At 42.4% G+C, this 227,574-nt stretch overlaps 1 protein-coding gene across 1 annotated transcript; it reads left to right on the forward strand.

Annotated features, from left to right (window-relative positions):
- The first annotated feature begins 28,941 nt into the window (after positions 1-28,941).
- Positions 28,942-185,527, forward strand: RORB (RAR related orphan receptor B). The gene is made up of 10 exons (XM_035100238.2): positions 28,942-29,262; positions 138,704-138,789; positions 141,871-142,012; positions 149,619-150,020; positions 171,688-171,809; positions 174,334-174,466; positions 176,375-176,482; positions 178,357-178,467; positions 182,728-182,840; positions 184,539-185,527. The coding sequence occupies exons 1-10, from the start codon at positions 29,256-29,258 to the stop codon at positions 184,692-184,694; spliced, it is 1,380 nt and encodes a 459-aa protein (XP_034956129.1). The 5' UTR covers positions 28,942-29,255; the 3' UTR covers positions 184,695-185,527.
- The last annotated feature ends 42,047 nt before the right edge of the window (positions 185,528-227,574 follow it).

A 227,574-nucleotide genomic window follows, 5' to 3' on the forward strand; every position in this document is an offset into this window, starting at 1 on the left:
AGGGAGACAGATCCAAACTGAGCTGTCACCTTATATTAGTTAAACCCATGAACTCTTCTGTTAATAGCAGTGCCTTGGTCCCAGGATTGCAGAAAACTTGAGGTTTTCTTTTCTTTTTGTAGAATAATTTGTTTTGAGATTAATTGTTTGTATATGCACATATGACCAATTGATTGCATAGATACAAAAATCTCCAAGATTAAACATGCCACAATTTTATCATAGTCATTTGGATAGGAATCCATTGTTATACAATTGAATCTACAGACTAAACAGTTACTTTGTTTACCTATTTGCTTCTTTGCCCAGATGTAGCATCTCCCAGACATTCACACATATGGTCCTACATTTCCTATTTCATTCTTGAAATGAGAAAGCAAGAAAATTTCAGTTTGCCATTTTGCCTTGCTTTTTGTCTAAAATGCAGCTTTCATTGTCTTCGGTTCCTCTCAGAGCATTTTGCGAAATCATTAGGCAGCCATGCTCCTCAAGATACAAGAAGAGATCTTTCCCGTTTCCCACCCCCATTCATCGATTCCATTTTGTTTCATCACAAATGAAGGGGCAAGAAATAATACAAGTATACAGAGGATTGTGTTTTCATAACACCCTATACTCTCTAGCATATTGAGTAACAAATATGAGGGATAGTTGTTTCTGAGGTCACAAGTTGTGCTTATCCTCCCAATCGGCTCACAGCCATGTGTGCGCACACACACACACACACACACACAGAGAGAGAGAGAGAGAGAGAGAGAGAGAGAGAGAGAGAGAGAGAGAGAGAGAGAGAGAGACATCCTTTACTAGCCAAACCAGTGAGTTTAGATTTCACATTTGCTTTGACAGCCTGACAACTGATATTACATGACCATAGCTAGGAGTGCTGCATTACTTTTTAGTGGGAGCGATTTCATTCTGTCTCAGAGCCCTAAGGGTGGGGTGAAGATTTAACTGAAAATTAAATTCCAGCAGGGAATCTTTTAATATAAGGGGAGGGGGGATAGTCAGAAAGAGAGGGGAGAAATGAGAGAGTTTAGGGGGCGGGGAGAGAAAAAGCCACTAGGGAAGTTCCATTTAAAATGAACATGATTATTTTAAAATGCATTGGTCGTGCTTGACAAGAAATATATGGGCAGAGTTAAAAGGCAAGAGGAAATCAGAAAAGTACAAACCACAGCAGAGCAGAGGGGGCAATTTGAATGAATTATACAGCCCGAGACTTTAACAGGAGTGCTATTCAAGTCAAGACAAAAAGAAAGTTTTACTAACACCCAAACTTCCGATATTTTTATTTTATTTTAAGCAGGAAAAAAATCCACATTACTTTGCAGATTTTAAAACCGTATTTTTACTTTATAGATTTAATTCATGAACACCTGACAGTTTTGGAAATTGTAATGGGGGGAAATCAGGAAGTTACAATGTAGATATAGTTTTAGATAGACAGACAAACAAAGAGACAAAAGGGGGCTATAGAGTATAATGATTTATATGACCCATACACCCGGAAGGTAAACTGAAGTAAGTGTTGACTTCTACTTATATTTCATTTATGAAAACTGTGTCCATACTTATACTATGTTTTTATAATTAATCTGTTTTATCATTGAACTAGAAGCCAGAAAAATGCCTCCTTAGCTATTGGGGGGGGGGGGGTTTGTTGTTCATGCACAAATAGCATTATGTAGGCATTGATATAACATGCAATTATTATTCTCATTTCTAGAATATTTTAAACCCCACTGTAACTCCATGAGAAAGCACAGATGTAACTGCAAAGGTGCTCCTTTGCTTTGCATGATCTTTGCCTTGCCACATTATAAATTTAAGGATTTCTTCATAGGAACTTATCTTGCTCAAGATTTGGTACTTTATTGCTAAATCAGAAATTAAGAAGCATCTCCATCCCCTTCTTCACTCAAAAAGAGAAGATACAATCCTTCTTTGGCAAAGCATCTTGAATAGTGGGGAAAGCAAACTAGCTGTGCCCGGCCACACGTTGCAGTGGCTTAGTCTGGGGTCCCGTTTCCCAGGACAGGGGGAGGATGTGACCCACCCCTGATCCCTGTCTGTTTCCCCACCCCATATAAAGTATTCATAGTTTGGGGAGGTTCTGTGAGGGTCCCCCGGTGGATCCTGGTGGGGAGGGAGTTGGGGGTACATGCAGGTTATGGTGGGGAGGGTCTCCCATTTCCCGCGCGGTGGAGGTGGTTTTGGAGCATAGCCTGGGTCTGGAGGGTCGGGCTGATTCTCGAGGCCCGGTCTGGATCTGGAGTGTGAGTGTGGAGGTGGCGTGGGTGTCAGTGGCGGCAGGATCCAACCTGCCTGCCTCTCGTGTCGTCATCGGTCGGGGCTGAGGTGATTTCAGGAGGTGGCATGAATCTGAAGGTCCAGGCTGGGTCTCCAGGCCCAGCCTGGTTGTTGAGGCAGCATAGGAGTCGGTAGCAGCAGGGTCTGACCTGCCTGCCTCTCATGCCGTCATCGGTAGGGGTTGAGCGGTTTCGGGACCTGGCATGGGCCTGGAGGTCCGCCCTGGATCTCCAGGCTCCGGCTGGCTGTGGAGATGGCGTTGGTGGTGGGGGAGGGGCCGGTCTGGTGAGGTAGGAGGAGGGTGTGGGGTGTGGCAGTACTACAGAAATGGAGTTTGTTCCTTTGCTGTCCACTGGAGGGAGCTATTTTTTCACAAATTCGTGGTTTTTTTTACCTGTGACAGGTAATCTAAGTTTATGCAAACACTCGCATATTGGACTGGAACATTGTGTCCAAATTTGAACTCAATCAGTCAAGCGGTTTTGGAGAAAGGTCATGACACACAAACATGGACCTTTTACATTTATATAGAGAGAGATCTCGAAGAAGATTACACACACCCCTATTAGTATCTCTTTTGCTGGCCCCAAACACTGGAGTCTGAAAAGAATCCACTTTTTTTTAAGGGGGAGGAGGAGAAAATTTCTATCATAAATTAAAATATCTATGGCCATTTAGATCGAAGTGTTTCTTCTCATGGTGATGCGCTGAATAAAAATCACAACTATACCTGGTCACTTGCATCCATGACTATTGGACAATAATATGAGTTCATTGAATATGGGGGGGGGGGTTGTCCTGATCTTCACTGAGTGCAAATCAATTTACGGTAGCTCACATAATCTCCATAGAATTATGATGGCTTCTACTAGCTGAACTGCTAACATCAGCATCCTTATATAGAATGAAAAATGTGCACTTTCTATTGTAGGAAAATGTTTCTATTGTTGTTTAATTGCAAATGTATTGCAAAAAATGGTGTAAATAATGTAAAATTAGTAGCCTCCTGTGCATACAAACAGAATAAAACATTGCCCTAAGTGCCTACTAAATACCTAGCTCTACATTTTGTAGTTTTGCAAGGGGGAGTTGAGGGAGAATTTGATTTCATCTGTCAAACAAGTTAACAGACATTTTACTAAATTTTGCAAAATAAATATCTTCCTTGTTGCTAGTCTCTGAAAATGCATGTTTTGAATGGAAATATTAGCTGGAACTTTATGAATGCACAACTATGAATGTCATATGGGTCATTTTAAAGTGGGGAGGATACATTTTCTATCGTGTTAAAATATCTCTTAAGGCCATTTAGATAGAAGCCTTTCTTCGCATGGTTGGAATGCTCAGTTGGTATTAACCACAATTGCACCCTGCACTTTCCACACACAAAAATAGCAGTGGTGCATGTTCACATTACATTGTATTGTAATTTCAACAATACAGAGTAGGGTAAACTCATGGCCAACAGAGCATGGTCATTCTTTCTGATCCCACTGCTGACTTCATGCACCCGCCCCACCCTCTGACATCCATGAGTTGAGCGAGGGTGTTTGCAAAGAAGAGTTTTATGCACCTACTGCCTAACTCAGTAATGGCGAACCTATGACACGCGTGTCAGACGTGACACGCAGAGCCCTCACTGCTGGCACACCTGGCACACGCACCATCAGCCCATTCACGCTGGGGTTTCCCCCCCCATTTGTTCTCCTGCTCCCCCTCATGCTACAGAGCCACTTCCGCCTGAGCAGCAGGTGGGGTTGTGGGCAGGCACGATCCCTTCACGTGCACGCAGGATGTTTTCCCAGTCCTGTGTGATTGGTGTCATCCACCAGCCACCCAATCCAGTCGGCTGGGGTGTGTGGCCTGCCTGATTCAAGCAGACTGTGGAAGGATTTCTCCCTCTTGCCCTTCTCCCAGTTGCTCCGGTTTTTCGCCGGAGGAAAAGGAAAGGAAAGGGAAGGGGAAAGAGGAGGGAGAGAAGAAAAGAAGGAACCCCCGACCACTCAAGCTTCCCAGCTTACCATCGCCACCGGGAGAATGGAGGTAAGAGAGAGCCAGGGAGGCCGCAAGAAAATGTACGGCCGAGCCCAGGCCTGACCCAGGCCTCCCTCCCCGACGACCAGCATGCCAAGAACCAGAGAGAGGCAGCGAGACAGAGGACTCCCCGCGGGAGAAGAACACTGCCTGATATCATCCAAGGAGCTCTCTTTTTATTTTATTTTTCTATTTCTATTTTTTTTATCTTCATTTTTATTTTATTTTTTATTCCACTTTTATTTTTTCTATTTTTATTTTTTATTGTCCGGCCTCCCCCCGCCCCCTGTATTTTCCATTCTTCCTAATTTGGAAAACAGAACAAAAACAAGACTTTTTCCGTTTTAAAAAATATTCTCCTTTTTAAGGGGGGCACTGCTGTTGCAACCACCTCTTGCTTATAATTTTGCTTTTTAAATCTCTTTTTTGCTTTTGTCTCATCTCTTAGTGTTTATACTTTTCATTTTTATTTTTTTATTTTTTCATTTTACCAAATGAACAAAAAAAAATTTGCATCCTTTTCTATTTTATCTTATTTTTGTGGATTTTTTTGTTGTTACCTGCGCTACTATTATTATTGTTATTTTATCCCTATTTTTATTCTTACTTTTTCAGTTTCACTTTTTTAAACCTCCTTTACTTCCCCCTCATATCAACACCTTTATATCATTATTATTACCCCCATCCCCCACCTTTAATACTTGCCCCCCCCTTTGTTATCAACACCCAGCCCCCCCTTTACTCATCTCTTCCAGAAAAAGAAAGTATTTAAAATACCTGTTTAAAACTGGAGGGGTGTGTGCTTCCCCTGCCTCCCCAGTAAAATAATATGCTAGTTCACAGCACCCCACACAAGGTAAATAATATCAAGACCAACATAAGAAACCGACTGATGGATGAACAAAGAAGTCACTAAGCAGGTAAGTTAAATAATTAGTTTTTGGTTTATTAAATACAGTTATATATTGCAATGATACATTTTTGTTATTTAAACTATAAATATCGTGAAATTATGGTGTTTTTTTCTCGAAGTGACACACCACCCGAGTTATGCTCAGTTTTTTGGCGAATTTTGACACACCAAGCCCAAAAGGTTGCCCATCACTGGCTGGCCTAGCTGGAACCCAGTGTTGTTGAGGTTCCTGGTTGTGTTGAGGTGGTGTGTACAACTCTATGCATTTTGCATGGGAGTCTAACCCACAGACAGCACCCAACTTTGCAGTACATTTGGGGGGCAATAAAAACTTTGTACTTTGAACAGAAATGAGTGGGAAAGGAGTTTTCTCAATTGGGAACTCTGGAAAAGGCTGACCACTGGAAAGCAAGAAAACTCTGGGGCCCTGCTGGAAGATTCTGCTGCAGCTGTGAATCCTCTGCAGATTGATGGGTGGTGTCATATCAACAGCAGATGGTGGGCCCAAGTTTAACAGGTTATGTCCCGGCTGACTTCTACAAGTCTAATGGTCTATGTGTGTACTGATGCACAAGCCAGGATCTTTAGCATGGAGCTAAGTACATCATTACATTAATTCAGTAGAACTTCAGAAGGTACTTCATATTTAGGTGTGGACAAAAACAAGGTTTTAGAACATTTGATTTTGCCTTTTTTATTGTTCCTTGGCAGGTCATTTTTATCAGTATGTATACTGTGGTTAAAAGCAGAATGATGCTTAATTAATGCTGTAAAGGTACATGCTGGTTAGGAACATTCCCTAGAGTCCTGGAGACTATTATCAGAATCCAGCAGCTCTCATTGTAATATGTTACTGGTCCTATTTTATTTTTGGTAAAATTATTCTATTGGTTGCTCGCCAAACAGAAGATTGGAGACCAATAAATTTAATAATCACCTCATCAACCAGTAATCAGGTATCCCCTTTTGGGTGAGACTGTTTTTGAAAATATCTCATAGTAAATTCCTTCACTGAGGAAACAGCAAACCTAGATACACATGTACATTGGCTATAATTCAAGTATTTAATTGAAATGCAATAGTGGGTAGATTGTTTCATCAATTCCCAACTGGCATTGCAAATGTGTAAAAAGCATGGGCAAAGAACAACCAAGTTTTCAAGGTAAATAGGGACTTTTCCCCACAAGATTGGTGATTTTCTACAAAGGGAGTTTGTATATTGCAAGGACCAGTGCAGTAAATATTCAGTGGTATCTTGGGTTACAGATGCTTCAGGTTACAAACTCCGCTAACCCAGAAATAGTACCTCGGGTTAAGAACTTTGCTTCAGGATGAGAACAGACGTCGCACGGCGGCAGCAGTATGGCAGCAGCGGGAGGCCCCATTAGCTAAAGTGGTACCTCAGGTTAAGAACAGTTTCAGGTTAAGAATGGACCTCCAGAACGAATTAAGTTCTTAACCCGAGGTACTACTGTATCTCCGCAATTACAGGCCTCTGTCCATAAGGGCCGGTGTAGGGTGCAGTGGGCTGGGTTTAGGATTTGCCCCTTGGCTTGTCCACAGTTCCATTTGCCCTGCTGCTTTCCCAGGAAAACCTACTTTTTAGCGCTAAATATATCCGAGCGAACGTCAATCCATGAAAGCCCGATTGACATTTGACTCAGCAATAAAGATTAGGTTTCCCCAGGGGGAAGTGTCAGGGCAGTTGGGAGTCTGGATGAGCCCACTCTACAGAAACATATTTCCACCTTTTATATTCCTGTGAATGTTCCACTCCTTCCTCTCCCAATCCATTGTCCTGCGCTGCAGCTTTTCTCAGCCCGGTGCCCTCCAGATGCTTTGGTCTATAAGTTCCATCAGCCTGAGCTGGCATGGCTGGGGTTGATGGGACTTCTAGTCCAAAACTTCTGGAGGGCACCTGGTTGGGAAGATTGCCTCTGCTGGCTTGAAAGGCTCTTCATTCTCCAGATGCTTCCCCCTCCCGCTCAGTGCCATAAATTCCCAGGATTGCCATTTACACCATATGAAGAAAAATCAATTGCTCAACTATGTATTTTTAATGACACACTCCACAAAGCATGATGAACGTTTGAAGCTATAGCAAGGCTATAAATGTGAGGCTCTCCTCATAATGTATCACATTATGCCTATAAAATGTTGTTTAAACAGATTGCTTTGGAAGGAAACCACCTTTATTATGACACTAGTTCACTGTAGATTTGCAAAGTGTGATGACAGAGGAAAATACTACTTTGCTGAAAATAATGTAAAGCTAAACAAGCAGAAATAATAAACATTTTCTTTTTTAAAAAAAAACAAAAGAACACCACCACACTGCAACAAAAATGTTTGTTTTTAATGTATTAATTGTCCCATGGCTTAACCTATATGGTGGCAATGCTTATATCATCTATGTCTACATTCAAATGTGATGTAAATATCTCCAGTTTAAATCAATGTACTTGTAAAACACAACTATAGACAACACTACTGTACATATTTAATAATGATAATTATAGACCTGAGGCATTTCCAGATGATAAAAAGCCTTAGAATTTGTTTTTAGGGCTGTGACCCTGGGGGTGTGGCTCCATTCCAACATGAGCCACCCTGTCGCTGCATGACGGGATTTCTTACAACAGGACAGCCATATTCACGTGCACCACTTTTTTAAAAACAACAACAATAAGGGAATATTTATTCCTTTATATTGTATTTGTTTAAAACATTTGAATGTCAGTCCTTTTATCCTGAAAACCATGAGAAGCAGATTAGGCTGTGAGATAGTGATGTTGAAGGCCCATCCACTCGTCAGAGCAGAGAAGCAGCTACACAGACTTCATAAAAAATGATTCTAAGGAAGACATACCCTTTCTGGTATTCACCATTTTTGTTGTTGTTAAATGGTTTAGATAGGCAGTCTTTGAGGGGGATGTAAAAGGAAATATTCAGCTATTAAACACCATCCTCCTTGTTATCAACTTAAGGGACGAGAGGAGGACTCGTGCCTGTCACCACCAGTGATATCACTGGAATTGCCAAATATGTGTTCATCACATTTCACAAAATCACATTCAACACAATGCTCAGCACTACAATTGGTAGAAGCCATTGAGATGTGGAATACAGCCTGTTTCCAGTGACAAAATACTATGTTTAGAAAGCTGGAGAATATAACAACTCACAACAGAAGCACATGTAGAGATCCAATGGGATCCAATTCCAAGGAAATAAGGCTAAGGATTTAAACTTTCTGGTGATACAGCATGTTTAAGTGTGGAGCCAACTGCCTGCTCCTTGCCTATCTGCACATTACATTTGCCAGTCCTTTGACCTGAGCCCTTGACAGATAATATCCAAGTGAGGTTACTCCTCAAGTTATATCTGGACAAAAGAGTGCGTCACAGACTCATTTCTTGAGAATATTTATATATACCTTTTGCATAGTACAAGTTGGCTTGTGACCATGTTTTGCAAAAGGCCTCTACATGTAGGTCCTTCACCCAAAGCCCAAAGGACAGACTTCCCCTCCCCTTGTGCTGATTTGGGCTCAGGTTCCATCTGTCTCAATCTTGGCAATAGGCAAAGAGTACCGTATATTCCAGCATATAAGACGACTGGGCGTATAAGACGACCCCCCCCCCAACCTTTCCAGATAAAATCCAGAGTTTGGGATATACTCGCCGTATAAGAAATACACCCCGGCGTATTAGACGACCCCCGACTTTTGAGAAGATTTTCCTGGGTTAAAAAGTAGTCTTATACGCAGGAATATACATTACTGTAAGTCCTTCTGGGAAGCAACTCTGGGAGCATAGGAGCCAGCACCAGCAGCTGAAGTCTCTTCGGGGGCCCCATATAATATTTGAGGGGCCCCCAAAGTTGACAGGCATTGATATTCAGGTGGTGTGAGTGTGCTCTGTCCTGTGATTGATTACATGGTGCAGGGCTTACTACCCCCCCAAGCAATATTTTATTCAAGTTGGCACCTGTCTGGGAGCAAAATCTGGGAGGGGAGCAGGTGGCAAAATCCAGGTCTGGAGGTTGTGCCTGCTTCTGCGAGTTCTTCCATAAGATTTGGTGGCATTTAAAATCCTCAAAGGATGGGGCTTCGTGGAGTTGCCCTCCTCTCTCTCCGGGTCCGTTGCTCAGTGAATAACCATTTGTGTGACAAAAGCCGTCCCACATCACATACGGAGCTTTCATCTCAGCTCAAGCACAATATGTTTAAATAGAAATTGCTCACACGGATTGCTGCAAGTTATCAAGTGCTGAAACTCCATGTGAAGCGACGAGACGTGGAGTAATGAGCATGCATATGTAAATTAAACTTTAGGAAGAATTATACTTGGAAATAGTCAAAAATGAATCCACTGTGGTTCGTATCCAACACTATCCTTCTGCTGATGGCAAGGTCACTGATGCAGCAGAATGAGGCATTTTTCACCTGTTTCACCTATTTACAGGCGGCACCTGAGCTTTGGAACTCCCTGCCTATAATGCTTTAGACACCTGCCAGCTTCTTTCTTAAATACCTATATTTGTTTTAGAAGTTGTATTGATTCTATCTTTAGTTTTAATGATGGTGGGTTTGTGTGTATTTGTTTTTCATTGGTTTGTGGATTTTTGCTGTGTTCCACTTTTTATCCATACACTTCTTGATCAAGAGTTTCTAAATCACTATATATTGTGGTCTTCACCCACCTACCCATGTAGAAGCTCCCTGGGCTGATTTACTGCCAGAGGCCTACACAGAATCAAAGAACGGTGTTCTGTCATTGGAGGCACAGCCAATGGAGTTCCCTTTGCTGTACCTTATCATGTTATTGGGAATACTGCACAGTTTCTGTCTAAAAGTGAGGAGAAAGGGAATAGGTGGGCCTCCCTGCCCATTCTCCCACATGTAATCCAATTAATGACATTGTCTCTTTTCGAGTGAAGAACTACCGTACTTTCTTTCTTTTCAAAACTTCATCTCACTTTTCCACATTCTGCACCATTTCAGAATGAAAAATCATATTGTTTTCTGTATTAAGCCACCAATTCTTACACTAAGGAATTACATTTCCCCTCAGTAATGTATTATTACACATACTAGGCATTATAGGTACATATTAAACACCAATGGTTTCCCTGGTGTTTATGTTAAGGCCCTCAAAATAAAGTGAACAATTTCCTGATGTTTGTGCAGGATGGCTAAAAATACCCTAGCAACATAGAAGCAAAGCTGTCAAGAGAGCAAAATTAAGAATCACTGGTTTTAAAAAAAGTCTGAGTAGGTTTGCTAAGAAACATTGACATCCATCGTGAATCTCATTTAGAAAAAAAGAAAAGAGAGAGGGAAAGAAGAGTGCTGAGATGACATGGCTTATGTATTTCAAATGAAAAGGGTGAATGAATGTTGCCATTTATGGGTCAGTCCTCCTTTGCCATCCATTCACTGAATGCATTTATGCAGTTGGGATAAATGTTTAACCCATTCAACATTCATCTGAAAATAAGTGCAAGAATGTAGACAGTCAGATTCATACAGGACACATAGAAGGATGAGCAGATTTACTGACATAAATATGTTCCTTTAATTTATTTTCTTTCATAAGATTAATATCCCATTTTATTGGAAAAAGCCACTTATTGCTGGTTTGCATAAAATGATGTGAAATATTTATTTTAAAATACCAATAAAATCAAATGTTAAAAATAAGTTGTCCTAAAAGTAAAATCAGCTTGTTTAACTATTAGGTCTCAAAGCAGTTTACGTAATAAGTACTATATAGATCTTTTTATATAGATTATATATATTACATTAAGAAACATCTCAAATTATTTATGTAATAACAAACATGTAAAGAATATCCATTATCAATATAAATAAAATAAGAGAGTACAACAAGACAGCATTGTGTAAAATGCAGACAAGCACTCACACAACTGCTGCAATCCTTCACTCCCTCAAATGCTCTGATACTTAAACCACCCACAATGAACAAGCCACATACAAGCCACATACAAATGAGCACTGCCAAGCAGCCACATATAAGATACTCTCCCCACCTCTAGGTATGCCAATTTCTTAAATTGAGCCCAGAAGTGAAATAGGTATCTAGTTCCTACAAGTGTTTTAGCAACTGCATTCTGCACAAAGTGCAGTTTATAGACTACCTTTAAGGGCAGTCCCACCTATAGCATATCAGCATAATTTCGCCTGGATGTGACCAAAGCACAATGTCACTGAGGCAAAGTCTTGTTTCTCTAAACCAGCTGTAAAAAGCTGTAAAGAAAACCTCTGATGCTACTTGCACCTCCATATATAATGCCTCGCCCAAGGGGCGTACACAGTGGGGGTGGAGGGACAGGCCGCCCCGGGTGCCACTCTGGGTGTGTGTGACAAGATGGCCCCTGCCACCCCCCAGCTGTAGAGCAGCCGAGGGCATGCGGTATCCATACGGGCTGCCACTCTCGTGTGCCAGCCATATGGGCAGTGACGGAGGAACCCTCTCCAGCACCCAGGGTGGGACGCCAAGGGGCAGGGAAGCCCGTACGGACTGTGCATGTGTTGCATCCCGTACAGAGTGTGCACACGCAACAACTGTAGGGGCTGCTGCATGTGCCCAGTCCTTATGGGATGCCGCACATGCACAGTCCATACGGGATGCCACACATGTGCACTCTGTACGGGCTGCCACTCGCACACAGTGGCTGTACGGGCTGCCACTTGCACAACGTCTGTACGGGCTTTGCGGCATCCTGTACAGAGTGTGCATGTGTGACAGCCTTACAGACTGTGCATGTGTGGCATCCCATACAGACTGCGCATGTGCGGGGCAGCCTGACCCCTCCGACCCCCACTTTGTATGCCCCTGCATATGGGCATCCGTGTGGCCTGCCTTTAGCACGGCGACCATACGGGCTGTCGTGCGTGCGCACTCCATACGGGATGCCACACATGTGCAGTCCGTATGGGCTGCCCCACCCCTTGGCATCCTGCCCTGGGTGCCAGAGAGGGTTCCTTTGCCACTGCCTAGCCCTAGTCCAAGAGTCCTCCCAAACTACATTCCTGACTCTTTAGAGAGTGCAACTCTATCCAGAATCATTTGCACACCTCAGCCCAATTTCCAACCCACAATACCTCCATCTTGGCTGTATGCACACCATACACAGAAAGTGCATTGCTTCCCCAAAGAATTATGGGCACTGTAGTTCATCCCTCAGAGAGCTAAAATTCCCAGCACCCTGAACAGACTGCTGTTCCCAGGATTCTTTGGTGGAAGCCAAGTTCTTTAAATGTATTGTCTGTACATGCCCCTCTCTGGTTTCAGATTGCCTTCACCCAGCCCCCAACCACCTCCTGTTCAGGATTTCAACTGCCTTCTTGGAACAGGGAGTAGAAAACAGAGGTAAAACTGTGGGTCATCCACATATTGACAATGCCTTAGCCTAAACCTCTGGATGACTAAGCCCAGGAGCTTCATGCGGATCACAAAAAGTCCAGAGGGGGTGGAGATTAAACCCGGAGATGGATGGAGCAACTTAATTCTGCTTTGCTGTTGTTCAATCATAGATGGTCGCTGCCTCTTTTTGTGCAGGTATTTGAAATAATATGCAAAAAGATCACTTTTAAATTGTACACATTTTGTATGCCCCCCCTTTTTACGTAAAATAAACATCTTTGGTGCACATCATAAAATATGGAGAAGTGGGTTATCCAACCAGGAGTTTTATTCTGATTCCAAGACCATTTAGAAATTGCAGGGTTGGGTCAATCCACTATGAAAAGTGGACCAAACTAATTCTTCCTCCATCACTAGTGGAAATTTGAAACCCCGCTAAGGCCATTGGCCTAGAGGTGAAACAGAAGTCACCCAGCTCTCCCTTCTGCATGCATCCTGCCAAACAGAACCAGAGCACTACAACACCTTATAGTGTTTTTCCAAACTGTACATTTTAGAAAATAGAATGCACCCCGCAAAAAAGTTAAGTGAAAAACTTGAATCTTTCTTTTATCATACAGGATTTTTTTATTTTAAAAAATGTCTGCTGTAATGAACTGCTAGATTGTACCAAAAGTGGGGGGAAATGAAAGGTGGAAAATATCTTCAATGAAGAGTACTTTCCACTGGGGACTCCACTGGCATTCAGCTGTCTCATTTAATTATCACTTTCCTAATTCAACCATTATTCATGAACTTTGCCTTGTTCTTAAAGAGCTCTGAGCTTTGCTTGCCAATGTTATGGCATATTATGAAGTGTAGCTATGCGGTGGGGGAGGTGAATGGGGTAGGGGCGAATAATGCATCACTTTCCATTGCTGCCATGCATTTTCTTCCCTCTTGAAGGTAGCAGAGGGGAAAAACCTTTTTTGACAAGCCAGATAACCCAAACTCTGTATGGGTGTCCAATTCAGCATTGTGTAGCACTGGGTTGGCATCAAACCCTCTTGCATTATTTAAGTCAAATGCAAGCAGACAAATTTGTGCAGCAAATCAGCAGTAAAAATAATTTGCACTGGGATCTACAGTGGTTTCCATTTGACTGCATTCCACTCTGAAACCAGGGTGAAATACCGGTAATTGTGCAAAAAATAAAAATGAAGTCCTATCAGATGTGGGCAAGATATGTTGGAGTAGATTCTGCTTAATTTTAATTGGCAATTGGTAATCCATACATAAGTCAGAAACGTGTATATCACTTCTCCAGTTTGTATAAGTGCGCTCTCTCTCTCTCTCTCTCTCTCTCTCTCTCTCTCCCTAAATGAAGGGCTAGGAGTTTGAACTGAAACATTCCAGGACCAATTGACACCAGATCTTTTTGTTATTGCTTAATTACTGACAATGAAACTCACTTGTTAAATACTCATGGGCAAAAAAAACCCTACTTTTGTTAGCCATAATCAGATGTCATCTGTGGACAATAAATGACTTTAGTGGTGTGGTTCAGAACTGGAGATGTGAAAAAAATGGTACCTCAAAGGAGAGCGTGAATCAAAGTAGCACAGCCGTCCATGATACATTGATACATATTTAACCCACTCATTTGGTGTTTTGCCTTGTGTATGCGGTATGTGTGTGTTGTGAGTCAGAGAGAGAGAGAGAGAGAGAGAGAAATCTTACAACACATCTCTCTCTCTCTCTCTCTCTCTCTGTGTGTGTGTGTGTGTGTGTGTGTGTGTGTGTGTGTTCCACTGATTACCCACCCTGAACCACTAAGCTCCACTTGTTTACCAAACGCTGCTAGTCTCTGTTGCTGGCTTTCCCCATTTCTAACAAAATAAAAAATAACAGATTGACAATTCTATCTTCACCTGATCCTATTCTCCTATTACTTGCACTTTGGTCCTCATGCTGACCCATCTGACTGGGTTGCTGCTTGCATAGGGGGGCCCAACATTTTCAGGACACCAACACAAGTGGGTGTCCTGGTCATGCGGTACAAGCTGTTACTTCTGAGCTGTTGCTTGTGCAAAGGGTTCCTTTTTCACAGCCATCCTTCATGTGCAAATATCAGGAGGAGGCTAGCCAGGAGACCTGGCATCTGGGATTGGGCTGGTAGTGTGGCTGCCCTCCTCCTTCAACTCATGTGCTCTGCAAACAAATTACAGGAGAACAAGGCCATGATCAGTCTTCTAATTGGGCTTAACCACACTCAACCTGGTAGAGCCCAGCAGAGTCTATCAAAACTAGCTAGCAGAGATCAGGATCAGAAGAGTGAGCCTATGAGGACACAGGTAGTTGCCAGGAACAAGGATGAAGGGGCATGTTCTACCTTGCAACAAGCTATGCAGAACTGGGCCTATGTCCGCATGAGGTGTCATGAGAGGTAGAAATGGCATATAAAACTCAAAAAAGAAAAAAAACCAAAAACAAAAACAAATAGTGTCTGTGTAGCATTTCACCTCTAGGGGACCAGCAAGAATTAAGTTGTATGGGAGGTGAATAGCCAATAGGAGCTCTCCAGGCAGAAGCAGGGGTATATAGGGAGAAGCAGGCAGTCAGAAGGGGGGAGTTGATGAGTGAGGTGGAGAGGATTTGAGATAGAGAGAAGGTTAGAGAAGCTAGTGATGTGAGCTGTGGTGCTGAATCTGAGAGAGTAATAAGAAGGGAACTTCAGTCAGGGAGGAAAAGGGGGAAGAAGAAGAAGAAGAAGAAGAAGAAGAAGAAGAAGAAGAAGAAGAAGAAGAAGAAGAAGAAGAAGAAGAAGAAGAAGAAGAAGAAGAAGAAGAAGAAGAAGAAGAATCTCCTTTCCCCTCCTCCCCCACAACAAACAACAGACACCCTGTGAGGTGGGTGGGGCTGAGAGACTTCTAGCCCAAGTTCACCCAGCAGCTGCATGTGGAGGAGCGGAGACGCGAACCCGGCTTCCCAGATTACGAGTCTACCGCTCTTAACCACTACACCACACTGGCTCTAAACTTTTGCTTAAACTTAACTAAATGTTAAGTTTAAGCAAAAGTACCTGAGAAACCGTGAAGAATTTATATGCTTGTAAGATCATCACCTAAATAAACTTAATTGTTTGGTTTACCTTTCACCTGACTGGAATCCAATATATGTGTACCAGTACACAGACTCACTGGTTGGTGGCAGCAAGGAAGAATATAGGCGAGGGAGGTACTGGGTCAATAGACCATGAAACGTCTGGGGGCCTTTACTGGGTAACCTCGACACAGTCTGCAACACACTGACCTATCTGTTTCGCACAATGGGCTATGTCTGGTCACTCTGTATGGAATATGAAAATGTTGTTTTGCTTTCAGGCACTGGCAGAGGAAGAGGAGTGCAGGGGGGGGCGCACCTCCACCGGCTATGCGATCCCGGTAGGGTGCCATCGCAGTTGCCCCCCACCTGCGCTGAGCGTCATGCCCCTGCAAGCGGTGTGCCCTGCCCCCGGGACGCAGCCAGCCCTGCCCATGCCTGCTCTCCGCCCCCCCCCCCCCCCGCTGCCAGAGCATGAAGCTCCACCACTGCTTTCAGGTTTGTTTGTTTGTTTGTTTTGCTAGCTCTGATCAGAGATAGTCGGAGACAGTAATGCTTCTGAATACCTGTTGCTAGAAGCCATAGGGGGCTAGAAGCCATAGGAGGCTTGTGCTCAGATCCTTCTTGTGGGTTTCCACTGTGAGAACAGTGCTAGACTAGATGGGTCATTTGCCTAAACCAGCAAGCGCATCTTATGTTTCTAATTCATAATAATTTGTTTCTGTGCTATTTTCTGCCCAATGGTGTTTTCATTGTGTTCCTTTGGTAGAGTGAGATATACCGGTACTGTACTTTGTTTATAACTGTCACAGTAAAGGTAAAGGTCCTGACAGTTACAGTAAGTCCAGTCACGGACGACTCTGGGGTTGCGCACTCATCTTGCTTTACTGGCCTAGGGAGGCAACGTTTGTCTGCAGACAGCTTCTGGGTCATGTGGCCAGCATGACTAAGCCACTTTTGGTGAACCAGAGCAGCACACGGAAACGCTGTTTACCTTCCCCCTGGAGTGGTACCTATTTATCCACTTGCACTTTGACATGCTTTCGAACTGCTATGTGGACAGGAGCTGGGACTGAACAATGGAAGCTTACCCTGTTGCGGGAATTCGAACCATCAACCTTCTGATCGGCAAGCCCTAGGCTCTGGGGTTTAGACCACAGCGCCACCCGCGTCATGGTACCGAACTCAGTTAGGAAGTTGTTGCTTGAGAGGGCCATGACATGTTGTTCTTTCAAATGGGGGTGAGCCAGCCTTGCTGTATTTAGGGGTGTCTTTCTCATTCTGCTGAGTGGGACCCTGGATGTCTGCCCCAAAGTCCAGTCTTGATGGCATTGCTGCTGGCTATAAACATCTTACATGGAGAGCCAACTTAACATTTGTCCTTCGCATACATTAAACAAGCTACAAAACACTTAGGCTTTAGCTTAGAGGCACTTGTGGCACAGTCTCCCTGCTGTTCTCACTATACATATCAGTGAAGAAATTGGGACTCCACACTGTTCTTAGCTAATGTGGTATGCCAGCATTGGGAACCACCCAATTAGGTTCAGCAGAGGTCCTGATTTGGCTCGTGATACCATTTCCCCCTAAGACACAAAGGTACAAAGAAACAATTGGGACCCTTCAAATGTGGCCTTGTATTTGACACCTTTTCAATTTGGTGCCAGATGTAGCCCCATTGGGATTAGTTCCACTCAGGAGGTATTGATCAATTCCCAGATGTATGCAGGACCTGACATCAGTGCTAATCAACAGTGGCTCCTAGGATTGGCTGCTCTCTGACATTCCCAAAAAATGTTCCTTTGCAGTGAGGTGTATGATCAATCCGGACTGCAAAGAAAAAAATGCGTCATCCAACAGTGTGGCGATATCAGGTGATTGGCAAATGGGCAATCCCAACCACCTGTCAAAGTGACCCACAGGAGGGAGGCTGAATTCTGTGCCTCACCCTGTTGTATGCCACGGTTCTACCAGTAAGCGATGACTAGTTTAATTCCATTTATTGGTGTCTGCCTCTTTCCTTCTGTCCCTCAGCTAGAATCAGCATTGTCTCCACATTGTGGGTTTCAAGCATACTGATTCAGTGCACTTACACTACACAAAACAAACAAAATCTTCATCTCGAAGTACCCCTAGAGAAAACTCCAAGCATGTCACAGCTAATTTTCCTGTAAAAAAAAAAATGCAAATTATCTTCAAGTCATTGAATTTCATGTATTAACAGCAATAATCCTGAAGAAATTGGCCATTAATGAAGTTAACAACCAGTTTGCTAGAGTGCAAGTTGCTATTGGCATCACCCCAGGTCATTAAGTCAAAAACCATCACTTGTTAATAATGACTGATTATTTTTTTATAAAAAAAATCATTGCTTAAACACTAAATTGGCACTTGATGTGCATTTAAATAAGCTGGAGAACACGTTTAAGATTAAATTTCTTCTTTTATCAGTGCAGGCATCTTATGAAAGCTTGTTAAAAGTTTCCCATAAAAAAATAAATGTAGAAATTTACTCAGTGCTTTGACATATATTCTCTTCCTATCATCTGTTTTATATTATTATATAAATTAAACTGAGCAGCCCTGTGTTTGTACTACTCTGTGCCCTCCTCAGCCCAAAGCTTTATTATAATAAATCTTAGTAGCTTGCAAAAATAATAGGGCCTATGAAAATAAATTCAGCCATTTTAAAGCCTAATGTGATTGTGTTGAACAAGACCATACAGAACAACTCTGCCCAGGAGAGACTGAAATTGTAATTCAGTGAAATTATTTGGCATCTTTATATGACTCTTACACAACACATTCAGGTACTCTGTGCTTACAAAGCATTGAATTATTAAGGTGCATCCAGATGTGGGGAGATTGCATTAGTTTTCCTGATTATAATGCTAGCACGTCTGTCTTGTTTTCTAACATTGCTTCTCCTCCCGTCCTTCCACACATGCTTCCCCATGTTCTCCCATGAAAACAGCAGGAAAGAACAGTATGGAGGTTTACCGCCGCAAATTTCATCATTTTACTCCTAGTTTTCCAGGTTAAGGGGCAGTTATTCTGGAATCGAATAACTTGGAAATGAACTCAGACATAATGTGGAAATTAACAGTTGGGAAAGGCATGGGGAATAAAAACCGGCCATGTGAATGCAGCCTTAATGTTTTGAACATTTGTGCAAAGAGTAGTCTCTCTTTGAAACAGTAGAGCAGGAGAAAGTGGGGGAAGGAGAGACCTGCTAAAATACAGTCTAGCAGCTACTGCTAAGGCTAGAGGCTTTCTCCCTTTTACGATCCTTTAGCTGCTTGCAGAACTGTTCATCACAGTTTCTGGGGCAAAAATTAGGTTCACCCCCTAGACTATGGGTGCTGAGGGTGTGAGAGTAGCTTTTAACACTACTACCTGTATATGCAGGTTCACAAAAAGCTGAACATTGTCTTAGAACTTAAAACTCAAATCTCAAATTCAGATTCTTACATTTCTTTTAATATCTGCATACACATTAAAATTTAGAGAATCTGAATGAAGAATTTCCCTCAAATTCATACATATATGATCACATCATTGCATTGTATTGTATTACTATGATACATTGAAATGAAGCAGGTATTGGGTTGGATGCTTCCAGGCATATCCACAACTGAGCGACCTTTCGGCATTGGCCCAGCCGCTTCATCAGCTCTGAATCTACTTGTACTTGTCCTCCACTCTTCCTCAGTAGCATGTTGGATGCCTTCCGACCTGAGGGACTCATTTGCCAGCGTCATAACTTTTATATGCCTGTTGTCTTTGTCCATTGAGTTTTCTTGGCAGGGATACTGGAGTGGCTTGCCAGTTCCTTCTCCATGTGGATCACGTTTAGTCAAAACTCTCCACTATGACCTGTCCATCTTGGGTGGTCCTGCATGGCATAGCTCATAGCTTCTCTGAGTTATTCAAGCCCCTTTGCCACGACAAGGCATTGATCCATGAAGGGGACTCGAAGACCATGGGGTCACGAAGAGTCGGACACGACTAAACAACTAAACAACAACAAGCCATAACTATTGATTCAGCATGAAACCAAAATTCATTCTGAAACATCATTAATCTTTTCTGCCTCTGGGCCAAAACTAACAAAATGATTTTCAATAAGGACAAATTTTAGGTTCTACACTTAGGCAGGAAGAACCAGATGCACAAATATAAGATGGGAGATATCTAATTTCCCAGTAGTACATGTGACTAGGATCTGGGGGATCTTAGTAGACCACAAGCTTAACATGTGATGCAGCAGAAAGAAAGAAAGAAAGAAAGAAAGAAAGAAAGAAAGAAAGAAAGAAAGAAAGAAAGAAAGAAAGAAAGACTAATGCTATTCTAGGTTGCATCAACGGAAGTATAGTGTTCTAATCAAGGGGGCAATAGTTCAACTCTATTCTGCCTTAGTCAAACCACACCTGGAATACTGTGTCTAGTTAGGGGCACTACAAGTTAAGGAGGATATTGACAAGTTGGAACATGTGCAGAGGGCAACTGATCAAAGGAAAACCAAGAGCAGATTGAGAAGAGATATGATAGCCATATTCAAATATCTCAAGGGCTGTCACATGAAAGATTGAGCAAGCTTCTTTTCTTCTGATCTGGAGGCTAGGACCCAAACCAATGGCTTCAAGTAACAAAAAAAGGAGGTTCTGACTAAAATCAGGAACTTTATGACAGTAAAGAGCTAATTGAAAGTGGAACGAACACCCTCGGGAGGTGGTAGAATCTCCATCCTTGGAAGTTTTTAAGCAGAGGTTGGGTGGCCATCTGTTATGTATGATCCAGTTGAGATTCTTGCATTGCAGGGGGTTAGAGTAGATGACCCTTAGGTCTCTTCCAACTCTACAATTCTATGATTCTAAGCTTTATTTTGTTGTTCTGAGTTTTAAAAAAAATCAAACCATAGTTCATGAAAATTGTAGGACATAGATCATCATCCATAAATTTATAATACATAGCTAACTCTGAACATAATTGTACATTTGAAAAAATCATAAATATATTTTAATTAATAAATAGTATTAATGTGCTCTTGGCAGTGCAGGAAAAAATAAAGGTTAGAAGTTGCATCTCAGTATTGTAAAATATTGTGGACATTCTAGAGGTACAGTATGATCTTTAGAAAAATTAACACTTCATGTTGATTCAATTAGAAGCATAGATAAAATATTAGGACTGGGTTGTTGTTGTTTTTTACTGTGCTGAGTGAACTATTGAAACTAATAATGCAGAAAGACATAATATTAATAATATTCTTATGAAATATTTTAAATTATGTAACTGATTGTGTAAAGTATTGCTAATTTAACGAGTTTTTCTTGGTTATTTTATTTTATTTTTTATTATTATTAAAGGTTTACAAAGATATGTGCAATGTCTCTCATAACATTTTTACAAATCAGTTTCATTTGTTGTGACATTGAGAAGAAAAGGGGGAAAGAGGTAGATGGGGGAAGGGTGGGGTTGGGGTTGGGGTTGGGTGACGATGTTTCTATTTTGCTTAATATGTGGGGGCGTGCAGGATTGGGGTTTGTGTGTGTGTGTGTGTGTGTGTTTAAAACACACCTTGCTATACAAATCAGAAGAAACTGACATGCCCTTCAAGAAAAGGGAAGTATATTAATGCAACCTGACATAAAATAAATGATAAGCTATGCAGGAGTTTGACTAGACATAATGTTTCCCTGTGCATGCCTTATGTATCATTTTAAAACAGAGAGTAGCAACAAAGAAGCTAGGAAGAGTTACATAAGGCAGAAAGTGAGCTCCAGCTATAGCTTCTCAGAGAGAGGTGCCTGTGTTCTTGAAGCAGCAGAGACAATTTTCTTCTTCCATGTTTGTAATGCAAATGCTTAAAAGAAAGTTTTCAAGTACTGTATTCAGTGACTTCTGAAAGGTTAGGAATGCCTGGCATTCAAGTTATATTTGCTTCAGGCAGATGCAATTCAAATATTGCACAGTGCCCTATCCTGCTTTTTAATGAAGCACAGAAACAAATAGTGATTCTGGGTCACATACGGTAATTCTTTCTTTCCCTAAAATAAAAAGAGGGGTTATTTGAAGGGGGTGCAGAAGCCATTCAGTAGGTGCAAAAGGCTTAATGACTATGTTTTCTCTCCAGTAATTTTTAATGAAGGAAGTAAATTAGGCATAATGTGGTACAATGTTAATGCAGCTCTGATTGTCATCGCTTAGTTGTTTAAGAGTAGTGAAGTGCTGCACCCTTTAAGCATAGTCTTAAAATATGTCACACACACAGCTGCAGAAAGGTGTTTCTGTTGCTATTCCGAATGCAACTTTTCTTTGTTCTACCTGAAATCCACACATGTGAATGATGTACTAGTGCCCTTTGATAATTCTTTATTTGTTTTCAGCTTGTTAACTAACATATTTGAAACTAAGAGGAAGAATTAGACTCAGATTATTACCAAATAAAATCCAACCCCTGATCCAGCAATTTACATAGGCATCTGATAGCAACCTCATGCACGGAATGGATATTTTAAGTGTACAAATTTGTAAAGAATCCCGTTCTGTGGTGAGAAAAAGAGATGATCCAGAAGTCTCCCTTCTACATGTGCAAGTAAGCACACCACTTGATGTCAGGAAGCTAGATGACACATGCAGATCCAAGGTTGTAAATGTGCCTGCGGATGCGCATCATCCTTGGGAATCCCCACAGAGCCAACACAAGGGAGGCAAAAATGCAATGCACATGGGAATGTGTCTCTTCTTATGTGCTCTTGTTTCCCCCCCCCTCCACTCATTACTAGGCATGCATTAAAGGTAAAGGGACCCCTGACCATTAGGTCCAGTCGTGGATGACTCAGGGGTTGCGGCGCTCATCTTGCTTTACTGGCCAAGGGAGCCGGCATACAGCTTCCAGGTCATGTGGCCAGCATGACTAAGCCACTTCTGGCAAACCAGAACAGCTCACGGAAACACCGTTTACCTTCCCGCTGTAGTGGTACCTATTTGCACTTTGACGTGCTTTCGAACTGCTAGGTTGGCAGGAGCTGGGACCGAACAACGGGAGCTCACCCCGTCGCAGGGATTTGAACCGCCAGCCTTCTCATCGACAAGCCCTAGGCTCTGTGGTTTAACCCACAGTGCCACCTGCATCCCATCATACTACTTAGCTAACTCTTATTCAGAGTCATACAGCATAATAAAGAAAAAATTAAGCATGCCTAAATTGCAATGAATTAGCTCAACAAGAATGGTCATGTGAATATTTCTAAACTGCAGCACATACTGTCGCTGATACTGCATAGATTAGCAATAAACAGGAGGTGCAGGAAATGCTTCTCACCACATTTGAGGAATGGGAGGAAGAGCAGATTGAATATGGTTGTTCTATTCATTTTGCATCTTGCTTCAAAAATTCTGATGGTCATTCTGAATTCTATGAGACTGAAAGCAATATTCTCAAAACTTCAAAAACATTGTTCATTGTCTCAGACCAAAATCCTAGTTTGCAACTTGAATGTGAAATTACCTGAATTTTGCAACTGAGTTCTCAACCAAAAAAAAAAAATACATGCAAAAAAGTGCCTCTTAGGAGGAAGTGTGCACAAGATGCATTTATATGTGCAAAATGCTTTATATTAGGGGAATTTCTTGTAAACATGTGTATATCAATCAAACCACCATACAAAAATGAGTAGGCTATATGAGAAATGTGCATGCAATGAATAATAATTTTTGGTGCTGATGTGTTTATTTTTAAGTTTGCAAACTGACATGGCAATGGGACAAACTGAATTTAAACCTAGAACTGGTAGAAATAAGAATTAACAGCCTCATCTATCCCTCTCTGATGAGCTCAGACATTCTTCCCTACATTCACTGAATGTGGGGAGGAAAGGACTAGAATCAAATATGACGCATCCACCCCTGAAATCCGGTAACCAGCTAGCCCCAACCTTGACCTCTAAACACACATATGCAGCACAAGGTGCTTCTATATAGACTATGATTGAGAACTCTGATCATGCAACGTTCCCAGTCAAATGAGAGCCTCCTCACACAAAATTGCCTTTCCTGCCTCATGTGCACAGTACACGTAGGGCCAACATGTAGGGCCAACCCTGCATGGAGGGAACCTATAAAGAGGAATATTATTGAAGCAGTATCACTGTACAAATGGAAGACTTCAGCAGTTGAACTGGCAGCTGGATTTTCAGTGTACACATTTGGGCAACAGAACTACACAAAGGAATTGCTCCAACATGATTTGCATGTCCTCTGGATGCCGCACTTCTGTACCTACCAGACAAGGAGGTAGAAACTTCAATCAAAGAAGGAGTATTGAAATTAAAAGAATATTTAGAAATAAAGCATTATTTAAATACGTGGCTGGATTATTTTCAAATTAATCAGAGGCTACAAGTGGATAAGAAAGTGGGATTTGAAAAAAGTAAGTCAAGTTTGGAAGAAATTTTAATTGATAATAAAGGTAATTATATATCAAAATTATACCAGATATTATTAAAATGGGAAACAGAGGAGGAACTAACAAAAAATTACATGATTAAATGGAGCCAGGATCTGGGGAAGACAATTAGTATACAAAAATGGGAACAATTATGGAAAAGAGACTCGAGATTTACTCCTAATTATGATCTGATAGAAAACTTATATAAAATGCAAAATCAATGGCATTTAACACCGGCCAAACTAGCCAAAATGTACCCAAGTGTAAATAACACCTGTTGGAGATGCCGTAAAGAAATAGGGACATATGTTCATGTATGGTGGAGTTGTGACCTTATTAAGGAATTCTGGGAGGTTATTTATAAAGAGCTAAAGAAAATTTTGAAATATTCTTTTAAAAAACAACCAGAAATCTTTTTACTAGGGATGTTAGGAGAGGACATAAAACCTATAGACAGATGTGTAGTGAGTTACGCGATGGTTTCAGCAAGACTTTTAGTGGCAAAAGCATGGAAATCTCAAGAAATCCCAAAAAAGGAAGACTGGCTACAAAAACTAATATCATACTATAATGTAGCAAGAAAACACGAAATACTAAAAGACACAAATTTGGAGGATAATGTAAGGAAATGGGAATCACTTACCGTTTACTTTAGCACATATGTAGACAAACCGTCTCTTCTCTCTGATGAAACAGGGCTCTAGGAACAAGGAAAAGTAAACTAACTATATAGATACCATTAGTATTGTAATATCATTATTATTTGTTTAAGTGAAAGTTATAAAAAAAAGAAGTAAGTACTTACTGTATAAAATTGTGTGTGTGATTGGAAAGAAGTATAATATGGATAAGTCTAATTTAGGTTGTGAAGGAACAGGGGTAGGGGTAGAAACAGGGGTGGGGGGAGGGGAAGGGGATTTTGTTTGTATTTGGTATTCTGTTGTTAGTGTCTTATTTTTGGTCTTGTTAGTTTGTGTTCTTTTAATTGTTGTATATGTATAAACTATTAATAAACTTTATTTTATTAAAAAAAAAAAGGGAATGTGTCTCTTCTTATGTGCTCTTGTTTCCCCCCCCCCTCCACTCATTACTAGGCATGCATTAAAGGTAAAGGGACCCCTGACCATTAGGTCCAGTCGTGGATGACTCAGGGGTTGCGGCGCTCATCTTGCTTTACTGGCCAAGGGAGCCGGCATACAGCTTCCAGGTCATGTGGCCAGCATGACTAAGCCACTTCTGGCAAACCAGAACAGCTCACGGAAACACCGTTTACCTTCCCGCTGTAGTGGTACCTATTTGCACTTTGACGTGCTTTCGAACTGCTAGGTTGGCAGGAGCTGGGACCGAACAACGGGAGCTCACCCCGTCGCAGGGATTTGAACCGCCAGCCTTCTCATCGACAAGCCCTAGGCTCTGTGGTTTAACCCACAGTGCCACCTGCATCCCATCATACTACTTAGCTAACTCTTATTCAGAGTCATACAGCATAATAAAGAAAAAATTAAGCATGCCTAAATTGCAATGAATTAGCTCAACAAGAATGGTCATGTGAATATTTCTAAACTGCAGCACATACTGTCACTGATACTGCATAGATTAGCAATAAACAGGAGGTGCAGGAAATGCTTCTCACCACATTTGAGGAATGGGAGGAAGAGCAGATTGAATATGGTTGTTCTATTCATTTTGCATCTTGCTTCAAAAATTCTGATGGTCATTCTGAATTCTATGAGACTGAAAGCAATATTCTCAAAACTTCAAAAACATTGTTCATTGTCTCAGACCAAAATCCTAGTTTGCAACTTGAATGTGAAATTACCTGAATTTTGCAACTGAGTTCTCAACCAAAAAAAAAATACATGCAAAAAAGTGCCTCTTAGGAGGAAGTGTGCACAAGATGCATTTATATGTGCAAAATGCTTTATATTAGGGGAATTTCTTGTAAACATGTGTATATCAATCAAACCACCATACAAAAATGAGTAGGCTATATGAGAAATGTGCATGCAATGAATAATAATTTTTGGTGCTGATGTGTTTATTTTTAAGTTTGCAAACTGACATGGCAATGGGACAAACTGAATTTAAACCTAGAACTGGTAGAAATAAGAATTAACAGCCTCATCTATCCCTCTCTGATGAGCTCAGACATTCTTCCCTACATTCACTGAATGTGGGGAGGAAAGGACTAGAATCAAATATGACGCATCCACCCCTGAAATCCGGTAACCAGCTAGCCCCAACCTTGACCTCTAAACACACATATGCAGCACAAGGTGCTTCTATATAGACTATGATTGAGAACTCTGATCATGCAACGTTCCCAGTCAAATGAGAGCCTCCTCACACAAAATTGCCTTTCCTGCCTCGTGTGCACAGTACACGTAGGGCCAACATGTAGGGCCAACCCTGCATGGAGGGAACCTATAAAGAGGAATATTATTGAAGCAGTATCACTGTACAAATGGAAGACTTCAGCAGTTGAACTGGCAGCTGGATTTTCAGTGTACACATTTGGGCAACAGAACTACACAAAGGAATTGCTCCAACATGATTTGCATGTCCTCTGGATGCCGCACTTCTGTACCTACCAGACAAGGAGGTAGAAACTTCAATCAAAGCCGGGGCAGGGGGGACTGCAATTGTATTTTTGAAACCCTAGGTTTGGGCAATCTTGTCTATGCTGAGCCTGCCAGTTATTTTGGAGATCAGTACGGGATTCATCATTGCCTTCACAAATTTTGCAGGTGCCACTTACACTGAATTACTATGCCTGGCATCCAAACAAAAGAAACCCTGGCATCTCTATCACCCTGAACCTTTAGCAGGAGAGAACATTGTGACACTTTAAAGTAGGGTTGAAGAAATACGGCCCTCCAGACGTTGTTGGACTCCAACTCCTATGAGCTCCAGCCAGCATGTGCAATGGCCAGGTATCATGGGAGTTGTGATCCTGGAACATCTGGAGGCCACAGGTTCTATGCTTTGAAGTCTCCCTGGCTTTCTCTGGCATGCACTTAATAAGCAACAGCCTACATAAACAGAAGCATGGTGTGAGCTAAGAATGAGGAAGACACCTCTATTCAGATATACGGGAGAGCTGCCCGCAAAAAAAGCCATGCCTCAGCATACTGTATTGTGTCCTATGAATACAAATAGCTAAAGTGATTTGTATTGAGCCTTATTTACGTCACAGTAAATGCCCATATAAGTGGTGTCTCCCCAACCAACTTTTTGCCACCTTTCCTCTAGAATGCCACACATTGTAGTGATGGCCACTGCAGAGCTTCAAAAGCAGATCACACAGATTCACGGAGGATGGAGTTCTCAATGGCTACAAGCGTCCTGTTGGCTGTGCGCTTAATCTCCAGCGTCGGAGGCAGCTATGCTTCTGGATTCAGTCTCTGGAGACACAAGCAGGGAGAGAGTTGCCCTGCCGCCCTGTTTGCGAGCCTCACCGGGTGGGAAGAGGACGCGGCTGGACCAGACGGCTTCTTCGTATGTTCTCACAGCTATTTGAAAGAAACAACGTCGAATAAATTCTATGTGTTCGGCGGTTTGCCTCGTATTTGAAGACGGGACCCTGCTAGTAGGACGCCAGAAAAGTACACTTTCGACCATCTTAGTTCCTTCTGGGCCACGAACCTGCCTGTCCGTCAAGAGAAGAGCAGAGAGAGAAGTTCAAAGGGAGAGGAGCTTAAATCGGGTGGGATCGGTCCGCCGAAAACCTCGGGGGAATCTTCCCCTCCTCCTGGCGGGAGTTACCGACGGGACAGCCACGGCCACGAGGAGCGGCTTTTCGAACGGCGCCGCCTCAGCCGCGTTCTCACGGGACGTCCTGAAACAGAGCTGGCCTGACGGGGGTTGGGCGGTTGGACTGCTTCACCCCACTATTTGCACGCGTCTCGTTTTATAATCTCTTCGAGTTATTTGAGGGTGAGGGACTGACAGAGATTGGGGGGGTTGCGGGGGGGACACATTTCCTGAGGGTGCAGTCCTTCCCTTGACCTCCTCGGCTTGTACCGGTAGCGAGAGCGCAGCTTTTACCACACGGGCGTCTTCTTGTCAGCCCAGCGAGAGGCGCGCGAGCCCAGTCCAGCTCCGCGCCTGCTGACAGGGGCGCCAGTTGGGGGGAGGGGCGTTCGCGTCTCCATGCGCCGGCGCGCCTTCTCCTTGGCCCTGCCCCCGCCTCCGTCTCCAAAGCGTCCGCGCGCCCCCCCTCGCGTCCCTCCCCTTCGCCCCCCGCGTCCGAGCCGGAGCTTCTCCCTCAGCCGGGCTCCCACCTTGGGCGCCTTCCGATTGGCCGAGGCGCTGACAGTAGGCGGAGCTTGAAGTCGCCGGCTCCCGCCCACCCTCCGCTATAAGCCTCTTTCCAGCTTTCCCTCAGCACCTCTCGCCCGCTCGCTCGCCCTCCATCTCCCGCGCTAGGCGCGTCCCTGTCAAAACCGAAGCCAGTGACCAATTCGCGCCGGGGAAAGATATCTGCTCCGGCGACAGGCGCGGGTGTCATGTGAGAAACGCACAGGATCTGCCCTCCACACGGCCCTTGTCTTTGACGGCTTTCCCTGGCCGTGTTTTATTTTTCGAAAAAGAAACTCCCGTCCCCTCTCCCGTCCTCCTCCCGTCGTCATTTCTCTCGCCTTCTCCTCCTCTGTAACTGACAAGGCGACCACAACCCCCTCCCTCTTCCGTCTCCTCCTCCTCCCGCCGCCGCAGCCAGCGCTCCTCAGTTCAAGGGATCACAAAAGAAATCTCGGGAGTCGCTTGGTGGGGCGACTTGGACGCGGAGAGCGAGCGCGGAGAGGCGCGCACGAAGGAGGAGCGGCCAGCACGCACAAGCGCAACAACCCAGAAAGACCCTTGGCTGGAGGGCGGAGGCGGCTTCTCCTCCCGCGATCAGAATTTGCGTGAGAAAGAAAAAGTGTGCGAGAGAAAGCAAAAGCAAGCGCAGCCTTGGAGGAATGCTCTTCGCAGCCGAGCAGCCCCGCTCTCGCCGCAGCCTTCGCTCTTGCTGAGAAGGGGATTTTAAAGCTGGGAGCTACATGACTGCGCGGAGCAGGGAATCGCCAACATCATGCGAGGTAAGGGCTGCAGCGGGATCCGCGGGGAGAGCGGGCGGCCCAAAGCGGGGGCTTGACGGGACCCCTACTCCATGCGCCGGGGGGGGGGAGCTTCTTAAAAAAGATGCTTTGGGGTGTTTAGAAGGGATCAAAGATGGAGAGGAAATGGATGGTGACGTTGTCAGAAAGTTCTCACGTTCGTGTCTCTCTTTTTCGGAAGCATGTATTATTATTATTATTATTATTATTATTATTATTATTATTATTATTATTATTATTAAGAAAAGTGTCTCAGTAGGGCCTGAGCGCCTTCTCCGCCTTCTCCTGATACTCTAGCAGAAGTTTCGCCGCAGTTCCATGAGCGGCATCCTGCGTGACAACTTCTCGTGGAGAGTCTTCTAAGTTTGGGGGAGGCTTCCTTGGGGGCGAGTTCAGCACCAGACGCTTCCCGGGGAGAGAGGCTGACTTGGCGTTTGGGAGCCTCCGCTCTATGGGGAGGCGGGCAAAGAGTTTGGAGCCCCCCTACTCGGTCTTCTCCCGGTGGGCGCCCACATCCACTAAGCAGGTGGCCGGTGCTCAGGCATGGGGAAAGGGAGCATCGCTCTTCTTTTCAGAATAAAGAGAGGGCACCTATTTGAGTGGAGAGCCGGTGTATCTTGCTTGGCGCACTGTGCAACTTAGCCCAAGGGTGCAGGTAAACACCGGAGGCGGAACATCCCAAACTTGAGGCGCGCCTTCTCGGGGCCCATTTTTAGGAGGGGCCGCGATCCCCCTGCAATGCATGCTTGGGGGCAGCAAGCCCCGGGGGAATGAGCGGCAGCTGGGGGTTCCCCATGGCACAGTTGGCTCCTTTTCCTGGGCCACCTTGGTGCCTGGGTGTGCTTTGCCCCTGAGTAGTGGGGCACCTTCGTCCACCTATGCAGGTGGTCCCCACAGACAGGCGTCTCTCTCGTGCTTAGTCTGCTGGCATCCCATTCTTGTTGACTGTCTTTCTTTGGAACTCACCACTCGTGGCACCATGGGTCCTTGTCCAGTAGCACTCGCCGTCCTTTGGCATCACTGTTCGACTCCAAGACTGGCGGTAGGGGTGGGGAGGCGGGGTTTGAAGGGGGTGAGCTGAAGAGGGTCACTGAAATGTTTGAAGGACAGGGGACTGAGCTGCCTGCGGCCGTGGATCCTGCCTTTTCGAAGGACTGCCGCGGGGTGTCCCTTGGCGAGGAGAGTCCCCCGAGGTGCGGTTAGGTAATTCTAGGCTCCGGACTTCATGGCCTTACATGCGGGAGGAGCGGTTCTCTCTTTAGATGCTAACGTGGATTCCTTCAACTACTTCAAAATGTGATGAGCTAGTCCTGCTTGGTTTCGAGCTCTCCCCCCCCCCCCAAGCTTATTCTGCTGAGTGGACTTTTCTGAAGTCTCTCTGAAGCCCCACCCCTACCCCGCATGTTGAGTCGAGTCGTTTTTAATTCGCGAGTTCCTTGAACCGACACCTGCTTTCACCTCTCTCTCCTCCCCCAAAGAGACCCACGCCATCATTCCCAACCTCCATTTCCCAAGCACATCCCACCACGCCACTATTCCACGCTCAACTGTTATTGTGGCCACACGCGGATCCTAGTACTCCAAGTTTCAGCCTTGTATTCCTTAAGCCAGTGAAACTCGAGTTTGCTGCCGTGGGCCCTCTCCGGCCTGATTTTATATTGATGTATTTATTCCAAGTGCTTTTATACCGCGCTTTCCGTCAGAAAAGATCTCAAAGCTGGTTAGAAAGGTCCCCGACGCATTGGATGGAGGGGGGGGGGGCGCTGGGAGTGGGGTCCAAACCCACCCCCGCGCCCAACGATTATTATTATTAAAATGTGTATACCGCCCTTTACCTATTCATGTCATTCTTACATCACTCCTTCCGTGCAAAAGTGTTTTTCAAATGATAGACGTACAGCTCAATCCTAACATGTCTGTTCCATTGAAGTCAATTGTGCTTACTCCTAGGTAAGTGGGGTTAGGATTGCCACCTAAAACAAAAAAAGGGGGGGGAATGCATATTACTCTCCCATTCAGCAATTCAGCCCGTTTTCCGCTGGACCAGAAGCCTTCGGCTGCGCCAGTGGCACTGCTCCATCTTTCTGTCTTGCGCGCCTAACGGAGCTTGCGGTCAGCTTTCTCGTTGGTCTTCTGACCAGGCACTTGGCGCTGTTCTCGTGTTAAGTAAGGCCGGCCAAACGGGCTTCCCGTCCCTTCACTCAGTAGTGGATTGGCCGGTGCCTTTGAAAAGGATGAGGCCACTGCTCTCCACAGGTAACTTAGAAGAGGCACCCTTGCTTCTTCGCTACCCAAGCACGCAAACTTTAGGATTGCGCATGGCTCTGTTTCGCTCGCTCTTACTGGACCTCTCAGAAGTCTGATGTGACGGGCTGCTTGCGCGTTTACTCGCTCCCAATCGCGATCCCACCCACTCCCTACTTAACCCAGGTCCCTTTTAAGGAGACTTCGGTAAAGCTGGGAAAGGGGCGGGAGAGTCTCACAAACTCAACTCACGCTGGTTGCTGGATATGTATTTGCTGAGTGAACTTTTCTGTCTCTGCTGTCTCTCTCCCGCAAACGAGTAGGAAGCGGGGAAGGCAAAAGTGGAGATAAAAACTGACAGCGCCCTCCAATGCAGAAGGGAGGGGGGCATATGTTAACTTGGTATGATGGGGAAGCCAAAAAAATATCTGTGTGCGCGCCCTCGGTAACAGTCTCACTCCTCTAGATCCCTGGAGACAGGCCGTGCGCAAAGGAAAATAATTTGGGGTTGGGTTTTGAGGGTGGTTGGGTGTGGGTGTCGAGGGGTTCAATCTTAACTTGTTGATCAAAGGAGAGGAGAGACTCAGGGCTCATCCAGACTTCCTTTTGTGCAGTGTTTCTTGGCAAAGGTACCAGTTGGGTGTTCGAGCGAAATTCTCGATTCCTACTACATAATACTAATACTAATACCAAAAGCGGGGGATGAGATCCCTGGGTAGGTGTTGATGTGAAGGGGCAGTTTCCTGCATACCTGTAAGGATTGTGACTGTGGAGAAGAAGTGTTTGACCCTAGGGACAAAGAGGCGGGTGATGATTCCCCGGGAGCGGAGGTCAGTCAGGGGTGCCTTGGAACTGAAAGCAGGCCGGCGCGTAGAGGGGCGCGCGCGGTCGGAACGACCCTGCTGGAGCGGCGGCCTGTGTTCTGACTTCTGCGGAGGGCCGGAGAAGGCCTGACAGCAGGAATTGCCGTGGGCGCTTCCTTGCCATTGCTGGGACTCGGAGAGTGGAATTGGAGGAGGCAGCTACAGTGGCTAGAATGGACCACGAGGGCGGGAAGTTCGAAGTAAGATCGAGGACCCTCCACACATGCAGTAAAAAAAGCCCAGACGGATGACCCGGCTTATGTAGGAAGTGGGGATACTGTAGCATTGTAGAGTTGCTATATTTTGAAGAGCAAAATGACGGCCATTCAAAGCAAATAAATGCAAATTGTCTCAAATTTTACCTCTGAGAAAAAGGACGTGTCCTGGAAAAAGAGGACACATGACAACCCCATTGGAGACTAACAGTCTTATGCCTTGCATGTTTCCTCGGAAGTAATCCTTGCTGTGTTCAATGGGGCTTACTCTCAGGTAGGTGTGCACAGCGAGTGCTAAGCACACTTATTAGGGAGTAAGCCGCTTTGAGATGAGTGGGATTTCTTTCGGGGGTGGGGGAAGGCATGTTCCAGCTTGAGTTGCGTGGTCGGACTGAGTTCCATGGGACTTCCGAGTAGACATCGCTGAATCGACGTTTTTTGTGTTGGGATATTTGGAGGACAAGATCCTGTTGGGTCTTTTGCATGAAGAGGTGGCAAGCATGAGCAGTGGAAAACCAAGCGAACAACCAGATGTGCGGAAATGCGCTGCCAAAGTAAAAGGCGCCACTCTTGGTTCTGGGGAAAGCGCCTTCTGTACTAGGATAAGGCACTTATCTGATTCGGAAGCCTCGCATAGTTCTGCGGCCTCCCATTTCGCTTCACCCGCGTACCGTAACCCTTCGAAGAGCATTGTTGGCGAGCGATGATCTGAATGGTCCTGCAGGTCGACCAACGTCGGGCATTCCTACTTGGGGAAGCAAACCCTATAGCGACCAGCTGTGCTTACTTTCGAGTAAGCAAGCAATAGGATCGGGACCATGCGCGTCCAGTAACTGGGTTACTGAGCACAAAAAGGGGCAGGCAGGGATCTAGAAGGAGTAGCTGACTTGAGGGTCAAAAAAGGGCCTGTGTCAGTCGGAGCAGCCACTGTCTGGTCTGAAACCCAACCGTTTTGCTTTTTCCTAAGCTATGAATCCGGCAGCATCTGCTGTCTTTTCTCCGTCTGTCTGTCTCTTTTGTATGTTTCTGTGTTGGAGCCGGGGCTTGTCATGTGCTCCACTGACCCACTTCTTTTCGGCTGAGAAAACAAGTCCAGAGACCAGGGCAGGATCCCCTCCGCCCAGTCTCCAGCGCCTGACAGGCAGAGATTACTCAGCGAAAGCTATCGAGATTCTCCAAGCGCTTTTCTTTCATAAATATTTTTATAGGTTCTATATATCACAGGACACCACACATACACACACATCTTCCCGACGTCTTCCTTGACACCATACGTGAAAGGCAGTTCCATTTGGATTGTAGGTTCCTTTTGCACGTAGAATCGGCCTGAAAATAAATGTGCAGGATTCGCACATGGTTTTTCCAATTACTCCATAGACAGATGCAAACGAAGCTTCGGTGGGAAAATATAGAAAGGCTGAGTTATAGTCCCTTCCCACCGAAAAACTGCGGGGTTCGTTTGTGTCTGTCTGCTTTCCTCTCCATCCGCAACGTGCTTTTACAGTATCTGCTGTTCCCCACATGCCAATCTGGTTCTGTTCACCCTTACGCAGAATGAAGTCCCATTAAGCTCAGTGCGACTTATTTCCGAGGACTCTTGAGGTGCAAGTTTGATCTCATCTAGTTTTAAAAACGGCCTTTGCACCATGTCATCAAATCTGCCTGAATCAAACGCGCAGGTCCTCCCGAGGTCCCGTCCCCCGTGGTTTCCCGAAGGATGCGAAATTCGCTCAAAAAATCCGATGGACCTTCCTGGATATGATGGGTTTCGCAGCCCTAACCTTTACCGGAAGGAGCTAAGCCCCAAGAAGTCGGCGGCATTTACTTCCAAGTAAGTGCCTTCCCACCGCGCTACGCGGCTGCACGAGTGCACATAGAACTGCTGGCTTTGAAATCCATGCCACCGAGGAGGCCCTGAAGGGGAGCGCCGTGGCTGTTTCCGTTTCTGCTGGCCCCAGCAATCTCTCTGCCTCTGTACCTTATCGCTCGTGCCCCGCATGACCCAAACGCACCTCCTTGCCCCGTTCGCCGCCTCCCCCCGCCCCGTGAAGCGACCTGCCTGCAGGTGACGGTGCCCCTCCACAAATACCACTTTCTCTTGGCAAGGCCCGCCCCCGCGTCCACAGAAGCTGAAAGTTCGGCCGAGGGCGGGGGGAGGGCAGAAAGAGAGCCAATCAGAAGGGCGTTCTCGTTACTAGGACATGGCAGCAATCCCTCCCGCTCGCCGTTTTAAACGTTTTGTTGTGACGGGGGTGAAATCGGGGCCGACTCGAGGGCCTCGACGTCGGGAAACAGTCCAGGAAACTCTCCCCCCCCCTTCGCCCCTTTTGCTGGCGTACTGCGTCCTCTCCCCGTCACCCGCCACCAGCTTTGCAACCTCAGGGTGGGGAAGGGGGCTGACGGCGAGGTCTTGAAGGTTGCAGCACCTGTGGCAAAGAGCCCATCCAAATCATATTTGTGCGGATGCAGAACCTGGAGATCTCTAGGCCTTCTTCCCAGGCGGTGGCTGCATTTCAGACAGGGCAGTCGAGGCGGGGAGCTGGCCTTTTGATCCCGCCCCAAGTAGTTGAGACTCGCACTCGCTCCTGGCCCCTTCCACAACAAAGCAAACTTTAGGACCGAATGGTGTCAATCAGCCTGGAAATCTACGAGGCGGGAGAAGAGTCAAATCCGAGCCATGCTACAGCAAAGGCGACTGGCTTCTGTGTTGGTTGCCGGCATAGGCCCCTCTTGCAGTAGGGATGCAAGCCTGACTCGCGGCGCGTAGGTTGGGTACTGTATACGTGAAACATCATGGCGTCTTGTAGCACCTTAAAACCCAACAAATGCCTCATGGCCCACGCGTATTCCTAGATTAGAGAGTTCATTTCACTAGATGTATCCGATTCCCACCAAGTGGACTCCTGTGAAAAAGCTTTGTTAAATTAAACCCGGTAGGCTTTAAGGTGCAACAAGACTCCCCTCTTCTCTCCCCCGCGCTGCAAGATAGACTGACCATCTACCAGCTCTCCCATCGTCCACCGCTGAAGGCGGAGGCTTCGTCCAATGTTGGGGATCCACAATGGTGGGTGCAACTTTGTCTGGATCTGACCACAAATCCTAAATAAATCTGGGTATGCTGAGCAACGGGCCTTTGTTACCACGGAAGAGCAATGACATGAAACGTTGGCATGAAGCGCAGACAGAATAAATCGACCGAGTAAGTCAACATGACAGACTTCTAATAGTGTAAAGCTGCGCTCCAAGCCCGCATCGCGCAGCCCGATCCTATGCATGCCTTATTCGGAAGCAATTCCCGCCGTCGTCTGTAGGGTTTAAGCCCAAGTCAGTGTGGTTAGGCTTACACCCTCAGGCCCACTGCACTTGGTGGGGCTTCCTGGCGAGGAGAGATGGTTCGCGCCGGTGCTCAGATTGAAGTTAGACTCAAAACGCTTTGACATCTCATTCTGCTGGGTCAATGGTAGGAAATGAACTCCGATATGTTTTTTTGTTTTATTTAAACAACAACAACGACGACGACGAGTATCCCAAACGCCGCTGGTTTCATCTAGAGAAGCAGATCCTTCAGCCCAAAATCCTAGAGAAGGTCTATACTCCCAATACTGTACTGGCGATTCGTTCGATTTGGGACCGGAGTTGTTTGTTAATGGAATATTAATCACACCGCATTTTCAGTTCTGTCCCTGAAGGGGAAGAGGACACGGGAATCAATAGATTTATTGGCATTCAGCAAAATCAAAGCACGTTATCCTTGCGAGGCTGAACACGCGGTTATAGCAGAGGAGGCGATAAAGGTCTTATTTAGCGGCGTTAATACACACACACACACACACACACACACACACACACACACACACACACACACACACACACCTACCACCATCTCCACTTTCGAAAGATCCCGCATTTTTCCCCTCCTCTCCACCTCCGCCCCTCCTGGTTGGTTGAATTTCAAACTTCAAGTCAAAGTAGGCGAAAGGGCGGCAGAAATGAATTGTTGATCTGCCAAAGTAACGTAGTGGGTAGATGAGGACGAGGGGTCGGTCTGATTTTAAAATCCTGAGGGGTGCTGGATCCCTGCCCTGAGTTTATAGGACCATAATTGTTCGATGAGTTGCAGTGTTGTTTCAGATCCCAGAATGAAGCTACAGTATCTGTATTAAGGCGATTCTCTCATGTCTTGTGCAACAAAATTTCACAGGAGCCTGGGAAGAGCCAAGTCAACGTTTTCCTGTGTTTCAAGAATTCTCTGCTGTTGCCAATGTAATACGGAACCACAGAAGTGTATCTAGCATCTGGTTTGATGCAAACTTCTTTTTGCGTTTCACACATTGGTCTTGCCCTCTTCAACTAATCGCTGTAGTTTGCGATTTAAAAAATCTCTGACTCACAGAATTGCGCGTGGTTGTGGGGACGGAGGAGCTGACAGAAAAAAATAACTAAAGAATTCATATGCAAGAGTTAAAATGCCCATTTCAGCTAGAAATTTAAAAGGCACTGCCTGATTCTTCCAAAAAGAAATGGAACATCTCTTGAACATCCTTTTCACATTAAAATACACATAGAATCAGTGGGTAATCCAGATTTAAAAGAACAAACACATCTAAATTGTGGCTTTCCCATGCAAAAAAACCCCTTGGATTTTGATGTTCTGTGGGATAGTTAAAATGTCGAGGGTTTTGATACTTCTTAGTGTTGCTGGGTCTGTAACCAAAATGGTAGAGAAGTGACATGGTTAACTGAAGCTGATAATATCCTAAGCATGCCTTATCACTGATAAGATGTGTTAAACCAATACATCGCAAAGTGTTTTCAAATCTGTACTTTTAAAACTTTACAGTGGCAACATTGCATTCAATCTCAGCTTCACAAACCTGGCATTCGTGTGTGTGTGTGTGTGTGTGTGTGTGTGTGTGTCTGTGTGTCTGTCTCTCTCTCTGTGTGTGTTCTCTTTAGCCTCATAATGGGCTAGGAAGTAGAATGGTTCTCCCAACAATTAGGAGGTTTTTGGGATTATCAAAGAATGCATAAAACTCAGTCTTCATGACTCAAAATATATAATTTGTCTGACAGTGAAATGTAGGTAATTTCATAAGATTATTAACAAAAATAAATTTCTCCTTTAATTATCAGTAATTGTGTGTTACTGAAACATGATGATTAATTCTGAATGCCATCCTAAGGAATGATTTTTTATTCTTAATTGATTTGGTGCAATATCTGTGAAACAGTCAATGTCGTTAGAGCTATCCATAAGACATTAGCCAGAATTGATACTTTTATTTGAGTTGGTCACCACTGGGGTTCAGTTTTTATTGATGTGAGCAATGAAAAAGATTCGGGGAACCACTGAACATTAAATATACTATTTATATGTGGCATATAATACAACCAGGCTTAATAAAGGAGCTGTGAGTAGAAAGGCCTTCAATGACAATAAAACACAAACCAACTTTGCAGCAATATTTAGCAAATCTAGGGGACATAACAGTGCTGTATGATACTGCTTAATACCTTGGGTACTTTGGTTTCATTTTACATGGACTGATCCCTTTCCAGTCATATTACATAAATCTAGCCTGAAATTGAAAATACCGTCATCTTTTTGCAACTCTTTCCATAGATGAGTATTTTTTCTGATAATGATGTTTTTCTCACTTTTTTTATTAAATAACATATTGAAAGGCTATACTTTAGTAAAGTGTTTAAAAATAAACATAAGAACAATTATATTTTATAATATAATATAATAACAATTCTACCTTGGTCATATGTGCAAACCCTTTTAGATTTTTAAACATTATATTCTGTTAGATACAGCCCTTTTGGGGGTGATCAATCTAGAATATTATAAGAAACAAATGGATTGATATGAAATTAGCAGAGGGGAAATCCGACAATGAAACCAAAATAATTCTAGTAACAAGCATATAGTCCAAACATACAGAACTTACTTTTGAATTGTCCATGTTAATCTAAACAGTATTGGGATTTTTTTCATTTAAAATTAGATATTAGTATTGAAACATATTCCTATTTTCAAAGGAAGTCCAAGAAACTTTAGGAAATGAAGAATTAATTAACATTTAATTTACAGAGATATCTTGCATTATAAAGCACATACCCCTTTTAATCCAAATGTATTTGGGATCAAATGAAATATTCTGTGACTTCCTAGGTAAATCAAGGGTACAATTAATGCTATGAATATATTGTACCAGTAACAGCCACTTGCAATATTTTTGTAATGGTTATGTAGGGCAGGAAAGCAATATCAGAAGGGAAAACCCCTAATAAGTCACCAAGCTGCGTTTTTTGCTTTACGCAATGGAGTCAGAGGGAAAAAGCCTTGGCGTCTGTGAAACTGAAGGATGTCTGCTTTTGTAATTGAAGACAAAGGAAGCACACATGAATTAATATTGATTGAAGTAATCATCAGATGAATGGAAATTAGATTTACCAGTGTACCAATACAATATACGTGAGTCCATGTTGTGTCTTCATTGCATGACCCTGCCCATTCATACCTTTACAAGACAACCCACGGGTACTTTAATGACAATCATACTAATTATAATAGAAGTGTAAGTAACTATCAGTAATTACACAGAACTCATAGTGAGCTAGATGGAGAGTGCAAAGAAATTAATAAAACATTAAATAAGAGCATCCTGAAGAATACAAAGACCTCAGTGACTCATGGAGTCATATACTGTTTGGATATTAATAACTCATTGTTGGGTAAGAATACCATTTAAATCATTCTTCTATGGTTTCTATGAAAACTGATTGTACAAGATCCTGGTAAGGTTACAGTGAACAGGGAAAGTCTATTTTATGTGGTTTTTTGAATGACTAAAATGTGTTGTTTGCCTTTTCCAGTTCAAATATAATGCAGCCTTCCTTATTTGGAATGTAAGTTTCATTTTAGAATTAAACTAAAATTAAGTAATGCCCCACAGTAATAACATTTACGCCTGTACACCCAACACAATAAGGGCTATAAATTGCCACCAGTGCTATGTCTGAAAATGCCCTTTGATTCAAAGGGTTTCTTGATGTTTACTTGGTTACCAAATTTATTAGCAATATCCAATGACGGTTCCTTCAAATTCATATGCCGTGCTTCTCACAATTTTTCATCAGACTTACCTTTTTTTAGGTCTAAACTACAATTACACACCTTATGCATGATCAAGCCATGTCAGTCAGTGGATCCCTACTGATTTCAAAGGAACATCTAAGCAAATGTTTAATTTCCCACCGAAAGGAAAGGAAAATCCACATGCTTAATGTTTGTTTGGATCATGTCCATTGTGTTGCACCTTTCCAAAACACATAGTGCTGATAATTTACTTTGAGAAGTGTTTGCAATTTATCTCAACATGCAAAGTACACTCAGTGTACTTTTTATGGTGTTATTATCAAACTATTCTGATGGACTGTAATTGTTTCAAGAACTAGCATGAGGCTGTATAATAAAATACCTAAGGTTTTTTTTTAAGACAACTGCCAGGTTATCTCTGGATTAAAAGCTCCGTAAACAAAGTATTCTTTCAAGAAAAAAAAGATCAAGCATTGGTGGTGGATACTCATGAGGTGAACTCATTATTTGAGAGATTATTTCATAGTCTACAGGGAAATTTTGCTATCCTGAGGCTATTCACATGAACAAGAAAAATCAGATTAGAATCTGTGTACTGTATGCCCATGTGAAATCTGGTGGCTTGAAGTTTTATGAAATGCAAAAGATTAAACATTGCTTGAGATAATCAAACCTATAAAATCATTTAGTATTTTAGAAAGGGTGCAGTCCTCCTGGTCCCACTGAAGTAAGTAGTAAAACTCCAGTTGATTTTCATGGATTGCTGCCAAGATTTGTTGCCACAGAACTGTACAGTCTCCAAACTCCTGTTGAAGGTATGAGTATGAAACAGGAGTAAATTTTAAAATGCCCAGTTGAATGGATGTTGTCAAGGTAGGATTTAGAGGAACTTCTTCCCTTGGAGGAAGAAGGTTCTCCTTCTAATGAAAGAAGGTTTACTCTGCTGCAGGAAGTTCCTCTGGATTTATAGGGCTTGCTGATCAGAAGGTTGGCGGTTCGAATCCCCACAACGGGGTGAGCTCCCATTGCTTGGTCCCAGCTCCTGCCAACCTAGCAGTTTGAAAGTGCAAGTAGATAAATAGATACCGATGTTCCTGTGCACTGCTCTGGTTTCGCCAGAAGTGGCTTAGTCATGCTGGCCACATGACCTGGAAGCTGTACGCCAGCTCCCTCAGCCAGTAAAGCGAGATGAGTGCTGCAACCCCAGAGTCGTTCACAACTGGACCTAATGGTCAGGGGTCCCTTTACCTTTACCTTTAAGGAAGTGGGGAAATCTCAAATTTACAAAGTACTCAACTGATATTTTCAACACCAACAGCAAATTCCTGAATTTCACTGTTGATGGCTACAATCATGTGTATTAAATCAGGTAGGTCAGATCAAACTATTTTTAAAAACTGAAATGGCGTATGAAATCATGTATCAAACTGAGCCATATACACCTAAGAAAATTATGAAGAATTACAATGATATTCATATACTTCCTAAGGATTCCATGTGAACATCTTTCCCCAGGGTGATTAAAATCTCAACTTTTGCTAGGAATAAGTTATTTACATTTTACAACAACAACAACAACAACAACAACCATCATCTAGTACTTGTACCTCACCCATCTGACTGGGTTGTCCCAGCCACTCTGGGCAGTTACCTCATTAGTTAGCATTCTGGTTACCTCCAACAGTTAGCAAATGTGCTAAACCTTCTTGTGTGAAAGTCCTTCTATTAGATGTCATGTTCCCAACCCAGAACACCATGTGTCTGCACATGCAACTTTTCATATATTGATCTTTTCCCATTTACTTTAATGGTAAATTAGGTCTGCCTTACATGCGCATCCCTTTGCTCGCATGGATGAGGCAATCTAGACTCGAGTGAATTACTTTAATGTATGCCACATGAAAATGAGGGGAAATTGCTGAGGGCTATTTTGCCTTTGAGGCACTCATTCTGATGTCCATCTTTATCTACACAAATGCTGTTGGAATATCCAAACCTAATTCAAGTGAAACTAAGGCAATTTCCTTATGCTGCAAGAGAATGAAGAGAAATAAAGACAACTATTTCTTGAACTCTAAGTGTGAATAATTATGCACCATAATGGAGAAATTGTCAACATTACAACATGTTATTGAGCTAACTGCCAGCATGTGCAATCTTAAGCATGGTTTTTCGGAAGTAAGCTCAGTGGCACTTTGAGTTCAGTTGAGTTTATTCTCTAGTTAGTATGGTTCAGATTGTAGCCTTGCTGCCCTGATTCTATATACCCAGTTGACTAACAACACAACCCTACGTTTATTCAAAAATAAGTCCTATAGTGTCTAATGTGTCTTGCTAGCAAGTGTCCTTAGGACTGCAGCCTTAATAAGTAACACAGTTGGCTCCCCAAAACTCAATCAACCCCTAGTTCCCAGAATGTCGGATAATTCTCAATTTGTCTTGCAGGAATAACTAAAGTGGCTTTCTAAGGTCTTATTAGACATTTTGTTAATGTTGTTTGGTAAAAGGGTTTAGAGAAGACTGGGAAACTTGATCAAAAGGAAATCGACAAATATATAATTGGACCATTTTAACCTGTAGTACTTCAACTGGGTTTTACAATTCCTTTATCTGACATTTGAATGTAAAATATATACAGTACAAGGCTTTAAAATTCATTTTTTGTTTTCTATCCTGCTCATTCATATATGCAGTCAAATAGCATGATAGAGGCTGTCCAAAAAGACAATACTAGCATTGTATGTAGAGAAAGCCCCATAGCTGTGTTCATTTATTCCTCTTCTATTTTATGGCTGTTTGCATGATTTTATATTAAAGAAAGGACTTCGGCTGGATCTTTTATAATCTAAAAAGTATTAGTCTTTAATTCTATGCACAATTTTCCTGGGGAAAATTCATGTCATTCTACCTAAGCAATGTCACTGAGAAAAGTAAAAGAAAATATGTGTTCAGTTGAATAATGCACAATAATTGTTTTATAATTCCTTTATTTATTCCCATTTTGTAATTAACATGTTGTATGACCATATTATGACATACTGTGCTATATTCCAGAAGGTGTTAGGATTCAATATTTTGTGGCATCCACACAGTAATTGCCTGCACAGAGATTTGTGAGTGATCATAGACTTCGCTCCGCTTGCTCAGCAAACTTCTGCATGCACAATGGAACTACCTCCTTCCCCTGCAATCTCTGCAGTCCCCTCGAAAAATGCTCCAGAGTCCCAAAGGACCCTCCAGAGCAAATTATGGGGAGGCACAAGAACAAGGGGAGGTCGGGTTGCGTGAACAGAAGTCTGTGCACACAGCGTTGGATACTACCATATTTGTGTAGATGCAAGAAAACTGGGGAAGACTTGTGATAAGAATTGAGTTGTTTCAGTTAGAAGGCTTCTAGGTGGCCTGCAGACGCTTGTATAATGGGGTAAACTATTTTACCAATAACTGCTGAACTGTTGTTGTGACAACTTTATTGTTCAAATGATGATCATTTTGCTAGCTGCCCTGGAAGGGGAGAATATAAAAATCTTAAATGAATGAGTGAAGTAATCCAGTACGCACTAAAGAGTAATACAATTTTGCAAAAGTATTGAGGGATCATATTGGTAGGCTAAGTAGGTTCTTGGAATGGCATAATTCAAAGAATGCCATCTGTGCTGGAAGCAACACGTGAATTTATGCTGCTCTGCTGTTTCTGGGGTGACTAGTTCCCTGTGTAAACTGAGAGTGCATTTCAAATGATTTTGTGATATCATGGGGAGTATTCTTCAATGCAGTCCAAGGGCCACTTTCTACACTGCATTTCTTTTGTAAATTTTTAGTTGTTTTTTTTAAAGAGACTATTCAAAAATGTAGGGTGTGAATGTGACAAACAGGAATCTGGGGATGCACATACTTATGGTGAGAGTGACTGCGCTCCTTTGTCAAGTGTACCTTTCATGATTGTTTAATGCGTTCTTACACTTTGTGCAGTTCTTACCATGTACTACTCTGTGCAGGTAAGCAAAACCCACTGATCTGCTTCTGGGATGGGCAAAGAACCTGTATTAAAAATTACAGACACCAGAAAATTAGGTCACCTCAGCAGAGTTATGTGGCTTGAGGTGGATTTTTACTGTCAAATGCTTACTGTTTACAAAAAGCTAAATGACAAAAATAGCAGCCATATCTTTGGTGCTGAATATATGCACCTATCCTGCCCCCAAATACACCATCACATATTCAAAAGCAAAATGATTATGTGACTAGATTTTAATCGATTGATTTTTATTCTTATTTATTTATTACATTTGCTCTTCATATTTCTTCCATGATGCAACTGAAAGCAGCATGCAAAGAATTTTCAGGCAGTCTCCCATCCAATCACAGTTCAGATCCAGACCTGTTTTGCTCCATCAAGGTGGTTGCTGCTGCCTTCAGAGTACCCAGAGAAAAAAGGAAGAGTTTTGCTTAAAGGCACAGGCTACAGCTAACTGAAAAGCACAGTGAATCAGAATGTTTCATTACAAATGGTCTTTCCAGACAGGCCAATCTGAGTTGAAGTGCAAATAAGTAAAAGCAATTTTAGTGCTACTTGTGATTTCAGAGGACTTAGAATTGGCTTAATTAGTATAAAGATGTTACATATTAAATGGAAGCAAGTATGGCCCCTGTGACTGAAGAAAATAATATAGTCTACAGATATCAGTTTGATCCTAGTAGGGGTTTCCCCTCACACCAGTTCTATGTAGCTGCACCTGAATAATTCAAAATAACTACATTTTTAAGATTTACCTTTTGTATTGACATTCCCAACTTATCTTTCAAAATTGCTTCTTCATCGACAAATATCTAATTTTAAACAATGCACCGTGCTAAGTCTGAAGCAGAAATATAATGGAGTGGCAATATGAAACTCTAAATGAAATCGTTCTCTGCTCCTTGCTTAAACCAATTTTATGAATTGCACCTTAAAGTTTATATTTTTAAGAAACAAAATACAAAATACTGGATAGAAGCTCCCCCCTTCAAAAGCCAGTCCTTGTGATCCATGCAATAATTCTTAGTGTGCAATACTATGCATGTATGCTCAGAAGCAAGCCCCACTAAGTTGAAAGGGGCTTAGTCCTAGATAAGTGTGCACAGGATTGCAGCCTTAATAAACATTCCAGATAGATGCATAATAAATTCAGCAAACTACATAATATTTATTTGTACATAGAACTATTACAGATCTAAAATGACACACTACTCTCATCCAGGGAATCCTGTGCATGGTGGAAGTCTGTGTGCAATTGCTTCAGTGCTTGTGACTCCTTAAATCTGTTGCATAGAAATCAGAATGGGGAGAAACATATGGTTCCATGTGCATTATTGCCAACCATAGCTCTGAAACAGTTGTCGTCTTGCTTGACTGCCTCAGCCTTTTGTGTGCTTGCTACAGCTGGCATGCCCAGGAGAAACTGTGTGGATCACTCAACTGGATTAGGGTGTCTATCTGATTTTTAAATTATTCACAATCAGTGGCATGCTTGCTTACTCAGAAATAAAGACCCATTGAATTTAAACACCCTAATCCAGGATTACAGCTTTATTGATTTTGATGGTCCATAGGATTACAACTTTATTGATTTTGACGGGGGCATCCTGCTTAAAATCAAGCTGTGATTTTACTGATCAGCATTTCCGTTATGCAAATATACATGTTTTCTAATAACTTCTGAAGGGCAAAAGGATGGGGTCAGATCATGCTGTGAATATAATCTAATGATAGACTATGGTGGGCTTCCTCTCCGCCATTGCTTCTTAGTGGCATATTATTTATATCTATAGCTGTCTTCCTAATTTATTCCATTATTGCCATTGGCAAAGAAAAGGGAAGCAGTACAATTTGCAGGTAGCTGTCTTTATTTCTGCATGTGGCTTTGCATTCAATACAGGAAACAGACATTCATCTCCCCCCACCCCACCTCACCTACCGCTCTCCCTTACCTTTTCTCATCCTTGTTTACCTATTGCTGTGTTTACAGGGCATGTGATACAATTATGCTGTTCACTTCAACATTTGTATAAATGTCAGGCTGTATTCCCTGGCTAACTTTTTAGCTCTGCAATATTGGAACATGCAAAGCATGCAAACGGCATGAAAAATGTTCCTCATTTCAATTGCTAAAATTAAGAATGATCAATATCAAATCATGAAAATCACATGTTTGGTTCAGTTAAAGGGTTAACGGGTTTTGTCTTAGTGACAAAAACAGAATCTGTAAAACAGAAATTCACCAGTCCAGCAGGAGAGTGACTGTTTTTGAATCTCAAATTTTTACTCAATATATGGATAAACTAAACAATTGTTTCTGTTCAGTTACAACTTTGAAAATGTTCACTTATTAAGGAAGCATTTATTTAATATGCCTTCATTGTGGTCAAAACTGGTTGTGTAGTATATTTACACCATCCTAATTACAAGATGATCCCAAACAGGCTGGGTCCGGGATGAGCCATGTGGCTTATTGAGTAAATATTGCCTCTCTCTGAACTGGCTTAGTTTAGCCTCAGTGATGTCATCACATAGCCAGATCCAATTTGGTACATACCGGTAGTGCTGAGAAATCACCCTGGTTACTCTGTAATTAGTGATTAGTTGGGCTCAACTATGTGATAAATTCTGAAAGAAGGGACAGTAATTTGATGGGATATGTGGTGCAAGGTAGCAGCATATAGGGAGAAAATGATAGTGAACAATATCAAAGTTCATATAATATTCTATGACATCAGAATTTGGGGGGAGGGTTCTAAGAAAAACACTACTTTTGTCTCATAAATTGAAATGGAAATATGTTCAGTCCATTCCTAGTCTTTAGAAACATTCTTCTGGTACATGTCCCTACAAAATTGCAGCCATTAGACCTTGAACCAGAGCCCTTATATGTACTGCGCTCAGTGAGTTCATGCGTACGGATTTGCCTATTCATTTTTTAAAAAAGTCTCATTCAAGTCTTTGTGTGCCTCTCATTGAGTGTCTGGAGCAGCATCTTCCTTCAGTGTGAATCAGGAAATATTGGTGAGCTTCGTGTGTATAAAGATGCCACCCACAACTACCAGGTAGCGCTGGCAGGGCCAGTCCACCCATCCGGCAGAGTGATGCAGCTGTCTTGGGTGGTGGAATCCCACAGTGGTCTCCCCGCTCACCCCTGCCACCACCACCAGGGTCAGGTGACAGCATCCAGCCGAGGCTCGCTGGAAGCCTCCACAGTCATCTCAGCTGCATGACCCCGGTGAGTGAGGCTTCGTGGGGAGGAGTAGCAGGGCCAATACCTTCCTGTTTGCCTGTTTGGCAAAAATAGATGGGCTGCCCCGATCACTGGATTAATTAGACACAAATGTGGGTGAGTGCATTAAATGCTTCTGGGATGCGGGTAGCGCTGTGGTCTAAACCACTGAGCCTAGGGCTTGCCAATCAGAAGGTCGGTGGTTCGAATCCCCGTGACAGGGTGAGTTCCCGTTGCTTGGTCCCAGCTCCAGCAGTTCGAAAGAACGTCAAAATGAAAGTAGATAAATAGGTACTGCTCCAGCGGGAAGGTAAACGCCGTTTCTGTGCCCTGCTCTGGTTTGCCAAAAGCGGCTTTGTCATGCTGGCCACATGACCCGGAAGCTGTACACCAGATCCCTCGGCCAGTAAAGTGAGATGAGCGCCGCAACCCCAAAGTCATCCGTGACTGGTCCTAACGGTCAGGGCTTTACCTTTGCTATATTTAAAATCACGAATGAAGAGCAGATGTTTTTGATAATACTTAAGTTGAGCAACATTCACATTTTGGTAACACTGCAGTTTGTTTCCAAAGTCACCAATTCTGAAAATGGACTATAAATTTGTTTTCTCAAGAAATGTGTACCCCAATTTTACTCATAAAATAAATTTTAAGTGGCTTATAAAAATGTTCACGTAATGCATAAAATAGTCCTGGACCCCTCTTTGACCATCTCCATGAGTTGTGAGTTGGGGGCCCTGTTTTATAGTTGTTTCACTCCTACTTGGAGGGCCAGTTTCAGACAGATGGCTGTGCCTTAGTCTCCTGGCAGTTGATCTGAGGGGTGCGACAGGGCACAATCTTGACCCCAATGTTATGTAATATCCTATGGTCACTTCATATGAGCACTGGAATGTCTGGTTCTAAAATTATCTGCAGTGCTGATATAGGCATCAACTCTTGGGGGCCCTGTGGGCCTCAGCACCCACAAAATTTCCACTGTGGGTGCCCAAGCACATCTGTGGCCTCAGTGGGCCCCAACAGAGGCCATGTGGCAGAGGCTCTGGCCCAGTTGCCACTGCTGCAGTGCTGTGGAGGCAAGGCAGCGGGCGGCAGCGGTGGGCAGAGGCCAAGCAGCGTGCAATGTGATGTCATGACATGACAACATGGGCAAGTGCTGGTGCAAGTGATGTCATGATGTTACACGTGAGCCCAGCTGGGCACCCACAATCTGGGGCCCAAGTCAGCGCCACCGAGTGCTGATTTGTTTGGTGTCTCAGAGAATGCTAAGGCTGCATTTTTATATACTTTTTTGTCTCCTGAAAGCCAGCTAAGGGTCCAAGGGTTTGGGAATTGTTAACAGCTCACTTCTCTCTGTTAGGGGTCAGGACAAAAAAATTCCATCTGCATAATTTTCACATTGGATAGTCTCAAAATTAAGACTTGCTATGCCTCAGAAAATCTCAACAGAGGGATCATATTTAATATGGGTAGGAAAAAGGCACACGAGGAAAATAAAAATAAATAACTTGTATTTTCCTCTGCATCTTTTGGACTATAATATCTTAATCATGTTGCATAGGGCATTGAGATCAGAACCACAAATAAAACACTGTATGTGGACTGTAGAATCTCATACCACTGGTGCCAGAAAAATTAGCATAAATTAAATGACTGATTGGTTTATGGAACTAGAATTATCATTTATCATGATCATTTTTATAGCTCACTTTGCAGTCTATGAGATTGTTATCTCATTTCACTAAGCAAACTAATGCTGTGTGGTAGGTTATTCACAAAGGCAGAAACCTGAGTGCCAAGCCATAGTTATTTATTTAATATCTAAACAATGTAGCTCTTACCTTTCTTCAACAGAGCTCAAAATGGTTAACAGCAATTGATTAAAACTATGGATATGAACTGGGATTAATTTATTTGTTTGTTTATTGGGTATATGGATTTCAACCTGAATGTCCCACGTATAAATCCAACACATTTAGACTCATGTACTGTAGTTCTGTAAGATTCTCCCTGCTGTTTGGTAGTGACCAGTCATTGCGCTAATAACATGATGTCTATTTGCAAGGGCTTTGTTAAATAAGTTGGTGGTCTCCATCCATCTAGTTCTTAATGAACTTTCTCCACAAAACAAAGCAAAGGGTGGGGGGAATGTGAAATCCTGCACTGCAGTTAGCACTAATTGAAATTCCTGGTAGCAATCTCAGCAGTTAAGGCCAGGGCTTGAATGGACTGGCAAGGGGGTGGTTTCTCTCTCTCTCCCCCTTCTTCCTCCTCCTTTCTTTCCTGGCTTTAGGCGGACACAATAGTGGAATGGCATGAGAGACACTTGTGCTGCAGCTCCTTAGAGTCCCTCCAGTCCTGTCCCCCCCCCGCCAAAGATGTCATTATATTAATTTGACATGGCATCAAGTTTTCTGGTATTAGAGTGCATGTCAGAAAAAATGTAAACATGCTAAGATGTAGCACAAAGTGTTATACAAAAACAGAGGGAGCTACACTGGCTGCAGTCCTGCATTTCAACAAGTTAGAGGCTTAACTCTGTGTGTATTTGTTCATTTCCTCCCGCTCTACACACAACATGTCCTTTTCACAACCCTTCACATCCTCTTTTTCCAAATATACTGTATTTATAAGATGTCTCACTATTTTTTAACTATGCCATCCATGATTGCACTTGATCTATCTCTTAGGATCTTCCTCCTAAATAAATTTATTTAAAAGTGAGACCCATTGCTGCTGCTGCTGCTTTTAAAATGGAGCTTGTATAGTTTGAAAAGGTTCAGAGAAGGGCAACCAAAATTCAGGACAGACAAAAGAAAGCACTTCTTCACACAGCACTTATGGAATTCACTGCCACAGGAGACAATGATAGACACCATCTTGCTTGGCTTTAAAAGAGGACCAGACAAATACATGGAGGAGGATATGGCTATCAATGGCTTCTGAATGCCAGTTGCTGGAAGGTAGATTGCCCTTGCGCTCAACTCCTGCTTGCAGGCTGGCTATTATAGTAACAGGGTGCTGGACTAGATAGGCCTTTGGCCTGATCTAGCAGACTGTTATGTTCTTATGAGGGGATTGCCCTGCTTCTGTTGCACTGTAGTGCATTAATGCCCTTCAAGATGGCAATAACATAGTAACATTGGTAAAGCACCCCAAACCAACTACAGGGGACTCTGGGTGCCCGAGCACCCACAAAAAATCCTGCCACAACATCCAGAGCCTTTTGAAGCACTGGAAGTCACATCTGAGGCCCCATGAGACCTTGGAGATGCTTTCCAAACTCTTGTGAGGTCTCATAACCTGACTTCTGGTGCCACCGGAAGTCAGGTTCTGCGGCCGGGGGGTGTCCTTGACGTCATGTTGCAATGTGATGTCATGACGTCACGCACACAGGGCACCCATAACCTGGGGCCCAAGTAGACTCCCCTGTCCCAAAGCAACTGATAAAGCAGAATTTGTTTGGACAGCCCACCACCAATGCACTATTATTGCATAAATGACATTTTGCCCAACACACCTGCAAGAAAAAGAAAAATACCAGTCTGGAGGAGTCTGCACCCTTAGTCCAATTTCATAATGTTGAATAAGAAATGTGTCTTTATTCTCCTTGGTTTATTTTCTGCCATTACTTTGGCCTTCAGAATTAGAGTTGTCCGAGTTATAAATGCTAATCAGTAAGATAAAGGTCACATGAATATTGTATTTTCTGATGATAAAGTAAATTGATTTTATCAAAGGGACTGCAATAGAAAATAGTTTTTAAAAGACATGTATTTGGAGAGAAATAGAGAAAACAGCAAAAGCAGTTGTATTTGAGAGATAGAAGCTGATAACAGTGTTTGATTATTCATTTCCCTCTTATCTCATTGCTACTTTCAAAGGAAATATTTCAGCAACTTAACAAGTAGCATAATGATTTTTTTTGCTTTTTTGCTTCTACAGTTATGGATTTCTAAATTAGAAATAAAATATTTATCTATCATCTATCTATATATCTATTTTAATCTTTGTTGGAAGCCGCCCAGAGTGGCTGGGGTACAAATAATAAATAAATAAATAAATAAATAAATAAATAAATAATAATAATCTATCCACAGTATAACCTTGCCATCTTGGAAAGTGATGTAAATAACATGCCAAACTAATACTTGTACGACTGATTTGGAATATTAATCAAATACTGTTCCCAGCCAGCCTCTTTTCGCTTCATTGAGATGTTCGTGGTGTAAAAATACCTGTCTCAACATTCCAAATACCTGAAGATAAAAAAGGGCAAACATTCCCCTCTTGAGAGCGTGCAAAATGCTAATGAAGGAGAAGCTCCACTGTGAATGCTTCAAGAGCCTAAACAGCATTAATGTTAAAAGATCATTGGCTGAAGAAAGACCACCGCTTAGTGGTGGAGCACCTGCTTTTTGCATGCAGAAGGTTCCATGTTCAATCTCTGGATTATTCGGAGGGGGCTGGGAACATACTCTGCCTGAAACCCTGGAAAACTGCTGCTCATCAGTGTGAGCAATACTGAGATAGATGGATTTAAGGTCTGGCACGCTGTAAGGCAGCTTCGCGTATTCTTCAAGGCTGCAACTAGCAAATGGTGCTGTGTATCAAATATGAAGCATCCAGTACTGTTAGCTGCCAAATATAAAACAGCGTAAAATATTTGTGATAGGCTGACATTTCTAACCGGGGACTTGGAATGCTAGGCTGAGGAGTTCCTTGCAGTTTGTAACAGGTTTGACTTCATGCCTTCCAAACCTACCATTGCAGTGGACTGAGACATAAGGAATTGAAAGCTACACTTCACAGGTTTCTCAGAATTTTCCCTAATATGTTGTTGTTGTTGTTTAGTCGTTTAGTCGTGTCCGACTCTTCCCGCAGTTTGGTCAGACTCACGTTCGTAGCTTCGAGAACACTTTCCAACCATCTCATCCTCTGTTGTCCCCTTCTCCTTGTGCTCTCCATCTTTCCCAACATCAGGGTCTTTTCCAGGGAGTCTTCTCTTCTCATGAGGTGGCCAAAGTATTGGAGCCTCAGCTTCACGATCTGTCCTTCCAGGGAGCACTCAGGGCTGATTTCCTTAAGAATGGATAGGTTTGATCTTCTTGCAGTCCATGGGACTCTCAGGAGTCTCCTCCAGCACCATAATTCAAAAGCATCAAATAAAAACAGTATTTGTGTGCAATTTTGCCTGATATACACATTTCTGCAAGCAATTTTCCTAAATATAGTTTCTGCATTTTAATATACACTTTCCCCTAATATACACATTATAGCAAACATTATTTGATGGAAAACTGCACCACCAAATTCTGAGAGGTGCAAATGTGTTTTGGTTTGCATATTGTTCCAGAAAGTGCAAATTAGGTAGGTTCACATAACAATCTGAACTGAATTGCTCCTTCAGCCTCACCCATGAGTAGTCATATATTAAAGTAATCAAATACTCTCAGATGCCTACTGGTAATATACTATGAAATATTGAATATGTTATGGATGGTTCACCAGAGAATTCCTAGTAAATATATTTGTGGAGCCTGAAGGGCAGGAGTGCAGAGCTTGTCCATCAGCTTTGTTTTTAACCCAAATTATGAAGCAAGTCCTTACTTTTCTAAATCAGATAACAATATATTTCAATTTGGATCAGGGATTCCCTAAGCATCCAAATTGCTCTGTGCTGTTTGCTGTCCATGAACCAGATGGCCTTTCCCCCACCCCCTAAGAAATGAAGTGAAGCTGACTAGGGAAATGCTCAGAGTGGGAGGGGGAGGGCAGGATCTTTTGTTTTGACAGACAGGTCTAGCTTTTAAGCTCAGTGTATTATTTCCCAGGGTACTCCAATTATGGTGATTTGAGGGAGGCATTAAAAACTGCATTTGTTATAGACTTAAAAAAAATTGTTTAAGAAAGACCAAACTATAAAGGTACCATGGTTTAAAAAACAAAACAAAACCCCTGGTGGGTCTGCCTACAATTTGACTGGCTCAATTCACATTGAAGGGGCTGCTATTCCTGTAAATTTCATCCACTTTTGTGAAAGGGGGGGGGGAGAGTTACCACTGTGCTTATACTTCCCATTATAGTGAATAGGGAAGCAGAGCCCCAGCAATGAGTTGATTTGGAAAGACACTGGGTGCCTCCAAAACCCATCGGGCTGCTACCCAAAACTATAAATAAATATGCAAGGTGGCTCTTGTGTCCAGTGTGCACATCCTTACTTGTGACCCTCCATCTGCCATCAGCCTCCACCCAACATCTTAGCATTGGCCTAAGGGACCTGTGGAACATTTTCCAGCTCAAAGGTTGTATTCCTGCATGGACTACATCCCACTGGTGGGTGGGGCCACCCACATGAATTGACAAAGCAAGTTATGTGACTTACCATTTGACAGCAAGTGTCATTCACCTTTGTACAGCGCACTATGCGTCAAAGACAGAACTTCCTACACCCAGATCTGTCATCTAGGCAAGGAAGCATTATCACAGTTCAGGGACACATTCCAGCCAGGCAAAAGCTCTTGAGGAGGGTGCAAAGCTGGACCAATAAGGGGTATAGCCTGGGGAGGGTCCAAAAGGTTGAACATAGAGATTTGAAGGCTATATTTGCCCTCCAGGCACGAGGTCCTCCACCCCTGCATTGTACTGACCATCTGTATCACAACTGAGAATACTTCACAAGAATACTAAACAAGTTCCTAAAACAATGAACATGTGAAAACACTCACATCCCATCCCCTGCTTTACCCTGCCTCTTTATTGCCACTCTCCTAGTGCAACATGGTAGTTTTACCTCTCTTCACTCTTTAGGACTGAGAGGTTGAAAAATCAAATTGAAGAAAGCAGAAAAATTATGATCATGATACTTGATCATTGATAGTTGATAGTTATTGATAGTTTTTAATTTATTTGCTTTGGGAAATTTCCAGCCTGGTACTGTAAATTATCGTAATGCAATGTTGCAGTGTTGCAACTGTGCAGAAGAGAGTTTTCTTTCCCCAACCCTGTTTTGCAGGGAGGCTGAAGCAAGTGGGTTTAAATATTGGAAAACTAGGGGAGACACTTTAGCCTCTCCTTCAAGTACATCTCCCTCCAGAGTACATTTCCTTCCATCACAATGGACTAGAAGAGATCCTTGTTTAGTGTGGCAGTGCCCCTGAGACCTAATTTAGCTTTTATAGGAAATTCAAAGAGACAGAGTGAGCAAGACAGAGCAGAACAAAGATGTGAGTTTGCACAGGGAATATTGATACTTGCTGTTTGCTTCTCTAAATCCTTAAAAAGATTCTGCTGGCATGGGGGGGAATGCTGACTTGGACTTTTTTCTGAAAATGGACAGCTGAGCTTAAGTGCTGTGTGTTAACATTCCATTATGTACTTTCTGTAGTCAAGAGGTCCTATCACCTTGATACAACTATTTTGTCACTTTCTAAAATATATCATATTTTAGAAACAAACAAGTCTTTTTTTTAAATAAAAAAAATGCTGCTTGTGAATGTTAGTGTGAATAAAATCATGGCATCCCCATTCCATTCCTGCCACTTTTTAAAAAACAAATACCTCCAAACCAGATGAGAACCGCGCTTTTAATAAAACACACACACACACACACACACACACACACACACACACACACACTTTCAAATGAACAAGCCTGTGTTTTCCCCACTGCCAAGCCCTACAAATGGATCCCGACAGGCCTTTTTCATGTGTAACCCACATGAATCGTATCCAGCAGAGTTTGCTCAGTTTTTGTCCTGATTACCCATCCCCTGTTGTACCCATTACATAAGCTCCCCTCGGATCCTGAGTAGCGCTACTCTAAAAACACAACGTGAAGCTATTGTGTGCATTTGGAGAATTTTTAGTGGGAATCAGTCAATTAAATTGCTGTGAAAGGAAGTAGCTGCGGTGCATTGTGTCATTCTGATCTCAGTCACAGCACATGAGTGATTCTTTAATGTGCTGCTGGCACTATTATGAAATACGTTTTTCATTAGTTAAAAAAACAGGTAAACTCCTTCAGATGATGATGATGATATTTGTAAGCAATTGTGTGTGTGAATTTGTGTTTTATTGTTTTTCCCTTTTTACACTGTTCCTCATCTTAAACACACATGCTAAGGGTTTCAGCCATTAGATTTTCCAATATCCTCGTTTAAATGTTCCTATTTTGTGAGGATCAGTTACCTGGATCTGATTCTTCCTGATATTACAAACATTTAAATTTTTAAAACATTTTTTCCATATTCTTATATTGTGTGTGTGTGTGTGTGTGTGTGTGTGTGTGTGTGTGTGTGTATTCTGTTTGTCCAGATGTGGCTTTCATTTTTTAGAAGACCTGTATAAACTCTGATTTTCTACCACCATATGGAAAATTAAACAGAACCAAATGGTTTCTAATAAAATAAATATCTATGTTTATTTAATCAGCTTATTGAAGCTGAGTCCCTTTGCCATTTCCTTCTGTTCAATCATACAAAGTATCTGATAGACTTCCTACAGAAACCCACACCAAGAGCACTAGTTTGTTCCATAGTTTGTATCATATTGCTCAGGTGAAAACTATTGTTGCTGTTGTTGCTAAGCAGCTAGATTTATAGACACTGATAGAATTATGCAGTTTATCTAGCCAAGTTCAAATAAAAGGTCAGCCATCTACATCAACACAGCAGTAGAGCCAAATGAAGTAAAATAAAATGGCATATTCTTAAATATTATTGCTTTTCGTAATACAGATAGCACAGGTGTATTGCAACATGATTATGTAACTGAACTACACATCTTTGGTTCTGCCTTCAGCTGATTTGATTACCAGTAATAGGTCTATCCAAATCTATTTTGTTCCATTTCTTTTGTTATATGCTCTGAAAGCACATGTGATGTTCGGGGAGTGGGGGGGGGGAGAAGATGATTATTGAAATAATTAAAAAGTTTTAAATTTTACAATATAGTATCTAATTTGTTTTTAGGGGTTTTGGTTTCATTGTAGACCTTAGAAGCAGCTGCAAGATGCCTCTTTGCACAGTGAAAGCTATTAGTGACACATCTGAAGATAAGCAGTGGATTCTGTGGTTTGTCCCCCAAACATAGGAAGCTCCCTTATACAGAGTCAGACTATTGAACCATCTAGCTCAGTATTGTCTACACTGACTGGCAGACGCTCCCCAGGTTTCAGGCAGGGGCCATTATTAAGTCTACTGCAATCTGGCTTTGACTTGCAACCTTAATGAGGCATAGCTGCCAAGTTTTCCCTTCCTCTCGTGAGGAAGCCTATTCAGCATAAGGGAAAATCCCTTTAAAAAAGGGATAACTTGGCAGCTATGTAATGAGGTTCAGGGAGAGCCCTCGCCCTTTCCCAGGCAAACTTTCTAATGTGAAGAGAGGGAACCAGCAGTGTGGCAGAGATCCTGCCGACTCCACCCTTAAGGCCTTACTGTCCCTGTGGATACTTCTGAACATCTATTTTCATTGGGATGCATGGGAATGGTAGCACTTTCCAAAGGCATCTGGTTTAAATCAGGCTGGGAGGCAATGGAAACAACATCTCCTAAGCATGCCAGTGACAACGGGTGCTGAGTAAGGCTGGGCACATCCAATATGTCTGCCTTGGCAAGCTTCTTCTCCTCCGATCCTGCAAGGGCATGTTTGCTTGGGAAAGAGGAGGAGGAATGTGGAGGACTGTTCAGAAGCTCACTTGAGCTTCAGCTTTCTAAACTTTCTTGGATTACTCTCATAAAGCCTTTATGTTTGAGAAAGACTTGAAAAACCAAGCAAATTGCAAGGTGAGCCAGGGAAAACTCACCCATCCTCAAAGCAAAACTGGCTTGTCTGGTAGGTCTCATCCTGTATGGCAAAATCAGGATTTGCCTCCCTTTTCATTTCGTTTTGTTTTGTATGACTCTCTGAACTTAGTACAAGTGCCGCCATTTTATCAGAGGAAAATGGAAAATTGTTTTACCATGAAAATTATGTTTGCAGTCTTCAGATAAGAAAATATCAATTCTCCCTTTTCACAAAAACTTCAGTACAGAGGTGCCTGCTTGTGAATGGGATGTTGTGCCTGGTTGAGGATCCAGGAAAGTAGCAGCAGCACAGCATTAATGGCCAGTGGCTCCTCCTCCTCCTCCTCCTCCTCCTCCTCCTCCTCCTCCTCCTCCTCCTCCTCCTCCTCCTCCTCCTCCTCCTCCTCCTCCTGCCACGGGCCAGGGACTGCTTTCCCTCTCCTTCCCCAGACACAGATAGGAGTGTTTCCCCCTCCCTCCTTCTTTCAGGCAGGGTGGGGCAGCATAGCTGAGAAGAAATGAAGTGGGTCAACAATTCCCTCAGCTCCAAGGAACGTCACATGAGAGTGGAAGCAGGTCAGCTACTGGGCCTCAAGGAGCCCCCCCCCACATCACACTTCACCCCATGGCCCATCCAGGGCTGCCACAAAGCCAAGGAAAGATGCAGAGTGGGATGCAGCTGCTGGAAAGAGGAGAAGTTCCCGAGCCACAAGGGCACAAAAGATGCATCGATGCTCTGCTTCTTGGGGATGCTGCCGTGTCCCTAGCTCCTCTGACCTGACATGGCAAACATCGAGTCACCCCCTGGTAAACAAATGGGGGGGTGCTTTGTCCCCAAGGATTCGACATCCCTGCTTCAGTACATCAAAATCAGAGGAAAGCACGTAATTCGGTGTTTGTGTGTTTAAAGTAAAAAGACTGAAGGACATAAACAAGATGTGCTTAGTCTGTCCTTAATACCTACTGTGCATTATTAAACTCTTGGCAATGTAAAATGAAGACATTATAACGAGTTGGGAGAGTATATTGATTTTTTTTCATTATTAGCTAAAGGTTTGCAAGCAGGATAAACCCTATTCAAACACCATGGCAGCAAGCAGTCATATTTCCAAGATTCTTTTGTAGAATACAGCAGGAGACCAAAGAGCATTTTGCTTTAGTTAAGTCAGTTGTGTGGTTTGATTTCTTTTTAAAGAACTAGGAGGCTAATGTTTCTTCTTTTTCTTTCTTAGTGATGACAGTTGTGTGTCAATAAAGTAAAAGTCTCTGTAGCATGGGGTTTGCCTCTTCCTCTACTGCTGCAGCAGATAAAATCAGGGGCATGATCCACCTGCTGCTCAGTTGCATGAAGGGAGTGGAGTAAGGATCAGTGGCTCCCTCTTATCTCCATCCAGCACCCATGACTAGTCCTTGCACTCAAGTAGTTTGATGACCATGGCTCAGGGAAGGAGACTTTGAGCAAAGTCAGTAGAATCTAGGGATGTATAAATGTGCCTCAATCAATTCTAAAAATCCATTCACACTTCCATCTTGTATTTGTCATTCAGCTGCAATTGGTTTATTTTGCCCAAATCTTTCTTCCATTTCATTGGGCACTGATGTGGAAATGTAAGAATTTTTATTTTTATGTATATCATAGAGCACAATATCTCAGCCACCAGCAGATATTTACAGATAAGTTACCTTCCCTTGGCACTCCTTTTCAAAGGTAATGAATTTCCAGGGAGGTAGCCCTGTTAGTCTTCTGCAGCAAAAGCAACTACAACAGTCTTGTGGCATCTTAAAGACAGAGTTAATGAGTTAACTAATGGTCCATCACAAAGCTATCTATGGCTCCAATTCAGCCATTAAATATACCCATTGAATCCAGTAAAAGGTAAAAGTAAAGAACCCCTGGATGGTCAAAGGCGACTATGGGGTCGTGGCACTCATCTCGCTTTCAGGCCGAGGGAGCCGGCGTTTGTCCACAGACAGCTTTCCGGGTCATGTGGCCAGCAGGACTAAACCACTTCTGGCACAATGGAACATTATGACAGAAGCCAGAGCGAACGCAAATGCCATTTACCTTTCCGTTTACCTATTTATCTACTTGCACTGGTGTGCTTTCAAACTGCTGGGTTGGCAGGAGCTGGGACAGAGCAAAGGGAGCTCACCCTGTTGTGGGGATTTGAACTGCCAACTTTCCGATCAGCAAGCCTTGGTGGTTTAGACCACAGCACCACCCATGTCCCTACTGAATCCTGTGACCCACGTAGACCAATATAAACATGTTGTTCTATCTTTTTTCCATCACTCAGGCATCACAGGCATTAACATCCTGTTGATATTTTGCTCTTTGTGTGTCCAGATTGTATGAATTACTCCTCACTCAGCTTCATGCCAACTTTCTTTTTAATTGCAACATTTTATCTCATAAGTACATATTTTAGTCAGAAAATGGTTGTTCATGCGTGCCTGTTGAAACATAATGCTCAAGCTAATTTGTTTGAAATGTTTGTTTTATGTTTGAGCACTTTAAGTTCTTTTTCCTACCATGTAAAAAAGAACTTTAATAAAGAATGGAAATGGGACAATGACACTTTTAAAATAAAGGGGATAGATGGAGGGATGGCTTTCCTCACCTTGACAAAGAGGCTCAAACTTTAACTGAGGAATGCAGATGAAGTCTACAGTAGCAAACAGTTCACATCTTTCCATGTGAAAAGAACAATAAATAGTGCATTCCATTGGTTTTAAAAATTCCCAGTAGGAAGCAGATTAAGGCTGCAATCATCTAACCCCATTGAATGCAGTGGGTGTTACTTCTGAGTGGAAATGGTTAAGATCCTAGCCTTAGTGCATGTTCGCTGTCTCCAGCAGTGAAAAACTTGCACAAAGTCAACAAGCAACACTTTTAAAAAAAGCAATAAGGCAACTACTGAGACACCAATTATACAAAAATGAGCACCTAAGTAATGTACACTGCAGAGCAACTTATGTATCTATCTTCATATAACGTGTAGATCTGTTGTTGTACAGATCTAAGATAAAAATCACTCATAGCAAGGGTCCATGGCATGATGGGAGATGAACAGGTGGGCAGAAGGAAATCTGCTTGATGGTCTCTTTCCTCCACCACCCCTAGCAGAACCTAGTTTTTCTCTTTCCAGTGAACATTTCTACAGAACTCTGTCTGCACCCTCCTAGGTTCTTTTTGTTTCCTGAGCTGAAAAAGCCTCATGAGAGGAATTGCTTCCTGGTGTCTTTTCCTGGACATTAACTGAAGCACTGGAAGGCTAGCTGATTTTGTTGTTAAAGGGAAGTCCTTTCTTTTATCTTTTTCTTTTAAACTGGTTTTCTTAAATGTAACAAAAAATAACAATGAAAACATGTCAGGTACATGGTAGGCAGACTCCCTGGCTTCCTTACAAGGAAGCCTGGGTAAGGGCATCACATGGTTTTCAAAAAGCCCAGACACTTTGGAAGACTGCAGAATGCAGAGCCCCAGAGGGAGGATATGTATCACGAAAGAAAGGACACCCTCAAAGCCTCCCAGTCATCTTGAAAGTAAGGTAAGTGTACCAAACCTGCACATCCCACCCAGTAACATTTTCCTTGATTTTTTCCCCTTTCCTCTTTGATAGTTTTTTGAATGAAATTACTTTTTCTTGTTAATTGACGGAGATGGGTCAAAAAATGCAGGAGACATTTTCAGCCCAGTACCAGATTACAACCAATGGTTTTGTTGGCAGCAATGAGTCAGTCATAGAATCTTACTTGGCTTCTAGGTTCACTGAGACATACATTTTTTAAAAATATATTAAGCATTAATTTTGTGGTGATAATTTTGACAGGTTATGCTCCATGATGTACTTTCTAGAAAGCAAAACACATAGAGTTATGATGCTGAAATAAATAAATGGTAGTTTACCAGCATTTTGTAAGTATTGGTAAACCACCATGAAAAAGTTTCTTTCAGCAGAGGAACTGTGACAATATCTTCACTTAATCAGCTTTTTCTCTTCATTCCCGACAGAGTTCCCCTTACTTGTTACTCAGACCTGTTTGTTCCTGTTGAATGGAGCAAATCCTTCTTAGTGCTACATATGCATGAACAGTTTGTACTATAAAGAAAATAGCTTTCTGTTTGACCACACTGAACAACAGCAGGACACTTAAGCCATCTGGGAAATAAGATTTGATCAGAACTGTATAAAAACAATTACAACAAATTTAGAAGGATTGTGGCTGAGGGGCAGAGCACCTGCTTTGCATGCAGAAAGCTCCAGGTGTGGTTGGAAATGCTGCTGCCAATAAATATTGACAGTACTGAGCTAGATGGACCAGTGGTCCGACTTAGTACAAGGCAGCTTCTTGTGTTCTGGAAATGATAACAGAGAGGTTAATAGCTTACATCGCTGCCCCTGTGAATCATTGAGTTCTTACAGCCCACTCAAATCTTCTGAAGAGATTGCCAAAAGAAGAAGTACAGTCATACCTTGGGTTAAGTACGCTTCAGGTTGAGTACTTTCAATTTAAGTACTCTGCGGACCTGTCTGGAACGGATTAATCCACTTTCCATTACTTTCAATGGGAAAGTTTGCTTCAGGTTAAGTACGCTTCAAGTTAAGTACGGACTTCCAGATCCAATTAAGTACTTAATCTGAGGAACCACTGTATATGTTTGGTGGCAGCTCCACAAGGGCATCCTTGTGGAGTATCATATTAGCAGTGACAATGTGGAAGTTGTCCATACAGTCAAGCCAATCCATGGGCTAGACAGTTTGCATGGAGACATAGTCAATGAAATGAAGGACAGCTTTTGTACAGTATGGCCCTTTCACAACACAAATTGAACTTACTTATTTTTCTGGTGTGTTGTGCCACCATGAAATACTCAGGTACTTATATGTAAGCTGATTTTGACTCCGCTGTTACAGCAAATGAATCTCAAGGGGTGTCCAGAACACTGTCTAGTCCTGTTCTGTTGAATGAGTTTCAGTTAGTAAGGCTCAAGGTGCTTGTATCAATCAGGGCAACCATATGTGTTTTGGACCCTTGCCCCTCTTGAATGATAAAAACTATCAGGGAGGGGACATCAGGCTTGGCCAGGGAGATGATTAATGCCTCCTTGTAAGACGGGGTGGTTCCTGCCTGCTTGAAGGAGGCATTGGTAATACCACTCCTCAGGAAACCCTCCCTGGATTCAGAAAATCTAACTACAGGCCTGTTGCCAATCTTCCCTTCTTGGGCAAGGTTTTTGAGAAGGTGGTAGTGGCCCAGATCCAGGAGTTCTTGGAGGAAACTGATTTTCTAGATCCATTTAAGTTGGGGTTTAGGCCAATTGGTGTACCTTAACCACATTAACTTGATCAATTGGAAAGAGGCCCATCTCAAGTTGGCATTAGATGCTGACCTGTAATGTTCTGTTGTGTGTGTTCTTACTGTTTGAATCCTCTTAGGAAAATAAGTAACTGCTTTCCATCAAGTCAGACCATTAGCCCGTCTAGATCAGTATTGTCTACATTCATACTCTTCCAATGTTCCTCAGATGAAAATAGGGACATTTTCATCTGAGGAATGTTGGAGGATATGCTGCCCCCTCAGTGTCAGTGTTTCTGCCACTGCCCCCCAACCCAGGAGTTCTCATCCCCCCACAACTGACCCTCATTGATCTCCCCACTTTCAGCCCCCTTGAAATTCCAGGACTGTCCCTGGAAAATTGGGACACTTGGGAGGTATGTATGCTGACCAGCAGTGACTCTCTAGGTTCTCAGACAGGCATACCGGGGACTGAACCTGGGCCTTCTACCTGCAATGCAGATATTCCACCACCGTTCCCCTTACATCTTACAGATATAAGGTCTGTGTATCCAAGCAGAGATTGCCTTGTATGTTATATATACAATGCTTTCAGAATACGGTACTCTTACTCACACATATTAAGACCAAGGGTGGAGGGGTTGGATTCAGTAGATCCTACAGAACACCACAGAGCCTGAGAATGAGAAGGTTATTTCTGCCTGAAGCAGACACTTTCATGCTAAATAGATCAAAAGAAGAGTGTGTGCTTATTTTGGGTCCTGGTGTTTTGCTCTGAAATGCTCTTTTTATACATGCACTGCCATGAAATGGGAAAGATGATGGAATGACACTGGGCCCCTCATGGCTGACTTGGAAGAAGATGGCTGCTTTTGACACAATAATAAGACATTGCCTCTATGGTTATTGCATCATAAAGTTGTTGCATCAGGATAGCATTGCTTCCTTCCCCGCTCCCATCCATTTCCTTAACTACAAAACTAGGTTCAGAATTCGATTTGGCAGCTGCTGAGGCTCCTTAATATAGCAGCAGATGAACCCAGGCAAGGAACAGATCTATCACCGTATCTGACTGATCTTTCTGCTTATGCACAGTGACAAATTCTCACCTCTCCATATAGATCAGCAGGCACTGTAACCAGACAGTCACGCATAAGTTATGACAGCACATCACATGCTTGGCAATTTGGAGCCCTGGGGAACAAGGTGAAACATGTATTTTATATGGAAACAGCAGCCTTTTCAACAGTGATTGGTTGGGTTCCTGTCCATCCTAATGCAAAAGGGCATAGATGTTCCCCTCACTAATTCCAAAATAGGTACAAAAATGTATCAATAAGGGAGAGGGTAAAAATGCTTTAAACCTTCCTTCCTTCCTTCCTTCCTTCCTTCCTTCCTCCCTCCCTCCCTCCCTCCCTCCCTCCCTCCCTCCCTCCCTCCCTCCCTTCATGGAGTCAATAGTTATGAATTGAATTAAATTAATGAGTCAATAGCTATGAATCAAATTAATTAATATAAATTAAATTAGTAAAAGAATAACAATCTGCAAGAGTGTTCTCATTTTACACACATTCCCTTCACATAATACATTCCCAAACATACACGTATGTTCTGGATGTCAGCTTTCCAAATTTGTGAAATAATAGTAAATGAGGGGTGAGGAATCATCAGCTCTATCTTCCTATATCCACTATATCCCCTCTGTTGCTTTGCACCTACCAGTGGGCTAAGGCTTTTTCCACCTGGCTCATCTAAAAACCTGATACAAAACTGAGACTCTTTGAAAGCAAGTTGCTACCTATTAGATTCATTTTTTAGGATAAAAGCACTGAAAAGCTATAGGTTTTATCCATTTTCATATCCAGGTATCATGTTTGAGAGGGAACAAGGGGGGTGGGAGGCAGTCCTTTGAGGTGCAGGAAAGAACAGCGACTCTTAGATTACACAAAACCCCCTAAGGTTTTATTATCTACTTACAATACCTTAAAACTCTAAAAAACCTCCCATCCCATAATATGGATAAATTCCATTAGACAGTCCTTTATAGATGACAGAGCCTTTTTACACATGGAGAGATAGCCAAGGACAAAGCAGGTTTAAAACTCTGGACTAGTCCATCATTCTAATCTGAAAGGAATTTCCTAATCATCTAGTATCACTTTAAAGCACAGTCGCAGTCCCCAAACTTTTTGATGAAAGAATATCTTCTGAAGCACTAGAAAAGTAACTTGCTACAAATTCTCCCTGTCACTCCTTGGAATTTTCCTAATAAGAAACAAAGTTGTTTGATATTATAGATGGATGAACTCACTCAAAATAATTCCATGGAAAAAGTCTACTCCACTCGCTCCATGGGATTTGGAAGATTCTGCACAGTGGAGACTTGTCAAAGTCCATCACCCAAGCCCATTGCTTGTCCAAATTAATCTCTGCACTTGAAATTGGATTTAAAATGGGGGTCCAATACTTTGGCCATTGATATATTTGATTACTAGTAAGAGGAGAAAATGCTGGTGGATCTTCTGAAAAGTATGTTATTAAGCAGAGACACTGTCCCATTAAAAGACTCCTAGAGTCAAGGTACATATTACGTCCAACCAGGGATGAGGAAGGAATTATTTTCAGTTAGCATTAAAAGGCAACTCTACCTAATTTGCACCTTCTAAAGCAATGCATGAACTGAAACACTCCCATCCTTTGAAATTCACATGTTTCTGAATTTTGCAATGTAGTTCTGGTGTAGTAGATTGGTGGTGCTGGCTGGTTCTGATGGGAGGTGGACTCCACCAACATCTGGAGAGTCACAGGTTCTCCATGAAATTTTAAAGAAGAAATAATCTGACATTTGTGCACAGCTGTCTTCCTAAAACTGGTCACATGAATTACAGTTAAGAAGTGAAATTTCTCCTCAATCATTCCCTTGTGAGTGAGTAAATGATAATGCTTCTCTTCATCAAATAGATTTTTGTGTGCTGCTGCTTGGATCTAAGAGTACACAGCATAGGTGAGTGTTATGAATTATGAATTTTCTTCTTCTTTAATTTCTGTAGCCTTCATAGAAAGTTTTGGTAATTCATTCTGGCTACCTTTAGAACCTTTAGAAATGGTGTTTCCGTGCGTTGCTCTGGTTTTGCCAGAAGCGGATTAGTCAAGCTGGCCACATGACCCGAAAAAATTGTCTGTGGAAGCAGACAAACGCCAGCTCCCTCGGCCTGTAAAGCAAGATGAGTACCACAACCCCAGAGTCATTTTACCTTTACCATTAGAACACATCTGTGAACCTGCTTCTTGTCACAGTTGTTTCCCGTGGTTCCAGAGACTGAAATCCAGATCAAGCAAACTGGAGAAGTTTCTTCTCTGAGGCATTTGGGACTTAAAAACACAGCCCTATATGTGTTGATGTTAAAATCACTCTGATTGTGTTCAATGGAAGGTAATTCTAGAGAGGGGGCATATATATTTATTTTATTTTAACATTTATAGCCACCCTCTCCTCCAGAAGGCTACATGGTATGCATCGTGTGTACACACACACACACACACACACACACACACACACACACACTTAATTTCACAATAATAATTCTGGAATACCATTGTTCCATCTAGTTCAATATTGCATATATTGACTGGTAGTGGTTCTCTTGGATTCCAAACAGAAATCTTACACAGCCTTATGGGAGGATGCCAGGGATAGAATCTGGGTCCTTTATTTATTTATTTATTTATTTATTTATTTATTTATTTATTTATTTATCCCATTCAATCTCAATTATATAATATCATCCTGCCACACTCAAGGTGGTGTACATGGTTCTCCCCTTCCCTCATTTTACCCTCAAAACAACCCTGTGAGGTAGGTAAGGCTACAGTGGTCTTCATAGCCAAGTGGTGATTTGAACCTTGGCCTCGCAGGTCCTAGTCTGACCTTCTAGCCACTGTTCCACCCTCAGTCTCCAAAGGGTTTCCACTCTCCAGGGAGATTGGTAATTTAGGAAGCTGCCTTATACTAATACTAACACCTTATACTATGCTGCCTTATCCCACCCACATCACACATTTAAAGCACTCCTATATCACTTAGATAGAGTGCCAGTGTGGTGTAGTGGTTAAGAGCGGTAGACTTGTAATCTGGGGAACCGGGTTCGCGTCTCCGCTCTTCCACATGCAGCTGCTGGGTGATCTTGGGCTCGTCACACTTCTCTGAAGTCTCTCAGCCCCACTCGCCTCACAGAGTGTTTGTTGTGGGGGAGGAAGGAAAAGGAGATTGTGAGCTGCTTTGAGACTCCTTCAGGTAGTGATAAAGCGGAATATCAAATCCAAACTCCTCTTCTTCTTCTACTTACACCACTACTTATACAGGGTGAGTCTTTTAAAAGAGGCCCTGTGGAACATGTGTACTCTGTATCCACAGGGCCTCTTTTAAAGGAATCACCCTGTACCATCTAGCTCAGTATTGTCAACACTGACTGGCAGCAGATCTCCAGGGTTTCTGACAGAAGTCTTACCCCAGCCCCACCTAGAGACTGAACCAGGGAGATTTTGCATGCAGTGTAAATGCTCGACCACTGAGCTATGGCCTTCCCCAAAGGTAGGTGCAGTGGAAAGATGGGTGCAAAATTACCCAGTGTATTTCATAGCTGAGTGGGGATCTGAACTTGCATTTGCTCACAGCTTAAATCTTGTTGCAAATCCCAGCTTCTGTAAGGAAATTATGATTGTGATTATTTTTATTATGATTATTATTATTATGAGGAAGAGGTGCTTCTTTCAGTCTCTCTTTTTTAAAGTGTCGTTTCCATTGCTAACTGTTTTTTCTTTTGGCATGTTATTAATGCTGCTGCTTTGTTTTGGCTGAATAATTAAAAAGTGGCAATCTCTAGTGTATCATGAAGTAAACCTGAGAAGACAAGTCAAGGGCTACCTGGGGTTTCAGTTTCTGCAGAAGTCCAGTTTGAATATTTCTCTCTCTCCTCTCTCTCTCTCTGGTTTTTTTTTTAAGAGTGAAAGGCTGGTGTCTTATTTCATTCATCACTTATCTGATTGCTGCTTTGAGACAAGCCAGTATTTGTTGCAGAACGAGTTAATACAAAGGGGCTGATGAAGAATGGGGGTGGGGAGAATTGGAAACAGTAGCCTCAAAAATTCTGACGGCCACAAGGAATATTTGGGAGGCACCCACCACTTTCACTGACTCTCCTCCTCCGCTCACTTCCTTTCCTCTCTTTTCATTTCCTTTCCTTTCCATGAAAATTGCATATCTAACTACAGGCAGTCCCAGGGTGCCTAAAATGGAAATGGTGTCATGTTGTCATTCTAGTATTGTATATAGCATCTCATTTTCGAGAGGGAAAGAGAGCACAAACAGGCTCAAGCTAAAACTTGGGAATGCAGTATATCATAAACCACTAATTAAAGCAAGTGGTACCCTGCCTCCTAGATTGCTTCTCCATCTCCCTTTGCTTTCCTGACAGCTACTATGAGGCCTAAGTTCAAAGATGTCTGCAGTTTGCTCCACTCTGTCGCAGAGGTGCTGTATTTCGCTCCATTCATAAAAGCTTTTCGCCGCTCTCTGCATAGCATATGACTCTAAATCTTATTTTTCTTTAAACTACAGTAGAGACCTTTGTCCCTACTGTGATTTAGCTTCTTTTATTAGACCGTGACGGGGCTCGTATCCAAGAAATGAGCGGATTTACTAATCTTGGGACAAGTGAAAAGCAGGAACTTTTTTTAAAAAAGCTATTATATTTTGTGAAAACTGCAAATCAGATCCAGCTTATACTTTTGATTTGATTATGTTCTATAATTGCAAAAGCAAACTTTTTGGGGGAGGGGGAATTGCTGTTTATTGTCATGGTAAGATCCCAGTTTGCCATTAAAACTGAAAAAGAGTAAGTTACTTGACTGGAAGAAGGAAACCAATTCCAGTGTCCATGCTTCAGGGAGGGCTGCTGTTCCAACTAGATCTATTTGGAGCCCAAAAAGATCATTAACAGGTTAATCTTGAATTTGTCTAATAATAATAATAATTTATTATTTATACCCCGCCCATCTGGCTGGGTTTCCCCAGCCACTCTGGGTGGCTTCCAACAGAAAAATAAAATAAAATAATCTATTAAACATTAAAAGCCTCCCTAAACAGGGCTGCCATCAGGTGTCTTCTAAAAATCTGGTAGCTGTTTTTCTCTTTGACATCTGATGGGAGGGCATTCCACAGGGCGGGCCCCACTACCGAGAAGGCCCTCTGCCTGGTTCCCTGCAACTTGGCTTCTCGCAATGAGGGAACCGCCAGAAGGCCCTCGGTGCTGGACCTCAGTGTCCGGGCAGAACGATGGGGGTGGAGACGCTCCTTCAGGTATACTGGACCAAGGTCATTTAGGGCTTTAAAGGTCAGCACCAACACTTTGAATTGTGCTTGGAAACGTACTGGGAGTCCACTCAGAAGCAAGTCCCATTGATGTCAGTAAGATTAAGACTGTGTACATACTACAGTGTTACTGCATGGTGAATTCATCAAAACCTTCAGCTGATTTGCTGGTGGGGGACACAATGGTCACCATGGCTAAAAGGAAATATGATCTTGCAAGATCTTGAGGGAGGGGGTTACATGCCATGTAGTCCAATCAGATTTCATAGATGGTCAGAGTAGAGGCTCCCTTTAAAAAGACTGGCTGCCATTTCACCCAGCCTCCTTCATCCTTTTCCTCATGTAGAGGAAACTTTTGATGTGATCTGGCACTGGGACAGAGACCAAGGTTGCTGTGGCAAGGCCTGTATTGGATGGCACAACTGGGATGGTTTACACGTTGGTGGCCCCCTAAAAGTTTGCAGGCCAAATGGGGTGAGAAGAAGAGTGTTAATGTACACGGGGGTCACACAGACCGGATAATCCCATGTGCGCTTTTGTGCATGTTTGTCCACACATGATCACTTTCAACTGAACTCTGTCTCAACATTTCCCATCCACACTAACAAGCAGTGCTTGATGAGACGTATTTGCACATATTTTAAAATTATTGTTGACACACAAGTTTTCTGATATACAAAACAGCAGGAGTTCTTTAAACACCACCACCACCACATGTGTTTCACTACTGGCCCACTAACCTGCCCACACAATGTGCTTCAATATGCCCAGTTTATTAACCTGCAATTTTGTGCTGGGTTTTATTTTCCTTACTGTATTATCTGCAGATGAGGACAATTCAAATGAAAGGAGGGGGAGGTCAGGCTGTCCCTTGGCCCACTCATGAGGCCAGGTGAGGCAGCTACCTTGGGTGGTGCAAGCCCAAGAGGCAGTGCTGTGTGGGTGCCATGCCCACCCCACTCTCTCTGACACTGGCAGAGAAGTAGTGCTGGCAGCAGCAGCAGCTTCTGGCGAGATCTCACAAGATTTGGCTGGAACCTGCCATTGTTTCCACTGCTTTGTGGGTACTGCTCTGCATCCGAGGTAAGGGAGGCTTTGGCACTGGGATAGGGCAGCATGTTCCCATTTCACCTCAGGCAGCAAAATGGGGCACACTCCCCCTGCCTGAATGAAGACAATGTCACATGGATGATGCAGAAAACAGGCACATGTGGCATGTATTGAGTCCACTTTAAACTGCTATGTGTACACAGCCTAAATACCAAATGAGAGGGTTTAGGATTGCAGTCTATACACACCTCAGCAAATCTCACAAAACTCAGTGGAGCTTACTTCTGCGTGCAAAAGTATAGGATTGTCATATTAAACAGTCAAAATGTAAAAATGTTTGGGGCCTTCACAGAATTGGTAGGAGATAACCTAGGCTTGAAAACAGTCCTTTGTCTGGTCACGTGTGTTGATTAAGAAATATTTAAAGGACTCGACAGGAGTCCTTTATAAAAGTTAGACTGACAGAAGTATGTTTGCACAATTTATGTGGAAATACTTGAAAGGCTGAATAAACAACATGGGTTTCAATAATGCTTCTGCTGTCAGAACGCTGTATGGATTATGCAGTACATTGCCAACAGCAGCATAAGCTTGCATGGGATTGTTTCATCATTCCTAGGCATTGGCTCGGTCTGAAATTTGAGAGCCCAAAGTCTACCAGTGATTAAAGCTTCAGGTAGGTGCTAACATTACTGCTTTCTGCTGCTTCCAAATGTAGGAGTTGACAGGGCAGTTTGTGTACAAAATCAGTATGGAAGAACGGAGGAGGAATAACCAGGAATAAGCCTAGCAGAGGATAAATGACATACATCAAGCTCCTACTGTTGAATGCACTATTTTGACACTTTAAGAGTACTTATACTTAAGCTTTTAAAAATCCCATCACTTGTAGATGACTTGCCAAGCTTCTATTCAGCTTCTTTACAAGTCATACAGTGTATAGCATTATCTGTTCTCTTCTGCATATATTTCTTCTCAGATTTCACAGGAAAGCATGCATATTTCTTTAGAGATCAGAGCAGCAGCATTATAAACTCATCCAATGTTAGGGTTGCCATATTTCAAACAGTGAAAATCTGGACAGAAAAGTTGTTGAGCCGACATGAATTGCCATACGTCCAGATTTTCCCAGACATTTTTAGCGATTTCCACATGGACACGGACACGGGTGGCGCTGTGGTCTAAACCATGAAGGCTAAACCACAGAGCCTAGGGCTTGCCAATCAGAATGTCAGCAGTTTGAATCCCCGCAACGGGGTGAGCTCCCGTTGTTTGCTCCCAGTTCCTGCCCACCTAGCAGTTTGAAAGCATGTCAAAGTGCAAGTAGATAAATAGGCGGGAAGGTAAATGGCGTTTCCATGCACTGCTCTGGTTTTGCCAGAAGCGGCTTAGTCATGCTGGCCACATGACCCTGGGAAAAACTGTCTGTAGACAAATGCCAGCTCCCTCGGCCAGTAAAGCGAGATGAGCGCCACAACCCCAGAGTCATCCGCGATTGGATCCAACAGTCAGGGGTACCTTTACCTTTACCCAGACATGGCTTCCGACTGCAGGATCATCTGCTATCATCTGCAGGATCACCCTCTGCTATTCATCTTGCCCTTACCTTAGCAGTTCCCCAGGGATCCCTGAAATGATGCTTTACAGCAACCCACACTCCATATCCTGAACTGGCCCAAGTCTGCTGAGCTTTATATACAGTAGATGGACCTCTAAGTTATTATTGTTCAAGCAACCTCTTCATGGATTCATGAAGGCTCCTGGAATGGATGCTGATGATCACACTTTAAGAATTTCCGTTGTAATGGCTTCAGCACCAGTGTAGTCCACACAACCCCTTCATTTTCAGACTTCACCCTCCATTCACACTTGTTTTGATTAGGGCTTTTAACTTGAATTCACCAGCTCTGCATCTACACTGGTCCTGTATGAAGGCTGACATCCCTTATTAGCTATGGATTCTGCAAGCACTGCTTCAGAAATCAACGAAAATGAAGTCCAAGTATTGGCAGGATGACACTGTTTGCCATTCCTTCCAGTAGCACCTTAGAGACCAACTAAGTTTGTCATTGGTATGAGCTTTCATGTGCATGCACACTTCTTCCGAGCTCATACCATTGACAAACTTAGTTGGTCTCTAAGTTGCTACTGGAAGGATTTTTTATTTTATTTTTTGTTTTGACTGTCAGACCAACACGGCTACCTACCTGTAACTGTTTGCCATTGTTACTTTTTATATTTAAATATGAGACCTATAAGCACACACAGGCAGGGATGCCATCACCAGCTCTTGCAGGTGCACACAGGGTTAATTCTTCACAACAATTGGCAATGCAAAAGACACACTAGTGTATTCAGGGCTAACTTATGCAAGTATTATTATAATGTAGTGGGGAAGGTCCGCTGCTTTTTAAGAGAACCCACTTTATGCCTTAAGCTTAGGATTCTAGTATTTTTGTAACTCAGGCAGTGCAGTCCTTATACTGTACATGTTTACTTAGATGTGAACTCCGCTGAGTTTAGTAGGACTTACTCCAGGTCTGAGTTCATCGGACTGCTGTCTAAATCTGAGAGCCAGTGTGGTGTAGTGGTTAAGAGTGGTAGACTTGTAATCTGGGGAACCGGGTTTGTGTCTCCGCTCCTCCACATGCAGCTGCTGGGTGACCTTGGGCTAGTCACACTTCTCTGAAGTCTCCCAGCCTCACTCACCTCACAGGGTGTTTGTTGTGGGGGAGGAAGGGAAAGAAGATTGTTAGCCACTTTGAGACTCCTTCGGGTAGTGATAAAGCGGGATATCAAATCCAAACTCTTCTTCTTCTCTTCTTCTAAATTATATTAATAATGCTTTTCAAAAGGTTTTTATATCATTGAAGTTCACTTCTGGGCTACCACCTGTTTCCTTGGCCCATATTACCCATAATGAAGCCTTTGGTAATTTTGTAACATGTACTACTCATTTAAACATCATTTTGAAGCATTCTAATTGCCACTGCTAATTATATGATGAAATTATAATCAGCTAGTCATCATTAAATTGTGACCTAACTATTTAATCCCAGAATGCTTAGAGAAAGGTATAATATTTTTGAATTAAATTAAAATAATGGAGGTGTGTGTGTGGAGGCGGGGGAGGGGAGTAATTGTAAAAGGAGACCAAAGGCAAGGCAATGTGTTTATTTGTTTTTTGAAATTCAGTTTTATTTAATTGAAAAGCTATTACAGGTTTAAGCACAGGAAAAGTGGCAAAAAGGTAAAATTAAAGCCTAGGATTTATTTATTTTAAGATGCAGAAGTTTGCCCAGCTGTAAATACTACATGATAGATTGGACCCAGCAAACTACAGGCCTATTAGCTTATTAAGCATGACCAGTAAACTCTATGCAAAGCACCTACTTAACAAATTTACAGATTGGTTAGAGATGGAAGACGTCCTGGCAATCGAACAAGCAGGCTTCAGACCTGGCAGGTCCACGACAGATCATTGTCTAATGCTACAACATCTTATAGACAAGTACAAATCAAGAGGGCAGGCCTCACTTTACGCCGCCTTCGTAGACCTAAAAGCAGCCTTTGATACAGTATCCAGAACCAGACTTTGGGACAGACTGCAGGACACCACAATTGATTAAACGGCTTCTGCTATTAATTCAGGCACTGCATGCAAACACGGCCCTCAGACTTAGGTGCAGCCACCTAGGACATCTAACAGATCCCATTAAAACCTATAAGGGTGTCAGACGAGGGTGTCTTCTGGCCCCACTACTATTCAATTTTTATTTAAATAATTTACTAGCTGCATTAAATGATTTAGAATTCCATCCACTGAAGCTCGCAAACCGGCACATTTTGGTCTTACTATATGCCGATGACGCAGTAATCCTATCCAGAACCCCTATTGGACTCAAACGGGCACTAAGGAAGCTTGCTACATACTGCGAAACCAAATGCCTTAAAATCAATTACCAAAAAAAGAAGATAATAGCCTTTGGGGGAAAATCACAGCTCAGAAGCTGGGAACTTCAAGGCCACAAATTAGAACAAATTACAAATTACAGATACGGTACCTCGGAATGGTGGTACAGGCCTCAGGATCCAACAACCTTCACATAAATTCTATCGGGAGCTCAGCTGGAAAAAACCGCAAACTACATCCTCAAATTTTTTAGAACACAAGGTTTTTTTTTGTTCCTGCGGCCCTTAAGCTATTTAAGGCCAAAACGCTGGCTCAGCTCCTCTACGGAGCCTTTCTGGGTCCACCCTCCTCTTCCTTCTCTCCCTTGGAGCGCGTACAATCCAAATTTCTCAGAGCCCTCCTACACGTCCCCAGATGCGTTTCGAACGCATGGGTCAGACTTGAAATGGGAATGATGAGAGAGGAGGCTTTAATCAGCCTATCATCAATTTACAAATGACTGACATGAAATCTGCTCCCCCAAGGAATAGCTCCATTGATCCTCTGTGACCAGTTTCAGTCCGGCTGCTAGTTAGCAGTCCTGAACACTCTCCAGAAATTGGGCTTTGCTCCCCAAGCCCTTCTAAGTATGGGATTGGGCCAAGCAAAAGCCACAGCCAAACAAAGACTCATAAACATTGAGAGACAACAGGACTGCTCAAGATGCCCTGAATATAAAATTGGAGAACCTGAGATATATATAGCCGCTCTGGCACCCTACCTCTCCTTTCTCTTATCAAAAACCACAAGAAGGGCGTATACACTCGCCAGAAGCACGGCCCTGCCCACGCCTGTCTTGGAAGGATCCTACAAAAAAATCCCATATGCTCAAAGACTCTGCGCCTGCCCATTAGGGGAAATAGGAAGCCCAGAGCACCTTTTCTTTAGATGCCCCTTCTACGAAGAGGCACGCAGGGAGATCTTGGACCCCATACTGGTGAGGTCAGTAGGCCTCCCGGAAAAGCAAATACATGACCTGCTCCTGTTAGGTAAAGACCAGAAGATAACCAGGATGGTCGCCAGATTCTGTGTCCAGATAAGCAGACATAGACTCTCTCCTGAGAAGAACCAGCCCGTCTGAATGTCCCAAAACACGGTTCCCCGAGTGTCCCAGGCTCAGTTTTCTGCGGCAGCTTTAAGTTTTAAGCACTCTTATCCCCATTGCTTTTATAAATATCAATTTAAAGCGTCACATGTATGATATGTTCTTTGGAATTGTTCTTCCAATGGAATTTTTATAAGAGCTAGTCTTCGACCGTATTAAAGCATTCATTCATTCATTCATTCATACATACATACATACATGATAGATTGGCTACAGTTAAAAGAAAAAATAATGCTTCCTGCTTCCTAACATATTTAACAGAGGAAGGACCATAGCTCAGTGGCAGAACATCTGCTTTGAGTGCAGAGGATCCCAGGTTCAGTCCTCAGCATTTTTGGGTATGGCTGGGAAATTGACTGGCAGTCAGTGTAGACAATGCTAAGCCAGATGGACACCTGGTTCTGCCATTGCCCGGACTCCCTTCCCTCCCTCCCTCCCTCCCTCCCTCCCTCCCTCCCTCCCCATAGCTTCCCATCCTACCCAAGGGGGGAAATGGTTTGCCAGTGGAGATGGGTGCCTTTTGGGACAGGAGAGCAGTGCAAAAGAAAGGCTTGTAAGTATGAAAGAGTATCAGTTCCATCTGGGCTGCAAGAAAGGAAGCAGCAGGACAGCAGGGCAGGGGATCTAGTGTTGCTCAGGCATCCTTCTAGAACTGGATCAAGCCTTTGGTAATGTCCTCACTCCACAGGAGACCCTTACAAGGCATAACCATGCTGTGCAGCACAGGGGTTGGTGGGCCATAAGAAGAGCCCATCTGAATGAGGCCAAAGGCCCATCTGGTCCAGCACGATGTTCTCACAGTGGCCAACTGGACGCTTATGGGAAGCCTGAAAGCAGGACGTGAGCACCAAAACACTCTCCCCTCTGGTGTTCTCCAGAAACTGGTCCTCAGGGGTGCACCACCTCTGATACTGGAAACAGAACATAGCCACTGATAGCCTTTTCCTCCACAATTGCATCTAACTCTCTTTTAAAGTCATCCAAGTTGGTAGCTGCCTTTCAGGACATTTTCGGGAGAAGAAAAGGCGAAGGAACAAACCCTATACATATCCACAGTGGAGTCCGTAAAACAGAATTGGAATTATTATTGTGCTTCAATAATCCAAAAGATCTAACATGCTAAGATAGTGACCAATGGAAGTGTAGGATTTGCTACTGATCTATAGTTTGAATTGCTCTTTTGGGGGTTTGTTTTATTTATTCCTTTAATCAATTTGCAATGGGGAAAATGGAATAAAAACGAAATAGAAAAATGAATATGGCTGACTGTGACATTCTAACTATATAAGCTTTTGCCATGGGACATTCTAACTATATAAGCTTTTGCCATGGGAATAATTTATCTCTTTTTTGTTTCTCAGGGTTTTTTATTTGTAAAAGGTTACATTTTCTCTTCTGTGTGCATGTGTGTATTCAGTATTGTTAAAGTTTTCTTCAGATGGTGAATTGCTAAGATGTAAATAAACTCCATTCCTCTTCACAAATCTCTAAATGGAATCTCTAGGGGAACAAGAGAGAAATAATAGATCCTTTTCCTTGTTCATCATAAAATTTTACAACTTGATCCATAAACTAGTTACTCCAGAGCACTTGATGCTAAAGCAGCAAAGCATTGTATTCTACTCATAATTCCCCATTACTCTTATTTTTTGTTCTTTTAAATGCTTTATTAAAGGTGAGGTTTAAAAATTGTTAACATATCTTCTCTTAAATTAATAAAATTTCAATTAGGCAAGACAATTTCTCTTTGTGACCCTGAATGCAACAAGGCATTGTACTACTATTCTTCTCCTCCCTCTTGAGTTTAAGGCTGTTCAGCAGCTGCTTTGCATCCTGACAGCCCCAGATTCAACCTCCAGCTTTTCCAGGTAGGATCGGACGCTCACCTGAAGCCCCAGACAGCTGCTATCAGTCAGTGCATAGAAACGCCCAATGAGCTCTATGGAACAACGATCCCTGTCTGTATAATGCACCTTCTGGTTACTATATTCTCTTTCTAAGGGTCTTAGATTCCCCACCACTGACCTACAAGCACAAAAGGAAGAAATACAGAAATAAAGACCATGATCTAGAAATGCATAGAGTGCACCAAAGTTATTCAAATAAGATTTCCTATGAGCATCTCTCTGCACCAACACTCTACTTTTTAAACTGTCCATTTGCAGGATAACTCTATGGGTGGGGTGGGGTGGTACTCAGATCAACAGTGTGTGATAACTAGGGACTATTTCCCACTTCAGTGGATGTTTGGAATTTGGAGGTTGATAAAGAAAAATGAAATAATAGATTCTAGGGGTGTTAATTCTGTTTCAGCTGGTGCTGGGGGAGAAATTAGATTCAGTTTGCATTTAAAGGCAAACTACCTAGGAGCATAGGAGGTTGTCAAATGCTGAGTCAAACCATTGGACCCATCTAGCTCAGTAGTGTCTGCACCAACTGGCAGCAGCTCTCCAGGATTATCAGTCAGGGAGTGTCTCCCAGCGCTACTGAGGATTGAACCTAGGACTTTCTGCATGCAAAGCAAATGATTTACCACAGAGCTATGTCCTGTTCTCAAAGTACCTCACTTGCATTTTCAAAATAGTACCAGAATAAAAATGCAGCCCACCTTTGGAACTTAATCTTCTCTGAATTTTGCAATGCAGTTCTCCAGCTGAGTGGCACATGCAAAAATGCATTAAATGGAGTAAAGTGTGCATAAAAATGTATTGTTTTAGGTGAAAATAACTTACAAAAATGCATTATTTTAAGGGAAATTGCTTTGCAAAAAATATGTTTATTGCTCAGAATTGCATACAAATATGCAATTAGTATAAATTTGCACCAAAATGCTAATGAATCTTCATGAGGGCTTTAAAAGGAAAAGTGTAAACTGATGTGGAAATGTGGAAAACTGGAATGAACATATGCTTTCCGAGAGAGAGAGAGAGAGAGAGAGAGAGAGAGAGAGAGAGAGAGAGAGAGAGAGTTCTACCATTGGGAAATCATCACATAGAAAGCCCAGTTCTATGTCATGGCTCCTTTGGCCAATAGGCATTGGGTGTTAGTTTATGCAGTTGCCAGAGCACTTGGAGGGTCTAGAATTGAATTGCCCAATTAATTGCAATTCAAAGATTTCTTGCTACAGTTTCCCTGAAAACTGTCTTTGTCAAGAATGGACTACATGTATTTGCCTGTAGTTTGGCTATGAGGGTAAATGTATGGAGTGTTATGCAAAGCAATCTCACTCCTCTGATGGGATATGCAGGGCTTTTTGTGCATCTCATGCAATGAACATTTTCCGTGAGTGGGTGGGGACCCAGGGAAGAAACATTGAAGGAAGGGACAGCTCTGTCCTGTAGAGTCTGAATGGTGCTTGTGTATGAAGAAGACAAGCTACTTTCTATGCAGCAACCAATTGGTCAGTCACAAGGGAAAGCAGCTAGCTGTGACTGCTATGCTATGTCTCTGAATACCCAATTCTGGGAATCCCAAGTGGGGAGAGTGGGTTTTGCTTTTGTGGGGTTGTTTTTTTTTTGCTCAGGTCCTGCTTGTGGGCTTCCTGTGGGCAGATATCTGGGTGGCTCCTGTGAGAAGGGCTAGATGGGCACTGGCCTGATCCAGAAGGGTTCCTTATGGAAATACCTTGCCACAGAGAAAATGCTAAGAGAAGCTGTTGCCACGTACATATTTTGTGTGCAAATGTTGTTTCTTTGCCTCCTGGCAAAAAGCCTTTTCGTTAGCATGGATGGATGTGTACCTTCCTTTACTTTTACTGTACCAGATGCCTTTACCAAGTGTGACAGAATTTAAGTAGGCAGATAATTTGAACGAGCATCTGTAGTGAGCATGGTGTAATAAGCCAGCATGGTGTAATGCTTTGGAGTGTCTCAAGTACCAGGATTGAGGTGATCCAGCTTCAAATAGCTACTCAGCTGCAAAAGCCCCTGGATGACTAGTGCTAATCGCCCCTTCTCAGTCTGATGTGCCTCACTGGACTGTTATGGCAAAGGAAGAGCCTTGCATATCACCCTGAGCTTAAGAATGACTTGAGTCCTTCTATCACAGCCCAACCACGGAGAGCGCTCTTAGTTCTCCCCTAATCGGCCTCTGCTAGAAGTTTGGCATTTGTATTGTACATTCTGTTGTACACTGCCATGTTATATTGTATGAGCTGGTGGCACTTAAAGAAAATTAAGAACAGCAGGAAAAGGCTATTGTGTCCAGGTTCTGCTTCTGGGCTTCCCAGAGGCTTCCCAAATGTCTGGCTGCCCTGCCTCCAATGGAAAACAGGATACAGTGGTGCCTAGCAAGACGAAAGTAATTCGTTCCGCGAGTCGCTTCGTCTTGCAATAATTTCTTCTTGCGAAGTGTGGTTTGCCGCGGCAAAAAAAAAAAAAAACGCTGAAAAACTTCATCTTGCGAAGCGCGGCCATAGAAAACTTCGTCTTGCGAAGCGCCGAAAAACATCACAAAACACTTTCATCTTGCGAGTTTTTTGTTGCACGAGGCATTCGTCTTGCGAGGTCCCACTGTATTACTAAATAGGACTGGACCCAATAGGACTGAACTAGGTGAGACTGGTAGGAATGGGCGAGACAGGCCCTTTGGCTTGACCCAGCAGGACTCTTCTTAGGGTCTTAGCTCTGACTTTCAGCCTTGTAAGGGTGCCCAAGATATTTCACAATATCCAAGGTGGTTCAAAATAAATGATATCATTCTCTGAATTTGAAACAGCTTAATTTTAAACAACAAAAGAAGAAGAAAAACAGCACTGGGCAGCACTTTCTGACAGCCAAGTAATTCATTTTTGTATTTGCCTGCTGTGTGCATTTACCGAGGGCGGCTTTTTCAGCACATTTTTTTGTGCTGAAAAAGTAGGCCTATACTTGAGTATATACGTACATTAATTTTTCAGAATTGAAAGTCAATGTATTTATGATTCATATTATTCAAGTTCCTGTTTTGTCTAGTGAGACAGCAAAATGGCAGAAGTCTACTGGAATGAGAACAGACTTGCCAGTTCCTTCTGCACACAGAACTCCCCCAACTTCCCAGAATAAATATTCTGTAGGTTTTCAGCCCATATCGGAGGACAACAGAAATGCCAGACCTAGTTAAAGCCACATTTAAAGGAACAGGACCTTAATAAGTACAGGACCACTGCTGCTTAGTGATCAAAATAAAGCTACCCATGTCTGTATTTAAGAGATTCAAATATTTGCAGTGCATGCTGTACATTTACAACCATGAAAGTAGGCAGTCACAACCTTGCACATTCAGTGCTGAAGTGTTCAGGAAAAACCCCTTACATTACAGGATTACCCATTGCTTGCATGTCACAGTAATCTGCAGTGCCCTGCAAAAATGCTGTGTTTTTTTTAAAAGGAATGTGCAAATAGCAAGGTTATTACACAGCAGTCAGAGTCAGTTAGGGAATCAGCCCAAAATAGCTGATATGCAGTACATATTTGACTGTATCGGAATCACAATAGGATTAGACAAATAGTTGTGATTCAACCGCTTTGAAGGGAGAGTAGCAAATTACGTGTATTTAACTTCTACTTACCTAAGATTCTTTTAAACTGAAAGCTATGGAAGGTGGGAAAAGACTGTGGACACAATATACATTGCATTAGAGCTGCACAGAAGACGTGCCAGTCTTGAATCAGTAATTTTGCATTATTTCCCCCCCTATTCTCTCTCACATGTGAGCTTACCTTTTTTTAAGGCCACCAAAGAGCTGATTCTCAAAGTATTTCAGTGGCCCCAAGAGAAATGTCTTTGAACCCTTTCCTCCCCCTGTCACTTAATAGCTGTTTTGATATTCAGTGATCTGGATTTCAGAATAGCGCAAATCTCCTCCTCCCATTCTCTTTCTGCTGTCAGCAGCTTAGTTTCGAAGCCATTCAAGAAATCGTCAGTCATGCACTGCCAAGTTTTACTAGAAGACTCACATCTTAGCAAGAGAGAACTCTATATTCTGTCAGCCAGCATTGTGTGTCACGAGGAGCAAGTGGAAGGAAAGTTTCTTCTATCACCCTCTTCACAGAGATGCAGTTAGTGAAAGAGGAAACCTACACTTCCCGTTCAAGTTCCAGCAGAATCATGGCAACTGAAGCTTGCTTGCTTGATTCTGCATCTGACAAGGTGGATTCTGGCCCATGTATGCACTGGCCACAATATGTTTTCTAATATTTAAGGTGCCACGAACTTCTTTGTTGATATTATCATTAATATCATTACAATAGTTACTGGTAAAAAAACAAAACAAAACATTACAATGTCTATCTCACCCTTCTTCACCAAGGAGCCCAGGACAGCTAACAACAAAACTATAAAATAATACTTTAAAAAGATTATAATATAATAATAATAATTATTTGCCTCAACAGGCTAAAATGACTATACACCTGACTTTCTATACAGATGTGCATGCATGGAAAGATGCCTCAAATTTTATTTATTTATTTAGTGAGTTCAAGGTGGCGTACATAATTCTCCGTCTTCTCATTTAATCCCCACTGCAACCCTGTGAGGTAGGGTAGGCTGAGAGGAAGTGGGTGGCTCAAGGTCACCCACTGAATTTCATGGCTGAGTGTAGATTGGAACCCTGGTCTCCCAGGCCTAATCCAAAACTCTAACTGCTACACCACATTGGCTCAATATGATTTGAGTGGTTCTTCCATGTATACACAACTGTATGGAAGTCATTGAGCTTCAGACAGCCTTGGAAGGTAAGGTTGTTTCTCTATCTAAACTTGTGCTGGAAAGCACAACTTCTGTTTTCCAATATCTTTATAAAGTGAGAGTTAGATTTCTCTACAGCCTGTGAATGGATTTCCATTTCTTTAAGGAAATACAGTATGCTTTAATGCAGGGATGGGGAACCTCTGGCCCTGCAGATGTGGTTGGGTTCCAACTCCTATTGTCATCCCTTGGTCATGCTGCCTGGGGCTCCTAGCAACATATGGAGAGTCACAGATATCCCCCCCCCTCCACTTTAATATTGCACAGAATGGCTGCAAGTGGCATGAAGAAAGAGAAGAGGCATTCCCTCCCGTGTCACACACACACACAGTTACAAAAAAGAGAAAAAGATACAAAAACAAAACCCCAACTCGTCTCCTCCCCCCCCCCGCTCCAGGATGGATCAATCTAGTTAAGGTTGCCCAAGTCCAATCTGTGATTTCGGTAGCTGCCATTCTTCAGGGTTGGGATTTTAAAAAAAGGATGCCATAGTTCAACAAAATCATCTTCATAATTTGTATTATTTAATGCATGTAATCTCTTTGTTATGGGACGCGGGTGGTGCTGTGGGTTAAACCACAGAGCCTAGGGCTTGCTGATCAGAAGGTCAGCAGTTCGAATCCCCGTGACGGGGTGAGCTCCCGTTGCTCGGTCCCAGCTCCTGCCAACCTAGCAGTTTGAAAGCACCTCAAAGTGCAAGTAGATAAATAGGTACCGCTCCGGCGGGAAGGTAAACAGTGATGCCGTGTGCTGCTCTGGTTTGCCAGAAGCGGCTTAGTCATGTTGGCCACATGACCCGGAAGCTGTACGCCAGCTCCCTCGGCCAGTAAAGCGAGATGAGTGCCACAACCCCAGAGTCGTCCACGACTGGACCTAATAGTCAAGGGTCAATTTACCTTTAATCTCTTTGTTAATTTTTCTAATAAAGCAATACACCACACATTCTGCTTCCAATGGGAAATACACAGATGTTCCAATCCTTTTGTATTCTGTGCCAGTCATAGACATGCTGCTACTAAAAGAAAAGTAATTAGTTCTTTATAATAAAGGTTAGATTGAGAAGAAGCATTTCTGCAGTAACTTTGAGGCCTTGTTAATTGTAGTAGCTGGGCAGAGCTAGGCTTGTCTTCAGTCTCAGAATGAGCCCAAGGAAAGAGGGTTGGTATCTGGGCTGGCAATGTGCCAGGGCTCACCAGTGGTGAGTCCTCACAATTTAAAGGAAGACTCTCATAAACCTTCATGGCAAGAGGAAGTTGGTTGGCCTACAGATATAAATGATCCCTGCCTCCTCGGTCTAAACACCAGAGGATGTTCTGGTGTGTTTTATATCTCAGTTTCTCAAGAATTTTTTTTGTCTAAGCAAAAGCTTTACAAATAAGCCAAGTGCTTCATGTGGAGATTTGCTTCTCTATCAGGAAATGCATGCAACAGTTCTAAGTATCTTCATGCCTATTGAATCTGTCACAGCATCTTTCATTAGGTGGTAATAACTTATACAATTAAGAAGCTTGCACCATTTAACTCAGAAAAATGACACCCATGGGACAAACTATTCATGGCATTGCTGTGCCTTCAGGAACATAACACAGAGTAAAGAACAAGAAGCACCACAAAAAATTTTGAAAGGAAATATCAGACATACATGTGTGCTATCAAATGAAAATGCACAAACAAAGAATGGACCAAGAGTCACAATTTTGTTAAATTAACATAGGTGACTTGCAACGTAATTCACTGATGAAATACCACACTTCTCTATTATGCAATGCATAAACAGAGAGCAAAGAAAGAACATCTGTTATCAACTGAGCTCAGATGATGCCCATCTTCACTCAAAGCATCAAATTAGTAAAACAGCAGCAGCAGTTAACTTCTCTTTGCTGCTCATGCACATAGTCATCAACTGTTCCCCTGGGCCTCATCCCATACTAGTGAAACTTGTGGCCATGAGGCCAGCAGAGGTGCTCTCTGTCTAGGGATGAGAGATGAATTCAATTCAGTTTGCATGTAATGTAAAGGCAAACTTACCTAATTTGCACCTTCCCAAATACAGTGTGAACCGAAACGTAGACATCATTCCAAATTCGCAGTTCTCTGATTTTGCAGTGCATTTATCCAGCCAAATAATGTGTACACGAAACACACTAAAGTATTGTACCGGACAACCCTGGATAACCAAGCTGCTCCTTTGCCCTAAACCTTTAATTCTACTCTTTCCCAGGAATAAAGGCAAAGGCTAGAACCCCCACATTCCATGGGCTCATAGGCTGCAGAATATTGTTCCACTGCGAAAGTACTGCTGGGGTTGGGGATATATATATTCCAAAAAGTCCTTCCTGATCTTCCTTGCTGGGTTTTTGGGCACATGGGCAGCTGTTTACACCCCTGATCAGCTTTTGCACCATTTTATAAAAACCCTTCATACTAAATATTGATTTCAGATCATATCCCATGATGATTATATGGCAATGCTATGTAGCCTCTCAGATATGTCTACATAGCATCCAGAAGCCAAGTCAGGCTAAGTGAGCGTGGGAATCATAGTCCTCACTTACCCTAGGGTGCTGGCGATGTTTTTTTTACAGCTTATGAAAAAGTGCACATGGCCAAAGAGCAACTTCCCCAAACAGCATGACATGTTGCTTTCAAACTCTTGGGTAATTTGAGCCTTAATTTGCAACAGGATAGAGGATGCTGATGAGTGGATAATAATAATAATAATAATAATAATAATAATAATAATAATAATAATAATAATAAATCCCATTGTGAATGAAGGTCTTGTGCTTAGGCTCCTTTGGGACTCTTGTGATAACCACAATAATTGAGCCTTATGAAAAAAATCAATAGATTGAAGAATGTTGAGATATCTTCATGCTGTTTTTAAATAGAAGCATTTGTACCTAGTCATTTAAATTTGTGCCTATGCTTTATTTTCAAAAGATCAGATACCCAACAATAGTCAAGAGCAGTGTTTGATGCATGCCACATTTGCTGCCTTCAGTTTAGAATGTAGATGGGCATTGTAATGCAGAGCTCCTGTGAGCTTGATCTGACAACCTTCAGCACAAAGGCAAGGCTCCTGTTGTTCGACAACCAGACTTAATGATCACAGCAAGTAGGATTGAAATTTTATTGGAGCTCTTCAGTGTGACTGTGATAGTGTTGACACTAAATCAAATTCAATTAGCAGGGGCTTGCTAATGAGTTACACAACTTTGTGAAGGAGAAAGGACAAAGCAGTTTGTCATCACCAGAATGGAGACTAGTTACTAAATTGGCGTTAACGGAGCAATAGCACAATAGAGCTGTGAGATTTTCTCCGGAGGCAACTGTGAAGGGAGAGAAAAGCTTTTCTAATTAATATTTTAACAAACATGTTGTCTTGGAGAATATGGCAATGGGAAGGAACATGCATGAAGCTTTGCAGTAATCAAGAGTGTTTCCAATTATTTTTGAACAGTGATGCCATTAAACAACTCTTAGGTCTGGGAGAACTGGAAATATAGGTACACAATATCCTGATGGGGAAATCTACCCGTGAACATTTTTTATCAGCTGCTTGAGCCCAGTTCACACTTAGCAACTGAACCTGGGTTTAGTGATTGGGAATAGGGTGTGACCTTCACCACCTCTTTGTGCAATGATGCACACACATACACCCTTTATCTGTTTAGGAATTGCCTATGACCATTCCCAATTCAGGGTAAATGGAAAATAGTATGGTCTGAAGGGGCCCTGCTGAAAACTGAGCAGGTCTCGGTGTGATCGATACTAGGAAGGGAGGTCGCCTAGGAAGCTTATGTAGATTGTCTTGAGCCCCTTGATGGAAGAAAGCTGGGATATACATGGAATGCATAAATGGGAAATAAACTCACTATGGAACACTGATTAATTTCAGTTCTCAAAATGAGTTTAAGAGATAGCCAAAACTGGGCACAGGAGCCAGGGGGAATTCACACCTGAGAGGGGCCAGACAAGAAGGGATGATATGCAGTCCCACAGCTACTCTCAGTCATGCTCTCACCCCCAAGTTCTTGACTGATTCAGATCTCCTTCTCCCTTGTGTCACTGGTTGGGAAGAAGTGGGAAACAGCTGAATGAAACTTCAGTGTGAAGGCTGGAAGGCTTCATGAAGAAGTATTTTTGAAGTGCTTGGTTAGGTTAGACATTTAAAATCTCACTCCTAGAAATGAATAAATGTTAGGCTTCGGTCTCTCTTTCTTTAATAAATCCAAACAAACACCATTCATCCTATTGAGTTAAAGTCCACCACAGAAGTTTTAAAATAAATATGTACATTTTAAATAAAGATAATAAAAAAACTACTTCCAGCATGACGACCAACCAACTTAAGCCCATTTGAGCACTATAGGAGGGCTGAGTAATGACAATTTTGACACTGATGTTTCCATTGTCCACTGTTAAATAAAGCTTTTGTAATGCTTGTGAATCTGAGCTTTTATTTATACAGGAACTTTCCCATCCCCTCCACCTTGCAGTACAAAAGTATGTTTTTTTCCACTGAGAGAATTTCAAGGATATAATGTTACATTAAATAGGCTCTCTACTGTTAAGAAGATTCGTCTAGGTGACTAAATGGCAGCAGTGTAACGGGAGCAGTTTGATCTTTAATCATAGTGTTCTATCGCCTTTTCATATTGTTTCTGCAGTTGATAATGAAGTTGACATATTATATATTTATATTGAGAGTGGGTATTTTTTTTAAAGACTGCACACCATTCTGTAAAAGAGTTTTTGTAGTGGTTAGAAAAATTGTTGCTCATCCATTTCTATAGATTTTCATGCCTTTTATCTAAGGACTTCACTTTGTTTCACAGCTTTTAGGAAAGTATCACAATTCGTCCAACGGGCAGATAAGCATTTCCTTTAGAATTGTTGAATTGGGAATGTGGGGGATGAAACTGGACATGAAGGTTCTGTATTGCAATCCACAACATATATGTGACTGATTTTCCTGTACTCAAGCATTCCTAACAAATCAGACCACAGATCAAAATGCCAACTAGATCATGTGAGATCTAGTGCAACACATGCAGAAAGCTGAAATGAGAAAAAGGGGTCCATCTGACAATGAAAACTTTTAGCAGAACACTCAGACTTGGCTCATAAATGTCCAAAGTGCAGGGATGTCAACCATCTCAAGGTAGACTGATAATCCTGCAAGCATCAAACAGAATGTCTGGAATGATGGAATTATACCCACGTGAATATTGACATGGATTGTGAATTCACTTTCCACATTTTAAAAAAATATTTGTCACATTTGAATATATGTTTTGCAAGAAAATGGGTTTATGCTCACTGGTCTGTCTCAGTATTTGGGGACCTCAACATATGCAATGGATTATTGACATCTGCTTGTAACCTCCAACATTCACTGCAATCTGAATATTCACTGTTGCAGTCATTCACACACACTTATTTGTTTCAATACTTCCCTGGCCAAAAGGTTGGAACAGGTAATGACAGAGTCATGACAAAAACTATAAAGTAGTCTCAACCTGGCCATCTGCTAAACATACCCTATCAGTCTCCCTAGGCTTATATTTATAGTCAGAAGCAGTAATGGAACATTTAAAGAGAAATAATTCTATAGAACCCTCCAAAGTTCAAACTGCTGAAACAGCAATGTCAGAAACTGCAACTGTACTTCAGGGTCCCTGCTCTAGGAACTAGAAGGAATTAGGCATGGAGGGTTGTGATGGGTGAAGCCAGATTTAAGTGTAATGAAGGAACTATATTAGCAATGCATATTTCATGTGAGTTGGTTTAAATTATTGTATTATGTGTGCCTCACTTTATTTTGTTGTACACTGTCCTGTGACTGTAATGGTGAAGGGCAATACAGAAATACTTAGATAAATAAAATCTGCCTCTACAGTCATATCTCAGTTTGTACGCTTCGGTTTGAGTACTTTCAGTTTAAGTACTCCGTGGACCTGTCTGGAACGGATTAATCCACTTTCTATTACTTTCAATGGGAAAGTTCGTTTCAGGTTAACGACAGACTTCCGGAACCAATTGTGTACTTAAACCGAGGTACCACTGTATACCAGGGGCCAGCAAACTTTTTCAGCAGGGGCTGGTCCACTGTCCCTCAGACCTTGTGGGAGGCCGGACTATATTGGGGGGGGGGGATGAATGAATTCCTATGCCCCACAAATAACCCAGAGATGCATTTTAAATAAAAGGGCACATTCTACTCATGTAAAAACACGCTGATTCCCGGACCGTCCGCGGGCCGGATTTAGAAGGCGATTGGGCCTTAGTTTGCCTACCCATGCTCTATACAGTCATACCTCATGTTTTGTCCGCTTCAGGTTATGTCTTTTCAAGTTGTATCCCATGGCAACCTGGAAGTACCAGAACGGTTACTTCTGAGTTTCGCCACTCGTGCATGCGCACTAAATTGTGCTGCATGCATGCGCAGATGCGGCACTTCTGGATGTGACGCTTCGAGTTGTGTAAGTGCCTGTGGGACACATTACGTCCGGAACTCCACTGTACTAGTTTATTGATTCATTGTCCTACTGTATGTTGTTTTGCTTAATTTTCATTTCTTTAAATTCTTTTGTAGAGGACATGCCTTCCAAATGCATTTGCCTTTTGTCAGTGAAATCATGGTGGGTCTATTATACACTGTCTTTTTCATGAGTTAGCATGCCCAGGTAAGGAAAGAGATTCTTAAGTATTTTTTGCATAATCCCAGAACCCCCTTAAGCCATCCAAGCCTTGCTCTAGGCCCCTTCTGTGCAAACACCTTTGCCCGTGGACTAGGATCACCTTCCTAAAGGCGTAAGGGCTCTTGCAATGCTGACGCAGCCCTGGCACTGCGTTCCCAGAGACGCCGGGCTTCCCGGCCCAAGGGAGCTCAGTGCTATGCACCTGGAGAGGCGGTGCCAGGCCAGGAGCTGAGGGGACTGAGGCAGGCAGGCGGTGGTTGTGTTCATGTTCCCCCACCTCTCTCTAAGTGCTCCACTGCACACACATACCCCACACACTCCTGCCTCACCCCCCCCCCCCTGCACACTTGGCTAGCAACGGCGTCGCTATCGGCAGGAAAGGAAGCGGCCACTGGCTTCTGACCACTTGCTTCCGCTTCCATGGTAAAGCTTTTTGCGCTCCCAGATCTCTGGGCATTTTGGCATTTTTTTATTAAAAAAAACCCTGGACATATGGCAACCCTAGATGCACATTGCAGCATGTTGAAGCCAGGTTTTTTGGCCTTAGGGCACACTTCCACTTGTCCCATGTCTAGAAAGCATGGGTCTTAACAAGTTTTTGCTTGTCCTGCACTTTCTAGGCATGGGTCCAAGCAATTTTGCTTTTGCCCTGCCTCTTTAGTGCTGAATCTGAATCCCCATGGAAAAGCAATCTGAATTTGGATTGCCTTAGATTGGCTTTTAATTGAGTGACAATTCATACTTGTCATGTAAATAGTTAGTGGATAAATAATTGGTGGACAAGCAAGTTCATACAATGAGCAAGCAGCAGAAAACCAGCAGAAGCATTCTGTGTAAAAGCTGTTTCGCCATAGGTTTGGCCTGTGCTCTAGAATAAGATTTTAAATAGCCAGTTTGGTTGCTAAAGTTTTCAGATTCTTATTCTACCCATTTTACCTCTATGCACTGCAAGCTGTATTTTAGTCAGGATCAATAACACTTTTGAAGAAATAGTGCTACAGATTTTGGAAATCTGGCAGCATTAAAATTAATCAGGCAGAAGCGTTGCCTTTTTCTTTCCCTGCTCCTCGGGGCCAACATGTAAAATGTACACCTAATGATTATACCCCACACAGACACACACACACACTTAGGAATCTCATAAGTTAATGGTTTCTCTTTGGTTTCTCTTCATAGACTTGAAGATCAACACCAGACACTTTGAAACAGATACCAAGTTGTTCCTCTGACTTTTACAATAACTTTCATAATAGTGGTGCTAGTTGTAGTAGCAATAGTAATAGTAATTGAACAACAACAACAACAACAATTTTATTATTAATACCCCCACCCATCTGGCTGGGTAGAATACAGTAGAATTGTAATAATAATAATAATAATAATAATAATAATAATAATAATAATAATAATAAATGGAGCAGTCAGGTCCATCTTCTATACGTGTCATTACATTAGACATACAGGAGTATTGCCACTGAGGAGAGAAGGTATTGGAAAGGAATTTCCAAGTGCAGAGAAACTAGGAGACCGTATAATATGCCTAGTACATCCACCATTTTTTTTCCTGATAGCTCAAACTGTTTAGCAGAGATCAAGTGTGTTTGGTCTGTTTATAAAGTTATGTGAGCAGGTCTGTATGTGATTGTCCTACCTAGATCTGATTCCCATTTCTGCTTAAATTTTCTTTCTGTGTTATCTTGCATTTGTAATTAGAGCTATAAATTGCCCTTAAAACTCTTTTAGAATCTATAGTTCATATTTTATAAATGATTAATTGTAGTGAAGGCCTTCCCCCCATTATTCTGGAGGGATATATACAGGATATGGGAAAACCTAAAGTCTAGTTCAGGTATTTAAAATGTTTTTCCAACAGTGAAACCTGACCTTCCTTGGAGACATTTCCACAGGATGACATAAGAATCAGACTATGCCGCAGTTTCTGCCACCACAGCATCACATTTGGAATTGATGCCAGAGATTGGAAGGGGCATTTACAGTTGGCTCAAATCACATTCTTGCGTGGCTGGTCGCCTTGTGGGACTTTGCATGCAAAGTGAACTGTAGACTCCTGATTTTTATGGCTAAAAGATGACCTCAAACCTACTCTGTGATGCTTTCAACTGTGCATGATTGCACAGTATTCTTTTGACCTCAGGGATGTGCTAGGGAAATACCTGAGGGTTACCAATACACTTTCTAGGCAGCCATTGGCAGAATGTGAAAGTGGTGAACTGAAAAAAGAAGTTATGGCCGACACTCAATCCATTGTTATGGGTCTTGTAGCATCAGGTGCAAAAGCTGCAAGAAATCTGGAAAGCTTGGAAATATTCCCCAGATGGAGAGTGCCAGATGTTTTGCTCAAGGCAGATCATTAGTAAGGGAGAATGGACAGATCATTCCAACCAATATGCAGTGGGATATCATTTCCTACACCCATGGTGGATACCAGGAATATCACAAATGCTGTTCACAAGAACAATAATCAGCATAGCAGCCTTGGATCTCAGCTGAAATAGAAGAAATTCCCTACCCCAGGTGCCTCTGCCCAGGAGGAGGTTGAGTTTCAGTAAGAAAAAATATGGAATGTATGGAGTGGTCTAGAATTGTGGGTTTTAAAAAAAATAAAAGAAAGAAAGTTTACCAGCTAAAGAACATTAGCTGTAAAACATTCGCTTTGTATGTACTTCTCTCTTTTCATTTGCTAGGGTTTATTCCCTGCATTTTCCCCCCAGAATAATTTTTTATTGATTTTTATCCTTTGAAATTTTATATACAATATAATTCATATTTATACAAAATATAGCTTTGCCAAGCTCTGACTTCCCTCCGTCCCCCCAGCAGGTAAATTAATCTTCATCCACTCTCGCATTTTCTAAACTTTCCACCATATCTGAGATATAGGATTTATCCCAACCCCGCTAATGTTTTCATCCCTTTATAATTTTCTTTTACATATTCAACATATTTACTCCACTCCTTTTGAAATCTCACATCATCCTGATCACGAATTCTGCAGGTCAGTTTGGCCATTTCCATGTATTCTAATAATTTCGTCTGCCACTCTGGTATGGAAGTTATTTCATGTGACTTCCATTTATTCCCTGCATTTTACTCCCTAGAGTTAGGCACAACAAGGCGAGGGAATGGTCCCTTTTTGTCCTCCTTCGTTTAACTATCCAGATTGTACTCAACACATTTCTATTGTGGAAGAGAGAGAGAGAGAGGCATCTGGACTTTTCAATGGCAACCTACATAATAAACCTCACATGAACGGGAGCTCCGTGACCCAGTAGTTTCCCCCCTTTTTAAAAAATGATCTGTGTAGGTGTGAGTCTTTTCTGGCCAAGTGATAGAGTAGACATTGAGTTTTAAAGGGATATGACTTACTGGTATGTACTTTCCTAGGTTTTTAATTGGATTTCATGGCCTGCAGAAGACAGCCCTGGTTTTTGTCTCTGTGTGTATTTTGTTCTTCTTCTTAGACCACTGCTATTCTGTTTCTAGAAGAGTAAGCTGACCTGGCTTTTAAGTTGCCTGGATACTTTTTAAAATAAAAATTATTGCATAATTTTCTGCCGAGGCATCAATCACATTACGTGTCTGTAGCTTCACCCACAGCTATGGTCTACTCTAACAAGTAGTGGGGTCCTAAAGAAACATGGTGGGTTTTCCTATCTGGGCACTAATATTATGGTGGTGGTGGTTGCTGCTGCTGCTGCTATTCACAACAGCATTTATATCTATTAAAGAGCGGGGGGCTGGGGGCAGGTCCTGAGTTTTGGTTCTGAGCCTTGTAGAGGAAGCAGGAACAACCTAAATTAAAGTTTATTTTAACCCATCAATTTAGGTGTAAATGTTTCATTTTCCTGAAGTGTAAATAGCAGAGGAAATTGGGATAAAGATCCTTGTGGGAGGGGCTTTTCTTTGCTCTTTCCCGCAGTCCTGATCTGGAACTTAGCCTCTATGTCTGCTATTTGCACTGAAAGGAAAGGGTTAATTTGTGCCAAATAGTGCAAGTAGCAGGTGCCGGTGGTGGGTTAAAGCTGCTTCCCTGCCTCACCAGTATCTCAATCTTGATCCCACTGCTGCGCCTGCTATTTGCACTCAAAATTCCATTGACGCAACTGACAGCTGAATGAGAATAGTGTCACATTTCATTTGTCCCTTATGCTATTAAGTTATGCAATGTGCTAGCAGGTGGTTTGAGATGTTCATTAGTAGTATTGACATAGAGAGGCTACCAGGTGAGGGCTACGCCCACTGATGCCTTTGTCCTGCGTGCTTGCACAAGTGCCTGCATCCTTGGAATGGTCTTTAATGTTTAGTCCTATCTCTGCTTATGGACAGGAGAAACTTTTGAACTCTAGAGATGATGATTCTGCCTATTAGAGTACCCAAGCTGGCAGGGATGGATGGGGAAGAAATTTGAATCAGTACACATTTTTAAAAAGCTAATGTACCTAAATTGCACTTTCTAAAACAATATGCAAACCAAAACTCTTTAAAATGTGCACTTCTCCAGCTAAATAGTAGTTACATAAATGCATATTCTATGGTAAAGTGTGCATAAAGTGCATGTAATTAGTTAAGATAACACGCAAAAAAATGCATTCTCTTAGGGGTTTTGTTTTGTTTTGTTTTTTTGAAAAAAGTGTGAATTAGGTAAAATTGCATACAAGACTTGCAAGGCTTGTGAGAGTGGACTTCCTCCTCCTCCTCCTCCTCCTCCTCCTCCTCCTCCTCCTCCTCCTCCTCCTCCTCCTCCTCCTCCTCACTTTCTATGGGTGTATGGGGCCCTGAGATGCCTTCCCAGGGAACCACATGCATAGCTGCCAAGTTATCCCTTTTTTACAGGGATTTTCCCTTATGCTGAATAGGCTTCCTCGCGAGAAAAGGGAAAACTTAGCAGCTATGACCACATGATGCTTTTGCTATAATTAGAGGTGTTTGGAAACTGTTGTGCATGTAGTTACAACTGTGCAAGAGGGGCAACCTTAAGTCCTAGCCTTGAAAAAAGGCCCAAGTTGACCCCTGATGAGCTGATGGAAGAATCCATTGCAACTTTCCCACAGCAGTGTCATCAAGGAAGGACTTTGGGGCAGAAGTCCAGGGCCCTGCGAGCAGGTCAACTCATTTTGTGACCGGAAGACAATGAATGACCTGAAGAAATGTGCATTACCATCTACAGAAGTGGAGGTGTAAGACCACACAGTCCATAGTGTGCTGTGTAATCCTACGCCTGCTAACTCAGCAGTAAGTCCCATAGTGTTAAATGGAACTTATTCCCAAATTAATGGGTATAGGATTGCAACTTAAAATTACCTAACTGAACCACTCCTTTGTTGTATTACGTTCTTGTGGGACAGGGCAAAAAATATTGCCAGAAATAGGAGGTGAACTATTTTTATATTTTTCCATCTAAAATGGAAGGAGCCCAAATTGACACTTTGTCTACAAGCTGCAGTTGCTGAAAGTGGCCATGAGGAAAACAAAATCCCATCTCTCTTGTAAAGTAGACTCAACACAGCTGATACAATTTGACAGAGAGGCCAGAAAGACGAAACCCCGCAGTGCTATTTTTAGATTCCACTTCTAGAAAGTACAATTCCTTGTTGGTAAAGTTTTATATATTGATGTTGGAAGCAGCACCCAACCCCCCCCCTTTTATTTATTTGCTCCATGTGGAATATTTGTAAAGTAAAAAAGCTGAGATTTATTCACATTTAGACTACTATAGGAAAAAATGACCCAAAGGTATTTAGAAATCACTACCTTTCGAGGGGACCCAGGTGGCGCTGTGGGTTAAACCACTGAGCCTATGGTTTGCTGATCAGAAGGTCGGCGGTTCGAATCCCTGTGACGGGGTGAGCTCCCGTTGCTCGGTCCCAGCTCCTGCCAACCTAGCAGTTCGAAAGCACATCAAAATGCAAGTAGATAAATAGGGACCGCTACAGTGGGAAGGTAAACGGCGTTTCCATGTGCTGCTCTGGTTTGCCAGAAGCGGCTTTGTCATGCTGGCCACATGACCTGGAAGCTGTACGCCGGCTCCCTCGGCCAATAATGCGAGATGAGCGCGCAACCCCAGAGTCGGTCACGACTGGACCTAATGGTCAGGGGTCCCTTTACCTTTACCTTTCGAAGCTAACATCTCTTTGACAAACTAAAGTGCTAATTAGGAAGTTTTATGTTATTTGTTTCTGCATTCATTTAATCAATCTATTTCTCAAATTTGTATTTACTGCTTCCACAGAGAACAAATAGGAGAATAACTTTTCAAAATCTTTAACAAGGACAAATAAGACAAATTAAAACAGTACTGTAGATGGCTGTTATATCCTCAAAACAAAACAAAACAAAACAAAACAAAACAGGCAGCCAGTTTACTCAAAGGGATCTGTTTTCTAAAAGAGATCTGAGAGGAAAAATGACAGACAATTCCTCCCCCCCCACACACACACACCTTAAGAAGTTTCATAATTTGGGTGCCTCTACCCAGACCGCTCCAGGATTTATCCCCATCAGATAGCAAGGCAGCACCAGTAAAACAGTCTCCAAATTTATCAGTGTGCAAGTTTGGCGCAGGAGAGGGGATATATGGGTAAATCTAAAAATGGCAATAATATGGGTGGGAGTAGGGATTCCTTGTGACAGAATTGGATGAAGTTTGGAGGCACAACATCCCCTCCATAATGAATGAATCCTGCCAAATTACAGTTAAATTGGGGGTTGTGCTGAATACATTGGTGGTGAGGAATTAAGGAACCTTCTATGACTTTTTGATTTAAAAAGTGGCAGAAATTGATGACATTTGCAGGTTGAAATTAGCCTCTTCTGAGCGGGTGAATCCTGTCAAATCTCAGAAGGATAGCTGAAGTGGTTTTTCTGCAAGAACAGCCTTTATAGTTTTGGTGGGGCTAAAAAGGATCCACTTAATCTCCCCTGTTGTTTTGTGGTTATTTTATGTAATAAAATAAATAAATAAAATAAATGAGGTGGCTCTAGGCTTTTAAAAAAAACCTGACAAATTATGGAAAATTAGCTTTCGGGGCTGGTGGCTTGTGCATGTTAGGCATTTTCCAAGCAAGCACCACTTGCAGAACTATCAAAAGCACAGAACATCTGCTCCCCAAAGCAATGTGATGGAAGAGCCACCCCCTGGATTAGAAGCTACACCTGTCAATCACAAAAAGAGCTCTCATTCCTCTGTCATTTTTCTTATTTGGCAATATTAGAGAGAAATTTTGCGGGCATGTTGTCTTTCAAGATCAAAATCTCTGAATTATCCCAAATCATTTTAGAGGTCCCCTCTTCTGTTCTAGGTGTTTGGAGAAGTCCTCTTTCAGCTTTGCAGAACTGTCTGAAATGGCCCACTTCAATTCTTGATTTGGCATTAATTAACCTCAACATAGACCCATTTAAATTAATAAGCATGACACAATTAGTTTCAATGGGTATACTCTGAGTAGAACATAGTTGACTGCAACCAATATAAATTAAAGGAAGATTATGGAGGGAAATAGAGGAATTATTGCCAGAAAAGAGGCCCAAAGAAACATGGTTATTTACAGGAGTAAGAGGCAATTGTGGGTTTGATTTCTCTCACGTCTTCTTTTTCTGATCTTTTCTCTCCGAGAAGGAGAGACTTTTCTATTATTAAGCAACATTTCACAGACACTATTGCAGAATAGCCTCTGTGTTATTTCCTTCAAATTCACACCTCAAACTAAAAGTGCAATATTTCCACCTGCCTGGGAAGGAGTGATGGCTTATATTGAGTGAAAATGTGTGAAGTGAAAATAATTCAGACGACAAACAGAGCAGGTGTTGCACATCTTTTCCCAGGTCTTTGGTAGAGGCGTGTCCCTTGGTGCAGAGCCCTGGCAGGAGATTTGGCTTGCCTTAGCGATTCAATAGTCTTATGCTTGATTCAATGAGTGATCTCATGTGGCTCTATCGTATGCCTGCTTACCTAGAAGTAAATCCCATGGAGCTCAAGGGGGCTTTCCAAGTAAGTGAACACAGGAGTGCCACATGTGATTCTCTTATGAGCATTCTGTTCCACCAGTTTTTCAGTATGTGAGAGCTCTTAAGATTCTTCAATACATTTATTTGCAGCACAGCTTCTGTAGTTTGAGAGTGATTTTCTCCCCCCCCCCATAATGTTCAGGTGCAGTGGCATCATTTAGTTATTTTGAACTATTTCTTTTTGCTTCTGTTTCCAAATAAACATGGTTAATTGTTATATCTTTGCATCAGCAAACTGTGGTTAATCTTAACTAGGGTTTAGGAAAGAAAACTGTGGTTTACAGTCCTGGCTTGTTCCCCTAAATTATAGTTAAGCTTGACCATGATTTGGTGTTCAGATATGAACATAAACCATAGTTTATTGAGGGTGGATATATAAAATTTTGGTCTCTTCGTGGCTGCACTGGAGAAAGGAGGAGTGCCCAAGTTTATGCACATACTAAAGTTTAGTACTATACCCAGTGCTTTTCTCTAGGGGTACACAGGGGTACGCGTACCCCTAAACATTTTGGGAATCTAAGTTTGGCCTCATTGAGGGGCAGTATTTCAATATGAGTAGGAAAATGAGAAAACCCCTAAACATTTATTTAGGAAAAAAAGCACTGACTATACCCAAACCAGATCACTCTCACCCTGGTCTTGTTTTGGGGGCCCACCCTCTCTACCCATGTAAGAATCCGTCCAGCCTTTTATATAGCCCCATACAAAATTGCAGCTTTCATATGAACCACTAAAATTGAACAACAAAACAAATAATGCATTCTAAACCACAGGAAATGAATGTTCTATAAGCAGTCTTTTGCAGGAGGAACTATTGGCCTATAGAAGAGCTCCCCACCCCTCTTAAAATTAGCACTTTGCACAAGCATATTATTCCTTAAAGTAGATTTCTGCAACTAAATGAGACAGGTTCTTCTTCTTCAATGAAACTTCTTGTGTTCATGTTGTGGGAGAAATCCATTGCATCTTGTTCTACAAAATAGCTGGGTGTGGTCCAGATTGATGGCCAACCTGCATTTGAAGTCTTCGTTTGGATTGGCTCATGACTTGAGTGTGTATCCACTCACAAAATCAGGATTCATGGGTATATACTACAGATAAAGGAATGCAAATAATGTGGTATCCTAAATTCAACCTGAAGGCTTTAACACAGACTATCAAACTGTCTATCAAACAAGATCATGGCCACTGGTCCCATCACCTCCTGGCAAATAGAAGGGGAAGAAATGGAGGCGGTGAGAGAGTTTACTTTCTTGGGCTCCTTGATCACTGCAGATGGTGACAGCAGTCACAAGATTAAAAGACACCTGCTTCTTGGGAGAAAAGCAATGACAAACCTAGATAGCATCCTAAAAAGCAGAGACATTACCTTGCCGACAAAGGTCCATATAGTTAAAGCTATATGGTTTTCCCAGTAGTGATGTATGGAAGTGAGAGCTGGACCATAAAGAAGGCTGATCGCCAAAGAATTTATGCTTTTGAATTCTGGTGCTGGAGGAGACTCTTGAGAGTCCCATGCCACCACTCTTGAGAGTCCCAATGGATCGGCAAGAAGATCAAACCTATCCATTCTGAAGGAAATCAGCCCTGAGTGCTCACTGAAAGGACAGATCCTGAAGCTGAGGCTCCAATACTTTGGCCACCTCATGACAAGAGAAGACTTCCTAGAAAAGACCCTTATGTTGGGAAAGATGGAGGGCACAAGAAGAAGGTGACGACAGAGGATGAGATGGTTGGACAGTGTTCTCGAAGCTACGAACATGAGTTTGACCAAACTGCAGAAGGCAGTGGAAGACAGGAGTGCCTGGCGTGCTATGGTCCATGGGGTCACGAAAAGTCCGACACGACTAAACGACTAAACAACAGCAACAACAATCAAACTCTTTGGCTGACATTTTTCTGGTAGTAAGGTAAAGGTAAAGGGACCCCTGACCATTAGGTCCAGTCATGACCGACTCTGGGGTTGCGGCGCTCATCTTGCGTTATTGGCTGAGGGAGCCAGCATACACCTTCCAGGTCATGTGGCCAGCATGACAAAGCTGCTTCTGGCAACCAGAGCAGCACACGGAAACGCCATTTACCTTCCCGCTGTAGCGGTACCTATTTATCTACTTGCACTTTGATGTGCTTTTGAACTGCTAGGTTGGCAGGAGCTGGGACTGAGCAACGGGAGCTCACCCTGTCACAGGGATTCAAAGCACCGACATTCTGATCGGCAAGCCCTAGGCTCTGTGGTTTAACCCACAGCACCACCCGCGTCCCTGATTTTCTGGTAGTAGTGGTGCTCAATATTTTTCAGAGATCAAGTACCCAACATAAATTATATCTCTAATTCTAACTTGTGCCCACGTCTGCAGAGGGTTAATGCTCTGGAGGGACAGACCGCTGAAGCTGCAGTGACCTCGCATGTGTGAAGCACGCACCTGGCCCCCTCAACATTCAGGGGCTCAGGGGCCCTTTCCAACAAATATTGAGAAATAAATGGTGTGCCTTAAATATAAGATGTGAACAAGACATTACATGATAGTATGTGATAATATATGAATGGTATATAATCACATACCGTATATATTGTCACACTATTGTGATGCTATTGGCATGCTATACTTTATTCCGGCCATCAGCCAGGACCATCCGCAGAAGCAGTTGAGTGAGAAGTAAGTGCACATGAAGGATTCGCTAACCCTCCGTCTGTGTTGCTGTGCATCAGTCCAGCCCCTGAAGTCCCATGGCTTCTTCCAGTTCCTCACAACTTCACCAAGTGGCGAGCCTTTTCTATTCATGTAGTCTCCACATGCAGTTTAGAATCTTTTTGTTCACTATATTTCAGAAATGAGGAGAAACATGTGACCTAAAAGCAGGGCCTGGCAGATCCTTTGTATCTGCATTCCCCCTTCTTGTGAGTATGCATGGTTTGCACTGAATATCTGCAGACCTATACAAATGCTCAGTTTCATCTGTTTGCAGGGGCATGATAAACTTCATTCTTCCTCACACTCCACTTACCATCAAGAAAAGCAAGCAGCTCTCATGCCTAGGGTGCAGCAGTGACTTGTATGGTGAGGGGGAACCACCCTTCAAACACTGGCATGCCTGCAGCTTACCTGAAGGGAGCAGGGGCACAGCAGAGCACGGTGGCAGCAAGTTTGAGGGTGCATGGGCACCCCGGCGGGGCCACTAGATTGACTCCACTAATACACCTGCACAGCCCTAGCCTCTCAGCCATCTTGTCCCAATGCAGCCTTGTCTGGCTGCACCAATGCTGGTGTTGGGAGGGCCAGCCGTTTGGTTTTTTTCCTGCTAGGCTAGTCTTTTACAAGGCTACATAAGTCTGCTTTTGTTCCTTTTGTAACCACCATTGATTGTGGATTTTGTAGGAGCATTGCCAGGTAGATTTTTCTGGTGCCAGCACCTTGTATCAGAAACCTGTATGGTACATGTGAAGCATCCTATAGATTTCTTTAATATTTACTAGCTACATGCTTCCAACAGTGCAGGAAGCTCTAGCCAGCATCCACTGCATTAGAATTTAGAACTGCAGCGTGAACTTAAAAGGCCTCTGATTGCTAATGCGATCAGAACGTGACTTTCCCCAAATGCCATGAAACCTGAGCTCTAACAAATCTTGTACAGAGACTCGCAGGAGATTCTAAATACTGCCATTCTGCTCCCTCATATTTTATACAAGCAATGCTTATTCAGGGTGTTGGCTGTACTCAGGGTTCCGAATGAATTTTTCAAAGGCTGGGCTAAAAGTTAATTTCAGTCTTTCTGGCATTATATTTGCATAGTTATCACATAAAGACTGTTATCCATTTTATATCTGTCAGCGATGATAAGCTACATATGGATGAGTAAAAGCCATTGATATGTTTGTGGAGCCTATGTTGCCTAGAAGAAAGTGTCAGACATGGCATTTCAGAGCAATGCATTCTTATATCTGGATATCAGGCGAGCTGAAAAATATGTACAATTCTGCGTCAACTGGCAGGTCCCTATTAAGAATGCATTTGAGGGTGTAAGTACAGAGGCAATACAGTGGTACCTCGGTTTAAGAACAGTCTGGTTTAAGAACGATTTGGTCTACAAACTCTGCAAAACTGGAAATAGTGTCTTAGTTTGAGAACTTTATCTCGGTCTAAGAACGGAATCTGAACGGTGGAAGGGCACTGGCGGCCGGAGGCCTCATTAGGGAAAGCATGCCTCGGTTTAAGATCGGTTTTGGGTTCAAGAATGGAGTTCCGGAATGGATTAAGTTCGTAAACTGAGGTGCCACTGTATAACACTTCAAAATCTGCTAGTGACTGACACACTAATTTATAAAGACAGTATAGATGTTTGTTTGATTTCTTTATAGGCACTGCTAACATATCTGTTGCAATTTGCACGTAATAGTGAATATGGAGAATGGATCTGTGGTGAGATAGCTATAAATATAGCAATAAATTATAGATCAGATTAGATATATTCTCATGCATGGGGATATTAGATGCAGAGCGCCAGAAACAGCAAAATGTAATGAAAACCTATTTGGCAGACAGTGTCTATCCAATCATTGTAATGTATTTGTGTTAAGATCATTTGGTATTCCATTTCAATAATGAGGAGGATAAAATGAACAAAACAACTGCAGGACTGTTGGGCAAATTAATAAGAGGTCTCATGTGTGCATATTTATTATTTATTTATCATTTGCAAATATTTCTTTCCTGTAATAATAATTTGTTCTGAGATTACACCATCAATGAACTGTGAATTTGTATGAGAGATGAAGTATAAGAAAACTGGTAATATTTTACTGCCTTGACTTCTCTCAGTGTAGGATTGTGCAACCTTGTGCAACATATAGCCCAGAGTTTACCATTAGATAGGACGATTGTTGTTTAAAGATGAGGGGGGTGATATGGCACCTTTCCTGTGTTCCATCCATTGGCTGCAGGTTCTAGCAAATATTATAATCAGATTGTTCATTAGCAAAGAAAATATAAAGAAAACAATTAGAATTGAAGACTCCAGAAAATCCAGATTGAACTGTGTCTTACTAAATTGACTGAGATGGCAGGGAGCCCTGGGGTGGAGGACAAATTGATACATGAACGTATCCTGCATCACAGAATGTGGGTCAAAGCCATCCTAATCCATAACCCATGCTTCTGGGGGGATTAGGACTCGGCAGAGGTGTCCCTTCACCACAGTGCCTCCCCAAAGACCAACAGAGCATACACCACCCCTGCGTTTGATGTAAAAAACCCAGACAGGGTGTTGTGGGGTCAGCGCAGGATCAGTGATGGATCCACTGGATCCAAAGACAATTTAATTCCTGGGAAGGGGTAAGATTTGGGCCTCTGTGCTACAGCTGCCTGGAGTTGGCAAAGCAAAATAGTTGGGAAATGCTCCCCTGCTCATCTTCGCCTTCCACACTTGCCAGCATGAGCCATTTCCCCTCTCCCTTGCCCCGCCCCACCAGCTACCATAGATATATATATGGTTTCATGTGAAAAAGATTTTTAAACGATTTTTAAAAGATTGAGGCCTATGCCCATTTACCTGGGCGTAAACCTCATTGAAATCAGTGGGACGTCCTTCAAAGTAAACTATCCTCGGAATTGTACTGTTAGGCTGCAATCCTAGACATACCGTATTTTTCCGTGTATAAGACTATATTTTTTCCTAAATTTTTGAAATTTAAAATAAGGGGTCGTCTTATACATGGATAGTGCATAGTGCATTTTCTTAATTTGGGGTTAAAAAAAATAGGGGTCATCTTATACATGGAAAAATACGGTACTTCCCTAGGAGTAGTTCCCATTGAATTATAGGGGACTTATTTCTGAGTGGACAAGTAACTAAAAAGACAGTAAGTCCTGTGATGTATTTATGTACCTTAAATAATCTTAATGCCCAATTAGGGAATTGAAGCATTGCGAGAGTAAAACATTAGTAAACTCTCTTTGGGATATAGAAGGTGGAAAATTCAAATGTAATGAGAATTTATGTTGTGAACAGTCACTGACACTGAACTTGAACTATGCTTTTATATCTTAATTTCAGCTCTATTTATTTTGTGTTAGGGTCATTTCTCTTAAACTAAAATGGTCAGTAAAATTTGGTCAAGCACTCATTTTGTAGTAATGCCATTGCTGCCATGCTTGGAAGTCAATGAGTCTGACAAAGAATATGTGAAGGTCTAATTTGTCACGTAGAATAAATATGATAGTGACTTTATTCTTCCTAAGCTTTCTGAATATAATCAAGAGCTAAAAAATATCCATTCTGGTATGCTTCCACTTCCAGATTCCATGCAATCTAGACCTGTAGGATGATATGATGATGTTTCACTTTTTATTTCCCACCATATATTAGATCTGAAGTTGCTGACATTATGTTCTTAATATTCTCACCATACTTTCCTTCCCAGCATCCCTTGTTTTGGAAGGAACTATGGGATCTGGGATCAAACAATTGTGGGAAGGCTTGTTTATTTATCTTTAGATTTATATGCCATATTTCCTTCAAAGAGTTCAAGTTGGCATACATGGTTCTCCTCCTCTTCATCTTCACAACAATCCTGTGAGGCAGGTCAGGCTGAGTGACTGGCCCAAGGTCACCCAGGGAGCTTCATGGCTGAGTGGGGGTTTGAACCCCGGTCATTGATACTCTAACCACTACACTACACCAGCTCCTGTCTTGAACTTTAAAAATTACAAGAATTATTTGAGAATAAGAAGGGGTTCATTACAGTATCTGATTCATTCTGAGGAGGAAAAAAAGAAAAGAAAAGCTTATTTTTATTTTTATTAATTATCATTATCATATTTGTGCCCCACCTTTTTCACACACCAGGACTCAAGGTGGATTAGGAAAGGGCTTTATGGACAAGGCCAAATGCAATCGGTTTCTCATGCAAATACATCCCAGGAGTCCATGGATTGGAGACACAAAGAGAGAGAACAAAAGCAATCCAATGGAGTATGAGCTAAAAGGTCTGACAGTCATTCCCAGATCCCTGCGATGAGGAGCCATTCCCCAGAGGTGATCTTTGCTTTGCCGCTGAGTATCCTCTTAGCAGGGAGCTGCGGTCAACCACAAGTTCCTGACAGGTGTAATTAACAAATAATGACATGTAATTAAGCAAATAAGGTGTTCTGTGTTATAGAATTGCAGAAAATCTAGCGACCCAAGAAATGAGCTAAAAGTGTGCAAAACATCCCCATTATTTCTGCAGAGATTTCCACTAAGCGTTTGATCACCAGCCCCAATCAAAATTAAATCTGGTATAATCAGACATCAGGGCTGTGCAGGATTGCACCAGGAAAATGCTAATATCCATATCAGAGATTGCATCTTGTAGATTACCAGGGAATCCCTATCCTGAGCCAGTAAAAGCTTTTTCTTTATCTTCTGAAGGCTCTCCAGAGAAATCATGTGCCAGCTCACAAAGTTGCCACAAAATGCCCATTTCAATGTATCTTTCTCATTTTGCTTCTTTTGTTTTCATTTTTCATACTCATACTTCTGTTTTCTCATAGTTATAGGAGCTGAAATTCTTATTTCAAACACAAACCATTTCCCAATCCAATCATTGAGGACCATCTTAGCACCTCTGGTTGTTGACACTTCAAAGTGATGGGAGGATGGGAAATCTTTAAATATACACAAACTAATGGCGTTAGCAGCTGCATTTGAGACACATTTCAGCTAAAAGCCTGCTGTTACGTGTAATAATCCCCTTTCCTTACTGAGGAAAAAGCATCTGAGTCACCCGAAGAAATGGGATTCATATTTTCTCCCAGACATGTCCTTTTTTTGTGCATGCTGTTTAAAGACTAAACTGTATAAAACAGAATTGACATGATGTAATTACTTGCCTCTTAAACTGTGCTAACTTAATTTGCTTTTCATTCCCAGGTATTTAAAAGACCATTATTTTCGCATCAGACATTACTGACTGCCAATTAAAGCATTAGATCGATGAAGTAGAGAGAGAAGAAGAGAGAATTTTGTTATAAAGATTTCCAGGTAGATCTACTGGTAGAGGAAAGAAAGGGAAAGAGTGTTTTACACACATAAAGGTAAAGGGACCCCTGACTGTTAGGTCCAGTCATGGACGACTCTGGGGTTGCGACGCTCATCTTGCCTTACTGGCCAAGGGAGCCGGCCTACTGCTTCCGGGTCATGTGGCCAGCATGACAAAGCCATTTCTGGCGAAACTAGAGCAGCACACGGAAACGCCATTTACCTTCCAGCCGGCGCGGTACCTATTTATCTACTTGCACTTGACGTGCTTTCGAACTGCTAGGTTGGCAGGAGCTGGGACCGAGCAACGGGAGCTCACCCCGTTGCGGGGATTTGAACCGCCGGCCTTCTGGTCGGCAAGCTCAGTGGTTTAATCCCTTCCCTTTCCTTGCATTCTTTCCCTTTACACACATACACACACAAATACATAACTATATCTTAATGAAGCTCCCTGCCCCTCAGCATCGCCAAAGAAAAATATATCAGTTGGGAAGGGAAGGAGAACTCTTTGTTGTCCAGCAGATACTCTTGGAAAAGTAATAGGAACTGAACCAAGCGGTTGCTGGAGTGTATGCGCATGTATGTGGGGTTTCAAGTACCCTTTCTTCTCTTGGATATATCATCTAAAGTTGTACCCAATAAGAGCGCCTTATCAGAGACTGTCAAAGTGCCATAGTTTGGCACCTGTTTGCTGGTATTATTATGTTTCTGCTGCCTGGATGCTTCTTACTAAGCCTAGTATTACAGCTTCCCTTGGATCTTTTCAACTGAATGATAAGAAATCATTATGTCCAGTGAAATGTGAAGCTAGGAATGCGTAGTAAGGAAGGTATAACCACCCAAAATGAAAATGCAAGTGCAGTCTCTTGTTACTCACTATCATTTTAAGCAATAAGAGATATAGTACTAAGATCTGTCTGTCATGTACAATTCTTTGAATTCAGGATGTTTTTCTCCCCTCTGCAGTTATAGAAAATGTTAGTACTTTGGAGGTGCAGAAAGTCATTGCAATTGCATTATGCATAAGAATGGTGCAGAAAGAGAATCTGGTTTAAAGGACTATATTTTCCCTCCTCTAAATGAGCATTAAAATATGGCATGAAAGGTCATTATAAGCACACCATTAAGACATTTTAATAAAGATGCTATTTCTCACAACGGTAATGTGATTATAATTTAAGGATTTAAGAATATTATAGAAAGTAGCTTAGTAGTTTTACCATGCTCATACACAATCTACTGGTTAGAGAAAAGAAAAGAGGAATAATATTTTGATTGTTCTAAAATTGTTTTTTTAAAAAAATATTGTCTAGGAAATTAAGTTTTTCCTCACTAGAAAGCAGGAATGAAATTTGTACACACACTTGTTAGAATTAGATTCCTAGAGAATCACACACTTGTTAGAATTAGATTCCTAGAGGATGTTATTATGATTGATATTTATTTATTTATTTATTTATTTATTTATACCCTGCCCATCTGGCTGGGTTTCCAGCCACTCTGGGCGGCTTCCAACAAAACATTAAAATACAATAATCTATTAAAGATTTAAAGCCTCCCTAAACAGAGCTGCCTTCAGATGTCTCCTAAAAGTCTGGTACTTGTTTTCCTCTTTGACATCTGTTGGGAGGGCGTTCCACAGGGCAGGCGCCACTACCGAGTAGGCCCTCTGCCTGGTTCCCTGTAACTTGGCTTCTCGCAGCAAGGGAACCGCCAGAAGGCCCTTGGCGCTGGATCTCAGTGTCCGAGCTGAGCAACACGGGTGGAGACGCTCCTTCAGGTATACTGGACCGAGGCCGTTTGGGCTTTAAAGGTCAGCACCAACATCAGGGTTCCCCAAACCTACCTGGCTTTGGGCTGGTACCCACAGCGCTGATCGCACAGTGGGCCGGGGGGTGGGGAAGCGTGCAGGCAGGCGGGAACACACGTCTGTGTGCATGCACACAAGCTATTTCCGGTGCACTTCCAGGTTGGAAAAGTGACAGAAATAGCTTGTGCACATGCGCACGGGTCTCCTCCAATCCAGAAATGGCCAGAAATGACGCTTGCACATGCGCGCAAGCTATTTCCAGTGCTTTTCTGACCCGGAAGTGGGCACCCACACCGCGCTGTGCCGGTAAGAGCGGGCGGCAGTAGCAGGTGGCGGGGATCATTGCAGGCCACATAAATGAGCCTCACAGGCCGCATCTGGCCCACGGGCTGTAGTTTGGGGAAGCCTGACCAACACTTTGAATTGTGTTCGGAAACTTTCCTCACTGGATTATTTGATTAACTACCAACTTGTGAGAACCTGTAGTTTGTCATCTAGAATCATTAGACTGATCCAATACTATTCCTAGTCAGAAAAGACCCATTGAAATTAATAGGCCGTGAAGCTGAGGCTCCAATACTTTGGCCACCTCATGAGAAGAGAAGAATCCTTGGAAAAGACCCTGATGTTGGGAAAGATTGAGGGCACTAGGAGAAGGGGACGGCAGAGGACAAGATGGCTGGACAGTGTTCTCGAAGCTACGAACATGAGTTTGACCAAACTGCGGGAGGCAGTGCAAGACAGGAGTGCCTGGCGTGCTATGGTCCATGGGGTCACGAAGAGTCGGACACGACTAAACGACTAAACAACAACAAACAGAGGGGCATTTAATTTAAGGTGATTCGGAGAGTTGATACATGTATGAGAAGCTCTGTGTTAACATTTGAGTGTGTAGTGAACAGAGAGAGCCATGAAAACGCTTTAGCCTGTCTTCAAAAAACTGCACAACTAGTTCCCAATTTCCAAGGGAGCTCTTTTCAAAGAGCATCTCCTTGTGCCCATTAACTTGGTTTAAAATAGATTGGAATAGATCTGTTTAAAACAGATTAAAATAGATTCCTCACTGATCGGATTGGGAAATGGTTTGTGTTTGAAATAAGAATTTCAGCTCCTATAACTATGAGAAAACAGAAGTATGAGTATGAAGAATGAAAACAAAAGATGTAAAATGAGAAAGATACAATGCATCAAGCAAATGCATCGAGTCCTTTGCAAAGTTTAGGGCTACCTGGAAGCATTCTATAAATGAAAAGTATTGTCATTACTGCTAATGTACAATTTAAAGCTTTTCTTTGATTTTTCACAATGTTGCAAGTCACCCTTGGCAACTGATTAGTTCCTTAAGATTTTGATGGGATAAACCATTCTCAGACTTACTCCTGGAGAGTTCCCAGTGTGATTTCTGTGTGATTATCATGAACATTAGGCAGAATGTATGTTTGGCTTTGGTGAGCCTCCACTAACAGGTCCCACTTTCTACAATGGCAGTACCTATCCAGCAAGATGAATCCAGATTTTTCTACAATGTTTAGGAGACCGATCAGCCTCTTCCTCTCATTTCACAAGACTCCTTCTGTTCCATCAGGTTGGGAACTAGAAGTGAGCCGCATCCACATAAGATTTTGCAGGGAAGTCAAACTGCCACAGTGAAGGGAAAAAATACCCCTAGGAGACAGATAGATAGACAAAGTGCCAGGAGCCACATTGACATTGTGTTTTCCAAACCTCTACTCATGATTGCTGGCACAGTGACTTTCAGGAGAAGAATCCCAGCCCAGTTTAATTAATCTTATTTCTAAGGTTTTACAACTTCATTTCTAAAAACGTTGCGGTGAAGAGTGGCTCCCTTCACTGTCCTGTGTACAGTCCTCTCCCTCACCACACTCTGAATTTAGTCCTTGAGTTAACATGAGTATCATGAGCCAAATCACCCTTTCTATATCCCGTGTTAGGACTTGTGTGCTACTCCTTATGCACCTAGAGCAGCGTCACTCAAAAACAATAGAAGGATATCAGCAGACTTTAGGTAACTCCAAAGTTTGTAGAAGTATGAGTAAGGTTTGGGGGAGGGGGCTAAGAGGGAGGGGGGAAACCCAATAGCCAAATAACGGCAGTGTGCATTTTGCGGCTACAGAATATTGACTTGGTGCTGTGGGAGGGTGAATGAAGTGGAATGGAGTACTGTACCATTGGGGAGGGCATGGCTGACTGGCTGACTGAAACAGTGAACTAGAATACTCCATTACATGTCCATTATGTACATTGGGATATTTGCCCCCCCTCCCCTTATAACAACCTTGTTGTTGTTGTTTAGTCGTTTAGTCGTGTCCGACTCTTCGTGACCCCATGGACCAGAGCACGCCAGGCACTCCTGTCTTCCACTGCCTCCCGCAGTTTGGTCAAACTCATGTTCGTAGCTTCGAGAACACTGTCCAACCTAGGAGCATGGTTAAGAGAACTGGCTCAAGGTCACCCAAGAGGTGACATATGTCCATGTGGGGACATGATCCTAGTCCTCCCTAGCTGTCTGTCCCCCCCCCCCAATTGTGAATTGCTTCTCATAAAACATCCCAAAGTGATTTAGCAATAAATAAAAAAATCAACAATAAATGTGTGTGTGCATAATGATGGCTTTGAAAAGCAGAAAAAATAGAAAGTTAGAGAAAATAGAAAGTTGTCCTCTTGATTCGTTTCTTTTGATAGCTCAGTGATTCCCAGACTGGGTGTCAACAGGACACAATGATGGACTTTGAGTCATGAGTAGAGGTGGAAGGAGGCACGGTTTCCCATCTCATTCTGTGTTCATCGCAATCGGCACTGTTTCCATTCCATCACGTTTTGGTTTCCACTAAAACTTTTCTTATTCATAGCTATCTCCTATTGTTGAAACATAATTAATTACTTAATTTCAATGCATTTCAATGGTAGAAAATTTTTAAAAAATGCAGAAAATAACAGAATTATTTATATAACATTTGCGGACAAAAACAAACAAACAAACAAATACCATTCATATTTGCTTGCCTGATTTCCATTCTGACTTCAGAACAACATGCAAATTGTGTCAGTTTCCACTTCCATTTCTGGTTCCAACAGAATTCTCGGATACCCTACTTGTGAGTAGGGCAGAAGTGTGCCTTGAAAGATGACTGTGATTCTGGGTCCACCCACTACTCAAATGATGCTTAGAGTAGGGAATCATTGCAGCATTGACCCTACACTCAGAGTGACAGTATCCTCCTGAGAGGAGTAAGAAGGATATCCAAAGATTTCTTGATGAAGTGGATATTACATATGGGGGAAACCCTAAAGCGCTGTCTCATCCCTGGGACATGACTAACATTGGAAAGCAGCAGCAAAAAAAATAGCAACAAATAAAACCACCCAACTTGGGCTGATAAAATCATTAAAATGAACAGAATAATTCCACACTGGCTCTTTTTGGAAACTGCTTAAATATTTTATTGCAATTAAGCAGTGTAGAAAGGTTGTGTAATAAATTAAGGGCAGTGAAATATACTTCTAAAGAAAAAAACATTTGGAACATTTAGGTCTCTAGCACCCCTTCGAAGGCTTGCAGTTATGAAGGCATACAAACTCAGCTGGAGTAGAGTTACATAAACACGGGGCCACTGCTATAAAGGCCATCTCCTCACCCCTGTTAGCCTAATTGCTTACACCTGCAGGTACATAACTTGGGCATTCCTCCAAAGGCTTTTTTTGAAGCTTAATCTGCTTTTACTCCAGGAATGATTTTAAAGGGACAATATACATTTAGACTAGTAGGAATCTTAAAAATGCACAAGCAATAATACACATCACTCATCCACCTCTTAATTACTTAAAAGTAAGAAAGAGACAATTCCCACACTCCTCCCATCATAAGGGACTTTGGGAGAAAGGAAATTCCCTTTTACTCCCTGTCCCCACCTAAACCAATTTGCCTGCAATTTGGTAGACTTAATTCACTCTGAAAAGGCCCATTTGCCAGTAAGTTTCATCCACTTTGTCCAAAAAGGGAAATTTATAGCTCTTTTTGATTCTTCTCTGTAGTGACTGAGAGGACACAGAGCTTTGTTTTATATGGAGTGGCTTTGAACCTGAAACAAAGACAGCAGTGGTGAGTGTACAAGTGATTTGGAGACTCCAAACTTTTTAAATGCACAGATACAAGTTAAATTGTGGGTCCCATGTATTTTCCTACCATATACTGCAAAAAGCAACAACACAACTTCACCATTTAATGAAACCAGGGTGCATGTGTGTGTGCCTATGTGCACTCTGAGAGATCACAGCTTGAGAAAGCTGCAAAATACAATTACCTTTATTGTTACATCTCCCCAATTAAGTTTATTTCCCAGACCACAGCAGTGACCTTTCAGTCAGCTAAAATCTCTTCCTTCCCTCCTTACATTAACAAAAGTTGGCCTTCGCATGCATTATTCACTGGCTGCACTTTGAAACAGAAGCCTTTGGTGTGTTTAGAAGAATGACTTAAAAAATGGATGCACTCTTTTTGTCGCCGAGCGCAGTCTTGGTCTCTGGGAGCGCAAACAAGAAGTGCTGACAGAGTGATTAAAGTGAAGTTCTTGGCTTCTTGTTTTAGAAAGGTTTGATGTTGTATTTTGTATTATTAATGAGCACAAGACTCAAGATTAGAAACCCAGCAGTGATGCTTTCTTTTGCAGCTGACCTTGCAATCTGGCAGCCTTTCTTTTTCCTCCAAAGCTCACTTCAGTCAGAAAGTATCCCCCAAATCAGGTTTAATCGTGTGGCTTCCACTCCTATCCACATCACTGTAAATGACAACTCAGATAAGGAAATGCCCAGGTAATTGGTGGGGACAATTTCCTCTGGTTCTGTTGCTTATTTGGATTGCATGTCCACACAACACATACATTACTTCAGGTGTATCTGCTAGAGGCTTGTCATGATAGCCACCTTCAGGTATCTAAATGGCTATCACATGGAACAAGCTTGCTTTCTCCTGCTCTGGCGGGGGGCGAGGAGGGGTAGGACCCAAACCAATGGCTTTAAGTTACAAGAAAGGAGATTCTGGCCAACCTTCAGGAAGAATTCTCTGGCAGTAAGAACAGTGGAACAGACTCCCATGAGAGATGGGGGACTCTCCTTCCTTGGAGTTTTCTGTGTCATCACAGTGTGGCAGTAGTCATGCATCTAATTTGTGCTCCCCATAGTTTCAGTTTCTGAAATACGTTGAAGTGATGGGTACGGCAGCATCAGTTCTCTGCTCGGCTCAAGTTTCAATAGGGGAAGAAGTCTGGGTTCAAATCAGTTGTCTTTTTTCCTACTTAAAGGACCCAAAGCCCAGTATTCTCTTTCCAACACTGAGGTTCCACCCTGTCATAGTCTGCCTCCAACATCTTGTTCTGGAAGATATGCTATCAGTGAACACTGGGATATGCAAATCTGCCTATTTCCAGTGCATGTCACTTTTTTCCATTTCTACCCATAACTCCACTCCATTCTGACTCTACATTAATCTGTGAAGTTTCAAGTAAACCCACCCTCTTAAAATGTATATTTAAATTTGTATCTTCTCACAAAATGCATATTTAAAGATGGAGCAGTTTCATTACAGTTCTGCATTAATTTGTGAATTTAATTATCTCTCTCTCAAAATACATATTTACACATGTAAAGGTAAAGGGACCCCTGACCATTAGGTCCAGTCGTGACCGACTCTGGGGTTGCGGCGCTCATCTTGCGTTATTGGCCAAGGGAGCCGGCGTACAGCTTCCAGGTCATGTGGCCAGCATGACAAAGCCGCTTCTAGCGAACCAGAGCAGCACACGGAAACACCGTTTACCTTCCCACTGTAGCAGTTCCTATTTATCTACTTGCACTTTGACATGCTTTCCAACTGCTAGGTGGGCAGGAGCAGGGACCGAGCAATGGGAGCTCACCCCATTGCGGGGATTCGAACCGCTGACCTTCTGATCGGCAAGCCCAGGCTCTGTGGTTTAACCCACAGCGCCACCCATGTCCCTTCTATTCACACATGTACTGCCTCTCAAAATACATAGAATCACATTTCAATGTGTATTTTCCCCTCAAAATTTTGATGCATGTTTGGATCCACATAAGCTGCTGAGAACTGCATTGCAACATTCTGAGGGGTATGAAATCCAGTGGATAGCTGAATTCCAATCTGCACATTAGTCATTTGTTCAGGAATTCATAAAGATTGATTTCCTCAAGCATCTCTAACTGAACACTATATTGCCAATTAGCTATCTTTACTAATAGCCACCAGGAGACCTAGCCTCCATGTCCCCGTGTGAAAATCTGAATGGATGATATGTATTAAATCAGCATAATCACCTACCTTGCTGGATCTACTACTCCCATTCACAGGAGTCTTAGTCAAATCTTCCACAGGCACATTCAGAATTCTTTGGGGAAACTCCTGTTTGTATTGTATTGTATTGTATTGTATTGTATTGTATTGTATTGTATTGTATTGTATTGTATTGTATTGTATTGTATTGTATTGTGTCTGTCTTTGACTCTACACCCATGTGAATGATAAAGAATTGCCCAGGAAAAACAGTCAATTCATTAGCGTACAGTTTGCCTATACAACAAGCTTGTGTTGTGTGGCTGATTCTGTTCTACAATAGTAAACCAGAGATTGGGGAAACTGTGTCTGAAAGGGGTGACTATAGTAGAAGGGTATGAGTTTGTCACACTGACTCTGTTCTTTGCTCTAGCACAGGCATCCCTAAACTTTGGCCCTCCAGATGTTTTGGACTACAATTCCCATCATCCCTGACCACTGGTCCTGTTGGCTAGGGATCATGGGAGTTGTAGGCCAAAACATCTGGAGGGCCGCAGTTTGGGGGTGCCTGCTCTAGCAAACGTTTGCATGGAGGCTGGCCATTCTTGAGTGCCTCTGCAAGCGCCAGACCTACTGACTCAGAGTAGAAGGCATGCTGCAACAAAATATGGCAGTCACTAGGACACTTGTGGAAGCAGATGCTATCATGCAACCTAGTAACAGGAGACAGGCAATGCTTCAGCCAGATTTTATGGATTTGTGAAGAAAATAATTTTTAGAAGTCAAAGGGAGTCCATGTATTTAATTGCTACCTTATTTAATTGCTACCTTTATATGCCACTTGCCCTCCAAGGAGTCTGCAGCAACATGGTGGTTCTCCACAACCATCCATTTATCCCTACCTTTAAAAAACAAACAATCAGGGAAGGTATTTGAATCTCCCTTTAATGATCAGTAGTGCAGCTAGAGTGCAACTTTAACCAGTTGTGCAACTTTGGGGCAGGACCCAGGAGGTTCCTAAATGGCCCCCAGGGGTGGAGCCAGGGGTGAACATGGCTTCAATGGCCAGAGGTTCCTCCTCCATCTGCTGCTGCTGCTGCTGCCACTGGCAGGGGGCTGCTTCAACCCTCCTTCCCCTCCATAACAGCAGGAGGAGCCGGCCACTGAAGCCCGCTGCACTTGGCTCTGCGCTCGGCCTCCTCTGTCCCTTGATTTTTTGGACAAGGCGGCAGCCCCCTCCCAAAAATATTGGAGGGCCCTAAAAGAGCTCAGTCCCCAGGAACTGACACCCCTGGCAGCAGGGAAGTCCGTGTGGCCACACAGGTTGGGGCACCAGATTGGATTTGCTGAGGTACCTGCACAGCCCTGACCTTCAACCAAGATCTTAAGGATTGGGTGGTTATGTCTCAACAAAATGCCTTCCCTCTTCCCACAATAGTATGGATAATTTTAGAAGGCCATTTTTTTCTCAGCTGCACCATTCATAGGATCCAGGAAAGACATGTTGCCTAGCTTGTTCCTTGACTGCCAGATGTAATCCCTCAGCATTGACAGAGATCATGCCATAGGCATATTGGTATAGAATTTCATCTAAGCCAGTAGGTAGTGTCTGATTTGCTACAACTTAACCTCCTACAAAGACTGAACCTGACTCGCTTTGCTCAAATGTCCCAAGGGCTGCAGCAACTTAGATGTCACAATTACAAGACTTGCAACCGAAACTATTCTTTGCACTTATACTTACAAGGAAGACAGTGAAAAAAAGGACACTTAGAAGGTTTGTTGGAGTTTGCATGGCTGAAGTAATACAGAACAGCAAGAGATACAGAGAGAGCAAGCCCACAAGTTCATCTGATGACATTCCCTAAGGATAATGCTTGCTTCCCACAATGAAAGCACTTATCTTTTAAAATTGCACAAGGCTTCTAGATATTGCTACTGAGTTTCCTTTGGCATACTAAAGTCAGTCAAGGAATGTGCACCCTTCAAGAAAAGTTCTGTAGGTCTTTTTTGAGAGAAAGAAAGAAAGAAAGAAAGAAAGAAAGAAAGAAAGAAAGAAAGAAAGAAAGAGAAAGAAAGAAAGAAAGAAAAAGACGAGGAAGCAAAGGCCAGTTTGGGTGAAAATTAGCACCATTTTCTCATCTTAAGTAGAGCTATGTTAAATTTTACATAGAATTCACTCTGCCCTGTGCTGTCCCTTTGAAAGCTTTACTCCGGCAGAGATGGGTGCATTGCCTTTAAAACAGAAGCCTGCAAAAGTCATTCAACTACAGGGAGAACAGACTGGAGGTACAGAATCCAGCTTGATCCATGTGCTGCTGCATTGATATAGAAATGGCTGCAAGGTGCCCTTTTATCTGGTGGGTTATTTTTTACGAACTATGATTATCGATATACATGTATTTAAAATGATTTTTATTCTATGACAACAACAAAAATGTCTGCTGCCCTTTTTTTAAAGATGGGCAATGACCCACTGGTTCATGTCAGGACTGAGGGAGAAATAGGCAAAGCCTTTTTCCTCACAAAAGAAAAATTGCTCAGTTTATTTCTGAGTCAATATAAATTCACCCCTGATCTTGTTAGACCATCAGTGGTGCTCTAGCCATGGAGAAAGGGAAAGAGGGAGGTCTTTTCTTTCCCCCCTGTGTGGCACACTAGTAGTGCACCAGGACAAAACTACATTTCCCAAGGGCCTCTGGGCCTGGCATCCTGGAGCACCACCTGCATGCTAAAGAAGGAAAGCCTTATCTGGCTCTCCCAGCCATATAAGGATTGCTTAAAGAAATTGGGGGTTTGGAGAATGGGGTTTAAATGGTGAATTCATCTCCAGTGTAGATTTTTGACATTATAGCACCCAAGTCTGGGCTTTGCTAGAATTTCTGATGTATCCTATGACATTCTAGCTGGCATCTTATGGTTTTATTCATCAGTTTGATAGTTTTGTTCCCCTTGGTTTATGTTCTTTTTGAACTTTGATGGAATAGATTATCAGATTTCTCTCTCTTTCTGCCTTGTCCAGAAAAGATGCTTATGCTGAGAGCCATAGCAATTTAGATTGCTAAAGTCTTCCTTGAGGATATCACATTCATATATTTATATTTATTCATTCAATTTTTATCCTGCTCTTCCTCCCAAAGGACACCATGTTTATTTTGACTCGTGCTGAGAACCTGCTGGAAATTGGGGCTTCCTTCTATACACAGAGCAAAGAGATATGTGTGTCAGGAGTGCCAACTGGAATAAAATATTGGGGGGGCCCAAGTAAGCCCCGTCCCGCATAATCGATCACATGACGCAGCACACACAAACACATCATTTGAATGGAAATGCACATCAACTTGGGGAGGGGGATAGTGCCATCAGATACTTTGTTGGGGTGGGCTGAAGGGACCTCAGCTCCTAGGAGTTGGTTTCTATGATATATGTGCTTGTCACACATACTAATTTTCACACAAGGTAAAAAATGTGCAGGAAATTGCCATGGATATTGGCCACCCATGGTTTTGAAGCCATTTTTGCCTCATTCATGGGAGTTGTCCACTCGGCTGATGAATGTAAGAGGTGAATGAGAGATAGGTGAACTCTTTTTGGATAAATTTGGAATTTTGTTTGGCTCATTGAGGTACAGACTAAAATGGCTCAGCTTACTTATTTTCTTTGATTCCAACATTTGGGGCCCACATGGTCAGATTCCAAATACTGTAACATCATCTGGATTATTTTATTACATTTATCCTCTTACTCTGGCAGATCCATATTTTAAAACTGCACACCAGAATGGCAAGGCAATTCACTAGGTTTCGAATTTATTTTGGCCATTATTTTGATCAGAGTTTTTGTTTTCTGCTCAGTGTAAAAGTACAAGATGAGACTGTGAACATTAAGGGGTTTTTTCCCCTCCTGTGATCAGAATGAAATGTTGCAACAGAGGGAAATTAAACACCAATTATTTTTCAAGTCAGGGAAAATTATGGCCCACAACATCAAAGACTTGTGTTTAGAGAAATAAAAGGGCTATGGCAAGCTCTATTCTTTGGCATGTAACTCTTTATAGGGAGCTTTCCTTATTGATCAGAAATATAGGGTGCCTAGGACTGTAGAATAGGAAATGGAGTTTTTGATTCTTGGGAAGTTACTCATCTTGAGTTGGAAACATTGCTGTGTAGTCTAAACTTAGGCAACAAAGCTATATATATATGAGAAACCTGCAAGATTTTCCAAAAGATTTTCTTCTTTTATGATTACTTTTAATTGATCTTATCCGCTGTATGTTTTATGTACACCACTTAAAAGCATCATCAATTAAGTGATATAAAAACAGCTTAGGGACCCAGGTGGCGCTGTGGGTTTTGCTCTTATATCTAATAGATCAGCCTTCCTGTTTAGAATAAATTTCAAATTTAGATAGCAATATTCTTACACCTACTTCAGATAATGAAATAAGAGCCGAATTTTAAGGGGACCCAGGTGGCGCTGTGGGTTAAACCACTGAGCCTAGGGCTTGCCGATCAGCAGGTCGGCTGTTCGAATCCCTGTGACGGGGTGAGCTCCTGTTGCTCAGTCCCAGCTCCTGCCAACCTAGCAGTTCGAAAGCACGTCAAAATGCAAGTAGATAAATAGGAACCGCTACAGCGGGAAGGTAAATGGTGTTTCCATGTGCTGCTCTGGTTTGCCAGAAGCGGCTTTGTCATGCTGGCCACATGACCTGGAAGCTATACGTCGGCTCCCTCGGCCAATAACACGAGATGAGCGCGCAACCCCAGAGTTGGTCACGACTGGACCTAATGGTCAGGGGTCCCTTTACCTTTACCTAAAAACAGCTTAAATAAATAAATAAATAAGATTTACAAGTCAATCTTATATATGTTTACTCTGCCCACTGAAGTCCTTTTCAGGCGTTATGAAAGCAGAAATGTCAACATGTGAGAGGGCAGTGGACATGAGTGCACTGCTACCACATTCCACCATTGCAGAAAGTGCTGGTCTGAAGCAGGGGGGCCTTTTGTATCTGTAAGGACTCCCCATGTGTTTCAAACCCCAATTTTCCATACAGTCACCTTCCAACAGTTGAAACAGGCTGAAATGGCAGTGGAGAGATGGAAGAGCTAGCACACTCATTTCTGCTATCCCTCAAGGGTTTACATTTTCCTCCTCATAACCTGCAGCGGGTGATTGTTCTTAGGTCAGTTGGTCCCGGATAAATTGAGGTCAGCCTCTATGCACAATCCTACAACCATGGACCTCAACCTTCCGAGGTCAGATCTTGCCCTGCAAGGCCAGGCCTCATTTGGAACAGAAGATCTGAACTATCTTATAGCCCCCAGAATTTTCATGTTTAGCATTTTTCAAGGAAAGCAGAAAACTCTGGCAGAACTGCTAATATATATTTTAATACAAAATACTTGACATCTGGTTGTCTGCAAACATAGCTGGTTTGCCAAAGAAAGTATTATGGCCTGCATTTTTTTTTATAAAGAGAAAATTGTAGGGCTTAACAGACAGACTGTGTATGCCAGCTGGGGGCACAGACAAACCGCTGCACCAACCTGGAACTTGCACAGCCACTGGGCCAGCTTGAGCCCAGTGTCATTATATGGCTCATGGTGCCGCAGATCCCAGGCAGACTCAAACCCTCCTCACCCCTGGAATGCCACAGAGCATTCTGCAGGATTCTACCACCAGGCATTTCCGCTTCTCCACACACTGAAGGGACAGTGCTGGCACAGTGACACAGACATCACCATGTGGGCAGAGGGCATCAAGGCTGTCCCTCTGCCCAATCCTCTCTCACTTCAGCCCAGTGCAAAAGGGGTTTGGATTGCAGCACCAAACATCTAATTTCTTTGTGTATTAGAAAGCAATCCACAATGATTCAGCTCTTCCACAATGATTATTACCCCACTGAACTAAACGTTATGACAGTTACGTGGACCATAAATAACACAAGGTAAGAGCCTAAAGAAGAACATTTTATCTGTGGTTTCCTCAAGCAGCTTCTTGTCTTGATTAGTGAAATGGAGCAATCTATGCCACTAAGATCCTGCTCATTTAATCCTTTTAATGCAACCTAATAAGACTCCTAATAAGAGTCTTTGAATCAGTACAGGTGCTGTCACCAACTCACAGAGCAACAACATCCTCTAAAGCCAGGGTTCACTTTTTAGGGAGAAAAATTCTCTCTTGGATTTGTCAAAATGTGTGAAAATCAACCTGGCATAAAAACAGATCCAGCTGGTGAGTCTTATTATTTTTTATTTATTTTGCATTTATTCATACTGTAGGATTGTCACTTGAGGGAATGTGACACTCCTATTTATTATGGTAATTCTACTATCTCAACCATGAACTGGGAAAACAATTGAGCATGACTGGTTCTTTCAATCATATTTTACAGAACATTTTGTATTATCTTTATTATAAAAGTTTATTTTTGGTGAAAGCTGTGAATAGATAAATAAAGTAAAGGAAATATTGGGATTTTACTGTGGATTGAATATTATCAAGAAAGATGACGAATTAAATTTAGCAGACACAAATTTTCTTCAGATATTAAGGCATTTTTGATGCAGGAACAGGGAACATGGTGGCCCTTAGACCTTGCTGGACTACAACTCCCATCATGGCTGACCATGGCTATGCTGACTGGGGCTCATGGGCGTACCCAGGATCAAAACTAGGGGGGCAGGCAAGCCACGGGGCCCGGCCAGGCCCCCCAGGCACCCGATTGGCTGGCGATGACATGGCTGGGATCCCCCAGGAGGCGTGGTCAATGTCCACGCCCCCTGGAGAGGAGGGGGTGGTCACCCTGAGAGAGAGACCGAGAGAGAGGCAGAGAGGAGCCTGGTGAAGGTGGCAGGGAGGAGGAACTCAAGCGCTTTCTCTCCCGCCCTTGCCACAGCTCCTCAGACTCACTCCGCTCCACTCCTGCTGCAAACGCCAAGTTGCGACCATCGATTGCCGCCAAACTTGCCCACAAGTACAAGGGCGAAGAGGGCGAGAGGAGCTGCTGCAGCAGGCTCCTCTAGCTAGCCTCTTCCTCCTCAGCGCAGAGTGGTAGCTCCGGAGCCCGATCCTGTGGCGGAGGCGACCGTAGCGAAGCGCGCACACACACACACACCCCTCCCCGCCGAAGCAGCTCGGGAGACGGGTGGGAGGGGAAAGAGGCGGGAATGCACACCTCCTCCTCGCGCGATTGGCTGGCTATGTTGTCCACGCCCCCCCCCCCCCCCGAGGGGAGGCAGCGGTCACATGGTTCTTCGCAACCACTTTTCCCCGTCGGCCACTTTTTGCACTGGAAAAAAACAAACAGTGCGATGCTACAGCTCGCGACGCTTTTTTCGCGGCACTTCCCCCCTTCCTTTTTAGCTTCTAGGGGGGGCAGCTGCCCCCCCTGCCCCCCTGGGTACGCCCAAGCTGGGGCTGATGAGATTCAGAGTCTAGCAACATCTGTAGGGTCATAAGCTCCCCAGCCCTGATCTATGGGGTCTAAAGTGAACCTTAGAAATTTGAATAGAACAAGAGATCCCTGGCTTCTCCTAAAACCACACACAGGCAACTTCATTAGAGCAAAGCGGCAGAACTGCACATGCATCATATGTGTGATCTAGACACTGTAAACATGAACATGGGCCCAGCTCTGAAGAGTTTATGCATGGACAGCTCATATGCAAGTGAGTTGTGGGAAGATGTTATGCTGAATGTGTGTAGTCTATGGTCAATGGGCAGAATGCTAATTCTTCTGTGTTAATTAATGTTGCGTGATCACATCACCTACACAATTCTCTGGGGTGTGTGTGTGTGTGTGTGTGTGTGTGTGTGTATAAAGAGGCTCAGGCTCCCAAGCCAGCTTTATTACACATCTGTCTGACTCTGCAAAGGTAGTAGATAGTGAAGTCCAAGAGAATCCAGTTAGCTCTGGATTTTTTTTATTTATTTTTTTTGGATTTTTTCCAATGGAAAAAGACCTAACTTTTTTCTCAGATGATAATCAGTCTGGAGCCATTTGGACTATATATGGACTACAAGAGATTTAGCCCCGAGGATAAATAAAGCAGAGATTTGTCCAAAGACTTGTTCTGATCATAATGCTGTTTTATTGGAATTAAAATTGTTTCCCCGGGGTTCTTTTAGATGGAAGATGAATGAGGCATTGTTGAGAAAAGAACAGATAGCAGAGAAAGCCCAGAAAACCTTAAAGGACTATTTTGAAATGAATCTGAATTCATCTACAGAGAAAAGGATGATCTGGGATGCAAGCAAAGTGGTAATGAGAGGTTTCATGATTCAACAGAATGCAATAAGGAAGAAGGCACAGAATGAGAAAAAAGAGGCTATTTTGAACCAATTAAAATAAAAAAAGAGGAGTAATCCAAAGAACCAACAGGTTCAAAAAGAAACAAAGGCACTACAGATGCAGTTCTCACAATTGATCATAGCTGCCAAGTTATCCCTTTTTTAAAGGGATTTTCCCTTATGCTGAATAGGCTTCCTCGCGAGAAAAGGGAAAACTTGGCAGCTATGCAATTGATAAATCTGGAGATTGAATGGAAAATTAAAATGATGAAACAAAGAACTTTTGAATCGGCAAATAAATGTGGTAAGCTGCTTGCTTGGCAATTGAATAAGAACATTGAGATAAGAATAAGATAAGATAAGGATAAGAACATTGAGAATCCTGTGGAAATTAGAAAATGTTTTCAAAAATATTATAAACAGTTATATAAAAGAGAGAAAGATGAATTGGGAAAAAATAGAACAGTTTTTGGACAAAAATGGATTGCAGAAAATTCCTGAGGAAAAGAGACCCTGCTCAATCACCAGATTTCAAGACAAGAAGTTAAATTAGCAATTAACCAAATGCAATTAGGCAAGGCACCAAGACCGGATGGTTTGACAGCAAAATATTATAAGACACTTAAGGACTGGCTGATTCAGCCACTGATGGATGTCTGCAATGAAATATTATGGGGGGGGGGACACCCGAGACCTGGCGAGAGGCGTATATTACATTGATACCAATTTCCTTATTAAATGTGAATTACAATTTTTTTGCAAATATTTTGGCTTCAAGATTGAAAAAGGTTTTGAATGAACATATACATCATGATCAAGCAGGTTTTTTACCTGGAAGGCATATGAAGGATAATATTAGGAATATAATAGATGTATTAGAGAAGCTAGAGGTGAAAAAGAATTCTAAAGCTATGTTAATGTTTATTGATGCAGAGAAAGCCTTTGATAATGTTTCTTGGAGTTTTATGAAGAAAATTTTTGAGAAGATGGAGATTGGGCAAAGCTTTTTGAATGGTCTAAATGCAATTTATTCTGAGCAGAAAGCAAAAACAATAGTAAACAATGTGGCATCAGAAGAAATTAGAATTGAGAAGGGTACCAGGCAAGGGTGTCCTTTATCTCCCCCTGTTGTTTATTTCAGTTCTGGAAGTCTTGCTATCTATGATAAGAAAAGATGAAGAGATAAAAGGGGTGGGTGTGGGTTCTAAACAGTTCAAATTAAAAGCCTTTGCAGATGACTTAGTACTGACTTTACAAGCTCCAGAAATCAGTGCAATTAAAGCACTGAAAGTGATACAGGAGTTTGGAAGTGTTGCAGGATTCAAACTGAACAAGAGTAAAACCAAAGTTCTAGATAAGAATTTAACAATAGAGGAAAGAAATAATCTACAGGAAGCCACTAGTTTGTCATTTGTCAAGAAGGTGAAATACCTAGGTATAAATATGACAGCTAAAAATTTGAATTTGTATAAATATAATTATGATAAATTATAGAATGAAATTAAGAGAGATTTGGATATCTGGACAAATTTGAAGTTGTCTTTGTTGGGCCGAATTTCAGTCATGAAAATGAATGTATTGCCAAAAATGTTATTTTTATTTCAAGCATTGCTTATCATTGATAAGATGAATTGTTTTAAGGAATGGCAAAAAACATTGTCCAAATTTATCTGGCAGGGGAAAAAACCCAGAATCAAATATAAGATTTTAACAGATTCAAAAGATAGAGGGGGATTCTCTCTGCCAGATTTAAAGATTTATTATGAAGCAGCTGCTTTCTGTTGGATGAAAGAATGGTTTTTGCTAGAGATAACTGATGGATTAGATCTGGAAGGCTTCGATAATGCATTTGGTTGACATGCATATTTATGGTATGATAAGATTAAGGCCCACAAAGGTTTCAAAAATCATATAGTTAGAAAATCATTGTTTAATGTTTGGAGTAGATATAAAGATTTGTTAGAAAGAAAAACACCTAAATGGATTTCACCATTGGAGGCGAAGGCTCATGAAAGATTGAACATAGAAACCAAGTGGTTGACGTTTGGAGATATTTTATTAGAAGAAGGAGACCAATTAAAGATGAAGTCATATGAACAGTTGAAAGATAAGGTTGATGATGGTTTCAATATTATCAGATTAATGAAGTGTTTAAAATGGACAGGAAAACTGGTTTTCAATCAGAAAAATCCAAGTTGGAAACGGAATTTTTAGAATCAAAAACCAAAAGTCTTTCTAAGATGTATAATTTATTGCTGGAGTGGCACACAAAAGATGAACAAGGGAAATCTGTGATGATTGATTGGGCGAAAGATGTGGGACATAATATTATGATGGAGGATTGGGAAAGGTTGTGGAAAAAGAATATAAAGTTTACAGCATGTAAAGTTTTGAAAGAAAATTTGATGAAAATGATGTATAGGTGGTATTTAACACCGGTTAAATTAGCAAAAAATTATCATCTACATGATAACAAATGCTGAAAATGCAAAGCCGTGGAAGGAACCTTTTACCATATGTGGTGGACTTGCCCAGTAGTAAAGGACTTCTGGGAAAAGATTTATAATGAATTAAAGATAGTGTTGAAAAACACATTTATTAAGAAACCAGAGGCCTTTCTATTGGGTATAGTTGGGAAAGAAATCCCAAAGAAAGATGTTTATTTTTTTCTGTATGCCACAACAGCAGCAAGAATATTGATAGCTAAGAATTGGAAAACACAAGAGGTACCAACTGTGGAAGAATGGCAAATGAAAATGATGGAATAAATGGAACTAGCTGAACTGACTGGGAGACTATGCAATCAGGGAGAAGAGTCGGGGGAAGAAGTTAGGAAGAAATTTAAAGTATATTTAAAGAAATATTGCAAAATTGATTAGTATGAAGTGATCTGGAAGTGTATAGAAACTGCAGGTTTAGAATTTATAGGCTAATTTTTGAGGAAAGGTTAATATAAACTGTGTATGAGTTAAAGTTAGGATATAGAAATTGCTAAAGATGATTGTTAATGAAGCGCAGATAGGGGGAATTCGAGGAAGTCACCCCAAAATGTGAAGAAAAGATTAAGAATGGAGAAAGATATATTATTGTGGTTTTTGTGTTTATTGTTATGTATATGTTTTATTGTGGTTGTTGTTTTATTGTGTTTTAAGTATAAAAAGAATAAAAATTAATTGGGGGGGGGGGGAGAGAATCCAGTTAGCTCAGAAGGACAAGAGTCAAACTGAAGTGTTTATTTCTGAACATTAATTGTCCCTCTGACAGCCAGCCTTAAAGTTTTGCTGTTGCCAGGACTCCTGTTCTTTGGTTGGAATAATTACGTTGAGGACAGGAAGGGAGAGACTGTTCCAACACAGGATAGCCAAGGAGAATAGTGATGTTAAAATAATCCAAGGGATCACATGAGAAGTATTTGCCAATAGTTTAACCATATCATTCTATTGCACTTTTGTAAAATAATGTTACATTCAATCCTTCAATGCAGAAGGATTTGGTTTTATATATTAACTATTGTATTTAAAAGGTAGTGGGGGGGAAGTTAAATTTAGAATTATGCTCAGATCTTAAGCCGTACTCAGGAATGCTCATTCTTCCATCCCTCCTACTTTCAGAGGATTATAGATGGTGATTTTAGTTAGGGCCTAAAGTTGCTAAAAGCCAGTATGAAATTCTGCAATTGTAAGATTCCAGCACTGTAGATCTGTAGTGCTCTTGGTCTGCTTAAATGTTTGCAAGTCATTGTCGATTTTAGTTCAAAACTTGCACTCATTTTTAAACATGCTGTGTCATGGCATTTGTTGATGTTATGACTTTCGGCTGTTTCACACACTGAAGGCTTTTACCACTTTGTGTAGGAAATAGTTAGCCAATGCTCTGTTCCCCCATTTTTTATAAAGAAAAATCCCTCAAAAATCTATCCCCTCAACCATACAGGTAACATCACTTGTGAAGTAGGTATTCTATATCACTGCTCAGCTGTGCAGACTTCCAATTTGCATCATCTTTCTCCTCCATTGTGACTGACCATTTGTCTGAAATGTCCAGCAAGTGACATTATCTGTAGGGTGTAGGGAATGAACTAGACACCCACATTTGTTCCTGTACATAAAGTCTTCCTGTGGCCCTGGGTAGCAAGAACTGACTCTTTGTACACCCTCATTGCGGCCACGGTGTGCCCTGCATAGGCAGAAAGTTGGGGCCAACTACAGATTCCTGAAGCATACATACAGTGAAAAGAGTGTTCAAGGATTATGGGAGTTGTAGCCAACAACATCTGAAGGTCCACAGATCCCCCATCCCTGGTTTAGAGGACACATCAGTAGGGAAGCTGGACAAGAACTTCATTGTTTATTTCTAACAAGAACAGAACAGTAGCAGGAAAGTCCTGGCGCAACCAGTTAAAACTAGTCACCTACTAACTAAACCTCATGGTGAAGATTTCAACATATCTCCCTGCTTTTGTTTACTGGAGGGGTGCAGAACCTTTTACAACCTGAGCGTCACATTCCCTCTTGGTCAATTTACTTTGGAGCACATGCCAGTAGTGACTAGGACCAGAGGCATGGCACACTGTCTGTGGGGGCATGGCACCCAGCGGGGGGGCAGCCGAGATGGCACCCCACCGGGATCGTGCCACTGGGGGCGATGTGCTCCCCACACACCTGCGTTGCTCTGCCAGTGTCCACACAGTCCAAAGGACACATTCTAGCAAGACAAAAGCACTCAAGGAGGGTGCAGAGCAGGATAAAGTACTGTATATTCCTGCATATAAGACTACTTTTTAACCCAGCAAAATTATCTCAAAAGTTGGGGGTCGTCTTATACGCTGGGTCGTATTTCTTATACAGCAAGTATATCCCAAACTCTATATTTTAACTGGAAAGGTTGGGGGTCGTCTTATACACCCAGTCGTCTTATACGCCGGAATATATGGTATGTGGTCTGGGATGGGGGCCGAAGAAGGGTCCTCAGGGTTGGAGAAAAAGGACCAGTTCCCCACCTGAGCCTGTGGTTCCCCACCCCTGGTTTAAAGAAACAGCTACGGAATCAATACTGTTGAAATACTAGGTAATCTTTAAGGCTTCCAAATAACTCAACCAGAGTGAGGGCTCATCCAGACTTCCCAGGCCATGCTTTAAAGCTCCATAACCAAGCCTTGTTTTCCTGGGGAAAGTGTCAGGACACACAACACCAACAACACCCGGACACAGAGCTTTAAAGCCCAGAACTCTGCATAAAAACATGGTGCAAAATGAAGTTTGGATAAACCCTGGGTGGCGTTCTGTGTAGTAAGAATACTGTCAGTCTTATAAGATGGCTCAGGCAGAAACTTGGGTTTTTAGTTACTGCCTGGACATTTGGTGTTTGAGAAAGGGAAAAAGAAGATATCAGTTCATGTTAAGTATTCAACATTTGTCTCAACAGAATACAATCTAAGTGTTCATTTTTCCCCTAGAACAGTAGCTGAAATCTGCCATTATTATTATTATTATTATTATTATTATTATTATTATTATTTAGATTTCTTACCTGCCATGTGGTGGTCCCTGAGTGGGTTATAGCAATTAAAAACACAATATTAAATCAGTTAAAACAAATTACAGTCAAGAGAATAGGCCTTTTCTGAATCAGATTTGATCTTCTAGTAGAGATTGTCCTCACATTGACTTGTGCTAGTTACAGAAATATTCATAACAGGGGTGCTGACTTACCCCCCACATTGAGGGGGCATGTCCCATATCATGCCCCTGCCTAGGAGGCACACAGGCCTTTTGGCAGCTGCTGACCCCAAGGCTTCCTCTGATAGCTGTCAAGTTTTCCCTTTTCTCACGAGGAAGCCTATTCAGCATAAGGGAATTTCCCTTAAAACAACATTTTCTAGGTCAAGGCACCTTAGAGTGAGTTTTGTCTTTGGAGCTGGAATGGGTATTCTGATTTGTCTTCCTATCCGCAATCCGGAAGCTATCAGTAGTGTAGATCCGGAATTTAAAAGGCAAAATACAGGAGTTTCAAGATTTTCTTCACAGTTCATACTCCACTCCCTGGCTCCCTGTTTGCTTGAGCTAGTGGTAATATCCAGAATGACCAGAATTCCTCTGCCATGAATTTGATTGCATTGTCAGTGACAAGTCCACCTGGTATGCCAAAGCGAAGAAATTTAGATGTCCACTATTGATACTATATGGTTGTTATAGGTTGTGGTACAACAATACAGTTTTCTTTTGTTATTAGGCCTTCCAATTCATTGTCATCAAAATACTTTCTAGTCATCCCTGAAGCATTGCTAAGATATTTAAGCCATCCTAATCTGATACAGTATAAGACTTCCTGATCTTCTGGATCTGAGTGAATAGCATTTTTCATCTTACTATGCTGATTTTCAAATGCTGGTAGAGAAACAATGCCATATTAGGTTAGGTAAAGGTAAAGGGACCCCTGACCATTAAGTCCAGTCGTGACCGACTCTGGGGTTGCATGCTCATCTCGCATTATTGGCTGAGGGAGCCGGCGTATAGCTTCCAGGTCATGTGGCCAGCATGACAAAGCCACTTCTGGCGAACCAGAGCAGCACACAGAAACGCCGTTTACCTTCCCGCTGTAGCGGTTCCTATTTATCTACTTGCATTTTGATGTGCTTTCGAACTGCAGGAGCTGGGACCGAGCAACGGGAGCTCACCCCGTCACAGGGATTTGAACCGCTGACATTCTGAGCAGCAAGCCCTAGGCTCAGTGGTTTAACCCACAGCGCCAGGTTGAGGGCTGGTTAACTACCAAAATATTTTTTCTCTTTTTTGTAATGTATATAATTTGCTTTTTTGTTGTTCTGTTTTGTTTTCTACATGGGTATTATTATTATTATTATTATTATTATTATTATTAGGTTTTTGTGTGTGTGCCTTATCTTACTCTGTGCACTCGTAATTATGTACTTTTTTCCAATAAAGAATAAAAAATAAAAGAGTAACAACTCACAGTATAAATAGAAGTCTTGATATCCTACTCTAACTAGTAATCATCAATTGCATTGTGGAGTTTAGGACAAGGTATCTGCTATGACCAATTTTTTTCATAAAACATACTTGACTACTGGGGTGAATCTCATCATTATTAGAAGTTTGCATTTTAATGGTACTTGACTCAAATCTTTTCTTCTCTCAAGGTCAATGAAGATTTATGGTCTGTGAGGAAATAAGTTGGACCACATCGGTATCTGTAAAAGCTGTAGTAGCACTCAAACTAGTTCATAACTGCTTGCCTCAGCACTAACCATTGTGGGCTTGTTGACATCACAGAACTGTATTGGAGACATAGCTGCCAAGTTATCCCTTATTTTAAGGGATTTTCCCTTATGCTGAATAGGCTTCCTCGTGAGAAAAGGGAAAACTTGGCAGCTATGATTGGAGATCACGTCCATTTTTACATGTTCTAATCCTCATGTTCTAATCCTCAAACCCAGGACATGGTGGGTTTCAGTAACAGGCTAAGTGCCTCTATTGAGCTGTCTTGCAAATATCAACCAATATACTGTAGATCACCATTCTGAGAGAGAGCACCTCATTTCTGTAATGTTAGTAGGTTAATTGATATTTTCGGGTCCCTTATGACTTGGAGCTTTTCTGAGCATGACTTTATTGCATGTTGTGTGATCACTCTATTTCACCATGGTGAGAAATTAATTTCTCCTTGTTTCACTTGTGTCCAGATTAAGAGAGCACATTCAAGATGACAGATAATGTTTTGTCATGGTATTTCATTGATGTGCCATGAAAACAGTGGCTCCTTTTATGCCTCCAAGGAGTTCTGCCATTTGTCTGTGAAAAATCTCAAGAGCATTGTGATTCCAAATGGCAAGCAATGATAACAAGAGGTCCCAAAGAGTGTGAGAAAGATAGTCAGTATAGTGCTTTGCTTTGCCAAAGGTGTTCACTACAAACTACTTGAGGCATCGACTTTGGAAAGTGCTTCAGCTCCTGTTTCTTTTGGGAGAAAGTCCTCCAGTGTGGAAAGTGCATATTTTTCTCTGACTGCTGTTTTGATAACCTATAAAAATCTACACAGATGTTTCTTCATGACCAGGCAACTGGTGCAAACCATGAGGTGGGTTAGGCAAGTTCCTTAATTTTGTCAAACTCCTTCATCTTTTCTAGTTCTATTGCCACAAGGTGGAGTAACAGAATGGGTGTTTCTAGTAGTATTCTGCATAGTTTGGTACTAAGTCTTGAAACAATGTACACAGCATCATCTTTAGGTCACTGTCTCCAAATGTAACAGCTCCTATTTTCCAAAAGTCCCATTCTGAGAGAGCGTGTCCTCCCTAAAAGAGAGTTGCGGTGAGACCTGGAGACTGACCTCCTGGTTGTGGGTGGGTCTATTGGATAGTCACAACACCTGACTGGTAGGTCCCTTGCTGCTGGGTTTAATCTGGTCAATGGGGTGCAGTCTAAATGGATCAAGGGATCAAGTGACCCAGAGCTGCCTCTTTTGACTTGTGTATTGGAACACCCACCCACCTCTCCGTACTTTTAGGGTATTTTGTGTTTGACCTTACTATGCCATCGTGTATCGCCTGTTGTTGGGGCAGGATCACGGCAGGAATTTTCCCCACTTGGCTGATTGGCTGTTGCCATTTGGGTTTCACCTGCCACATAGCAAATTGTCACAACTTGTAAGGTTGTGAATGGGCACTGGTTCAGGTGATAGGGATGGGAGAACACTCTCGCCATCCCTATGTGAAGGGTATTCCGTAAAAGGAATCCAGGGACTCAACTTGGTTTGGCCAACCCCCGAGAGGGGGTTGTGCCCGTGCCTGAGTCCACGGGAGCATCTGGGGAGTGAACATAGTCTGTTCCCAGGCTTTTCACCTATCTCAGGTGTTCACCCTTGGCTGACCTATGATAGAGCTCTGTGTCAGCGCTCCCTGCAAAGATGTAGGGAGCTAGTCGAACCAGAGCTTATGCAACCACTCACTTTTCTGTAATCAATAAAATTGTGGCCTAAATTCTGCCAAAAACCAAAACTAAAATTTGAGTCAAATGTGTGTTTATTCAGGGGGGAGGTCTCCGGGTCTGAACACGCAAGTACTCTTCAACTGAGATTATATTGCAAACATGATGAACACTACCTGCTCCTTTTTATAGATTGTGTAAAATGGGCTGGGCTGTGTAAAATGGTTTTTGCCTTGTTAATATCTGAAATGCTGTGCAGGTAGCCTCTGAAATAACTGTGACAGAACCTTCTCAATTCATCTTGAAATTAATGACAGTCCCACAAATAGTTAGGTTTGTTCTTAATGGAGAGAAAATTTACAAAATAATGACATCTAAGAAGAAATTGGCATTCATTGCTGTGGTTACACACTGTACCATCAGGACATGATACATGATAGCAAAAAATTTTGTGAACCGCCCTGAGACCTCTGGGTATAGGGCAGTATAATAATAATAATAAAACACCCTATTTTGAACATTTCCTGCACATTGTGAACATCTTCCACTTGCAAAGGATGAGTCTTTTCCCATCATACTACTTTTAAAATAGTCAGATTGTTTTCTGGGCTTTCTTTTGTGCAGCGTTTGCACATATTTGAGCAAAGAATTTGCCCTTTACAAGATATGTGCTCCTTCCAGTCTTATCTCTGCCATGTCATCCCCAAGTTCTATTTGCTCCCTGAGCTGTCTGGTGATCAACCCCGATTGCCTTCCCACCTCGATGGCTTTGTGAAGGGTTGATTCTTTGGGGAAAGGTATTGGGTTGGCCCTATGGGTTGGGGACAGATGTATCTTGTCTGTAAAGCACATTAATATAAACGTGTTTACAAGCACAAAAGCAGGGCAGAACTTGCTATATCACTCCAGCTACTTTGGTGTATTTTGAATGGTGGAAACATATTGTCAGACAATTTTCCAATATATGTTTAACCAAAAGAACAAACAGTGTCTTGGCTTTTATGTAGATGGAGACGCAAGCTGTTACAGAATAAATGACTACAAAATACAGCAAACACATAGAGAGGTCTCCAGGAGAGAGAGAGAGAGAGAGAGAGTTTTGCAGGGAGGAGGAATTGTGGGTGTTATCCCTATTTTGAAACTTGGAGGGAAATGTGTCACCAGGAAATTTTCATACGCCAAGAGGTTATTGTATTAAACAAATTTGGGAAGAAAATTTATATATAGAAGACAGCAAATAATTTGGCCTGTAAATAGAAATGTCATATTGCATACTTTTCATTAAGAAGGCAGGTACCTAGAAATATATGGAACACATTTTTGGGGGGGGGCAAGAAGTAAAATGTAATGTCTACACAACCCCCTCCCCCTTGTGTCCTGAAAGTGTGGCCCTTACTACTTTACTGTGTGGTCATCATTACTCCTTAGAGACAGCCATTCCCTGGGCAGCTTTATATAACACCAGCTAAAGCTGCTGGAGATTATGTGCAGAACATTGAATCTGATGAGCTCAAATATGAGATGGCCTGCACTAGCATAATATTTGGGATTACAGTCGTAATCTCTTTAGGGAAAGTGTGCTGTATCAGGGAAGTGGTATCTTGAATCTCCGAGGCCTAGTAGGTTTGAAGAACAAATAATCTTATGTTTATTTTGCAGAAATGTCTTCTGTCACCGTAGCCATTCTAAACTAGCATTTCTTACTCCCCGTTCTCTTTTGTTAAGGGTTCAGAACATAGCTCCCGTTATTCCATTCAGTAAACATGTTTAGCCCAGAAACTCAAAAGTAAATGCAGTTTTAGGGATGCAGCCATTTATTACTTAATATATAAAGTAATAACTAATGGCCAAAATTTAAAAAAAATAAAGCTGTGAAGCTAGGTCTTGAACCCAGCAGGGATTCAGGTTTTTCCCCTGGACAGCAGCCCTCCAGTGCCACATGGCAAATTGCTTTTGAAAGGGATTTCCCAAGCTGATTTATGAGAGAGGTTTGGCATAATAAAAAAAAACCTCCACTGGGCAATGGTCATGGGTATAAGAAAGCATAGGTTTTCATTCCTGACCCATGTTTGTCAGGACATTTGTTATTGCAAAGAACAATAGCAAATGCTGGTTTATTTGTTGGATGAGTAAACACCAGCAAGTTCTAGTCCCATTTCCACTGTGCCTTGCTTCCTGTGCGGGACAATGCATAATGGTACATTTTTTTAAAAAAGCTGGCTGTCATCTGTAGTGTTCCAGTGAGGCTTTCTTCTCTTACACCCATTGCTGGCTGAGCTGCTGTGGCATTCTGAAAATGCTTGCAATAATTGGCTAGAATTATGTTGAACATACCAAGTGGCTTTGGGTTTGTTAAAAAATCACCTTGTTGCACAGTTCTCTTTACAGTTTCATGAATCACTTTTTATAGAAACAGTCTTCACTATGCCTAGCCGCAAGAGGCATCAGCAGTGGCTGGATGTAAAACACATCCATACAGGAGTGCCAACTGGACTAAAATATTGGGAGAGCCCAGGGAAGCCCCACCCCACATAATCAATCACATGAGTCGGCACACACACAACCCATTTGAATGGCAATGCCCATCAGCTTTCTGAGGGCAGCCCCCTCAAATATATTATTAGGATATGTGTGCAAAGGGACCTTGACCTCTACCGGTAACAGTTGGCACTTTATGCCTCCCTAGGTGCCAAACACTTAATTACCTGGTTTTGTGGATTCTGGCAGTGGTAACTGATAAAAGGGAAATAATTGGTCCTGACCAAAATAGGTTCCAGCCAGTCCTTACCAAGACAGGCTGTTGACCACATGTTCCTAACAGGTGCTCTTTTTTCATTTTTGTGAACATCTTAGCTCAAGGAGTGGCCAGTTACAAAGGACTTGAACAGAGATTGCATGAATAAATGAGCTATAGAAAGAGCAACAATAAGCTTTTCCAGATTCTGAGCTTACAACTTTAGAGCCCACCTCATGTGGGGAAGGTCTTTGCACACAAACAAGCTGTAGGAGTGTAGCCTCTCTCTATACAGGATCTGTGACTTGTATCTCCCCTCGGCCTGACTCTTTAGGGCCGTCGTCTTCAACATGGTGTCCTCCGGATGTTTTGGACTACAACTCCCATCCTGGCCTGGCTGGGGCTCATGGGAGGAGGAGTCCAAAACATCCGAGGTGCACCAGGGGTGGGGAAGGCTTGCGTAAAGAGATACAATGTGAGGTTTGTAGGCTGTGTGCAGAAATGTGGATTAATACATGGGCCTGCACTGCCAGCATCACCCGCATGTTGCTTCTCTCTGCTCGTGTCATCTGTGCAGGGCTAGAGCATTTTATTAATCATCAATAGAGATATGTCCTCAGAACAGGGCTTAATTATTGAATTAAAGAGCAATCAGATATATTTATATGTGTTATATTTGCAAGTATTTTTCTAACAACATTGTCACAACTGATGACAGAGGTGGAAATATATCTTCCACCAGGGCCGTCTCTAGGCCCGGGTCCAGTGGCACGGGGCACCAGGGCGCCAAATCACCAGGGGCGCCGCTGTGCCCACTGAGAGGCTCGGCGGAGGCCACCCCAGCCGCGACGGATGCAGCCCTAGGCGCGCCTCTCAGTTGTTCAGGCCGCTCTCCGGAGGCACGCAGGCCTGGGGCCGCCTCTGCCGCGCGCAGGGGCATCGCAACAGGGAGCGGCCAGGCTGGATGGAGCAGGGCGCTGGCTGGCCCTCGAGGCGGCAGCCGCGCTGCGTGCAGTGCCCGCCCGCTGCGCCGCGCAACGGGGCAGGGGGGGGCGCTGGAGGGATCTGGCGCACCAGGGTGCCAGGCATTCTTAAGACGGCCCTGTCTTCCACACAGACAAGTCCATGGAATCAAGCAGAAGTTAATAAGGCAGACCACACTAATATTTATGGTGATTTTTCATATTTCAGTGTGGCATTAGAATGGCATAGACCTGCAAAACATGATTGAAATTTTAAATGTGGCAAACCTGGTAAGGGGAACTCATCTTTTGACCACCCTGGAAAGAAAGATCCACAGGGTGTATTATTTTGTCAGTTATTTGACTGCCTGCATGAGGAAGAGTGGCGAGCTTTGAAACCTAGTTCTAGATTGTCGAACAAAGCTGCAATGTGAACAAGGTGTAGGAGCTGCTGACAATCATTAAATCTGCAAAGGAAACCTGGTACACTGGGTGTTAATTACAGTAATTCAAGATGTTTCTGAGAATACACAAGCTTCTTTTTCTTCAGGCCTGTACAATTAATTGATCTGAGTTTTCTGTTACAAGTCCTTAAACTGTCCTGCTGTCTGTTAGACAAAAGAGGAGTGCCTATGAGAACGCCATCAAGTCTGCATTTCCCAACATCTTTAAATCTCTTTTCTCTAGGCTAGTGAGGATGCTTGTTCCATGAGCTATCACAGTCATCAAGTATGTTTCCCCCTCTTTTTTTATTAGTTATGGAAAGAATCCGGAGGCATTTGTCCTGCACAGCATTAGGTACGTCCAAGTGGCTTTAACTGGAAGGATGAGAAACGCAACTGTTCCAGCATTTCCAGTTAACTGCTGTCAGAGCTGTGTAGGAGGGAGCATCAGCCAAACCTTGTCCCTCAGTTCACATGGTTGGTGGGGTGTTTGGCATATAGCCACTAGATGGGTAGGGAGGCTTGACTGTTCAAGCAAGAGAAGGAACTCCAGCTGTTGTTACGGCTCATCACAAAACCCAAGTGGCTCAACCTTAGAACTGAGAGAATGGGGCCAATGGCAGCTGGAAGCATATAAACGTCACTGGCAGCTTTCCTGCAGCGATGTGAATTCTGCTAGGGCCCTTGGCTGTGTACCATAATACTTGACAAGCACTGTAAGATGTTGAAACAAAATAAAAAAACTTCCTTCCAATAGCACCTTAGAGACCAACTAAATTTGTCATTGGTATGGGCTTTCGTGTGCATGCACACTTCTTCAGATAAATGTGCTTTCTTCATTCGTGCATGCACAAGAAAGCTCATACCAATGACAAACTTAGTTGCTCTCTAAGGTGCTACTGGAAAGAATTTTTTTATTTTGTTTCGACTACAGCAGACCAACACAGCTACCTACCTGTAACTAGAACTGTAAGATGTTGACATCTAGAAAGGCTGCTTCTCTTACACTTTCACCTGATATACCCTTCCATAAAAATGCTCACAGGTGGCGTTACCATCAAATTCCTTCTCTTCTGTTTGCTGTCTTTGAGTTCACTCAGGGTGTAAAATGATATTTTATTGGAATCAAAAAAACATGGAGATGATTGCAAACATGCACTATATGTAATTCGTTTTCTGGTAGTGGCTTTTGCATCATGTGAAAGCTTAAATATCATGCAGAAATTAAGGAAACATTAAGGAAACAGATGGAATAAACTTCCATGTGAATACAGCCTCAGTCCCACAGTCTTTGAGAACTGGAAGCAGGAATGCACACAGCAAACAGTGAGTCCTGCTAATCCCAACAGGCACTTGTCAAAACAGTAAACTGAGCTCAAGGACAACCACATGGAAGGAATATAGCAGTTCCATCCAGTATGCAAACCAATCCTGAGGAGCTTTTAAAAATACAGTGGTACCTCTGGTTACAAACTTAATTCGTTCCGGAGGTCCGTTCTTAACCTGAAACTGTTCTTAACCTGAGGTACCACTTTAGCTTATGGAGCTTCCTGCTGTCGCTGCCGTACAATTTCTGTTCTCACCTGAGGTAAAGTTCTTAACCCAAGATACTACTTCCGGGTTAGCGGAGTCTGTAACCCGAAGTGTTTGTAACCCGAGGTGTTAGTACCCTGAGGTACCACTGTATGTGCATGTTTCCTATTGAATGGCTAGTTTCTGTTTCCTTTCACAGAATTAGTCAAAGTGATAAACCTATCTTACAGACTTGGAAGGAGGGTAGCCTGGCTTCAGTATAGCCATGATACTGTGTTATTCATTCTTTTTAAAAAAATGAAAAGCTGCAGAAGAATTGTGGCTAGATGTGTGCTCCAGAGCAGGAATGTAGGAGTGCCCATTCAGTGTCTGGCTTATTTTTTTAAAAGATAAACATAGAAATCTTCACAAAATGGTGATGTATTGTGATTGGGGTCAGTGGCGGAGAGCAGGCAGGGGAGGGGCTGACTTGCGTCCCGGAGGTGTGGTGCGCCACCCGCAGGGGCATGGCGTGCATCCTGGATGGTGCACACCGCCTGCAGGGGTGTGGCACCCAGCATGGGGGGGGAGCTGCGATGGCACCCCACTGGGATTGTGCTGCTGGGGGCGCTGCGCTCCCCCCCACACTCCTCTTCCTCCTCCAGTGATTGGGGTTAGGTAGCTTTACTGGCATTTGTCATTCATTCTTTTTTAAAAAATAAATAAATAAACCATACATTGGTACTCCTGTGTTAGTGCTGTACAGTGGAGATAATTTGGACAAATTAAAACAATACAGAATAAATTACTGCAATCCAAAATCTTGAGAATTCACATACGTACACCCAAGGGTTTGGCCATACCCAGAGGTACATTTGATTCTCTGTCCTCTGGTTAGCAGCCTTCACCTTCCTCTTCCCCAAACACCAGATTACAATCTGCTTTTGAAAGTTCTGCCATTGCCAAAGCTGCTTGTGATATCGCAAGTGAGGTTGCTATGTAAGAAACACAAGCCTAACCCTCCCCTGTATGGAATAACCTAGTTGTACCGTTCTTTGCATCTCAACATGATACTCTCAGCAGGCAAATGAACAAATGTTCTGGGTTTGTGTGCTTAAAAATATATATTGTAAGCGTATTACAAGAATTACATGTTTTTCAGAAATTCTCAGCTCAGCTTCCCAAAGTAGCAGTTCTTGAAATACATCGTGTTATCAGGCATTTTTGGTGTCTCATTCCATGCATGGGGCAGTTTCAAAAGCATGTTCCAAGAGCTCTTGCAGAAGCTGCTGGACCACAGAGATTACCAGGGCTCCATTCTGTATCCACACACTTCCCTCTGTCACTTCTCTGGAGGAAACAGACTTTCTGCGCCTACATGCAATGTGCTAGAGCTTGTTCCACCCATTTGCACAACACTCTACAAATGCTGCATCCCAGGAGTATTTATGGTGCCTGGAACATGTGTTGCATGAACAAGTGAAAAAGTTGCTTGTTTCCCAAGGAATCTGCGAATAGCTGTCTTCTGGAAACCAGCTTGTAATTCATTTGTTCATAGTGAAATTTTTCTTTTCTATACAACATCTTTATATAAATCATTTGTGGCTGTGGCATATTAAATAGTCCCAAAGTAAAGGTAAAGGTAAAGGTACCCCTGACCATTAGGTCCAGTCGCGGACGACTCTGGGGTTGCTCATCTCGCTTTACTGGCCTGGCCGAGGGAGCTGGCATTTGTCCGCAGACAGTTTTTCTGGGTAATGTGGCCAGCATAACTAAGCCACTTCTGGCGAAACCAAAACAGTGCACGAAAACGCTGTTTACCTTCCCGTCGGAGTGGTACCTATTTATCTACTTGCACTTCATGCTTTCAAACTGCTAGGTGGGCAGGAGCTGGGACCAAACAATGGGAGCTCACCCCGTCACGGGGATTCAAACCACCAACCTTCTGAGCCCTATCACAGCACCATCCGCGTCCCCTAAAGGTAAAGGTAAAGGTATCCCTGACCGTTGGGAAGCGGGTGGTGCTGTGGGTTAAACCACAGAGCCTAGGGCTTGCTGATCAGAAGGGCGGCGGTTTGAAACCTAGCAGTTTGAAAGCACCTCAAAGTGCAAGTAGATAAATAGGTACCGCTACAGCAGGAAGGTAAACGGTGTTTCTGTGTGCTGCTCTGGGTTCGTCAGAAGCAGCTTTGTCATGCTGGCCACATGACATAGAAGCTGTACACTGGCTCCCTCGGCCAATAACATGAGATGAGCACCGCAACCCCAGAGACAGTCATGACTGGACCTAATGGTCAGGGGTCCCTTTACCTTTACCCCTGACCGTTAGGTCCAGTTGCGGACGACTCTGGGATTGCGCGCTCCCCAAAGGAATCACTGCTAAATAATTTTATTTAGTCATAAACTCTCATCATACATCATGCTTACATTGTGATGTATTTTGGAAAACATAATTAGCTTTTTTATGTGCACTTTTTGTAGGGCAGCCAATTTGCTTGCCTGTAAAGCAGAGCATCTTGAGATTCCTTTCTTCTATACACAAGGGTTCTTGATCCAAAGTATATTTGAATGTGTTCAACTGACAGTCCTTAGAGCTGACATGTATATAACTTATTGGCATGGTAAAATTTGTACGTTGTGAGCCTTTTCATCTCACTTTGCATATTTCCCCCCACTCAAAAATCTGGAGACAGTTCCATACATTCACAGCATTCCTTCAAATCTGTGGCCCACTGGAAGTTGCAGGACCAACTCCCACCAGCCTCTGCTAGTATGACCAATAGTTTGGGGGGGGGTGGAAGCTGTAGTTCTGTTTCTTCACCCATGGTTTAAATTGTCCCTTACTTTATAGAGTTACTTCCTGTTTTACTCTCTTAGTAAAAACTACGTTCACCCTAAATACTGGTAACTGGCTGAAATAAAGAAATAAGTTCACCATACGGTAGCTGTGTGGTTCACATGAATTACTTTATGGCCAGATATATAATATTATTTTACCACATAATATTTATGTGGTAAAATGAGGCATTTACCACCTTGAAAATCAATATGTGATCTGGTACTTATTGAGAGATAAAGGATGGGGGAAATGGGATCTCCCTAGCTTTCAAAATGCAGACCGTCTTGCTGTTTGGATGCACCGATCTGTATCTGCTTATGGAAACAATGAATGCCTTGTTGCCTCTATCAGTCATATGGAGTTTCATGAAAATTTTAGAGAACTACGGTTTGTATTTGTGATCATATGATATGAACTGCACCGTGTCAAGAGCAATTGAGGACTTGTTATTACACAGTACATTATCCAAGGGTGTGGGAGAGGTCAAGATCACTGCCTGCAAAATTATTAGAAGGCTGATGAGAAGCAAAAGACTAATTTGCAGAGGAGAAGAATGGGTTTTCATGAGGTATAATTAACAAAAGGAGAAGTCTGACTTAATGTCACGATAAGTAAATTCAGGGTGAAATCTGTAGAGCACCCTCTCAAGGGGAATGGGAGTAGCTTGATAATGTGAGCTCATTAAAACCAAAATATATGAAAGGTTTGAGAACTTACATCAGTGTAGGATACAATTTCACAGTCACTTGTTAAGGCTAGGCAGGAAAAGGGCTTGTCCATCTGTCTCTTCCATGATGCAAAATTAAGGAAGAAAGAGAGAAAATTGTATTGTCAAGCATGCACTAACTCTTTGTTTCTTTTCTAGCACAAATTGAAGTGATACCATGCAAAATTTGTGGTGACAAGTCTTCTGGAATACACTATGGAGTCATCACATGTGAAGGCTGCAAGGTATGAGACGTGTGTGTGTGTGTGAGAGAGAGAGAGAGAGAGAGATCTGTATTCTGTGCTAGTTTTTGTCATTTCTATAAGCTGTCATATATGCTTTCAATAAGGACCAATATTTTGTACAAAATATTGCCTTCTTGACTTAGCAATGAAATTATTCTCTAAATGCTCCTGTGTTTGAATTTTGGAATTATCTGTACTAGCAGCTATTTGAACTAAACACTGATAGTTCAGTATGGAAGTTTCCTAATTAAAAAATGTTTTAAAATTGCATGGATCTTCCACTTTCTCCTAGTTAAGATACTGACCTGGTTCATCCTACATAGTAAGTCAAATGACCGCTTGCCAGAACCATGTGAACATTGGTTGTAGCTTGTTATTCATGAGGAGAGAGCTCAATCACAAACCCAAATCTGGAGACTTGCTCAGCTCATCCCCTCCAACATTTCTCCAATGAAAATAGGGGTGTTCCATTCCATAATGATAATTTATACCCCACACATCTTACTGGGTTTCCCCAGCCGCTCTGAGCAGCTTCCAACATGTATGAAAACATAATAATTCCTTAAACATTAAAAAAAAACCTTCCCTATACAGTACAGGATTGCCTTCAGACAGCTTGGGGGGTCGGATAACTCCATACCCTACAACATTTCTCCAGTGAAAATAGGGACATCCTAAGGAAAATTCTGGGGCATTCTGGGATCAAATCAGAAACTGGGACAACTTCTCCAAATCAGAGATCTCCCTGGAAAATAGGGACAGAGAGGGTCTGTCAGCTCAGTGGCTTAGCTCAGCAACTGTATTGGAGCAAAAGGAACTGGGGAGGATTTTTTGAGCTCTTCTCTAGGAGCCCACACAATCAAAGTCTGTTTTACCACATCGTGTGAACCAGGCCTTTATATGAATAAGCAGGTTCCACATTAAGAGTCCCTGTACAGATAGCTATATGCACTTCCTCACAATTAGCCCAAAGAGGTATGTGAAATACATTTTAAAAATATATAAGGCTTTATTAATAATCATTAGAGATGTCAAAAAAAATCTGATGAAAACAGAAAAGAAATTGGAAATTGTCAATGTTTGCTTATTAATCCAATGTCCAGAATGGAAATCAATCCAGCATATATGATTGGTATTTTCTGCAGCTGTTTGTGTCTGCAAATGCTACATAACGATATATACCTGAGGACATTTTTTTCCAATTTGCATTGTGGAATATCCAATTTGCATTCACTGAAATGAATGGTGTGGAGTCATATAATAATAAACTGATTAATTGTGCAATTAATTATGTAAATGTCACCATAGCAAATAGTGAGACAAATACAGTAATGTGTTTTCTGTCAAACGCCCAGCAGAATAGAAATGGTGTGGCCTGTGACGGACACAGGGCAGGCAGGGCCTTCTCACATCCCTAGTGATCATATGGACAAAGAAAATAGGTTTAGGTGCATCAAAAAGGATTTCAGTGGCATCCAGATCAAGCTTAAAACAGAGACTTCGGCTGCAGTCCTAGACACCCTCAAGGAACTCTGGACTGGAGCTCCCACCTATGGACTATTGCCCAAGCTCACTGGCGTTCATGGCAGTTGTAGCCCAAAACGTCCAGAGATCACCAGGTTGTGGGAGGCTGCTGTCTGCACTTGCCTGAGATTGCATTGCCTTTTGCCTAGGATTGCATTGCTAAGCAAGAGTTTCAAATCTGTCCAACTATCCATGATAAATATATGGATTCGCTCTCTTTTAAAACGTTAACACTATTTTCTAGCAAACCCCCCCCCCCCAAAACGCTTTGAATTGACCAGTGATCCATGGAAGTTGCCTGGCAGCCATTCTCAAGTATCCTGGCCCAAACAACATTTCTCATCCTCATTGGAGATGCTGAGGAGGACGGAACATGCACGGAACACGCCCTTCCTTTAAAATTTACATTTTGCCAGCTGCCAGCACCATCAGAATTGAAACAATTCCCATCCTGATGCTGCTGTGATTTATGATGGTCATAGCGCTGGATTAGCCTGATTGATACAATCATTTGAAACCCAGCACAAAGACGATCAGGAGCAAATCTGGCTTTGAGCAGAAAAGGAGCTCCCAGCCTTCGGAGGCAGTTGAAGCAGCCAGTGCTGCTCCAAGGCTCAGTCCTGTTTAGATGTGATTAGCATTAATGGCTACCTTTGTGTGTGCCTCGTGGGCAGATGATCCCCCTCAGCCCTACTGCATGGAGGAGAGGAGACAGCTCATGGAGATAAGGAGAAGCTCTCCCACTTCAAGCAGGTTTAACCCTATTGTTCTTGAACTGGTTTTAAAAGTATCAGATCAATTAACCTAATCTCTTCTGCTGCAACCCTGATGGGGTAGGGAGGGGAGGGGGCAAAGTACCAGCTTTCATTTCAACTGTAATTATTGGAATGTTTTAAACAGATTTTATATATGTATATATATTTAAATCTATTGATGTTTAATTGTATTTTTATTATTTTTATTTTTCTGTTTTTTTTAGTGGTTCTTGTTTTTATCTGCAAGCTGCCTTGAGTTTAGTCAAGGAAAAAGGCAGGGTATAAGTTGGTTATACTCTGGTGCTGATAATGCCAAGGTTGCAGGTTCGATCACTGAATGGAACAGCTACATATAAATGCATTGCAGGGGGTTGAACTAGATGATCCTCAGGGCCCCTTCCAACTCTACAAGTCTCTGAAATTGATGGTGATGGTGATGGTGGTGATATTACAGAGGGCGCTATTTCAGGGTTCCTCCCTAACTTTCACTTTGATTGGGTATGGAATTCCCACATGCAGAAACAACCTTCCTGAGCCCTGGAGCCACTATAAGTCTCTTCCGCTCAATCCACTGGAGCCTTTCTTTGCATGCAGGGGAAGTCTCTAACTCACTGAGGGTTTGAGAAATTAATACAAAATAAATAGATACCACACTGGCTCTAGAGGTTGGCGTGCAAAGAGAATCTCATGATGATTTTCATTATCTTTATGGCTTTTCTTGCACGTGGCAAAAGCAGCATTTAGAAAGTACCATACACAATGTCATTGAATCAAGCGCTCTCTCTCTTTCTCTCTCTCTTAGGGATTCTTTAGGAGGAGTCAACAGAACAATGCTTCATACTCCTGCCCAAGGCAAAGAAACTGCTTAATTGACAGAACCAACAGAAACCGTTGCCAACACTGCCGACTGCAGAAGTGTCTTGCCCTAGGAATGTCTCGAGATGGTAAAGAGCTTGCTTCCTGCTTCCACAGATCAATCCTTTGATGCTCATTGCGCTCTGCTTTTCACTCCCGACAGAGAGGCATCTTGCTGCTCTGTAACAGAGACCATGGCTGTTCCCAAAACCTAAGGCATTTTGATGTTAGATGAGAGGTGTCTATTGGAGAAAAGACTAGTGTAGCATGAAGGGTGATAAAATGGTTTGATATTGCTAGTGGACAATTTGGAAAAGAATAAATAATAAGTATTAGGCCACAATTCTGTATAACCCATTATGAAAAGAGTGGGTGGGTGGAGGAGAGTCTGCACAAAAAGGTAAAGGTAAAGGACTCCTGACAGCTAAGTCCAGTTGCGAACAACTCTGGGGTTGCAACGCTCATCTCACTTTACTGGCTGAGGGAGCCAGCGTTTGTCCGCAGACAGTTTTTCCGGGTCATGTGGCCAGCAGGACTAAGCTGCTTCTGGCGAAACCAGAGCTGCACACAGAAACGCCGTTTACCTTCCCGCCGGAAGGTACTTTTTGCACTTTTGGGGGGTGCTTTCTAACTGCTAGGTTGGCAGGAGCTGGGACCTTCTGTATAGCTTGAGGCATTTTTAAAAGTAGTTTTATTGCTCTAGTTACATAGTGGGAAAAGCAACTGCTCCCCATGTGCAACTTATATAAAGCTTGCCTCAACAGTTGGGTGATCAGCTAGAGCAAAAACTTTGAAAACATCTCTGGCTGCCCATAGACTTCTCATCCACTTGCAGCATGGGCTAGGTGAGTCTGTGGTATTTTTAACTGTCAGGTTAATTCAGAGAAGCAATCAGGCCAAAATGAATGCCTAACAAAACAACAAATTATATTGCTGGAATCAGCCAAGAGCAAAGGTGTAGCTAGGGGGCGAGGGGGGGCAGTGGGTGCCACACCACGGGGCAGCACTTACCACGGGGCCTGGAAGTGACGCAGTGGCTCGGGTACCTGCAGCGTGGGGCTTGCATCAGCCTGCTGTCTCTCCCTCAGCCACCCTACAGCTGAGGGAGAGGCGGTGGCAAGGCTTGCCCTGCCCAATGGGTGGCTTGCCCCACTCCAGGCGGAGGGTGCATGCGACGCTCCGGGCTCCTGAGTGGCTAGCTACGCCGCTGCCTGCAGAGGGCAGAGATTGAACCTGGGATTTCTGCCTGCAAAGCATTGGCTCTGCCCCTGAGCTTTGCCCCCCCTCCTCCTGTTGATTCTGCTGAGTGGGCCCTGGGCTGCCTCACTCAAGTTCTGCCCCGCTGGTACCTCTGAACAGGGCTGCTATCAGCACCAAGTAAGATAAACCTCTGAGGTAAAACTGTTACACATTTCCTTTTGGCAAAACACAAAATCTCAGGAGAAGACTATTTTAAATCCTCTGGAACCTTCCATTTCATTGTCTCCATATGAATGGCTAAAATATAAAGGCTACAAAGATTGACAAGTATCGTGGGGTGAGCAATTCTGCCTTCCTGACTAAATAATAGAAAAGGCTTTCAAACTTTTGGAAGCTTTTGGACAGGTCAAGGGCAAAGTACGAGCAGCTGTATTCGAAGACCTGTATGAACCGACATCAAAACCCTGAAGGGCAGAGAGGAGATACTCCTTTAATGCCAGTACTTTTAACACAATTTCAATAACCTTTCAGCAAAAATGGGGGCTTATGAAAGAAGATCGCTGAACTTTAACATCCAAGAAGTTGCATTGATTTTAGAAGACAAACTTCATTAACCTTCCATGAATTCACCATGAATTACCACTTGGCCAGTAAAATAACCATGTGCTAAACATATTTTAAAAAATCTAACTTTAAAGTAAACATAAACCACTTATCTCATTCTAATCTATTCATTTTATTTTACACTAACTAAAAAAAAAACTTTTGTTGTCTAGAGGTGAGGGAAAGTGATGTGATAAAAGCATGCCTTAAAGATTCTAAAGGGATGTTGCCTCTGAGAATGGGAAATGAGGAAACAGCCAAATAATTCCGCCTTACTTGCTACTGGTGCTTGAATCCTACAGCCCTGGCGGAGCTGTGCAGCTTGACGGGTCAGAAACAAAATCATGAACATTTGATGTATCCACTGTGCCAGATCTGCCTTAGATTCATCTAAGGAATATCCAATCTGAACATGTAATAACACAGATTTCCATTTCATTAGTATTGCTTTCAACACCTACACCTGCAATCTAAAAGCTTACATGTAATATTTTAAGAGCAGTAACAAGCACTGTTTCTCCATGGCGCTGTTTAGGCCGAGAGCCTTCTCGGTAGTGGCACCCACCCTGTGGAACACCCTCTCATTAGATGTCAAACAGATGTCTATGTTTGACTTTTAGAAGACATCTGAAGGCAGCTCTGTATAGGGAAGTTTTTAAGGTTTGATGCTTTGTGGTGTTTTTAGATTTTGCTGGAAGCCACCCAGAGGCCTGTGCCCACCAACATCCTTGCAGCAGCATGTTGAGGGGATGGATGTCTGCAGCAGGGAGCAGAGTCTACTCAAGGATGTTCCATGCTACAGCCACACAGCCCCAAATTGTGGTGGCTTGTCAGGAACTCAGTGGGACCTACAAATGTGCCCTCATTACCCTCCATCCTGCCACACATAGGTTCCAACTCCTATGGGCTGAGGTGTCATCTATGTTGTTTAACAGGGGGTTCACCCTCCCCTGAAATATTGAGGGGGTGGAGGAGGCCGAGTCCTGAGCGGAGTGCTGCCCTGTGCCACCCCGCTGCCACTGCCTTCTCCTCCTGCCACAACTGTAAGGCTCTTGGGAGACGTGACTGTGGCTATCACAGTTCAGGTAGATCTGCAAGTGGCCAGCCCTCCTACAGCCAGGGAGCTCTGCTGCAGAGCTCTGTCAATGCTGCCACTGTTTTCCCCGCCACTACCACAGACTGCAGCTGCTGTGGCAGACGTAGCGGCAGCTCCCACTCCAGCTGCAGCCTAGCTGGCAGGAAGTTTATCCAGTCCGCCACCACGTTTGGTGGCCTGGGCAAGGGTCTTAGCCTCCTCCCGGCTTCATATGCATGTGTGACGTCACAGGTATGTGATGCTATTTCAGCCCTTGATGTGTCCAAACTGAGGCAGTCAGTTATACGGCTGCTCTTGGCCAGAGGTGTAGCTAGCCACTCAGGCACCGCTCAGGTGCCTGGTGCGGGGGCATATCCTGCAGCCGGGGGTGGGGCAATCCGTGCCCATGGACTCTCCGCCACTTGGAGCCTCTCTGCCATCTCCCCCTCGGCTGTAGGGTGGCTGAGGGAGAGGCAGTAGGCAGACGCAAGTCTCATACTGCCGTTTTATGCAGCGCGGAACCTGCAGGCGCCTAAGTCACAACGTCACTCCTAAAAAGTTTCGTGAGCCCAATTTTTTTAAAGCTCATTTTGTCACACACCCCGCACACTCCTCCTCTGCCACTGTCTGCAGGTAGGGCTACCTGAAATCCTGGAAAGCTGCTGCAGCAAGGCTGCCTTGCCACATTTTGAAGTGAATTAACATTTTCATCCAAAAGGGATCGAGACTTCCAGAAGTCCATTAAGTCCAAAGTTAAAGATCACCTAATTGCACCACTTGTCCTATTAATAAATGTACAAAGAGAAAAAGTTAAAAAAATAAAAGCGATCCATAGTTTTATCTGTCTACATTCTTTATAGAATCCTGTATAATGGTTATCATCACTAATTATAATCCATATCCAGTTAACTTTGATAAACTATATATAACACAAAGGGCAACAGTCAACTAAGTTTTACTCAGAGTAGTCCTATTGAAATTAATGCTCCTAACTTCTTTGATTTCAATGGATCTGTTCTGAGTAAAATTTGATTGACTCCCACCCATATTACCTAAGTGCCCTGTTGTATGGTTGGTCCAGAATACCATAGGTAGCAGCTTTTCCATTTGGTACAACTTTGGGTGTTATGATTAACTTCTCAACACTTGCTTCAAGATGTGTTCCATGAATTATATGAATTATATGTGCACATCTGGAGCTGAGCCTTTGCTGTTGTTAATCACAGATTCTGGAACCTCTTCCAAAGATGCAGAAAGCCTTTGCTGGATTTTTAGAAGTAATTTAGGAAGCAGCAGTTGCTACGGCGATTTGTGACCATTCTTTTACTTGATGAAGTGGGTGGTTTTATATGGCATTTTTTTTGTTTTTTTAAGCTGCTTTGAGACTTGGGAGCAGATACAAAACACATAAATATATATTTGATCTCACTGCTTTACAGTCACATGCGGTATTGAAATTGTTAGAGTACTTTCTGATGAGCTACAAACCATCTAGCTCATAATGCTTGTATTACAAGACACTTTATTACTAGTTTTAAAAAGCCTGAAATATGGTACTTGTACACCTCTCCCTTGAAATGGGGGTCAATATGCACTTCAGAATGGTTAAGGTACACCAAGGGCACCCAGCAGGTTTTAATTTAGGATGCATGTTGCCCAAAATATGGTAATTGCTAGAAAAGTAAGAAAGGAAGACATTTGTAAACTCAGAATCCATAAAATTGTGACGGAAGTTTGCCACATTACTTCTTGATCACCAGAAAACTGAAATTTGGTGCACATACAGCTCAAGAAGCAGTTATTATTAAACAGTTTTACATTCATCCATAGAGACATGGCACTTCAAATCAAGCAACATTTGAAGCAGAAAGACTCTCATGTCATTTTCAATGGGAGCTGCAGTTGTGGTTCAGGGCTGCTATCCACTGATTCCCACATGGCCAGTGGGGGATGTCATGTCCTCCCTCACCAGCTGTGGGGGCTGACAGGGCCTACCTGTGACTTGTCGAACCTGATGGGTAGGACCTAGGTAGTGGACCTAAAGGGAGACTTCCCCATTGGACTTCAACCAGGTCTGTTCCCCAGGTTTCAGTGGGGCCGCAGTGGCTCAGTCAGAGTTGGATCTCCCACCTTCCCACCCTTTACAGCATGTTTTCCCCTGCACAAAGTTGAGAGGGCAGGTCATGCTTAGGGCCTTGCTATGAAAACATTCCTCTAGGCAAATTGGCCCTATCTGGGCTTTTTTCCTTCCTCATAGCAATTGTCACAACCTGCTAGTAGATAAGGGTTGGATCCTTAGTCAAGAGAGAGAGAGAGAGAGAGAGAGCCACCCCCTCCAAAATATGGGGCACCCCATTAATGGGGTCCAGGGGGTGGTTCTTTTATCTGGATGACCAGACTGGGAGCCGATGGGCCATAGCACCTGCCTGAGGTAGTGAACTTGGAGGGGTCACCTTGATTTGATGTATGTCATAGGGCAACACCTAACTCAGGATCGACCCTGCCAATCAACCAGCAGTGGTTTGGATGATTCAGGATAGACACCTGATGCCTACACCAAAACCTACTGCCATCTGAAATCAATAAAGCTGTGGCCTATTTTGATCTCAATAGGTTTGTCTTGCGTTTATTACATCCTTCAAGCCCAGCCTTGCCAGAACCAGGTTTCTTTGTCCACTCAGAGTTCATTTTAGGCATTGGGAACTTTCAGTTGCAGCAAAGAATGTGGTGCTCTTCGGGTGCAGCCCTCACCTGTCCTGCCAATGCAGAGGGCTCCAGACTATGTAGGGTGCCCATGTGCCCTTCTCTACAGAGCACAGCTGCCAAGAGTGCATCAAACTAGACAATACGGTTGCGAAAACCTTACTCTTGCTTTGCCTTTTGAAAAAAAGAAAAAGGAAAAAATCACTTAGCAATAATTGGATTAACTTCATTGGCTACGATATTGCCACTGCACAATCGTCTCTTTGCCTTTTGCAAATGATGGAGACATGCCTTTGAATTATGACATTGACTTATTCCGATGGAAACACAATTTCTTCCTCTTTCATCTCAGGAGGAATGAACACATTTAGCACTTTAAGATTATATGTTGCAAATGTATATCTGGAAAGTAATACATGAATATGTTGCTTCTTTGGAAGAAATGCCATTCCTGTAGAGTGTTTACCTTCAAGTCTGTTATTTCCCCCTAGGCCTTAACTGTAACCTGTAACATTCTCTCTCTTTTTCCCTTCAAAATAAGTGTGTGAAGATAACAGCCACGTTGACAGGTTGTGATAATAGGGCTTTAGGGCTTGTTATCTTCAGAAGGTACTAATCCTGTTAGTGCACAGATTAAAGGTTTGGGGGAAATTGATAAATCACACAGGATACAAATCTGAAGGCTGTACATTTTTATAGAGCACTGGTTTGCTCTTTGGTGAACATGGAGAGATGAAAAAGAAATCGCAGGCCTGCTCATTATTCACAGCAGGATGTTGGCTGCTTGGCACATTCACTTGGAAACAGGTCCTAGTGGTTTCAACGGGACTTACTTTGGTGTAAGTCACTGGGGTAAGGATCACAGGCTACACCCTAAGGCTTTTGTCTGTCAAAAATGTAGCAGCAGGTGCACATGTAAGAAAGCAACGGGTTGCCATTTTGTGATGACAGTATCATATGGTTCAACTGCCCCCATTAGATCAAAGCAGAGCTTACCATATCGAGTCTCCTCCGTCATATCAGAAATGAAAACAGAGATAGACAAATGTGTGTATTTTTAAAATTATATTCTACCTTTCGTCACCAGAGCTAACAAAAATATATTTAAATGAAACAGCACAATTCTGTCTTTTAAATCAGAAACTAACCTGCTGCAGTGTAAACAGAAACATAAATATTTTGAAATATTTCCAGTAGGAGCTCAAAACACATTTGATTTAGTAAAAGGAGCATCTTCAGATACTCTGAACTCAGAGCCTTTAGGATTTTGAAACAAACTGAGAAGTTCTTTAAGGACCAGCCTGTGAAAGCCTCACTCCCCACCACCCCCAGCTAGGAGGCTGGATGCTGCATTCTGGCCCAATTGTAGGTTCTGGTTGCTCTAAGAAGCAGGCTCCACAGAAAGTAAATTACAGTACAGTGATCTTAAAACTGGATACTAGTTATGTAACATAATCAGCCAAACTTGAGTCTTCTGAAAGTCATATAGTTATTTATCCCTTTGACATCTGTGGGGGGCATTCATAGAATCATAGAGTTGGAAGAGACCACAAGGGCCATCCAGTCCAACCCCCTGCCAAGCAGGAAACACCATCAAAGCATTCCTGACAGATGGCTGTCAAGCCTCTGCTTAAAGACCTCCAAAGAAGGAGACTCCAAGCAGGAAACACCATCAAAGCATTCCTGACAGATGGCTGTCAAGCCTCTGCTTAAAGACCTCCAAAGAAGGAGACTCCACCACACTCCTTGGCAGCAAATTCCACTGTCAAACACCTCTTACTGTCAGGATGGTAATGCTGACCTTTAAAGCCCTAAACAGCCTCGGCCCAGTATACCTGAAGGAGTGTCTCCACCCCCATTGTTCTGCCCGGACAGTGAGGTCCAGCTCCGAGGGCCTTCTGGCGGTTCCCTCCCTGCGAGTTGTGAGGTTACAGAGAACCTGGCAGAGGGCATTCTCGGTAGTCACACCAACCCTGTGGAACTATCCCGATATTTGTTGCATGTCAAACTCAGCCAAGAGCATAAGGTCGAACAGATTCCTCACTGGCCTTGCAGACAACTTCATTGACCACCACCAATAATGCCTGGTGTTTTTTTTGGTTGATTTGTTTCAGCTGTAAAGTTTGGAAGGATGTCCAAAAAGCAGAGGGACAGCTTGTACGCTGAGGTACAGAAGCATCAACAGCGACTGCAAGAGCAACGGCAGCAGCAAAGTGGCGAGGCTGAAGCTTTGGCCCGAGTCTACAGCAATAGCATCACCAATGGCTTGAGCAACCTAAACAATGAAACTGGTGGCACTTATTCAAACGGGCACGTCATTGACCTGCCAAAGTCTGAAGGCTATTACAATGTGGATTCTGCCCAGCCCTCCCCAGATCAGTCTGGCTTAGACATGACTGGAATCAAACAGATCAAGCAGGAACCTATCTATGACCTCACTTCTGTACCAAACTTGTTTACCTATAGCTCTTGCAACAATGGGCAATTAGCTCCTGGGATAACCGTGGCAGAAATAGGTAAGAAAAGCCTACCTTTAACCTCTCATAATGACTCTGTGCGCTTGTATTTCTAACCGTGCAGTTTCCTTTGGAATGGATTGGCCCTGAGGCATATGTATGACTGGGTTTGTTGTGGATTAAGTTTACAGAATTCTAACATGTTTACATTGTGTAAATGGAGCAATTCATGATCTGTTTATGAAGCTGAAACACCAGAGCCACTGATGAATCAATCAAGTGATAATTACTAAATAGGGAGCTTGTATCAAACGAGCTCATTATCAGGAGGGCTTTAATGATCTTTTTGACAAGTATACACATTCTTGTCAACAAAGAGCTCTGAAGGTAGATCATTAATAGAACTCACTCTTAAATTAATTACAATGCACAACATCATTGTTTGATCTCGCACTGAACACTCTGGATTCATACCAGTAAAACTGCATTCCGGATCTCAAATAGATGGGTTCATACTGTCTTTGTAAACTCTTTGGAAAATGTGGTTTCATGTTAGGGTATCATTTATTCAACTGTGATGGTGATGATTGATAACCTTGTTGTTAGGTGTCTTGCATAGCAAGAAAAGTGATGTTTTCCTGGTGAGCCATGTTTTGTTCATACCCATAAGAAGTGTTTTAATTACAGAAACCAACCAGTTGTTTACTTTGCTTTCAGATTATGCATATTGTACTGATATCTATGGTAGAGTTTCTCTCGTATTTTTTAAACTTATCCTCCCTTAAAGTACCTTTAATTTAAGGGTCATGCATACAAACCATTGGCCCCGTAAGAGCAGCTTGAACTTGCTGTTCATAGAAATATCCAAGACACCAATGCAGCAGCTGAAATATTTAGTTCTTCAGCACCTTTCCTTAAAAGGCTGAAAGCAGTGTACATATAATTAAATACATATATTAAAAGTGTACACATATTAAAAAGCCAAAAGAACTAAATATTCCACTCCCCAAAGTGCTAAGAGACTGAAGGAATGAGAAGTCTTGACCTGGCCATAAAAGTTGTATAAAGGTGTTGTCAGGCAAGTCCACCAGGGAAGAAAGACTGTTCAACCAGTATGGATTGCCACAGACAAAAGCATGCAGTGCGCAACCATGGAAAAGGGAATTTTGTTAGTTTGAGCTTTAAAATACAATATGTTGAGGGAAGAGGTAGACCATATTTTATGGGCTGTGGCATTGGTGATGCAGTCAGTGAACCAACTTCTTCCCTTTAGAGGGAGATAACAGGGGTAGAAAGCACTGGAAATGAACTCAGGTTTGGCTTAGCCAGTCCTTCTCGTGTCTTTCCTGTTCCCTTGAAGTTGGCAATGCAGTCCAATTTCTGAGCTCTTTCCTAAAGAGATAAGGTCAGTAAAGTACTAAGAAGACAACAATTTCCATGTTGACCTGTGTTTGTTGCAATCAGCGCTGTTTCTGTTGTGCTGCAGTTTGCTTTCTGGCAAATACTAAGTTATTCATCTCCCTGTCCATTATTTAATGTAATAACTATTTATGTAGCTTATGTAACTCACATACATTTCAACAGAAAGGAAACATTGAAACAACGTAAAAAAGTAATTGCCTATTTCATCCGCTTGACTGATTTACATTCCTGACCACAGACAAACACTCAAACTGAAGCAATGTCTGCTTCCTTTTCCACTTTCATCCATATTCTCCAACGTCCCTAGAAGGAGGTACAGCAGCTAAATATTAATTCTTCACTCAGATGTATCCCTGTTCTCCTTTGCATCTGGTAGGACTTCCAGGTCACCAGGCATGTCTTCTAAACGACCTCCTCTGTACCTCCCTTCCTAGAAATTGACAGCAGCAGGGTATGCAGAAATTTAAGCAAGACATTGCCTGGCATGAAGATAAATAAAAATGTACAAATAAAAATGTGCCATCAATTGGAGGGAGCCCCCTTGGAAATGGCAGGCTTGGTCCTAATCCAACCCAAACATGTAATAATTGCAACATTTTAAAAATGGAAATGTGATATTAAAATCCGTTTGATCTAGTTGCATTAGTGATAAACAAAGTATGAGTCAGTGATTGGGAGGGGGTGGAGAATACAATAGCTACCCTGTTAGGTCCCAGGCCATCCCATGAGAAAGCATGATTGAGGGTTGAAAAGGTTCTAACCACATTTTCCAGATTGGGATCATAGCGCTTAGCTCCTTGCAAAATTGAACAATGCTTCCTTTTGCTTTAAAGCTCCATAAAAGCCTTGAATGCTCAGCACTCTATGCAGATTACTTGTGCTGCCTTTAAAGCAAGTCTGCCAATCGAAGCTTGCTCTAGTATTGCCAGGTCCTGAGCAAATGGGGAATCCTGTTCCTTGGCTTGACAAAGAAAGGTTTAGCAGGTGTGCTGCTGAAAAGCTGCATCCCATAGATGCCAAGTTACTCCTTGCTCTGCTGTCCTTAAAAACTCGCAGGGACTCTTTTAGAACAGGAGCTGAAAATCCTAGTGTGAGTTTTACACAACACAATTTGTTTTCCAAAGATACCACCCATTCATCTCAGTGGAAAAGAACCCCAGATGTATTAAACAGGGCTCAGGGTGGCATCTACTTGCATACTGAAACATGTTTATACATACCTTGTCTTTGTTTTCACCGAAACACCCCAATTTCTTATGCTGATTTGAATTGGTATGGGAACTTTTTTCCTACAAGGAAGCTTGAGAATTTTTGCGAAAAGGCTATATAGCATTAGAGTCCCCTAGCCTATTCACAGGGGCAGTTTTTGCTTGCAGTTTAGAGGTGCTTGTTGGGTGCTATGCAAATGTCATGCCTTCGGACTCTGCTGAATTTACCCAAGGCAGTAGCTTGTCCCGTGTTTGAATGTGTTTACTAGATATTGATCAATTACGGTAGCTACAGAACACCCCCCCCCTTTTATTCGTTTTCTTTCAACCCAGACTTCTTCGTTGCACACAAACTGATTCATCTAGGGACGCCTTGTGCTGCTGTTCCTTTTATCTTTCTTCCCCACAACTACTTTTTAAGATCCCACATAGAAAACCATTTTTAATTACTCTACTCTTCCTTTAAAGAGCCTGTGTATGCGTCTCAACTATATTTATATGGATCAATATTGCCATCTAGTGAGTAATTTAACTACTACCATAGCAAGAGCCTAGGCAGATGCAACTGAGACGCAATCGAATAGCAGGGCATCTATTTAAAAGTTCTAATCATATTCAATAATTATTTTGACACCACGCCTAGACAAATTCAAAGGGTGCCACCACACACACACACACACACACCCGCAAACTACATTACTGCCTTTGCTAAACTGTGCTTAGACCATTTACTCAGAAGTGGTTCTCACTCAGTACCAAAGGAATTATTCCCAAGTAAAGTACGCATATGATTACAGTCTTAAGTGCTCTCAACAATCCTTGGAATGAAGCCTTGTAAATTACAATACAGAAAATTACTTGATTCCTTCTGCATTTCTAAAACAAAATTTAAAGTCAAATAAAGCAATGTTAAATGAAGTTCTCCCACAGTATCTACCATCTACTAATTTCTACCATCTCTGAAATTACTGTTAAACATTATTAAATGTTCCCTTCTGAAAATGGCACATATTTCCCACTCTTCTAAACTCCCCTAAGTTTAAATGGTTAGGGCCCGGGGTCTTTGTCTGAAAAGTCCTACAAAAGGCACTCACTTGAAAAAGTGTGTATGCAATACTGTTCTCTCTCAATAGCCTCTCTTGTACTGCCCCGTTTATGCTTTTTCACAGTATTACATTCACTTTATCACATTTCCATGTTGATTTGTGATTTCTTTAAAAAGTCCTCCTGAAAATTCATCAGCATTTTACTGCATGTTTCTTCTTTAATGTACACATTTTTGTATGCAGCTTTGTGTAATAGTCAAATGGTTGCAATGAATTTCCCTAAGGCCATTTTGTATGTTATTTTCATTAATGTAAGCATTGTTATGCACAGTTTCCCCAATATATTCATTTTTATAAACAGTTCCAGGTTAGGGAACCGCATTGCAAAATTCAGAAAACTCCAAATTTTGAAGGTTAGATGAGTTTCAGTTCATATATTGTTTGGGGAAATGTAGATTAAGCGGGCTTTGCATTTTAAAAGTTAGCATTGTGGCTTAACTGCAACTGGTTGGTTGTGTTAAAAGGGTTTAAAACCTGGGGAAATAGGGGAAAGACTCCATCCCATCTGGTGTGTTGCTCTTGCTCTGAATGTTGTGGTGTACAGTGGAGATCACCATGCTGTGCTGCACAGCCTAGTCATGTCCAACATTATTTCTCTGCTTGGCAGGGGGTTGGACTGGATGGCCCTTGTGGTCTCTTCCAACTCTATGATTCTATGATTCTATGAGTCATTTATGTTTGGATGTTGAAAGCCTATTGCCACCAAAGTCAGCATGCTGAAAAATTGTGGGATGGAGAAAGAGTAAAGGTGGCTGGTGCTCATTGGACTGGTAAGGAGGAAGGCAGAGATGTCAACAATAGGTGGAGCAGAGGTAACAACAGGCAGAGCCAACTAATTCTATATTTGCCCCGCCCTCTCTGTGACAAGTTCTACAGAGGAGCAAGAAGCTCTGAGGCAGTACCACCCACTAAGCTGGGTGTAAATAAGTAAGAAGGCAGGTTGGGGCTGGCTGAGAGCAGGCAGCAATTGGTTGGGAAGTGCCCCATTTGCTCTAGCAGACAAGCCTCCACTGGCAGTGGGGTGCAGAGAGAGAAATAGAGACATGTGCTATCTCAGGAGTAGTTGAGAGTAATGAGGCGAGGCTCCAAAGAAATCCTTGGGAGAAGGAAGGGAAAAAGAGGAATGATAGAAGTGGAGCTGCAGCTCTCTGGGGTGGTAGAAGGAAAGGAGAATGCGATGAGTTACAAAAGGTAAAATGAGGCTGTAGAGAAACCTGGAGGTAAAGGGAAAGCGAAAGAGGGAGAAGCTCAGAGAGGGTTACAGAGATGTATGGTGGTGCAGAGAGAAAGCGAGAGGCGAGTGGACTGGGCTGGGCTGTGATACAACAGAGCACAGGATGGAGTCATAGCTGCCAAGTTTTCCCTTTTCTCACGAGGAAGCCTATTCAGCATAAGGGAATTTCCCTTTAAAAAAGGGATAACTTGGCAGCTATGGATGGAGTAGAGTGGGGAAAGGAAGGAAGGAAGGAAGATTAACATATATATATTTTTAAATGTGTGTTTTGGGGTGAAGAGAGAAAAAGAAAAGGGTACCAGTACAGAATGGATTAAAAAGAGCACAATGATAAAAATGAAAAAAAGAAAAAAAACTTTTGTAGTTAACATAGTCATGCTATTCTTGGGTGAGAAAAAAGTTCCTAGTAAACAGTAGAGTGATTTACGCTGTGCATCCCTGCTATAAATTAATCCAGTTCATCTTATGTTCTGGGCCATCTAATAGGGTCACTATAAAATTGACAAATGATGGCCCCTGGCAGTGTTCCTAATTGAGGTTTAATCAATTTACACTAGTGCCAAAGCCTTTCAAATATCTTCCTTTTTGTTTAGAACGGCTGTGAGTGTTCCAAGTAGGAGTGGAATACACCCCCCACCCCCCACCCACCCACCCACCCACTTCATGTTTTGTTTATGCCACATCATTTTGAGGGCAAAAGATTGGGAAGGAGAGGGGGCAATTTTCTCATAAAAATGTTTCTGCAAAGCAGCCAGGATAATTAGTCCTGCTCCAGCGTGATGCATCACGGCTACTAAAACAAAACACACACACATACATAAACAGATTAAAAATGTCAAAATGTTTAGCTCAACATATTCAGCAGTATTTTATTATCTTGTGAACTACCCTGTGATCTTTGGATGAAGGGCAGTATACAAATATCATCATCACCAGCACCATCATTACAGTTGACAATGATCCAAAGGAGTGTATATGCAAGCACACTCAAGTTGTTCTTAGAGGTGTTTAAAGAGAAAGACAAATGGCTGCCCCACAGAACTCCCCAGCTGTTCTATCAACTCTGAGGTATCTCCTAGGATTGGCACAAGAGATCATTGGGACATGGGTACATTTACCTTTTAGAAATGGCTTGGAGCCAAAGGTATTTTAAAATTGGCAGACTACATTATTTGATTTTTGACCCCTAGAGCTTTACATAAGACTGTTTGATATTTACTTACTTGCATATTTTCTAAAATGTATTATATGCTGATATTGAGTTACTGATATCAAATGAATGGATCTTGGTTTTTAAAAGGATAAAAAAGGTTTTAGAAGTGAAAGATTATAGAAGGCAGGAGGGAGGTTGAGAGAGAGTGTGTGTGTGTTAAAAAATGAATCCCATATTGAAGGTTTATGATAACAGTGGGTCCCAGGTCTGAAAAAGTTGGGCTACTTATCCCATCAACTCACAAAATGAAGTTGTAATTCATCATGGAGGGCACCATTTTGATTAGGGCCATTTCAGAAGTGATATTGTCCTGCTTATTTTTGAAATCATGTATTGAAAGTAGTTAGAAAATGGGCATATTTTATGTGAATCACAGATACAGAATTTTCCAAAAGACATGTCCAATACCTGCATTTGACTCTCCCATTATTCCTGAGAAATACATATCTCTTTGCTTTGCTAAAGTATCGGAAACATTTTGCACAAGTTTCTTGTTCCATACGCTAACTAGAAAATCTGTGTATATTGTTGTTGTTGTTTACTCATTTAGTCGTGTCCAACTCTTCGTGACCCATGGACCAGAGCACGCCAGGCACTCCTGTCTTCCACTGCCTCCTGCAGTTTGGTCAGACTCATGGTGACAGCTTCGAGAACACTGTCCAACCATCTCGTCCTCTGTCGTACCCTTCTCCTTGTGCCCTCCATCTTTCCCAACATCAGGGTCTTTTCCAGCGAGTCTTCTCTTCTCATGAGGTGGCCAAAGTATTGGAGCCTCAGTTTCAGGATCTGTTCCTCCAGTGAGCACTCAGGGCTGATTTCCTTAAGAATGGATAGGTTTGATCTTCTTGCAGTCCCTGGGACTCTCAAGAGTCTCCTCCAGCACCATAATTCAAAAGCATCAATTCTTCGGCGATCAGCCTTCTTTATGGTCCAGCTCTCACTTCCATACATCACTACTGGGAAAACCATAGCTTTAACTATACGGACCTTTGTAGGCAAGCTGATGTCTCTGCTTTTTAAGATGCTGTCTAGGTTTGCCATTGCTTTTCTCTCAAGAAGCAGACGTGTTTTAATTTTGTGACTGCTGTCACCATCTGCAGTGATAATGGAACCCAAGAAAGTAAAATCTCTCACTGCCTCTATTTCTTCCCCTTCTATTTGCCAGGAGGTGATGGGACCAGTGGCCATGATCCTGTTTTTTTTTTTTTATGTTAAGCTTCAGACCATATTTTGCGCTCTCCTCTTTCACCCTCATTAAAAGGTTCTTTAATTCCTCCTCACTTTCTGCCATCAAGGTTGTGTCATCAGCATATCTGAGGTTGTTGATATTTCTTCTGGCAATCTTAATTCCAGTTTGGGATTCATCCAGTCCAGCCTTTCGCATGATGAATTCCGCATATAAGTTAAATAAGCAGGGAGACAATATACAGCCTTGTCATACTCCTTTCCCAATTTTGAACCAATCAGTTATTCCATATCCAGTTCTAACTGTAGCTTCTTGTCCCACATAGATATTTCTCAGGAGACAGATGAGGTGATCAGGCACTCCCATTTCTTTAAGAACTTGCCATAGTTTGCTGTGGTCAACAAAGTCAAATGTATAGTATATTGTACAAGTCATTATTTTCCACCACTGAAAGTTGCATCTATTTTTGTTTCATGTTGGTATGACCACATCAGCCTGACTTTAGTCAGCTCTGCCTACTTACAATCTGTCCAGGGAAGGGCACTGACTGTCACCTTCTTCTTCCTTACTCAGAAGCCACAACCAGACCAAACATTTGAAGTCCTATCATGTCACTTGAAGCAGTTACATCTTCCATCAAAGAACTCTGGGAACTGTAGTTTGCTAAGGGTGCTGAAAATGGTTAGAAAACCCCCTTTCCCTCACAGAGCTACAACCCCCAGGTTTTCCTGGGAAGAGGGACTAATTGCTGAACCACTTGGGGAATGGTAGCTCTGTGAGGGGAACAGGTGATCTAACAACAACAACAACTCTGGGCACCCAGAACAAACTACAACTTGCAGGGTTCTTTGGGCGAGCCATGACTATTACAGTATGATGTGAATGTGGCCTCAGTTATTCCCTTGTGCAGCTCAGCAGGGAGGAGGATGGGGAGAAAACTAGAAAAAGTTGGCTCTGCCAATCATTGCCCACTGAGAAACTACCTAATTTGCACCTCTCAAACCAATAGGTGAACTGAAATCCAGGTATGCTTCAAAATTTGTACTTTTCTGCATTTTGCAATGTGGTTCTCCAAGCAAATAATTTGTACAGAATGCATCTATGAGAAAAGTCTGCATTGAAATGCATAATATTAGAGGAAATTAGTCAAAACTGCATACAATAATGTGCTTATTAGGGAAAATTCACACTAAACTGCACTCTATTTTTCTTGAGGGTCTTTTTAAAAATCACAAAATGCTGCAAATATGTGGAGATCTGAATTTAAAATTAGAAAAATGAGAAACAGAGAGAAACCAAAACTGACAGATCTGTCCATCCCAAATTCTTAAGCTGCAGAAAATAATTGTTTACAATGTTTGAGGCATCCTTGAAATAAAAATTGTTGCTAGAAGAATTTGCAAACAAGAGGAGGAGGAGGCTGGGAAGGGGGCTTCTTCTGATAATTACCTGAGGCATCCCTTTTCCAGAGAAATGAAAGAATTACCCTAATTATAAATTCACGCTTGAGATTCTAAGGAAACGCTGACCGCAAGAGAACTTGCTACCCAGAGAGAACTAGCTGAAGAAAACCCACCACACATAGCAAATGGACGGGTAACTGAATAGAAAATGGAAAGCACCAAACATTCCCTCTATGGCTACAGGAAGACATTGTCCTGGACAATCAAGGGGGAAAGTCATCATGGAAGTCTTTAGCAGGACTTACCCCATAAGAGGGCAAAGGAGAGAATTTGGAGAGGTGTCTGTATAGACGTGTGCCCGTTCATTTTGGGAGGGCCCTGCCTGCACCATCCAACACAGGCTCTCCATATTTCCCAGTTCACCAGGTTTCACCGGGAGTCTATCCAAGCCACCCAGTGCCTCTTTAGACCATTACCTGGGATGGATTCCTTGCTTTCATTTAAAACAACGACAACAAGCTTTTGTCCCTGGTGGAAGCCAAGAGACAAAATGTGTGTTCTTCCCATGTGCTTCATGAGAAGCAAACCCTTTCAGTACCGGTATTTGTAGGCAATAAGTAACATGAAAGCTATAATTGACATTTATGGCAACAAATTTTTCCATCCAAGAGGGTGGAAGCAGAGAAAGAAACAATGAGGGCTGCCTAGCCAATTGCCTGTGAGAAGCTGAGCCTTTTAGCCCATGAAGGCAGAGGTAACAGAGAAGTGGGGTAGGTGATAGCGTGCCAAGCATGTGGCAACAGAGTGTGGTGTAGTGGTTAGAGTGTTGGACCAGGATCTGGGAGACCAGGGTTCAAATCCTCACATGAAGTTTACTGGCTGACCTTGGACCAGTCACTGCCTCTCAGCCTAGCCTGATTAAATAAGGAGGGAACCATGTACATCACCTTGAGTTCCTTGGGTGAAAAGGTGGGATATAAATACAATAATCTTTTTTTTAATGTGGGAAGCCTATAATTTCTGTGGTCACCACTTTAAAATACCTACTAAAGGACAAGAGGATAAGGTCTGAGTCCAGATTCAGAGGACAAATTGTGTGTGAGAGAGAGATTGGAATCATGCCCCATCCTGTATATATTCTCAAGTATATTTATGGTTTCTTTTTCCAAGTCTTAATGTCCTGCTCCTCTTGTCTAACATTTGGAATGGGATGGGATGGGTGGGTTGTTGTTGCTGTTGTTTTTTCCTGCATTTGTGGCCGTAAATAAGAACTTGGTAGCACAGAAAGGGAGTGTGCAAATAAAAATGTTTTTGATACAGGCTTGATATGAATTTCTTCTTATAACATTCCTGAAATATTAAGCAGGGGGAGCATGCAAGTATGAGAGGGAGAATGTTTCAAAGAACATAACAAAAATTATCCAAAGTAGCATTTGTTGTTTCAGAATGGTGTTTTTCTTATTGGACATAATAGTTGGGATTAGAAGCTAAAGGCAGCTCACAGACAGAGAGCTAAACTAGTTTTACTGAGAGGAGAGGCTATAACTGTTCTGTGCCTTCTCAGCATATTCTCAAAGAAAAGCCATTTCTGCACCAGAATGTCTCTCTGATGTGATGGCTCTGCAAGTTTCTGTGTGTTCCCTTTTGGGTGTTTCTACACAGGCAATTCCTTCTTGTAAGTAGTGGCTGATGTCCAATGGGAAGAAGGCAAGAAGACCAACAGTAGGTGGAGCAAGAGCCCATGACAAGGCAAAACAGACTCCTCCTAGTTTTGTCCTCCCTGGAGTTCAGTGTGCGTGGACACGAAAGCTCACACCAAAATAAAAACTTAGTTGGTCTTTAAGGTGCTACTGAAGGAATTTTTTAATTTTGCAAGAGCTACAGTTAGACTAAGGAAGAGGCAACTAACAAGCAGTGCCACCTACTAGCTTGGCTGTAAGAAGGCAGACATGGGAGAGCTAGCTGAAAGCAGGCTGAGGGCGGTGGGCATGTGCCCACTCCTCTTAAGAGACCAGCCTCCACTGCTATACACTTGGGCTAAGCAACTCCCTCTATGCCAAAATTCAACCTTTCTGATCTGCGTCAATTTCACATCTGCTATTTATTTATTTATTTATTTATTTATACATACATACATACATACATACATACATACCCCACCCATCTGGCTGAGTTTCCTCTGCCACTCTGGGCTGCTCCCAGCAGAATTAAAAGAACAATAGAACATCAAATATTTAAAAAAACATTAAAAACACTATCCATAAGTGTTTTCTGTCATGTTTCAAGCTTAATCTTCATTTTTAAAAATAAAAGTTGTTTTTAAGCACGTGTTTAAATGCTATTTAAAAACTATTGCATCACAATATTCAGAGGAGTATGAAATCCAAGTGATGTCATAACGTTCTGATACGCACATTAGTCCAGGAAGTGCAGATTAGATGTGTTTTAATTGCAATTGACAGGATCAAATTAAGCATCCTTACTACCCAAGGAGCAGCAAATGGGTGGTACAGTCAGTTTTTAGGTCCTCAAAACCAGCTTTGCTCTGTAGTTAGCCTTGACTACAGTTGTGGCAAAGGCATCCGTGTCACTGAAAAACATTACAAAATGCATCTGTAACTTTGCTATAATGTTTGAACAGAGCAGGAGAGGAACACTTTGCTTGCCAGTAAAATCCTCTTACTGTGAACTGCACTGGCTCAAGAGTTGCTGCTTGCCTTGCGGTACTTTTCATGTCTTTTCACAAATTGTTGTGATTCTACCTTTAAGCTTTGCTTTGTTTCTTTTTAAATGAAAGGCAGTACAGTGTAGGAATATTTTAAATAAATCAATATGTCATGAGAAATGAAAAGCAAACTAGCATGAGACTAGGGCTAGCCCCTTCCATTTGTCCATGGGTGGGGATCCTCTGGCCGGCCAGGCTTCAGAGCCTGTTTTGGGCAAAACCATGCTCATCCTTGCCAGGTCTGATGTGAGATATACAGTGGTGCCTCGCAAGATGAATTTAATTCGTCCCACGAGTCGCTTCGTATAGCAAAAAAATTCGTTTTGCGAAGCGGCTCCCATAGGAACGCATTGAAGTGCGGTTTCCCATAGGGTGCCTTGCAAGACGAATTTAAAAAATTTGTCTTGCGAGGCACCCTATGGGACGAAAAAAAATCGTCTTGCGAAGCGCGCCATAGGAAACTTTGTCTTGCGAGTCTCCATTGAATTCGCAAAACACATTCATCTTGTGAAAAATTCGTCTTGTGAGACATTCGTCTAGCGAGGTACCACTGTAAGTCATCAAGCAAGGGGTGGGTGAGTCAAAAGCACCAGGGAAGACTGCCGTCAACAAGAAATCTTTATCTTGTTGTTTACAGCCCATAAGTGTTTTCCTTAAAACTACTGATATGTTCACATGAGAAAAAAGGGTTATTGTTGTTTAGTTGTTTAGTCATGTCCGACTCTTTGTGACCCCATGGACCAGAGCACGCTAGGCACTCCTGTCTTCCACTACCTCCCGCAGCTTGGTCAAACTTATGTTCATAGCTTTGAGAACACTGTCCAACCATCTCATCCTCTGTCGTCCCCTTCTCCTTGTGCTCTCCATCTTTCCCAACATCAGGGACTTTTCCAGGGAGTCTTCTCTTCTCATGAGGTGGCTAAAGTATTGGAGCCTCAGCTTCAGGATCTGTCCTTCCAGTGAGCACTCAGGGCTGATTTCCTTAAGAATGGATAGGTTTGATCTTCTTGCAGTCCATGGGACTCTCAAGAGTCTCCTCCAGCACCATAATTCAAAAGCATCAATTCTTCGGCAATCAGCCTTCTTTATGGTCCAGCTCTCACTTCCATACATCACTACTGGGAAAACCATAGCTTTAACTATACAGACCTTTGTCAGCAAGGTCTGTAAGTGTTATTGGATGACCCAAAATGAAGATCCCTAATGTCCCTGTTTAGAAACCTGAACTTGAGCTCATCAAATCCTGTTGTTGGTGTCTCTTAAACATCACACAACACAAACCTAGGTTACGAGTAACAAGTATCAATTATACAACAAGCGTAACCGGCAGCTGTAATCAAACACTAATTTATAAACAAATATTGCAGAATAACTTCAATCACTAATTTATAAACGTATAACGCAGAATAACTTGTAGTTCATATTGTAGTCATATGTTGTAGTTCATATTGGGTATCCATATGACATATAAATTGGTTCAAAAGTACTTCCAAATGGATGTGTAATACTTGAGATTTTTGTTGTTGTTGTTGTTGTTCACCGCTACCAGGAATATATATAGTTTGGAATATACTGTGTCTGACAATGTCAGTTAGCGGTTATTCCACAGAATGTCCCAGGGCCGTCTTAAGCGTCCCTGGCGCCGTGGTGCACCGGATCCCTCCGGCACCCTCCCGCCCCGTTTCCCAGCGCGGTGGGCGCAGCGCACAGCGCGGCTGCCACAGGCGCTGCTGCGCGGCGGGCGGGCAGGCACAGCGCGGTTGCCGTGGGCGCAGCTGCGCGGCGGGCCAGCGGACCGGCCAGCGGGCGGGCCGGCGCCGTGGTGCCCTGCGCCACCCAGCCTGGCCGTAGGGCTGGCCCTGGAATGTCCAAGTGCACTGACAAGTATAGGTGGCAGCGGAGCATCCAGGTGAAGACGAGACGTATATATGAAGGTGGCAAGGGAGTATCCGAATGCAAAAAGTATCCAAAAGCAAAAGACAAGGTTACCCAGGTTATGTGCCTTGTTTCGCCAAAGTTGGCTTCTTCAGTGAGCGAATTGCTGCATGTTATAAGGGAATAAAAAGTCAGTCTCTTTACCACCAAAAACGTCAGTAATGTTCTTATCAATGTATGTACATACCTTGTCTCTTAAACATCAGCAGAGAATCCTGTAGCAAAGCTCATCTGTAGCTTAATCTCTGTTGCTGTAAATTCCATTTATAAAACTAATGCAACTAATTGCCTCTGGTTCACTGACTTTTCTCCTGGTGGTCCCACTCCTAGCTCCTCCAGAAAAATATATGCCAGTCTTTTGGACTAGGGTCCACAAGCATGCCATTTATCATGAATGACCTAGCAGTACTGAAGCGCTGGGGGCAGTAATATTTGTTCTAGTTAAGAAAGAGAATGTGTGATAAAATGATACAAATAAATACTTCCAAGCACCAGAGTGAAGCCATTGAGCCAATGTAGCATTAATTCAAAATGGATCCCTAAGAGAACTCAAGTCAGTGTATAAGCTGAAATGAGCTCTTAGCTACTCAACTGTATCCTAAGGGTAAGTAGCAAATTAAAATTCATTATTCATTTTAATTGAGGATGATTATCAGTATTTTAGGAGACATACTTCAAAGTTCTGTTATTCCCTGTGCATAAGAAGAGGATGCTAAGAAAGCAGGGCTCTCTCAAGAGAAAAGAGGAACAAATGAATGAAAGAAGGTGCTTCGGAGACACATTTAGCACGCTGGGCTCTGATCAGTTTATTCTTGGGCCAGGCAGAAAAGACCTAAATAAAAAGACATGAGGGCCGTATGCTGAATCACATTATGGGGCCAAAGACGGGTCTGACCTTTATGCCACATTAAGGATCTCTCTCCAATACTGTTAGTAGCGTAGGAAACCGGGGGGGGGGGGACACAGGGGGCTGTCGGGCATCACAGGGGTTGCTGGGCGGCTCAACAACTTTGGGAAATCTCTTTTAAAAACCTCTGCCCCAGACACCAGCGGGGGGGGGGGTGCTGTTAGTCTTCCACCAACATTCCTATTGGTCAATTGACTGGCTGACACCAACATGTGAGAAGGAAGTCAAGGATGTGCTGTAGTTTTCCATTCTTTCTCTGAGCAGTGAACCTTCAAAGGAAAATGACGTTTTGTGGGGAGAGCCACAAATTGTGAAATTTTCAGACTTTCAGAAATCTCAAACCTAGGAAAGGTTTGTAACTTTTTCTTTCTTTCATTTTTAACCATCTTTCTTGTTCGCTGGGTACTTTTATTCTGATCGTCTATTTATAAAAAATGATCCAACCAAGATTGCAGGATATCAAAGCGAAAGGTTGTGAAGGGTCAGCACTGCAGGGGAAAGAAGGGGAGCCTCGAAAGCACGCCAGTGCGAGTAGATAAATAGGCACCGCTGCAGCAGGAAGGTAAACGGCATTTCCATGCGCTCTAGCACTCGCCACAGTGTCCCATTGCGCCAGAAGCGATTTATTCCTGCTGGCCACATGACCCAGAAAACTGTCTGTGGACAAACGCCGGCTCCCTCGGTCCAAAAAATGAGATGAGCACCGCACACCATAGTCACCTTCGAGTGGACTTAACCGTCCAGGGGTAATTTACCTTTTTACCTAATCAGTGCTCACCCCCACCCTTTCTCTGCCCTTTCTTAATAGATTTCACTGCAAGATATTAGGAGCTCTAACTACAATTCCCTTCTTGTTTCAGATTTTTGCACATTCAAATTTTAAACAGAAAATGCCATCTCCTAAAACAGACTGAATTAATTTCTCTTAAGTAAATAATTAATAAGGATCAGGAAATGAAGCAAAATGGTCAAAGTCAAAAATGGATCTTAGGTATTCATTTCCAAGTCTATTTATTTACTTTATTCAGGAAAGCGCTTTACTGCTTTTAAGCTTGTGCTCCTAAATTTAGTGCACAGCTGTCTATAAAACAAGGAAATGTTAAACTCTTGTTTAAAAATACCACAAAACTAGGCAACAAAATACACTGCTTGCTAAAGGAACATAGGGAAGAAAATGGCATAGACTTCCTTTGAAATAACAAGTCCCATCTATAGGCCTCATTTGTTTGGCATCCTACTTCTGGCACAAGACATCTCTGAGATGAAGGCACTGTTGCTATGAACAGTCTGAACAGCACAGGACCCAAGGTCAGTCTAGGGAGGCTGCTAGTGGGGGCAGAGGGAGGGAAGATGGAGACACGGCTTGATCCTTTCCCCTCTGGTCATTTTCAGATGGAGAAAATTTTTAAGCCAATAATCAGTCTGGAGTCTAATAAGCCAGAAGTTGCTTAACCCTTTTCTCTCTGGTCCTTTTACAACTCATAAACACCCCCAACAATGTTTCTTCATCTTGATCCCCATTTTTTCACCATATCTTTAACCTCCAAGTAGGTGAAAGCACAGTTTGGAGTGATTGTGAGCTGAAAAATAACCAGCAGAGAGAAAAGGGTTTTGTAGCCTCTGTCCATTCACTCTTCTTCTGACCAATCTTAAAACCTGGGTGATTTTTTTACTCTGAGGTAAAATAAGGATCTCCATGTAAAATGTAGTTTTACTGTATCTGTGTGATCATGCCCATTCCCCAACTGTGAATTAGTCTCCAAATTTCATGGTTTTAGGCAAATGACATTTAACACTCACAGAGAAAAGCAGTTTATTTCTTGGGCTTGTAGGAGGCAACCTATCTTTGGCAAAAAAAATCTTTCACACTTTTCAAGAGTTATAGAGATGAAGTTGAGAAGTATGAGCAGCTGGTACTTCACAAAGCCAATAAGATTTAAGAAATGAAAATTTAAAAAAAGAAGGGCTGTAGCATGAAATGTAAATCCAGTATATAATAAATTGATGCTTTCTTACTGAAGTAAATAACTATAATTTTAACAGCATCTTAAGATCTAACTGATAATGCTCCTTTTCTGTACATGTCCATGATGCTGATATTTTATTTAAGCCTTCAGTGAAACTCACACCTTAGCTATAAGTAACCTTTGAAGATACTCTTCTGCGGAAAAGTCTGCTGTAGTCTAAAAATAAGGGACTATGGTGTCAGGAAGAGAATCTACTGAAATCAGAAACAGAAAAGGTCAGTTGCTATTTTGAAAGCTGTGTACTATATAACTCCAGTTTTGACATGAGCACTCTAAGCCACACGCTGTCATTTTGCTGCATCATTGCATTATACAATCCCTACGGAACTCAAAGCAGGTGGAGGATCACTTTTCAATCATCTAGGAGTCACTTCCATGGCACAGATTGTAACACTGGAAGAATGTATACCACATCTACCTGCAATTCAAATAGCAATTCAGCAACCTAAGTCTGAAGCATGTTGAGCCGAGAACAATTGAAATAGCTTCCATTTATACCTGGTGTGGTCATGCTATGCAGAACTGTCAATATGTACTTCCACATCATGTGTGAACTGACCATCCTGTCACTGACTTAGGACATTTCCACACAATGCAGAAGCACTTGTGGACTCTGTACATTAGTGCAGCGACTAAAGTAAGGCATCACTCTGCCCCATTTTAAGCATTGCCTATATAGCATGTAGAGAGTCCAGACTTATGAGTAGATACAGGTATACTATAAATCCTTGGCAATTTATATTTCACGGGTATGATTTTGGATAAAAATTGAAATGCAAGAATTGGTCCTGGGCTAAGCTATGAAAAATGTGAAGCCAGGTCACTTTTTACTGAATGCCACAAAGGAGAGTCATAAATTGTTTCTCTGCTGAATATAATGTAAAATCCCTTCCTTCCCCAAATGGCAACATAGGCTGGATCTACACTGACCTATTTAATGTTATTAGAACCATATTAGATATATTGTTCTAAAATGTCACTTGTAAAATAAAACATTTATTACCTTTGTTTTTTTCTCCAAAATGCTGTCTCCCTACTGCTGGTTGCTCTGCACCACCCTCTGGTGTCACATTTCAATAGCACATTATGAATGTTAAAAGTAAGACGTTATGTGTCCATATATGTTATCCAAACAATTCCTTAACCCTTCCTGAACCTTTAAAACTTTAAGTGTAGATCCGTCCATAATTTCTGATGTTAGTACTGTGACCCATGAGATGAAATTAATGCAAAATGAAACAACTAGTGTACAAGAGCAATAGAATAAAAATTGAGAGGATTGTGGTAGGAAGGGGGAGAGAAATAAGGACAGAGACATACTGGTTAAGTTTGATCACACATGAAAAATGCAGAATACTGGAGATGCCTGACATTCTGCTTGATGAAGAGATAGGTGTTCCCGTACTTAACCGGGATGAGCTTGCCCCACAAAACCCCGTCTTTGGGGCTCACTGGGGCAGGGAGTGCCCCATTAAGAGGCAGTGGACTGGGTGATCTTTAAGATCCCTCCCCACACTCCTTGTCCACTTTGTCTCTGTAGCACCGGAAGAGAAGTTTCCTTTTTCCTTTCTCAGCATTTCTATTTCTCCTCGCTAGCTATGTTTGGGAAAGGGTTACTCTTCTCCAAGAAGGAAAGAAAAATTAATAATTTGATAGTGAAGAAAATAATTTGAGTGTTACCTGTTGTAAGGTAAAAGGTAAAGGGACCCCTGACCATTAGGTCCAGTCGTGACCGACTCTGGGGTTGCGCGCTCATCTCGCATTATTGGCCGAGGGAGCCGGCGTATAGCTTCCAGGTCATGTGGCCAGCATGACAAAGCCGCTTCTGGTGAACCAGAGCAGCACATGGAAACACCGTTTACCTTCCCGCTGTAGTGGTTCCTATTTATCTACTTGCATTTTGACATGCTTTCGAACTGCTAGGTTGGCAGGAGCTGGGACTGAACAACGGGAATTCACCCCGTCACAGGGATTCGAACCGCCGACCTTCTGGTCAGCAAGCCCTAGGCTCAGTGGTTTAACCACAGTGCCACCTGGGTCCCCGTTACCTGCTGTAGTTCTACATAAAGAAAGTAATTCTAACCAGTGAACAAGAAGTTTTGTGGTGAGTCTGCTCCATGGCCAACATAACGTGGGGATTCTGAATAGCGGGAAATATGGATCATGGAGACTTTATTGGTTGAGGCACCAGGCCTCTTGACATGATAGAAAGATCCATTTATTCTGAAGTGTCTGGGTAAAAACAGATCTCTGCTCCTCTTACCCGCCCAGCCACTTTAACTGGCATGTGTTCTGTTGTTGGCTAGTCTATGAAAAAGCTCACATTAATTTGGACTCTTCATCTCTAGCTTTTTTTGTGGCTTTTTCAAAAGACCTTTCAGCCCACTGTCTTCTATTCTAAGACTAATCCCTTTCTCTCTTTCATCAATGCCAACTAAGCAAGCAAGCAGCCTCCGATGCTTATGTAACTCTAATCAGCCCACAGAATGAGCTGTCAGACTCGGGTCCCCTGAGTCCAAGCACAGCCTTTCTGTGATACATTCCAGCTCCGCTGGCCTGCGGCACAAGAATCTCAAGTCTGCCTTTGCACCTGGCTTGTTTTCAGATGCCAGCACACAGAGCCTTCCTGGCAGCGGCTGCTTCTGCTGCCCACCCTAAGGCTTTGCACACCTAGATGGAGGAACAATGGGCACATGTACAGAAAGCTATGACGTGGAGCGGCAGAGGGCTTTAGCCTCAAATGTCAAATTCACAGGAAAAGCTGCGGAACCAACTTCTTTCAAGATAACTAACATTAATGAGACAAAATAGTTTAAGAGGAGCAGTGCTCCCAAGGTGTAAATATTAGCTATGCCGATCAATAATAGTGCAAGGTGGTTGTTAAGCGGTTTTGGCTACTTTGTGGAAGTTGCTTGGAATTCTCTGCATGATTTCTGTTATTGCTTGAAAAGCTGTTTGTATGCAGTGGCTCAATGGCCAGGATTTTAGAGGTTTGATAGGAATTTCAACATCTTGCCCTCTTACTAAAAATTGAGAATTTTTTTTTATTTAAAAAATGCTGTCAGTGCAGATCCATTTGAGATTGGTTGCATGTGGAGCGAGGAGTGCATATGCACACTGTGAATGTGAATCTGTGCCTATATTGCTGCCATATGGAAATCTGTCCTTTTACAAGAAGCATGTGAAGTGACTGGGATCACTTAGCAGGGTGCATTGGGTGAAACTAGAATGGTACTTGGTCTCATAGTGACCACAGATCCTAATATATATATCTATACTTTACAGTCTTTATGGGACACAAACCTGCCTATACAGGGGGCGGCCCAAGTGTCCTCAGTGGCACTGAGTGTCTTTTGCCTGCCTCTACAAGGGTCACCTCATCACAGTGATCCATGCTCTGGGGACCTCCCAGCTGGATTTCTGTACTGTCTTGTATGTGATGTTGTCCTTGAAGATGACTTGAAGTAGAACTCGGCTTACAAAATTCTGGCTGGTTTAGCCAAGCAGATTTGGATTACACAATTCATTGGAAGAACTGCATTGTCTGCTTGTTTACCTCAAAGCCAAATCCAGGAGGTGGCACCTACTTTTGAAGTCAGAAATGACTTGGGACCCAAATACCTAATGGAACAACCCTTCCCATAACAGGCTGCCCATGTCTTAAAAGTCTTCATTTGAGGTTCTTCTCTGAGTGTTAGTGGAAGTATGTTATTCAAATTGATCTTTGGTGCCATAATTAAAATATTTTCAGTGCTAAACCAAGACACCATTTATGTGTCATGGAATTTTTAATGTTTACTCTGCTTCATTGTGCCTTATAGTTTTTGCTGCTTCTCCATACACATGTTGTCACTTGGTATTAATTTTTATTTATTTCTGTTTTATACTGCTATGCATATTTGGATCATGAATATTTTAAATCAATGGATTAATTAAATAATGCATACTGCCAGATCCATGAGCTGAGCAGCTTTCTCTGCTCAAAATGGCAAAATTGGTGCCATTTTGAGCAGAGAAGCAGCTCAGCTCAGCTCATATTGAGTGTCCTTGTTGTGTCTTACTGGCTTTTTCAGCAGTTGTGCAATATGTGAGAATTTAGCTATTGTTCTATATTGCAGAATGTCTCATTCCCTGTTTTCCAGGGCTCCTGCAGACAACCTATATATTGAGCATTCACCCTGTTTTGCTTGTAGAAGTTAGATTATATCCATTTTTTTATTGAGCATTCATTTTTATTGATTTGTAAGGAGGTTATCTGACAAGGAGCAAGCTTCCTGAATTTATCCTGATTTCCTTTTGGGGTGTTTATAAACCATTCAATCATTCCACCCTTTTCAAAAATGCATTTCCCCATTACTTTCCTGACCACAAAAGAGTCTGTTACTTTTTTTAAAGTAGATTTGCTGCATGGTGGGGATAAAGCAGTTTCGTCCTCTTTAATTGCACAAGTCTACATTTCCCAATATGTGCTTGAATCTCTTCCACTTCAATTTTGCAGCACTTGCATTCCACATGCACTTACTGTTAGTTGCTGTTTTGCCGTCACCTTATGGCCACAAGAGTGATGTTCAAGCAAGATGTACAACCAAAGATTTGTGTTTGTTGTTGGCTGATTATCAGGTTATGTGATTTGACCCTTGCAAAGACAAATTAATAGAAAGTCCAAGTAATAAATTGCTGCTTCTACATTACTCTGAATTGTTTCTTCAATATTCCCCTAAATGCGATCCTGGCAGTGGAGTACAGTACCACTAAATAAGAGTGCCCAGTGTGTTGTAGCAATGGGGAAAGTGTTCTTGAGTCTATTGTTCAGCGGCCAGCTCATTATGTGGTCACTGCAGTAAAAGAGTGGCTGTCGTTATCCTCATTTCTACTATTATCCTAGTATTACTAGATAACATTATTATTTAATTCTGTCCTGCCTTCTTAGCAAAAGAAAACATGATTAGTAAAGGTAAAGGGATCCCTGACCATTAGGTCCAGTCACGAATGACTCTGGGGTCGCTTTACTGGCTGAGGGAGCTGGCGTACAGCTTCCAGGTCATATGGCCAGCATGACTAAGCCGCTTCTGGCGAACTAGAGCAGCACACGAAAACGCTGTTTACCTTCACGCAGGAGCGGTACCTATTTATCTACTTGCACTTTGAGGTGCTTTCAAACTGCTAGGTTGGCAAGAACAGGGACCGAGCAATGGGAGCTCACTCCGTCGCAGGGATTCGAACCACCAACCTTCTGATCGGCAAGCCCTAGGCTCTGTGGTTTAACCCACAATGTCACCTGTGTGCAATGTAAAACAAAGTATATTTAAAATTTTAATGATTGTGAAACAGAGTTTCTTCCTTTTTGTTCCTCTTTCTTAGACCGAATTGCACAGAATATCATTAAGTCCCATTTGGAGACATGTCAGTACACAATAGAGGAACTACACCAGCTGGCCTGGCAAACCCACACATATGAAGAAGTCAAAGAATACCAGAGCAAGGTACCAAAAACACAACTCACTGCATTAGGCTTCTATATTCTTGTCAAATGGGCAGCGTATAAATTATTATTATTGTTGTTATTACTCTTTCCAATCACTGTTGTTCTGTGCATTATTTCTACTAATTAATTGCTGGATAACACAGTTGAGGACAGTACTTTTTGAAAAATGACATTTTAAAACAGGAGCAACGTCTTAGGGAGGAATTCAGTGGAGCACTATGGTGAACACCAGCACACACATCCAATAAACAAATAAAACAACAGACCCTCCAAGTGTCCATATTTTCCAGGAACAGCCCCAGATTTACAGAAGTCATCCCGATTTCTGACTTGATACTGGAATGTCCCACTTTTCCTTAGGACATCCTATTTTCACTGGAGAAATGTTGGGGGGTATGGCGTTTATGTGACACCCCCCCTTCCTCAAACCAATGAGATGCAACCTTTAGAAGACATCTGAAGGCTGCCCTGGATAGGGAAGTTTTTTAATGATAATGTTTTATTATGTTTTTATATAAGTTGGAGGATGCCCAGAGTGGCCAGGGCAACCCAGTCTGATGGGTGGGGTATAAATAATAAATTCTTCTTGTTGTTGTTGTTGTTGTTGAATAAGACATCCCTTACCCAGGGTACCTTTTCTTTTTAGAATAAAATTTTAGCAGCCAGCTGGAAGGCTGGCTCAATGGATCCCAAGGTGTGAGTCTGAGGACTCCAGAGCACCGACAAGCACTGCATTAGGAAGCCAGTCATAAACAGACACTGGAGCAAAAGGATGCTCAGTGTGTTAGAACACGCCTTGCTCAAGCAGGTTACATCAGCCCAGGGCCGTCTCAAGCCGGTCAGGCGCCCTGGCGCGGAGATTGCTCCGGCGCCCCCGCCCTGGTGGGCGGGCACAGCGCACACCACAGCTTACGCATGGCTTTGCCATGCAGCGCCCTCCTGCCACCCCCGCGCCCTGGCGCCCCGCGCCACTGAGACTACCCCTAGAGCCAGGCCTGCATCAGCCACTCTTGGGGCCTTGATCCTTGTCCTCTTCAGCTCTGCAAGGGGACATGGCAGAAAAGACATGGGGACTGAGTCCCATTGGTGGATTCGTGTTGTTCCCTAAAATTAGCAGTTCCCACATGTTTTTTGTGGGCCTTTTTATGAGATGTTGGTGTGGATCCTCCTCCAGTCAGATAAGAAAATATACAGGAGATTGATGGACTCAGATGTCCCTCTCTCTGCTGGTGGAAGCTCAGAGACTTGCTGGGCAGAAAAGTCTGAATAAACCTAATGGGAAGGAAAAAGCACATTCTCCAGATGAGACATGCACCTCTCTACCTTAGAGCAGGGGTAGGAAAAGAGACTGCTTTGACGGGTGTGTTTACATTGGGTGAAGCATTTTCATTTGCTCCCAGTTGTTCCTTGGCAGGTGAGGCTTTCTGTCAGTGCCAATGAGCTGAACAGCACTGACATGACACTGCTTTGGGCAGGGAATGCTTGCACTATGGAGTTCCTGATTGAGAAGTCCATCGTGGAGCAAATCCCATTGGGATTTACTTGTCAGCCCCCATCAGGTAACTGGCACTCATAGCATGTCTGGCTTGTTAAGTTACAATCAGGAGCAGCCACATCTTTAGCTGCCCCACACCTGATTTTACATATGACAACATGTGTGGGGCAGGTGGTGTGATTTGGGGAAAATTAGGACCCATGCCAGGTATAATCTGTTTCATGGCCTGGAAGTTCTCCACTGCTGCATCAGAGCCTAATCATTAGATAAACCCCACTTCTGGACCAGTGAGCTATGCATCTACTCATGGAGCAACTCTCCTTGCATTACTAGAAACTATGCTTTGTAATGATTCCGGATCAATTACCATAGAGTTCAAGGAACACGCGGGATCTGATCAATTTATTATATTTGCCCCATCCTCAGAGGAGGTCAATTCAGCAGTGAGTACACCCTGAAATTTTCACCCTGGACTTACATGAATGTTTTTGTGTTTAACACCACAAAACAGTCCTATTAAATAGACTTATTTTTTCTTGCTATTTTAATTTATGCACTTAGTAATTCCTTTGGCAATCACTTGTAGCCGAGTAAGATTGTCTTCCATAAACACGGTTTTAACAATGAGTCCGTAAGTGACTGTGGAGGCCAATTCTGGATCCGCACGTCCTTCCCCGGTGGCGACATTGGTTTCTGGGTGGGAGTTGATCACGGTGTCATAGTAGGTTAAAGTGTCTGCACAATGGGTGGTATTCAACTAAGTTTTTTTCTGAGAAGACCTATTAAAATTAATAAACCTAACTTAAGTCATGTCATACATTTCAATGGGTCTACTAGAAGTAAAGCTTACTTGAATACCACCTATTGCTTCAGTAACCAGAGGATCTGCACCTATCACATGAGTAATTGTCAACAATATATTATTGATCATGTGGCTGAATAGCATACATTCATTTAATGTCTGAAGGATCAACTTGCTTTATGATTACTCTCTGCTCTCCTTTTGCACGCACATTTCTTCTGGAAGTCAAGAGAAGCATTATGGCAGCAATGTGCAATCCAGATCACACATGCCATTCAGTACGTGGTGGAATTTGCAAAGCGGATAACAGGCTTCATGGAGCTCTGTCAAAATGATCAAATTCTACTTCTCAAATCAGGTGAGTAAACAGGGGTGGTGTCAGTGTTTCCATTAACTTTCGTGACCAGGGGCCCTCCAGGTGTTTTAAACAACAACAAATGGCTGGGGCTCATGGGAGTTGTAGCTCAACTTCTGGAGGGCATCAGGTTGGGGGGAGACCGGTCTACAGTTAATTTACTAACAAGCAGCATTTGAGGCTCAGAATTACCAAAGCTTACAGAACCATTGATAAATCAGCTTCAGGATTCAAACAGGGTATCAGATGGGACATCATGCTGTGTCACTGAAAAAGTATTTGTGGGAGTGTTAAACAAAGCAGGTTCTCCCCTTAAGGAGAGCATGGATTGCGGAAGGGTTAATAAGACATTCCCTGGTCAGTAGGGGCGGGTCAGTATGGATGGCCACTGAGGGTATGTTGCTGGGGAGAATGTTATGTTGCTAATTTTGATTGACAGCCACAGCCTATATATGGGTGCAAGCAGGTTGCGCTTTCGCTTTTGGGTGCTTGCAACGGATCTCCCGCCCACCCTCCCTATATTTAGGGGGTTTTGCTGCGCTTGACGTTACTGTGCCTGTCATGGGGTCATCCGTATTGCTGCGGGGGCCTAGTAGGAATTTTGCCATCTGGCTGATTGGCTGGTGCCAGGTGGTTTTTGCCTACTACATAGCAAAGTGTCACAACTTGTAAGGTTGGCGGTTAGGCATTGGTTTGAATTGGATGGTGGAGGGGTAAGGATTTGGCTGGGCCTGCCCCTCAAAATTGCTGCTGCCTTAAGGGGTATTCCATTAAAGAAATCCTGGGGCTCCACATGTTTGTCCGTACCCCCACTAGGGGGTAGGACCGCGCATGAGCCTCGGGGAGCATCTGGGGGAGAGGTCATAGGGCGTGGTGCCCTGCCCCAGCCTCTCTCAGAGGGTGCTTACCTATCCTGACTTCCCCAGTACGCTAGGGGAGTCAGATCTGTCCCAGGCGGGGGGCGGATGGCATGGGAACCAATGCCTAAGCCATCACTCACATTCAGTTGTATTTAAATAAAGTTGTGGCCAAAATTAATGCCAAAAACCAAAACTGAAGTGTGAATTATTTGGTGGGAAGTCTTGGTACCTCAGCACGCAATGCCTAAAATTTGACTGTGACCTAAATGTACAGAGGATATCCCGTTGTACTCCCTTCCACCTGAATAGAAGTGAGAGTTTTAAAATGCTCGTATCCTTTGAACTCATTGGCACTTACTTCTGAAAATACATGGATAGGGTTGCCCTGCAAATAATGTTGAGCTGGAAAAAGGACAAGAAAGACTGATAAAATCACCTTCACAACAGAAGTGCATTATCATCATTTCAGCCAAACAGCTATCGTGTAATGCTATATATTTTTCCTTCCAATGCCTATCATAAATCAATCAATCAATCTGACAAAAGTGTTTAGAGAACACAGTATTTTACATACATTTTGTTGGTTTAAAATTATATTCAATTGTTATATTCAATTGTTCTTTTTTCTCTTAATGAGATGGAGGAGGGGTGGGATTTTTGGAGCAAAGCATGCTGGACTGTTTTTTACTTTTGCATGACAACCTCAACTTCAAAAGTAGAAAAAGCAAGGGCTTGGTGGTCCACAATACATTCTCACAATTGAGTAGTCCAATACTGTTTCCATGCATATTCAACCAGCACTGTTATAATTAAATTAGAGTAATTCTGTGACTTCTCCCTTCTGTGACAGGGAGAAGCAGCTCATTCGCTGCCTTTTTCACAGAATATTAATCCCACAATTGCTGCAGGCTGGGTTGCACTAGCCCTTGTATCTAGCTGTGGAGATCAGGAATAAGAATTGGTTTGTGAATACCTTCTGATTCCAGAAAATGGTTGAATGCAACTATCGCATCATGATATATCTGTACAGTAACGTTTGCTGTCTTTCCAGGCTGTTTGGAAGTGGTTTTAGTCAGAATGTGCCGTGCCTTCAATCCACTCAACAACACTGTTCTGTTTGAAGGAAAATACGGAGGGATGCAAATGTTCAAGGCTTTGGGTAGGGTGATTTCTATATTGTTTACCCAAGCCATAAAATTGTGGTGTGATCTGGGTATATAACGGTGGCACATGCGTCCATACATTATCAAATGAGTATCAACTCATCACCATTGGATATATTTGAAATCAAAAGAATCTGTTAGATTCCACTGTTATCCCCAGGCACTGCTTGTTTCCATATAAGTGAGGTCATAGGTTAAGAACACTCTCATTAATCTGAACCTCTGATTGTGTAATCATCATTTTAGATGCTTCTTCTCCAGCCCTTTGGGTAAATAGAAGTGGGAGAAACATTAAATCCATATTAAGATTTGGGAAAAGGGCAAAGGAGAAAGAATGTGAATCAGGGCTTGGATCCACTTAAGTTTTTTATTTACTGTATAAGGTATAAAAATGATGCTAACGCACACTGAAGGTGGAAAACCTAAACTGATTTTTACACTAAAGAGCAAGTACTCGCAGGGAAAGCTCAGGGCAAGAAAAAAATGTTTGGACACAGAGCTTTAAACTGGAAAGAGCGAGGCAAAGGTAAGTGTGGATAAGCCCTTAACTGCACCACCCTTTAATTATTATTATTAATAAATAATAATAATAATAATAATAATAATAAATAATAATAATAATATTTTTACCCCATCCATCTGGTTGGGTTTTCCCCAGCCACTCTGGGTGGGTTACAGCACATATAAAACATAAGAAAATGTCAAACATTAAAAACTTCCTGATACATGGCTGCATTCAGCAGTCTTCTAAAAGTTGTGTAGTTCTTTATCTCCTTGACATCTGAAGAAATGGCGTTCATCTGAAAGGAGGGTGCCACTACCGAGAAGGCCCTCTGCCTGGTTCCCTGCAACTTCATTTATTGCAGTGAGGGAACCACCAGAAGGCCCTCGGAGGTGTCTGGGCTGAACAATGGGGGTGCTGATTCTCCCTCAGGTATACTGGGCCAATATGCTGCTGTCCCATTTGTACTGTTGTATTTCACTGCTTTATATCTTTTTGTGAGTCTCCTTTATATTACTATTGTATGGTAGAATCAAAATTAATGCACAAATATAAACGGTGAGAGTAATCAGAGTAAAATCATAATAATCATGAAGTGATCAAGAACAAAAGGTAAAGCTGATTCATGAAAAGGGAAGTGTACCTTAATAAGTGTGCCAAATAAATTTAAGCCACAATACAAGTCACGGGTCCATACATTAAACTCCGGTGGAGATGAGTTGGAATTATTTATTATCTCTGAACTTTGTCAGCAACTCTGGAGTCTTTTCTTCTTTTAAAGACTGGAGTAAAAGTGCTTTAAATGAGTAAATAAGCACATACAACTATATATTTGATTAGACCCTCATATCACACTTAGTTATTTGTTCTATTTTATGTTATGTTTCAATTGGGCTTGTGGGGGGAGTTCTCTTCTGACTACAGTGGAACCTCGATTTACGAATTTTCGGTTTACGAACAATCCTAACCCGGAAGTTAGTAAACCAAGGTGCCCGAGGCCTACTGAGCGTCCGATGCCTTCAGGGAGGCCGGGCCTTCGTTCCGATGCCTCCCAGAGGCTGGGGAGTGCTTCCGCGACCGGCCTCCACAAAGGCATTGGAGTGAAGGCCCGGAGAGAGAAGGAGGATGGGCCCGGAGGTCGGGCCCGGAGGAGCCGGCCCGGACTGGGCTGCCCACGCTGCGTTGCTGTTGCCGCCGCCGCTGCTTGCTCCTGCCGCCACCTGAGCACCCCTCACCTCACTCAGCTCTGAGTAGACAGTAAAATTTGTGTTAAATTGCTGCTTTAGGGGGTGTTTTTCATCGTTTAGAACGGAAAACTTTACATGTGAAGCAATATGATTTTATGTTGACTTTGTCTTCTACACACAGGTTCTGATGACCTCGTGAATGAAGCATTTGACTTTGCAAAGAATTTATGTTCCTTGCAGCTGACTGAGGAGGAAATTGCCTTGTTTTCATCTGCTGTTCTGATATCACCAGGTAGTTATCTTCAACTAATTATACTTTCCCACCTGCATCCCATAGAAACTTCACTATTTCCAGTTCTTTTCAGCCTATGCTGATAACTGTTGTTCTTCACATAAGTACGTACATTAAATTACTGAATGGGTTTGATCTGTCTTGTATTTTGCCTGTAATTCAATAAAAATTACAACTGAAGAGGTTAAGCATTGAAGCTGGAGTACATGATCCCTGAAGTTTACGGGAACAAACTTGGGTAAATATGTGCTAGAGCAGGAATGAGCAATGGTTGGCCAGATGGTGATGGATGATGTTATCACACCAAACTGTTGGCATGTTAGCTGGGAACTGACCACACTGTTCTACTGCATGGCTTGGACTTTACCATAGTGCATTATATCGCAGTGCTTCTGCATAGTGGGTAAGTTTATCCTGAGTCATGTGGCAAGTTTTTTAAAGTGCTTCACTGCAGCGCATAACCTGGTAACTAATCCTGTTTCACATGGCGGAGAACAGCAGCTGAACAACCAGTGTAGGTGGTTGCTTTTGTTGTTGTTGTTGTTGTTGTTGTTGTTGTTGTTGTTGTTGTTGTTGTTTGTTAGGTTACAACAATTAAAACACAATGTTGAAAACAACCTGAAATCACAGAAATGATGTGGTTCCTAAAAGATATACATCTCAGGTGCCAACAGCCAGCATAAAGAGCTACATCTGTTGGAGAAAGAGTTTTGGAAGAGATTTTTTACTCTCTCATAGCCACCAGGCGGGACCCAGGTGGCGCTGTGGTTAAAACCACTGAGCCTAGGGCTTGCTGATCAGAAGGTCAGCAGTTCGAATCCCTGTGACGGGGTGAGCTCCCGTTGCTTGGTCCCAGCTCCTGCCAACCTAGCAGTTCGAAAGCATGTCAAAATGCAAGTAGATAAATAGGAACCGCTACAGCGGGAAGGTAAACGGCGTTCCATGTGCTGCTCTGGTTTGCCAGAAGCGGCTTTGTCATGCTGGCCACATGACCTGGAAGCTATACGACGGCTCCCTCGGCCAATAATGCGAGATGAGCGCGCAACCCCAGAGTCGAACACGACTAGACCTAATGGTCAGGGGTCCCTTTACCTTTTTAGCCACCAGGCACATTAAAACTTGGTTAGATTTAAATCTAACCTCATCCACCTTTAAACAAACAATCTGCATGAAAATACTAGAATAAATCAGGCATTTAGTTTTCCAAATAATTGGAGAGGTTACTCGGAGTTTCAGGAGTTACAGCAAAAAAAGTCTCCACCCACAGGCAGAAAAGCAAAGAACAAAAAAGGATCCAAAAGACTTAAAAGAAAAGAACTTGGTTTCATCACAAAAGGATCGTGCAAGCTTTAGGAAAGCTGCAGGGTGTAAAATCTATTTTAGAGAGATTCATTCACCTGATTTTTCTTTGTCAGGGAGCCATTCCACATGACTCCTTTCTTCCAGGAAGACAGCAAAGACAGGAAAGGGGGATCAAAAGTTGCTGGGAGCCCACTAAACTCCACCCATTGGCAGCTTGAGCTCAGGGCCCAAGTTAACCCTTTAATGCATGCAAGTGTGAGTCAGTAACTATATATTGCAACAGCATCTTCAGTATTTGCCAAAAGATGCATAAAGAAGATGCCAGACGTATCTCTGTGGGGAGGGAGTCACACAACTGCCAGAGAGAATGCTGAGGACAAGAGAAACCTCTCTGCTGATCTTAACACCTGGGGGGGGGGCGGGGGGGCTGTAGGGAAGGAGGTGGCCTTTCAGGCAGTGGCAATTTGCACAGCTAAACCTGAAGGGTAGAATGGCCAGGCATGCCAAACTGTAAAATGGGATTAGTGGAGAAGGAGAAGAATTGATGTTACAAGTTACAACTGCTGCTGTGTGCATGTTTGAATATAGAAGAGGTATGGCACATGGACTATATACCCGTATAACTCTGGATATCGTACAGGAAAGTTTCCATTGGACTTTAATTCAATTCAATTACTGAACTTACGGAAGTTTTCCTGGCAGTTATTTGATATTTCAAGGATAGAACCGAAGTATTATTTTGTTGCCCCTGTTACATGCAGCACTATCTTGATGGAATTCACCAACAAGATAAAAAGGGGGGGGGGTGAAAATTTCAGGGAAGCAGCTAAACCAGGACTGCTCTGGCCACTGCCAAATATCTCCACATTATGAGAAAATTAGAGGCTCAGAACTACAGCAGAAAAGATGCCATTTCTAGTCCAAGAACCAGAAAGCACCAATCTTCAGTCAGAGCAGGAACTGGGAGAGGACATTCAGCATATTGGTTCAAACCACATTGCTTGCAATGGAAACAAACATTCTTGTTTTCAGTGGAATGCCCTTTAAAGTTATGTGGTTTCAAGTTTCACAAACTCTTGTCCCAATCATAGACTTACACAGTGGTCTGCTAGATCAGCGTTTCTCAACCGGTGTTCCGCAGCACACTACTGTGCCGCGAGACGCTGGCTGGTGTGCCGCGACGAGAAGGGCAATTTGCATTGTCACGTCGCTGACCCGCCGGAAAGGAAGCCGGCCGGGTCACGACGCGAGGCGAGTGCCTGCGTCGTGACCCGGCCGGCTTCCTTTCCGGCGGGCTATTGTTGGTTATTGGCGGCCGCCAGGCACGTGACAATGCAAATCGCCCTTCTCGTCGCCGCACGTCGCGGCAAAATTTAGAGTCGGCATCCAACCGGAGGCCAGAGAGGGTGCTGCCGCCGCCGCCTAAGTAGGAGGAGGCAGGCGGGGAAGGCTGCGCAGGGCTTCCCTTCGCCGGGCCAGAGCGGCGGCGGCTGCCTGGGGCGGCTGGGAGGGAGACGGCGGCAGCTGCGTGCCCGTGTCTGCCCGCCTGGGGTCTGTGCGTGCTGTCTAACGTGTCCCCACTCGCTCCGCAGGCTCTGCACCTGGTGGGTCCGCCTGGCTACCGCGCAGCAGTTCTTCAGTGGCATGCTTTACGTCTCCCCTCCAAACTAAACTAAATATAGGGCGGCACAGAGTTGGTGTGCCGCGGGATTTTTTTTCATAGAACAAGTGTGCCGTGGCCCAAAAAAGGTTGAGAAACACTGTGCTAGATTTTGTGGCAGGATTCCAAAACTTCTATTTCCCCCAGAACCTGGCTAGTACAGCTGTGATATGTGAGTGGCTTGCAGGGGCTGAGAAAGCCATAGGGCAAGGTTAGAGAGGGATGCATTGCTGCCTGCACCTAAAGTGAAAGCTAATATCAGATACTAAAAACTTAGCTCTTTTGATATAGGGAGCTAAAATATTACACTTCCTCCTCATGGTGGGGTTACAATGGCCACTTACCCTATTCTGGGTGGAAGGCAGTTGTGGCCTGTCGTGGGAGCCAGGACTCGTGGGCATTGCAGGATGGCATTGCCCACCAAATCCTGGGCACCTGAGGGAGCAGGGCCTCACTTGCGGGCTGGGAAGCAGATGCTTCTTCTCCAGTCCACCAGGGATGCTTGAAAGCCGACTGAGCTTGGCACCTTCATCACAGCTGGCAGAAGACCAAACCCTCCCTCCCTCCTTGTCTTGGTTTTGTAATTTGTCTTGTTTAACCTTATTTTGCATTCTAAGTCACTTGTTTTTAACTAGTCCTTGTTTTACCATATTTTCATTGTAGTTGCTTCTTTTAATCATGTTTACCTCCTTGTAATAATACCTGACCTTGCTCTGGTTGCTAATGGTTGCCATATTCGGAGCCAGGAAGAAATTTGCATGCAAACAGGCAAGGTTTTGCCTTCCCCGTAGCAAAATGAGCCACTTTCCCCATAGCAACTTTGGGCAGGTAAGGCATTGGGTTATCAAGGTCCCAGTTGAATTGGTGCACCACCTTGACTGAAGAGCAAGGTACCCTGTTAGAGGGGCCTCGGTGGAAGTCTCTATCCAGAAGCCAAGTGTGGGGCAAGTGGGAATGGCCACCTTGGTAGTCTGGTGTCTTGGGGATGCCATAAACCTTTGCATTACTGTCAAAGTTTCAGTCCTCTAGCAGGAGGCTGGAATGGATATACACCCAATGCATGAGCAAAGGTCCACCTGCATCTGGAGTCAATAAAGTTGTGTCCATTTCTAATTCAGATTGTAGTCTGGTTGAGTTTGTTCCTTTATGCCTTTAGCTATAGCTTCTGCACAGGGAGGGGTGGCTCTGCAACTGGGACCACAACACTATTAACAACTATTGCAACAAGTCATCTTTCCATCTTTCTGGCTTTAGTTTATTATGCCTTCATTTGAATTTATTTTATTTCTTTTGGCCAGATCGGGCTTGGCTGTTGGAACCAAGGAAAGTCCAGAAGCTTCAGGAAAAGATTTATTTTGCACTTCAACATGTGATCCAGAAGAATCATCTTGATGATGAGACTTTGGCAAAGGTAGCTCTTCAGTACACAAACTGACACTCCTACGTAAAAAGTGTACAGTTAATTAATATTGATTTTAATTCCCCCTTTTTCTGATTGGCTATTAGTGATTCCAGTGTTCCTGCCCGCAAAGGCTTTCTTGTTTGAATCAAATAGTTCTTCAGTCTCCTACCCAGGAATTTTCCTAGTCCATGTGATCTTCAAACATTGCTATGGCTTCTATTCCACACACATGCTAGAAGCTAGCCCACTGCTGCCTCCAGTGTGTAAAGGGATTTGCATGTAGAGCAATAGGTGTGCGCTTGGGGCTGTGTTGATGGAGTCTCCCTGCCCTACAGTTTCCCCCACCCATAAGGGAGGGAAGGATGCATGCCCAGCTAGAATGCATGCCCTTTGACTCCAGCTGATCTGCTGGTCTTAGCCACCAATTTAAAACATCAGTCAAGATACATTATAAAAACTCAAAGAAAAATAATTCAGTTTCAATCCCCATGCTCTGATAATTTGTATTACAATTAATTTAAAAAAACAAGACTTATTAGGCTCTAATTAAATTTTACAGCAGAGACCTGTCCCCCCGCCTTCAAGATGAATTGTTGTATTCTGCTCTTAGTTTTATTTTATGAATTTGAATGCAGTTATCACTTTAATTGGAATTGTTTTATAACGTTTCATGCTTATTATTATTATTATTAGCTGCTTTGGGATTATTTGATAAAGAAAAGTAACCTCATAAACATAGAAGCAGCTGGGCTGATTTGGATAAGATCTTTGGTATGGCAAAGGGAATTCCAACTCTTCCCCTCCATCAGGAGCAGCCAGCCTGGCGAGGCCGCAGTGCCCCAGAGCTGCTCTCCCAACTGGGGAAGCCAAGCCAATGCTTCCACTACTGAGCATGTGCAGTGTTCCTGACCTTGCCACCCAACTCCTTGCCGCACCCCATATCATTTGATGAGCACCAGCAACACTAGTGTCCGTAGGGCAGTTGCCAGCCACCCCGGCCACAAACATGAACACCCCCCCCCAGGGGCTTCTGCTTCCTGTATATTATGGTCCAAGTCCAAGTCTTTCCCATGGAGCTGCTATTAGCCATGGAAAGGAAAATCTACAGGCATAGAATGTGTGCCTACATATATTTCCCTCCGTTGCTCATAGTCTGCTGCTGTGCCTCAAGGGCACTCATAGGAATGTCACAACACAAGAAAGAGGAAATCAGAAAGCAAAATCCACACATTAAAAACACCAGTATAAATAAAACTAAAAAGCAGTCATATACAGCTACTGGATAAAAACATCAGCAGTAAAGTTTTAAACATTACAAATCTGTCAAATGAAAAGTGCTCTCTGTAAAAACTGCCAGAGATGGAGCCTATTGGCTCCACATGGAGAATATTCCACAGCTGTAGTGCCACCACTGAAAAGGCCTTAACACTTGTCCTTACATTCCTAGTGGCCTAACACATAAAACAAGCCCTCTGAAGTTGTTCTTAAGACCAAGGTAATCTATACGGCAGGTGGTGCTCCTTCAGGTAGCCAGAAAATAGCAGCTCCAGGATGTGGAACCCCACCTCCCACTCAGAAGCCCCAACCCAAATCACATGCACACACCTCTCTGTGTGGAAAGCCAATCAGTTTAGAAATCAGGATTTCATGAGACAATTTCTTTAAGAATAAACTTTCTCTCAATTTGCTTCTTTGTCTGTCTTATAGTTAGTAGCCAAGATACCAACTATCACTGCACTTTGCAACTTGCACGGAGAAAAACTGCAGGTATTTAAACAATCTCATCCCGATATAGTGAATACACTGTTTCCTCCGTTATACAAGGAACTGTTCAATCCAGACTCTGCCACGGGCTGCAAGTGAAGGCAAAGCTAGAATATTTCATGGAATGCATCACTCTTCAGACAAAAGAATTGTTTTCATGGAGACTTTCTTAAATATGTCACTACTGCAACACTAGGAATGTCCTGCACTTAATAGAATTATTTTTCACCGCTACAGTTTGAAGAATGTAAATATGCACCTCTGAGTGGGGCCTGTTTTTCTTTCTCTTCTTTTTCCCTTTATGTTAATTTTTTCCTTCTTTTTATTTTGTTTTGTTTATTTTTAACTTACCAGAAATTTGCAAATATAGAACACTGGGTGTTTATTTTTGATTTTATTTTATTGGGGACTTTCTTTTTGGGAGACAAACTGTTTATAGAAGTTTATTGTAGATATAAATGAAAACAGAGGAGTACTTTGCGGTATTACTCTTGCTGTTTATTGTTCAAATATAATTTAAGAAATTTCCACTAAACTAGGCTTACCTATTCTATGTTTTTAGCTAGTTAAATGCATGTGGCAATATGTGGCTGTCTTGGAAATAGGTGTGTGTGTGTGTAGGTGTGTATGTATATATATATATATGGGCATGAGCCTTCCCTGCCTGGATGCCGTGTGGATTCATAAAGGATAACTCAGGGGGCTTAAAAGAGCTCTGTTTCAACCCTCTCCTCAGCCAGTGTGCCTGGCCATGTGCATGCAGCATTCTAGAGGAATCTGGGCAATGGGTGGTCTCTACATGCCTCCCATACCATAGCTGCCAAGTCTCCCCTTTTCCCCGGGAAATCCCCGTTTTTCCAGCTGTTCCTAGCTGGAAAAAACGGAGTTTTTGGTTTTTCCCGGTTTATTCTGGTGCAGCAGCCATTTTGGAACTGGGCGGAGCATGCTCAGAAGCGACTTTTGATGCTGCTCTGCCCAGTTCCAAAATGGCTGCAGTGCGACTTCTGGCGCAGCGGCCATTTTGGAACTGGGCAAAGCAGCATCAAAAGTCACTTCTGAGCATGCTCCGCCCAGTTCCAAAATGGCTGCAGCGCTACTTCCGGTCTGCTATTTCCGGCCCGGTCCCTTATTTCTCTGACAGCAACTTGGCAGGTATGCTCCCATACCCCCATCTGAGCTTACAAGAATGAGCTTTAGGGACTTCCCATTCTCTGTAAATTTCCATTATGCTATGCACAAACTGAGAGGAATTAGTGAAAACAGGGCTCCCTTATGCCCTTTGGGGATCTTTTAACCCATGGGCAAGGATCATGTCCTGTGTGTATACATACATGGATAGTATATACCAGGGATGGATGGCTTTGACATTCTGTATCCTTAAAACAGCAGCCAGGTGCCAGAAGTCTGTTTTGCTGCACATCTCTACTTCACCATGGCAGGCGGCTAAGCTCCAATCTGCCCAAGAGAGATGAAATGTTTAAAAAGCATTCATACATTAACACACATAAAATCAAAATTTCCTTTCCTCCAAATAAAACTGCAGGCAAAGTTTAACCACAACTTGATTCAGATTTGGTAGCAGCCCCAGACTCAGGATGAAATTGGTTAATGAGTCGCCAGAAAGCCATCCCTGCTATTTACCAATATAGTACATATATACACACACACACATATATGGAATACGCAAACACTTGCTTTGGCTTAAAAAATGCCTATTTTCTAGGGACGCTCTTCTGCATTTTTAACTCTTCATGTAATGTGCTAGTTTTATGTTGGGCAATTAGGATTTGGCTCTGCCATCCACCCATGTATAATGACAAGATGGTACCTTTTCTGATCAGTTTGTATATAATGTGAATGCAGTACGCAGTCAGTGAATGAGAAGTCAGGTTAGTATTATGGTGCCAAAGCCTTGTCTGGATAATTCAAATGGACAGAGAAAAAGTTATTGGGAGATTCTCCCCCCCCCCCAAGTGATAAAACATATATTAAACCTAATATTATAGGACACAATGCCAATAGAGTATTTAAACCACAGAGTTAAATGTAGACTTGTCCAAAACAGTTTTTTTGTGAATCAGAAAGAGTTTATTTTATTAACACTTCGTCAAACAAAAGTCATCACTATTGCTCTGATATTCCCCAAGGGTGATGGAGCAGTCCAGTGATGTAACTCTGAAGGAGTAAATGAAAACTTACAAGAGCAAACAACCTGTTATCATCCACTAAGGTATTATTGTGAGGCTGTGAGGTGAAAGTGGAGGCTTTCCATCTGCATATGCATTGTTGAATGCAATTTTAATATCCTGGTGTCTGGATCAACAGCTGTTTTCACTAGTTCATTTCAAATCCAGGGCTTTCATTGCTCAACTGGTATGTCTGAACAATACTGGGGTGCTAGTTCAACCCATTGAAGCACCTAACATTAATACCCCTGACCTCTGAACCATGAATCCTCAAGCCCCAGAGCTTCTACATAACATTCCACTAGCGTCTAAGAGATTTCATATGAAACCTATCCCCTACTCCCCAACCCCTATGGTTGTAGACGTCTTAAGAATTGCAAGGGCAGAGGCATTCCAAGAGCCTTGGGCATGTGTTGTCCTTCAACAGCTATCCAAGGATGGTTATAGAAGATGCTAGTCTGGACACAGGATATTTGTGGTCTTCTAAAACTGCCCTGGCCCACCTTCCAAACCTCCTGGAAGGCTGCTAGAGACTATAGGATGTATCCTCTCCTGCCTTTCTTCTGCAACCCATTATGTTCCACCTTCTACTGCCTCTTTTCTATGACACAAATATATTCTTTGTACCCTCTGACAACAATGGCCCATAGCAATCACATCAGACTTGGGATAAGCTTTTTTAAAGTCCATACTGTACTATATGTAGCTCCTAATTTTATTGAAATTGGTTCTCTGCATTCCAGACTTTAGTTTGGAAAAGCACAGCTGTAAAAAAAAAAGTATAATGAGTTTTTTTGGTGGTGGTGGTGATTTAAGCCAGTACCTCATTTTCCAAAATAGCAACACATTAACTGACACATGCAAATTCACTTTCATTTCCTAAATTAATTTGCTGTGCCACCTAGAGATTCCAACGTAATTTACAAATCTTTGTCCTTTGTTGTAAATGAGAACAAAATCATTAAATGCCTGACCTACATTGGAACTAGGGAAGATCTTGCACTTTATTTCCTGGAATCATAGAACTGTAGAGTTGGAAGAAACCCTAAGGGTCATCTAGTCCAACCCCCTGCAATGCATGAATCTCAGCTAAAGCATGCATGACAGATGGCCATCCAGCCTCTGCTTAAAAACCTCCAGGGAAGGAGAATCCACGAACCTCCAATGGAGACAGTTCCACTGCCGAACAGCTCATACTGTCAGAAAGTTCTTCCTAATGTTTAGTCAGAATCTCATTTTTTGTAACTTGAATCCATTGGTTAAGGGCCTAGGCTCCAGAGCTGGAGAAAACAAGCTTGCTCCATCCTCCATGTGACAGCCCTTGAGATATTTGAAGGTGATGTTTCCACTCTGTCTCCTCTTTGCCAGACTAAACATACCCAACTCCCTCAATCGTTCCTCATAAGAATTGGTTTCCAGACCCTTAAGCATCTTGGTCACCCTTCTCTGCACACTTCCCAGCTTCCCAGTATCCTTAGGAAATTGTGTTCTGAGCAAGGCAGAATAGAGCGGTACTATTACTTCCCTTGATCTGGACACTATACTTCTGTTAATGCAGCCTAGAATAACACTGGCTATTTTTGCAGCTGATCACACTATTGACTCATGTTCAACTAGTGGTCTGCTAACACCCCTCGATCCTTTTCACGTGTACACCAGGTCCCCCGCCCCCCCATCTTATATTTGGTGGCTGGTTCTTTCTGCCTAACTGTAGAACCTTACATTTGTCCCTATTGAAATGTATTTTGTTAGTTTGGGCCGAGTTCTCCAATTTGTTAGAATCAAAGAATCATAGAGTTGGAAGAGACCACAAGGGCCATCCAGTCCAACCCCCCGCCAAGCAGGAAACACCATCAAAGCATTCTTGACATATGCCTGTCAAGCCTCTGCTTAAAGACCTCCAAAGAAGGAGACTCCACCACACTCCCTGGTAGCAAATTCCACTGCCTAACAGCTCTTACTGTCAGGAAGTTCTTCCTAATGTTTAGGTGGAATCTTCTTTCTTGTAGCTTGAATCCATTGCTCCGTGTCCGCTTCTCTGGAGCAGCAGAAAACAACCTTTCTCCCTCCTCTATATGACATCCTTTTAATGTCATCTTGAATCCTGATTCTGTCTTCTGTGACATTAGCTACCCCTCCCAGTTTGGATGAATACCTTCATCCAAGTTGTTTATAAAGATGTTAAACAACAATGGTCTCAGGTGCAGAGCCCTGCAGCACCCCACTTGTCACTTTTCTCCAGGATGATGAGGAACTGTTAGTAAGTACTCTAGGTTTGATCAGTCAACCAGCTACAAATTCACCTAACAATTAACTCCCACATTTTACCAGCTTCACCACAAGAATATCAAGGGGGACCACAGGATCAGATCTTCCACTTCCCACCCGATCACAATAGGCTATGTCCCTCCAAGTGACTTTGGGTATCACATCGCCATATTTCCTTCTGCCCCTTTTAAAGCTCCTGTGCTTTTAACAACAGAGAGACAGGCAGACGTTACACTATAAATGGCACTGGCTTTTCAGTGACTGATAAAGAATTGTTTTACAAAATAAGAGTCTGAGCTCCATGCCAACTGAATAGGAAAAGCCTCCTTTGAATACTCTTGGACTGCCTCCTGCTTCTGCTTCTTTCTTCTGCTTTCCCTCTTCAAAATAACAGGATATGGAGAGACAACAGAAGCTGTCCTTGTAACCGATACCCCTTCTTCCTTTATTTGATTTGACTCTCCTCCTCTGGAACTAACACAGCAATAACACTTTATATTGTATTCTGATAATGTAAAAGCACTGAGCCACTTTATTCTCAGTGTCTGAGCAGACAGATGTAGACTGCTTGTTACACTTCTACAGGGACTTAATTTTGTATAAATGTCACTCCTGCTGGCTCTCTGTATAAAGAATTAATTCCAAGAGTCATATTTCCTTCTAATGGAAAGATTACTTTACTGATTGCTAGGAAAACAGGGTAATAGAAGACACTCAATTAAACCAAGCTGTTTCCAAATGCAATATATATTTGATGATTGGTTTGTAATAGGGACCTTGCAGGATTTGAGGCAGGGAGGTCTTGATCTCTTTCAACTCTCATCTAACATAATCTTCTTGTTTTCCTTCTTGATACTCTGCGTGGGTTCTACATTGTGGGGATGTTGGGATGCTCCCAAGCTGTAGGATTTGGGTTGAATCTGTTTTTGTTGAATCTGAGGATATATTTACATGGGCTGAAGATCAGTACTCACTTTAACTCCACACTATCAACGTGGTAAAAATGACAGACAAAGAGGGAGGTGGGATGCCAACAGGAGGTTGGTTTTCATTTTCAAATGAGCACATATAGTGAGGTTTGCACCAGTAAAATGAGAATTCTAATGGTCCGATCCAAAAATAAGGTCACCAAGCTATTGCCCTATGCCAGGAATTCATTATGTGAAGTAGAGGCTATGATGCACAGACAGATTCATATTACCATTCCTTTATATAACCACATCTTCTCTCCCTGTTGGAAATAGCACCACAGGCCACCCATCCAAGAGCTTTGCATCAGGGTGCAATTGTATTTTCCAAAATGATAATATGGGATCAATGGTGAAATGCATATGGAATTGAAACTTTGAAACTTGAGACAAACAGCTAATTTTTTCTGGACACTAAAAAGGTGTGTGTGTGTGTGTGTGTGTGTGTGTGTGTGTGTGTGTACATGACTCAGCCATTCTGCCTCCTCTCTATAAACTAACCAGTGTCTCTGATATGCTGTAAGAACTGTATATCGAACACTAGGGCCATCTTATTCTTTCCTTTTAAATCTTCACTTTGTAAATGACAATCACTGCTTGATGCAGATGTTGCACTGTATGCCACTCAGGGATGTTACCTTAATAAAAATAATAAGATATATAAAATGACAGTAATAATAAGGAAACCATTATTAGAAATGTGTTGAAAGGCACAATTTGAGATGCCAAAATGTGGAAGACCCAGACAAGGCTTTCAAGCCAGTTATTAGAAATGATGAGGTTACAAACTGAATTCACTGTTACTATTTCCTCAGCAACACGCACCACTGATTTCACACTTCGATTGTGAGCACGAGATCCATATTGTGAATTTCCATCCTTCAGAATCAAATTCTGACCATATAAATAGAATTTCAAAGTACAGTACTGACATATTTAACATTTGGTCTGCAAAGCATTTTCTGTGGTAAAAAGAAGAAGAAGGATGGGTTAATTGCACTACCATTATAAACACACCTGCTTGAATATAAGTCCTTGTTAAGGCAGCAGGACTTGGGATTTAATCTACGGAAGTGTGTTTTGATTGAGATCTTTGACAGACAATTGTAACACAATAGCATAATTGCTACAGGTTTGCTGATTTACCACATGGAAAAATATATGGGATAGCAGTAAAATAACAACCAAGTTGTTCCTATTGCAAAAGAATCATCCAGCTGAGCCCCTCTATTTGTTGACAAACCAAAGCACTTCATAGGGTACCCCACCCTTAAAAGAATTAAAGCCAGCTCTCGCACTCATTTCTGCTACCAAATCTTCTCCACCCAATTGTCCTTGAGCAGTATGTGCCAATAATCATGCAAAGGAAGTACTGTGTGAATTAGTGGATATCTCTGAAGCAATTCCATGATTTGTACCTGTACTTTAAAAAACTTACGTCATTGCAAGAATGATAGCAACGTGTGTTAAGCTCTGTCCTATCATTTCTTGCAGTACATTTCTTAGAGCCAAAAGGAAATCAAAAAATGCCCCTCAGATTGGCTTAGGGACTGCCCCTTTGAATTAGGGCACTGGAGATCCTGGAAACAGTATTTCCCAGTTCAAATGATGTCCAAGGAAGGGGCCACAGTTCAGTGGTAAAGCACTTGTTGCATATGTAGGAGGCAACTGGTATCTCTACGATTTGGGTTGTTGTTTTTTAAATGGCTCTTGTAGCAGGTTCTTGGAAAAAGAACTCTCCATAGGATTTTGGAGATTGCTTCAAATAGTCTGATCTGAGATCAGGCAGCTTCCTGTGGAACCAAAGGCACAGCATAGGCTCTACATAAAGCCCACTTAAATTCTCTATTTTAAGCCTTTCTCTTCATGTCGTATTCTAGAAAGAAGATGAGTAAATGTGCTCCTCAGAACTCATGTGCCGTCCTGCACCACCCTTCCCCAACTTGCTGCTCTCCATATGTTTTGGACTACAACTCTTATCAGCCCCAGCCAGCATGCCCAGGGATGATGGGAGTTATAGTCCAAAACATCTGGAAAGCACCATGTATTGGAAGGCTGTTCTATGCTGTTCACCCACAAGCTTGGAAAGGTCACTTAGATATCGGTGATGATAAATAACTTTCAGAAGAGAGGAAATGGCTACAGGGTTTAGGGGAAGAATGGATGTTAGGGCAGACAGGATATGGGTTATAAATCTCAAACGTTTTATGAAAAGTTTGTAAATCTAATGGCATCCATTTCTGTAAACATGGTCTTTACTTTAACACTTCACCATTGCTTTTCATGTGCAGAAAAGACTCCATCACCATCTCAGCAACAGCAGCAGTTGCAGCCTGATGAAATCAAATTTGAACTGGCCAATCATGGGCCAAGCTAGGGGCGGTACTTTTTAGGTCCATGTCCACTGCATTTAAACTGGCTGCTTGCCAGGTAAGTGGGCTGTGCATATGTATGGCCTTGCAGTGGGGTCACTCAGGCCACCTTATTCAGGGCCAGGGAATAATTTGCCTGCAGACAAATTGAGCCATTTTGGAGACAGCAACTGTCACAACTTGCTGGCAGAAAAAGGCATTGGGTTCAGAGGCACCGCCTTGGGCCCAACCATTGGAGCGGCTCAGCGCCATGTAGTGCCCCTGTGGCATCATGGCTTGGCATGTGGTACGTGCCTGTGACATCATGTGTGCACCCATGAAGCCAGGAGGAGGCAAAGCACCTGACCCAGCCCACTGAGCCTGGTGGCAGACCGGAAAAGCCTCCTGCCAGCCGGGCTGCAGCATGGCTGAGACTGGCAGGGCCTGAGTAGGAGCCGCCGCTGCATCCACCGCAGCAGCCACAGTCAGCAGCAGTAGTGGGAGCAATGGAGCGCTGCAGCAAGGTTCCTGGCCACAGGGGGGCTGCCCACTTGTGGACCCACCTGAGCCACAGCCGCTTCTGTCAAGAACCCCAAGGCAGCAATGGCGGGAGGAGGAGGAGGCAGTGGCACATGGATGCTTGGCCTCAAAATTGGAAGAGCCTACTTGTTGCTTTTTGATCAAAGTATCAAGGTACCCCAGTAAAGGTGTTTGGGGGAAAGGATTCTGTCTGAAAACCCAGATGGGGCCAACAGGCCATATAACTCATCAAATGGCTTCCTGGAGGGATTGTCCTATTTGATGTGTGTCATATGGGGATCCGTAGTCCAGGATTGGCCATGAATCAGGCGACAATTGAGTTGGTTGTTTCGAGACACATACCAAAGCCAACTGACATCTGGAATCAATACAACCGTGGCCATTGTGATTCCAAGATGTTGTCAGGTCATTTGTATTGCTTCCTGTGTTGCTGTCCCGGCAGCTGAAGGCACCTGGGCCAGCAAATAAAAGAAATGATCAGTTGAGCAATACCCTTCTTGCCTAGCGAGATCTTGGCTTGAATCCTTTGCAAAATAAAAATGATACATAAATAATGGATGAGGGAACAGGAACAGTATAGAAAGTTAAACGACAACGGGGGGGGGGGAGAGAAATGCTGCTGCTTCCTATTCAAATTAATTCATCCAGTTTGATTTTTTGAGACAGCCATAAACTGTATAGAGATTATCTCCAAGTATGAGGGGCAGGTCCTGTTAATTATTGTAACAATGGAAGACCTCCGATCTGACTTTTGCGCAGAAATAAATCTTCAATACTAGAAATGTGTTTTGAAACCTTTACTTGCAGAACAAAGTTTCAAACGTTACAAAATAACAGAGGTACTTTGTTTCCAGTTTTACACACTTTCTCGCACTGGTCCCAGCATGAGCCCACACCTGACACTACAGTATTACCAAGGAGCTTTCCAAAATCTCCCTCCTCCTCCTACATGCAGACTGACCAGCCCCCCCCCCCCCGCTGCTGTGTCTTTGTGATGCAAGCAGCTTCATTTGCATATATAGGCATTCGTGGGCCAAACATAAAACTCAGTCACAAGGTAGCCCACCACACCCTTGGGTGGAAAAACAGCAGCTCTACAGGAAAACACTGGCTACATGCCTAAAGCATTCTGGGTAGCAACTTGAATACAATGCAGCTAAAACACAGCATTTTATGTAACACGAAACTGAATTTCAACAGGTCCTTCCCTTACCTATTAACTATAGATGCCAGGACTGAACCTGGAACCTTCAGCCATATGAAGCATGTGCTCTACAACTCGCTCTAGTTCCTCCCCTTGACAGTCCAGACAAAGTTGACTGTCTAGTATAACACACACACACACACACACACACACACACACACACACACACACTGAAGACACAGACGCAATCTCTGAAGCCACAGAACTTTAAATATTACTTTTATGCATACTCTGTAAAAGCTTCATAGTACAAAGAATTGCGGAATTTAGAATTGTTATTAAGCACATTTAGTTTGAAGCAAGTTCTGTTTATTACAATGAAATAAATACATTTTAAGATTGCAGACTTTGGACTGTAATCCAAGTACATTTATTAAGCGGTAAAGTCAATGGAAGTCATTAAACTTATTTCCCCCAAAATTATGTTTAGAATGGATGGAAGGCCAGGGTGGTATTTGAATGTTCTGTTTAAAATTCACTGGTCTTGACATGTATTTGATTTTATCATGCCTTCTACTTTCTATATCACATTATTAATATTCACAACGTCACACTGGTCATTTTGCCACATGTGAAACCTTAAATACGGTATAAATTTTAAGTTAACTTTTACTCTGCTAAGCCTCCTATCTAAATTTTATGGCTAGGTAATCCTTCCTCAAACCAGCTATGTTTATATTCTTCCCCTCAATGACATTGAGAAACGGTAACTCTTTCTTGTTGAGAAGGTACCTGATATTTCTCCTGTGGTAACTAATGCAACAGTTCTTCCTAAAACAGCAATCTGAATGTATAGTGACATGGATTGATTGTGCTCATATACTAGTGTTTTATAATAATAATAATAAATTCATCTGCTCAGTTTACATGAAAAAGAATAAAGAAACGCACAAACATTTGTGAGGAGAGGCGACTGTGGTGTGGGGCTCAAATAGTCCTCTGCATTACTGCAGATTATGAGGATTAAACTGCGTACAGTGAGTTTCGTAACTTGATGTATAATACTTGCCTATTTGTCTCATCCCAGTGGTTCAACCACAGAACAATGGATGAGTGAAAGTCAACAGCATTGGATATAGCAGCAATAAAATCTGAGTGTTATTATTTTTTATGAACATTTGCAGAAAATGTTTGCTTTGCACGCTGTCTTCTGTAAACTAACATAAAGAAAAAGCTTCATCTACTATAGTGTTGATTTTATTTTATGGCATAATTGTTGGTTTTTTATTTTATTCTTTTTGGAGGATGGAGCTGCTAACTTGTGACTGAAAATACTGCTGTTGTGTGAGAGGGGAATGTATGCTTATTTCTAGAAAAGGCAGATACCCTTTAGCATAGATGAGAATTGGCAACAGTCAAGTATGTTCAACAGCAAATAGAGTTCAGAAATAAGTTTTAAAAACAAACAAACAAACCATTACCTTGTTGTTGTTGTTGTTTTAATACATTGCCACATTCATCCTTTATTATTCAAGCAGCTATATTATTCAAGCCAGTTGGGCTGCTGCAGAGAACAGACTCTACCTTGAAGAGTATTCTACTTAAAACAGCTTATTTAAAGAAAGAGAAAAGCACTTATATTTGTCTTTGATTAGATTCCCAGCTTAAAGAACTGAAGCAAAATAGATTAGTCTGTCAGCTTCTTCTAGGGATCAAATGCACTATGATTGTGTTCTTTTCAATGTGTCACTTCAATGTCTGAATCAGGCAAAAAAATGTGTTATTTAATAAGATGTTCTACCATGACATGACCTTTAGAAGTTCTTTCATGCAAAGCAAGCATTCCTCTCTGGGTGGTGAGGATTTGCTCCTGCACTTATTTTGGAAAGCCATCAAATGGCATTAGCAAATAAGGTTCTCTTTGCCTGCAACCTGGCCTACAGCTTACAAGACACAGAGGCACAGTGATTGTATCCATGGCCATAAATAAAGCACAAATGAAACATATGAAGCTTTCCAAATTCTTTTTGAATCCATGTAGGTAGTCTAACTTTCCCCCGCTCTAGGGCTGCTTCTTCCATTGATATTTGATGCACTCCCATTAGTCCATGGCTAGATCTTTGGTCACATGGGAGGACCAGAAACACTTAGCACCTGAACATGACTGTTGCAGTAGCTCTGCTTTCTCCTGGGGAGGCAGCAACATTAAGGTGGATAAAGGGACAGAGAAGGATGTCGGCAGTGGCACAGGAGGGGACAAAAGCCACAATAGGCGCCAGAAAGGACACCTGAACAGGGTGCCCTAAGAGACTTGCACGAGGCAGTTCTGAGGATATATCTGAGGATATATTTATCTCTCGCAGAAGCTCCATTAACCTTTTCAGAGTAGATCCAGGTGGACACGTAAGATGATAACTACTGCAGTCATTACAGGTTGTGTTTATGTTGACTGTGAGAATAAAGGGTTCAATCCAACAACCCTTAGGCACCACCTCTGTCCTTGTGCTGTATTATGGTTCAAGGAACTGTGAGCCTGAAAACTTCCTTTCCGTTTTGGAGCGTTTAAACCCATTCCACTGAGGACATCCTCTTTAAGAATGTCATTGATGTCTGATTTGTTCTTCAGTAAGTGCCCTGCAAGTGTTGTATTTTCTGCCAATTAGATTTCCCAAACTCCAAGCCTGTATTGCTGGGCTGGCCTTTGAGGTTCAGTTGAATCAGGAAGCAGAAAATATCACAGAATTTGATGAATATGTCACAACTGGTCACAATACCAAAAATCACTCTATAATGCCCAACTCCAAACCCTAAAAAACTCACCAAATTTAGGGGTGATCTCCTAAGAAAAGCTCAACAAAAGAAAGCTTGACAGCATTGGCTGCCCCACCAGCCCCCAGCCCCTCCCCAAAATCCTGGCTACGGCCATGTTTGGAAGGGTGCAATTTAAAAAGCAGTCGTCAGATGACTATAGTGTCAAAGTATCTTGCTCTGGTTGTAAAAATGAGGTGCGACTTACATGAATTAGGACTTGGAATAGCTACACAATCTCTTTTGCTTACTCTACCATCTGCCTCATTTGTTCAACAACACTGAAGAAAAACTCAAAGTAAAACCTGAATATGTATTGTAGAAATGTAGAAGACAAATACAATATTTTTTCAAATGGAATTACTTTTAATAATATATACTCACAGAAGGTCTAATACTATGTATGCTGTCTCTGTATTTTTTCCTGTAAATATATTTGGGACAGTTTAAAAACACTGATTTTTTTCCTATATCTCTGTTTAAGCATAAGACTTTGTAATGCTTTTATAAAGAGAAAAAAAACATCAAAGAGCAAATTATGTACTTGCTTCCTATGAGTGTAATGTACTCTTCAGTTTTTTATGGAAACTGATTGTAATAGATAAAGCCTTTTGAACAGCCTTGGTGTTAGTGTCATACTCCAGTTTTATAACAGGGAGGAGGAGGAGAGTTGTCAATGAAGTGTTCCAAATGGGACTTTGCACTGAAAATTGTGCATTAGAAAAATTCTGTTTCCAGAACAATTGCTCAAAGAGCACATGAGCAAATCCACTGGTATATTTTTCTGCACACATCCCATAGAAGTGAGAGGTGTGTAAGTCCAGAAGAGTACTGCACTACTTTGTTAGTGCAAAGTTGTGCTGCTCCCATTTGCTTCAATGGGATTTGCACAGGAAAAATATTGTAGTGAATTGAGCTTTATGCCTTTTGACAAACCTTTCCCGTGTGGATCAGCAAAATCTAATATTTCTCTCCAATGAACAAAATATTTTTATACACTTTTCATTTCTTATTTGAATCTGAGGTCAGATCACTCAGTAGCTACAAGATGAAGCCATAACTGACCTTCACCAAATAAATGTTTTAAGGACCATAGTAGGGGGGGGGGAACCTTCAGTGTATTGCAGCTATGACAAAGGCAGACAGGAACACAAATACAAGTGCAAATGGTTTGGGTTGCCTTTGCAGGTTACCTAAGTTTGATTTTCATGGGTAATATTTTATGATGACCAATTTATTTTAAAAATAATAATAATAAGATTTAAATAAAACTTTCTAATATTTTTTGAAGAAAAAAATCCCTTGGAAATGCTTCCTTGCTTTTAGAATTATGAGAGAAACTGATTTTCATATACTTCCAAGTTTCAAAGGTTAACTATTTTTATCCTATTTCCAGTAACTTTTGTTAATGTGAAGTGAGATGTTACATCTCTGTGCTGTTGGAACCACAAGTTATTTGGTGCTTGGCTGTCGCTGTTATTGTTGTAAGTTTATTTTATCTTCCTTTTAGGAGTAGTTTGCAACTTTAATCAAGCATGCTCACCACTTGTAGGAAAAAACAAAGAATCAGGGTTGTGTTCTGGCCCGAAAACAAGGATAGATGAAAAAATACCCAGTCAAAAAGATTCACTTGAAACCATTAATTATTATTATTCTCTAGAAGTAAACATCTCATAGAATCAATATTAATTTCCCCCCATGAAGCTTAATTGTATGATAATATTAATAACAATGTATTTTATTGGCCTTTAGATACAGAAAGCAAATACACAAACAGATGGCAAAACATTTGTTTGACACCTGCAGTTTCCTTCTGACATCGTTCTCTCTCTCTGCTCTTTCTCCCATGTTTAATATTTATGTGAACGTGAGTAAAAACTACAGCCTGATTCATTTAGAAAGTGACCGTTATTATTATTTTCTTATAAATGTTTTAGGACCAGCATCCCCACAACCCATCGAAAAATTTAAAAAGGTTTTCTATTTCTTTAGAATGTAATAGCTTTTTTGTCTTATTTTATGTCCTGTAAGTTATTAGTTCAATACTGTTAGCATTCCATAATAATGCACACATGATTTTTGAATGTTTTCTGTAAATGACAATCAATGTTGATGAAGTTCCTTTCTTTAATGCTGAAGAAAATAAAAAAAAATGTATAAGAAATCAATTGTTTGACATGATTTTTTTCCTCACAAAATTTACTCTTCTCCTTTGGCTAAAAGCAGGGAAATGTACAGCTTAATAGATAGTTCCTGCATTCTGTGACATCATTGCATGGCCCAAAGATGGGATGCTAAGTGGTGTTAGGCAAATGAAGAGGCCAGGCTATTATTAGTTGCACTGATCAAATACTATAAAATAAATTGCAACTTATCACCAAGCTCAAAACCATGGAGGGACCTGGTTTGAACAGAGATATCGGGTTCTTATCTCATTATACATGATAAGCGATCTTCAGCCATCTCAACCCTTGCTTTTTCATGCAAAACCATTTGCAGTCGTTTGCGGTCATCAACAGCTATCAGTCAGTCAATCACCCATTTCCACCACCCTTCTGAGTGATCCCCCCTCCCCATCCCCACCCCTCCCCACCCCTTCTCTACATAAGTGCCTGGAAACTTCCATTTCACTGTATCTGAAGAAGTGTGCATGCACACGAAAGCTCATACCAAAATAAAAACTTAGTTGGTCTTTAAGGTGCTACTGAAGGAATTTTTTTATAAAATAAATGGACTGCAATCTAGGAAATAGGCAATGAGTAAGAGATATAAAATGATTATTCAGTTCAGGTGATCAATAATTTAAGGTTTGAACAACCAGGTCCTACTTGCACTGCCCCAGATGCCTGCTGCTAAAGTGATTCAGCAGGGAAAATGTAGCGCCAGAATTCTAAGACTTTTCACCTGGGACAAAGCTCTGCCAAATTCACCTTCTCCCGAGGAACTGCACATGAACTTCCAAACAAGAGTCTACTGTGGTCACAAGGTTGCACTATAGCTGAATCACCTCAAGAAGGATAAGAAAGAGAAAGGTGGGACAATCCCAGCTGGAGGGCCAGTTTGGGAATTGAATGTGCACACCTCTTTATGAGCAGATCTCCAGACACATACAGTACTCACAATTTAACAAGCCTTTTATTTGTGTACATAATTTTGGAGTGAGGAGTGGCTACAATATTTGATAATATTCCATCAACTAAATATGCCCGAGAGCCAAACTACACTTCGCTTTAAAGTCATCACCTGGAGTTATATTAATCTTTTGGGGTTTTTTAAATCTCTGTAGAGCAATCCAATCAGGATCAATCCCACAGTGCACAGGGAAAGGAGGCAATTCCTTTCCTATTCCAGGTCACAATGAAAATCTACCTCCTTGAAGCTGCTACCTGTGTCCTCAAGTGCAGTGAGCCTGCCACCTGGGCGCCTAATGGGTACAATCACAGAGACACAGAACTACGTTCTTGAATTGAAACTGGCCACAACTGTATTGATTACAGATGTAAGTGCTTTGCCTTAGGCATTGGGTAATTTCCAAATCAGTCAGCCCACCTCTTGACTGCCAGTCCCAGATAGGATGAAATATATCAAGTAGGAACAGCTCATCAGAGTTGCCACTGGAGAGCCGGGTGTTCTGGCCCTCTGTCCCAATCTGGGTTTATGGAAAGACACATCTCTCTTGGATCCTGACTTCTTAGGAGAGGAAGGCAATGCCCTACAACCCCCTGCCCCCCCCCCGCCATTCCTTACTATGCATTCTATCTGTCAGGGGAACTCCCTACAAAGAGCCTCCCCCAGTCATCCTGACCAGCACTTCGCCCAGCGATAGCATCAGCAGCGGGTCAGGAGGGAGAGAGGAGGACTGGAGCGGTATGGAGGGAGGGCTCCGAGATGTTGCTGAGCCCTTGCACTGACTCAGACGGCCAGTAGAGGAAGGAAGGCTCAGCGGAGTCACAGCAACATCCCAGCCAACAAAGGGGAGATGGGACGCAGCCCCTTCTGGCGCCCAATTTGAGGCACGCGCCCAGACATAGGGTGAGGGGGAGGCATTTTGGGGTCGCCTAGCTCTTATGTTGGACCAGAAACCGGAAGGCGGTCCAGTATACCTGAAGGAGCGTCTCCACCTCCATCGCTCTGCCCGGACACTGAGGTCCAGTGCCGAGGGCCTTCTGGCGGTTCTACCATTCCTCCTCTGCCCAGTTCCTGACAGGTGAAGATTTTGAGTGTGCTACAGAGGAGAGGAGGGTAGGTGGAAGTCAGCTGCATGAGCAGAACACCAGCTTTTGCTATAAGCCATAATAGATTGCTAACCTTTACCCAGCATCTCCCCTGTTATGATGGGGGGATTTATTAAATTTGCACCCTGCCCGTCATCTGTAGATCTCAGGATGGTTCATAGCATAAAAATACAGTCATACCTTGGGTTAAGTATGCTTCAGGTTGAGTACCTTCAAGTTAAGTACTCCACGGACCCGCCTGGAACGGATTAATCCACTTTCCATTACTTTCAATGGGAAAGTTCGCTTCAGGTTACGTATGCTTCAGGTTAAGTATGGACTTCTGGAACCAATTAAGTACTTAACCCGAGGTACCACTGTACAAGATAAAAACATAAAATGCATACTAAAAACAAGAACAAAAGCATAAATAAATAGATAAATAAACCGCCCCCCAACTGAAATTTCCACACCATTCTTCTATGGTCAAGATGTTGACCAGGGGTCAGCAAACTTTTTCAGCAGCGGGCCGGTCCACTGTCCCTCAAATCTTGGACTATATTTTGGGGGGGGGGGATGAACAAATTCCTATGCCCCACAAATAACCCGGAAATGCATTTTAAATAAAAGGACACATTCTACTCATATAAAAACATGCTGATTCCCGAACCGTCCACAGGCCGGATTTAGAAGGCGATTGGACCACATCCGGCCCCCGGGCCTTAGTTTGGGGACCGCTGATGTTGACCTTCTGCTATAAATTCAGTGCCAATTCATTCTTCCAAATGAAACCTCTTTTTGCAGGCTCCCCCATTTCTCCAAACAGCAGGAAGTTTCGGGGCAGCACTATCCAGGCTGGGTTTTCACGGGATTAGAAAGTACATCAGGACTCTGTTAACATTGGTTTTATTTATAAAGTTGAAAGCAGAGCATAAATGGAGGCAAACCTACTTCATTCGTGCTTTCTGAAATAATGTGAAAATTGAAGTGCAGACATCCTTCAAAATTTCTCCTCTCCAAATTTAGCAATGCAGTTCTTTCCAGCCAAGTAATGTGTACATGGACAAGGGTCAAGTGTGCCCTGAAAGGTACATATTAGTGAAATTGATGTGGAAACATGCATCATAGTAGAGAAAACTCTTTTGCAAAATGGTGTGTTTTAGGCAAAATTGCACACAAAGATTTGTCTGTTAGAAGAAATTCATGCTAAAATGCTGAAGAATTTCCCTGGGGACTTGTTGGGGACGGGGCTTGAATCACAAACTGGTATGGAAATGTGGAGAAGTGAATAGGGTTGCCAGACTCAATAGAGGACAGGACTTCTGTGCCTTTAATTGCCCTGCTCTCTTTTGAGTCTGGAAACCTTAAAGAGAAACCAGCAGACCCTTTGTTTAATTTCCAAGCAAAGGGTCTGCTCGTTTCTCTATAACACGGGTGTCAAACACAAGGCCCGGGGGCCTAATCCGGCCCGCCAGACCTCGTCATGTGGCCCGCGTAGCCGCCGCCGACATTGACCGCTGACAGTAGTTCTAGAGCCTGCGATTGGCCGAGGGTCAAAACCGGGGGCGGGGCTGCAGGCGGAGGCTGGGGCGCTGGAGCCACGCTGACGGCCTTGGCCAGGGAATTTAAATTTGAAATGAGGCTGAGGGAGGCGGTGGCACAGCGGCCAGATGGGGAAGTGAGATGCAGGAGGAGGAGGAGGAAGCCCGCCGAGGAGGTAGGAAAGCCCTACAGGCGCCGCCAGCAAAGTTGGTGCCGGGACGGAGCAGCGCTGGATTTTTTTTTGGCGGGCTTTGCTGTTGTCTCCGAGAGCGAGTGAGGCAGCACTGGGGAGCCGCCGCCCACCGCTTCCCTTCCTCTCCTCGGCTGCATCCGGGAGGTGGGCGAGCGAGCGGGCGAAAGGGATGCGGAGTGAGCCTGAGGGGGAAGTAGGCGAAGCGCAACAGCCGCTCTCTTGATGGAGCCGGGTTTCTCTTCCCTCTTTCCCCGTTTTCTTCTTATAGACACTCAGGAGGGTGCCTGGCTTTTGCTCTGCCCCCCACCCCCGAGCCGCCCTTTGGCTTCTCAGTTCCGGCGGAGCTGATCCCGGGGGGGGGGGGCGGGAGGGAGGCGGCGGCGGCGGCACGGATTCCTGCTCTTCCCGCTCTGCCGCCGCCTCCTCTCAGCCCCTCGTGATGTAGGGCTCCAGATGGAGTCGCCTCGCAGTTTGAGTAGGTGGGAGGGGAATTTTTTTGGGGGGGGAGGTTTTCAAGCCTCCTCTGCCTGCAGTGCCGGTAGGGAGAGGTGGCGGCGAAGACAACAGCGCGGGTGGGAGGAAGAGCAGCTCTGAGGCGAAGATGCACATCCGCTGGGGCTGCCGCCGCCTTCCTCCTCGGGAAATCCGCTGCCCTCCCTCAGCGCGAGGGGAAGGGACTCTGGCGCTGAGGAGGGAGGATGCAAAAGCAAAGCAGGGAGTTGGCGCTGCACCGCATGTTCCTGCCCCTCTCCAAAGCATGGGGGGGTGCAAGGTGTGGCATCCTGCCTAGCGGGGTTTGGGTGTGCGCAGGGCGGGAGAGGGAAGCCCTCTTTCCATCTGCAGGTTTTTAATCCCAGCAGTGGCTTTCTCCTTCCTGCCGAAGGTTTAGTTGAGCCCCCCCCCCCCAAGCCGTCGATCCCCACCTTTTGTTCAAATTTCCCTCGTTTACATCCCCTCCCACACACGCGCCACGACGCAGGAATGTGATCCGCGTGGGGGAGGGAATGACCTTACATTATTACAAAAAACAGTAATAATTGAATGCAGTGACAATAATTTATGATAATAAAGAGTGGACACATAGTCCTACAGACACAACCGGCCCTTTGAGGGTGACCAAACTGCTAATGCGGCCCCCGATGAATTTGAGTTTGACACCCCTGCTCTATAAGGTTTCCAGACTCAAAAGAGAGCAGGGCAATTAAAGGCACAGAAGTCCTGTCCTCTATTGAGTCTGGCAACCCTAGAAGTGAAGTATGGAAAAATGAGAAACTGGGGGGGGGGGGGCAAAAACAATGGAATAAATATGCACGTATAAAAATGTTCTTTGAAGGTCCACAATGCAGTGTGACTTTAAGTGAAACTATGGATGAAACATCAGGGCTTAGACTGAAATATTTTAAAAGTAGGCCATGCTGGAAATAGACATATTTTGTACTGAGCAAGTGCCAATATTCCACCAGGCTGCAGAGCAGAAAGAGAGAGAAAGGAAGCAAGATTGTTCTACCATGGCTGCTCAGAGCTGCCTATGGCTTTCCGCAACTGTCACCTAGCAGCAATCACATCAGGGCCCCTGCACTGTTCCCACCCCAACTGGTCATTATGACTTTAAGAACTAGTACCTGAGCTTGTTCCTTTCCTCCTTCCACCCTATTCCCTTTTCCTTTTATGTCATCTATTTTAGATTGTTTTTCACTATCTTTAAAACTGCTCTGGAAGCTTTTTGGGCTAATGGTTGGAATAAAACACTTTATAAATAAATAAGCTAAGGCACTGTGCATATACCCCTAGTATATTCTGGCCAAGTCTTCACCTGCCACTTTTAGAAAAGTCACCAATAAAAAGAAGAAGATATTTTTAGAGCAGTCACCAAGGGGGAAGGGAAAGAGTAGGTAGAAATAATTGGTGCTGAAAGAGAAATGAGTCCAGTACATTCTTGCAGGGCAGAGAGGAGCTACATTTCACTTTGTTACAGATACAGGATCCTGATAAGTGGAAGGGGCTCAGGATTCATCCAGACTGACCCCCCAAAAAAACAACCTCATAAACTCATAACAATACACTACAGTTTAGACTGGAATTTTATGTATAGTAACAGGAAATTAAAATAGGACCTATTCAACATTCCATAGTAAGAGGATGTTACAATGTGGAAGATATGTGGGAAAAGAAGGGTGTTGTTTTTTTCTTTTCTTTTTAAGCAACAAACTTGGAAGTAGGTGCCCAGAGCCACCCAAACAAGACAGTAAAAGTGATGAAAGATGTTAAGATGCATAGTCTTCTCTATTGGATAAAAGAAAACAGTACTGTAATGTTTCTTTTGAAATATATACTGAACGTATCACTGATGAGAAAACATTGCAAAGAGTTGTTTTGGTTGTGTAAAAATGTGCAACAGTTTCACCACCTGTGTTTGTTTACTACAGATATCATGGTGGTGGCGTAATGGTTAGAGTGCTGGACTAGGACCTGGGAGGGCAGGGTTCGAACATCAACTCAGCTATGAAGCTCACTGGGTGACTTTGGGCCAGTCACCATCTCTTAGCCTAACCTACCTCACAGGGTTGTTGTGAGGATGAAATGGGGGAGGAGAACCATGTACACAACCTTAAGATCCTTGGAAGATAAAGGTGGATATGAATATAATAAATAAGTACAAGAAAAATACAGCAAAAGGGGAAAAGAGCATAAAAATGTTTTTGGAATTATAGGCATTCTGAGGACCTAACGATTTTACAGCAGCACTAGAGTGCTTTGGGAAGGGAGGATTAATTCTTTTGTTCCACAGTCATGGAAGGATATAGAGAGCCCAGAGATGGGTGACTTGGGAACATCAGGCAGACCTACCCAGAACTGAGAGGACCTGAGGCACCTCCGGCCCTCCCCTGCCTGGTGCCTTTGCCCTGGGCAGCAACAGAGCTGAGCAGTGCTCTTTTTGCAGGAAAAGGTGTTTTGCAGAAAAAGAACTCACCATGAACACCACACTCATCGTTCTCTTAGAATGGCAATGGCACCCACCTGAGAGGTGCAGGATGGAGCAGTCACTTTCCTCTGTTGGCTCACTCCCCACTCCCAGAGAGGTGGTGGGAGGGGGAGGGGGAGCTGGTGTTAGGGAGGCAAATGCACACACCCAGCCTCTCCCACTCACCATCACTCTGTTGAGGGACTTGGGGCGGGGAGGGGGAGAGGCTGGGAGTGCGAGAGAGAGAGAGAGTGCTGAGCAGCAGGCCTCTTCCTGGTGCATCAACTTTGCCCCCTCAAATATGTTATTGCAAGGGCCAAATTACCTCGACCCCTAGGAGTTAGCACCTGTGTCATGGGGGTCAATAGATTGGCTGAGAGAAGTCATAGTCTCTGTGGAGATGAGGGCACACAGAGCAGGAATGGGATAAGGGCAGCCAAACCTCATAGGGATGCATGGACAAGGAGTGAAGGTTGGGTTGGGAGGCGCTAATCTAAGAGAGTGAGGAAATAGTAATTGATGGGTGAGTGACAATTCATATTATTCTAGCTACAGAATGTATTGATGCCAGGGGTTGAGCTTGCCTAGCTTTGTCAGAGGTGGGGGCCACTGACACAATCATACTGCTCCTTCTACATGTGAGTGCTTTTCATACAAGTAGTGGATAAAGAGCTGAGGGCAACTTTCCCCATAACTGGGACAAGAGTGACCACAGCCCTAAAGGCACAGAAAGCCACAGTGGGTCAGGATTGCTTCTACAGTGAATGTTCTGTACTTAGGTATTCTTCCTGCCCAGAGTAAAGGCTCATCAGCTCTTTTCCACCCATGCTCTTCTTTCCCATGCCCCCTTTTTAGAGTCAAATGTGCACATTGTATTGGGCAAATAATACCAAACAAGCACCATGCTTATATAGGGGGAGGCCTATGCCCATCTCATAGGGCACCATAGTCAATGGCCCTGGTCCCATCCACAGCCACCCTTTCACTTCCTTGCTGCAGGTGCTGCTTTTCACAAAATGTCCATCCGCCTGATAGTCACAATTTCAGCACCAAATTGGTACTGTATATTCCTGCGTATGAGACTACTTTTTAACCCAGGGAAATCTTCTCAGAAGTCGGGAGTCGTCTTATACGCCGGGTCGTATTTCTTATACGGCGAGTATATCCCAAACTCTATATTTTAACTGGAAAAGGTGGGGGTCGTCTTATGCACCCAGTCGTCTTATACGCTGGAATACTGTAGGTGGAGCCTCATCAGATTCATGCAGAGGGACTGATCAGTTTCCCATCACCTTTCCTAATGCCCAAGAGCAATGGGCCCATCTTCTAAAAGTGAACTCCTAGTGCCTTAGTTACAGGTAGGGTAGCCGTGTTGGTCTGACGTAGTCGAAACAAAATTAAAAAAAAAATTCCTTCCAGCAGCACCTTAGAGACCAGCTAAGTTTGTCGTTGGTATGAGCTTTCGTGTGCATGCACACTTCTTCAGATACCAGGTAGTTTCCTAGTGCCTTGTAAAGGAACTCATCAGCAGTTGTGGAACTGAAAGCTTTGACCCCAAAGTTTAAGAGTTTCAGAGCAATCTTGCCTTCAAATGAGCAGACAATTAAAAGAGATAATCAGGGCATTTCCAACCTCCAAAACCTTTAAATGAAAATAAGCTACACTCCAAGCTAAGTTAATCAGGCTCAATCTATTTTCCCTATCGCCGCAAATCACCAGAGTTTCCAACTAACAAGAATGGGTTGCCCTACTTGATCCGACAGCCCTTGTAAGAGAGGCACTTAGCATAACATTACTATCATTACATCCCCAGGTTAAAGGCAATGAAACTCCAGGAGTGGCAAAGTCAAATCAGTTCAATTGTCTGATTGTTCATGCTCACAAAGTAGTGAGGCCGGCAGGGGTCCGGCATAAAACTTAGGGTTTTTATAGAGGAGCTCCTTTAAGGTAATTCATTGCCCTCTGCAGTAGCTTTAAATCAGAAGGGATAGAATGGTCACAGTGAACATGGCTCTTAACGGTTCTCAAGAGCTCTGTAGCAGATAGCCAGCTGCTAGGCCAGATGTCAAAGGTGCATTAAGAGCACTTGCGCTTGATCTCACCCATTCCGGGGAAGTGCAATGGATGTGGCTCGAAGCACTGCAATAAAAAAGAGGGTGATTAATGAAGCAGCACAACTTAATAAAGCAAGTTGACTCCCGCTTCCTTCTCGCAGGCATTTTCACTGTCCACAAAGCAGTTCTTTTACTTACCAGCAGGGACGTGTAAAATGTTAATCATCAATCTGTGGGCCATTAAAGAAGTTGCTTTCCCTCTCTCAACTTGAAAAACCAAGGGGGGAAAGATAATAGGTTTGGTTAACAGAGCTCTTCAGATAATGGAGGGTGTTCAGAGGGAGGCATTGATGGAGTCAGCATGGGAGCTCAGCACATTAATCCAGCCTTTGCTTAAGGACTGCTGAGTTCCTACTGCTGCGCGTTGAAACCCCTGCCTGAGATGCAGGTCAGCCCACTTGCATGGCTAAACAGTGCTGACTTTCTACAAGCAATCCAGGTAGACAAGGCACTGGCCTAAGCCCGGAGAATGCGACTAATACTTTTTTTTTTTTTTTTATTATAGAAAACTTTATTATATACAGTCAATACCATAAAATGAGTAATACATCTAATAGTTACATTGTTCTTATTCCGTTCTCACCCGATTATATCCCCTCAAATCCCTCCCCCCCCCTAACCCACCCGTTGACTTCACAACCGTTTCTAAACTCATCCCACTATTCCTTTTGGTTGTTCTGCATACCTTACTTTACGGTTTTATGATGTTACATAATTTCATTTAAATTTTCTTTATATCCTTGTTTGCTAGCTTTATTTATTAAAGAGCCCTTTAAATATCCAAAAAAATTTGTGGAATTTCTAACTTTTTTTGCAAATAATTTAGAAATGGTTTCCAATTACTTTTGGATTCTTTGTTTTTTTTACTACTGATTTCATCGTGTTTTATCGCCAAATTATAATAGTTAAGAAGTTTTCCTTGCCATTCTTCTTTGCTGGGGGCGCTTGTGGTTTTCCAGTTTTTTGCAATTAGTATTCTCGCAGCGGCTACCGCATAGCTGACACAGCATCTATCACTGGGTTTGATATCATTGGGCATCATCCCCAAAAGGAATAGTTTCGGGCATTTCTTAAATGAGTACTTCAACATTTTCTTTAATTCCTTATAAATCGAATCCCAATACACCCTGATTATCTTACAATTCCACCACATATGTATGTTAGTTCCTACTTCTTGGTTGCATTTCCAGCAGATGTTGCTTGACCCCGGGTAGAATCTGGCCATTTTAATTGGTGTAATATACCATCTGCTTTGCATCTTTAATATATTTTCTCTCAAATCGTAATTTGGTGTGAAATAAAGATCTCTTTTCCAAAGACTTTCCCAATCCTTCATTATTATTGGTTGTCCTATGTCTTGGCTCCATTTTATCATATAATCTTTGGTCATTTCCTCCTCTGTTTTCCATTTTAAAATGATTTGATATAAATTTGATATAAATTTATCTTTATTCACCAATAATATTTCTTCTAATTTGGATGGTTCTTTATTAAATCCTATTTTTCTGTCAATTTGTAGCCTTTGATTTATTTGAAAATATTCTAGCCAAGTGTTTAATAATCCCTTTATTTCCGAATATTCTTTTATCTGCCAATTCCCGTCTTTTTGAATTAATAACTCTTTGTATGTCGGCCAATTTGATTCCATGTTCCTTCTCCTCACCGCAACTACCTCTAATGGTGAAATCCACCAGGGTGTATTGGGCTCGAAATATCTTCTATATTTCTGCCATGTTAAGTATAGCGATTTTCGAATGATGTTATACATGAAAGTATTCCTTTTAACTATTTTTTCCTTTAACATATAATGATGCCAGCCGAATCCCAGCCCTTGTCCCTCCAGGTCTAATAGGTCAGTATCTTTAAGTTGAATCCATTCTTTAATCCACCATATCGCTGCCGCGTCATGGTAACTTTCTAAATCTGGTAGACCATACCCCCCTCTCTGTCTAGAATCTATCATAATTTTGTATCTTACTCTAGGTTTCTTTCCGTTCCAAACAAATTTAGCGATGTCCTTTTTCCAATCTTTGAATATTTTTTTCTGATCCCCTAATATAGGTAAATTTTGAAACAAATAATTCATCTTTGAGGTCACAAACATTTTAATTGCTGATATTCTCCCCAATATAGACAATTTCAACTTGTTCCATACCTCTAGCTTTTGTTTGATTGTTTTCCAAATCTCCTTATAATTTTCTTGTATTAAGTCGATTCCTTTTACAGTTGTTTGAATTCCCAGGTATTTTATTTTTTTTACTATTTTTAGTCCAGTTTTTTCTTGAAGTTCTATTTTTTCTTTCCCCTCCAAATTTTTCACTAAGAGTTTTGATTTTTCAAGATTTATTTTAAAGCCAGCTAGGTCTCCAAATTCTCTTATCTTTTCCATTGCTGCGGGGATGCCCTCGACAGGGTCTTCAGTAGTTACTATTACATCATCGGCAAACGCTTTTACTTTAAATTTTTTCCTTCCAATTACAATTCCTTTAATTTTCTCTTCTTCTCTTATATTTTTTAATAGAATTTCTAAAGTAATTATAAAAAGAATTGGAGATAGGGGGCATCCCTGTCTGGTGCCCCTCATAATGTTAAATTTGTCTGTTAATTTGCCATTTATAGATATTCTGGCTTCTTGCGTTTTATATATTGCCTTGATTGCGTTATCCATTTTCTTTCCTAAATTTAAACTATCTAATGTTTTTGTCATAAAAAGCCATGATACCCTATCGAAGGCTTTTTCCGCATCAATGGAAAGAAGGGCTGCTTTTTTATCTCTTCTGTCCTCTAAACATTCCAGGATATTTACCACTGTTCTGATATTATCTTTAGCATATCTTCCCTTTATGAACCCTACCTGATCTTTATGAATAATTTCTTCAAGAATATTATTTAATCTTTTCGCTATTATTTTAGTAAAAATTTTATAATCACTATTTAGGAGTGAAATTGGTCTATAGTTGCCTGGGATATCCAAATCTGCTTGTGGCTTCGGTATTAATGTTATCTGAGCTTCTTTCCATGATTGAGGTATACTACCTCTCTGGAGAATCAAATTCATTAAATCTTTTAACGGATTTAATAATGCTTCTTGTAGCTCCTTATAAAATTCTATTGGGAGCCCATCCGGGCCTGGGGTTTTCCCTTTTTTCATATCTTTAATTGCATTTGTTATTTCCAAGATTGTTATTTCATTGTTTAATTGGCTTAATTTTTCTTTTGAGATCTTTGGTAATTTATATTTCTTTAGAAAATCGTCAATTTGTTGGGGGGAATTTTCTTCTTTTTGATATAAAATTTCATAATATTTTTGAAAGATTTTTAAAATTTCTTCGGTTTTATATATATAATTTCCTTCTGATTTAATTCTATTTATTATTTTTTCATTTTTCCTTTTTTTTATTTGCCAAATTAATAATTTGCCAGGTTTGTTGGCCCATTCAAAGTTTTTATATTTCCAATATTGCAATTGTCGTTCCAATTCTTGATCAATTAGATTTTCAAATTGCATTCTCAATATTTTAACTTCTTGTTCTAACGTTTTATTATACTTTTTATATAGAAGGTTTTGCTTTTTCTTTATCTCTAGCAAGAGTTTTTCTTTGTTTTGTTCTCTGACTTTTGTAATTTTGGCCCCTTGTGCAATAAAATAACCCCGCATTACCGCCTTTGCTGCATCCCAAACAACTAGTGGGTCAACTCCACTATTATTATTAAGTTTGAAATATTCCTTTAATCTTTCTATTGCTTCCTGAGTGATCTTATCATTATTTAATAAAAAAACATTTAACCTCCATTGTCTGTCTTTTTGGTCATTTTTTAATATCATAGTAACCGGGTTATGGTCTGATAGGATATTTGGTCCTATTTCGGATTTTTGAATCCTTGATGACAATTCTTTCGGGATCCATATTGAATCTATTCTACTCGCAGAGTGGTGTCGGGCGGATATGGGTGTATATTCTTTTTTTAACGGGTTTTTAAACCTCCATACATCTATTAGGTTTAAATTTCCCATTATCTCCATGAATTTTTTTGGTAATTTTGTCTTATTTGTACCTTTCTTTGTACTATTTCTATCTAGTTCTGGGTCAATGACTCCGTTCATATCGCCCATTATTATTATTTTTTGTCCCATATAATTCATCAGATGGCTCTCTAATTTTTTCAAATATTCCATCTTGCTCCCATTAGGTATATAGATGCCCACCCAGTACCAGTGTTCTCCTTCTATCATCGTTCTTACTATTACCGTTCTACCTTCTCTATCTGACCATATCATCTCTGGATTCCATTTATTTTTAATATAGATTACAACTCCTTTTTTTTTTTTCTTATCAGCTGCTATAAACTCTTTTCCTAACTTTTCATTTTTCAAAACTCTCATATGTTTTTTATTAATATGTGTCTCTTGGAGACATATGATGTCCCAATTTTTCTTCTTTAATATATGTTCCACTTTGTTCCTTTTTTTTTGTTATTTAAACCGTTCACATTCCATGAAATCACTCTCAAATTCATATTTATTAATCGTTACTTATCACTTTAAAAAGAGATAGAAAAAGAGAAGAGAAAAGAAAAGGAAAAAGGCAAAAGAAGAAAAGAAAAGGTAATTACAATTAGTTCTAGAATCATTCAATTTGACTAAGCAGGGTCTAGGCAATTATCTTACTCAATGCATTGAGAAGTGATTCCTTAATTAATTAATACAAATGGTTAATTCTAAAAACTATTATTTAGCTTACAGTGTCTCTATCTTAAGTTACATTATCAATTCAGTGATCATTCTTTCGTTTCTCCTTCTTCCTCAATCTCTCCATCCTCGTCTTCGTCTTTGCTGGGGTCATCTGCCTCTTCTTCTTTATCCAATTCAGATACAGATTTTGGTTTTAGTCCACCTAGTTCATTTGAGTAAGTCCTGAAGAATCTGTCCGCTGAGTCTTGGTTATCAAACCTTCTCCACCTCCCTTTAAAAGAGAACGCCATTCCCTCTGGATATTCCCATTTAAAAAAGATTTTCTTCGCTTTCAATGGCTTGGCTAGGAATTGGTATTTCTTTCTTTTGTGCACCAGCCGTGGCGGAATTTCTTTCAGGATGATGATTTCTGTCTCTTCCATTATCAGTTTCTTTTTTCCTTTAAGTTTTAAGACCTTGTTTCTTAACCACATCGATGTAAAAGTAACCAGGCAGTCCCCTGGCCAGTTATTAGCTTTGGCCTTTTTAGAATTAACTCTGAACACTTCCTCTATATTTGATTCAATTTCCTGTTCATCTAAATCCATCCATTCTGCTAGTGCACTTATTATTCTCTTTTCTATATCTTCGTTTGCAATCTCAGGTATATTCCGGAACCTCAAGATCTTCTCTCTCATTTTCATCTGCATCATTGCGAGGGCATCCTGTGAGGCTTCCAATGCTGCTTGATGTTCTTCTATATCCTTCTTCATTTTATCAGACTCTTTTTTCCCTTCTCTCTTTTCCTTTGCCATATTTTTCAATGCTGTTTCTAATGCCAAGTTCTTATTCTGTAATTCTTGAATCAATTCCATTGCCTTATCTGTTTTTTCTTCGGTTTTGTGTAGTTGTTCTTTTATTTCCTGTCTATCTACTTCGCCTGAAGTCATCTTCACTTCCATGTTATCCACCTTGCCCTCTATGCTCTTAATTCTTTCATTCATTTCCTTTTTTATCTCTGTGAGATCTTGTTTGATTTTTCCTATGTCATTTTTGAAATCTTGTTTGATCTCTCCTATATCAGATTTAAGACTTAAAATTAATTCTTTGAGGTCCAGTTCATGATCCGCATTTGATGTTCTTCTCTGTTGCCCATTTCCTGAGCCAGATGTCTTTTGTTTATTCATTTTAGCAGTTGATGTGCAATTTCTTGTTTGTCCAGAGGGTGTCGCTCTTTACTTATTTTCTATTGAGCAGTGTCCTTAGCACGGTTATTGTCTTTGTATCCACTTGGAGTCACTGTATCACTATTTACTAAGACCTCTTTAGATTCTTTGTTTCTTGCTGTTTCTTGCTGTCGTCACTTCTGGCTTCTACAAAGAAGCGACTAATACTTTTAAGCAACCCTCCAGAGCAGATGGGGCAGGGAGAAGATGGGGGGAAAGTCTAGTTGCATGACCTGCTCATCACACACAGTAGGGGTATACTGTTGTGTGACCAAGTCTCTGAGTGGTGAGAAACATTGGCTGTTCTGGTGCTTACCTTGCAATGAAGATCACTGGAGAGTGTGGTGTCTTTAGGGTGTATGGTTTTATTTGCACATATATACAACCTGAGTATATGATAGTAGGACTCACAGCTTTAATGCACAATCCAACAAATCATACTTCCCCATTTCTTTTCTAGGGGGACCCCCCCCAAAGCCATAGCTTGGTTTCAGCACAGAAAGCAAGTCAAGTCTCTATCTCCTTTCCTCTAACTCCTTTCCAAACCCAGCTTCAGCTCTTGGCCTATTGTTCTCCTTCCTACAAGATGATACGGTCTACAGCCAGATGCAAGGGTTACTCTTTCTTCTGCAAGCACCATTACATAGTTATTCCAATGGCAACATGGTCCAGTCGTTAGCCATGGAGAAAAGGTACTTACAGGATTGGTTGGGACCACTAACTTAACAACAAGACTGGTTTGACCACTTCCGCAGTCCCTTCTACTAGAAGCTACCATCTTAGATACAGACTTTTTTGGGACCCAATGCATACTCCAAATCAACACTACTTTGCTGAAGCAAAAGTTATTACTGAATACCAGTGCAAGTGGGATACCAATTCCTGAAGTAGAGTTCTGAATTATTGTTGCTGGGATTGTTTTAGTCCTCCCCAAAGACTCTGGTACAATAGTGTTGTGTGAATTTGCTTTTATCATGCAATAAAGCTCATTTTATCATGTGATAAAATCCTGTCAGCCATTTCTCTGGTCTGGACATGGCCACTGGAGAGAGATGAGGGGAGAAGACACTTAAAGACTGCTGTTAAGCACTGGGATCTCTGCACTGAGAAAGCAGCATTTATGATTCTATCAGTTCCCATTAAAATGTTTGTTTTATAACACAGCATGAACAGAGAATGTATTTATTTATGTGCAGTTGAAGGTTAATAGGCTGTCAGATCTGAACTAACAAATACTGCAATGCCTTAGCTGTATTGCAAAGTGTGGATAAAGTGACCTCGAAGGCTGCTATTTAAAGGCAGGAGAGGTGAAATAATTAGAATCACACAGAGACAGAATCTTAAGTGGTGACAATCAAAAGAATACAAAGGGGCTTGCAAAATCAAGAAGCCTGTCAAAAAGCCAGTCCAGCTGGGATTTTCAGATTGGATTCTGGATCTAAAATCCTCGTACGTTTCCCACATTTACCTGGCCTCTTCTTTATTCACACATTTTCTGTACTAGGAAACTCCTGAAGCTTTCCATAAAATAGAATAGCCCTTCACATCACACAACTGACTGCCCAGGTCTTTTCTTTGGAGTATTCGCAATTATTTTTAACTTCACATTTTGTAGCTTGTTAAGAGAGAACTGGAATGAAAAAAATTAAAATTAAAATACTCCACAGACTACCAAGTAGTTCTGATTTATGCCTCTGCTGAGACTTTTAATTGGATGAAGTTGTCAGGCTTTTAGTTACGACAATAGATTGCAACCTGGAGAAGCTGCCTTTCTCAAGAAAGTAGGAGAAGATGGAGTTACTTTTTACCCTGTGCTACTGTGGGGCGCGGGTGGCACTGTGGTCTAAACCACTGAGCCTAGGGCTTGCCAATCAGAAGGTCGGCAGTTCGAATCCCTGTGACAGGTGAGCTCCCATTGCTCGGTCCCAGCTCCTGCCAACCTAGCAGTTTGAAAGCACCTCAAAGTGCAAGTAGATAAATAGGTACCCCTCTAGCGGGAAGGTAAACAGCGTTTCCATGTGCTGCTCTGGTTCGCCAGAAGTGGCTTAGTCTTGCTGGCCACATGACCTGAAGCGCCGCAACCCCAGAGTCAGTCACAACTGGACCTAATGGATGTCATATAGAGGAGGGAGAAAGGTTGTTTTCTGCTGCTCCAGAGAAGCGGTCACGGAGCAATGGATTCAACCTATAAGAAAGAAGATTCCACCTAAACATTAAACAGTGGAATTTGCTACCAAGGGATGTGGTAGAGTCTCCTTCTTTGGAGGTCTTTAAGCGGAGGCTTGACAGCCATCTGTCAGGAATGCTTTGATGGTGTTTCCTGCTTGGCAGGGGGTTGGACTGGATGGCCCTTGTGGTCTCTTCCAACTCTATGATTCTATGTGATGGGTTTTGAGCTCGTGACTGAGACATGAACAATCAACACCCTTTTGCATAACAAATGTGGATGGAATAAATACATGAATACTTGACTGACTTAAATACCTTTACCTTTACCTTTACTTTCCCCTGGTCTGTCTCTGCTCACTCTTCCTCCCAGTATTCTGTAGCATGCAGGACTCCAACTGATTTTATGCTATGAACCATCAGCATTCCTCATAACAAAATTGCCATTTGTGCTTTTCGTGGGAACAAAACTGCTTTATTTCTGTGACAGAAACCTACTTTCTGCATACTGTCAATTCAAAACTTGCATGCATTTAACTTGCATGAACACAGCTGTATGTATCTGGTGACTGGCCAGAATGCAATCATACAAGTGTAATGCACAGAAATGTAATGCACATTGGATTTTCCTGGTGCAGAAAGAACTTTTTCGCTCTCCACCTTGACTACTGGGCTCTCGGAAGGTCTTGTGCAGGCTACAAAAGACTTCCACAAGATCTCATGGGAGACTCCCAGTGTCCTATAAGCATGACCCACTCAGTGTGCCAGTTGTAGAAAAGTAGGGGTGGTCATGCAGGGACGTTTCCAGGGTTATTATGCAATTTTGACTTTATGCGCAATCCCCAGAATCTAAAACCCATGCAAGTTGTAAGTTGATTGTATTTTGCTGGACACCTTCAACAGAAAAGGTTTAAAAAGTTTCACATTCATTTTATCCATCTTGCAAACTCTCTAAGACAATGTTATACAGTGGTACCTTGGTTCTCAAACTTAATCCATTCCGGAAGTCAGTTCCAAAACCAAGGTACACTTTCCCATAGAAAGTAATACAAAATGGATTAATCTGTTCCATACTTTTAAAAACAACCCCTAAAACAGCAATTTAACATGAATTTTACTATCTAATGGGACCATTGATCCATAAAATGAAAGCAATAATCAATGTACTGTACTATAAAATAAATAAGACAGTATTGTAGATAATAAAAATAAAAAAAAATTTTTTTTCTTACTTGCACTGATGATAGTCATTGTTTGGATGGGGGGCTTTTATCCATTTCCGCAGTCACACAATCAATCAATCAATCAATCAGTAGCTGAACTGGATTCCACACAGTCACAAAAACAAACTACGTAACTGAAAAAGCCTCAAAAACACAAAATAAATAGCAATAACAAAAGCACCAAACTTAATCCATTCCAGAAGTATGTTTGACTTGTCTTCCATGGTGGACCCCAAGGGGTTCCAGGTGGACCTGGGGTTCCAGGTCATCTTCTAGAAGAGACTTAGACTTGCTTAGTTTCAGCAAGAAGACTGCCTTCAAGTCCATCTCCAAAGATTCAATCTTGGTATAGTTTGAGACCCTTTTGAATCAAGCTATATCACCTATGCTTCACAGTGAACTGGGCTGGATTCATGCAATGCCCACCACACACAGCTCCGTTGGGTTTTCCCCTTCTTTGACTTGATATGACATAGATGGGGCAATGTTTTAATGGCATACTATCCCTATGTATTTTATCAAATCTACCTGCAGAGAGAAGTAGATGTCTTCTCCCCTTACTTGCTTCCTTGCATTAGAAATATTTATAATGTATTTGAAAATCTATGAGAAATCAACATCAATATAAAAAAAATAATTGCTTCCATGAGAACATAAAAATCAAAGTTACAAACTAAAGGAGGGTTATCTAATTTTGTAATATATACTTCAGAAAGTTTAGTAAATCTTGACGAGTACACCTTGCTTCAACTCAACATTACTGGAGACATAATTTGATGTGTAGCCCTGTTGCCCGGCACATTCCAGTAGGCAAGAATGCTTGCCCAGAGGCGGAGCTTCATGCAGTAAGAGCTGTTCGGCAGTGGAATTTGCTGCCAAGGAGTGTGGTGGAGTCTCCTTCTTTGGAGGTCTTTAAGCAGAGGCTTGACAGCCATCTGTCAGGAATGCTTTGATGGTGTTTCCTGCTTGGCAGGGGGTTGGACTGGATGGCCCTTGTGGTCTCTTCCAACTCTATGATTCTATGATTCTATGATTCTATGATTCTATGCTCCACCACCAGGGGCGGAGAGCAGGCACGCTGCCCCCAGTGACGTGACACGCGTTCTGGGGGCGGGGTGGGGCACGGCGCGCGTTTTGGGGATGGGGTGCGCCATGCGCAGTGGCGGGGCACACGTTTTGGGGATGGGGCGTGCCGTGCGCAGTAGCGGGGCACACGTTTTGGGGATGGGGCAGTGACGTAGCGTGCGCTTTGGAATGGGGCGTGCCATGCGCAGTGGCGGGACACGCATTTTGGGGCGGGGCGCGCCATGCGCAGTGAAATAGCGTGCATTTTGGGGTGGGGCGCGTCACGCGCACGTTTGGGAGGCAGGGCAGGCAGTGGCGATGGTGCCCCTGGGATTATGATGCTCGGGGCGCGCCTCCCCCACCGCCCCTATCTTCCTATGCCCCTGTGCTTGTCACTCACAGTATTGTGTGACAAAATGCAACACCAACAGCCTTGTCTCTAAGGGCAACCTCTCTTGTGTTATATAATCTTTGTGGAGTTAAAACATTTAGCAATTGTGGAACAATGATATTGTCAGTATTTAAGATTCATTTGATGGTCGGCTACAGTCTTGGAAGTTCATAATCAGATTTAGCCTTCTCCAAGCTAGCTTTCAGCTGCCACATAGTGTACTGAACTTGGCTGAAAATATCTTCTTTGTTGGCTTGTTCCATACTGAGATCTTGGAAATGGATAGCTCAGAAGACAAGAAATTAATTTACTGAGCCACACTTGGGCTTAAAAAATGAGCATGGGCTCATTAAAAAAAAATTCTTCCATATCAGCCAGGCCATATGCCAAACATTCCCTGGGAAGCCTTCTTCCCAGTGACCCAGCCACTGAGGTGAGGCAGATCACAATAGGAAAGGCAGCGCTTTGTGGTGGCATCTGGTTTGAGGCAAATCCCTTTAAAAAATAAATTTTAAAAATCCAGGTCTTTGAATGAATTAAGCAATTCATTTCAGTCACGGACCAGAGTGCAAGCATATACAACAACAGAGAGCATACAGATATAAATATATTAAAATTAAGCTCTATGATCTTTAAATAATCTTACTTCTAAAAATAATTTATTACTGCTATTTATTTTGCAGAATTGCCACAATCTTAAACCTTTTCAACAGTTGCATTTGATTTTTCTGTGCCCTGGGGGAAATCTTGAAGAATGAAACATAAATCTTGTAACTATTGCTCTGACCCATAGGGGTCAGAATCCTGTAACATGTTGATGTCTGCACCTCCTTATTATGTTACCTTTGCTCTCTTATCTAAATTTAAGTTGGCAGCAATCTGGATTTTTTGTTGTATCTTTTTTATCATCATCATTATGATCATCATCTATGTTACTTGGTCAAGCACCATTTTCATTGATAGCACCAAAGAAGTAATAATATTAATGGTACCAGTTGCCGCCATTATTGTCATTAATGATGCCCTGGATTCAGCCACAATCCCCACCATCATTAGGATGGGCATAAACAAAGAGTAAACATGATTGGCTTACCTACCCATGGGGTCAAAACCAAACGCTGGAAAGAAGGGGGGCCTTCAGACTCCAAGGACCAACTTTGAAAGATGGGAAGCATGCTCAGAGGGGCGTTTGGCAATTAGCTGCTTTACATAAAGGGAAGGTTTTATGTAATTCACAATGGCACATAAACCGTAACATTCCCCACTCCCCCAACATTAGTTGTTGACGTGGCTACCATTTCTAGCTATTATGGTCACTCAGTGTAGGAAATGAATTAAGATTCTCCACAGGGTCCTCATTTGTGTGGTATATATTAAGACTAAAAGGCTACTTATGTAAATAGTTACTCTTACATCACTACTTATTTGCCTGCTAGCTGAGTTGCATCCAATTTAGCAAAGTGGCCACAAAATGTGTAATTTCACACGAAGTAGCTTATCCAATGGCACTAAGGAGGTTTATTTACATAATAGTTATTACCTGAAGTGATTTAATGTACACACAGTGCCCCCTTTTGTCCAATGATAATGAAGAACACAACATTTTTTTTATTTTTTAAAATACATCTAAGAGGGCAATCCTTGAAATTTCTACTCAGTCATAAACTTCATTTGAGTTTAGCATGCAACTTGAAGCATGGCCATGCCAGAAAAGTTGGTGTGATTGAGCCAGAAACTTGACACTTCTTAAAAAAAAATACAGAGGATACATACAGTTGACTACTTAGGGGGGAAAGTGCGTTGTTCATATAATTCAGAATATTTTTCTTCCTGATATTTAAGAGATGTTTAGTTGTGTGCCATGAATTTTACCTGTATTTTTATAGCTGTTTTTTTATGTGTAATGTTTATTTTGAAACTTAAGATGATGCTCTATTTGGGTATTAATTGTGTTTTATGTAATGTAGAAATTCACTTAAGTTTCGTATAGTCACTGTTCATTTGGGGTGTTTTAACCTGTGTTGTAAACAGCTCAGAGTTTTGTTTAAATATGAATAGTATACAAATACAAATTTCTCAAATAAACAAGTGAAGCATCCTAGTGAGATGGTTGTGGTTGTATTGTGGCAAGTCTTCCCACCCCCCACTCAAAATTAAAACCCTCTTTCCCCCTCCCATTTTATTCCTTCTTCCATTAAATAGTTTGAGATTAAGTGATTTTAGTTACTGTTATCAATTCATTTTAGGTATTGTTATTCAATTCACTGGAGTTAATAGCTAAACTGTACTCAAGGCTAGCTCTTCCATGGGACCAAGTGAGGCAGCTCCCTCAAGCAAATGCTGGTGTGCATGTGTGTGAGAGGAACAGGAGCAGGCCCCTCCAGCCATTCCCTATGAGGCTTTTCCTTTCAGTCAGCCTGCCCTCTGCCACCTAAGCTGCCCTGCTGCCCTCAGGTGTGGTAGTAATTTTATGTTGTGCACTGCCCTGCGATCTACGGATGAAGGGTTGTGTACAAAATAATAATAATTAGTAGTAGTAGTAGTAGTAGTAGTAGTAGTTCATTACCAGTGTCCAGTCAAATATATGTAGAAGAAGGGACACCTCACACAGCAAAATGTATTGGGCTGGTCTTGCAATATATTTGGGGTGTCCAATCAAAATTATAAGGGTAGCACCACATTGGAGTAGCTCAGAGACATCCACCTAAACACTAGGAAGAACTTCCTGATGGTAAGAGCTGTTCGACAGTGGAATTTGCGGCCAAGAAGTGTGATAGAGTCTCCTTCTTTGGAGGTCTTTAAGCAGAGGCTTGACAGCCATCTGTCAGGAATGCTTTGATGGTGTTTTCTGCTTGGCAGGGGGTTAGACGGGATGGCCCTTGTGGTCTCTTCCAACTCTACAAGAACTCTACAAGAAAGAAGATCCTGGTTGGAGAGGGAGAGGGTTCATCACAAAGGCTAGCGAGAGAGTGGGTCTCAAAGTCCCCTTTTCTCTCCTTGCTGCCAACTCTATGGAGAGGCTGACAGAAGCCTGATGGCAACCAGCACCAGGTGTATCCCATTATATACCTGGGAAATAGGTGATTTCAGCATTCCTACTTAAATCCTTCAAACAAAGGACATTTAAAAATTATTCTGTTCAGATACCCAAGTCATGATCTGTTGCTTTATGGTTTTTGTGTATGCAATTTACTTTTTAAAATTTCTATAAGGGTTGTCATATTTCCGCACAACCTGTTCTTGGGGAACACTCATTTATTTTCGTATGCTTGTAGGGGTGGGGGAGAGAGATGCAAACACAATTATTGTCAAGTAGGCAAAGTAATGGCTCCCTCATTTTTTCTTTTCCAGCACAACCATTACACACTGTTCAAATATTGAATAAGAAAATACTTTTGTTCTTTGTTTGAGGCTTTTCTTCCCTGTGAGGGCTCCTTTAAATTAGGGGATTGAAATGAATTCAGGAGATAACCAGTAAAGCAGAGAAAAAATAAAAAAAAATCCTTTAAGCCAATAACGAATGTTTGAAAGGAGAAAAGTGCTGACAGTCACCAACGAAAAGGTTTCTTTTTCTATAATACTTAAAAAAATAATTATTGATGATCCTGTTAGGTTGGAAGTGTCTTTATTTTGGCCTTTAAAAATATATAAAGAAAAATAAAAACAAACAGAACAGATTTCCTGTTGAAATTAGCATTCATTTCAGTTGATATAGTGGATATTTTTTCCCATTAAGACAATAGAGAAGTACAAGTTTCTTTCCAAGCCAAACATGAGAGATACATAGGACTTTCCCCCTCGCAATTTATGAGCATAGCTGCCAAGTTTTCCCTTTTCTCACGAGGAAGCCTATTCAGCATAAGGGAAAATCCCTTAAAAAAAGGGATAACTTGGCAGCTATGTTTATGAGGCAGGATCATGCACTGGCTTACTAGCCCTCACTAGCCCTCACCTCCAAGTGTTAAATGTCAATATGGTGTGTAGATGTGTATATTTCCATGTGTTTTGATCCATCCTCCCGTTCTGTTTGGAACACCCATGGAGGGATTATACCTGCCTCCCACCATTATGTGTTACATCAAGAGGATGGAAGAGTAAATGTGGACTATTTAGTGCTATTTAGTGCTGCACAAACTGCATTTTGCCAATTGGAAGCTGCAGAAGTCCCATCGGACGCTCGGCTTCCGAAAGAACAATCGAAAATCAGAACACTCACTTCCAGTTTTTGATCCGGGAGCCAAAACGTCTGACTCCCAAGGCGTTCAGGAGCCGAGGTACGACTGTATTGAAGCAGGATTCAGCTGACCACCCAGTCAGCTTCTGCGTGTAGAATGGGGCTGGTAGTGAAAGAAGGCGGCCATCTTGGCCTTTTGCTCAGGCAGCAAAATTTCACGGCCAGCCCTGAATACGTGCATTTTATCTCCTGCACCTCAGTGACAGCACATATGCTTTGCATTCAGAATGCCCCAGATTCAATCCTGGCATCTTTACGTAGGATTGGGAAGGACCTCTCTCAGAAACCTTGCAAAGATTATGTCAGTTGCTGAAGGGCAACAATGCATATTGTACAGAGTCCTTACACTCAGTTTCATGCTGTTGCATGTCAGATTTTAGTCTGCATGTTGTTTTTATCTTGCTTTACATATTGTCACTTTCTGGAACCATCTTTTATCACTGTATTATTATTATTATTTAGGTCAGTCAAGTATTCATGTATTTATTCCATCCACATTTGCTATGCAAAAGTGCGTTGATTGTTCATGTCTCAGTCACGAGCTCAAAACCCAACACATAGAATCATGTGTTCCACCTAATGTTTAGGTGGAATCTTCTTTATTGTAGTTTGAATTCATTGCTCTGTGTCCACTTCTCTGGAGCAGCAGAAAACAACCTTTCTCCCTCCTCCAACACGTTTATTTGGATTGTTATAATAGTCCAAGGCATTGTGATAAGGATCTGTAAAATGGCACTTGTGCAAATCCACCTTGCAAATGCCATGTGAGAAGTGCACAAAATAGGATCCCGTCATTAACGATGGAGCAGAGCTCTTATAATATTTATTTTACATGTTACATTTCCCAAGGGATTTGATGTTTAGAAGAAGTTTCCATTGGAGGACAGAGAATTAGAATGTTGTGCTAGATTTGTAATAAATATACAGATTGATCAGGATTCATGAATGTGCAGGAGCGAAGCACACAGGCAGGCAAGTTCCAGTGGAATGTTAGCCTCAAGAAAGGTTTCTCTCGATGATTTTGCCAGTTATCCTAGATTCCAGTCCCCACTGCAATTCCCATTTCAGACGCTTGGCCCATCAATAGTTAACAATTAGCAATTGCCCATTAGCAGTAATAAGCCCAGTGGAGGAGTTATTTCTGTACCAGGGCCAATGCTGCTAGACATCTGCTTAGGGCACAGACCTCAGACAGGCACAGTACTGATCTTTGAGAGGCACTGTTTTATACAGATGAGTTTTTTGTTAATTTCTGATAATATTTTTCTTTTACTTTATATTTTTATGAATTTTATCATTTTAATGTAATTCATACATTAGAATGGTTTTTATGTATATATGAACTAGATAGACCATAGAGCTAATTGGTTACATATCAATATAATATATGAAAACACACTTAATTTTAAATATTACACTCACATCTTAACCATATAAAGAACATGTGTTCATTTTTATTGTAAAGCTTCTGGCAGGTGTTATAAAGTATTTAGCACATGCACACACAGCCAAATACGGCTCTATTATTCTGGACTGCATGCCTGATATTATTGAACAAATATATTGAACAAATGACAATGATTGTACCTTATGTTGATGTATACAAAACCATTAGATAATGATATGTCAGAGCCTGAGGTTATCATAAGAGAACATTTATTGGGATTTGTTCCACTAAAGGAGACTACAGGGGCCTTTATGACAGAAACTCTTCTTGGACAGTTTGAGCCAGTGGGATTACCTATTGAGAATCTGTTTGGGCAAGGTTAGGATAATGGGAGGATCATGAAAGGCAAAGAAAATGGCATTCAAAAGAGTCTGGACATAAATCCACATGCTTTTTTTTTTTACCCTGCAATGCACACTTCTTAAACTTGGTGTTCAATTATGCTGCTAAGTGTTGTCTGGAAGCAACTAGTTTCTTCAGCTTGATTCAACAAATCTATAATTATTTATCTGCATCAACAAATTCTAACTAGCTATGCATCAGACTTAGGCACAGCTGTCAAGCCATAGAACAAAACAAGATGGGACAATCGAATTGATGCTCTGAAACCACTGAGATATCATCTTGGTAGTATATATCAGGCACCCCCAAACTGCGGCCCTCCAGACGTTTTGGCCTACAACTCCCATGATCCCTAGCTGACAGGACCAGTGGTCAGGGAAGATGGGAATTGTAGTCCAAAACATCTGGAGGGCCGAACTTTGGGGATGCCTGGTATATACGATGCTTTAATGATCCACAAGCCTAATAGGTTTATCTGGAAATATTTCCCAAATTGAATAATCAGATGCACAAACATAAGATGGGGGACACCTGGCTTACTAGCAGTACATGTGAAAAGGATCTAGGGATCTTGGTGGACCACAAACTTAACATGAGTCAACAGTGTGATGCAGCAGCAAAAAACAACAACACCAAAGCTATTCTAGGCTGCATCAACAGAAGTCTAGTGTCCAAATCAAGGGAAATAATAGTCCTGCTCTATTTTGCGTTGGTCAGGCCATACCTGGAATACTGTGTCCAGCTCTGGGCACCACAATTTAAGAAGGATGATAACAAGCTGGAACGGGTGCAGAGGGTGGCAACCAAGATGATCAATGGTCTGGAAACCATGCCTTATGGGGGGGAAATTGAAGGAGCTGGTCTGTGTTTAGCCTGGAAAAGAGGAGACTGGGAGGAGATATTATAGCCATCTTGAAATATCTCAAGGGTTGTCACATGGAAGAGGGAACAAACTTGTATTCTCCTGCTCTGGAGGGAAGGACTTGAACCAATGACTTTAAGTTACAATAATGAGATTCCGACTAAATATCAGGAAACACTTTTTGACATTGAGGGCTGCTCGATATTGAAACGGTCTCCCTTGGGAGGTTGTGGACTCTCCTTCCTTGGAGGTTTTTAAGCAGAGGTTGGATGGTCATCAGTCATGGATGCTTTAGATGAGATTCTTGCATTGCAGGGGGCTGGACTAGATTATCTATGAGGTCCTGCCCTTCCAACTCTACAGTTCTATGATTCTATGAAGCTAAGACCCTTGCTGGGGCAATTTGTAAGTTCAAGGTTGTGGTATCTCTTTTTACATACCCTTTTGGCAGGGGTCAGCAAACTTTTTCAGCAGGTGGCCAACCCACCATCCCTCAGACCTTGTGGGGGGCAGGACTATTTTTTTTGGGGGGGGGAATGCATCTCTGAACGAATTCCTATACCCCACAAATAAGCCAGAGATGTATTTTAAATAAAAGGACACATTCTACTAATGTAAAAACATGCTGATTCCTGGACCATCCACGGGCCGGATTTAGAAGGCGATTGGGCCGGATCCGGCCCCCAGGCCTTAGTTTGGCTGCCCATGGTTGGGGGGGGGGTAAATCTTACAAGCAAGCTACTACAAAATAAGGAGGCTTCTTAAATACAGCTCCAAGCCAATTGCAACTGACTTAGAAAGATCTTGTGGGCTGCAGATGTGATGAGGGTTTTAAAACATGCTAGAAAGATTGCAAAGGAGCTAGAAATACTATCAGACTTTGAGACAGAACTAGCTAGAAAAAGGAGAAAGAAACAGCAGTTTGAGTATGAGGCCCAAGAAGAGATGCAAAGCAAAAATTCAAAGTAGGTTTCTACTATGCTGTCTTAGACATGACCATGCAATCTGTTGAAGAGAGATTCCAACAGTACAGTAATATAATTGTTGGCACAGCTGGGAGGGGAATAATAATAATAATAATAATAATAATAATAATAATAATAATAATAATAATAGGAGGTCGTGGCAGGTGCAGGGAGGGCCACAAGAATAGACATAGGAGACTGGTGTTGGGTTGAATTAGGCCACAACTTTATTGATTACATGAAAGAGTAGGATTGGCACTGGGCATGCATCCAGCTTCAGGCAGTCTGCCTGCTAGCTGACAGGAACCTGGTTGGGATTGGCTTCGTGCTGGGGAGTCACCCCCAACATGGATTGGATGCCACAATCCCACACAGGCTGCCATTGGGAGAGGTATATTGGTCCATCCATCCCACCATGGACTCCTGGACAGAGTCACCCGTCCTGTACTCCTCTAACCCCTGTCATTAAGGATCCAGCCCAATGCCTTATCTGCCAAAGTTGTGACAGTTGCTATGAGGTAGGTGAAAACCTGCAAGCCGGCCAATTTGCTTGCAGGAGAAAATTCATCCCAGGCCCTGAATACAGCGACTGAGTAAACCACAGCAAGCTCCACAGGCAACATGCCCACTTCCCCACTGGGCAGGTCCTAAAGGCTGGGTGGGAGAGTGGAAAATCTCACAACAATTGACCAAGAGGGAAGCCTACCCCTGGCTGCCCCCTTAAATAGGCCAGGAGTGGGCTGAACACAGCCCCCCAAGCCGCTGTGTTTCTGATTGGCTTATTTTATTTATTAAATTTGTATACTACCCTTCATCCGCAGATCTCAGGGCAGTTCACAACATTTGGCTTTCTGCATGATATATACAGCATCAACAAAAATTCTACTGAAGATAATGTTTAAAGCCTGCAAGAATTTGGAAAAATCACTGATGTACATCAGAAACAAAGATGTAGCAATAGTTCAAAGACTTCCAAAGTCTATGCCACCCCAAGTACATACTTCTCTCATACTACAACAAAATATTCCTAGATAATGTGCCTAATGTTTCTGTTGCTCTAAGGATCCTTCTGACACTTCTAGGGTCAGTGGCAAGT

The sequence above is a fragment of the Zootoca vivipara genome, chromosome 11, assembly GCF_963506605.1.
Source record: "Zootoca vivipara chromosome 11, rZooViv1.1, whole genome shotgun sequence".
Lineage (NCBI taxonomy): Eukaryota > Metazoa > Chordata > Lepidosauria > Squamata > Lacertidae > Zootoca > Zootoca vivipara.

Bases quoted from the DNA above. Each gene is read 5' to 3' on its own strand.
- RORB (XM_035100238.2), top strand. The intron at 150,021-171,687 runs GTAAGAAAAGCC...CCTCTTTCTTAG, and splicing joins GATAACCGTGGCAGAAATAG to ACCGAATTGCACAGAATATC. The intron at 178,468-182,727 runs GTAGTTATCTTC...TCTTTTGGCCAG, and splicing joins TGCTGTTCTGATATCACCAG to ATCGGGCTTGGCTGTTGGAA.